Source organism: Desmodus rotundus, chromosome 10 (genome assembly GCF_022682495.2).
Source record: "Desmodus rotundus isolate HL8 chromosome 10, HLdesRot8A.1, whole genome shotgun sequence".
In the NCBI taxonomy this organism is placed as follows: Eukaryota; Metazoa; Chordata; class Mammalia; order Chiroptera; family Phyllostomidae; genus Desmodus; species Desmodus rotundus.
The window spans coordinates 37,738,537-37,983,519 of NC_071396.1; the positions used below are offsets into that span (position 1 = coordinate 37,738,537).

Here is a 244,983-nt window from a genome sequence, read left to right on the forward strand (position 1 = left end):
GAGAAAGATTAACACATTTACCCCTACTATTAAACCTGCAAAGGAATCTGAAAAAACATTCCAACTACAGGATCTTGTGGAAAAGGCAGAAAGACAGTAAGATCGGTGATCGCCGGGGTCGGCAGATGTGGGATGCGGACGGAGAGGGTTGAGCAGGCAGAGCACAGAGGATTTGGAGGGACGTGAAACTGCTCCATATGACACTTCAACGGCAGATACTTGCCGCTGTGCCTCTGTCCAAATCCCACAGAAGGCCAGCCCCGCGAGTCTCAATGTGAACTGGGCGCTAACAGTCAGTCCGCGTGTTATCTGTAACACGCACAAGTGTGGGGACAGAACCCGTGGGAAATCACTGCACCTTCCTTTTGGTCTATTTTGCTGTGAACCAAAAAACTGATTCAAAATAAAGTCTATTATTAAATAACAAAACTGCTGAAGAAAGGACTAATGTGCAGCAGACAGGACTTCATGATCTTTACTCTGAATGTCCTGACTTCAAGTTCCTCTTGAAAGCGAGAGTCATTTCCTTCCTGCAGATCTGCCCAGTGAGAACCACCTGGGAAGGGATTTGTGCAAATCCTGTTAACCTTTCCATTTTAAAATACTACCTGAAGTCAAACAATAAAAGTGATTATGTCCTGCCATACCAGCCAATTAGGCAGGCAGAAAGTTTCATTCTCTTTTTACTCTATGCTATGAGGGTAAATTCAAATCACCCTAACTCCATTAAAATCAAAATCAAAGCTTTAGGAGGATTACTTTAACTTAAAATCCAAACAAAAGCCTTAACAGATTTTTATTTTGACTTATGAGAAGACATGGAATCTCTGTTCAAGCACATGATCCTTTTCTCTGTACGCTTATAAAAGCCAATTGTTCGATACTGAACCCGCACTCTGCAGGGTAGGCTGGGCTCTGTTTGATTAAAAAAGAAAAAACTCAGCAACTTAACAGAAGTTTAATTTCTGAGTCATAAAATCCACTGCAGGTCCAGCTGACCCCCATGTAGTCACCTCAGAAATCACGGCCACTTGGATCTCATGGCCCCTGCGAACAAGGCCGCCTCCACAACTGAGGAAATGGGTGTCGTCACTGGCCTGGTCCAGGAGCCACATGCACTGCTAACGCTCATGTCTAGCTGGTCCCAACCAGCCATTTCTCCCCTTGCCACGGGGCTGGGAAGTGTGATTTTCTTTATGGCAGGAGCTCAGGGAGTGCAGATACTGGTGAACACTGATGTCACCAACATCCTTACAACCGCTTGAAACCAAGGCGGCATATAGACTGCCAACTCCCTCTAAGGTTAAAATCAAATCCCTATCTGATGTCCTAACAATTCTGGTAAAGAATTCGGAGAATCTAGTCAAACAAATAAATGGTAAGCTCGCTGCTAATCAAACTGGTTATGTCAAACATTCCAATGACACAAGTGACAGATGAGTGACAATGGCATCTCTCTCATTCTTCAACTGCTAATGGCCAGACAGGCTGTGGGTTAAAATGGAAACTGTGTACTTTAGCTACCAGGGCAGGCTGTCCTTGGAGTGTGAAAGTCAACACTTTGCATTTACACCTCCCATCAGCAAAGGTGGGGGCAGCAGAGACAAAAGAGGATGCACGTGGTCGTTGCCACCAGAAATGGGCGCCCGGCTTCCCCGTCACTCCTCAGGACTTGAGCTCCCTGAACACTTCTGTGCTCTGTGAGAGACTACTTTCCTCAGGAAAACTATTAACAGAATAAAAACACTTAAGAAAAAAGAAAAATAGTATCTGTGGGTGAGAGCTAGGGAAACATTAATTCCTCACCTTCTCAAAAGTTGTTACTCCCCCCAAACATACTAAGCTGACCTACTAAATAAGGTTCAAAACTGACCAGTTAGGTGTGCAAAAGTGCTCGTCAAATAGGACTTTAATTTTAGTGTAACTGATACTGAGCTGTACTGGTGATTTCAACCTGTAAAACTCTTACAGTGATTTCTACTCCCAAATAGCAAGGCCACATTTGTTACAACAGAAACTGAAATATATCAGGTGTACAGTCAAGTATAATATTCTTTTATTTTAAAAAAGGCAAAACAAGAATATGGAACAAGAATAATTTAACAGAATTTTAGAACATTCACTACCCAAATACAGGAATGGATGAGGCAGAATCATGTATAATACAACAAAACCTGTGCTAAAAAAAGGTGTACCAGGAAGATTAAAGAAAAGCAAACAAACATTTAAAAAGATACGACATTTCATTTTTAATCAGTCAAAAGAGAAGAGTTCTAGACAATATCAAATTTAACACACAATAGACTACAGTTACACATTAAATATAATTACCATCTATACATATGCAAAAATATAAAGTTCTATTTCATACAATAAAACCCTTTATAGAAACCACTTTAAAACTAAGCAGAACTTCTCAACTTATATGTGAGGTATAAGTCCTTCTGTAGGTTCCCTTAAAGGTTTTAAAACAAATTGCTAAATCTAAAAACAGTATCCTCTGGTCAGTTCCCAATTTAATGCTACTTAAACAAAATTGATAGTTCGATCACATACTCCTTTAATATTATTCAGGCATCTCTACAATCTTCCATTTTTTCAAGTATGGAAATAGAACTCAAAATACTCCGCAGTACAGTACTAAACAGATGGAGTCTTTACGGAAGAGTTTGCCGTCATATGGCACGACATTGGTTTATTTCTTCAATACATTTTGAAATAAGTATCAGGGTTTTGTTTTTTCTTCCTAAAAGGCGAAAACTAAGATACACTGGACTGTAGTAAGACTTCTGAGTGGAAAATAACCCCATGAATATTGTATCACAAAAGTAACACTGGTAACAAATTTATAAAAGGACCCAGCACGCTACACAGATATGCCCAGGGACTAGAGCTCATCGTGATAGAAATACTCGTCGTGAAGCTGTCGGCCATAGTCTGTGGCTTCACTGGTGAGAAACAAGTCCTGGTTCTCCAGAATTTCGGCCTCCGACAGCTTCCTGTCGCTGTCCAAATCCATCTCGTCAATCAGATGGAGAGCCTGTAGCGCAAAACGAAAAGTATCAGGTGGAATAAGTATTTTCAGCAAGGTGTTCACATTTTAATGTGAACCATTCATATATTCATGCAGTTTGCACCATATTCTGGAGGAGTCTGTAATCAACAGAAGTTAACCGTCTGCGATCGGGAGGTCACGCCCTCGTTACTGTCGCCACAGCTAAAACCACCAGACACTGCAACCAGGTCTGCCTCCGGCTTCTCTCACAACGTCCTTCCTCGATTTCTGCTGGGTTCTGCCTCCTTTTTTTAACTCAAATCCAATTCAGGCTATCTCAAATTTAAGCGAAATGAATATAACCCATTTTGAGCCCATCTACGTAAACAGAAATTCTGTTCTACTCACTGTCCTATCAAATACATACATAATACAATCTTAACTTCTTTGTCCCCTTGACAATCTAAACTAGTTCACAGATTTAAATCAAGATCTAGTAATGCACTGATCCTAACTATGAGGGGGGACCCCCCAAAATGAACAGAATGTACTTACAAAAAAATGCGTATTTATTCTTACACATTTAAACTCCAGTCACCTTCAAGGTACTCCCCACTGGGTGCAGCACACCTAACGAGACGCTTTTCTACTGTTCAGAACAGCTTTTGAACTTGTGGATTTTGATGCCTTTTAGTGTTTTTTTGTTTTACCTGTTCCACATCGGCAAAATATTTCCTGTCGAGGACTTTTTTCATTCGGGTAAACAAAAAAAAGTTGCTCTGGCAAGACTGGGTGACCAGGGAGGGTGAGGCATGGGGTTCGTGCCATTTTTCATCAAAAACTGCTGAACACTCAGCGTGGTGTGGACGGGTGCACTTGTAAATCACCCATCGTGAAATGGGCAAACTCGTTTAAAGAGTCTTCAAAAAAACTCAGAGGCCAAACACAACCTCTCACAATAACGCCAGCTGGCACACTGATCCAGATGGGTTCCTAGAACACTCAGCTATCAGGGAAACCTGTACTAAGAAGGGCCCACCCTCCAAAAGATAATCCCAGTTTTGGGGGGCCCTCCCTCGTAAATAACTTGATTACTTCTTTCTTTGGCTTAAAATTGTAAACTTCCTTTCTTATCAATATCACCAATACGCAGGGGCAGGTAAACACTCTGTAGCACTCACCTCTTCCTGGGCAATGCCCTGATTGTTGGGCACCACCCAGGACAGCAACTCCTGAGGGTCCAGCCTGCCATCGGTATCTTTGTCATAATCGTTCAGGAATCGATCTTTCTCAACAAGTATCCACTCCGGATCCTCATTTGCAGCTTAATATTAAAAAAATAAACAAATACTCATAACAATAACACATAAGAAGTCTGATATATCCCTAGAATAAAGGGTGCCCAAAGAAACAGAAATACTTAACAAAAGTGCTAAAATAAGTACAAACTACATAGTAATTTTCAAAAGCGCCACACAGGTATGAACAACTCTTGAGTTTTTAAATTGCTGCATAGTGTATCACAAACTAGTAATTTTGTTCACTGTTGCTACTTGTTCTGATACCTACTTTCCCAAACTTGATCTGACTGATGCTTTTATGTTTATCATGTGACTACATACAGCTTCCTGTGTGTTCTTACAGGGTAATGCCACATGTAATTTTAAAGTGGCATTCACAGGGGTGCTTTCAAGCAACAATTGTGAAAAAGGACATCTGTTTATAGAAAAGGCTGCATCTACAAATTCTAAATTTCAAACAAATCAGAAGTCACCTTCCACAATGTGTATTTTATATTCCCATTTCAAGATCTTTATGCAAAGATACAAGATTTCATGTAAAAATATTAACCTTTACTTCCTCCATCACTGATTTCATAACAACGTTGTATTTGTCTGAAAATGAAGACATGTTTGAATCTAGACATGGGACGACAGCAAGACAGCCTCCTCAGATAAGGTGTGAGTCCCTCTGCTGTGCTTGTGTTGTATTTAACTTGGCAGAACAAGCCAAAATCAGGCCAAGTTCTTCTTGTTTTTTCTTCTTTACTTCCATTTGTCCCCTCCCCCCCTTCCCCACACAACCCCTAGGCTGCTTACCTGGATCCCGCCTGTAGTCACCAAGAAATTCTTCCAAACTAACAAATCCATCACCATTTTTGTCATGTTCTTCCAAAGCCTCTTGAATGACAAATTCCTATTGCATAAAATAAATTAGTGACAAACTTTTCAGTCCCACCACCATCTGAATCACTCCCGCTGCAGAACCTCCTTAGGAAAACCCATTTTGATTGCCTGTGCTTACGAGCAATGGAGTTTAGAAGCAATGGAATAAGACAGCAAATACTGAGTAACTCTTAGCAAAGACCCTCTCCTACATTTCCAAACACGGTACAATTCTTAAATGCCTGTTCCATTCATACTTCTCCTTGCTCTCCGGAGTTAGCTCTCTCATCTTTCTGCCAGGGCAGGGCCCTCACCTGCCCTGTAGGCCCCATCTGTGCCCACTTCCTGAGAGCTTTTTTTCACACTTAACTCCGGCCTCACCCTAAGCCTCCCTCTCCTCCAGCAGCTCCTCCTCCTATGCCTTCAAGCACGTTCAAGTCCCCATGACTGTGCTGTGCCGTTAAACTATCTTGGACTGCAGTCTTCCTTGCCTACGCTCTCACAGCTAGGCGCTGCTGTTCGCATTTCCTCACTACTTGCTGGTGCCTTTCTTTCTGGACTCAAGCACTACTGCAATGAAAGGACATTCTTAAGTCTCCCATTCTAGCCAAATCCAGAGGCTTCATGGGCATGTGTAGGGAATAACACTTAAATTCAAGTTCCTGGTTTCTTCTCTTCCCACACTTGGTCAACATTCCTGTTTATTCTTTCTTCAAATTTTGATCAAGTTCCAGACCAAGACACATAATGCCTACATTCTCTCACTGTTGTCACTGACCATCCCCTTTCGCAACCTTCAATGCTCCCAACTTCCCTCCGCCGGCCTTGACGGGGCTCAAGTCGCTTGTCTCCACTGAATTTTGGCACTTAATCAAATGGAACCCAGCACTGTTCTCAAACTAGGTCATGTATTTTGTGCCAAGTGTGAAGTCAGAAGCCTCACAATGGCAAGGGCAGGGGTGCTGACGGTGTCCCACCATGGGGAGAGACGTCCGCACAGCCGTGGTGCTGGCAGCAGCACTTGTCCGTGACTGGTTAACAAAGTAGCTGCGCCTCCTGCCCTGACACGTCCCAAGCACAGGGCCCCGCAGCTGGAGGCTGACACCAGGCAACAGACCTCGATACAACTGTTGGGTCTAATTTTTAGAGCGATTTTGTTATTTTAATCTCTACTTCCCAATATGCTCTCAAGAAGCTTGCCAAGTCACAGTGGGACTCAATGTTTGCTGAGTTAAACCTAGAGTGCCACAAACCGCTGACGAGGTGACAGCAGGACTCTCTACACCCAATGTGACAGAAACAGTAGTTACTAGCAGCTGTGCCTGCACCTCCACCCCCTCCATGAAGAGAGATCCAAATGTAACCTTTTTTCTTTTTGTTTTGTCATTTTTTTTAATTTTAATATATTTAGTGATTATGCTATTACCGTTGTCTCATTCCCCCCACCTCACTCCACTCCATCCTGCCCACCCCCTCCCTCCCACATTCCCCCCTATAGTTCCTGTCCATGGGTCATACTTAGAAGTTCTTTGGCTTCTACATTTCCTACACTATTCTTACCCTCCCCCTGTCTATTTTCCACCTATCATCTATGCTTATTCTCTGTACCTTTCCCCCCCTCTCCCCCTCCCCACTCCCCTATTAACAACCCTCCATGGGATCTCCATCTCTATGGTTCTGTTCCTGTTCTAGTTGTTTGCCTAGTTTGCTCGTTTTTGTTTTAGGTGTGGTCATTAATAACTGTGAGCTGGCTGTCATTTTTACTGTTCATATTTTTGATCTTCTTTTTCTTAGGTAACTCCCTTTAACATTTCATATAATAAGGGCTTGGAGATGATGAACCTCTTTAACTTGACCTTATCTGAGAAGCACTTTATATGTCCTTCCATTCTAAATGATAGCTTTGCTGGATACAGTAATCCTGGATGTAGGCCCTTGCCTTTCATGACTTGGAATACTTCTTGCCAGCCCCTTCTTGCCTGTAAGGTCTCTTTTGAGAAATCAGCTGACAGTCTTATGGGAAGACCTTTGTAGGTAACTGTGTCCTTTTCTCTTGCTGCTTCTAAGATTCTCTCCTTCTGTTTCATCTTGGGGAATGGAATTATGATGTGCCTTGGTGTGTTCCTCCTTGGGTCTAGCTTCTTTGGGACTCTCTGAGCTTCCTGGACTTCCTGGAAGTCTGTTTCCTTTGCCAGATTAGGGAAGTTCTCCTTCATTATTTGTTCAAATAAGTTTTCAATTTTTTGTTCTTCCTCTTCTCCTTCTGGCACCCCTATAATGCGGATATTGGAACGTTTCAAGATGTCCTGGAGGTTCCTAAGCCTCTCATTTTTCCGAATTCTTGTTTCTTCATTCTTTTCTGGTTGGATGTTTCTTTCTTCCTTCTGGTCCTCACCGTTGATTTGAGTCCCAGTTTCCTTCGCATCACTATTGGTTCCCTGTACATTTTCCTTTGTTTCTATTTGCATAGGCTTCATTTTTTCATCTGGTTTTCGAACAGATTCAACCAATTCTGTGAGCGTCTTGATAACCAGTGTTTTGAACTGTGCATCCGATAGGTTGGCTATCTCTTCCTCGCTTAGTTGTATTTTTTCTGGAGCTTTGAAGTGTTCTGTCATTCGGGCCTTTTTTGCGGGGGGGGGGGGGGTCTTGGCGCATCTGTTACTTTAAGGGGCAGAGCCTTAGGTGTTCACTGGGGCGGGGGTAACACTGGTTGCTGGGCTGTGACGCTGTACGTGGGGGAGGGGCCAAGAGGGAGCAATGGCACCCGCTCCACTCCACCGGACTCCAATCTTTCACTCTGATACCCACAATGAAACTGGGCCACTCTGGTGCTGGTTCCCGAGTGGGTGGGCTTGTGCACACTCTAGGCCCCTGTGGGTCTCTCCAACGACCTCTCCTGTGAGGCTGGGAGTCTCTCCGGCTGCCACCCCAACCCCCACGGGCGTTTTCAATCAGGTTTGAGGCTTTATTTCCCCGAGCTGGAGCCCTGGGTTGCGAGGTCTGCTTTGCTCCCCGCCGTTTGTCCAGTTTATCTGTGTGCGAATGTGTGGCCACGGGGTGCTACCAGCTGTTCTGCCTGCCCCGCTCTCTGCCACTCTGAGTCCAGCCCTCTCAGTTTATCTGTGCTCGAATGTGGGGCCACAGGGTCTGCTAGTGGTCAGACTGCCTGCCCCGTTCGTCCCACACTCCGCCAGTCTCGGTCCCACCACAGCCATGCGAGTCCTCTCCGCCCTGGTGCCCGTCTCCGCCCCTCCTACCAGTCTGGATGAATGTTTATTTTTTATTTCCTTGGTGTCGGACTTCCTTGCCATTCGATTTTCTGTCAGTTCTGGTTGTGCGAGGAGGCGCAGTGTGTCTACCTACGCCGCCATCTTGGTTCTCTTTTTTTCTTTTTTTTTAAAGATTTTATTTATTTATTTTTAGAGAGAGGGGAAGGGAGGAAGAGGAGGAGAGAAACATCGATGTACAAGAGATACATCAATTGGTTACCTCACCCCCCCAAGTGGGGACCTGGCCCGCAACCCAAGCATGTACCGGGACTGAGAATCAAACCGGCAACCCTTTGGGTTCTCAGGCTGGCAGTCCATCCACTGAGTGACACCAGCCAGGGCTGATGCATTTTCTAAAACTGAAAATTTTCACAAGTGATGTTGTAAACAGAACAGAAGGTTTTAGTGTTACTAATACTGAAAAACCACAGAAAAACCTGCAAGTTAGGGGAAGAGTAATGCTCATATATTACAGAGCATTACAGAGGTTAAAAAAAAAACTCAGTCCTTTACCTCCCCCCTCCCAGTAAGCAACCCACCCCAGGACCCCCTTTCCAAGCCTAATCTTAAGCAGGGAGAACCTGGGATCTTCCAGTCTCTTCATATTCTGGTTGCTATACAATTCATTTTAATGATTTAGTAAAAACAGGTTTTAAAGTTGTGGTCTCTCAATAGTTCTCTTAAAATATTTCTTCCTTACCTTCATATAATCAACTTCTTCAGGATGCTCGAAAGCAATAAACTCTTCAAGATTCAAAGCAGGATCTGAATCCTGGTTAGCTTTTTCAAATCGCTTCTTGTCCTTTAAATGAAGCTTGGAAAATTAAATATTGAACATGTTTAAAGGTATCATCATAAAATATCACCATAAACAATAGTTTGAAAATACAAACCATGTGAATCTAAAGGACATTTTCATACATTATTTTATGTTCACATCATCCCTTTGAAGGTTGCTGGGCCAGTAACATTTATGAAAAGCGCACAGCAACAGGTTCCAGAGGGAGACGCAGGTCGGAGTTCCAGCAGCGCCGCTCACTAGCTGTGCTGCTGAAGGCAAACTGCTTAATGTCTATGGCTTCCATGACGATAAAAGTGGGATAATCTGACACCAAAAGCAAAAAATAAACGTGTGACTATATCAAACTATTAATAAACAGCTTCTGCACCACAGAAACCATTAACAAAATGAAAAGCGATGGGACGACCCTCTCACCCACTGAGTACCCAGTGAGGGCTCCATCTTCCTTTTCCTAAAAAAGTGCACTCAAGTATCAGCTTTTAGGGACAAGGCTACTCTTAATTAATTTCTTACAGCTAATTCTGTAATCAAGAGGCTTGGAAGTCAATAATGCTATATTGCTGATCCTGCATTAACTCTATTCTGAGAATTTCTGTGAATAACTTCTTCCTATAAACATGTGTATTAAACTGCATACTTTTAGAAAGCTCAATTTCAAGTATTTTAGAAGGTTTTAATTCAAGTGTTTCACTGTTAAAAAAAGAAATGTTCTTCTCCATTTTCTGGAAATTAGAAGGCATTCATTCACTGCAGCCACCTTTCTTTTATGACGAGTGATTTACATAGATGCTCGCTTCTTTCCCAGAGACTCAATCTTTTAAACATCCAGAATCCACCGGTCAGCTAGTCACACTCACCTACTTCTGAACAGCTGCTTTTAACTTAATGTTTCATATTTTCAAATAACTAGACAGAATCTACATTTCAGATTCAGGTTTCACACAGGGAAAAGTACACAAACAAGAACTTGAGGTACTTTGTTGAGTCAATCAAGTTATTTTTGAATAAACCTCTCTTCAAAATACTAAGTGCTTGGATTTCCTGATGAAAGAATGGCTCAATTTGGAGCAAAAATGTCCATGTTTCAGCAGAAGGAGCGGAATTTGGCCAATTTGCCTATGAAGAAAGGACCTCTTTCAACAAACTCAGAATTCTTAAAAAAAAAAAAAAATCCGCCTCACATTTCTCAGATTATTTAAATAAATCAAAATGATGTAATCTTTGAAAGCAGCGTCACTCATGGCCATCTGAGGAACACGGTCTGTACGAAACTCATATTTGAGAAGCCGATACGTGCAGCTGCGGCTTCCCCAATGGGGCCAACTTCTGAAAACAAAGTAACACAACAGACTCTCAGCCTCCTGAAACCTCAACACTCTGCTTGTGTGCAAAAACCTCGTATTCTACTGGGTGACAAAACACATTATGGATACAGTAGTAAAAAGATAGAAATTACCAATCATTTATTTTTATATTGTAACAGAAGCTTGTGAAGAACAAAATCGCCATGTTCGGTGGGCTGATGCTCTTCCATGAAGGAATGTGTCATGGGTGATACCGGAACCAAAGCCTAGGTTTTAAAAATCCTGATTAGCTCAGCTAAAGTTGTACCTCACATAAATACATACTGCTTGTACATGCACTTTAGAAGTTAGAGGAACTGAGCTTCGGCCAGATAGGTTCCCAAACTTTAATTATCTGGTTATAAATGCTGACGGTGCATGTTCCTCAATCATAGGGAAATGCTTTTTCAGGCATTTCACAGCTCTAGAGGGTCATGATTCTGCATTATCTCTATTCTCTATATGGAAGGAGTAAAAAAGTAAGATAAAACTCAGGTATCCGACTGATTTTTGCTTTTAATAGACTTCCATATAGAAAAGAATTATTTTAGGGAGCTATTTCATTACTTTTTATGACTTATTCATGGTATAATGTTTAGTCTGTAACTTGACTGACTCAGTCTTCAGCCTTGATTTTTTATTTTGGAGAATAATGCACCTGTTGCTGAGTTCAGCTTTATTCCCCACATCCACTTGTGGGGAATTGCCTCAAAGTCTAATACAGTATTATGATTGGAACTTCACGTAGAGATATATTCCTGGGTTGTCTCAATAGGACCCCTACTGAGAAGTGTTCATTTCAGAGATTCACCCATTCCTTTGGGTTCTTAAGCTCCGTCCAATTCATTCTGCAAAGGCGGAGCCTGAGACTCAGCCCTGAGCGCGGGTGGGGGCACTGCAGGAGGAGCAGACACCGTTGTAAAAAGAAAACAAGAGGTTTATGTTAATAAGTCATGTATCTCTTCAAAGTCAAGATTTTCTTCTCAACACCATAATCTATCACTTCATACCCTCTTAAGAATATAGATTTAAAAATCCCACAAAATACCTTCTTATATTTTGACAGGATGGCAATCACATCTTTTGGGTGCCAAAAACAAAACAAAACAAAAGACCACATGTAGCATCTAAGAACGGTAAGATTTTAAAATACTGTATTTAACTTCTCTGTTGTTCCCAGGCAGGGAAGTCATAGCATCATGTGATGGTTTGGCTTCAGAAAAGCGTCAGAACTTGAATGATATTTTTAAAGATAAGTTTACAGAGTCAGGGAAGACACCTCTTGAGTGGACAAATGTCAAAGATGACTATCATCTCGTTTGCTTTAAGCGCCAAGAAGAGTTCTGGAGACTGGTGAGAGCAGTGTGAACGGGCTTAACCGAAGTGCACGCTGAAAGATGCTTAACGCGGTAAAGGGTACGGTCTGTGCAGTTTACAATGTGGAAACGTTTTTTGAAAGAGTTAATTTACGTAAAAGTATGTGCTTAAATATAGGAATGGGCCTCTTATAACCTTTCCTCTTAGTAAATACGATATACAACTGATTGTTCAACATGGAAAATAAAATATTGAGATATACATTCAAAATACACACACGCAGACACAAAAGACCAATTCTGGAAATGAGGACAAATGATACACCTGACAAGAAGAGGTGCAAGGGTGACGCAGAGAGTCCACAATACATGTACTAAACCTGGCTCGAAAGGAAACCGTCACGGTGACCACGAGGTGGAGCAGGTGACCGGCGGCCTGGAGGACAAGGCAGTGCAGCTGAGGACGTCGGGCCCTCTGTGCTCCTTCACTCGGGAAGGCGGAGTCGCCTGAGCACTCTGCTTCGTGCACTCACCTGCCTGAAGGACTCCTCTTCTGCATCATCCAGAGCTGTGTTCTCATCAAAGTCAATCACCCGATCGTACATCTGGATGTTGTACTCGTCCCAGGACACGGCACCGTCACTGTTTTTATCGTATTCGACAAACTGCTGCTTTGCTTCTTGCATAGCGTAATGTTTGAAAGACATCTGAATCCACGAACTGAGCTCACCTATGAGAAGTTCCCAGAGTACAATCAACGTTAACAGCAATTCTCATACTTAAGGATTTCTAAACCGCCTCTAAAAGAATAAAAAACAGTGTTTGCAAATACTGAATGAGAACTGGCTTAGTTGTACTCACAGAAATAGGAGTAGGAAGTGGGAGGACCTTCTGGAGTCTAAGACTCCAAAAGACCACACTTACTAGGTAACCCAAGTTCAGAGCGTCTGCGTGGGATTTGTTTGCTGAGGATCTCCAAATGCGTAGGAAGCCCCCAGTTCAGTAAGTCCTTATTAAATGAACTACCAATTGGCCAAAAGAACACTTGACTTCATAAAAAAATTATCCATAAAATTGCAAATACCTTTGCTATCACAATCATCTCAGAAAGCACAAATCTTTAATTACCTATTTAAGTATATATTAGAGAAAAAGTGTTTTTTATTTATGAAATCAAAATTTTCCTTTAAAATAAATTTAACATTGAGTTGAATCAAAACAGTACTAAGGAAATGACAGACGGTAAGTAGATGTGGCCTAAACTGAAAAGGTATTCAAGTGACTGAAGTCTAAGAAAGAGGTCACAATTTTCGTCCACCTCGTCGAGTCCCTGGCATTAGGGAAGGACTCCTGCAGTCGACCTGACACCAGGGAAGGCAGAACTGGAGCAAGCGGACCTACAGTGAATAAATATGACAGTGCACAGCACCTCCATGAAGGCACGAGCAAGAGGGGCCCTCGCCTGTGCTGGCCTGTAAGGACTTGATATTCAGACTGAGACCTGAAGAACGAGAAGCCGCCCTGGGGGGAAGTGAGGGTGCGGTGGTCACCTTGGGAGAGGAGAAGGTCTATGCAAAGACCCTGATGCACAAGGACACACACACACACGTACATCCACACAGGTCCCCTGCTTTCCTGCAAAGACCACCTACCTAAAATATGTAAATGTACACATATATATTTAAAATCACTCATTGAAAAAATATTTGAGGGAAAAACAGCTACAGTATTCTCGTTTAACCATGACACTAAAGCATGGAGAGGCAACTTGAACAAAATTATGGGTAGCAATTATGATTTAGGCCCTCCTTACAATAGCTGTCTGTCTTAATTTGGTACCTGAAAGTTTCTAAATCTCATATATCCACTTTCAGATCAATTATTAGAAATGTCTTCATAGAGCCATTTACTCTACTGCATTATAGAAAAGTGGGAGGAGAAAAATATTTGCAAGGATAGCAGCGGTACACCTTCGGTGGCAAGAGTGGTACTGCTCCACTGGTTTGGGGGGCACGTCAGGTGAATAGAAAAGTAGACACTTTTTTGTCTCCCCTGAAACTCTACATCAGGACAGAATAGTGCTCAGACCTCACACCATCTATACACATTGTCTCTGATCTTCAAAACATGGCAATTATAATTGCTAGTTTGAAATTCAGGAAATTCAGGTTTCGAATTGAGGACTCACAGCTGGTACGCGGCAGAGCGCACACTCAAAGCTACCTTTGGCTTCAGAGCCTAAACTCCTTCCACTGACCTTTGCTGTCTCCCAAGAACCGGAGTCTGGTCCTGGCTCTTACAGTGCAAATTAGCAGACTCTCCCGAAGGGTCCTCAAGAATGAGGATTTATTCCAGTTTATTTACAGAGCTCATCGTGGCCAATACAATGCAGAATGAACAGTAACCAGAAAGTTTGCTTCAGCTTTGCGTAAGGGGATGTTCACACTCTCAAGTTTTTTGTTTTGCTATCTGTGAAATGAACATTTGGACTAAGTGCCTTTTAACTTTAAATTTTTAAAAAGTTACTCTTGCCGTGGCAAAGGGTTGCAGTTTGACCCCCTACTGGGGTGCCTGTGCTTTGCCTGCGGGAGGCAACCAATTGGTATTTCTCTCTCTCCCCCTTACTCTCTCTCTAAAATCAATAAACAACAACAAACATATCGTTGGGTGAGGATTAAAATATCTTTACTACTGAACATTTAATTATAGCAAGCCTTTATAGAGATACCATCAAGTCTGCCGAATCAAACTGTTCTGTGTGCCTCCTAGTGTAACCCAAGAGTTCCAGGTTTTCTTGTTGTTCAAGTAGAGAGAATCAGAACCTCGATATTCTTAAAGGCACCAATGTGAATACTTTATTGACAACCCACCTTAAGTCTCTCAGTCGGAAATTCTCTCTCCAGTCACTTCATTCCTTAGATGCTGAGCCGCATTAAAACAGGTTGTAGCAAAGTAGCTCCTATTTTTTGTTGAGGATCAACTTAGAACGTTGACAGGGTTTATCACTTGAATTAATCAATGAGAGGCAGATGCACAGCATTTATTTAGAATATTCTTTTAATAATCTGTGCATTTCATTTCTGCCTACAGAATCTACTTAAGATCACTGAGATTTTTTTAAGTGAAGGGTATGAAAAACTGAATTAAGATCAGATTCTAAGTCCTGGCTTTACCACTGATTTGCAGGCATTCATGGACTTCGATTTCTTCATGTCTCCAAAGAAAGGTGGACAAGATAATTCCAATGCCCTGACTAGCAGTAATAATTTGTGATAAACGTAATTCACATGCAGCAGGTCTTTCTGTACTTGCTTATGAAAAGAAGCAAATTCTTATAATTCTAAAAAAGAATGTATCGAGAGCCATAAATAACTTAATACCTTAAGTTGGTTTTTGGCCCGTCCCTAGGATGAATCATTTGTTGACGCTGACAGAAGTCCTATGAGGAAGACGGTGTTTGCTCACCGCATAACCTGCACATACATGGACGACCTCGCTGCTTACATATTATTAAAGAAAGCACTGAGTTTTACTTGGTATCCTATGTCCAAAGATTTGCAGGCATTCAAGAGGGAAGGGAGTTGGGGGGATAGTAAAGGGTAAAGGGGGTGAAATATATACATAGTAAAGGGAGATTTCACTTTGGGTGGTGGGCACACAATCCAATATAGAGATGATGTAATGCAGAATTGTACGTTTGAGACCTACATGATCTCATTAACCAATGTCGCCCCAATAATTTAACTTAAAAAGTAAAAATAAGTAAAAAGTAAAGATTTCCAGGCATAAAACTACTCATTATGTGCTTTTTACCCTCTCACAGTACCTCTAAATAGCAGGAACACTCGCAATGTGCCCTCAACAGTCACCCCCTCTTAAATGTGTGTTTCTGTGTCCATTGTTTGTGCGGGACGTGCTTACTTTCAGTGAGAAAGCCATCTGAGTCCAAGTCAATTTTCTTTATGATTGACTTCAGCCTTTTGTGTTGCTCCTCGGGGGTGAGTTTAACATATTCGTCGACTTCTTCCTTCGGAGGGTAAGCGATACACAGGGGTCAAGCATTACTACCAGTAGAGCAAAATGGTGGAGCAAAACACGGCTACCAGACGCCTCCCAGGCAACTCAACCTGCTCTCCGAGGCCCGTGTCCCTCCACACCCTCGGTGACCCTGCCTTGTGTGGGACGAAGGAGGGCCTCGGGATCCCCAGGGAGCGGCGTCCGGCCCGACGCCAGGCTCAGGCCTCCGGGGACCCAACGAGGCCACCCTCCCGGCCCCGGCCCCGACCCCGGCCCAGCCCGGCTGCCTCACCTGGCCGCCCAGCAGCGCCTCGCGGTCATAGTCTGTGCGGTGCTCGCCGTGCGTGTCGCCGGCAGCGGCAGCGGCCGTGGCGCAGAGGAGCAGCAGCAGCAATCCACGCGCCGCGGGCCTCAGGCCCAGCCCCATTGCGCCGGCTGCCTTGGACACTGGGTGGGGGGGGGGGGGGGCTGGCGGCGCTCGGCGGCGGCGTACGTGGGGGCACGCAACGCGCGGAGGCTGGGGCGCCGTTCCGTGAGTCCTGCGAGCTGCGGCTCAAGCCACGACTGCGCAGTGCGCCGGCCCGGCCACGCTTATATAACCCCAGTGGAGAGGGCGGGGCGCCAGTCCGGGTAGCTGATTGCTCCGTGGCGAGTGGGGCGAGGCGCTGGAGGGGAGAGCCCCTGCGGGCGGGGAGAACCCCTGCGGGCGACTTTCCCCCACTGCACCCGGCTGGTCTAAGACCGGCGGGTTCGTGCCAGAAACTCCAGTCCGCTCCACGAGTCTGCCCCCGTTTCCCTCAGTAAGAAAAAGGCAGGAGATTCTAACTACGGTACAGTAGTTAGAAAAAGATCTGCCCTGGAGAACCAACGGGCAGTATCCGTTTCCCAGTATTCAATGTATCTCTACTGATTTATTTCAACAGAGTAGGACGAACTAACGTACGCACATAGCAAGATATTTGTATCCGATGCTCAATTTCGTGACTTAACAGTTCTGTGAGTTTAGCCAAGTTACTTGGCCCTTGAAAATCTGTTCGCTCATTTAAAAAATGAGCATAGTAATAAGACTACCTTAAAGAGTTGCGAAGATTAAATGATACAATGCAGTCAGACAAGTAGTTGGCATATACGGTGAGGTGTCAGCTTCACATCCATGCGAGTAGAAATGTAAACGATAATTGCATGGAAAGAATAGCTAGCTTAGCAAGGACCTGGAAACCCTTTTTCAAGTAGAATACAAGTTTTGCCTGTTCTTGAACTTCATATAAATGGCATCACACAGTATTTACAGCTATTGGTCACATGCCCTTCCGTCCTAATGGAAGTACAATAGCATGGTGTCGTGAAAGAACGCGGACACATCCTTTTTGGATGCTCCACAACTTTGAATAAGTGACTTCGTATTTTGAAAACTCTTTTTAAAATAGAATAATAAAACCTGTCTAATAAGTTTTGTGTGGGGAGTACTCTATGTAAGGTGTCTGACCCATAGAAGGAGCTCAAAAAATTTTAAACATTCTTTAAAACATTTTTTAATATATTGATTTTTGAGAGACAGGGAGAGAGAGAGAGAGAGAGAGAGAGAGAGAGAGAGAGAGAGAGAGACAACAATGTGTAGTTCCATGGTTGAGTCTCCATAAGTGCCCTGACTGGGGTCGAACTTGCAAACTTGGTGTATCAGGACAAGGCACTAACCAACGGAGCCACCTAGCCAGGGTCTGAGGCTCAAAATTTTTTACTTTTCTTCCCCCCCCTAGAAAACTCCTACTCAACCTTCGAGATCCAGCACAAGTGTTTCCTGAAAGATGCCTTTTCTAACTCCTTGCCACCAAAATTGTTGGTCTCTTAGGTCTCTGTCCTGTCATTTTGCTTTGTATGTTCTTCTGCTATAGCAATTAATACAGTCTACTGTGACTATTGACATTACTACAAGAACTAGGGAGCCTTGAGGTCAGGAACAGACCACTACAGGGCAGTCGATGAAGGAACCATTTAGACTGAGTAATCATACAACTCGAGGGATTTTCTTGGTTTAATCTATTAATCTTTTGTGGGGAGAAGATGTGAACATTCCAGGGTTAGGGAGAGGGGATAACCGATGAGGATGAGGCCCTGCCTACCTTTTATTAAACTGCAGTCCCTACTCCATCCTCCTGATCCTTATTTTATTTACTGTAGTGCTTATCACCTTATCGTAACTTGTTGTGGTTACTGTTTATTGTCTGTCTCCACCCAGCTCCAAGAAGGCGGGAATTTTTTAAATGTAGTTTATTTACTAACTCCAAGCATCTAGAACAGCATCTGATATGTGATAGGTGCATAATAAGCTTCTGTTAAATAAAATCGATGAAAGAGTAAGTTTCCTAAAAAGGAAAGAGGGGAGAGGAACCAGAACATAGCCAACAATATGGTTCTGTCTTGTTGACCAGGAAACGAATACACCTGCCAAAAAGGACTCCTTCTAGTTAGTTGGGCTCAAATTCATAACCGTTCTTAGCAGAGGTGCCTCAGGCAGGCTGCACTTCAGTGAAAAGCCACAGACTGGGCTGCCAAACCTCCTGCCTGCAAGTGGACTCTTATTATAAGAGAGCTAGGATCAAATTGGACTGATAGGATTGATAGGCCTAAGACTTGGAATCAGAAGCTGAGCCTCACTTACATCTCCATGGACCAATCAGGGCCCATTTGTACAGAAATAGGCCAATCAGGGACGGGGGGCGGGCAGTATCGCCACATAAACCTGCTACATCTCTGCCCCAACACAGCAGCACACTCTCAATTTCCGTGGGGACTGGTTTACCTGGCAAGAGCTGGGGTGCCTCAACCTATAACATCACTTCATCCCAAACCGGGGACTCCTGTGGGCATAGAGTTGGTGAAAGCACCTTCGGTTGACAGTTTTCACCACACCGACAGTCCAATTGTGAGGTAGTCTCCATTGCATTCTATGACTTCCCACCTGTTGTGACAAGGGAGAGGGAAGGGTGAAGCGTCTGAACTCCCGGTTGGATAACGATAATTATGATCTAGAATCTAGACTATAATTTTTGTTCAGAACTGTGATTTAAATGTTTTGTCGGGTGTCTACTCCGCCCTGCGAGTCTGACTCCCAGGAGGGACCGTATAGAGCTTTCCGGAGTAGTCCCGCGTGGGTTCTGAGGCGTGTCAGCAGGTCCTTCTTCGGTGAGACTCCCTGTGGGGATAAGACACAGAGAGGGAAGGGACCGAGTACGGGAGAGCGTGCAGGTTGCACGAGGTGGCGGTGCGAGCGCAGCGCAGAACTCCTCCGCGGCCCCTCCTCGCGGGATAATGCGCTTGCGCGCGGGAGGCCGGAGCGCGGGTCACGTGGTGCGCCCCAGTGACCCCGCCCCTTTCCCGGCGGGACGCTCGGTGCCGCCCGTGCTGCGCCGGGCGGCGGGGGTGAGTGTTCGCCGGGGCGCGCGTCCCGAAGACCTGGCGGGCCTGGGCGGGGACGCTGGCGGGCGGAGTGCCTCGCGGGCCCGCGGGGGGCCGTGGCGGCGGGGTACGCCCTTTCACCGCTCCCCTTCCCTCGGCGTGCGGGCGGAGAGGGCCGGGAGCGCGACTGGGGGAGGGGAGCCGGCTGCTGGGGAGGCCCTGAGGGGTCGTCCGGGGAAGCCTGCGGGGCAGGTGGACAGGGCGGCGAGGTGTGCGGGCCGAGGGGATATGCTCCGGGAGTGTCCCCCCTCGGCCAGGGGTTTCCGGAGGAGCCTTCTCGCCGGCCCCACGCTGACGGGATGGCCGCCGTCCGCTCCCTGTCAGCGGGTTTTCCGCGCTTTTCTTACACTCTACCGGTTAGCAGGGCGGGAGCGGCGGCCCAAAGGATGAAGACCCAGTGGGGCCTCGCACCTGTCAGCGCCTCCTTCCCGGCACCTCGCCGGCTCCTTTCCCCGCCGTGCGGTGAGAAAGCGGGCCGGAGACGGACCCTGGATCAGCACCTGCTGCCGATGGGCTCCCGAGACGCGCCGCCGCCTCAGAGCAGCTGCCTGTGGCTGGTGGCCCGCATTCCCCTTCTGTTCGTGCCCAGCGATTGTCCATAAAAATAGCGGTTCCGTGGAGACATCTTACTGTATAGTAATTCTTTGATTATATTACTGCTTGTTACAGCTCACATATCGACCTCACCAACACTAGCTATTTCATGCTCATAAACAGGCCAAGGTAGAAGGATGGGACGGTCGTTTGCTCCGGGTATGAACGGGGAAACTGAGGCCGAAAGAGGTTATTTCCTGTCCCAGCCCCCCTGCTGGTACGCGGTGGATCTGGGATTAAGCTTTCAAACCCGAGATTGGTCGTCTGAGCATTATCCCCCCTGCTTTGTATTTCGTCCTCTGTCCCTGGTATTTATTTTTTCTCTTAACTATGACTTTCTCAAAAGATGTGTGGGGTGTCTTGATTTATGCCACATAGTGAAATGGTTTGCATAATAAATACTCAGTGAGGAATTAGTCTGACTTAATCAGACAGCCAATTGGTAATGATTTGGAAAGTTGTTTTTGTGAGAGGAAGTGTTATTTGATGGTTTTGAAAGCAGACTGATCTCAGTTTGAATCCCAGCTCCATGAACTGCCCTTTGGCAGGTGGTTAAGTTCTCTGGTGCTTGATTTCCTGCTCTGTAAAATAGGGAAAATATTTTCCATCTCATACATCCGCGATAGTAAGTAAACGAGGTGTCTTTAAAGCGTTTATAGCTGCTCCTGGCCCATAGTAAGTCCTCAACAAATGCTTGCTCCTTCCCTGCCTTCCTTCCTTCCTTCTTTCCTTCTTTCTTTCCTTCCTTCCTTCCTTGCGTGTGTGCGTTGAGCTGTAATTATTTATTTTCTCTGGTTAACCACCTGCTGGTTTAGGTCAATTCACCTGCTGGATTATGCATGAACGCATAATCAATGTTACTACAAAAATGCATTTTTAAATAACTCTGGTGACCATGGTCCAAAGGATATAGTGTTTAAGAATTTTTTTTTTAATTTACTGGTGTTTTAGAGATGAAGAGGAAGGGAGGAGAGGGAGAGAGAAGAGAGAGACATCGATTTGTCGTTCTCCTTGTTGATGCATTCATTGGTTGATTCCTGTAGGTGCCCTGACGAGGATCAAACCTCCAACCCTGGTGTACTGGACCAACGCTCTCACCAACCGAGCTACCCAGTCAGGGAAAAGATGTATCCCTTTAAGCACAGACTTCAAAAATGTTTGTTCTAGGGCTGCACCATTATAATATCACACAGAGTGCTTTCACTGCCCCAGAAGTTCTCTGCTTTGCCCACTTATCCCTCTTTATCAACAAGCCATTCAACTTCTTTTCCTTCACAATCTTCGTTGAGAGCTTACAGTTTCTCTGACCCTGTCTTATATGGGTGAAAGAGAAGATTGGGCATTCATCCTTCAGGCTCTGAAGGTGTAGTAGGAGAGAAAACTCTCATACAAGAAAAATGGGGAAAAGAGGATAACATTTACTGAGCGATTACTATGTGTTAGGTTTTACATATTGTATAAAAAATTATTTGGGCACCTGTGTGTGTCAGATACTGTTTTAACTGGTCGATACTCTAGTATGCTACCATTTAACTACGTAAAGTATATGTTATTGTCCTTACAGAATAGAAAACTTCCGTTCCGAGGGATTAAATGACTTGTTCACAGCTATATAACTAGTATCTAATAAACTGGCCAAATTGGATTCCATCCCACATCAGTGTGCCCTCTTTCGCACTGTGCCATGCTTATTTCAGCATACACAGGTCTCACCTGATCCTTCCAACAACTTTGTGAGTTGGGGATAGCCTTCATTGCCCCCCCAAGCTATGTGCCCTTTTCTTTGATTCAATTTTATTGACGTATAATTTACATACAAAAGTGCACCCACTTTTTAAGTGGACAGTTAATATTGAGTATCCACAACTTCATACAGAGCTGTGAACCACTACCACAGTCCCGGTGTAGAATATGTCCATCTCCCAGAAAGTTCCCTTGCACCCCTTCTTTCTTTTCATGGCTGACCAATATTCCATTGTATGCATATACTACTTTTTAATCCATCAGCTGATGGACATTTGGGTGGCTTCCACTTTTTGGCTGTTATGAATAATACCGCTGTGAATTTGTGTACATTAGTTTTTGTTTGGACTTATGTTTCCATTTGAGGTGCTGCATTTAGAAGGAGCAAACTCACTTGACAAAGGACAAGTGGTCTTGGCGGTCGTCCCAGCAGGTTTGGTTCCAGTTGTGGCTTGCTCTTCTGTGTGCAGTACCTCTCCTTACAGGGTTAGGACATTCTTTTCAGCCATTTCCCTGCCCCTTGGTGTTCTGTCCACTGGCTCTGCTTCGGATTCCTTGGAGTAAAGATCTGGCCACGTTAAGTAGGTTCCCTGAAAAGTAGGTTCTGTTCTGTGGAGAGTCTTACGTAATTGGCAAATAAGGTATTCTGATAACATCTCACTTTTTGAAAATCCCTAAGAAGAGTTTACACAGTGTTTCACGTACTGGGTTGAGATTCATTAGTGAGTCATATGTCAACGCAGTGAAAGCATTTAAATGGTGGAACAGAGGAGGAAATATGAGAGTGTACCTCACACAACAGGGATAAATACTACTTCATGAAACTTCTGTTTCAGTTAAACATGTGTAAACTGAGTCAGGGTATAAAGTGTTGTGTGTGTGTGTTTATAGATGGTAGGAAAAAGTTTGAAGCCTCAAGTTTGGGATATTGTGGACTATTCATGTAATAACACTGCTTTTGTATTTAACTTTTTTTGAGAGCATGGAATATTTAAAACATGCTATATTATATAGAAATAGGCGGTATGAAGTAGTAATTTTATTTTTTGTTAATACAATGAAAAATGTGTGTGAATAGGATTTGTATCTTTTTATGAATAAATACGACTTCCTGACAATGTCATGACTAATAGTCTCTCTATTTTATTCTAGGAGTCACACCCCATGGGTTTATGTGATAAATGAGCTTCTCAGCATAGAAGAAAATAAAGAACGATGGTAAGTGATTGAACTATCTTAAACACTAACCTTAGTTTTTTTTTGGCCTCTCTCTTTCCTTTCTTTCTTCCATCTATTTTAAAGATATTCTTATTTGTTGATTTGAGAGAGAGAGAGACATCAATTTGTTGTTCCAATTATTTATGCATTCATTGGTTGATCCTTGCATGTGCTTTGACTGGGGATTGAAGCCGCAACCTTGGCATGTCAGACGATGCTGAGCTACCCAGCCAGGGCTCTTCCATGTATTTTTGATTTATTATCTTTTCTGATGTAGTATTTGTTCCATAAAGATATTTGATAGCACATGTTTATTGTAAAGCACGGTAATACAGTATACAACTGTGAATGTGGTATTCAACCTGAGAGTCCCAGGCTTGCTCCTACCATTTGTGGGACCCAGGGCAGAAACACAAATGGAAGCCAGCTTCTTTTATGTCCTAATTTTTAGAAGTAGTAAGTCGATCCATGCCACCAGATTGACCTGCTTTTCTACCCGGGGCTGAGCCGCTCTGAAAGAAGCAGAGGGCAGGGTGCAGGTCTCTGGATCCCGGAGGGGCACCAGCGTGGTGAAACACCCCACACAGCCTGGACAGATAGCTTCCCGTTCCCCACGCTTTTCTGACTCAGGATTTTCAGGCAGTTCTAAGTGTCTTCTTACACTATCCCACTCCGTTAAAGGAAAAGGACGGAATGGAGCTTATAGGGGAGCCCTGGCTGCCTACACACCTCCCGTGGGAGATTTAGAGTGGCCATTCTTAGACAAAATTAGATGTTTTTACTCCCAGCACAGCGGCTGTGATCTATCTCCTTCCCTTTTCTTCCCTCATTGTGTGGACTGGGGGAGTCCCAGTTCCGTTTGTGAGTCCCTCTTCATTCCTGTGCACTCAGTTAGTTACTGATCAGCTTTGGGTTTTGGTACTTTGACAGGTTCAGTCTTTGAAAGTGTAGGGCCCAGGGCAGGAGTGCGTCTACCTGTGTTCTGCATCCTTTTCACCCTGACCCACTCTGTGCTCCCCGCACTGCGCTCTGCTTTATGTCTTAACGACATACAAGTTCTAAGTTTTTGATTTTTTTTTATCTGTCATTTGGGATTATTTTCCTTCCACATGTTATATCCTGAGAATTTCCTATAGTGAGGGGCCTTTTAATTATAAACTCTGTTTTTGTTTACCTAAAGATACCTTTTTTCTGTCCTACTTTTCAAACATGGTCTTGCTCAGCATAGAAGTCCAGGTTGCCAGATTTTCCTCTCAGTACCTTGAAAAAAATTATTCCACATCTTCATTTTGATCTTCTGATACTTCTTTTTCTGATTTTTATTTCCTATTCTATACAGCATGTCCATGGTTCAAGATGTAAACTGTAAGATAGTATTCATTAGAGGAGTCTGATTTTCATCTCTGGTCTTCCTCTTCCCGTGTGGATAATCTTTTCAGTTTTTAAGGAAATTGTTAAAATACACATACAATTTACATCTGAATCATTTTAAGGGTGCCATTCAGTGCTATTTAGCAGGTCCACATTACTGGTTAACTGTCATCGCTGTCTCTCTCCAGAGCTCTTTCAGCAAAACTGAAACTCGTACCTATGAACCAGTAACTGCCCGCTCTCTGATCGCTGGCAGCCATCGCTCTGCTTTCTGTCTTTGCGATTCTGACTGTTCAAGCCCTGCACTGAAGTGGAATCGTACAGCAGTTGTCTTTCTCTGACTGGCTTATTTCAGTTAGCATGCTATCCTCAAGATTGTCGCGTATGTGAGAACTTCCCTTGTAACACGGCACGGCATTCCATCGTGCGGACATGCCACCTTTTGCTTGTTGATTCATTTGCCGGCAGACAGGGTCGCTCCCATGTCTTAGGTGCTGAGAAGAGAGTCACCGGGAACGCGGGTGTACAGCTGTCTCTCTGAGGCCCTGCTCTCAGGTCTGTGTGCTGTATACCCAGACAGGGATTGCGGGGTCATATGTAAGGTCGTTCTAGTTAAAGATGTCTCAGGCCCTGAGTGGTGGGGCTCACTAGGTTGAGTGTGGTCTCGCAAAACGGGAGGTCACCAGTTTGATTCCCGGGTCATGGGCTCGGTCCCAGTTGGGGCATGTACGAGAGGCACCCCATCAATGTTTCGCACTCTCCCTTCCCCCCCCTTCCCCTGTCTGTATAAATAAAGATATAAAATCTTTAAAAAAAATTTTTTTGAGGACCCCCCATACCGTTTTGCACAGCAGCTATACTATTTTTCCATTCCAGCTGATAGTGCACAAGGGCTCCAATTTGTACCGTACGTGTCCTTGCCAACGCTTTTTTTTTTTGACAGTAGCCATTCTACTGGGTGCTGTGGGTAATCATTCTTACTAGTTTTTTGTTTATCCTTTATTGCTTATGTTTTCAAAAAAGCATGTATATAAATATGTATGTGTATATTATACATTATGTATCTATCATGTACATAATTTATCACATAATTTTATAATTTAAAATACAATTGTGAGACATGCTACGAAGGAGGATGGGTTGTTTCATGTAGACAAATGGGGGCGTGGCCAAGTCCAGGGGTTGAAGAGACCTCATTCTGAGAAAGTTACTCTTTTTTAATTTTTTTTATTTTTGTCTTTTTTTATTTTTTATTTCTTTAAAGATTTTGTTTATTTACTTTTAGGGAGGGGAAGGGAGGGAGAAAGAGAGGGAGAGAAACATCAATGTGTGGTTGCCTCTCAGGTGCCCCCAGCCCGCACCCCAGGCATGTGCCCTAGATTGGGAATTAAACTGGAACCGACGACCCTGTGCTCAAAGGCTGGCACTCAGTCCACGGAGCCACACCAGGCAGGGCTACATTACAGTGTTTAAAACTATTAAGTTACTACTGGCACTTCTGGAAGAACAGGATTATTAGAAATTACTAGAATTTGAGTGTTGTCTTCCTGAGAAATATAAGAAATAATGAATTTATCTGCCAAATACATTTTATATGTTGACTAATCCAATAATCTAATACATTCTCTCTTTTCGTACACAGGCCTCATTCCAGCGCTCCAACAGTCACGACAAAGTGAGGAGAATAGTCGCAGAGGAGGGTCGCACGGCCCGGAATCTGATCGCTTGGAATGTCCCGCTAGAAAGCAAAGATGATGACGGTATGTGTCAAAAATAAGTTTCATTTTGTTGTCAACGAGAAGGTTACGTTTAGTCCTAAACCACAGATACACTGAAAACTGTTTACCATTAGAAAAATCTTGGGCAAACTAGTATAAATTAAAGAAGAAGTAATTTTTATAGCCTTTTTATCTGATATACAAATGGTTTCAGGAAAGTGTTGTTACTAATTTTACTGTTTCACAAAGGAATGAATTTGGGTTTGTTATATTATTATGACTAGTGGGTTAGGGTTTTTTTAAGTTACAGGGAATTAGATGTTTTTTCTTTCATCAAATTCTTATACAAATAAAAAATAGATAGCAACATTATTACTGCAAAAGTAACAATACAAACCCTAACCATGTCTGTGGTTGCTGTGTGTTATAAATGTTTTGTTAAATTTCATTGCCATTTTCCATGTGCTACTCAGACCACAAAGCAGTCTGGAGGTGTTTTTATTACAGTTGCTTCTATTTTAAATAACCATAAAGGGAAGGAAAATACAATAATGAATCACACGTGTAAATAACATAATTTTGCACATAAATACATAAAAAATTAGCCGGTACAATTTAAAAGCTTCATTTATGCTAATTGTGAAATAACAGAACTGTAAGTCCAGAGAATTACAACTATCTGAATATCTATAATAATTACAAAGAAGAATGTTAACTTCATAATTTTTGGTAGGGATTATTTTATATCGTTAAAACTTTCCACTTACAGAAAAACATTTATTTATTTGTTTGTGTGTTTATATAAACAAACATCAGCCTGGGCGCTGGCCGAGTAGCTCAGTTGGTAACAGCGTCGTCCTGATACACCCAGGTTGCGGGTTTGATCACGGATCACCAGTAAAGGGTGGTGGAACAAAGAATCGATGTTTCTCTCTCTCTCTCAAAAATATTAACAAGTCCATAAAAAATAAAAGTTATAAAACAAAAGAACCACTTGTTCTTGTTTTATGGCTGCAATGTACTCAGATATTTCTGAGGATAATAATCAATTTTTTTAAGTTTTCATCTGTTCTTTGGGGTTTTTTTCCTCTATTTCCTCTGGTTCTTATTCTAAGCTGGTCGTTACTGGATCGTCTATAATGACAGGCTGAATAAAGGTTTGTGTAGCTGAGTGCAGAGTTCTCTGCCTGCATGCCTGATAAACATAAGGAGGTCCACGTACAGGCAGATAAATTGTGGACAGGTACTATGGTTCACTTCATTTGTACTGCATCAGGGGTTCTGGCAAAAATTATTTAGCAGAAAGAAATTATTGTGTTGTACATTATAAATTTTTACTCCCGTTTACAATTGTTTTCAAAAATACAGTGATTATAAAACAGTTCATAGTAGCTTGTAAAAAAAGAGAACAAATGAGAAAGACACATCTGACTACAAAAATAGGAAGGACTAAACACCTTCCTTTTCAAAATGAAACTATTTCATAAATCATATAAGTTAAAACAAAATACTGAGTCTAATGTAGTAAAGGATGTATTATTGATTTTATTGTTGCAATAAAATTTGAATTGAAATAAGTATTTTTCAGACTGTATACATAAGTTCAGGTGTATCACTAACTTGACCTTGTTTTTATTTTTAAATAAAAATAAAATTGTTTTAAAATTTTATCATTCATGAAACAAATTCAGATCCCATCTCAACACAATTTTTTTGGTTGAAGTTTTTTATTTGACCTTGCTGTTATTTACTTAAAAAAAAATTTTTTTTATTGATTTGAGAGAGACAGAAACAGTGATTTGTTGTTTGACTTATTTATGCTCACATCAGTTGATTCTTCTATGTGCCCTGACCGGGGATCGAACCTGCAACCTTGCCACATTGAGATGATGCTCTGACCAACTGAGCAACGCAGGCAGGGGGACCTTGTTTTCAAATTGTCAGAATATCTGACTTCCTTAAGACGTTGATTTACTCCTGTTCTGAGCATGCTGTTGTTCATTGAAAATAGTCTCTGGGACCTCAGATATTTGCTTCTTACTACATCAGTAGTTCAGATCGACCTTGCGTAGAAGGAGGTTATGTATTAATATGCTTGAATGAATTGTGTAGTTTGAGTTTATATTGTATTAGCTATTCGTTGATCTTTATATTTATGTTTATTCTTGAAGGAAAATCTAAATGTCACATTGGTGGAAAATCAAAGAGGACAATTCAAGGTGCTCATAAAACTACCAAACAGGTAGAGCATATGCAACTTTTCGTGTTCGTCATAATGTTTGTTTTTTTAGGATATGAACATTGTATATTTTATTTTCATGTATAAATTTAATGTAACTTTTTTATTTATTTTTAGAGAGGGGGAAGGGGGAGGGAGGGGGGAGAGAGAGAGAGAGAGAGAGAGAGAGAAACATCAGTGTGTGGTTGCCACATGAGTGACCCCTCCTAGGGACCTGGCCCGCAACCAGGTATGTGCCCTGACTGGGAATCGAACCCATGACCCTTTGGTTCGTAGGCTGGTGCTCCAACCACTGAGCCACACCAGCCAGGGCAATAGTTATGTTTTTAACGCTCTGTTCTGTCATAGTTGCAATTTTCTAATAATCTCTATTTATCACCTTGTCAAACTTTTCTGTACTTTTGCCTTTTCTTTTCTGACAGAAGAGCTCCCTTCAACATTTTTTGTAAGCCAGATCTTGATGTGGTGAACTCCCATCAGCTTTTCTTTTCTTTTCTTTTCTTTTTTTTTTTGTGTGTGTGTGTGTCAAACAAAGCCTTTATTTCCCCTTCATATCTGAAGGATGATTTTGATGGATAAATTATTCTTGGCTGGCAGTTTTCATCTTGCATTATTTAGAATATGTCATTCCTATCTAGGTTACTGGGTTGTTTCTTCCCCCTGGCTGTCTTTAGAATTCTTTCTTTATCATTGACTGTTAACAACTTTAATATAATGTATTGGAGAAGGTCTTTTTGTGTTGAGATAATTGGTTGTTCTATTAGCTTCTTGTACTAGTATGTCCAGCTCCTTCTCCAGCTTTGGGAAGTGCTCACCTATCAATTGTTTCAACAGACTTTCTGTTCGCTCCCCCATTCCTTTCCTCTCATTCTGGGGCGCCCATTATCCCGTGTTGCCCTTTCTCCTGGAGGCAGGCAGATCTGAGGTCTCTCCTCTTCCATGTGAGTCGTTTCTAGATTCCTGTCTTCTCTCCCATGTGGTCTGCTCTACTTCCAGTGCTTTCTAACGCATTCTCCATCTCATTTATTGAGTTCTTCAGCTCCAGAATTTCTTTTTTTGTAGTTTCAAGCTTTTGGTAAAGTACTTTTTCTGTTCGTTAATTTTATTCCTGAGGTCATTGGGCTGCCTTTCTGGGCTTGCTTGTGTCTCCTTGAGTTTCTTCCTGGTACTGATTCTGACATTCTGGTCACAATCTCCCATGGCTTTGAGTTTGGGTTCTGGAGAATTGTCGTTTCCTTTTTGTGATGAGGTGTTACTGTGATTATTCACGGTGCTTGATGGGTTTTTCCTCAGCGAGTGCATTTGAGATAGTGAACAACTTTCTTATTTAGGTAAAGTTTTTTTTTTTTAACCTGACGATTCATTAGGTTGGTAATTGGAGGCCTTTTTGTTTCCCAGTAGGTGGCACTGTAGGATGTGTTTTTAGTTTCTGGTATCTGAGCTGACTCTGGTTGGATATGATAGCCACCCCTTCCCACCATGCAGGGTCTGTTCCAAAGGTGTCCCAGGTGCCCTTGTGGTTGCTGCTCGCGCCTCCAGGAGTCGCTGGTGCCTTACTGCTGCTGGTGTCCCTGCTGTTGCAGGGTAGCCACTGGGATGGTGGTTCCCCTGCTATGCCTGGGGTCTTGTGGGACTCAGGCAGTGTCCCCGTAGTGTGGAGGTGACATTGGTGGGCGGGGGAGCTGGGGTAGCAGGCCACCTCTACTGCCTCTGTGTTTGCCAGGCTCTTAGCTGTTGCCCCCATGGGTTGGAGCCGGTCAGGGCACATACCTGGGCTGTGGGTTCGATTCCTGGTCAGGGCACACATGGGAGGCAAGTAGTTGATCTTTCTCTTTCACATTAGTGTTTCTCTCTCTCTCTCTCTCTCTCTCTCAAATCAATAAACATATTTTTAATTATTAAAAAATGTCCTTGGGTAAGGATAAAGGAAAAAAAAGAAAAATGTGCTTCATGTAATAATACAATCTCTGGAGGATTGAAACAATTTTTTTAATGTATTATTTTATTTACCAGAACAGTGCAGGAGACTGTAAAATAACTTCATCTACAACGGGAGAGAAACACTTTGATAAAAGTCCCACTAAGACAAGGCACCCTCGTAGAATTGATCTAAGAGCTAGATACTGGGCGTTTCTCTTTGACAATCTTCGCCGGGCAGTAGATGAAATCTATGTAACTTGTGAATCTGATCAGAGTGTGGTGGAATGCAAGGTAAGTTTCGCTTTGAGGCTCTGTAATCTGTTTGAGTCCAGATTCTCCAGTTCGGCCCACCCCTGACTTGATTGTTTACGTCAGGATGTAAAACTGTAATATTAGCTGTCGTCACCGTGCTGCGCAGGAGATCCCTAAAACGTGCTCATTTGACAGCTGAACATTTGTGCCTTTGGCCAGCCTCCCCCTACTCCCCACACCCCTTGCAACCACGGTTCCACTTGCTGCCTCCCTGAGTGCTGTGGGGTTTTCCTGGTTTTGATTTTTCCAGGGCACTTTGGTGGTTGCTGTTTTCGCATTGCCTCATTATGTGCAAGATTCGGTAGGAAGCTGCCTTGATACGTAGTCCTGGGCAAGAAGTCAAAGGGATGGATGCGCACACACAGACAAGAAGTTACTTACAAAAAATCCCTCTTATCTTCATTCTCCCTTAGTGTGCCAGGGGGCGCTAGTGAGATCTTCCCATTCTTTGGTTTCGTGTTTAATGTCTTTAGCTGGACATCGCTCCCCTTTTGTTGAGGTACCAACCACTCTCCTGACTCACTCCATTCGGGGAAGGGAGGTCGATGACCATAAACGGTGCTGGGTGGGAACGTAATGTCACCGGTGATGTGTGTTCCTATTTGTGTTTGCAGTAGGGTATTAAACAGATGCACAGCATTAGCTGTCTCTAAAAATTCACTTGAAAACCTGGCCTTTTAGTGAATACAAACTACATACTGTATTACTTCATGCTGCATAAAATTGTTTGGAGAAAAACCAGGAGTGATACACCTTTATAGAAGTATTACAAAGGTAGCGTCTTCTGTTTCTACAGTGAACAGGGTTGAAAAACCTGGAATTCATCTTTTAACCTTTGAAATGCATGTAGGGTCAAAGAATATTTACGTGTCGAGACAGCAGCTGTATTTCCTTTAAAATTGGAAACGACCAAGACAGGTTGTAAGTTAGCTTAAAAATATGATTCATCAGAAGCCGGTTTTTAGAATGAACAATAATTGAACTCATCCAGATTTATGGTTTGTCACAATTAATATTGTTACATTCAGCATATAAAGTTTCTTCTGTTTTAAAAAGATAAATTTTCTTATTTGTTTATTTTTAGAGAGAGGGCAAGGGAGGGAGAGAGGGAGAGAAATATCAATGTGTGGTTGCCTCTCACACGCCCCCTACTGGGGACCTGACCCGCAACCCAGGCATGTGCCCTGACTGGGAATTGAACCAGTGACCCTTTGATCCACAGGCCCATGCTCAGTCCACTGAGCTACACCAGCCAGGGCAAAAGATAAATGTTTTTAAGCAAAATCATATTTGGGGGGGTTTAATGAGTCAGCATGGGTTGGTAGAAAACACTGTGGTACTTAACTGTAGAGTGTAGGTTCTGATGCTAAGTGAACCTGTGGGTCGTCCCTAGACCACCCACATTAGCGGATCGTTTGATTTTATGTTGAAAAATAACAGAGCGTAGGTTGAGGAAATTAAATTTGTTTGTAAAGTGTTTACTTCTTACTAGAAATGAGCTCGACCAATTGTAATCATGCCTCTGTGAGGAGCAGTGGAAGCTCCTTCCCCTTTCTCCAGTACTGTTTCTGAGGAAGCTGGACTTGGCCATAAGACACTGTGGCTTTATTTTCTGGCTCTGACCCTTGACTTCCCAAAACTTTGTGAAAGTTTAACAGCGATAGAAGCTTGTCATTCAAGTTGCAGGTTTTAAGAATGGAGAAGGTTTTGACAGAGTGAGAGGGGTGTACAGAGGTGTGTTATCTTGTGTGCACGGTGCTGAGATGTTCGAAGGCTGGTGCTGAGAAATAAAATCTGGGAGCTTAACAGTTACTTTCCTGTCCAACTCTGCTGCTGTGCACACCCAGGACTTACAGGCGGGGGTGTAAAAAGACAGAGTATAGCGTTTGGTCAAAGAGTGTGTTGGGTGTACAGCACCTAGAGTTTGTTTCTGGTTTGTCTTTCTTTTGTACAAGCACTTCCATCCGTTATCTCATTTGATTGGTGTCTTCATCAGAAACATAACCCAGGCTTTTCCTCTCGTTCCAAATGTGGATTCAACCCTTGGTTTGCAGAAGTACTGACAGGATTTATTCTTATTTGTGATTTTTTCTAGTTAAATAACCACAGCTCAGTTCCTTGTCTCATATGTAAAATGCAGTTAATAATGCCCATATTATGTAATTCACATCAGTATAACATGGTAGTAAAAAGTATGTGTTCTGTTTCAGCTGGAAGTAGAAACAGATCAGAGTGCACCTCTGTAACCAAAAGAGGCTGAATTTCTCACTCTTTTCCTTTGAAGATGTGCCTACTGTGCTAGCAGTGGCTGCTGCGTGACGTGCGAACTGACATTGCACCAAAGCTATACTCTTCCCGTCAGCACTTTGCAGCCCGTCTCCCCCACCACATGGGGGGGGGGGGCGGCGGCACGGGGGGGGGGGGGGGGGGAGCCGTCCTCTCAGCTTGTTCTGGGAAGGGTTTGAGGCAGGGTGGTATGCTTGTGACAGTGACTGTGAATGATGCTGTTCACAGTGGGGAAAGTGGTTCATACGCCGTTTTGCTTTCAGATGATTTCCATTTTGAATTACTGTTCCATTAGTAGCTTTAAAAACAGGCTTAAAAATCATTCTTAATGCTTTAAAAGCATTCTTAAAAACCATGCTCTTAAAAACTTGTTTCCCTTTGGTAAAGCTCTTTCTTTTATAAGGTTCCCTTTATCACTGACTTCTCATGGGATGCGTGTCTGTACGCCCCACTGCTGGAGTCGGCCACCGTGCGCACCCCTGCAGCTGCCTTGGAGGGCAGTGTGGACGTCCTGGGCCGGGCACTGGTGTTGCGTGTCAGCGGGGGAAGCCATGGTACCGTGCGTCCTGCCCTGAGCACCAGTAACTAGAATTAGTTACCAACCAATCCAGTTCGTTGCAGCCAGTTGGTAAACTAATTGGTAATTGTAGCTTCACGTCTACATGTACTTACCTGAATACCTATAATGTTACTTTCAGAATCACTTTTGTTCCATTTCATCCTGCTTGACCAAGTGGCCATCCTTGCTGTGGGGAGGCAGATGCGCATCAGTGAGTGCGAGGCTGCTCCCGCTGCTGGTGCTGTTTGTGTTCTCTGGTTCGCAAAACACAACTCGGGTTACAGCTGCGTGGTGCCACTCTGATCATTTCTGATAACGCTGAGCCAAACACTGCGTACAAGTGTCCTGTCTCCGGCCGACGGGCATCGGGGGTGTGTGGCTGCCGACATCCTGGTCCGGATAGAGGGTTGCATTTCCTCCTCCAGCGCGCCGCTTCGTCTTCTAACAGGGAAATTTAGAGCACTTATGGAATAAATTATTCTGGATTAAATCTTTCTGTGCTCTAATGGAGGTGATTCAAGTTGAAAGAATTTAATTAAAGAATTTGAATTAGTAGAATTGAGAAAAGGAAGCCAACTAAATCTTTACATTTTTCCTTTTCCTGATTGTGGAAGACTATTACACCAGAGGTTCGGCAGTATGGATCACCTTTAGGGGAGAAACAATACTTCTTTGTTCAGAAGGGTCTAATTTTGAAGTAGAATACGAGTTTTGTGACTAGAGTGAGATGGGTACTGTATTTTGTTTGTGCGTAATTAGGTGTATGTTTAATATTAGTGTTGGGCCCGATTTCCAAAGTGTAGCTATACTTTTTAAAATATTTATAACTAAAAGTGTTGTCGAGGTCTTTGGGTGCCGCTGGTACTAGAACGACCGTCAAACCTTGGTTATGTAACGGTAATGTATTTATAAAACAAACGATCATTTTTAAAAATTAAATTTCTTGGGGTGACATTATTTAGTAGCATAAATTTCAGGTGTACAACTTTCTAATGGAACAGCTGTGTACTCTATTATGTCTTCAACACCCAAAGTCTGCTCCCCTTCCATCACCTTGCATTTGACCCCTTCTACCCTCTCTGTCCTTCCTCCCACCCCTTCCCCTCTGGTGCCCACCATGGTGTAACCTGTACCTGTGTGTCTGGCTTTGTACTTGTTTGTCGCTTTTGGTTTTATATCTCATGTATGAGTGCAGTCTTACGGTTCTTGTCCTTTTCCATCTGACTGACTTCATTTGCTGTCATACTCTCAAGAGTTGTCCATGTGGCCACCAAGGGCAGCGTTTCATCTCTTTAACGGCCACGGAGTACTCCGTGGCCCGTGTGTATCACACCTTCCTTATCCGGTCCTCTGTTGAAGGCCGCTTGGTGTGTCCGTGTCTTGGCTGGTATACAGCACATGCAACTTCACAAGGAAACAAACAGAACAATTTGATTAAAATATGAGCAGAGGACCTGCATAGATATTTTTCCAAGGAAGACAAACAGATGGCCCACAGAGTTAAGAAAAAATGCTTAACGTTACTAGCTCTAAGGGAAATGCAAATCAGAGCAACAATAAGACGCCAGCTCCCATCTGTCAGAATGGCTGGTACTGGTAAGACAAGATCTGCCCAGTGTCGGAGAGCTTGTGGACAGAAGCGGACCCCCGTGCACTGCCGGTCGGTAGCAGCCTCTTTGGAAGACTGGTCAGGATTCGGTACTACAGTGGAACGTGATGCACTTACCCTGTGAATCAGCAGTTTCACTCAACAGAAAGGCATATGTATGTGCAGAGGACATCTACATGAATAATAGCATGTAATTTGTAATACCTGGAATTTGGAAATCACCCAAGTACTCATCAACAGTTGATTGGATAAATAAATATTCATTTAAAGAATGTCGTTTCACTAGTGACCTTAGACATCGACAATTAGTGAATTGCAGGTACGCTCTGAAATATGGATGAACCTAGTAAACAGATGTACAAAAGAAGCCACAAAATAATACTCTATGAGTTCATTTATATGAATTTTGAAATAGTCAAAACTAAACTACTACAGGTTAAAGCAGTGGGTACCTTGCACAGGGATGAAGTCGTGACAGGGAGGGGACAACAGGGAATTTTGAGAGACTGGCATTGTTTTATTTTTGTCTGGGGTGGTGGTTGCCTGGGTCTTTGCTGTGAAGTAATTTACCTGTACATTGTGTCTTGTGCATTTTTCTGCTTATTAACCTCAGAATAAAAAAGGTTGAAAGAATGGTCATTCTGGAGGTCTTAACAAAGAATATAAGTACTATCTCGTGGTCTCTAGAGTCTCGGCTTAACTAATTTCTTGGCAAATACTACGAATGAAAATAAAACAAAAACCAAGAACACTAAATCAGTAGATTTTGCAGCTTCCTTCACTCTACAGTTCTTTTTAGTCTAAGAATGGAATATGATGTTTGTTGTTGTTTTCTGTTAGGAGGTGCTAATGATGCTGGATAACTACGTGAGAGATTTCAAAGCATTGATTGACTGGATTCAGCTTCAGGAAAAGCTAGAGAAGACTGATGCTCAAAGCAGGTAATGAACTCTGGTCTTTATAGTTAAAGCTGCCAGCATTTTCTAAAGTAGTCATTGAAATTGACAATGAACTTGACTTCAGCATTTCTCATTCAACTTAGTAGTAACAAATATTTGTTTGATACCTGCTAGTGTAAGCCGCTGTTATCCAGGGCAGACATGTGACTGCTGAATGTGGTGCATTCACTGCTCTCAGGAATTTGCAGTCTAACGGGGGGTGAAATAGAACTTACTGCTACAGAAAACTGTTTGTTGCAGGTATTCAGAAAAGCACAGGGTCTTATCTTTTTTGGGATAGACCAGGAATGATTTCATAGAGGATGCAGAAGAAGTATTTAAAAGGTGTACTGGGTTTTTGAGAGTTGAAGTGTGTTGCTTTGAAGCCTGTCTCGTCTAGGTCTAATCCTCATGAGTCCTGATTCCAGTCCCCCTCCCCTTGGATGTCCTTGACCTTGTACAGTTTATATCCTTATGACAAGTCTTTATTTTCTTTCCCCCTCTTTTTAAATTTAACTTGAGTTTCTATAATGCAACCACCAATGTGTAAGAAAAGCTAACTATTCAGTAGAATTTTTTTTCTTGCTTGCCAACTCCAGGCAGCCAGCAGTGGCTGTTTTGAGGCTTGATTGCCTTGAGAAAGATTCCGAGCCAAGTCCAAGCTTGACAGCCACTCTCCAAAAACATGCCTCAAGCACCTCTTCATCCTTCAACCAGTTAACAGCATTTCTCCTCCTTGCTTCCTGAGGCAGCTCCCAGATACAGAGAGCAACCTTGAATTCCCTGTAGATGGCGTTATGTAGCCTACCTTCCTCAAATTTCATTTCACCAAGGCTTGAGACTTAAGTATAAAAGCTGAAATTGTACATATGCAGACAAGAAAATACAAATGTTTATATGTTTTTATTGTGGATAAGGACTCTGTGTGAAAAAGTAAGAAGGCACAAAGGAAAATATTGATAGGCTTGTTTAATAGGAAGAAAATAAGCTTTTCTAAAAACTGAAATTGAGAGTGAGAGAGGTACATCATGCAACCCCAAGGACTTGTAGCCATAATAGTAACAGTAGTTAAATAATTTCAAATCAATTAAGAAATTATAAAATCCCAGTGGGAAAAAATGAGGAAAAGGATACCAACATGCAAATCCTAAGAGAAGAAATTAAAATGGTTGTTAAAAAAGTTCAGCCTCAGTAATAACGATAATAAACACATAAAAATTAAAAACAAAACAAGTGCCATTTTACCAATGATTAAAAAAAAATTAGACACCTTTACTGAAACGCCTGTAGGAAAAAAGCAGTCATGGCAAGACCGCAGCTCTGGCACAGAAGTGAGCAGACTGCTCCTGTGAGTGCTGGGCTGTCTCTGTCACAAGCCAGTGGGATTTTTGAAAGAAGGTGTCAGCTGTTGGCGAGGTTGCAGGGAAATGGGCACTTACCATCTGGTGGCAGTACAATTTGTTAAACCTTTCTGGAAGGTGATTTGGCGGTAGATTGTCAGAAGCTTTAGACTTGATTCGGATAATCTTTTATCTGAATTTTTTTGTTTTCTAGCAATCCATATCACTTTTTAATGAGGGAAAAAAATCACAATCACTAGACTGAATGGAGAGTAAGAGGCACAGAGATTCTGGGGGGGGTTGGAGGTCTGACTGAGGGCAAAGGGATAGAGAAGAAAAGCTTTTTAGTGGAGGCTGTTACACGGGTCGTGGGGCCCGTGAGGAAGGAGGAGGCAGCTTTCGTACCAAAGAGCAGTGCCGTGTCTGTGCTCCCAGCTGCGTGGGTGATTGATGGGTAGAGGAAGGAGACTTCATCTTTCCCCGCATATTCTTCATTTAACCCTGGCCCTGTATTTCCGTCTTCATCCTAGTTTCTGCGCACTTAGTTGTCTAGGACATTGGACACAAGTAGCCTGAATTAGTAACTTTGTACCATGTTTTTAAATGTGTTTTCTGCTGGGTATGTGCAGACTTTTAAAACATAAGTATTCCAAATGTTGTGTCTTTGGACCTCATGGTCCCTTTTTAGTAAGTAAGGTTGTTTGCTGTGCTTACGTGGGTGGGAAATCCTGACCGTGCGTCTTCTGTGATTGCTTACTGGCACTGTGGCCACTTTCTGGTCAGAAGTTCCCCAGGGGAAAATTGTAACCAACAGGAGAGGTTAGGTGTCCGCTCTTCTGGCTCTTCTGTCTATTTCATCTTCGTGTGTTGACCTGGCAGACCAACCTCACTGGCCTGGGAGGTGAAGAAGATGTCCCCAGGGCGTCCTGTGATCGCAAGTCCATCAACGGACAGAATGAGCGTAACACCAAATGCTCGAAGAAGCTTAAATTTTGGGTGAGATGAACTCAAAGAAACCTGCTAAGGCTTTTATTACAGTAAATTGTTTTCTGCAGATAATACACTTAAAGTATTATAAAACTGATATTCTGTTATAAAAATACCCATTTATATGGTTGCATATGTGTTTGCAATTGTTGGAATACAATCCAGTAGAGGAAAGTACAACTTTAGGAAATACAATATACAAAAATGTGATTAGGATCCCCACATTTAACCCCTTACTCAACTTATTAATGCCGCAGGCATTTTCTCCACAGGGCTTCACCTGGCGCAGCGGCTGCTCCTCGTCTGGCTCCCACAGGTGTTAGTTGGGCCGACAAGGGTGTTAGTTGGGCCGACAAGGTAAAGGCTCATCACACAGTCTCCACTGCTTCTGCAGACGCGGCACCTGCTCAGTCTTGCCCACCAATGACAGTGCAGAAGACTTCATGCAAAAATGGCAAGTGACTTCGAATCTTTCTTTCTTATGTAATAGACAGGTGGATATATATGGAAATAGTTTTATTTGAAATTGGAGCTAATAGCATTATATATTTATCTTTTTACATCATTTATATGATATTAACCTGTCCTACGTAAAACGATAAATAATCTTAAAACCCATGTGAAAGCATAAGGAGGTCATTTTAGTCTCAGGTTTGCCCTGCGTAAACTTCAAGGAGAATGAATTCTTTTGTCAGTTTATTTGTAGGATAGGTCCTTGGCGACTCTTTTGACTTCAAGAAAAATAATAAGCTACTTCTTGTTTTAGGCAGTATACACTTTTAAGTCCTATGCTACTATGTCATTTCATGAGTATTTGAATGTTATTTAAGTCAAATCTGGTGTTGCTCTAATATCAGAAAAAATAGATAAAGTAGAGAACAAATATTGTAAAGAGAGGTACTTTTTAATTGTTAAAGGATCATTTTAACAGAGGGAGAAAATCTAAGTTTATATATATATGTAAAAATCATTTTTAAAATATATAAAGCAAAACTGACAAATGAGGGAGAAAATTGAAAAATCTATGCTTATATTGGGAGCTTTTAACTTGACTGTTGCAACAACTGGTATTACAAGTAGAGGAAAATCAGTAAAGATATAAACAACCTCGTTAATGAACTTGACGTACTGTGTCTAACAAATAATGCTTATTCTTTCCCATTTTGATGCTTCAGTCTAGAAACTTTTTGCTGATGTCTTCTCTTTTTTGTATGTTGAATCCATATTTTCTTGAATACATTAACAATGATTATTTTTAAAAGTCTGTGTCTGAAAAGTAAAATAGTTAAATTACCTGTGGATTTGTTACTTTATTTATTTTTTTAAAGATTTTCTTTATTTTTTGAAAGAGGGGAAGGGAGAGAGAGAAGCATCAATGTGTGGTTGCCTCTTGTGCGCCCCCTACTGGGGACCTGGGCTGCAACCCAGGCATGTGCCCTGACTGGGAATTGAACCAGTGACTCTTTGCATCTCAGGCTGGCACTCAATCCACTGAGCCACGCCAGCCAGGTGTTACTGTAAAAACATTTTTGGGAGGTTTTCAGTTTCTTGATCCTGTTTTATAGCCAGCCATGTAATTTTTACTCAAATGTTTAATATGGTATATTAAAAATTATGGAGCCTTCTAAAAATATTCTATTTTGGCAAGAAGATAAAGAGTACAAGCAGATCACCTTAATTCTGTGAAAGTTTGGTTTGAGGTTCTATTAAAATTGATATGTTTTACTTTTGTCTTTATTTTTTGGGGGGTGTCAACTGGAAACCGGGGATGTTTGCCAAGGCCACTGCATTCCTGTTTTCCAGCCTTTGCTTCCTCCGCCCTGTGCAGTGGCTACGAGCTCTGCTTAGCTCATTAGTGTCCTGGCTGCTGCTTTCTGCGGGGGCCTTGGCATGCTGCCCTTTGTGTGCAGCGCTTGCCTGTTGTCAGACCTCTAAGGGAAGATTGAAGGCAGACTTTGGGCCTGCTGTGCTGCAGTTACCTGTCTCCAGGAGTCTTGCCTCCGAAGTCCCAGTTGCTTCAGATTCATTGAACTCGTGTCTGTGTCCACCAGACCCGACTGCTGGTCTCCGAGAGGGCTCACTTCCCCGGCCCCGAGAGGTCCGAGTGTCTTCAGGGAGCATTCTGGGCTGAATGTGGATCTCCTGTGGTTGTCCTTCCCTTTTCTTGGGGATTATAGTTTCTCAAATCTGGCCTCTGTTGCTTGCTTTCTGATGGTGGCTTTAAACAGTTCATTCATATGTTTTGTCTAGCTGTTATAGTTTGGAGGAAGGAAGATTAATTTTGATGCAGGTACTTTGTCATGGCTGTAACTGCAGAATCCATATGGAAACCCCCATGGAAGGCCCTGGCCGGGGGGCGTACTAGGTTAGAGCCAGTGCTGAGGGTTCCATGTCTGGTGCGGACACATACAAGAAAGCAGCGATAAGGGGAACAACAAATTGATGGATTATCTCTCTCTCTCTCTCTCCATTCCTCTCTCTCTAAAAGCAATATAAAAACATTTTTAAAAACCACACAGATAGGACATTTACCAAAATTGACACATGCTGAGCCATTACACGTTTCAACAAATTTCAGATGATTGAACTCATTCTGTCTCTTCTGCACACAGTGGAAGTAAAGCAATAACATTAGAAATAATATTAGCAATAATATTAGAAAGCAATAACAAAAAGATAACCATACAATTCTGAAATTTTTTAAAGTTAAAAATGGATGAAAGTGGAACACGGACAAGATAGCATATAATTTAATGTATTAACTTTATTTGTTATCACAGTGATATTGTTATATTTAAAAAAAAATTTCCATTAAAGACATATGTTAAATATTTACAGGAGAAATGATATGATGCTTATGATTTGCTTTAAAATATTTCAATAAAAACAATAGGGAAGGGGAGATGAAAGAAATTAGAGTAGAAGAATGTTAACGACTATGGAAGCTGGACGAGCGGACCATGGTGTTCATAATACCAGTGTCTCTACACTGTGTATTTGAAACTCCTCAGAATAAAAATTTTAAAAAACTCAAAACAATTTTAAACATATTTTCCCTTTAGAGATTTCAAAGTCCAAATGTTTGAAGTAAAATAGTACAGGTTCTATGTAATCTTTATTTCAAAATGTAATGTACAAAATGTAATATAGTTACAGTTTCAAAAATAGGATAATGAATAATGAGCATTCAATAAATATTTTTCCTTGAAATAAAATTCCTTCCTTTTAGTGAATCATGTGATACACGCCCCCAAAATTCAGTTTCCCCGTCCTGTGTTAGCGTGTAGTGTTACCACTGTAGTTTATTTCAGTCATTCTGACCATCGTCTCTCATTGTTGTAATTTCCATTTTTCTGGTGGCTAATGATGCTGAATTTCTCTAATGTGCTTATTTGCCATTTATGTGTACTCTTCAGTGAAATGTTTGCTTGTGTCTTTTACCCATTTGCTACTTGGATAGTTTGTAATAATGCTGTTGACTTTTGAGTGTTTTCTCTGTATTCTAGACGTTAGTCCTTTGTGGGATATTTTCTACCAGTTTGTCGTTTGCTTTTTCATTCTCTTCACAAAGTTGTTTGCAGATGAAACCTTTTAATTTTGAGGAGGTCAGTGAGGTCGTGGGGGTCATGCTTTTGGTGTCAGCTGTAAGAACACGTCGTCTAGCCGTAGGTTGAAAAGATAATCCTTTTGTGTTTCCTACAAATTTTATGTGACTTAGCATGGGTTTCCTAGCATTTATTTCTTAGTTTTATGTCGTTCAGTAAGTTTGGGAAGTTTTCAGCCATTCTTTCTTCAAATACTTTTTAGTCCTACACTCCCTCCCTTCCCCCTCTGGGGCTCTGAGGACAGGTCCATGAGACACTTTTCCAGGAAATCTGAGGCACCTCCTGGTGGCGTAAGGTCAACTCTCCTCTGGGCTCCACTGGAGCTCGGAGAGGCAACTGAAAGGAGCTCTGCCGCCCCGCCCCATGCAGGGCAGGGTGGGTCTTCCTTCCCTGCTGCTGGCACTGACGTGAGGGGAAGTAAGTCAAAATGCCCATTCTTTCTTCCCCCACTTTGTTCTGCAGGGGTTTTTTAAATTTTAAAGTAGATAATTTAATATAGCAGAGTTTTATTTTTTTAAGATTTTATTTATTTATTTTTGAGAGGGGAAGAGAGGGAGAGAAACATCAATGTGTGGTTGCCTCTTGCACGCCCCCTACTGGGGACTTGGCCTGCAACCCAGGCATTTGCCCTGACTGGGAATCGAACCGGCTACCCTTTGGTTCACAGGCCTGTGCTCAATGCACTGAGCCACACCAGTCACGGCCTGAAACTCTCTTTGTCTCAGTTTCCTGATTAATAAAATGGGGATGATACTACGCATAGGGCGTCAGTGAAGGTTAAAAGTGTTATTATGTGTGTAAAGCCCTTAGAGAATGCGGGCACATACTGTACACTATACACTGTCTGAACATTTATTCTCACTTTCTGACCATGTGGCCTTAAGTCAGTCTTAATCTAAATCTCAGTTTTGTTGTTTGTAAAATAGGGATAATTTTTTAAAATGTTATATTTAATGGGAATTATATTGAAAATATTTTTATAGGTTTTCAAAAATTTTATCATCTAAAGAATTCTGTATTATTTTTTTCCCTCAATGGCACAGAACGGAGAGATGCTGAAGGGTGGGAGACTGTGCAGAGGGGAAGGCCTGTTCGTTCAAGGTCAGCAGCAGCTGTGCCCAAGGTCTCAGCGCCAGCATCGAGGTCAAAGGACGACAGCGATAAAGAAAACACAGGGCTTTCACCGGAGGCCAGCACACACAGAGGCAGACTGGCCGGGGGCGGACCGCATCAAGCTACAGAATCTCGGCCCAAAGACCCCTCACACGCTTGTGAGCACCCGCTTGCTGAAAGAACCCAGGTAGTCCCTTCTGAAAACCCTTGTGCTGAGCGTTCATAAGGGATATGTGTATGCCGGAGTGTCTTGTTTTTCTCCTTCATTTTTAACTGTTTCTTGTGCAAAATTTCACATCTACAGAAAAGTGGCTAGACTAGAACAATGAGCCTTCCTATACCTTTTAGCTAGATTCATAGGTTCACATTTTGCCACATGTTTTCTCTCTATTTACATGTCGCACAAACGTACTGTGTGCTACACGTGTGAGAATAATGTGCGAGTATCATAGCCACTCACCTCCTAATACTACAGCACGTGTCTCTGAAGAAAAGGAAAACTTTTATAGAACTACATTATAATTATGAAATTGAGGGAATTTGACAGTGATACGATAGTATTACCTTATAGTAAATATTGAAAATTTTCCAGCTCTCCCAATAATTTCTTCATAGAATTTCCCCCGATCCAGGATGCAATCTAGAACGCACGTTGTGTTTGGCTTTGTTTCTGTAATATTGGTCTGTCTTTTTGTTTATGACATTAATATTTTGAAGACCACATTGCAGGTTTTTTTGTAGAATGTCCTTTAGTTTGTTTGCTCATTATTCAATTTAGCTCATGCAGTTTTAAAAATTTTAAAAATTTACCAATTACAGTAGATGTATAATATTATGTGAATTTCAGGCGTACAGCATAGTGATTAGACATTTGTGTACCTTACGAAGTGCCCCCACTGAGTCTAGCGCCCCTTGGCGCCACGCGCGGTCACTGCGGTGTTTCTGATCATGTCCCTGTGCTGCACGCCACATCGCCCAGCTTCAGGGGTTGTCCTGAGCATCGCTTCTGGAGGCTCTTGTTATCCAGTGTGGCCAAGTCCATTGTTGGCTTAGATGCCTGGGTTTTGGCAGTGTCCTCCAGCTTCGTTTGGACTGTTACTTAAAGTGCTGAGGAAAGTAAGGCTTATTTTCAACCTGCTCTACTTCTACTTCCTGCAGTTCAGATGTAGCGTACTTTGCTAATATTTCATATAATTCTTTAAAATTAATATTTCTAGCATTTCATGTTAGTCCATTTGAATTTTGTACTTTTTTGATGAAGGAATGTATTTCTTATTTATTTTTAACATTATATTTTTTTGTATTTTTTACATTACCATGTATCCCCCATACCCTCTTCCACCTCCACCAGGAATGCATTTTTTAGATATTTGTTTGCATAAAGATTTATGCTCAATAAGTATAATTTTATGTAAAACGACTAATGAAACATAAGTTATTCTTTGATCTGACACACGGGCTAAGTAAACAAGTTGTAAAATAGTTGTGATATTTCTCAGTCTGGAATAGCTTCTGCTTTTAAAAAATTCTTTTACCTTTGGGACATTTACTTTTATTGGAAACTGTACTCAACTTCAGTGCTTTTCTCTTTTTTTTTGTAATTTTATTATTTTTAAAAGATTTTAAAAATTGATTTCAGAGAGAGAAGAAGGGAGAAAGAGAGAGGGAGAAACAGTGATTTGTTGTTCCATTTATCTGTGCTTTCATTGGTTGATTTTTGTAAGTGCCCTGACCAGGAATCGAACCTGCAATCTTGGTGTATCAGGACGACGGTCTAACCAACTGGGCCACATGTTTTCCTTCTTCATGATGATACTGTTTCTCAATCCTACATCGTTCGTGATGTTCTGTAACTCTGATGTCCTATGTTTGACGCCCACTGAGAGCAGAAACTCCTTGTAGGCAGTGTTTTATGTTGTCTTTTAATTTCCCACGATATGGAGCAGAGCCCTAGAGACAAAGGGAAGAATCAGTAGTATTGTTGACTGTAACTTTAGGAAACTTTTTAATATAGGTTAAGTTAATTAAGAAAATTCTTTTTATATCACTTAACAAACATCTAGCATTTTTGCTGGTGTGTGTTTTAGCTGTAAATATTAATAATATAAAACTTTTGTTGGTTTAGTATAAGAAAAATCTTCCATGATTTTGGAATTTCAGGAATAATCCATACATAAAACTTTTGAGTAATTAAGCTATTTTAAAAATATTTCAGTATGAAAGTTCACTGCTGATGGTGGCCAAGCTAATGATAATATTTGTTTTCCCCACTGTCATTCTAAAAATGGAATTAGCATATTTATATATTTTTTCAACATTACTTTATAGTTGGGCTTTGATTTTGTTATATAAATGATATTGATTTTTTTAATAAACAGAGTTGACTGTATTATAAACATCAGTAATGCTTATATAAATATTGCCAAGAAGATTATAAACCATGGCGACTGATGTATAGATAATGTTGATAGCCGCATAAACACCGCAATGCAATTTCAATAATGCTCACGCTAAAATCAACACTTCGGGACCCTTTAAGCTCTGACCAATAGAATTTTTAAAGTAGTTTATAAGACTTGGCCAAGTTTAATATTTATATAAATAAATAATCAAACGGAGGGGTTTTATGGCCACTGCACTCAATATTTATCTAATGTTTATTTAAGTAGTGATGTGAGTTTCAAATTCAGAATTTTAGAGTTGACTCCTACGTGGAGCTCATTAGTCTGCGTATCATTGGAAAACACAGCAACCTTCTTTCTGTACTCTGCAGGTGAAAAGAAAGGCTCATTTCTGGTCACTGGACAGCTCTGTACAAATGGACGTGTATTTGTTTTAGGTCGTTTTCACATAGCTGTTGGTTATGTGTTAAATACTCTTAAAGGCGAAAGGGAAGATGTCAAAATCTAAATATGAATTGTGTAATGAGTCTACTCACAAATAGTAAACTATTTTATGGTGTATTTCTCTTTAAATCTGAAAATTGGTATTATGTACTATGTTGGGTCTTCATGAAAGATACTCAGAGGTTGTTTTAATGTTAACTAAAAAGAACATCCTTTATATTTTTGTGTAAAATGCCCTCAAACTACATATTTGATGAAAAGTGCCTTTATTTGATAATACACAGTCTTCACAAAAACCATGTAAATACCTTTAGTTATTTGAATATGTATTATACTTGTGACTAGGTTTTTTTGTGAGGTATATCTTAAAGTACTCATCAAGAAGAGGCTGCTAAAGTAAAATATAATTACAGTACCTGTTGCTTAATTTTTTTTAAACCCTCACCCAAGGATATGTTTATTGATTTTTTTTTTAAGAGAGAGAGGAAAAGAGAAACATCAACTGGTTGTCTCCCTTATGCACCCTGGCCAGGGATTGAACCCTCAGCCTAGGTGTGTGCCCTGACTGGGAATCGAACCTGCAGCTCTTTGGTGTATGGGATGATGCTCCAACCAACTGAGCCATCAAGCCAGGGTGATGGTGCTTAGTTTTTTAAAGCACTCAGACAGTGAGTGCCCTATGCATAGTAGGTGTGCAAATAAAATCTGCGGCTGCTTGCTGAATGGTTTCTTTCTTTATACTTGACACATACAAAAAGGATGGGTGAGTTTTCTGCCAGCCAGTCAGCTCCTGCTTCACAGTTGATAAGCAGACTCAGGTTTTCTAAAGGGGAGTGGTCAGTATTTCTTTTTAAATGTCTGATTCATTCTGTAAATGTGTTTTGTTAGTTCACAGTGAGTACATTGGATGATGGCAAGAACTCCGGCAGTAGTGTCTTACCAGACAATCCTGTGCGAACTTCTGAAATTCCCGCTGTTCAGGTGGATACAGAGTGTGTTCCAGTTACTCAGCAAGAGGACGCACCTCCTTTGCACACAGATGAAGACAGATTTGAAGCAGAGAAAGCAAGGATGGAAAGTGAAATGGACTCTTCAGACATTTCAAATGTGAGTGCTGCTACCTTGGTAAGAACAACTTATCAGAATTCTGAGTAAATAAACTAAAGCCATAATCTATTATTGAGGCATAAACTCCAGTAATGATAAATTGTATTATGTGTTACTTTACACTTTACAAAGCGCTTTTTTTTACAAAACACTTTTTTACAAAGCATTCTATGTATTCCTTTTAACGTTTTATTCTTACCAACATTTTTTTTTTTTTTAAGTTACCAACATTTTGATATGGCTTAGATCCTTCTTGTTTTGTAGAGGAAGAAAATGAGACTGTGAAAGTTACATAACTTGCTCAAAATCATTCAGTTTGTGTGTGATTTGATCACGGGTGCTTAAGTCTGGTGTTAAGAAGCTGATTCAACAGCAAGTCTTCCCGGCACTCGGAGCCCTTCGATAGATGGGAAATGGTGTCCATTGGGCCTAGTGTTAAAATTCTCTTCACACATTACTTCAAAGAGTTGCTTGGACTTGGTGTTTAAGATGGAATTTGTGTGCCATCCCCACTGTGGAATCTTTGAAATTGCATCGATTTGTGATTATGTGTAGGTTTATGTTTTTTGATGACTGCTTATTTCTGCTCACGTCTTCCTATTTCCCACTTTAGTATTAAGATACTTGACCTGGATAATCCAGAATAGGTCATGCTAGCTTTATTTAAAAAGCAACTTTCAGAGGGGAGTAGGCACATGTAAAAAGTTGTTGAGAAAAACTATTCAGATTTTCTTTTCTGAATGGCCGGCATGTATTGTAATTTCCTCCAGGACCCAGTGCCTCACCGTGCTGGACGATGCTGCCAGCGGATGGTCATGGGCCAGATTATGCTTCTTATGGAGAGTAGCACTCGGCAGAGATGGAACGGTGTGGGTTGTTTCAGGGAGAAGTAAGGTTTATAGTAATAAGAAAAACAAATACTTAGATTCCTTTAATAAGTAATAAAGAACAATTTGTTTATTTTAACTTGGGTCTTTCAGTGTGAATGTTTTAAAGGTCAAACAACATCATGCTGTAAGTAGTGGGTTTAGTGTATGGGGTAGAAATTGGCCCTATTTATACATTTTTTCATATCTAGATATATTGAATTACTTACATAGCAAATTGATTCTGTAAGAACCAAATTGCAAAAGTGGAAACAGATGCCATACTTACATAAGCATAAAATAGTTAAAAGTTGTTCTCATTTTTTTAATCACGTATTAAAGAGACTTGTGGTAGAATACTAAAAACTGTTATTTTGAGGGTCAAATATACATACTTGAAAGAAAATAAGTTCTGCTTTAAATATGACTATTAATATATTCTTACAGGTCTCAGAGGAATTTTTTTCTTTTGAAGATTTAGACAAGTTTTTGTCTTGGCAGAGACGCTTCCGTGGGTTGCCCTGGATGCGCACGTCGTTGTCGGGGCCTCAGGGGGGTTGCAGGGGTGACAGGAGACCTCCTCTCCTTCTCAGTACAGCCTCACAGCTGGTGAGAGTGTGGGGAAGTGTCTGCTCTCACTTAACAGCAACTTCAGCCAAACACGACTGTAAGAACCTTTCTGCCTAAGGTCATCTTCTGCCAACGTTGTAAAAATCTGCTGATAGGAAACCTACCACCATGGATCTGTCTTTTCAGATTTACTAAAATTTCAAATTTTACTGAATATTTGGAAATTTAAAAAGTGCCCTATGCAGATATTTATTTGAATTCCACAGTGTGGAAGTAGTGAAACTTACATGTGGGTAATTGAATCATCACTTCATCTTTAAGCTCTACTATTATGATAAAATCTTTTCAGGTCTTCAGCGACTAAACGGAAAGGTAGTTTGAGGAGGATACAATTGAGGAAATGGGCTCACATGTGAAAATATTCAACTTTAATATTTGGAATTTTTAAAAAGATTTTATTATTTATTTTTAGAGTGGGGGGAAGGGAGGGAGAAAGAGAGGGAGAGAAACATCAATGTGTGGGTGCCTCTCACACGCCCCCTACTGGGGACATGGCCCACAATCCAGGCATGTGCCCTGACTGGGAATTGAACTGGTAACCCTTTGGTTCACAGGCCAGCGCTCAGTCCACTGAGCCACACCTGCCAGGGCAAGTTCATTCTTTTTATTGTCTTTAAGCATGTTCTGTTATATGCCTGTGACACAGTATGTTTATCCATTCAGTTGATGACACGTTACAGTTTTTTCCAGTCTTTGTGTTACAAATAAAGGCCCCATGAACATTTGTCTTTGTTTTGAATACATTTTCATTTCTCTTGGAAAAGCAGCGAGGTCAATATTGTTGATAATACAGTGTCCAGGTCTTCTGTATCCGGGCCCAGTTTTGGTACTTGGCCTATCAGTTGAGAAAGGGGTATGGAAACCTCTGAATATAACTATGGAACTACATTTTTGTACATATGTAGCTTACCATGGGGATTTATTAATTAATGCTTATAATTTATACTACTTATAATACTTAACAGTGCTTGTATGTAAGTTAGGTATCATCATCATCATTACAGCATAAATTCTATGTTCCCTTTAAAGCACAGGTGGCAAACACAGGCCCTCTCGCTGAGTCCGGCCCTCCACCTTGTTTTATCCGGCCCGGCACCCTGCTTCTACCCTGCAGCAGTGCTGAGCTCTCACTTAACTGTATCACTTAAATGTAACGGAGTAGTTACATGTATACAGTCCTAAAATTACATTCGGCCCTTTAAAGGCCACCTTGAGGCTGATGTGGCCCCCGGTGAAAATGAGTTTGACACCCTTGCTTAAAGTACAATGTTTTTTAAGACATTTGACCCACAACTTTTGAATTTTTGCATGGAAATCAAATTCACACTGTCAATAATAATACTTGTGGTTTATGTAACTCCACAGTTTCTCATACGTAGCAGTTCAGTAAGAAAGGTAAGCTGTGGATTATTGTACCATTTTACGGAATACAGAACAGGCTCTTGGTTTTTAGAACCCTCCAAGTCACACAGCTAGCGAGTGGTTGAGCCTGTGCTGGACCCCAGGTTTATAATTCTAGAACAATGAGGTTTTATGTATACTATTAAGTATATGAGTAGAATATAAGGAATGAAATGATTACTTAACTTTCTAATCAAGTGATGATTCTTTATTCTGTTTGTTCTTAACTTTCTAGTCCATGGCAGAAGTTCTCGCTAAAAAGGAAGAACTCGCAGATCGTCTGGAAAAGGCCAATGAAGAAGCCATCGCCAGTGCCATCGCTGAGGAGGAACAGTTGACCAGAGAGATTGAAGCTGAAGAAAACAATGATATTAATATCGAAACTGACAACGACAGTGATTTTTCTGTGAGCCTTTAGAATTTTTGATTTGATTGTTCAAAAGGTATATTCAGAAATAAAATTCTCAGGGCAAGAAGGACCGGGAGTTCATCTAGTCCTCTTTAAAATTACTTTAAAAAAATATATTCAATAACAATATTATCATTCTGTGTGATTAAGACATGAAGTAAATAATAGCAAATCCTATTTTAACACTTTACCATTACTAAGAGTTTTTAATATAATGTAATTGACGAGTTAGAAGTTACTTTCCATTTACAAATCCAGAAATTGAATCTCCCAAAGTAACAACTCAACATTCCTCAGACTGTAATTGTAGAGATCAAGAGGAGCCTAAGGTATTTTACTCCTTCTATTCTAATAAAAAGCAAATGATACTCTGCCTTGCTAACGCTGAGTGTTGACGAGAGGGATTTCTTGAAGAAGGAAAGTACCTGTAAATGTTTCAGATATTTTTCTATTAAATTTAATACCTAGCAGATTACCTTGAGCCCCTCGGATGCGCGCTCAGCTGCCAGAGTCCCTGCAGTGCAGGGCACCGGGGGGCGCTAGCGTAGTGGAGGCCAGTAGGGGTCTTCAACTGTTACACGCTTTGTCTCTGCTGTCAGATGGCAGGCAGGTTTGTCTTTCTCTTAGAATGTTTACACTGTGGTTGTTTTAACTTGGTGATTATTGCGACCACAAGAAGTGTGTAGTTTTATTCTAGTTTTCAACTATTTGTTAAATAAAATATATTAGCAACAGAGAGGAAAATTTGACATATAATTGATTTTTTAAGGTTATAATTGTGTTCCAATATTTGTGTTGAATTTTCCTTATTACATTTTAGGCCAGCATGGGCAATGGAAGTGTATTTTTCTGTGGTATGTCTATGGACTGGAATGATGTCCTTGCAGATTACGAAGGTACTGTGTGTGTGTGTGTGTGTGTGTGTGTACAGGTGAAGGGATGTAAAATCGGTGATCTTATCATATGAATTTCTATGTAAAGTAAATGATTTACAGTGGGAATGCTGTTGCCTTTTGAAAGTCTGTTCTCAATGGTTTTATAGAACTGTGTGGTTGAATAGTAACTGTGGTTTTCTTTTTAACAAACAGCTCGTGAATCTTGGCGCCAAAATACATCCTGGGGGGACATTGTAGAGGAGGAGCCCGCTAGACCACCAGGACATGGCATTCACATGCACGAAAAACTTTCCTCCCCATCTCGCAAAAGGTCTGGCCTCCAAAAATTAATTTGAAATATTCCACGGGAGGGGAACTAGCCACTCTGCACTGTTAAACAGAGTTGCTACACAGCATTTTAAGGCACATTACTCAGGACAGTTCAAATCCATTGGAAAGTGACAATGTTTTCCTAAAATGTTAGACCAAAATTAGTTTTGTGTACTTTTTATATTTATTTTTAGAACTCTGAGGACTAAGTAAATTACTTTTGGTTTTATCATGTAAACATACTGCGGCCTGTTTATTTACTTGTATTAATAGAACAATTGCAGAATCTAAGAAGAAACACGAAGAAAAACAGATGAAAGCACAGCAGCTAAGGGAAAAGTTACGCGAAGAGAAAACACTAAAGCTGCAGAAATTGTTAGAAAGGGTGAGTTTCTAATATTTGGGAAATTATGATGGCTTGAAATCGAAATTCTCCTCTGGTCTCAACGAAGCTGAGAAAACTACAGAGCACATGGGGTCCCACCTGGAAGCGTCCCTGCCTTTCGTGACCTCCCCTCGGAAGCAAGGTGCCCTCACCTTCGCTCAGTGATACGGTTCCCAGCCTTGCAGCCTCAGCTGGGGCCCTGAGGCTCTGGTCCTGTAGCTTCTAATCCATGCTGCCCCCTCGCCATACTTGGGTGGTTAAAACACCTAATTATGCAGCTAACATTCAACCGAAATGTTAAGTCTCTTTCCTACTTATGTTGAGTCAACATCTGATTTCCTGTAATCTATTCTCATTGGTGCTGAATCTGATGCCTTGAAGCATACAACTTGTCTTTCACTTCTGTGTGATATTGTTTGAAGGAACTAAGGGCAACTATGATATCTACCCTTTGTTCTTCTGTAGGCAAAATCCTCTTTCCTTCAATGAATGTTTCTTATGCAAATACATGCAATTTTTAGACTTGTCACCATTTTCTAACCTCCGGATAAAGTTACTCAGTGGGGTACTGAAGGCTCTGGGGCTGCAGGACTAACACACACACACAGTTTCCATTTTGCGTGTCCTCGTAGCGCAGTGTGACAATGCCAGCAGTACTGCGGTTGACCCACATCTGCTGCGGTGTTCGAAGTGCTGCGCATTCAGTGACTCAGCCTGCAAGACAAGCCAGCAAGTTAGGTGCTACTGCTACTCTGTCGATCTAGATAAGGACAGTGAGATACAGGCTTTAAAAGTTTTATTTTTCTGAGCTAGCAAGTGACCAGGTTCTGCCATGAACTCAGGCAGTCTGTCTCTGCAGTCTGTTCTAAATCATTGGTCACGCTCCTGTATCGCTGCCCCAGCCCTGGGACTTGATCGGTCCTGCGCTGTTTATCAGTGTGCACTGCTATGAAATGCCCGTGTGCACCGAGAGTAACGATGCCGTAATTCACTGTACGCAGGAAAAGGATGTCCGGAAGTGGAAGGAAGAATTACTAGACCAACGACGTAGGATGATGGAAGAGAAATTGCTTCATGCTGAATTTAAACGAGAGGTGCAGTTACAAGCAATTGTCAAAAAAGCCCAAGAGGAGGAAGCTAAGGTAGGTGTATCTTAGGTGCTTTGAACATTGAATTAGTTACCCAAGTCCCTTTCCGATTGTTGCATGAGAAGTGAATGTTTATCTGAAGTTTATTCTGTGCCACAGGAACAGCACTTTCCGGGCTCATGTGCAGCGTAAGGTGCAGCATCCTACCTTTGCAGTAATCCTGCGATGCTTGTGTGTATTTTATGGCATATTGAGGTATAAGTGATCTACAGTAGATAGCACATATGTGAAGCTTCAGATTGATGAGTTTTGACGTGTATATATTCCTGCAACTATCAGTACCATGAAGATTTTAAACAATTCCCTCACTCTCAAAAGTTTCTCTGTGCTGCCTTGCAATTCCCTCCTTCCTTCCTCCAACCGTTACTGCTGTTCCTGATCTGCTTTTTGTCCTATAGATGTTAACATTTTCTAGCATTTTATGTGAATGGGATCGTACAGTATGTGCTCTTTCCTCTGGCATCTTTCACTCAGCATAGTTATTTTGATTTCATCCCTGCTGATGGTATATCGGTTACTTTTTGTTGCTGAGAACTCGGTACCGCCGACCAGAAACAGCATCATTTATTACTTCAGTCACCTGTTGATGGACGTTTGTTTTCTTTCCAGTTTTCGCAATGAACATTCACGTTCTAATCTTTGTGCAGATGTGTGCCTTTATATTCTCGAGTAAATACCTGACAGTGGATTGGGAGGGTCTTATGATAGGTTCATCTTTAACTTTTAAAGAAAAAGTTTTGCAAAGTGGTTATACTGTGATATCTTCGGCTGGCGTGGCCGGCAGTGGATGTGAGTTGCAGTTAGCCACGTTCTCACCAACACTTGACGTGGTCACACATTGTAATTTTAGCCATTCTTGGTAGTGTATGTGTGTGTGGTATCTCATGTGGTCTACATTTTCAGCTGTGAACATGTTTTCATGTACTTACTTCTTATGTGCATATCTTATTTGGTGAAATATTTGTTCATACATCTTGTTCGATGTGAGATTGGTTTATTACTATTGTCTTCTTTTTGTCAACCGTACGGAAGTATAATTGGCAAATAAAGTATTAAGATACTTAAAGAGTACAGCACGGTGATGTGGTGTGCTATGCGTGGTCACAGGCTGTCCATCCCTTTACCCGTGCGCGCGTGTGTGTACGTGTGTGCGCGCGCATGTGTGCGTGTGTGAGAGCACATTGCACTGGCACAACAGTGTCCTCACGCTGCTGCATACTTGGCGACGTGTCACTGAAAGTCTGCGCCCTCTCGTGACCTCTCCGCGTGCCTTTCCCCCCAGCCCCTGGCAGCAGCCTTTTTACGCTTCGTTTCCATGAGTTTGGGGGTTTTTTGGTTCCAAGTAGAAGCGGTGCCGTGCAGTGTTTCTCTCCCTCTGTGTGGCTTTGTGCACACAGCACAGTGCCTTCCAGGTCCATGCTCGTTGTTGTGAATGGCAGCATTTCTTAGAGGATATCAGATGTCAGATAATTAGATCTGTGTTTTGCGAGTGTTTTCTCTCAGTCTGTGGATTGCCTTTTTATTTTCCTAACAATGCATTTTTAAGTTTTCAAAGTTGATGAAGTTTAATATATTGACTTTTTTCTTCCATACTTGGTAGAAAATTTTTTGTAGAAATTTTTAATTTTACAGTGAGGGAGGTCTGTGTTGTGTTTTGAGTTTTTTTTTGTATCTGGTGTGAGTTAGGGCTAAGATTCACTTTTTTTCATATGGATCACCAGTTGTTCAAAGTACTTTCCGATACATATTCAGTTGCCTTAGTCCCGCAGCTATGAGGCTGCTGGCCGTGTCGGGTGGGTCTGCATCTGAGGGTCCGAGCCGCCTACATGGCGGTAGCCGAGTGTGCCCAGCACAGGTTCCTGCTCCTATCACAGAGCGGGCCCAGGCTTTCCTTCCTGGTTTCCCTCCACCACTTCACAGCATTCTTGTGGCTTTAGAGAATGCAAACGTTAACTCCAGCTGACTTTTTTCACCTGCGTCATAAGCTACACGTTACCCATATAAACTTCTCTCTAGCAAAGCGTGGCTCTTGAGAATTAGCATACGTGAAGTTGAGGATGCAGTGTCTATGGCTCAGTATCTTGTACCTGATTGTCACTCAGTCAGAATATGTGGGGAAGAAAATAATTTGTTATTTAAGGTTTGTCCAAACTCATTCGAATAATGCGTATGTACCCAATCCTTAATGTAATTTGTGTGGCTGCAGGTTACTGTGATATTAAGTAGAACTTTGTAGGATGGTCTGTATGCCCCTTAATTTGTTTCTTGACTTAAAAGTATTTTCTATGGCAGACTTTCTTAATCAGCTGTTACCAAGGCCCGTGGGTTTGTTATATACAGTGGATTGTTACCCGTTTTTTGAGGGAAATACGAAAGAAAAGACTCATACGTCAGTGCGTTTTTGTTTTATGCCTCACCATCTGTTTATGTTATCATACAAAGACTGTTAAGTTTATTTTTGTGATACACCCGAGAATTAACTTGATTTGAAATGCACTTTCTCTGTTTCTGTTGAAGGTAAATGAAATCGCCTTCATAAATACCCTGGAAGCCCAGAATAAACGCCACGATGTCTTATCGAAACTGAAGGAATACGAGCAGAGGCTTAACGAGTTGCAGGAAGAGCGTCAGCGACGGCAGGAGGAAAAGCAAGCACGTGACGAAGCCGTTCAGGTAGATTTTCATTTGGCAAGCACTCCCCGAGCACCTGCCACATCCTGGGCACACGAGGGAGGGCGCTGTGAACACATTCCTGACTGTGAAACAAAAGACCTGGGGCGTTGTGGGGCGGGGTGTCCCAGAGGTTTCAGAAGGCTTAAGAGTTAGGAGATACCTTTCTAATTCTTTTGCCATAGGGTTATCTTTATCTGTAGTTACATAGATTTATGGTGCATGTTCTGTTACTGGTAAATAGGAGGCGAGAGAGGTGGGGCAAACTGAAACACGTCAGTATAGCCGGTAATGTGGCGGGAGCCAGCAAAAGTACTCCAGCAGGCTAAAGCACGCGGAGGGCACAGGAGTCCACACTGAGCTTCCCCTGTTTCGATGGAGTGTTTTCCACCTTGATGATGATGATGATGTGATGATGATGATGATGATGATGATGAGTGTGATTGTTAACTGGTTTTTCAGAAAACAGAGGCACAGATATAATGTGACTAGACCAGAGTCCCCCAGCTGGTGGACAGTGGGGTCTGGAAACACAATTGGGGAGCCTGAGCTGGTGCCCCCTCGCTGAAACATGCGGCCTTCCGGCCCCTCCGTCTCTGTGCCAAGGGCTTGCCTTCATAACTCCTTTCTGGAAGCTTGCCCCAGATGCGAAACCTGTCAGCTGTGCTTTGTTCGCGATGTTCAGGTGTTTCTAAAACCATTTCTAAACATGAGGCTTTCGAAGTGACTGACCAGGAAATATGATTAGGTTCTCAGAGAATATGAGTAACATAGGATCTGCTGAAAATAGCATTTATTCTGATCATTATGTGTGACACTGGGCAGTGACATGAAAACCAGACATCATCGATGTTCGATTGTCCATGTATGTCACAGCTGTGTCCCTTTCATCACTGTCATTTCACACGTGAGTCTGACATCTTGTCAAACACTTGTGCGTTAGGAAAGAAAGCGAGCACTAGAGGCAGAACGGCAGGCCCGCGTAGAGGAATTGCTAATGAAGAGGAAGGAGCAAGAAGCGCGGATCGAACAACAGAGGCAAGAAAAGGAAAAAGCCCGTGAGGATGCAGCCAGGGAAAGAGCCAGGTACCTCACGTGCTACCGAGATTTTGACCCTGACGAACGTTTTGCAGTGGGTGGGTATTCACATCAAGTTGTAAAATAAAGCCATTTGCTGTCATGCAGATTTTTTTTAGAAATAGTCCCGATACAGAAATGTTGTAGTAATTTCAATTTACAGGCATTATGACATCATATTAAAATGAAAACCTTTTGAACATTTCTGTTAGAAGGAGACTTGATATTTCCAGGTGTTTTTTTGGTTGCAGGAAATAGAGTCTGATTCTGGCTTGCTTCATTAAGCAAAGTGAAGTTTTAGGAACATACTGGGAGTATAAGTGATGGGAGGCTTGAGGGACTGGGCTTCGAGGTGGTCAGGCATCAAACGCCAGGCCACAGAGGCTCCGCCGCGGTCTTTCAGCGGAAACAGCCTGGTCAGCATGTTGTCACTCTCATTATGATAGATGACCGTTAGCCATCCCTACATTTTACAGTCACTTGTTTAAGATGCAAAGGGCCAGGAAAAAGCGTTTCATTGGCGAAACCTAAGTCCCTTTTGGTGTATATCCTGCTGCCGTGATTTTTTCCTGACCTTTTAATTGTGGCAGATTCGGTGGATGAGAAAATTTACTGTCCAAGATTAAAGATAAGACTGAGCAATTTTTGCATACTTATCAGCTATTCAGTTTTTTAAAAAATATGTAATGCCTATTCCAGTTTTTGCCTGTTTATTGGGATCTATTTTATTGATGTGTAGGAATTACCCTTAGTAGAAACTACCTCCTTATCAGATACACGTATTGCACATAGATTTGGTGGGTTGTGGCTTGCTTTTCACTCTTGTTATGATGTCTTTGGATGAATATAATCCTTGACTGCGGTGTAGGAAAACTGAGCAAGCTGTGCTTGTGCTTCCTGAGCTTGTGTATGAAATCCCTTTTTGTCCTGAGTCAGAAGATACTCTTTAAAATGTCATAATTTTTTTTAATAGTACAGTGTTTACTAAGAATTGATTTTATTGTGTCGTTTGAGTAGAAGTACAATTGCATGTGTTTTCATGTGAATACCCTAACACGTGTTATTGAAAAATCAACTTTTTCTTGCTGATCTACAAAGTTTTCTGACATAAACCAAGTTTCCATGGATGCCTGGGTCTGTTTGTGGGCTCTGTCTTCCGGGCCAGGATCACTTTTTTTTAACTCTCTGCTTTAATTATCGAAGCTTTGTAGTAATTCTCGCTGTTTACTGCTATCACTCACTTGCTTTGTTATCAGGACCATCGTGGCCCTTTCACATTTCCGTGTGACTGTGATTTGTCTTGGTCGGTTCTCTTCGTGATTGTCTGACTCTTTCTTGTTTTCCATCAGATTGGGGAGTGTCTGGCTGTTCTTTCTCCGAGTCTTTAATTGCCACTTCTCTTGAGGTTCCTCTGAGCTCTCAGCGTCTCAGCTTTCCTGTGGTTTTGATGCCCTTGAGTAGGGAGGAGCGGTCAGGTGTTTGGGGGAATGTTCCCCAGCTAGGAGTTGACGGATGCTTTCTCATGGATAGTTCAGGGTTACGGTCTCTGACGGAAGGACCACAGGGGTAGATGTTAGTTTGTGTTCCCGACAAGTCAGAAGTCCCTGCTCGCAACAGGACCTGGCCACTGATGTGTTCCCCTTGATCCCTGGCGAAGATAGTGTTTGTCAGGGTTCTTCACTGTGTCAGTCACTGTGAAGACCTCCCCGTGCTCTGCTCCTGGGATGTGTTTTTTATCCTCTGGATTGTAAACCAGTGTTGTGTCACTCACTTTTTTGCTCAGCTTGTTCGCCCTTTGGACCTTGGGAGCCCTTCACGTGGCCCATGGCCCTCAGACGCACTTCGGCTGCTTCTGAGACGTCCTTCCTGTCTGGCAGCTCAGGACGCCCCAGACCCGTTGCTTCATCTGTGCTCCTCCCAGAGTCAGCTATGTGTCCGAGGATGACTCATTCCTTCTACTGGAACACTTTTTAAAAATGTTTTTCTTTCTCTGCTGAGATTCCCAATTCGTTAAATCATTGTCTTAATATTTTTCTTTATTTTGGTGTACTTTTAATTATCTGAACATGTTTCTAATAGCTGTTTTGTAGCCTTTGCTCAGTCCAGCAGTGACCTCACTCAGAGTTTCGATGGAAGCGTGGCCATCCCTCTCTGCGTGTCTCATAATGTCTTTGTGATTGTTTCCTCTCCTCTCTGTTTGTGAGTTCATGCTTCCTCTGTTCTTTTCTTGTGGTTTTACTGGCATATTTAAGTGACAGTCCTAGAGCTAGCGTTTAAACCCCTGCCTGGGTCCAGAAACCTAGTTCATAACCCGTCATCTCGGTTGCTTTCCAAACACTTAATGAGCAGTACATCTGGGACTTAACAGGCACTTACAAAAATAATACTAAAAAACAATAACTCTTTAGTATACATAAGCCTATGAACTCTAATCGAATTTTTAACCACGAGGTTTGTTCCTCCACTGTGTTCTCACAGGGACAGGGAGGAGCGGCTGGCCGCACTCACAGCCGCACAGCAGGAGGCTGTGGAGGAGCTGCAGAAAAAAATCCAGCTCAAGGTGGGGACTCGCATCTTCATGTGACGCTTCAGAGCTGTGGGTGGGGCGTCAGAGTGAGGTCTTGTTCACTGAACTGATTGTACGGAAACTTGACTCAGTGCGCATTCCTGCTCTTTGTAGAGCAAGACATGTGACTCGGCTGCCATCACATGGGCTCGTTCAGCTATCCAAAAACTAAATTTATTTTAACAAGATAAAGTGATTGAGAGAAAAAATTAAACACACTTTAACATTTCTTGTTTTTACTGGGCAGTGATTTGTACGCTTGTAGCTCGGCAGATTATGATGAACTGGTGTTTTCTAGAAACTCCTCCGTGAGCGCTGCGGTTCCTGGCAGTGTGAATGCTTCAGTCTGTCGCATGTTGCCTCCTCACGGAGATCATGGGTTCCGCGTGGTGGCGCACCGCGCTTTGCTGTCGGTGTGGTCCCAGGGCCCTGTCACGCACTTCAGTTGAATACAGTGCATATTTGTTGAGCTTGTGGTGGGCGTGGGGACAGAGATGAGTAAGACACGATTCCAAGTTTCAGGAAACTCGTACTCCAGTGCTATGTTCCATGCAAAGCAGATCACATGCATGCGGATAAAGGTTCACACAGAGTGCTGGGGAGTACAGAGGGGCTCTCGGTCTTCATGGAGAGTGTCGGGGAAGTAATTTCAGAGGATAATTCCTGAGCTGAACCTTAAAAGATGGTTCACATGTATAGGAAAATGGGTCACTGGGTGGAACGCTGTTGCAGCCGTACGAAACTGTGTGTGTGTGGAGCCAGAAGTCCGAAGTGGTGCTCCTTGGCGTGTTTGCTTTTTGTTTTCCGGGAAGTCACTGGAGGTCCAGACAGCTGCAAGCGCAGTGGGTGGGGTGGAGGCCTTTTCTGCTGCGAAGATACGCTGGGTCCTCACCTGTGGGTCAGCATTTCCTACAGTTGTTCAGAAGTGCTTCCTAAAGGCGTGCTGTGTGTAACAAGTGGGTGAAGTGTTGCTTAATACGAGCTACATTTATTGAGTCTGGCCTGACACACAGTGACATGCTACAGGCTATATGAAGTTACATTTTAAGAGCCCTTTTAGCTTTCGCTTACTCTTTTCCACATTTACTTGACTGTGGAACCTCTTCCACAAGCACCGATAACGCCCCATGGTGCGGCTGCACGGAGCCACCGTAGGAAACGTGGCTGTATGTGCAGCAGAGATTTAAGGGCTTTATGTAAATTGTCCTCCATGTTCAAGTTAACGTTGAATTAAGGTGTTCTCTGATTGTTTTATAGAAATATTTTTTCAATTATCAGTGTAAGTTGAATAATGTTGTGTATTTTCACACTATGGCTTCACCGGCAGCATGACGAAAGCGTCCGGAGGCACATGGAGCAGATGGAACAAAGGAAGGAAAAGGCTGCTGAGTTAAGCAGTGGGCGCCATGCGAGCACTGACTACGCCCCCAAACTGACCCCTTACGAGAGGAAGAAGCAGTGTTCGCTGTGCAGTGTCCTGGTGGGTGGTCCTGACCAGCATGCTGGAGATACAGTATAAGTCACTACTGCAGTTTACGGGGCTGCAAGAATATGCTCTGCTTGATTTTTAAAGCTCACATGAAGGCATCTGCTGAGTACCATGAATTCCGGTTTTAGTTAGGGGGTTTTTTTTATATGCAAAGTAAGTAGTACAAAAGTAATATCAGCATTTAGGAGCAGAACTACGCAGCTGCCGCTGGAATGGAAGTGCACCGGCTTAGTGGTAGCCTGAGGCAGTACTTTTCAGTGTTGGAACCAAAAAAAGAAAAGGAATGTTTTCAGTGCCAAAACTTGAACCCCGATACTTGGAGGAAGTGACATCCCGTGAAGGTGGACTGTAACAGCATGCCCTTTTTTTGACCATGTCTACTCTAGAGGATTCTCAGAATTGCATCCTAAAGAAAACGTTTTTAAGCCTAACACGTAAATACTAGAGTGATGTCAGCCTGCGTAGAGTGTAATGGGTTGAATGGGAAACACTTAAAATGAGTTGTAAGTCCGCGTTGATCTCATTGCTTTGGTCATGTGCTTTCAGATCTCTTCAGAGGTGTATCTGTTCAGCCACATTAAGGGAAGGAAGCACCAGCAGGCGGTGAGAGAGAGCAGCAGCATCCAAGGGCGGGAGCTGTCCGACGAGGAAGTGGTGAGCTCTCCTCTTTCCTTCCACGCCTTCCCACAGAGGGTTCCACGCCCTGTGTGTGTCTGTGGTTACCGACAACTCTGTAACGCTTAATAACTACACTAGTATACAAATGTGTTATTATTTTAGTGCACATATTAACGAGAAACATAGAAGTGAGAATTAAATACTGCTTTTTATATAATTTCAGTATAAAATAGGTTATGGCATTTTTATACTTTAATGATATAAAGAATCATTAGTGATTCTCTACATTTCTTGGCAAACAGTTGCCAATATAAATTTCATATAAAATAGCATGCTATTTTGTAGGATAGTATATATGATAATGTGCTAATTTAATGATAGTATATGATTTAGAAATTTTTGGAAATGCATTATTTATCTATTTATAATTATTATTATTTCAATGGAATTTAGATTTGTATAAGTACTTTTATAAACTTTCCTATCCAACTGTTTTGAGACATGGGCGGCATTACTAATCTATGAACTCAGTGGTTTTATTTGTAATAACAAACTTCTAAAACTACGCAAAGATGAAAGTTCATTTTTGTCAAGCATCTCTTAGGCAGCCTGGGGAAGGTTATCATGGTTCTTTGAGGGCCTTGCTGAGCGTAGGTGCAGGCGTATATGTAACACCCCCCTTTTAATCCTCACCCAAGGACATGTTTACTGGTTGAGAGAGAGAGGGAGAGACACTGATATGAAAGAGGAAAACATCGATCGGGTGCCTCCCATACGCACCCCGACCAGGGGTCGAACCTGCAACCTTCTGGTGCACGGGATGGTGCTCCCACCAGCTGAGCCACCCTCTGAGGTCACGTGTTTGTGTTTTAAGCTAAGGGTTAGTACAAAAGAGTTAAAATTTTAAAGTTTATAAAGTACAAAAATTACGGAAAGCCAAGGTAGTTTAATTATCAAAGACAGATAATTTTAAAAATAAATGTAATGTAGCCCAAGCGCACAGTGTTTCATAAAGTCCTCGGTCGTGTGCAGTCCTGCGCTAGACTTCATATTCACTCCCCACTCAGCCTCACCCAGACGGTTTCCAGTCCTGCGAGCCCACGCGTGGCAAGCGCCCCACACAGGCGCACCACTTTACTGCACCTTCTCTATGTTTAGATGCAGAAATCCTTGCCCCTGCGTTACAGTTGATACAGCGTTCAGTGCAGTGACCCGCTGTGCAGACCGGGGCCTGGGAACAGCAGGCCACAGCGCACAGCCCATGTGTGTGGTCGGCTGCAGCTTCTAGGCGCATAAGTGCCTCTGGGACGTTTGCACAGCAGTGAAAGCCACTGTCGCATTTCTCAGAAACCGGGATTGCTATCACGAAGCCATGCGTAACTGTACTAATTTTTGGTTATAACCCCTTCTTCCCAAACACATGTGTGCAGTATAGCACAGGAGTTACACGATATAGGAAGGCAATGTTTTATTTCTCACATGGCAATTTCATTTTCAATCAGTGAAGGTATCCATAGGAAACATACTTGTTCTACTTAAAGTTATTACTTGTCATCTGTGATGTCTTTATGTTATATACATAAGGTCTGTGACCCTTCTTCTCTGACACACAGATTTTATTTATACCACCTCTGACCTAATAAAACTGTACCTTTGACCTCATGCATTTGACATACCAGATAACTTACTCTTGATCTTTGACACATTTTAAGGCTGTTAAATATAATAAGTAGTTGCCCCGAAAGAAAGGTTTAGTGTTTTGTGTTTTTATTTTAATTTAACCAGGAAATTTTTAATGTTTCTTGAGCCTTCACACAAAGAGCTGTTAGATGTTTGATTTTCTCTCTCTTATTATCTTAGAATTCAAATCATGAAAGTATGTGATTTTTTTTGAAGGTCAAAGCAAATGGGTGCCAGTTAAATGCATTCCGGAATTTAACGTTTTTGTGTGCATTGATAGAGAAATAATGAAGTTTGTTTTAATTAATACTAATTTTTTTGATAGTTTGCTGTGTGATTCATCTGGAGAAGCTGGTACTGATTTTTGTGGGAGTTGCATGAAGTACATTTAACCCTATGTAAAGAATTAGGTCAAAGAGTTAATTTTTTAAAAATTTTGAATCCATCATTTTCTCTGTGAGACTCCTTGGCTTTACAAGCATGCAAATTATACAAGTTCTGTATGTAAGCCTGTGTATATAAATATATAGAAAGTAATCGTTCATTTTCATTTAATTCATGGAAAGTATGAAAAGGATTTTCAAGAAGGATCTTAAATTAATCATAATTTATTGGATGTTTACGAGCAAGTGTGGCTTTACAAATTCCAAATTAGTATACAACTTGGAAAAATATGCTACCTAGGCGATTGAAGGAAAAAGTGAAATTTTAAAGTAGCAGAAACATAAAGACACCCCTGTGTTTACTGAAATAATAAGTCGAGCTCCTTGGCCAGAGTGTGGCGAGCATTGAGGTGGAGGAAGTAGCAGACACCTCTGAGAGTTGATGGCAGTCTGGGAAATAATGGACAATTCCTAATTGATTCGTTCCTTTCCTTACCTTGCTTACCTTCTGTGGATAGAAGCAGAAGTATTTACTCTCTTGTTATAAGATATTTTCTTGTGAAGAAAATATCTTGTCTGCTTTTCAACAGAAAATCAAGGAAATGAACAAACTAGTACTCATTTAGAATAAATCATTTTCCCCCCCAATACATCAGTAAGTTAAGTTTTAAGTTAGAGAAATAATCCAAAAACATCTTACCTTTTTCAGACCAAAACTCCCATTGCCTTCATTTTCTCTTTATGGGATGGGAGGCATTAGTGGTTCTGTGTGTGAGAGCGTGAGAGAGTCGGAGAGCACGCATGTGCATTCAGCGTAGAGTGCACACACATGGGACTGATTGCCACGAGTGTACTTTTTCCACCTTCTGGAATTCTTACGGTGGGACATTCACTCACAGTGTAATCAGGATGTGCAGAGACTGCATGGCTCTCTATCCATAGCTGACGTGGCCTCCTTCATCCTTCTAAGCCTTCGTGTGATCCAATAATTTAAAAAGTTTCTCTAGTTAGTACACAGCCTGTTTTGAAAGACAGTTGTTGGTCCCCAGCCGCTTGCTCCTTCTTACTGTGGCATCGGTGTGTGGAAGAGCATGGCCGACACGACCCCATGTCAGGAGGCCAAGTTGGGTCTTGATACGAATGCCCCGTCTTTTCTGATTTTCAATGTGTGTCCCTGGTTCACCTGTTCACTTAAGTGCTGTCTGCGCCACCGCTTTGAAGAGTGGCTGGTGAGCTCGTGATCTGCTCTTTCCAGGCCTCCCCTCAGTCTTCCCTGCCTGCACATCTCTGAGTCTTGGACATAATCTTTGTTCCATCCCCTCGAAGGCCATCTGGCTTCCACCAGCCACAGGTTCGCAGCACACGAGAACGAGGCCTTCGGGAAAGCTGCGCCGCCGAGCCTTTCCTGACCGCAGAACGTGGCGTGCAAGCAGAGCCCAGCCAGCACCGTGCGGGGACAGCTGCAGACACGGTCCTCTCCAGCGTGGCCTTGCTCTCCCTTACCGACCGCACCTGTCTTCCGGGAAAATTCACTGTCTTTCTCATTTTCCCTTTCCATCTCCAAATTTCTTTGCCTGAAAAGATAGAATTTACTTTAATCTCTTCTTCCTCTTTATTCTGACCAAGTAACAGCCTTATTCTGTGACTCCTACACAGCTCTCATAATACAGTTACACCGAACACATGTGAAGAGTCAACCACACAACTAGGGTTCGTCAGCCTGGTGTTTGTATGGTGTATCTGTGTCTGCTTTTAAATGTTCTGATGAGATTCATTGTATATACCCAAGGGCATTAGATGTATATAGGCTACCAGCACAACGATAGTGAAGCAATTCTCTATGACATACCCCCCACTCAGGTTAGAGAGAATGCCCTGGCAGGAAATTCTGGGTTTTTGTTGTTGTTTGTATGCGCTTTTGTTTGTGGAAGATATTTTCACTGGGTGTAGACGTGTAGCTTGACAGTTATTTCCGAGAATTGAGTGGGTGTTGTTTGCTGTCTTCTTGCTTCTATCTCTCTTTCCATCTCTAATAGGCTGAGTTTGTTCCTCTTTATTCTTTTTCAGAATTGCCCTGGGTCTTTCTCTGCTTTTCAGTTTGTATATGAGCTTTGCAATTAATTTATTAAGCTGGGAAAATCCCGTTAGAATTTCGGTTAAGACTGTGTTGAGGTTACAGATGGGGTTGGCGACAGTAGCTACCTCTCGGACACTCTCTCCGCAGCGTGCGGGGGTCTCCCGTCTCGGACTCGAGTGCGCACCTACTTTCCGTCACTGAATTGCTAAACACTTCTTACAGGCTCATTCTGTTCTCAAATAATGAATGGGCTTTAGAAGGATTTTCAGTTTCAGTTTTTATTTCCTTTTAAACAAAGAGGTGTCTCTAAGGTCATAGGTTAGAAGGGTGGCAGGGCCTTTTGTTAGGGTTTCTGTGTGAGTGGAGTGTTGAGCATGTGAGGTGACCCCGCATTTGACTGGCATCTGGCACAGGAGCAGCTTAGTCCTCTGTGTGGTGCTCAGTTTTGAAATAAGCACCGTCAAGTGAGGACTGCTTTGTTTTCCATTTCAACTTTTATTGCATTATGGTCAGATATTTTGGCTAGATAGCGTCTATTTGGGGAAGTTTATTGATTTCTTTATAGCTTAATACATTATACAACTTCAAGTGTAATGTTTTCTCTCTGGGTACATCTAATATATTTGATCAGATTTGTTCATTGTTATGCAAATATTTTTACTGTCTTAAGACTTTGTTGTCCTTATTAATGATAACTTTTTCTGAAAAATTGAAGGACTGCTAATTATACTGTTACAATTATTCATGTCTGCATTTTAGGACATGTGTCACATAGGCTGATGATCGTGGTGGTGACCACTTACATACTTTAGCCTGCTGATGCCTTTTACCGTCTGCGGTATCAGAACTCTGCCCAGTGCCTCTCTCTTTGATGTTGCTTTTGCACAGCAGTAGTCCTGCAACCCTTGTTTTGGGGAGTGGTGCCTGATAGGTCCTCCCCTCCTTCCTCTCCCTTCCCTGCTGTCCCCTTTTGCATCTAGGGGTAACCCTAAAGGGTACACTTTTAGTTTAGTAGTTTTCTGTTCTAGAAAAAAATATCATGCTATATGTACCCTTTTGGACTTCAGTTTTTCCACTCAGTATTACAATGTCCAGATTCACACAAATTGGAAATTTGTTGCTGTTTTTAAAGAGCTTTGCAGTACACCTGCCACGCACGAGACTGCGTGTGCTTTTGAGTCTGCAGTGGGATGAGCGGGGCACACGCACCCCTGCGCGGAGCCTTTGTGAGGTCAGGAAAGCAAGCCTGCTCATCACCTTGCCCGCTGAGTCCCTGCTGGCTTTCTGCCTGGTTTTGTTCTATCGATTTTTCAGAGGCATACTGAAATCTTTTGATTTGAATTGTGAATTTTAAAATTTCTCTTGGTGATTCAATTAGTTTAGCTTCATGTAATTTAAAGTTGTGTTATTAGGTATATAGACACTAATGATTTTTATGTGCTCTTGATGAATTATTGTGAAATAACCTTCTTTCTCCTAGTGACGTTCTTTGCTACCTTGTCTGATACTGAGATAGTGCGTGCAGTTTCTTTTATCTGGTGTCAGAGTGGTATAACTTCTCTCTCCTTTTACTTTGTATTTAAATTTTTATTTTGTGTGCGTATTACATTTAGTGTGTATTTGTTTCATATTTACTATGTTTTTGTATTTTTACATACATCCTTTTCCTAAGCAGTGAAAAGTTCGTAGACTGAAAGGGAGTGTTTGCTTTGGTGCCTTCAAGCAATGATGCACAGCCGCTGATGCCCCCAAGCCCTGGTAAAGCCTCTCTGAGCTGAGGAGTCCGACTCTCTCTGAGCGCTGACGTTCCTTCAGTCTTGTGTCGAAAGGTTGATGCCATTTGTGACCTGTGGTGGTGGTGGTACTGAAATATTATTGAGATGATTTCTCAGGATGCAGCCTGATGGTTCTGCACCGGCTGTATTTGCCATCTGAGAATCCCGAGGAAACAGGAGGAAACAGCTTGTGTGGCAAGGCCTGCCTCTCCGCAGCTGGACCGGCCCTGCCGCGGTCCTGAGCTCAGACCTCTTTCCGCCGGCACTGCATGATCACTTAGTCAGCGCGTTCCTGGCTTTGCTCTCAGTCATCTGTTAGACCTCAGATTAGATCAGAAAGGAGCGTCAGAATCTGCAGAAGACGTCTTTACCTCGTTTATCACCTTCACCCATCAGGAAACTGATGGGACATTTGTAACTGTCACTGAGTGGCAGGGGACAGATGGTGGACCATCGTCCTTATCAGAAGATGGCCTTTTCTCTCTCCATGGTGTCTGTTTCATAGTATTTCAGTGGCTTCGTTTTCTCCTCCGTCGTCTCCAGCAACACAACGTGTAGATGGTAGTGTACGAAAACGTGAGTGCGTCCCACACCTGCAGAAGGAGACTTAGCAGAGTTAAGTCCTCCGCATAATTACAGTAGCCTATAAAGCTTGCACAGTTGTCGTGGTCATTTGTGTTTAATTTTTTCAAACGATGCTGTCACCAAGGGCATGGTTATGACAGGAGGTGTTATGTTTCAGGCAATATGGTTTTCAAATCTGCTGTTTGATGAAATTTTTAATCTTATTTACATATAATGGAACTCTCAGAGTTTTTATTTTATCTTTTAAGCATTTATGCGGCACCGGCCTGTGCATTTTGCACTCGTACACGTGCCCGGGAAACACAGGTGCGCGCCGTCGTGTGAGCTGCGTCTTCAGTTCTTGCTGTCTCTGGCCAGGGGTGCACGGTGTCATGAGTCTCTGAATGTGCCCCGTTAAATGTGAATGCACCGAGTTTGGTATGTAGTGCTTTCACTTTTGAATAGTGTTTGGATAATATACGTAGATGCTCCGTTTGCTGTGGCTACTGCCACCCAGCAAAGGAGTGCGCTCTGGCTTTCCTCTGGGCTGTGTGGGGACGGCCTGCTGGAGTAGTTGTGAGGAGGAGTGACGTCAGTCAGAAGAACTCTTTACTGCAGGTTCTTCTGGTCGTGTTCTGGGTAAAGCTCTGACACCCAGGGAACCCTACCTTTTTAACTTAAATGTGTATCACGAGCCCCTGACACAAAGTGAGTTGAGAGCACGCAGAGCCAGTGGTTTCCCAAACGCTGTGTGAAAACCCCAGCACCCTCTTCTCACCTGCCTGGGCCTGCGGCATCTGCCCTGCTCCTCAAGGTCAACTTTTGGCTCCAGGGAAATATGCCTCTTCAGCATGACATTGGATTTCCATATACAAAACACCCTTTGATTTTCAAATAAAAATATATTTGTTGTTACTGTAATGAAGCTTTGTTCTTTTTTTCAAAGGAGACCTTTAAACCCTTTTGATCTAGGAAGAATAACATCCCTAAAATTTCTCAGTTCTGTATTATAATATTTCAACATAATGGGAAGCAGATTATCCCCTTCAATATATCTATGTGCCACATTTTATGAAATGTGTTTATTCTGAGCTGACACTTGAGAGAGCTGTAAAAGTGGAAGCACTCCTATACTGTGTCTTTCATATTTCCCCATTACCCTATTTTTAGAACTTTTACTTTCTTCCCCAAAGATCATGAACCTGTCTACAGCTTAATTTTTTCACGTCTTTCTTTCTTTCTTCCTTCCTTTTTTTTTTTTCTTTTTAACAAAATAAGGAATTATGAGAACCTGTAGGAGGAGTTTGATAGAGTATCAGGGTCATAAACCTCAATATTTAATACAGTAAATTACGTTAGAACGGCCAGAGCTTTGGTCTAGATGCCATAAAAGGTAATTAAAAGAATAAGAGGGGTATAAACTCTGATGAGATCATGTCTGTATGGTATTAGTTTCCTTACATACATTTATTAGTATTGCATATTGTAGCAATGTTGCTTCAATGAGAATTCGATTGTGACTTAAAAACTAGAGTTACATTTTCTCGTGTGTGTGTATGGAATTAGCCATCCTTACTTAGCTTTTGGTCTTTTCACGTTGATTCTTAGGATGTTAGAAAAGAGGGGACGTTCTATTTTATCATCTGTTGCCTTTATTTTCCAAGTGAGGAAACTGAGGCCCGGAGAAGTCACTCTGCCGTGAGTTGCAGAATTTATCCTGGGGTAGACCCCTTGACTCAGTGCTGCTTCTAACGAGTCAGCCTGTGCTGCTGTCACCGAAAAAAAAAATGTCCCCTGTTACTGCTTATGTGGAAGGAAAGTGTCGAGTAGAGTGGCCAGCGGAAAGCCTTTCTAACGGGAGCGTAAGGAGAGCGGGGCTGTATTTTTTCTGGGGTATGAAGAAGGAAGGAGATCCAGGGACCTTTTGGATGATATTTGTCCTGATTAATTCATATTTTTGAAAGGACTAATAAATCATAGATGCTGTGTCTCCAGAGTATATTTTGCTTTTCCTCGTGGCTGTGGCGTAGTAATTAGAATTTTGAGTAATTACAAAAGGATGGGTGTATTTTTACACAGTTATATTCATTCTTTCACAGCACAGGTAAGCCCACAGCAACTGTAACCTTATACAGATTGACCCTCTTTTCTTTAAGGAGTTGGCTTTTCCTTGCATTTTCTTATTAGCATTAATTTTGCAATTAATATTAATATATATAAATTCTAGAATATCTGAGAAAGTAATGCCTACTGTTGATGTATTGATCTACTCATTTCTGCTTTTTATATATGAACATATAAATCTTACATATTTATATATAAACCGTATTATATAGATTTTGAAGCCTGATTTTTTTATTTATTATTACACGAATGTTTTTTAATATTACTGTTGTTTAAAATTAATGACATCTGCATAGTCAGTCTCCTATTGATGCGTGGGCCATAATTTATGCAGTCAATTCCCTACTGCTGGTATTTTGTTGTATTAATAAATCTCACTGCAGTGAATATATTTCTAGGGAGATATTTTGGTACTTCTCTTATTTCCTTACGGTAATTTTGCAGAAGTAAAATGATCTAAAATGCCTTTATTTCTTTCCTGTGCACTTTATTAAACGTTAAGCAGACTGGGGCCCTGAGACGAGTTGGTGGCTCACAGAGAGTGGGGCCAGGGCGCCAGTCTCCGCGAGAGCTGGAAGCCACGCTTCACGTTAGGAGGAGACGGCGGGTTGCTGTATTTTCTGATCCTTGCTGGTTCCTTGGGGTTTTAAGAAAGGATGTCATCAGGGATTGGAGCCCAAAGGTTAGGTTCTAGGGTTCAGGCCTCGGCAAAGGCGTCGTGTGACTGGCCGAAGCTCTGTACTACACAGGCTGCTGCGGAGCAGCTTGCTGCTGTGACCTGCCAGCGGGCAGGTGAACCGAGGGGCCTGATGGGGCTAAGGTTCGACCCATTTGGAAAGACTGTGGTTGGTCCTGAGCTCTTCCATCAGGATGAGCACAGCGTCTGATTGTCTCTGTGGTATTGGTGTGTCCGCTACCAATGCTGTTAGCCGTTACGGAATGGGTACCTTGATTCATTAGTTCCTGGGTGTGGGGGTTTTCCAATTCTGCATTTTATTTTCATTTATTATTTTAAATACACTTATAAAGAAATGCTGTCCCTCATCTACTATTTGGTTACTGAGTGGCAGGATGAAATTTTGATTATTTACCAGTTTTCAAGATAACAAATTGGTTCTCTATTATCTTCCAAAGGTGTCCAGTTACTCTAAAAATATACATGTAATTATAAACTTATAGGTAAACACTTTGGATGAGGTTTAGTCATTTAAAATTTTCTTCTTTGAACCTCAAATTATGCCACTTTTTGGTAGTGAGAGCCTCTTAAAGTTCACTCTCAAGTTCTTTTGACAGGAGCCTAACTGATTTTGATAGTTATTTTGCCACTCGATATGAGAAGATGTTTAGGCTTATGATCAGCTGTTTTGCTAAGAAGCCTTGGTTATTTTTAATGAGAAATGATATTTCAGGAGCGGGGATGGTCGTTGCTGCTGGGCTGGTCATTGTGGACAGAATTCAGAAATAAATAACATATATGTGATGTGTGTGTGTAGAAATACTCATATACAAATATATGTGTGCATATTTATCTATGCTTGCTTTATTTAAAGATAATGGCTCATGAATTCTTACAATTCCAATGGAAGACTGCAGGAGTTTTACTTAACCTCCTCTGTATCGTCTGTGTGTCGCTTTTCCTCTGTAGCGCGCACTCCAGGTATCAACGACACAGGCGGGGCGTTCTTTCCTGTCTGCCCCCAGTGGACAGTGGTTTCCCCGCCAGCCCTCCTGCAGCCTCAGCCTCTCTAGCTGACGCTCACCGATCGGCAGCGCAGACCCGAGTCTGCGTTTTGTGTCTCCTCCTGCCTGTGTGCTCGCGTTGTGAGCGCTTTGCTGATGTGCAGCAAAGGTTTGATGAGTCAGTGAAAGTGTCCAGTGAAACAGTATCACCCAGAGCAGTGTGGAAACCAGTGTGTCTGGAGGTCACGTGTCCCACCTCTGTGTAACCTTCTGCACTTGTGTTGTCCGCGGCAGCGCTGCGTGATTTTCAGTCCTCCTCTCCGTCTTCATCATGGCCTGTTTTTGTCTTGCAGGAGCACCTTTCCTTAAAGAAGTACATTGTTGACATTGTGGTTGAAAGTGCAGCTCCACCAGAGCCACTGAAAGATGGGGAAGAGCGGCAAAAAAGTAAAAAAAAAGCCCGGAAGATAAAAGCCCGCATGAACTCCAGGTATCGTAAACACCCTTAAAAACAGAACATAACTGTTAGTGATGTACTCTTTTTAATGTAAATTCAGGGAAGGCCCTCCACCCCCCCAAAAAAGTTTAAGGTTGTTTACTTCAACAAAGCCTTGAAAGTAACACTGATGAGCCTAATTTATAGCCACTTTCTTTGATTGAGAAAGAAAACTGCATATCGATCTAAAGCCCTTGCCTTCACCTGCTAAGAGCTCTTCTTATAATTTGATGCAGAAGCTCTGCCAAACTTGTGCCTCCTCCAGCATGCAGTAGTGTGTCTAAGTATGTGTAAACCAAGCCTATTTCTCTTTCCAGCTATTGATTTTTAAATGAAGTATTAAAGAAAATCAATAGCAATCAACAAATAGAAGTCTGCTGGCTATAGTGTCAAATCCCATGACTAGCTTTAATCAATTTGCTTGCCTGTCACAACAAGAAAAAGTTCAAGAAATATCTGGAAATGGAAAGTGAGTTGTCAGACCTGTAGTTTATCATCAGCCTCCAAGTGACATCCGAGGACCAGACAGCTGTGTGGCACGTCATGACCTCGCAAACCCTGTCATCGCCTGATGACGGATGCGTCTTGTTCGAGGACACAGTGCAGTTCCTCCTGTGTAGATAATTTGAGAGAAGGTAGTCTGAATACGTTGCTACACCTCTGTTCCCAAATCTCTCAAAAGGTGGAGAAGCTGCACCCGTGGGAATACAGACACGTATGCCAGGGGTACTAGTGAGTGGTGGTCACCTCTGTAGTTTCCGGTTTTCAATTGCAATGAATCAGATGGTTGTGCAATCAGTTTACAGAATCAGTGAAAACTTCAGAGTAGTCGTTGTAGCAAAGAATACAAGAGGCTTTTTTTATTGTATTTTTTGATGTCCCTCCAAGTTTGTAAAAACAGTTCCACGGTGAGCTTCAGGGGGTGACAGGCCTTCGTTTCTGGTTTATGCTAAGAATCTGCTGAACTCCGACAGTGAACTAGCATAGAGCCCATCCTTTGGACTTTTCCTCTGTGTGTGCACGTTCACTTTGTGCACTAACCCAGTCCTGTGGCTTTAAATGTCCCCTACCTACCAATTTTATATCTTCAGATTTACTCACACCTGGTATGTGCCAGACCAGCTTCTGCTCTTTCCTCCCCACCCCAACCCCTTCTCTTTCCCGAACTGACCTCATGTTCAGTCCAACTGCAAATAGTGGTAGCTTTGCCCAACATCGGACTGTCAACTTCACTGCCCCCCTGGGACTCCGCCTCCTCAGTCTCTCACCTGGTGGTCTCCGTAGCCCTCCGCTAGTTTCCTCGTTTCTGCCCCTGCCCCTGGCAGCCTCTTCTATACACTGTAGCCACAGCGAGCCGGGTAAATGTAAGTCAGAGCGTGTCGTTTTCTCAGAACCTCTGGCGGCGAGCTCTTGCTGGGTGGCTCTGCCCACAGCCGTCCACACAGCCAGCTCTCGCCTCCTGCCCTGTCTCCCCGGGAAGTCGCACATGCCTGTGTGACTACCACAGACGTCTTCCTAAGCCTGCGCCACCTTCGTAAGCTGGAGGTCGTACCACCTCGAGCTTCTTCGAGGGCCGGGTGAAACAGTCACTGCGCAACTCCCGGCTAGGTGCTGGGGGCTCTTTGTCCACCTTTCCCCGGGGGGCTGCCATTACTTGTAACCACCAAGTGGTTGTGTCCCCTTTGATGTGTCTCAGTATGTCACTGATAGCGTTGCGCACGTGGAGGTTTAAATGACATGCATTCTGGTATTTCATTCCGATTTCGTCATCCGTTTATTCCCAGGAACAGCCTGTGTTACTTCCCTTTTCCTTACTAGGCCAGTTGCAGTTTGTGTCTTTCACGTTTTATGTAGTGGGGTTTATTTTTTCACCTGTCATTTTTGTCTGGAGTGGTATGTGTTGTGACCAGTGCTTTCATGGGTAACTGGACTGATTCTTTGAGGCTAAGAGCCTTTGGATGAGCAGTTAAAACTTAAATTACCTTCTTCCTCCAAGAAAGAGAAATTGAGTCACGTGGATGGGTTGCCGTGGTGACACCTGTGTTAGACGGTGGCGATGTTGGTGGCGTTGGCCTGGCTGGTTCAGGCCAGCTGCAGGGGTTCCACAGTGGCGAGAAGGACTTACTGCAGATTTTTCCAGGCATGCAGAATTTAGTCAGTAGAAATAACAAAAGCAAAACAAAACAAGTCTTTTGAGTGTCTGGTCAAATTATTTCTACTGCCTTTTAAATTATCTCTAAAGTTTAGTGATTATTCTTTACCTGTATCTAATTTTACATTACATGCCTTTTGAGGTACATGGGTACCTAGCCACCTCGCTACCTTAAGAAACTTACTATGGTTTCAAATTCAATAATCATGATTTTAGCATTTTGAAAAATAAGCATTGTTCTGTAGCAGGTCTGTAAACTCAGAGTGTTTTTATGAATCTGCTTTCTATCCTACGAAGAAAGGCCTATTTTTAGTCTTTTTGGACAGCATTTGTAGTATTTTAAAGAGGCAGTCTCAGAAATCAAAGTGTTAAAACTAATGTTCTAATATTCTTAATTTTGGAAGAGGAAAAACACACCTAGGGCTTTTGTTTGTTATAAAAATTAGCAGCAAAATAACTAACAGTGATTAAACTTTTTCTCTTCAGGGCCAAGGAATATGAAAGTTTAACAGAAACAAAAAATTCTGCCTCTGACGCACCTTATAAAGCAAAGTGAGTATTTTACCCTACACTTTACTTCTCCATCTCCTCAGTCTCCGCCTACAACAAAGCTTGTCTGAACCGTCAGCACATGCCCACGGTCATGGGCTTTGTGTCTGCGACACAGAGCTTTATTCTCCGAACGCAGCGCCGTCCCACTCGGGACTGTTTTGCCAGGGGACGTGTGTCTCTGTCTGGGATGTGGGACAGCACTTCGGTCGTCACAGCTCGGGAGACGGTGCTACTGCCATGCAGTGCGGGGCGGCCAGGGATGCTGTGAAACACTCCTTAGGGCACGAGACAGCCCCCCCAGTGGAGGCGCATCTCGTCCACAACGTCACTAGTGCTCACAGAGCAGGTTCTGGCGGGACTGCTGGTTCCTGCTGCGGGAGATCTTTCAGGACTGTTGGGACGGCCGCTTTTGACAGACGAGGGTTTAGACTCCATGACGACAGAACCGAAAGGCACACAGAAACGTCCCAGCGTGCTCCTCTCTGACACGCTGCCCACAGGAGGACAGGGGACAGGTTCCCATGCTGGCGATGGCGAGCAGGCTGCTGTGGTCTCAGAGAGGGGGATGAGTCGGGTGGGTGTAGGACATGCCCTGGAGGCTTCGTGTTGTTTGGTGAAATCATGTAAAATGTACCCAAGCCCTTATATACAAAGATGATGTTTAATGGTGACAAAGGTCAAGAAACACTTAAATCTCGCAAATTGAGGACTATCTGTAACCATACAGTTGTTGATAGGTAGGCTGTAGCGTTTTAATGTAGCAACTGTCACAGTTATACTAGAACACCCCTGCATTAGGGGTGACTGGAGGCAGTGGTGGCCCTGGGGGATGTCCGAGCCCCAGTTGGCTGACGTGGACATTCCTGGGGGGCCGAATGTGGCAGCTCAGAGCCCACGCGGAGTGAAGGGAGCTTCTGTGTGGCCAGGCACGTGGCCTGGCATGGGAAGTCAGAGCAGTGGGGAGCCCTCTGTGTGCAGGGGCCCAGGTGAAGAGGGCAGCCTGGCCAGGGTGTCGACACCCATGCAGGGTGAGAAGAGGGGGGAGCCCGGAATGGGCAGGCACAGCCGGAGCAGGGAGGCAGAAGCAGAGACAGGGAAGTGTCTGGGCTGGTCGTCACGTGTTAAGGATGGTGAAAGGAGTGTTAAGGATGGTGTTAGGTGAGCTGCTCACTGCTAGAAAAGGCAGTTAAAGGGACGCAGGGACAATAGAGACACCGTGTGGTGATGATGTGGAATTGCAGGTATCAGTTTCACTCGTAATTGCCAACATAAAGAAACATAAATGGAAATAAATGTAGATGTAAATGTGTAGGGATATATTTGTGGCATATAATATATTAGTTCACAAGGTAACGTACACACATTTCCCAACCCTTCCCACTGAGAGTGGCACCCCGACAACATCGAGCGCATCCAGGGCAGCCCTAGAGCATGCGGCCAGGGCCTAGGAGGGAGGGCACGTTCTTTTCCCATCAGGAGCGACGCTGTCGGGCAGGAATGGGGGCGTGCAGCGGAGGAGGCTGTATCAGTGCGCCGGTTTTCTCACCTTATGTGCGGGTTTCTTGAGTGCTCATATGTAGACTTGCAGGTTTGAGCATATGGTTTAAAAACAGAAGGGAAACCAGTAGCCCTAGATTTAGACTGTGTACCTTTCAAACGGAGGAGGCGACAAAGAAGGAAAGTTAACAGGGTTGTCTTCATGTCCAGCACGCCAAGTGGACCCCGTCTGTTCTTCTGCCCTGTCACACCTCTCCCGGGGACCCCAGCAGGGCCCCCCAGACTGACCTGTGACAGGGGTCAGGGGTCCTTTCAGAGAGGCTCTCATGTCTCACAGTTACGCTGATGGATTTGAGTGTCGGGTTGCTGGTGCAGCTTGTTCACGTTCTGAGAAGAAAATATCTGACCACACAACACTCTCCACAAAGCCAGTGACCTGGCAGTCACTTACTGTACTTTAGGGTAGGAGTTACAAAGCATCCACTTTTTCTTTTCATGCAAGAAGTCATCCCAATAACAATTTCTGTGTTAAAAACTGCACCCTTTAAGCTGCTCCTGTTCTCTCCTTGTTGAGAAAGTACAGCTTTCAGGACCTCAGTATAATTGTTCATAGTATAAATCAAAGTCTGAGGCATTTTTTCTCGAGATAGGCAGGCAGGGAATGAAGCAGAGGGTTAGCTCAGGTTCCCTAAGCGTCCCCCTGATTTGGCGCTCTTCCTCGAAGGGTAGGCTCACATGAATCCCACATTTGATTTACCTTGGTGAAATACAAGCCTCTCGTATTCTGTGAATTAAAATGGTCCTTGTGCCTCCCTAAGTACCTCTGGTTTTCAGTGGGCTGTGAGCATTCTTGGTAAGAACACTGCTGGATTCATCAGCATCCGCGGCTGAGGCCGGGTGTTTAGTTACACGCTGTGCAGGCTTTGTTCAGCCCGAAGCTGAAGTGGCTGCTTGTCTGTCACGCAGTGCAGCTTGCTGCCAGCATTCCTCCACGTGGTCAGGTCAGTAACTGTGATCGGATGGGACTCCAGCCCACACTTGGTTAGGAGGGAAAAGGAGTATATTGCTCTTACTCACTTTTTGTATTTTCTTATATTCCGCTTCACTTTTCTTAGGTTGAGAACCTTCTGTCAATGAACAGTAATGATAGTTGACCATTTATTGGAGGTCTGCTATAGTGAATGAGGTACATTGCATTGATTACCTGTGAGCTTCAAAGGCTCAGGAAGGAAAAATCTATTAACTCCACTTTTAAGATGAGGAAACTGAGATTTGGAGCAAATGACCTTCCCAGCGCTTACCCACGTGTTCTGTGCTGGGGCCGGGTTTCCAGCTCAGGTATTTCGGGCCCTGGGGTTTTGTATTCACTCTTCCACGTATCACAGTGACTTTACATGGGTAGCTTAGGTTTAACCTAGAGTTCCTCAGCATCTTTTTAAAGCTGCGTTTGCTTTGTATTTTCTTTGAGAAATTTTAAATTTTTACAGAAATGTGTTTATGGATGAAGTTGTGCCCTAGGGTATTATTCCTTTGTGAATGAATCTCCGTTTCTGGAGTGACTCACGTGGCACAGGGAGAAGGGCCTGAGGTTTGAGGATCGGCTGTCAGGCTCCTAGTCCTGGTACCACTGGTACCACTTGTGAGACTTCGGGAAAAGTCTCCTGACCTGCTGGACCCTCCATTTCGTCATTTTTCAAACAGGGATAATACTCATGGACGGTATTTTTCAGAGGCTTAAATAATGTTGTGTACAGGAATGCATTCTGTAACCTGTGAGGTTGCAGATAGTATTAAGAATGTAAAGAAGAGATTCCTTCTCAGACCTTTCCTCGTTCAAGGTCTGCGGAGCATGCTGGTGCGCAGGTAGCGCTTTGGGCGCTGCGGGTGTGGCAGTGAACCATGGGCAAGAGCCTCTCTTGTCCAGGTGATTCTGCACTTTTCCCTGTCCAGTATGGTACCTTCTGGTCACAGGGACTGTACTTCAAGCACTCAGCGGCCACCACGGTGGACGGTGCAGACCCAGAACATGCCCCTCGGTGCCGGGAGTTCTGCTGTGGAGCTCTGTGGTGCAGAGACTTGTGAGTGGTTTCAAGGGCCAGTCCCAGCAGAGAAAGTCGTGCTAAAGCTCAGAACTTCAGGACAAGTAGGAGTTTTCTGAAGACTGGGGGGTTGAGAGGGGTATTTGAGAAGACATGCATGAAGAGCATCTGGTAAGACCCTGAAGCAGGAGGAAGAGAGGGTGTAGACGTGGAAAGACCGCGATGCCCGCAGCAGCTGTGGGAAGCGTTAGCCCTCGTAGGAGGAACCACCCTCCTCCACTGCGACAGGAGAAACGAGAGTGTGGGTGAGAACCAGAGAGGCTTGAGGATTTATGGCAGAAAGGAGGATTTTCTTGTTGATGGCAGTAGCTTCCATTTCTCTGTGAAATGTAAGGTCTTTGCAGAAAAGCAGGAGGGGGATGCAAGGGTGGGTAGGGAGAGACTGGGGAATGTGTGGAGCTGTCTTTGTGCTGAGTGGGCAGCTGCAGCCTGACAGACCACGAGGTCCGGGCTCACAGTCAGGTGTCTGCAGCGTGGCGTGACTTCTCCTCAGGACCAGGAATGGGAGGCTGGCCGATGTCTACCAACCCAGCTAAAAAAACATCAATGGGAGCAAGGCCCTGGGGAGGGCGCCCAGCCCCCGGTACGAGCTGAACAGACACTGGTGACCATCCCCTCTGGGGTGGCTGGTAGGAGCGATCAGAAAACAAGCAGGTGACGATAGGATGGCCTGTGCAGTCCATCCATCACAGGTGGAGGTGAAGGGGAGACTACAGCGCTGAGGTGTTGGGCCCTGGAGAGACCCGGGCGAGGGTCTCCTGGGTGTGTGACGGTGAGATGCTGCGGCGAGCAAGGGGAAAGGAAAGGCTTGCTCACAGAGAAACGCTCACAGAGAAACAAGAGGAAGGGCTACAGAGAGAGATGCAGCCCCCTTCCTGAATAAAGAACCCCACAATCTAGGTCACATGTAGTATTTCTTGGTGAAAAGCAGATGATTGCTCGGTCGTCTGGGTCAATGACATGGGCAGTGTCAGGCAGTCCCACATTGCTTGTAAACTGGAACATACAGAGTTTGACGTTGAGAGTTCACAATGCTTATACCATAGTTCAGGTTTAAGTGAAACCTGCTCGGGCTCTTGCACTCATTTCTCTGCCATCAAGTGCTTCCCTCCCTCCCTCCAGTCCAGTTCCAGTTTGACTGTCACACAGGAACCGACCTCAGCAGCTGCTCCCCTAGCGCGTGCTGGGACAGCACCGTCCACCGCTTGCGTTTGGTGCTGGGGACATCAATGTGGCTCATGAGTGGAAAGCTGGACCGGCCTTGGGAGGGGCTGGCTTTCCTTCCCCTTGGGTGCTCTGGGGCACTTTCTAATACAGTGATGGATGTAACTTTTGTTTCAAAAAGTTTAGAAAAATGCAATGTGCTAGTCCAATTTGTGGACATCATCATTCTCTTTCACTCACTCCTTTCCATTTAATTTTGTGTTGAAGGCTTCAGCGGTTAGCCAAAGATCTTCTGAAACAACTGCAAGTACAAGACAGTGGGTCGTGGGCAAACACCAAGGTTTCCGCTGTAGACCGCACCCTGGGAGAAGTCGCTAGAATCCTGGAGAAGGAGGTACGTCACTCACCTCAGCCCCGGCCTCTGTCTCTGTGCTTGTTTCTCCCTCTGACAGGACGTGAGGTTCCCAGGCAGAGGCTGGTGTTCGTGTTTCTTCCGTCTGTCCAAAGCCCGTCAGCATTGATGGATGATTTCCTTTTGTTCTTAATTAAATTGAACTTGTTTTCAGTTGTTTTAATTGAAGTAACAAAAATATATTCTTTAGGTCATGGTTTTCTCAGTCATATTTTTCTCCACACAAATAAAATGAGATTATTTTAAATGGAATCTTACCAATAAAGATATATAATGCTTTTATGGCAGAAAATATAACACTTTGAATTATAAAGCCCATAAATCATAGATTTTCACAAAATACCAGTTTTCTTCCTGTTTGCAATAATAGATTTGGCAGTTTTCTTTAATGACTTAGAGTCATTAAATATTTCAAAGACACTTTAAAAAATTCTTAATAACTTCAAGTCTTCATTATCCACTATAGAAAATTTTAAATATACAAAGAAAAAACCAAATTCCCTGTAATGTCCACTGTTGACATTTTATTGTACTTTTCTAATACTTTTTCTGTACATTTTTTACATCTTACCTAATTTTATCATAAATAATTTCTCACATCTTAAAAGTTTTTTTATCCGAAGAATGAATCACAGTTTATACAATTTGTATCTCTTCTAATTTTCCTATTCAAGGAAAATTATTTCCTTATTACCCACATTTTTAAAATTTATTTTCTGGGTTTAAAATTTACTGCATCATATTTTATACATAAAAAAGACTGTAGCGATAAGAGTAATGGATACAGGGCCCCGCCTCGCCCACCTGCCTCGCCTCCCTCTGGGCAGAAACTGCACAGAAGAGAAGGGGCGGCTTCTGTTTGTTTTCTAAAGATAGTTTTATTGCTTTATCACATAAGTGTATTGTTAAATGATATACAGGGGTGGGCAAAATTAAGTTTACAGTTGTGATGCAAATAGATACTACAGTCGTTAATAAATCACAATACAAGAGTACACTGTGTTTGGTGTACTCTCAGCTGTAACTACTTTTGCCCACCTCTGTATGACTTAGTTCTGCTTGTATTTGACTTTTATAAAATAGTATACTCTAGACTTTTTCTAATTATAACATTCAAAATGATGGTTCTGAGTTTTATTTCAGCTTATAAATGTAGCTGTTTTTCAGTTATTTTCGCTGTTGTGTGGTGGCTTCTTGATCGTGTTGCTACCACAGTTTTTTACCCGTTCTCCTGGCGGTGGACATTTGTTTTTCAGACTTGGGTGTGTGTGTGAGTGTGTGTGTGTGTGTGTGTGAGAGAGGGGGGCGCGGGACGGACTGGACACTCTGCTGCCCGCACAGTGCTGGGCCAGAACAAGTGAACAAGAGCGTCTCTGGCAGGGAGCCCCCGACTCCGGTCTGCCTCAGCGTCACCTGGAGGACTCAGGACAGCACAGCTTGCCAGGCACCCCCTGGGCTTTCTGATGCAGCAGGTCTAGAGTGGGTCCCAAGAATTTGCATTTCCAGCAAGTCCCCTAGTGACACTGCTGCTGGTCTGGGTCTGGTTGGGGCATGTGCCTCGGGTGAATGGTGACCGACTTGATTACAAGGTAGTGCTCAGCACTGCGCTCTGTGGAGCTGAGCAGGTACTCTCTGTGGCCCTGCGGTGGGGCCACAGCCACCGCGGTGCCCAACACGGCCCCTCCGAGTAACGGAGCTCGGGGGGCCGGTCGATGTGGGGCTTGCACTGTATGGGGTTTGGAGGTTTGATGTGCCTTGGAGAAATCTCTGTAATTATTTTAAAATTAGTACATACTGACTATTTTTTGTTTTTATAGAGGGTATTTATACTTCGAAGTAACAGCAATTGCTTGAAAATACCACCATGTGCACCTTCTCTCATGAATACTGGTTTAGACTGAAGTAATCAGAACTTTGGAGGAAAAAGTGAAATGATCTTTATAAGGAAGGTATTCATTGTGAAGATCTGAGTAAAGTAATTTCACTCACAAAGGGGCACTTTACTGCAATACCGTGGATTCCTTGTAGTTTAGGGGGGAGAGTGACGTCTGGCTGCCAGTCTACATGGCCTGTGTAAGGAACTGGCTGTAAAGCTGTCCCCGGAGTGTGCCCTGCCAGACCACCACCAGCCCGCAGGGACCTCCAGTAAGACCCTGCTCTGGCTGCTGTGAATGCTTTTACCCAGCTGAGGCAGCCTCCCTTTTTGTGCAACTCTTTGTAGAGTTATACTGACATTTCAGGGTAATTTGCCTGGTGATACTTACGATTTTGGTCTAGGCATTGTAAATAGCCATTTCTTTTTGTTTGGAAAACTGCCTGGAGTAACAAAATGATTAGAGCTAAAGCCAAGTACCCAGTGAAGGGCTTGGGGGCAGCCTGGGAGTGGACAGAGTGGGCATGGGCAAGCCCTCCCCGAGGCAGGGTGAGAGATGGAGCCCGAGGGCTTATCCCTTAACTTAGCCCTCAGCACACGGTATGGGCTGCTGTTGCCGACAAGGTTTCCTCAGGGGATTTTTAGGAAGTTCAAAGGACTGCTCTTGAGCACAGGGGTGAGATTGTGATGCGTGGGAACACTCCTGGGGTGGAAGAGGTCAGGACACTGGGTTCCCCTGTTGTTTTGAGTTCTGTGATTCTGTTCAGAAATAAAAAGTTTGTAAGCTTTGTTGCATCTGTTACGTTGTTAGCAAACTGAAGCCAGTTCTGTAAGATATACGGTGTCCTAGGGTTTGCACCCACTCTTCAAACAAAAACATCCAACAATGCTAGAAAAATAATTATCTTAAAAGCATCAAACAGCTAAAAAGAAATTAAATACTGACCAGGTTACAGAAAAGGCAAGAATTGTAAAGTTGTGCTTATAACTGAATTCCCTGAGAGCGTTTGCCAGGCGGCAAACGTGAGCTATGGTTTGTGAGCCACGTGAGGGAGAGGACAAAAGGAGAAGCCTATGGGCTGCCCACCTCGGAAATCTGCTGGAAGGTTCCCCCTTCCCCAGGCCCTCTCCTGACATCAGCTCGACCCTCTGGGAGAAGGGCAGGAGTGAGGAACCCTAGCTCAGCGCTGGGGCAGTATGTCACCTGTATTATTTCAAATGCTGAATTGAGTTTAAAGTAGTCCCTGACTGCTGATGGTGTCCCTGGGCACCTGGCAGAAGCAAATGCAAGTCCCCATTGGAAAAAGACACCTTGTCCAAGGCCTTAGGTAACGTGTCCAACATTTTACAAGAACAAGTAGCCACAGTCAAAAAACAACCACAGAAGTAAATTAGTTACTACAAGTAAGAGCAAGCAGAAACTACACCTGCAGGGCCTTGTAAATGTTACTCACAGATCCTAAAACTGTATTGTTTATCTTTAAGGAAATTAAAGATAAACTTAACCTGTCTATAGTTATGGACCTAACAGTAGTACCTGCGGCAGTGGTCGGAACCCCCGCCCCTGGTTACCCTCAATAAAGCAGACGGGATGCAGCCTGGAACCGAACAATTCTGCCTAAGTGGCTTGGGGTCTCCAGGCCAGGGTGTGGAAATATGGCACTGGGGCAGGGTACAATTTGTGGCCCAAAAGTGGTGGATGACATTGTTGTAGAACCGGTAGGGAAGAAATGTGGGAGGCCAGGGACTATAGCCAAGCCCTGAGATCTGGGTTCCTGTCTTACGGGGCTGTCCCAGTAGAGGGACATCTGGACGTGTGCCAGTCACTGCACAGACTGCAGCTCAGCTCGCAGTCACCCAGTGGCGGGGAAGCCCCAGTCATTGCAGAGAGGGACATGATCTTGAACTGCTCGTATTCCCTGGTGCCTAACAGAAGCACATGGAAAATCCACTCTGCAGGAAGCCAGCATCCACCTAAGTCTCAAATTACGTCAACAAAATAATTTTCAAATACACTGTCTGACAGAGTAATTCGGCATATAAAGGGGCAAGACAACATGGATTTAAAAAATCAACAAAAGCAGACCAGCAGGGTCTCTAGAACCACACTGACTAGGTTCAAGAACATAAGTATTCATTGTTTTTTTAAAGCGATGGCATATTTGAAAGAAAACAGATTTGGGAACTAAACATTTTGTAATCAAAAGTAAGAAAACAGTACGTGAGATAATAGCAGGATAAACCAGCTGGAGAGAGAATTAACACACTGTGAGGCAGGCCGTAAGAAGGAATCCAGAACGGGCAAAGGAGGTCAGTTACATAGTCACAGAGGGAAACGAAACTTTTGGTGATGAGCGCAACGTTATATACCCAGACACTGACTCATAGTGTCCTGTGCCTGAAAGTTACATACTGTTGTAAACCAGTGTTACCTAGATAAAAAAATCAGAAATAGAAATGAAAGAAATCAGACTGAAACATGAAGGAGATTGGAAAACACAGAAAAGATTGTAAGAGGCATGTAATACTGCATATAGTGAAAAGGGCTAGTTTACGTATAATGATTCGGAAGGAGAGGAGAGGAGAGAATGGGGCAGAAACAGTATTTGAAGTGATTATCATTTAGAACTTTCCACAGAATCAAGAAGCCCAACGAAACCCAAGCAGGAAAAATAAGAAGAAATCTACATCTGCAGACATCTCAGTGAGACTGGAAAAAAGTAAAATCACAAGCCAGTCTCATTCATGAACTTGGATTCAAAATTCCTAAAGAAAATTTTGGCAGAGCAAATCATGCAGTGTATAAGAAGGATAATGTATCCCAACAAAGTTGGATTTATTCAAGATATCCAAGATTAGTTTAACACTGGGAAGTCAATCATAGCTTTTCCTGTCGTATTAAGAGAAGAGAAAGCGCACGGTCATCTCACAAGGTGCAGCGAAGGCACTTGGTACGTTCAGCATCAGTGAGGGTAAACCAGGCACAGAAGGAGATCTTCTTACCTGACAAATTGTATCTGCAAACAAATGGATGGCTAGCGTCAAAAAACTAGTAAGTTTAACAAGGTTACTAGATACAAGGATAATAAGTAAAAATCAGTTGTATTTATAATATCAAAATATTCAGTCTTTAGAAGTAAATCTGTCATGTTCTCGAATTGGAAAACTCACTGTAGGAAATAATTTTCTGAGTTATAAGTTCAGTGCCGTCCCAATTAAAATTCTTTTTTTTTAAAGATTTTATTTATTTTTACAGAAAGGGGAAGGGAGAGAGAAAGAGAGGGAGAAAAACATCCATTGGTTGCCTCCAGTGTTCCCCCCACGCCCAAACTGGGGACCTGGCGCTCAACCCAGGCATGTGCCCTGACTGCGAATTGAACCAGCGACCTTTTGACTCCGGGCCAGAGCTCAGTCCACTGAGCCACACCAGCCGGGGCTCTTCTCTTTTTTCTAAAGATCTCACATATTTATTACTAAGCTAACCTACTAGTGCAGAAAAATAATAACAATGGAAAAATCATTTTTCTAGTAATTTCTTAGTAAAACACACCTGATTGTCCAGATGGCAGTGATCTCCTCGGTGACGGAGTAGGATGCAAGCAGCCTGGATGCAAGCTCAGCTGTGCCAGCCGCCTCCTGGGCGAGTCCTCCTTGACCCCGCCTGGCTCTTCTCCAGTGACTCCTCCTGGAGTCGTACCTGATTTTATTACTGGTTTTCATTCGACTCCATTGGAGAAGGGGCCGGGTCTGCTTGTATTTCTTGGCCAGGAACCCCTTGATTCTGAAAGTCTTTTGAGGAGGCTTGGCAAAGAAGAGTCAGCCTCATGCACCATGGTGGCAGAGAAAGAGAGAGCCCAATTAAAATTCTGCGTATTGTGAAATTAAAGGTTTATCTCGTGGAATTTGAAATGGAGATTTTAAAAGTAAAAGATGGAATTTCAGTGAACCAGTAATGACCAACAGAGTGTTGAAAAAGAATCATGTGGGAGGATGTGCTCTACCAGCTGCCAAACTGATTATACCGGTGCAGCAGTGAGGACACAAAGATGGAGGAGCGCGGAGCATACCTGCGTTCACAGGTAGTCCTGCCCCGTGTGTGCGCACGGCCCGGCCCGGCGGCCTCCTTTACCTGTGTGGGGGAGAGGAAGGCTTGTCCAGCATTAGGGGACAGTATGGTGTATTTTGTGAATGACGCTATAACGATTGAACACCGTTATTTTTAAAAAATGAAATTTGACCTTACCTCATGTCATAAACAAACAATTCCAGATGGACCTAAATGTAAAAAGAAAAGACAAACTTTTAGAAGATAACATAGAAAAATACCTTGACTTTGAGGTTTTGCCTGGGCAAGAAAAGGACACAACAGACCTTTATCATAAAGGACGTGTTGATAAATTCACATTAAGAATAGGCACTTGTATTCATCAGAAGACACCAGAGAAACAATAAAAAGACAAACTGGGAGAAGATCTTGATAACCCATGAAGAAGTGGTATTCAGAATATTTATGGAATTTCTACAATTTAATGACAAAAAAAGAACAACCCGGTAAGAAAATGGTCATGAGAATAGGCATTCCAAAAGAAGAAATTCAGATAGCCAATTAATAAATACAAACATAATCTGTTTAATCAGAAAAATTCAAATTAAAAACTCAGTGTGATACTGTGCTTTACCTATCAGCGTATTCTTTCAAATTAATGTTTTGGGTTTCGTCTGATAGATTTCCAGAATTAGAATTGCTGGGTCACACGGCATTTCCAAGTTTTTGAGGCAGCTCCAAGCTGCTTTCCCCAGAGGCTGCACCGCTCTGCGTTCCCACCAGCAGTGCAGGAGGGTTCCCCTTTCTCCACATCCTTGCCAACACTTGTGTTACATTTAAGAGTTGAAGTTAAGGAGAACCAAGATGGCGGCGTAGGTAGACACACTGCGCCTCCTCGCACAACCAGAACTGACAGAAAATCGAACGGCAAGGACGTCTGGCACCAGGGAAATAAAAAATAAACATTCATCCAGACCGGTAGGAGGGGCGGAGATGGGCTCCGGGGCAGAGAGGACGCACGTGGCCGTGCGGACCGAGACTGGCGGAGTGTGGGACAAACGGGGCAGGCAGTCTGACCATTAACAGACCCTGCGGCCCCACATTCGCGCACAGATAAACCGAGAGGGCCGGACTCAGAGTGGCGGAGAGCGGGACAGGCAGACCAGCAAGTAGCACCCCGTGGCCACACATTCGAGCACAGATAAACTGGACAAACGGCGGAGCAGACAGCACAACCCAGGGCTCCAGCTCGGGGAAATAAAGCCTCAAACCTCTGATTGAAAACGCCCGTGGGGGTTGGGGCAGCAGCAGGAGAGACTCCCAGCCGCACGGGAGAGGTCGTTGGAGAGACCCACAGGGGTCTAAAGTGTGTACAAGCCCACCCACTCGGGAGCCAGCACCAGAGGGGCCCAGTTTGATTGTGGGTAGTGGAGTGAAAGATTGGAGTCTGGAGGAGAGTGCAGCGGGCGCCATTGCTCCCTCTTGGCCCCTCCCCCACATATAGCGTCACAGCCCAGTGACCAGACCAGCGTTACCTGGCCCGGGAACACCTAAGGCTCCGCCCCTTAAAGTAACAGAAGCGCCAAGACAAAAAAAAAAAAAAAAAAAAAAAAAAAGGCCCAAATGACAGAACACTTCAAAGCTCCAGAAAAAATACAACTAAGCGACGAAGAGATAGCCAACCTATCGGATGCACAGTTCAAAACACTGGTTATCAAGATGCTCACAGAATTGGTTGAATCTGTTTGAAAACCAGATGAAAAAATGAAGCCTATGCAAATAGAAACAAAGGAAAATGTACAGGGAACCAATAGTGATGCGAAGGAAACTGGGACTCAAATCAACGGTGTGGACCAGAAGGAAGAAAGAGACATCCAACCAGAAAAGAATGAAGAAACAAGAATTCGGAAAAATGAGAGGCTTAGGAACCTCCAGGACACCTTGAAACGTTCCAACATCCGAATTATAGGGGTGCCAGAAGGAGAAGAGGAAGAACAAAAAATTGAAAACTTATTGGAACAAATAATCAAGGAGAACTTCCCCAGTCTGGCAAAGGAAATAGACTTCTGGGAAGTCCAGGAAGCTCAGAGAGTCCCAAAGAAGCTGGACCCAAGGAGGAACACACCAAGGCACATCATAATTACATTACCCAAGATTAAACGCAAGGACCTACATCCAAGATTACTGTATCCAGCAAAGCTATCATTTAGAGTGGAAGGGAAGATAAAGTGCTTCTCAGATAAGGTCAAGTTAAAGAAGTTCATCATCACCAAGCCCTTATTATAGGAAATGTTAAAGGGAGTTACCTAAGAAAAAGAAGATCAAAAATAGGAACAGTAAAAATGACAGCAAACTCACAGTTATTAACGACCACACCTAAAACAAAAACAAGAGCAAACTAGGCAAACAACTAGAACAGGAACAGAAGCATAGAGATGGAGATCACATGGAGGGTTGTCAATAGGGGAGTGGGAGGGGGAGGGGGGAAAGGTACAGAGAATAAGTAGCATAGATGATAGGTGGAAAATAGACGGGGGGAGGGTAAGAATAGTATAGGAAATGTAGAAGCCAAAGAACTTATAAGTATGACCCACGGACATGAACTATAGGGGGGAATGTGGGAGGGAGGGGGTGGGCAGGAGGGAGTGGAGTGAGGGGGGGAAATGGGACAACTGTAATAGCATAATCAATAAATATATTTTTTAAAAAAAAGTTTAAGTTAAAATGAAAATGTGTCTTCTCCAAAGACCCTTTTCTTGCAGAAGTGTTTAATTATTTCAGACATGAGTTTCTAAAACATTCCGGTACACGCACAAGCACTTTCCTCACTCTTGCCGTAACGTTAAGTTTGGTCCTGGTGAGCGTGACTGATCTCAGTGTTTCGTCGACACTTCTCATTCCTCTGTGACGGTCAGCGTCACCTTTAAGCTGGGGCGGTAACGGAGCCCCAGAAGCATTCTGTGCATTATCAGGAACATGAGACATTTGTATGCTGTTCCTGTAAGTAAACAGTTTAAGCAGATGGATTGGACATGGAGTTTTTCCAATTGCCTTTCATGACTATTTAGAATCCTGCCAAATTTAAATAGAGATTCAGCTGTGAATCTCTGGAGCCTGGGTAAGCAAACCACATAGCTGGCTGCATTCATAATTTGAAATGAATTCAGAAATGTCATGTCACATGACATGTGATAGCTTTCGCAAAGCCTGCAGTTGGTCTGATGTTTTCGAAATTCATATTGGAAAATTCTATCAGATACAGTGGAAGGTAGGAAGTCTTCCCGACACACCATTTCCCCCTCTGTGTTTTGCCAACTAAGGTTTGTGGCTATTCAACACACGCCTAGACTCGGGAGAAAAATCACTAACCCTAGGGCTTTTTCACCCCAACACGCCTTGTGCTGAGGTCTGCTAGACACTCCCCGTGCACCGCTCCTCCTGGTTCCGTGCGCTCTTGCTCCTTATATTTTCAGCTGGAGTTCCTCAGAGGGACTGGGAAACCTGCAGTCTCAGGAACCGCTTACTTTTATCCCCCTCACTTACCCAGCCCTCAGTTTCTGTAGTTGTTTGCAGCAGCAGCCGACCACGACTGTACGTGGTTGTGTGGTGCCCGCATCGTGCCAGAGGAGGCAGGTAGATCGAATGGCCCACAGTAAAATGAAAGTGTTTCTCAAACCTCCTTTAACTAGTCTGCATTAGAAGACTACCATAAGGAGAATGGAATTAATTACTTTAAGAATCTGACAGGTTTATATATGGTTTGCAGTTTCTTAAACAAAGAAGGAAAAGACGAGTTTGTGTGGTTGTTCTCAGTGATGGTCGCAGCGGTATGTGCGGTCAGCCGACCCATCAAACCGGACCTAACGCTGTGCTTGTTCCTATGCATTAACTGTACCTCAGGGAAAAATAAAAACCCAGGTAGTTAGTAGTCGTTTCTAAGTAGTGTTTATCATTTTACTCAGTTCTAAAACGTTCAGACTTTTCCTAAATAGTTTTATTCTGTAATCACTCTAGAGAAACCCAGATATTCCCATTGCTTAGAAATTATATACTGGTCTTACAGGGTAGGAAGACAGTGGTCAAAAATTGTTTTTACTTTTTTATAGTTAAACATATTTAATAGAAATGTTAAAATAATCATAAATTTGAGAATTCTGTTTTTAATATTTATTTGTTCAATTATCACACAGTATATTCTATGAAGGTCTGTCTTAAGCTTTCCAATTTATATTCTAATATTCCGTCTCAGTTGGTGAAGTGACTTTGTACTTTGGTTACTCAAAAATTATTTTTAGATCTGTTTATTTTGTTAATTTAAAATATGTTACCAGCAAATGTGAAGAAAATGCACATGAACCGCAGAATCAAGTTTTTATCACATGTGTCCCTCGGTGAGTATCTGCAGTGGGAAGGGCACCCAGAAGATACATTTGGCGGTGTTAATAGGCAAGCCCTCCCTGGAGTCTTTTTTTCTTGTTGCAGGCATTACTCTGCCACCAGTGAAGTCTCATTATTTCTAAGTGTCCTAATCAATAAGGTCGTGAAAGATTGATTTCAGGAGCTGCCACTGTGTTTATGACAAGAAGCATATAGAGTCATTTATAGGAGTGGGCAGTAATTCTCCTCTGAACTAGCAGGTCGGGGACCAGCAAGCCCATCTTCGCTGTCTGCAGGCGCTGAGGAAGATCTCAGCGGTGTCCATCACGGCGGAGAGGAGACTCATATTGTTAATTGAATTTTCCTGAAGAAGCAAAAATACCCGGCTGTGGGGGGGCGGGGCAGGAGAGCAGACCCGCAGGAGTCGCCGTGTGGGTGAGCTGGCCACATCGGTGTCCCTCAGCCAGTGGCCCGGGGGATGGAGCGTTGCCTGCAGCAGCTGCTTCTCAGCTGAGACGCTCAGAATTGCAGCTACGTGTGTGTGTGTGTGTGTGTGTGCACGCGCGCTTGAGCGTGTTTACTATTAGTGCTAGTAAACTAGAACTAAAAGTCTGGAAACATTTCAGTTCTAGTAGAGTGTAAGGCCTTGTAGAAAATGCAAGAAAAACATTTTCTCCTCATTGGTTGTGAAGATGATTTCAGGACCGCACAATATTCTATCTTACGGGAGGACTGCCATTTATTTGGCTAGTCCCCTGTTTGGGGGACTTTTAGGTTTACAAAGTCTTTTAAAGAAAAAAATCTTTATTGCTATAATACATGTCCTTTATTACAAATAAATGTAAACAATATAGAAGTATTTAATAGAATAAGTGAGAGCCCCCTAATTTTTTCCTGCCTAGTCTTTCTTCTTAAACATAACGACTGAAAGTTGGTCTCAAACATAACGACTAAAAGTTAGTCCTCTAGATTTTTGCAGTTCCCCCTCAGTTTTTCACTTCTCTCACACCTAAGTGGCTGGCAGTTTTGTGTAGCAGTTGCCATTTTCGAATCTTTCCAAAGCATTCAACTTAATAGAAACTTTTTTCTTAGTATGTCAACAGTTTACTTGACATTCATTTAAATTATAGTAAAGAGTTAATTGTCAGATCCTTGTTTGCGAAGAGGTAGAACCCATGAGGCTAAAACAAGAATGTTCACTGTGAAGCAGGCGTCAGTCCGCGTGCGTAGAGGAGAAGCAGGGGCCCCGTGAACCATCCCTGTGGCTCCGGGGAGCTCTGGTGCAGATGAAGCGGCTTCACACTGAACTGAGCCCCATGCCTGTGTGTGGTTCGCAAGCATTTCCACTCATCCTTGCCAACGTTACGCATATTGACCTGCAGTGAGTGCGTTTCAAAGCTGGAAAGTGTTTGTCAGTCATTAGCAACATCAAAACCCTAGAATTTATTGAGATCTATGTACTCTGGTAGCACTTTCTAATGTTGTCCTGTTGACTCACTGCAGTAGTGCGGTAATATTGTCTAATATCATCCTCATTTTAGGAATAAAGACAGCAAGACACAGAGATCAGCTGACTCTGACCGTAAGTGGCAAAGCTGAGGTCAAAAGTATTTTTAAGAGGCTTTTATTTGACATGGTAAGTTCAGTGCATGCATGAGCTCATCAGGATTGTCATGTCCTATGTTCCCACAATAAGTGGAAACTTTCTGGCAAAATATAGTAGTGTCTGTAGTATACCAACTGTATTTTTCTTTCATGACTTAACACTTTCAGAATGGTTTGTAAAATTTACTCAACAGGGTACTGTCCTGTTTTTACAAATAAGTGGAAGAGATAAACCAGCCCATCTGTAATAACAAGGGTTAAGTTCATTTCTGTAGACCTGCCGAATGCGTCTGCTCCGGCATGTTTTCATAGCACAAGTTAAGACCTGCCTTTCTCTTTACATTGAGCTGTAACTTTTTTATAGGTAGTTTCCAAACATAAATGAGGGAGAGATTCACACACATCAACTTTCTACACCATAGTTTCTGAAAATGTGTTGTTTGCTAACACTGTTAATTGTGAGTTATCTTGAATTTTTACATACCCCATCCGCAAAATGATGTTTTTGGCATGGCACTTCCAAAAGAAGAAAAGCTATTTTTTACCCTATGCTCTTAAATTTTTCCTAGACTGGAAAATATTAGTAAAGGGCAAAATTTGTGGAATAAAAATGATGTACAGATCTTGCTGAGTATTTATATGAGGATTTCTATAGAACACATTTTTAGAAGTAGAATTACAAAATGCGTGTTGCATCCAGGCTCTGTGAGATGCTCTTCTGTCCTTGTCTTGTGAGGTCCGTAGCTTAGGGTGATGGGCTATTGGGCTGAGGCACAAGGGACAGGGCTGCAGCCCCCCTGGCCTGTAAACCCCAGCCAAGCCGAGAAAGGAAGGTTGGAGGGAAGGGGCTGTAGTGGTGAAGACACAGTAGATGCCCAGTCTGTCTGACTGGATATGTCCATGGCAAAATAAAAGATCGGAAATTCCTTGGTTAAAAGACCTGACCTCGTGCCCTGTGCTCTAGAAGGCTCCCTGAACAGGCCGCCCCTCCTGCGCTCTCCCCCCGCGTCCTAGTCACCAGAGATGCCCCCTCCCCTGTGTCTTGTAGCCTCAGAACAGTCAGGGGGTTTTAGAGAGTAAACATGGCTGACTGGGTGATCCCGTCTTCTTAGTTTTACTTTTTTCTTTTTAATCATAAAAATTTAAAAAAATGCTTTGGACCAGCACAGACTTACCATAACTAAAACCTCCGTCACTGACGTTGAGCCAGGCAGGGTGCGAATCTTTGTTACTAGATAGTTCATTTGCTTGTCTTCCCATCCGACTGGGGAGTCTTTAAGGGGCCTTCCGTGTCTGTGTCCACAGCAGCTAGCCCGGAGTGGGACACATTAGGGATACTCACTAAAAACTTACTGAAGAAACCGCAAAGTAGTGGATGGATGAGGTTTCAGTTAACTAGGAAAGGGATAAAAAATAAGCTACTGCAGTTTGCATCTATGAAAGGTTTTTGTAAAAAGGTCTTAAGATACGCTATTTCCTTTTTTTTGAGAATGAGAAATAGGCCAAGGGGCACAGCTTCACAAACTGCCTGAGGAGGACTTTCTCGCCTGGGAAGATTACTGAGCTGTATCAAAACAGATGTTTTATGAAGGGCGTGGACTTCTTCCGTAAGGTCGCAGCCAGACGTTTTGACCGGCACTGGAGATTTTAAGCCAAAGCGTTCTAGTCCTTGGGGCCAGTTCAGAGTTGGTGCAAAAGTTAGAATAATTTGGTCCCAGAGTGGACCAACTGAGACTAGAAAGTATTGATACGAGGCTGTTCTAGTCTGTCTGGGGTCGCAGGTGCAAACATGGGGCTGAGCATCCTGGCTGATGTCAATGCCAAAGATGGGGCAGAAACGAGACAAAGGTCCAGGGCTCTCTGCGGGGAGGCGGAGCAGGTGCACTGCACGCTGGGCCCGCAGTGGAGCCAGCACGAGGCTGCGACTGACGACTGTTGCTGCACTTTCTCTCTTCCTGGTGTTGGGTGTGTTCAGGGACAGGCCTGGTGGTTTAAAGAGACTGTGGAGGGTTTAACATATAGTGCAAGTTCTATGAACAACAGCACTCAGCTAAGTACCCAGTGAGAAGAACTACGCTGGGTATACAAGTTCATGCTTTTGTCTTTGGTTTTATAACCTCATGTTTTACAAAGGGAGTCCAGTGGCTTTGAGTGTAATGGTACAATATGAACGAAGCTAGGTCAGTTTTTATTTCAGCTGATAGTGTACAAGGTAAAATATATACATTTTTTTGTTTTCATTTGTACAGTAGAACTATCTCCCTTCTCTGACCTTTAATAAAGGTCTGTGCCATGCATTTACATATTCAGAACGTGGGCAGAATGACTACACATCAGTCACAATCACGTCAGTAGAGACAATGGCAACTGTAATTTCTCATTCCGGGCAGTGCGAATTGCCTTACAGAATGTATAAAATGTATAAAATAATGTAATTGATATTTATTGTGGACTATAAGAAGCCAAGTCCTTGATTTTGGACTCCGATTTAATATATTTGTTAATGTGTCTCAAAGCGATCTCCCTCCCACTTTGTAAACACTTCTTTACATGTTTAGAGATAAAAAATGGATATACCTGCCCCTCATGTGACCTGGTGTCGCTGAGCTCTCCTTTGTGAGGCCCAGGGATACAAACGGAACTGTGAACAGTTATAGACGCCATACACATCCAGCCAGCAATATTCTAACCTAATAATTTGTAAATGTAAAAATAATTTAACTGTATAATTTATAATTATAAAATAATAGACTTTGGTTGAGTGCCATTGTCATTAAACATAAGTTCCAGTCGTCCAAAGACCTGGGCTGAGCGAGCGACTGTACCGGGTCTGCGCGGCTTCTGGGGGGAGGTGTACAGAGAGGCAACTCACTTATGTCCCACAGCACCGAGGGCGTGAAAGAACCGATTTATTGAATTTCATAGAAAGTCAGAGTTATAAATTTTATTCAACACTCTGCCACTGAAAATCATTGAAAAACCAGAAGTTAAGGTTTACAGGTTTTAAAATTCTGCTCCAATGAAAAACTCTCCTTTAGATTGAAGAGAAAATTTTACCCTTTTCCTGCAAGTTCCTAGTTCTTTTGTCTCTCATTTACTTATTTTTGCCTCAACTAAGTTGCAACAATATCTTTGGTGCATATGTTGTGAAGACAGATGACAAACAACACTTGTGACCTCCCAGAGCTGCTCCCTTGGTGACCACTAATGGTTTATCTAGTGTCAAACAAGATCTTTGTTTTCTTGATTTTAGATAAATTTGCAGCCCACTGCCTCACCAGTCATGATGTCAGTTGTTTACATTTCAGCAAAATGTTTGTCGTAACTTTCAAATACAGGGGAGCTGTAGACAGACGGTATTTATCACGCTGTAGAGACTGTCAGAAATGGTTGGACTCAACATAACTGTGCCGTGCTCCACGTTTATATTTTAATCTGCAGAGTGTCAGGCCCGCTTGCTGCAGTGACCACTGGCAGAGCGGGAAGATGAATGGCGCAGAACTCCCACACTGGCCGCCACATATCGCTCTCAATTCGTCTTTTCAAAAAAATGGGTTTCACACATGATGGCTGAAGGGCAAGAAGGCATTCCAGCCCTGGAAGTGATGGCATTTCTCATCCAAAAGTGAGGTGTGGGCACCTGGGGTAGAATGTGTTTCCTGGTGACACGGTTTCCTCTCGTCTCCCGGTCAGGCCAGGAGAGCAAGCCAGACAGGTAGGCGGAGGCGTTCCCCCGAGGACAGGTGTGGCGCCACCCGTGGTCCTGTCCACTCTGAGGGCGGGGAAAGCCTGTTTCTCAGTTCCAGGCCTTCGCTCAGTGTTTGAGCAGGAAGGGAAGAGGGGGAGTGTATAAACAAGTTCAAAATCGCTTAAAAGATGTGCATACCTAGGTAGGTGCTACGTAAACGTTGAGTTACGTAATTCGGGACCCATCCTCCCGGCTCAGAGCCCCAGCACTCGTGTCTCCGGCCCCTGCAAGGGTGTCCGCACGTGTGGGTTTACCTGCCGGGGCCGCTGTCCTTTCTGTGTTACCCGGGGTCTTGCTTCTGTTGGAGGCCCCCACCCAGTTCCTCTGCTTATCTGTGTCTGCTCCTTTCCTCAAGATGCATTTCCTTTAGAAAACCTGGGGCTAGTTCAGTGCTTGATGCCTTAGAGAGAATGGTGAGAGGGATAGGCCCTTGGGAAACTTGCTGGAAAGAAGTGAGTGAGTGATTAATTGACGAATGAAAAGTCAACATTAGCCCGCACAGTTGAAAGAGAAAAAGTGCGGTAAACAAAGGAAAATAAGTCACTAGGAGACCCTGTGCGTGGATGGAGGGGGCGAGTAGCTCAGGAGACAGCGTTAAGGCGTACACGTAGACACACAGCAGAAAACAGATCGAGAGGGCGAGAGTGTGGCCAAGAATCAGAGAGTGTAGACTGAGGGTTCCCTGCACTTGTTATGTACAATAAGTTGTGTTTTTAACTAGACCATTTTCTTAGCGTTTGTAACTGCTCTGTGGAGGTGTAATTCCCATAACACACAATCTACCCATTTAAAGTGTGTAATCCAGTGTGTGTTAGTGTATTCACAGAGGCGTGCAGCCATCACCGTCAGCCACTTTGCAGCATGTCATCGCCCCGAAAAGAAGCTCCATCCCCTTAGTCTTCACTCCCTAGCCCCTCACCCCCCTAGCATTTTGTTAGCATTTACACTTATTATTGAAGTACTTATTTCCTGCCCTGTCTTAGTATAAAAATCCCAGGTTCACATTTTTTGTGTGTTTCTACCATTTATTTCTCTGAACAGTCCAGGCTTTCACATCTTAGTACAACTTCGTATGTTTATATGAGCGCCAAGTTTAATAATTCAAAATTATCATTTTACTCTTTTTCCTTCCAAGTATAACAGAAGTTAGTGTCTTGTTTGAAGAGCAACCATTGCTTTGTTGACAGAATGGAAACCAGCAGCCTGTTAAAGGGCTCACTGCCCGTGAGCGAACGACTCTGCGGGGTCGCAGACAGACCTCACCCCAGACTCACAGGGCAGGGGGTTGCGATGGCACCGGGCGTCTCTGCCTCTTTACAGTGCGGACAGTGTGCGTTCAGCTCATACATCCTGACCTAAACTGTTCTTTCTCGTGGATGTAGGCACCGACAAGAAAATTAATGTTATTCACAAAGCATTTGGAATTTGTGAAGGAAGGTCTGTGTGAATGGCCAGTTATGTCAGACACTAATAGTTCAATTGTATGTAAATCACTTGTCAGAAAGACATGAAATGATCTTTTTACCTGTGTAGCTTACACTAACCTCTGGCTGACACAGAATTTTCTGAATTAAAACCTCTGCAGACAAGCAGGAAACCGTGTAGTGCGTGGGCGTGTGGCACAGGAACGCAGCCAGTGTCGGAAACGGGCAGACCCGCAGGCAGGCTTGTGTCCGGAGCTGCCTCTGACTGCTCTTGATCCAGGGCTTTCGGAGCTCTGCTGGACGTAGAGAGAGATTTTTAAAATTTCTTATCTAATTCAAACAGGGCTTGGGTGAATTGGTGACGTTTCCATCTCTGAGACGGTTACACTTTGCTGAAGTTGCATATCATCTGCCTGTTCTTGTGATGCCCAATGTCACACCGGGGGCGGGAGTGATGGCTGAAGTATCACTGTGAAGGGTTGACTCCTCTTACCACTTCGATGTGTTAAGTCATAAAAGTTACTTTCATAGTTTATAGTTTGGTTAACTTAAATCAATAAGTGTCATTTCAGAGCTCCTTTCTGATCAGAGCAGAGCGTTCACCCATGAGAACCAAGTAGTGTGTCGTGGCCTCGCTGTCACCCACCGAGGTTGTAACCCTTCCGTCTTTGTGAATGGGACGTGACTGCCCCGCTCCAGAACGCCGGGTGGTGAACCCCGTAAAGGTGTGGCCATGTCCGTGTTATCCGTCCCCAGCACCCAACGTAACATGACGGTTGCTTGGTAAATGTTGAGTAAATGAATGAAAATGTAAAGCAGTAAGACCGCATGCTCCAAACTACTGGATAATTAGTGGCTTGGGCAGCATCCCATCAAGAAACCAGTAGCTGCTCTAGGTGATCTCATACAGGAGGCATTTACAGTCAGGATTTTGTTACAGAAGTTAATGGACAGGCTGGAGGAGAAGGATGGTATCCGGAGAGCAATCTCTTCGTGTCTGCCCCAGAGCCCCAGAGCTGGGCAGTAGGAGGGGGAATGACTCTTGTCCAGACCTGGAGCTACGCTGACCGCGGGCAGCGCTGGCCGCTGAGTCCCCTCTGCAGAAAGAACGTTTCCGCACAGCTGTCGTCTGTGCGTGCCTGTACATCGTCATCGGGCGTGAGGAGCTGGTGTCACGTGCCCAGGATATAAATCAGGCTTCTGATTGACTCCTTCATGGGCTTGCAGGTGTTTCATGGGGACAGGAACGTGCATGTGTTAATCCAACGAAAGTACCCACTCAGTGCCAGGCACCATTCTAGGTGCTAGGAGCATAAAATGGTTTTTACACTGCAACTTGTAATACATAAATAACTTCATCTCTTACACTCACATCTTCATGTAAATATACTCAAACCAACAATTTAACCTCATATAGGAAATTTTGAGTTCTCGGTTTTGACCTGCCAGTTAACCTTAAAATCACCCTCGTTCTTCCCATCAAGTTGTATTTTTTTTAAAGATTTTATTTATTTTTAGAGAGAAGGGAAGGGGGGGAGAAAGAGAGGGAGAGAAACATCAGTGTGCGGTTGCCTCTTGAACGCCCCCTACTGGGGACCTGGCCCACCACCCTGGCATGTGCCCTGACTAGGAATCGAACCGGCGACCCTTTGGGTCACAGGCAGGTACTCAGTCCACTGAGACACACCAGCCAGGGCTCAAGTTGTATTCTTAAACAAACAAACAAACAAAAATATAACTCAAATCCACTGGGTGGCAGTGCCATGCACAGGCCCATCTGGTGACGATTTTTTGGCAGATTGGAGGAGAAGGCGACTTTTCAGAACCTGGTGCGCTTAATGAAAGGCACATCCTGAGAGGAGGGGCCCATGTATGTGGGTAGGTAGTGGCTTACAGAGCTGAAACATGCACTGCCTCTGAGTGTCTGGATGCGGGCTGGGCTTGGGAGTTGTGAGTGCGGGAGCACAGGAAAGTCGTGGTTAATGCCAGTCTCCCCTGTGGACCACTGTGTGTTCACACCATCCTGTGCTCCGTCCTATGGCCTGGATGTCGCTCCTGCGGCCGTACAGAGAAGCACCAAACCAGCGTGTGCAGGTCCTCTTGAGAACAGAGGCTCCGATACGGTGATGCCACAGGAATCCTCTCAAGTTCAAATTAAGGAGAAAGAAAAGTAGGCTTTTTGTTCTGAATACACGGCAATCAATATATGATACCCACTGGAAGAAAAATTGCCTTTCCTAGAAAAAGCAATACATCTTCTGTTTCTTCCTCCCCCTCCTCCTTCATATTTTACTCCTTTATCTTGTTCATGGAATTGATAGTGTTGAACAGTGATGGCTACTTAACAACAAATGCAGTAAAATATCTCCAATTTTCAGTCCTATATACAAATGCTCCATTTGAACCACTGTTCCATTCACCCAGGTTATGTATGAAGATGTTAAGATAGTTTCAGAAGGTGTTTTCCAGTTGACATTGTGAGAGGCAGGCAGAGGGTGCTCGCTTCTGTCCAGCAGGAGCCCTGGGCTCCAGTGCAGTGGCGTCCTCTGCAGACTTGGAGGCAGTGTCTGCACTGGAGTTGGAAGCACAGCCCTCAGAGGTCACTGAAATTCAGGGAGGAAGGAGTTTTGAAAGGCTGCCCTTGCTGAGCAAGTACTGGAGGCCAGAGGAACTGCAGATGTGGCAGGGGACCCCCCTCGGGCCACCTGGAGTCTCGCTCACTCGGCCCCACCCCTGCGGCTGTGGGCTCGGGCCTTCCTGCTTCCTGACCTGCTCTTCATGTTTTAGCCCCACACAGTCTAGTAAACTCTTACTGTACATTCTCTGAATCTGGGTTATGTCAAGAATTTTTCTTTTAGTTGCTAGTGAACGCTAATGTAAGAGCTCAGGATCCCCCGTCTGATGCTGAAAGTTACTTCACCTTGTCTTCAAAACGGTATTGAGCGGAACACAATGCAGTATTCCAGAGCCGATCCTGGACCAGAAAAAGGACATCGGTGGGAATACTGGGGAAATCCACAGAAAGGCTGTAGTTTGGTGAATAGTTTCGCTTTAGTGTAATTTCTTGGGCTAGGTAACTGTATCGAGGTTATGTAGGATGTTAACATGAAAGCTGACTGAAGATCTGCAGGAACTCCGGCATATCTGAAACTACTTCAAAATGAGACTTTCTTTCAATGTTTCACCTAGGATCAAGTTTAAGCTTTTACAGGATTGGGATGTTCAGTGACAAGGGTGCCAAAGTCAAGTGTGTTCCTGTAGCACACACAAAGTGTGTGTAGCATTCTGCGTGTAGACGCATCACGTCCCCAGAATCAGACAAACCTGGACCCAGTCCCCAGCGCTGCCACTTACCAGCTGAAAAACACAAGCCTGAAACCGAGTCCCCGAGGACTGGGTCTCCTCTCTCTGTAGTGGGACAATGAGCCCCCCTCAGCGCTGTCCTCAGGGCCCGCAGCCACCAGCAGCCCGGGGCGGCCACATGGCCAGCCCCTTGAATACCACTCAGCCCTCCAGGATGGCACTTTGAGGAACAGTAACGTTTAGTTTCCTGTTTCCTTCTTAGGTTTTTTCTCCGTAAAATTGCACTCCCCGCTCCCTCCTTAAGGACATAAGGAGTCTGGGTCACTACTTTGCTTGAGAATTGGGCACTTGGCCTTCAGGTCTGTGTCTTCCTCTGTAGACCTGTCCCCTTCAGGGAGCCAGAGACCAGGGCCTTGACTTTCCAAGGCTCACGGGCGTTTCTAAGCCTTTCTCTCCTTTTGTGCATTTATGGGTTTTCTCTCCTTGTAAGAGAATTTCTGATGTTAGAACCCCCAGAAAATAGACTGTACTTCCGTTCTTTGATTCAGCAATAGTGTATCGAATACCTAATTTTTGCTCCACACTGTGTGTAAACATAATCCCAGCTGTTGGGGCGCTCACACAGTCTACCTTGTAAATGTAGATAGAGAATCACTGCGGTGTGGTTTGTAGTTTGTAATTAACTGATAGAGAAATCAGTCAAGAACTGGGAGCAAGCGCTATGATGGTGAGCGGTGCCAGCGGGCGTCTGTCCATGGTACTGGCGTTCGTCCACAGCACCTCCTTGCCCAAAGTGGATTCTCCTGGGTCTCACGGTCCCGAGGTTCTCGTGCTTCCCAACTTTAAAACATGCAGGACACTTATGATGAAGGAACAAGTGGGGAAAGGGAATTGCTCTGTGAGACCCCTCAAGTCTGCCCTTACAGGCAGCCAGCAAGGGGGCAGGGGGCAGCCAAAGGAGTCTAGGAACCTCCCATGTGGGCCCTTTGTCTTTAATCTGATAGAAACCATCCTTGTTAAAGCCCTTGTGTCCTGAGGAACTGTCACAGGTGCCACCCCGCTGCGTGAGCGCACAGCTTCAGGTGCACGCCTCCCTGTAGCACGTGTCTCTTCTCTCCCTCTGACTCAGTGCGGGGCCTAGCCTGCCCCTGCGCAGCTCTGAGGAGCCTGAGGATAAGGGAGGTGAAAGTGAGTGTAATGTGAGTTCAGCCGCATTGTAGGAATGAACTCTGCACACTCTCGGGTCTCTAGCAGAAGGGCAAAAGGGGAAGAAACCAGAACACTTAGGTCTCTTGTCCTGCAGTGCGTCCCCCGCCCCCCACCTCCTCTCAGTCCAAACAGGTCCAGAGGGCACAGTGCAGGTCCCTGGAGGAGTGACTTCCAAGGGCCCTGTTTGGATTAGCATCACAAAGGAATTGTCCTGTCCTCTGGAGAATGCCTTTCCAGCCTCCCTCAGCCCCACTGACCTTATTACCTTTGCCTGCAAATGGGGCAGGAGGTGGGGGTGCTTTTTAGTCTTCTGGTCACCACATTCCCACAGATTTGCAGTTTTCTCATGATAATCTTTACCCCAGAACCTGAGTCCTTTCCAATGTGAGTGTCTACAGTTTGCAAGCTGAGCCAAGACATTTGTGTGGGGTCTGGCAACAAGCAGAAGGCCTAGAAGGGGAAAGTCGTACAACAGAACAAGGAATGTCAGTGTGTTAAGCTTGCTTCTTTTGAGCTAATGACAGGAGGAGATAGTAGATTTGTATACATGGTGTCCTTTAAGTGTCAGGGAAGGTTTCCATACGGGAAAACCAGACCATTAAAAAAAATGCACTCTTGGATCTTCTCATCTCTGCAAATTGGGTTACCGGGTTCTGAATTTATGGACTTGCTAAAACCTACTTGTATTATCTCCAAACAGGTCTTAAGGTACCACCAGATGTTCAGAACAGATCTCGCCTCTCCTGCTAATGAACACACAAACAGTTTCCCCATCTGCCGCCTCCGCCTACAAGGCTCGGAAGGCCTTCCTCCCTGATCACAAAGACAATAATTATTGTCTGCAGAGAAGTCAAGTACAAAGGCCGCCAGCCTTTGCAGGCCACCAAAGATTAACAGCTGCCTCCCTTTTCATTGGGAGAGGTAATAACAGTTACTCTGGTTAATAATTGAATGGCTTCCCAGGCCATGTAATTCAGATGGAAGCTGTCATTCTGTCCTGGCCTTTGGCTGAGCTGGGTTATTGGGACAGAGCTGCTGACCCTGCTTGCCCGTTGTGAGTCTCACAGGGGTGGAGGGCACAGGAGGGCAGAGCTGCAAGGTGTTCTGCCAGGCACAGGCGTGCAGCCACGCATTTTGTCGTTAGAAGTGCTTTTTCCTCACTCAGATAAGAATGATGAAGCTCTTTATGGAAGTTCCAGTTTCACATACCTGAATGCAGAGTATTTGGAAAGGGGGTAAAGAGGGAAAGGAAAGCTCCTCTTTCTAGGTGAGGTATTTCCACTCATCGAGCAAGGTGTGGATGGTGTGCGCACCCTGTGCCTGCCCAGTGCAGGTCACCAACATATGCAGGTCCAGGACAAAGTAGGGAGGAGTGGTTAGGGCCTCAACGCACACACAGTTAGATGCAGAGCCTTTGACAGAGTATTTTATTGTGCACAAAGTGAGTGAGTGAATGACTGGGATGTTACACTGCAGAACCCCAGCTGTGTCCCGAGCAGAGATCGGAGACCCCGTCCGATCCCTCAGCACCGTCCTGAGAACATGAGAGGGCTGAGGTGGACATGTTTGACAGAGTCTGGCTGTAACTCACATCTCCCCCCAAGATCACGTCAGTGCTTCCCGGCGACTTCAGGGCTTGATGAACGCAGGTGCTATTAGAGGAATTCTGAGGAGGTGTTGTAGTGGAGGGTTTGTGTATTGGTCAGCCGGGACTCCCTGCCGGGACTCCCTGTCAAAGGACCGCGGACTGGGTGCCATAAACAGCAAGACTTCATTTTCCCACAGGTCTGGGGGCTGGACGTCCAAAGTGAAGGTGGCAGCAGCTTTGCTTTTTCCTGGAGCCTCTGCTTGGTTTATAAGTGGCTGCCTTCTCGTGCACGTGCCTCCCTGGTGTCTCTTCCGCCCCCTGTGAGAACACCAGGCCTCTGGGGTCAGGATCCACCAAACAACCTCATTTTAGGTTAATTGCCTCTTTGAAGACTTCATTCTCAGATACACTTACACTCTGAGGGACTAAGGGTTAGGACTTCAACATAAGAGTTTGGGAGGGGACGTGATTGAGCCCCTAAGAGGTTGCTGTCCTACTTCGCACAGATGTGATGCACTGACACTGTGCACCCTTAAACCTGGATGCAGTGCACCCCAGAACCACACTTGCCTTCCACATGTCAGCGGGATGCAATGAACGTGGGGAAATTTCTTCTCACGAGAACTATAAACGATTCAGAAAATGGATTCAGATAACCAGAGGTCCAAGTGGAAAATAGTGTCGTATTCCTCCTATGATACCTGAAGTGGTACAAGAGTAAGAGGCATCGCTAAATGGTTAGTATTAGATTGCCGTACATCTCCAAAGGAAAATTCTAGGAGAGGAAATCCTTGTGGAAGTCAATTTGTCTTGTTAGGTGATAATGAATATTATAAAACGATCTGGTTTTTCAAAGTATTGCTGAAAGTTTCTGTATAAAATGCTGTTTCCATCCGCTTATTGGTCTCACATTTTTGGCTTCCCGGGCGTCTTCTGTGTTCCCCTCTTGGACCTACAGTTCCTAGTGAGCCTTCGTAGATACTTGTACACTAAGGGAACCAGCAGAATGTGCCCCACTACGACTAACTATTTCATTTGGTTATAATTTTATGCTTGGGAAATTGACCTAATTTCTGTTTGTTTGCTTTTCCTAGAATGTGGCCGACCAGATTGCATTTCAAGTTGCAGGTGGACTAACAGCCCTTGAACAAGTTCTTCAAGGAGCAGCCCCGGCCGCAAATGTGAACTCAGTTTCACGAATTCCTCCTAAGTACGTATAGTTTTGTAATCTTTCACGTTTCACTTTTGAGTCCTTTCTGCCCTGGTTTCCACAGGGGAGACCACGAGAAAACTATGTGTGTTCAGGCTTGAATAGCAGAATCTTACACTCCCCATCAGGGAGAAGATCCCTGGTGGGGAGTACGAGTGCCTTCCCTCACTTATAAAACTGAAATTGAGCCTCAAAAGCCTTAGGAAGGAAATCTCTTTGGTCTGCAACCTCCCCTACTCCTAAATCAAGAAGAATTGATAAATTCCAGGGCAGTTCTAAGTACTTAGAGAAAGGGACCACAAATGAACAGTAGTAAGAGAAAGCTTAACTTTCTGTGCTGTGTACAAAACAGAGGTATGTGAGCCTGTTACCAAGGGCCTGAGTGTGAAATGTGAAGTCCCTCACACACAGGAAGAGCATTCCGACGCCAAGACCGCCGTCGGCTAAGTCCCAGCCAGGTGGCCTTTAACTGCAAAGTGCTCTTTGTTATCAGGTAAAAAAAATTCCAGAAGTGTGTTACTTTTTTTTCTGGGACACATTTCGGTAAAATAGAAGTGGCACCAGCTCTGGAGTCAGACAAAGGTGGCCTCGTTTCCATCTGCCAGTTCCCAACTGGAACAACTGGGGCAGCTGCCTTGGCACGTGGGTGTGTCTCCTGTGGTCCACGGTGCCACGTCCACCTGGCAGTGCTGCTGTGCAGGTCCATTGGTCGTAAACTGAGGTGTCGTACAGATGTTAGGCGACTGTTGTTAACGTAGATGTCTGACCGGGTTGAAGACAGTGCTGTCTGCGCAACATGAACTTGAACTCATTTTGTTTTCCACTTTCTGTGCATTTCGTGCCGTTTCTGCGTACAAGCTACTCGTTAGTGAAGTGCGTCTGTTTTTTTCTTGCTACGCTGACAGAGTAGAGATTAGTGAAAGAGGGTGTGGGTGTCCTTGAAGTAGGAGACGTTTCTGAGAGGCAGAAAGTGCCGCATTGGACTGTCCAGCACGTGCGGAGGTTTTCCAACCCACGAGGGTGGGCTTGCGTGTCAGAATGGAAAGATGAACCCAACCAGGTGGAACTCCCTGTGTGTATGAGACAGAGAGTTCAGGGAGGACCCAGAGGTGACATTTAAAGAAGAGCTGCAGCGCCTCCATGTTGCCTTAGACACCCTTTCAGAACTGACACCAGGTGCCGAGACGGAGTACGTCTGCTGTGTGAACGACTTCCCATTGGACGGAGGGGACGCTGTGGCGTGGAAGCCGTGTGCACCTCGTGTGACTGCCGCGTCACGGCCCTCGGTGCACGTTCATGAACTGGCACCAGGCGAACCCATTGTTAACCAACAGTTCCCGATTCCTGGGCAGGATTATTTTAATATGACTCCAAACATCTACTTTCAGATCAGGGTTTATGAAAAGTGAAGAGCTTCCTTCTACATGGGAAAAGTAAAAACCAGCTTTACAAGCTAATTAGCTGCAGTGATTGATACATACTCTTCCCCGGTGGACTTATTGCGGCATTTTGTTTATGCCTCATGAGGCTGCCCAGAGACGGCTGTTGGACAGCTGTTGTACCACTAATAAGATTAAAGTAAAGAAATTAGTTGTGTGTCGACTTTAATCTGCTGTTGAACACCGAGAGCCACCTGCGTCTTCTCGGAGCCAGCGTGTTTCGTGGTGAATTTAAACTCACATCCCCAGATTCTCCGTAATCCCAGATCTAAACGCGTGCTGTTCCGAACTGTTTTGTTATCAGAATGGAGTTGAACACTGGAGTTTAAAATAAATGTTTTTCATTTTGTGCTCCCCTCCCTTTTAAAATATTTGTGATCTTTGAAACATAACATCTTCTTAGTAGGAGGTTAATTTTGGGAAATGCTGAAAGTCTAATTAGGTTGGTATTTAACATATATATGATTTCCTGTCTAGAAGTAGAACGTGTCTCTGCAGAATAGTTCAGTTGCCCATTCTACATTGTAACAGAGTCACCAATTAAACAAAACCCCTTGCAATAATTCACCTAGTGGCAGATTTCTCTGTGGGGTCCTTATAATGAGAGAAATACTTTAATTTAAAAATTCACTTTGATATTATTAAAATGTTCCATGATAGAACGTGATACGCAGCATAGCGATCACCTGGAATTGTCAGGTTGAGTGCGACGCAGACCAGAGCGCAGGGCACACGTCACTGACGTCCTCGCAGCGCAGAGGTCACTCAGGCAGCGTCACTGCATCCAGGGGCCAGCAGGCCAGGCGGGTGGTTACGGCAGCCGTCACAGCGCCAGTGGGAGAAAGTGTCCTCTTCACACAGAGTCCGCACTGACACAGATGTCTCCCTTCCCACTGCCAAAAGCAAGTTCTGTCCCAAGTCCACCTCTGTGGTCACACAAGTGTCAGCACTAAGTAATCTTTCCCTTATTAAATTCCCCGCGCCACTCCTCTGTCTACAGGTTTCTTCCTGAGAAGACAGTTTCTTATTAACCAGGAGTTGCTTATCTAATTGTATGACTCTAACATCTTCTAATTTTAGCAAGGAAATAAGAGTTTTATTTCCATACATGAAGGACCACATGTAGAACTTCTTGCAAATACATTTCCCATGTCAAACACTATTTTTCTCTGCTTTCATTCACTACACTTTTTCCTGACCAACATTATGCATCTGAAATGTATGTGGTGCAACAGACCCACTGACCACTGTTAACGTGAGACCGCACTGGAGACCTCTGTCCCCGTGGCGGAAGTGCATTCGTGAACCTGACCAGGCGGCGCCGTTTCTGTGAGCACTCCGCACGGGGTTGGGACTCAACAGGTGTGGGCTCGGTAACACACACGAGAGCCTTTCTACTGTCTGTAGAGGTGAGCTATGAGATCTAATACCGTCCTTTCTGTTTGCAAGTGAGAGCTGATTTAACTTGTTTCAAAATCTAAAATCATAAATTTTCCACATACTTTCCAAGCTGGGTACTGTCATTTCTTTACCTGTTTTTACGTGAGGAAGAGAGTATTATATTCATTCCTTCTGCCAGGGAGTGTGCATTTTTCAGTTCCCTGGCCAGGAGCTGTTTAGGGGCTCCGGTTACATCACAGAATAAAAGGTAATAAATGTGCAAAAGACTTGAATAGATGCTTCATCAACGAAGATGCAGATGGTGAATAACATATGAAAAGATCTCAGTAGCACTAGGAAATAGAAATTAAAACTACAGTAAGATACTTAATCATACCTATTAAAATCGCTACAGTACCGCACTGGAGCTAAGGGGCCCTGAGAGCCTGCAGAGCGGGTGGAAGTCTCACCGCGCTGGGGGCGTGCGGCGTGGTGCAGCCACTGGGGGGAAGTCTGGAGATGCCTCATGTTATGCATACGCTTACTGTGTGGCTCCACAGTCCCAGTCCTGTGCACGTACCACAGAGACGCAAAGCTGTCTTCTCTCCAGAACCTGAAAGTGCTGGTTTGGAGCAGCTTTGTTCTTACTTGTCCCAAACTGGAGACTTCCCTAGTGTTCTTCAACTGGTGAACAAATAGCAGTCCGCAAGCAGAGAAAGTACCCATGCAATGATAGGGTATGATGTGTTGGGGTATGAAATATAATATAACATAACATAACATAATCAGTTATAAAAAGGATGGACCTTGGACAGCACTATGCTAAGTGAAAGAAGCCAGTCTAGAATAGGCGAGACTAAAAAGGTATTTTTTTAATGGAAAACAGATACATGACTGTCTGGCGTTGGGAGAGGAGGTGACTAGAAAGGGGCCGCCCAGGGCAGTTTGGGGAGCCAATGGTTCAACACCCTGCAGAGGTGACCGTCCTTCATAATAGGCGCGTAGTCACCAATATGCAAGAACTCGGGGAACAGCACTGCCACCAGACTCTCCTAAGGAGCCTCGTAGAGAGCAAGCTCCCGTCAAGCCGATGCCTGCGGCACGTTAACACGGGGGCTGGGGGTGGGCGTTAGATGCAGGATTACAGCACAAACACTGAAGACTAAGGGGAGACAGTGTGGCGAACACATGCAGCCTCATTGGGGGTGAGGTGTGGCTATGGGTTTTGCCACAGTATTGTTAGCAGTTTCCAGTAATTGTGATTGGTGGTGATGTTGTTATTCAGAAACTCTTGTGTGTTGTAATGTAGCATAAAGCAGATGAGTACTTTGGAAATTCTACTTCTGTCATTCTCGATGCCCTTAAGGACCTGTGTCAAAGAAAAGAGAGAGAGAGCTATAAAGTTGAAAGAAAAGAAATTCCTTACTCCTTCCTGATTTTGAATCTGAAATAACATGAATTCATAAGATATTTTATTTTTAAGGAAGGGGTGGGTTTCCTACCTCTGTTTAGTTTAATGAGTACTTAAGTCGAACAGTGGAAAATCTGGTGAATTAATGTGTTATTATGTTCCACAGTGGCACACTCTTGCGTATTCTGCCCCCTCAGACATCCCTGTGCACAGCCAACTCTGCTTCACACCAAGGGCTCCACAAAGGATGGATCAGTCGAGGACTTTGCCTCGAAGTCACGGAGAGTAGTTGTGTACTAGAATAGCGTTTTCAGTGGCTTCACAGGAGTCTCGGCTTTCGGCAGCTCCTGCAGGGCAGGCCCGCACCATAGGCCCCTCCCTGTGGGGCTGCTCCCTGCTGGGTCCAGTTCGGGCATCAGAATTCTCACTGCAGTTAACAGCTCCAGAATGTCAGAAAAACCTTTTAAGTAATGTCTAAAGAAGTTAGTTTGGAGCTTTACAAAGAGCATAATTTCAGAATGATAATGCAAATAAACTGTATGCTATTTATTAAATGCTTAATGTAAACTGAAGGGGCTTGGTAAATTATCATACGACGGGCCCTGGTGTTCCGTGCCCGAGGCAGTGCGACACGGAGGAGTTGGGGCAGAAGTGTTTCCTGATGAGTCCTAGCGACTGTGAGCTGCGTCGGGGCACAAACAAACTGTGCACTCGCTAAGTGCGACTGTCGAGTCCTCGGAGGATGCAGCCACCTGGGGCTTTTCTACTGAACTTTTTTCTAATGTCTTAGGTGCTAGTCTCCCTGTCTGCGATGGACCACGCTTGCATTCTGTTATGGTCATCTTGTGTGTAAATAAGTTCCTGTTCTTATTACCCAAATACCCAGTTTTATGATGTTTTTTCTGGCCTCTGGTTTTCGGAGGAAACATGTTCGGTGAGAAGGCTGACTGACCTAAGACTCAGTCATGCCGTCACGATTCCTTGGGGCAGAAAGCCTTTGTCGCAGCGCAGTCCCAGTGTCGTTCTGACATACACACACAGGAAGATTTTTGTGTCTTCTGAGAAGATAATTTTAAACTCCGGGCTTTGTGTTTGATGTTGTAAAAAGTGCTTCCAGTCATTCGAGTCTTAAGTTACAGGGAGGGCTGCTTGGGCAGACCACCCAGGCTGGGTTCAAAGGCGCACTCGTTCCGAGACAGGTACTCTTCAAACAGAGCCTGCCTTTCAGGCAGGTTTTGCTGAGTGGACGAGTTTTTTCTGACCCTGAGTTTTTGCCCCGTGCCCCTTTATTCTTTTCTCATCAGAAAGCAGTTTCTTTGTGGAGGTTTCCTGGCAGAGTTTGTGAGCCTGAGATTGCAGAGATGCACGTGGCGTTGCTTTCGTGCAAAGCACAGAGGGCGCGAGGACAAAATCCCACACCGTGTGCTGTTTGCTTTTTTATGTGTATGTTTCTTTTCTTTTTTTTTTTAAGATTTTATTTATTTATTTTTAGAGCGGGGAAGGGAGAGAGAAACACCAATGTGTGGTTGCCTTGGGTGTGCCCCCGAATGGGGGCCCGGCCCACAATCCAGGCATGTGCCCTAGGCTGGGAATCGAACCAGTGACCCCTTGGTTTGCAGACCGGCACTCAGTCCGTGTAGCTACACCAGCCAGGGCTGTGTGTATGTTTCTTTATGCCTCGTGACATTCCACAAAAGATGTTAGACATGTTGTAGGGATTGTATTGAATGAAACAGAGAAAGAGAAATTAAAAATCAAGGCCATAAAGGTATAGGTCAAAACCAAAGGGAAAATAAGGTACAATTATAAACTTGTCAGGTTCCCCATGTCATTCTGATGTAGTAGCCTTATTTCTGAAGCCTTTAGGGACCTACAATTTTACATATTAATTCTACGCTAAAGCTAGAATACAGAAACAATGTGACATTGGTACAGTGCTTGACAAAATTATCATTAGACCAGGAAACCAGGGAGTACATCCTGTATGCTGAAGGCAACTTTTCAAAGCCAGTAGGAAAGGTGGATTATTCAGTAATGTCTTTGAGGTGGGGAGTAAATTTAGGCTTCTGTCTCACACAAAAATAAATTCTAAATGATTCGATAGTTAATTATAAAAAACATAAAATTACTGCACACTGTGATACAATTCAAGAAAAAACAAATACAAATGGCTAGATACAAATGTAAAGTTAGCTTATCTCATAATGAAGAGGTTTTTAAAGGATAAAAGAGGGGGAAGAAAACATAAAATTCCAAAGAAAACAATTGTTAGACTACATAAAATTGTGTAGCTTTCAACATAAAAAATACCTTAAAAATAATGTAAGCAAAATGAAAGGCATTAGGTAAACTGACAAAAATATTAAGAACATGTATTAACTCCCTGTTATATTGATAATGAGAGAATTTTATAAACCATTAAGAAAACAATGAAAACCTCTAATAAAAATTTTAAAAGAGAACAAGAATAATTAATAAAAAGACAAGTATAAATGCTAACTTGACTTTGAAAAAAGTAAGTCCTTGTACCTTATCCTTCCATCAGTTATATTGAGGATTTAAATGTAAAATCTATTAAAATATTACAAATAAATTTAAAAGAATATTTGTATAATCTTGAAGTGGGAAGGTCCTTCTGAATTTGACAGAAAATCCAGATGTACTGAAGGAGAAGTTTGACAGATTTTATAACAACAGTGAAGACATTCTTTATGACAAAAAAATTTAGATAAGCAACAAACTGGAAAACTTATTTGCAACGTGTGATAATCAAAAGTCAACACATACATTATTGATAAAGAGCCTTATAAATCAATAAGTAAGAATAGACAGATAATAGAAAAGTGAGTAAAAGGTTCACAGCGATAATTCAAGAAAGTGTAAATACACACGGCCAATAAGCACATAAAATAATCTTTACTCATACTACTAATAAATGCAGCCTTTAACAATACCATTTTTAGCTGTCAAATTGGTAAAGATGTTTTTTAAATGAGATTATCCACTGTTGCCAAAAGCACAGGGAACTTTTTCTGGGAGTATAAATTGGGTAAAACATTTTCTTCTGGAGGGCAGTTTGAATTTGGCAGTGTCTATCAAAAATCTTTGAAGTGTTCATATCCTTTGACCCAAATCATCATCCCTAGAAACGTGCCGTAAGGAAGAAGTATGATGTGTTCAGTGCAGGTAGTTAGGACCTTGCACTGCTGGCAGCCCTGTGTCCCCGAGCTCAGAAGATGGCCCCTCCCGCAGTGCGGTCCAAGAGCACCGGTCTCCCCATGCCCTTTGTGTGGGCTGTGACCTGACCTCGGCTTCCCGACCCGTCGCACCCACTCCAGACCTCCATTCCGTTGTCTCTGCTCTGAAGCCCTGCAGTCAGTGGTGCCCAGTTTTCAGGGAGCTACTAATTATGTGAACAAGGTATAACTGTACCAGCAAACAGGCGGTTACAAGTACAGCAGGGCTCCCTTCCCCATTTCTCCTCCTGGAGCATCAGAGAACTTGTCTGCCTTGTGCGCCTCGCACAGGGCCTGGAAAACCATGGTACTCCGACGCTGGCTGAATGAGTGAGTACTCACATGGTGTTTCTTAGACCTGCGCCTCTCAGCTCCCGCATGTCAAAATTGCCCCTGCTTTTGAAGCATGCAGACACCCCGACTCTCAACCCCCCGCCAGCTAGCATCTCCTGGGGAGGAACAGTGCTCAGTCAAACTGTAGGACGCCATTCTGCAGCAAAGTTCTAGACTTGAAGATGCATCACAGTTAGCTGCAGAATTTGTTACAACACAAGTTGCTAGACTCCACACAGAGTTTCTATTCAGTAGGTCTGGGTTGGAGCCTGAGAATTTGTTTTTCTAAAAAGTTCCCAAGTGATTATTGATGATGTGGATCCATGGATCAACTTTAAGAATTATTGTCCCAGGGGATTGGTTGCAAGGGACCCAAATCAGAACCTTGTTACATAGGACTTAGTCTGCGGATGTGACCGTCTTGAGAGCACCCAGAAGACTGCCCATTGAGTTTGTGGTTCCAAGTGTTTTTTAAAGCAGTGGTATATGTATTTTTTTCATCCTTAAAAGAAGAACATTTCTTGGATCAACTTGAACTTGGGCTGTTGCCCTCTGCAGGCTCTCCTCCACAGGGCACACAGGGGTCCATGTCTGTGCAGCCTCCAAGCTGCCGTGGGGCTCACCCCCACCCCTCATCGATCTCTGCGGTTCCTGTCTCCCAGGGAAACAAGTCCTCCTCCTGGGGGCTCCCTTCCCCCGCCCCCCACTGTATCCTGGGCCAGGAGGTCTGGCATCTGGAGCTTTGACAGATTCTTTTTCTGGGTATTATTCAAAGACTTTCAGATCCCAGAGTTCCCAGGTATTATAATCTGAGGTTATTAAGACAGTGTTCCATTGTCTGCTGCTGCCAACTAAGAAATTAATAAGAGGCAAGTGTTAGGTACTAAGGAACACGGGGCTTTGGACAAAACGTGCAGCCCTTTACGTCTAGTGACGGGCCTTGCACCTACGGCTTGGCTTGGTTAGTTAGAGCAGACTCTGTTACATGCCTGTTTCTTTGCACCGTTTATTTTCTATATTTTAAGTGTTTCGAGAAGAGCTGCCGAGGTTTTATAAGTGGTGTTTTCTTCTCCTGTTAGGTCTCTCTGCAGTGCAGTCAATGTTTACAACCTCACCTGCAGCAACTGTTCGGAAAACTGCACCGACGTTCTGTTCAGTAACAAGATTACCTTCTTAATGGACCTCCTGATACACCAGCTGAAGGTATGTAACGTTACTGCTTTGAATTAGAAGCAGTTAAGGTTTGAGAAATATTCCTGTGGCGGAAACGAAAAGAATTTGGCTTATTTGCTCTCCAGATGAAAAACACTGGAGGTGGCCGGGAGAGTAGAACAGGGACCAACGAGCAAAATCTCTTAATTTGAAGCTGTCACACTGGATTCCCCTAAGTTCCAGTATTTATGACAGTGCACCTGTAACACTTGCCAAGGCTGTAAGTTGACATGGTTAGCTCGGGGCTTTGGAGTCGGCTGAATTCAGACCAGGGAGCCCGCAGGGGGGGGGGGGGGGGGTCGCCTGGCAGGGCTGCAACAGGTCTCTTGCCAGCTCAGCTAAAAGGGCTTTGTGATGGCCGCTGGCTTTTTTTTTTTTTAAAGCAAGAAACTGCTCCTCAGTTGTACTTTAGCAATGGGAACACGCAGCCAATTTTACCCTAAGTTTTATTTCAGTTCGCAGACGTTAAGACGGGTTAGCTCAGTGTAATATTCTATGATTTAAGCCTGTGGACTGCAGTTTCCAGAGCACGGCCCTGAGGCCAGAAACTTCCTGGTGAAGTTTCTGAGTCCCTGAGGTATCGGCACAAAATCACTCTCAAGCTGTAAGTGTGCAACGTGGGAGATTTTTTTTTCAGAACCGGTTTCCTTTTACTCGGCACGTAGTTCCAATAGTTGTTCGAAGCTGTGTGCCTTTTGCTCTCCTTCCTCCTCCGTCTGGTTAATTTCTGCACACTATGCAGACCTTCACTGAGACATGGCGGCACCTTCCCCACTGAACTCCATTCCCCAAGTACATCTTTCACAGAGCTGCTCACAGTGAGCTGTAATTAACCATTTCCTTGTCCATCTCCCCTGCTAGCCTCACCGTCTCCGAGGTCGCAGCACAGGGCCTGTAGCCTCAGTTCCCTGGTGCTGAACAAGCGCGCGAACAAATGCATCCCCACGTGTCTGAAGCTGGAAATCAGAAAGGGAGTGATGGGGCCCTTACAGGCCGGCATCCCCGCGACGGGGACACGTAGACCGTCGCAGAGCACAGCCGTGGCCGTTTGTAGTGGTGACGTTGTTTGAGGAAAAGAATGCACTAAATATGGGCAAGACATTGTAGCACAAAATTCTATCAGAAACAGTTGAAAGGCAGGGACAAGGAGAAAAACTTAGCATTTGTTGTAGGTCTTATATTCCAGGCATTTTAGTATATAGTGTCTTATTTAATTTTTAAAACATACAGTCAACATTACTATCCCTTCTTACAGATGAGCAAAGTTGAGTCCCAGGGGACTGGCTCGCCAAAGGCTCCGTAGGTAGTAAGTGACGGAGCCGAGAGTCACACCTGGGTCTCTGAACCCACACTCCGTGTTCTACGCAGCCTCCAGCTGACACTTCTCAGAAGTGTCAACGCCCTGAAAGGCAGGGAAAGACCGAGGAGCTGTCAGAGCTCAGAGGAGACTGAGCAGAGCTGACAGTTAAATGCTGTGTGATCCTGAACCAGAAGCAGGACAGCAGTGGGCCCATTGGGAAGTTTGTATCAGGTCTACAGAAGAATGAATTTTATTGGCTCAGTGTTCATTTCCTACTTTCAAAAAGAATCAGACAGAAGTTTTAGGGCTGGAGAATATAATAATTAAACTGAAGAATTAGCTGGATAAGTTCAAGAGGAGACTTTATCATGCAGAAGAATCAGTGGCCTCAAAGGCAGGTCATTTGAAATTACCCGGTCACAGGAACAGAAATTAAAGAAAATGAAAAAGTGAAGAGAGCCGGCGGGGCTTTTGCGGCACTGTCAGACCAACCGACACAGGCACAGAGGCAGTCCCAGAAGGAGGGGAGAGGATAGAGCAGAGAGCTTTTTTACAGAAATAATGGGCCAAAATTTCCCGGTCTGGGGAAGGAAATGGATATCTAGGTTCAAGAAATCTAGCAGACACCAGCTAGGTTGAACCCAAAGAAACCCACACAAAGACACACTGGAGTCAGCTTGTCGAGTCTCAGAGAGAATGTAGAAAGCAGCAAGGGGACAGCGACTCAGTCTCACACAAGGAGTCGCCGTAAAAGTCAGTGGGTTCCTCCCCAGCACCCTGCAGGCCAGAGGGACTGGGAGGATGCAGTCCAGATGCTAAAAGAAAGGGATACCAAGGACGCCGTATCCAGCAGGACCATCCTTCCGAAATGAGTAAGAAGTGAAAACTTTCCCAGATAAGCAAAAGCTAAGAAATTCATTGCCAGGAGACCTGCAGCCCTTCAGGTAGGAATGAAAGACACTAAACAGGAATTAAAAAAACACGAACATACAAAGCTTGCTGGTACAGGTAACAGACACAGACGCAGGCCACTGCAACACTGCAGTAGGGCTGTACGTCACTGTTAATTCTGGAGAAATTCAGGACAAAAGTATAGCTGTAACTATAGCAGTATGTTCGTGTGGGTACATAATATAAAAATACGTGTTTTGTGACAACAACAAAATGTTGGGAAGAAAAGTAAAGGTGTGGAGTATTTGTGCTTAAAGTTAAGTTGTTATCAGCTAAATATAGATGATTATAACTTAAGATGTCTTATGTGAGCCCAATGGTAACCATGAAGAAAGTACCTATAAAATACACACAGAAGGCCCTGACCGGTGTGGTTCTGTTGGGCATCATCACACAAAGTGAAGGCTCGCTGGTTCAGTTCCCGCTCAGGGCACATGCTCGGGTTGTGGGTTCAGTCCGCGGTGGAATACGGACGAGAGGCAACCAATCCATGTTTCTGTCACATCAGTGATTCTCCATTTCTTTCTCCTTCCCTTCCCCCTCTCTAAAAATAAATTTAAAAAAAATTTTTAAAGATACACAAAAGAAAATGAGAAAAAAACAAAACACGTTACTATGAAAGATCAGTAGCACAGAAGGAGACGGCAGGAAAGGATGAGAGACAAAACAGCAAGACGGCGATAGTAACCCCACTACCAGTAACCACTTGCACTGTAAGTGCGTTAAACTCCCCAATAAAAAGAGACACACTGGCCAAATGGATCAGAAAACAAGACTCAACTGTGCACTTCTGTGAGACCAACAGAACGGAATAGAGGATCCAGAAACTAGCCCAGGCATGTTCAACGGATGCTGGACGGAGGCGTCAATAATACACGAGCGGGGAAGGACAGGGGCTTCAGTAAGTGCTTGTGGGAAAACTGCACAGCCACGTGCAAAAGAATGAAATTGGACCCTTATCTTACACCATTCCCAAAATATGAAGTCAAAATGGATTAAAGACTTACATCCTAGAAGAAAACCTAGAAGAAAAGCTCTTTGACCTTGGTCCTTGCAATTGTTTTTTTTTTTTCTTTTTTCTTTTGGGTTTGACACCAAAAGCACAAGTAACAGAAGCAAAGCAAACAAGTGAACAAACAAAACAGGCGGGGCCGCATCAAACTAAACGGTTTCTGTACAGCAAATGAAAAGGCAGCCTAAGAAATGAGAGAAATATATTTGAAAACCATATAATCAGAATACATCCCTAAAAAAATCATTACTGATTACACAGTGAGGAAAACCCTGGCACACACCAGCTTACGAAGTGCTGAGCGTGAATGTTACCTGGAGCTCTGGAAGCCTAGGATGGTCAGTCAGCTGCACGTATGGACCTCAGTAGCTGAAACACTTGGTAATTTAAATACCAGGGCTTATTTCTGAGAGCTTAAATGTGGCTTTCAACTTAAAAACATGTCCTTATTGCAAAGTAGTTGTTCTTATGGAAAGAAAAGTGAAGCTTTTATTGTAGACTATATAATTGAAACACCTTTAAAATACTTAGAGAGGAATTTTTAAAAATAGCTCTTTAACTCACGTTATGAGAATTCCTTAAAGGTGCCGACAGCCCTTCAGCCTGCGTTCCGTGCCGCTTTGAACATGGTGTGCAGGCACTTAACAGGGAGACTCAGGGACGTGTGTGACCGTGGTGCGCACAGGGACGCTGCGGTCTGCCCGGCGTCCCGCGGTAGAATGTTGTAGCTGCAGGAAGCAAAGTGCAGACGACAGGCACCGAGGTTATTGTTAGCCATTGAAGGGAACATTCTCTCTCTTTTTGTCTGGCACAGAGGGACAGAAGCTGTGTTAAGGGAAGCCTGAGAATGAGAGACCTAGTGGGGTACAACTCATACCCCCACACGTGTGCATGCACATCAGAAAACAAGCGGTATGAGGGGGCCTGAGAGGAAAGGGAGGCAGAGACAGGAGGGGCCAGAGGAGACGGTGCAGAGGAGTGGGGCTGCTGTGGGCCAGGGACGCAGAGGAACCCCACTCAGACCTCTGCAGCACCCTGCAGCAATGCGTGGTCTGCCTGCCCGCCGGAAGCTTCCACGCAGCATCCTCACTTTATTGCACACTTTACAGGGGCTTCTGGCTTTCCAGTAAACAAAAGAATGTCACCCCAGACATTACAGGGTCATGCACGCTGCTGAGTTCTCCTGGGTTTATGAGAGGTGGGGAATGTATGGTTGGCCTCTGCTCTTGCTGAGTTCACTCTCACCTGCAAAGGCAGTCTGTTGAGGGGGAGAAAGCAGCTGTGTCAGGTCTCCTTCACACAGCTGGCGGCAGCAGGTGGCTCTCCGTGGAGACCACACTGCAGGGTGTATTTGTTTCTTGAAAAATAACTTGCTTTTCTCTCAAATCTTGACAGTGTGGTTTAACAAATTGCAAAATGCCTGTGTTTTAAGTGTGTTTTAAGTTCGGCAGTTTCTTACAAACACATGCTTGCCCTGCATCCCAGCAGTCTCACTGCTAGCTATTTACCAAAGAAAAGTGAAAACATTCCCCCACACAAAAAAACTGTACAAGAACAATCTTAGAAGCGTTATTCATAAATGACTAAATTCCTAAACACTGCACAAGTCCACCAGCAGGTGAACTGATGAACAAATGTGGTCATCCATACAACGGAGTAATATTCGGCAACATGAAGGGACAGCCTGTGGATACACTCGACAACATGGGCGAGTTATTCAGAGTTCCTGGGGATAAGAAGCCATATTCAAAAGTCTGACTACTGTGTGATTCCATAACATGCAAAGCAATCTGCAGTGATGCTGAGCAGAGCAGTGGTTGCCTTAGCGCCCAGGGGTGGAGAACAATGACTTGCAAGGAGCACAGGGAATCTGTGGGGACCGTTAAAACGTCCTGTTTCTTGATTATCATGGTCCATACACAGGTACAAACATTTGTCAAAATTTATTAAAGCACACTTAAACTAGGTGCAATTTACAATAAAATTTATTTTTAAACTGTGCTTTTGCCAATGTGGCAAGATTATATTCATTGAGAATCTGGATAAAGAGTATCGGTTCATTGTATATTATTCCTTGGCTTTCCTGACAGCTTGACACTTTTTAAAAGCAAAGGTAGTCTGGAAAAGCTTATAGATAAGGTGGCATTTCTTTGGAGACCTAAAGGACGTCGGTGGGGGGGGGGGGGGGTCATGAGCACACATGGAAGAAGAGTGTTCCAGGGACAGGAGCGCAGACCGTGCGGTGGGCGGCTGTGGACAGGTGAGGCGGAGGTAGGCGGTTGCGAGGGCCTCCCTGTGCGCTGCCCAGTTTGTGGTTTTTACTGTGCAGGGGAAGCGCCCACGGAAGAATGATAGGATTCAACATTTATAACAAATCTGAAAGCATTATGACTACTGAGGCATGCACTATAAAGTTACTAAAATTACACTATTTAAGATTTTGGCTGCATGAAATATATAAACAGACTGGAAGGCACAGTAAGTACATTGAAAAGGATAGTGACATTTGGGATAAAAAGTAATGTCCTTTTCAGTATTGTTTGTAAAAATTTAGTAAAGGTAATGTTGAAAGCCTATTAGCCATTGCTACGTAATTTCTTTTTATACCTTCAAGCCAAGTAGATCGTCCTGATAAATACCTGTCTCGAGTTCTGTCTTTATGTGCAATATGACATGAGTGCAGGTGTCTTACATGGTTGGTGGCGGGTAGACTGTTATATGTCTCATGACAGTTTGGCTAAAGGACATAAAATTGTGATGACAGCGTAGGAACCTGTGTCTGCACCGGTGCCTGTCCCCTGTCCTCTCATGCTGTCCCGTCGGTTCTCAGTGAACTTAACTCATATCGGGACCTCTGTGAGCATACCACAAAAGGTAAGAGCAACTTCACAATATTACAGCTCACTTGGGTAGAATTACCACTGATTACCGAGTTTATTTTCTCTCTCATGGAATCGTGTTACAGAGCATGGATTTATACCACTAATAAAAGCACTTAGTGGTATAAGAAAGAATTGTAGACAGTTTTTGAAACCACTTTGGTGGTAGGAGGTAGTGAGTAAAAAAGAATATGAGCTTATCTTTTAAAAGTGGAGATAACTTTAATTTAATTTTGCTAAAAACACTGTGCCTCAGGGGCTCGGTCCCACAGATACTGGGTTTCTCCTTGGCGTAGATTGGGAATGAGTGCACTTGTTCCAACCCCAGCGGCTTCATTCTGCTCTGGACCATGCTTTCCTCACATCGAAGGTGGAAAAACTTGATTCTAAGTTTCTTTCCGAATCTAAAATTAATGAAATATTTGTAGATTTTAAGAAGGTCAGATATGTTTTGAGAGGAAGGCAAAATTTTGTGCTAAGAATAGGCATATGAAATCAAACTGTAACTTCTTGGTACATTAAGAGAAAGACAATGACCAACCAATGTATTCTAAAGAAATATACTAAAGGAAATACCTTTTGTCCATAGAAGAGAGATTGTGGTTTTAAATTTCTGCCTTAGGAGCAACAGGTTCGGAAGAGCCAAAGCTGCATAGCTCTGTGCTTCCCAGGCCGGCCTGTCCCTGCCAGCATGGGCGGTTTATAGGACTGCTGCCTCCTGGGAAGGGTGCCCTCCCCCGCCCGCCACAGACCACCCACCCTGGAGGGAATGTGCTCCAGGCACAGGTAAGCCAGGTGTGCAGTAAACCAGGGCAGTGGGCTGGGGGGTGGGGTTAGGTGTTGCCTGCACACCTTTGCTAAAGGACAGGCTCTTGCAGCATATCCTTGGCCAAGCTGCTATGCTGGAAGGAAGTTCAAACTCAAGTGTTGCCCTGTGAGCTCATATCAGAGCTCGAGGTGTGCGTTTCACCCACGAGGCGTCCCAGAGGAGCAGCCCGCTGACGAGTAACAGTGATATCCAGCCAGACAAAGGGCAAGTCCAGAGCCCCACTCTGAACACAATATCCTTTACAGGACAGGCAGCTTTTCCTTCAGCTCTTTTTTAATCAAATCTTATTTTTGAAGGCTAAAAAGAACTTTTTTTTTTTTTTTTTGTCTCAGTGAAGATAAGCCCGCTTCTTGCCCCAATTCAGGCAATTTTGAAATTCTTTCCTAGATGAAATAAGCAACAGAAAACCACATTCTCAGCAGTGAAAGGATCAATACAAAATGGAGAAATTAGAAAAAAAATTCTCTGGAGAAACAGGATGACATGATTGGATTGAATGTGAGGCTAACTTAGACTGTTGGAAATAGGAAATCGTGGTGAGAAAGGCAAAGACGTTCTGTCCTGAGAGCCTCGAGCAGGGCCCCGGCCCCGGGCTCACCCCACGCCTGACAAGCTGGCCTGGCTCCTGAGCACTCAGTGTCATTTGTGTAACTGCCAGGTTGTCAGAGAAGTTTTTCAATTTGGGTTTACTTTACGAGAAAAGGCCAAAATGGTGTTTCTAAAATTACGCAGAAAGCCACAATGACACAGTAAATCAGAAGTCAGCTGTGGACAGAAATGAGAACAGTATAAAAGCATATCTGATTTACTTTACATTGAGCTTGTTTTCTTGGGCTGATGAAGAAGTGACATTTGGTCCTCAAACCACATTTACAGTTTCTGAATAATGAGATGAGTATATGTCACCCAGAATTATCCCAGCAACCCTTAAATACAATGTTTTCTTACCCTTCACCAAGAATAAAGCTCTTAGGGGGTCCTTTTCTTCCCAACGGAAGAGACATCAGAAAGGCAGTGTTAGACCTGTGACTGCTTTTCGGGAGAACAGATGTGTAAACACTGAGAGTTGGGACTCCCCAGTGTAAGAGCTGGGTCCCTGCTTAGTCGTCCAACCCTAAGCCCCTCCCATGGCGCTGGCATCCAGCTTGCGATCTGGTCAGGATCATGATACACCTTTGGTCCATCCGTGCCTCAACCTTAACTGGGAACAGAAAGCCCCAGGATACCACATGTTCGAGAAGAGCCCAGCGCCTGAAAAACTGAACTCAGAAGAAACAGAGGCCGTGCAGGGAGGGAAAGTCCTTAAAAAGGATCATTTCAGTGATGAGCAATGATTGTATTCATGAAGTAAAACCAAGATTTTATAAGAACAAAACATACACGGAGCCAAAAAAAAAAAGGTCATGAAAATTAAGAATATAATTGAATGCACAACTTGGTAGAAGGACTGGAAAATAAAGTTAAGGAAATCACCTCAGAAGTAGGACAAAGTACAAAGAAATGAAAAGCAGAAAAAACAGTATAAGAAAATGAAAGGCTTATTTAGTTCAGGACCAAAATCCAACAGAGAACATGAATGGGAGGAAATTAGCAAAGAAAATATGCAGGAAATTTCCCCAGAAGTGAAACACGTGACTTTCAGGTTGAAAACAACACTCAGTTTTTGCATAAGAAATGAACAAAGACCTAACCAAGATCCGGGAAATCAGGGATAAAACTTTCCTGTCAGTTTCCAGAGAGGACCAAGCAGGTCATCGACAAGGACATGAATCAATTGGACTTCTCAGCATCATCCCTGAAGGAGGAAACAGTTGGGCAGCCCTTCAAAACTGAAGGGAAATCGGTCCCAACCAAGAATTCTATGTCCAGCACAACTCAGTCAAGTGTAAGGATGGAATAGATATTTTCTGACATACAAGTTCTCAAAATCTTTGTTCTCATGTACCGTTTCTTAGGAGGTTGTTGGAATAGATTGTACAAGAAAATGAGAGAATTACATGGGAAGGAAGGATGACATGAAATCCAAGAAATAAGGGACTCTGACCCCGGGGTGGGGGGTGGAGGGAATCCTTGGGGTGAAAGGGAAGGGCCATTTAACGGGGGAACTTGTGCAAGGCCCAGACTAGAGCAAGAATGTGTCTCCACTGGGAGGAGGGAGCGTCAACAATCCCTGCTGTGTTTGAACTTGAGAGGAAATTGCACTTTACCAGAAAAATTGACAATGAATTAATGACATACATAGCAAATTCAACATAGGAAAAAACTTACTTGAGTGAAAACATAAATTTGTATGAGAAAGTGAGTATAATAACTTACTGATAAACAGCATAGCTGTGAATGATGTCAGGGAGTCATCGAGGAAGAGGCGGCACTACGCAGCCAGGAGTGCTGGGGCCAGCTGTCCTGGTTGTGCCCCTCTGAAGCAGCGCCCACTGGATGCCATTGCCCAGCTCCCCTGAGGTTGGGGTGGCCTCTGTGATTGGTTGGAGCACATGAACTGTGAGCAGAGGTGTACGTCACTTCCAGGTAACACAAGTAATGTTGACCCGGGACCGAGGGTCTCGTGTCATCTTCTCTGTCACCGTCACCTGCGGGTGCTCTGTATTGCCCCATACACCAGCCACTATTAACACTGAAGCCAACTAAAAGTAAAATTCAGCTCCTGGGTCTCACATTTCAGGTGCTCGGTAGCACTGATGTGTAGAACAGTGTGGATGGAACCTGTCTGGCATCTTAGACATCGTCTGTTGGGGATGGTTGCTCTCAGCTGGGGTTTTCAATCCTTTTTCCTCTCATAGCACACAAATCACTACTAAAATCCCGTAGCACACCAAAAAAAAAATTTTTTTTACCAATCTGACAAAAATAGGTATAATTTTGATAGATTTACAAAAAAAATCATAGTAATTACCTACCCTTTTTGCTCCAAAGTGACTCTAAAAAATCAGGTGCCTATATTTGTATATAAGGATTTCCAGTACCAAGAATTACCAATCAGATGAAACCTTATGTGACATGACCAATCAGATGTGACTCTCACGTGGGACGGCTGTTGCTGTGTCGGCTGTTGTCGTGTGTTTAATTTGAGTCTAAGGGGAAGGAGGTCAGCGCCCTGACCGAGGGGTCAGGCACTGTATGGCCCGCGAATCCCTGTGACGCGCAGCATGAAAATTGCTCCTCTGACTGGTGGTTGCTTTGCCCCCGAGGGCTCCAGGGTGAGTACTGTGGGGACACAGAGCGGAGACCCAGCCAGCCTTCGGTGGGCGTGTCACCTGAGTGAAAGAGAAAGCTTTGTTTGAAACCACTGACGTTTTTGAGGGATGTTTCACTGCTGCAGAAACCAGCTCATCTGGACTTACATAGCCCTGCGCCCAGACCCCACTCCCAGGGCCGCCTTCTGTGTTGGGGTAGGCGGGGGCGTGCTAGTCACAGCCTGAAGAAGCATGTGTGGGAACTTCCATCAGTCAGAGCGCACGCTGCAGGAAGACCCTGGAATTATGTTGGCTTAGGAATGGCTCTGGTTGCACATAACTTGTGGCCGACAGTCTTCTACAAGGCTGTTCTTAGAAAAGTGACTTTCGTGAAATAATCTAAAATAGCAAAACAATGGAGGGAATATTTGCTTGTGTTTATAAAGATCCAGGTGACCATTTTTCCCTCTGCCTTTTGCTAGAACTGGTGCAGGTGAGGAGTCACAGTGAGGCTGCTTGTCACTGGGCAAGGGCATGTGGAAAGTACACTTGACCAAGTGTTATCCCTTCATCATTGTACTTGAACTTCATAGTAATTACAGCGGGTAGGCAGATACAGCAGCCAAGGCTTGGGAATGCGAAATTATTACTTAAAGTCCTGTGATGTGCTGAAGGGAACTTGAGTACAGTTTCGTCTGCTTCTCAGTCCAGACCCCCTTCCTTGCACCCCTTCCCGGCATCAAGGCTTTCGGGAGGAGCGTGTTCTCTCCCTGGGATGCATGAGTGAGTGTGATGGGCCACAGCACGGCTTCCTGTCTGGGAAGTGCATCCTACTCACCGCACATCAGTCGTCCCTCTCTGAGAGCTGACCTTCATGCACAGGGTCACCTACTCCTGGTGGTGGCAGGAGTCCCAGTAAGAATTGCAGTTGTGGTAGCAAATGATACTTCTGTGGGGCTTGCCTGTCTACCCAACTTTCTAAGAACTTGTATGTGGTGATTGATCAGACGCTATGGTTACCTTCGTTTCCCAGTAGAGGAAACTCAGACCCAGGAAGGTTAAGGGCCTCGTCCGAGGTAACGTAGCTGCAGAGTCAGAACCCAAGCTCAGGTTCCGACTTCCCCCTCCCAACTTCTTGTTACCTAGTTAGTTACTTCCTGCAAATCATACACAGATCCAAAGACAAACCAATGTTAGGAAAAACTATTTTGCCATTTCGCAATAAATGCAAATTTCATCCTAGTACAGGAATTTAGAGTGGATATTTTAAAAATTCACTTTAATAAGAACAGTGCTGTCAGTTTACCAGTTGGTTTGTTTTCTGAACTCATACAGATTCTTAATATAATTTATTCAACTGAATGAACAATATTTATTGAGCACTTAGTGTATGCCTAGGCATGAGCTAAACATTTTGTGTGTATTAGCTCATGTAACCCTCACAAGAACTCTGTGACTGAGGCACTGTTGTGACCCCTGTCTTACAAATGAGAACATCGAAGCCGTAGTAGCCTGCCCGAGGTCACCCACCTGGCGTGGGCAGCTCAGCCCTTGGACGGTCAGGTGGCTGCCTCTAGAACTTCAAAATTATTTATGATTCCAGGAGGTTTCCGCAGCATTTCTGTCCCCTCATGGTGGTTTTATTTAAACACAATTACTGCATTTATTTCCATCTAGGTTTATGTTCCAGATGAAAATAATGCTATTTTGGGAAGAAATACAAATAAGCAAGTTTTTGAAGGCTTGACAACTGGACTTCTCAAAGTCATTGCCATGGTTTTTGGCTGCCTGATTGCCAATCGACCAGATGGAAGTAGCCAGCCAGCTACACCAAAAATATCCACAGAGGAAATGAAAAACAAACCCTCCCAAAGCGATGCTTTTAACAGTCGAGTTCAGGACCTCATCAGGTAAAATTGCTGGGTTTCCTAAAACTTTCTTCTTTGTTTAAAAAACTACGTTAGGATAATTTAAACCTCAGAGCCCATGTGATAGTGGAGGTTGTTTCAACACCACCACTAGTTCCCGGTGGAGAGGAAAGTCTTATTAATGAGAAGCAACGTAGCTAGTGTCCCTGTGTCTTCCCTGATATTTAGATATTTGATGTTTGACGTGTTGTGTCCGGGCTTTTGTAACTGTTGCTATCAATTCTTTTCAACTGAAAGAATTGCTCAGAATTCTCCTATCCCAGATCATCCCTGGTTGTGAATTCAGTTCAGACTTAATAATAATAACTACCAATTATGGAGCAACCATTACGTACAGGGTTTTGTACAGAGGCTTTGCAGCCCTGTTAGTGTGGGATTTCCGATGCAGACGTTAGAGGTGAGGAAGTTGTTCAGGAAGTGTAAGTGCTTTGCCCAGGATTATGTAATGAAAAAGTTCTAGAGCAGGTAGGAGAGTTGAGACTGGAACTCAGGTCTAGCTGGACTCCTGACACCTATATGCTTTCCACGCCTCCCCAAGGAGATTTACTCCTACTTTGAAATCTGACCTCTTTTTCCTTTGTGAGTGTCCCATCGGGTTCTACTGGTGTTAACCGGCCAGCTGCCCATCTCTCAGCAGCCCCTCTGTGATTTGCTCTGATGTCTGGCTTCCAGGCTCCATGCAGTCGGCTGCTGTCTGGAGCCCGTGGTGGGTTGATAGGAGGAGGGGAATGCCCTCTTCTGCATTTGCTCCCGTCCAGGCACCAAATCCCCTCTGGCGTCCTCAAGTGCTTTGTGGGGAATAGCAGTTTCATTCTGTACCTTTCTTACTCTGGATGACTGTGTTCACTCATCCCTTCCCTCTGCCTGCCCACCATCCCCGGGCATATTCATTGCCAGAGAGAGCTGAGCCCTTGGCGTTCACAGCCGTTCACTGGGCAGCACCTGCCTTTTCCCCTGCCCAGCCTTTCTCTTGGCTGCTGGATCCCACTTGGTGTCCTTGTTTCCTGGTTATTGTAGAGCCTGCCCTCCCTGCTGACGGGTGCCATTCCCTTCTGGCTGGTAGGGTTTCCGCTGAGAAATCTGATGGTAGCCCGTGAGTGTGTTTCCTGTGTAGCTTATCCTCTTTTTGTCCTTCTCCCTGGCTGTCTTTAGAATTCTTTCTTTGTCATTGACTGTTAACTTTAATACAATGTGTCAGAGAAGGTCTTTTTGCATTGAGATAATGGGTTGTTCTATTAGCTTCTTGTACTGGTATGTCCAGCTCCTTCTCCAGCTTTGGGAAGTGCTCACCTATCAATTGTTTCAACAGACTTTCTGTTCGCTCCCCCATTCCTTTCCTCTCATTCTGGGGCACCCATTATCCCGTGTTGCCCTTTCTCCTGGAGGCAGGCAGATCTGAGGTCTCTCCTCTTCCATGTGAGTCGTTTCTAGATTCCTGTCTTCTCTCCCATGTGGTCTGCTCTACTTCCAGTGCTTTCTAACGCATTCTCCATCTCATTTATTGAGTTCTTCAGCTCCAGAATTTCTTTTTTTGTAGTTTCAAGCTTTTGGTAAAGTACTTTTTCTGTTCGTTAATTTTATTCCTGAGGTCATTGGGCTGCCTTTCTGGGCTTGCTTCTGTCTCCTTGAGTTTCTTCCTGGTACTGATTTTGACATTCTGGTCACAATCTCCCATGGCTTTGAGTTTGGAGAATTGTCATTTTCTTTTTGTGTTACTGTGTTATTTGGTTGTTCATCACGCTTGACGGGTTGTCCTCCACCGCACATTTGAGGTAGTGAATACCTTTCTTATTTGGGTACTGTTTTGATTTTAACAATGGAGCAGGTTGATGTTTAGGAATCTTTCTTTTGCTTTCCAGTAGATGGTGCTATAGTGCAATTTTTTTCTTGTTTTCTCCAACCTGAGGCACTTACACCACTGGGGTCCTGGGGAGGGGGGATCCCTATGGTTGCCAGAGTGGCACCTCGGTGACAGGGTGGTGGATGGGTGGCTCTGCTGTGTCTGGGTTGCTTGGGTCTCCTCCATGGCCAGGGGACGGGGCAGTGTGGATTCACGAGCCTCCACACTGCTGCCTGGTTCCCGCTGGCAGCTGGCCCTGCTGTGCTCTGTCTGCGAAGCCAGATGCTCCAGCTCCAACCCCACTGCTGCCCCTCCTACCACCGTGGGGTCTTGGAGTGGTGGCTGCTTCTGACTCCTCCTCCGCTGCCTCATTGCCGGAGGGTCAGAGCTGTGTGCACTGTTCCTGCCCAGGCCCTGTGCTGCCTCCCCTACAAGTTTTCACGTGCCTGCCTTCAGACACAGGAACTGTGCATCCCTCAGGCCTCCCTCTGCGTTGGCCAGGGACCCTTTCTGGGTTAGAGGCGCCCTACTCCTGGCACTTTTAAGGGGACGCACGAAGGGGCCGTCTCGCTCCACTGCGGGGCTTGCATCCTATGTGTCTATTTCACGCCAGGACACTCCTGTTTTTACTGCGTAGCTTCGTCCCTGTTTGTCAGGGCTGCTTTGGCTCTGTGGTGCCATGCAATTGTTTCCTCTATGTCTGCAGAAATGTGTTGTTGGAATTTCTGATTAGGGATGGCACCGAGTTTATGAATCTAGGGCTCCAGTTATACCATCTGGACTCTCTTCTCCTACTCCTGCTACCTCTGCCTGGCTCCTTTCTGGAAGCACATGTTCTCCAGGTGACAAGGGAGTGGCTGCCAGCATGCAGACAGTCACACCTCAGTGTACATGTTCCCGCTGGGGAGAGGCTCTCCCGTGATCAGGTGTTGATTTCACAGAAGATGCTGGTGGTCCTCCTTGGTCACGTGCCCGTCCTGGAAGTTGTTACTACTAGTGCCAAGGGGAGGAAGTCATCGCCTGTCCTGGAGCAGAGGGCACAATATTTCACAGCCCAGCAGGACCACCCAGAAATGGAGGAAGAATACGCCGGGCGGGCAGAAACAAAACTGCCACGGTCCGCTCCCCCCAGGGTGGTTCAGATAATTCACAGGGATGGTTAGTGTGAACACACTGTGTGAACTGAAAAGCTTTGTGCAGGTGTAAGAGCCAGTTTGTAAAGGTTTAGTTCTGTCAAAGCAGGTCATCCGAGACCCGCAGCGTGTGCGAGTGCCAGTCCGAGTTTTCCCCGCCGTAAGAGCACAGGGCTGGTGGCCGTCCTTTCGCGCTCTGGGTGTGGGTCTGTAGCAGCTGCTCGGTAGCCCAGGGACACGCTCCTGGTGTAAGAGGAGAAAGCAGACAGGACCTGCGCCTTCCGTAAACTTGGAAGAGGCTCCGAACATGAACAATTCCTCAGATTCCTCAGATTCACCTTCTTATGCAGAGGTGTGCTGAACAGTGAGGGGGGTGTACTTAGGAGCAGACCTGTCAATTGCTTCATGCATATTGTTAACGTGTTGATTTCCAGAACGGCCACATTTGAAGCCCTGTCCTTTCTTTTTTTTTTTTTTTAATATATTTATTGATTATGCTATTACAGGTCTCCCATTTCCCCCCCCCCCACTCCACTCCATCCTGCCCACCCCCTCCCTCCCACATTCCCCCCTATAGTTCATGTCCATGGGTCATACTTATAAGTTCTTTGGCTTCTACATTTCCTATACTATTCTTACCCTCCCCCTGTCTATTTTCCACCTATCATCTATGCTACTTATTCTCTGTACCTTTCCCCCTTCCCCCTCCCACTCCCCTATTGACAACCCTCCATGTGATCTCCATCTCTATGCTTCTGTTCCTGTTCTAGTTGTTTGCCTAGTTTGCTCTTGTTTTTGTTTTAGGTATGGTCGTTAATAACTGTGAGTTTGCTGTCATTTTTACTGTTCCTATTTTTGATCTTCTTTTTCTTAGGTAACTCCCTTTAACATTTCCTATAATAAGGGCTTGGTGATGATGAACTTCTTTAACTTGACCTTATCTGAGAAGCACTTTATCTTCCCTTCCATTCTAAATGATAGCTTTGCTGGATAGAGCAATCTTGGATGTAGGTCCTTGCGTTTAATCTTGGGTAATGTAATTATGATGTGCCTTGGTGTGTTCCTCCTTGGGTCCAGCTTCTTTGGGACTCTCTGAGCTTCCTGGACTTCCCAGAAGTCTATTTCCTTTGCCAGATTAGGGAAGTTCTCCTTCATTATTTGTTCAAATAAGTTTTCAATTTTTTGTTCTTCCTCTTCTCCTTCTGGCACCCCTATAATTCGGATATTGGAACGTTTCGAGATGTCCTGGAGGTTCCTAAGCCTCTCCTCATTTTTCCGAATTCTTGTTTCTTCATTCTTTTCTGGTTGGATGTCTCTTTCTTCCTTCTGGTCCACACCGTTGATTTGAGTCCCAGTTTCCTTCGCATCACTATTGGTTCCCTGTACATTTTCCTTTGTTTCTATTTGCATAGGCTTCATTTTTTCATCTGGTTTTCAAACAGATTCAACCAATTCTGTGAGCATCTTGATAACCAGTGCTTTGAACTGTGCATCCGATAGGTTGGCTATCTCTTCGTCGCTTAGTTGTATTTTTTCTGGAGCTTTGAAGTGTTCTGTCATTTGGGCCTTTTTTTTTTTTTTTTTTTTTTTTTTTTTTTGGTCTTGGCGCTTCTGTTACTTTAAGGGGCGGAGCCTTAGGTGTTCCCGGGCCAGGTAACGCTGGTCGCTGTCGTGTGACGCTCTACGTGGGGGAGGGGCCAAGAGGGAGCAATGGCGCCCGCTCCACTCTCCGCCGGATTTCAGTCTTTCACTCCACTACCCACAATCAAACTGGGCCCCTCTGGTGCTGGTTCCCGAGTGGGTGGGCTTGTGCACGCCCTAGGCCCCTGTGGGTCTCTCCAAGGACCTCTCCTGTGAGGCTGGGAGTCTCTCCTGCTGCTGCCCCAACCCCCACGGGCGCTTTCAATCAGAGGTTTGAGGCTTTATTTCCCCGAGCTGGAGCCCTGCGTTGCGAGGTCTGCTTATCTGTGCTCGAATGTGTGGCCACAGGGTGCTACGCGCTGCTCTGCCTGCCCCACTCTCCGCCACTCTGAGTCTGGCCTTCTCGGTTTATCTGCGCAAATGTAGTGTTGCAGGGTCTGCTAGTGCTCGGACTGCCTGCCCCGTTCGTCCCACACTCCACCAGTCTCAGTCCCGCCACGGCAACGTGAGTCCTCTCCACCCCGGTGCCCGTCTCCGCCCCTCCTACCGGTCTGGATGAATGTTTATTTTGTATTTCCTTGGTGTTGGACCCCCTTGCCGTTCGATTTTCTGTCAGTTCTGGTTGTGCGAGGAGGCGCAGTGTGTCTACCTACGCCGCCATCTTGGTTCTCCAGCCTGTCCTTTTCATGCGTGCAAATGCAGCAGCACTGAGTCAGAATAAACCGGCTAGCTAAGGCAATGGATCTACAAGGTCATTTGTAATCTTAAAATATTATTTTCAATGATTGTTGCCTTGTGGACTCATAAAAGGGCCACTGTTGTTCATCCACTTTAATAAATAATTCAGGAAAAGGGGCTGGAAAGATGAAAGTGACTCTTAAATGTTACTGTCAACTCTCAGGGCTGGTACTTTTCATAGCAGAAAGCAGTTCGATTCTCGGCGTTTGTTCCGTACTTAGTAGTGTTAGAGTTTCCAAACCCAGGGAACCTGCAGCTGGCATGAGACATGGAAGTCTGAACAGCAGTGACTGGGCAGCGGCGTCTTCTAGTTCAAACCCCTGCGTTGTAACCGTGGCTCCCTAGCGGTTCAAGAAGTTCTGCTTCTCAAGAGTGTAGAGCTCGTTATAAATCACTCCAACTATGGTCAGAGCCCTTAAACCAGTAAGAACGATCGGGTAACCGTTTTCACTCGTCTTTCTGGAAAAGCAGCCTTAGAATAACCAAAACAGAGAAGGGAATCACTTACAGAAACAGCTGATCATTCGGGACTCAGTGTTAAGGAAATTGTTACCTGAGAGGCTGTAGTCAAACCTGTGCTGTGTCTGCCTGTTTGGGCACTGCGCCTGTGTAAAGACTCCTCTTTGGGGGGTGGGGGGTGTTGCGAGCCCCTGCAGGCTGCTGACACCTTTTTCCTCGCATCCAGCTACGTGGTGAATGTCGGCCTGATTGACAAGCTATGCGGCTGCTTCCTCTCAGTACAAGGCCCGGTGGACGAGAACCCCAGGTTGGCCGCGCTGCTGCAGCACGCCGCAGGACTCCTGCAGGGGGCCTGCACGCTGTGCTGGGCTGTGCCTGGAAGGTAAGGTGCCTCCTTGATGTCCGTCGGGACTGAACGTGTGAGACATCTCTTAAATTTTGCCCACCTGGAGGTCGTTTCATAGGGAGGCTGGAGGTCACCTTGGCCTCTTTTTCTTTTATCCTACCTCTGTCCTTACTGGCTTCCCATGTGGAAATTTGGCCACAACCTCCTGTCAGAGTCTGGCTTCCTGGTTGGTGTCCTGAACTTAACTGTCCCTGCTAGAAAAAGCCATAGAAGACAGCCACTACTCCCTCTCTCACTGGGGTCCAGAGGAACCATGCCAGTCTCCGCAAGGCAGTTCCTCTGTGACAAAGCTCGCTCACACCAACCCAGGCCCTGAGCACAGCATCGACAGCCTCCAAGCCCCGCCACCATGGCTGCAGCTTGCGGGGTTTGTCCCTTGTGCTGAGTCACATGTGACCCATGGGGATGAGTGCAGCCAGGGACTCTTGAAGGCCTGGGTGGCCCTTTAGACCCCACCCTGTGGCCTGTCCTCCGAACAGTGACTCTGACTGTCGGAGGCGGGGCAGAGGAAGCCTCCTGCTCTCTTCCCTCCCCTCCCACCGAGCGAGAAGCATTCGCAGTACTGACTCAGAGTTTCTGATCAGAATGTGACCTGTCTGTCAGGCGTATTGAGGGTTTTCAGTAAAGTCGTTATCTTACAATGAAGTTCTAAGCAGCTCTGCATACAAATTATTTTTTAGGGGTTTGTCAAGAATAAAACGAATGGCCCTGGCTGGGTGGCTCGGTTGGTTGCACCGTAGTCCCTGACACCACAAGGTGTGGGTTCCATCCCTGGTCAGGGCACGTACCTGGGTTGTGAGTTGGATCCCTGGTCATGGAGACAGGTGACCCCTGACTGCTGCTGTCCTGTCCTCCTTCAGCCACCAGCATTTCCTGGCCGCATGACACGTCCAGTGTTTACAGACCATCTGTCTACTTCCCCTTTCTTTGTGGGAATTATATTTCTAAACTGTAAACTACAGCAGCCTATCCAGAGCACTGTGTTATGTATGTCACATAAAGCGTCTGCACAAGGTCACGGTGCATCTAGGGAGAAACGCAGTGTGGCTGCTGTGACGTTGAGTGCCTGTTTGGGCTGCCCGGGGAAGCCAGCCAAGCGTCCGGGAAGGCGTGAGCTCCAGGACACTTGTGACTGGCAGGAATCAAGGACAGGAGCCAGGGAGGCCCTCACTACTCGCCCCCGTGCACTGGCTGCCCTGAGATAATCAGGGTCCCTAATGGAGAGCCCTGGGCTTTGAGTAAACAGCCGGGTCTGCTGGTGGCCCACCTTTGTGGGGTGATCACATGGGTCTGCCTTGGCCCTGCCGGCATTGTGCCCTTAATCTCCTAATTTTCACCTGGCTTTTCTGAGAGACAATTGGGGTGTCAGAATTTATGCTGCTAATCCTTGCTTCAGTGTGGGGGAAAAAAACACTGCTTGCTTTTGAACAATGAACTTGCATTTCTTTAAGGAAAAATTGAAATTGTGATCTCATAAAAGGATTGATTTTACCTTAGGATTACTCCAGAATTTTAATGTGGGAAGTATTCACAAACTACCACTTAAATGAAGTTCAACAATCTATGTAGGACTTTCAGAAACGCCTACTTCTTTGGCCTTTAGTGTTGTTGGTCCTACAAGAAGAAGAAGGACAGCGTTCGGATCTCAGGGCACTGCGTCGCTGAGGCCCCTTCAGGTGCTGGCTCCTTGGTCCCACAGGGAGGTCGGAACACGGGCTCCTCGCTTCCCCAGTGTCCTGTCTGGACTCGTGACTGTGCTGGGCACCACAGCGAGAGGGCCGAGAAGGAGGCCCCACAGCAAGGGGGCGCTGCACAGGAGAGGAGCTTCTCAATCCTAGCAAGTGCCGAACTCCACAGTATTTCTGTGCAGACGTGCTTGTCGCTCTGTGTATTTCTGCTTTCCTTCTTCGTGTCCATCAACTGCACTAGCAAGTGGGTTCTAGGCAAGGTCCCTGGAAACCGATGTCAAGAAAGACAAGAATGGTTTGTAAGTCAGCCCAGTGATTATGTGGGTATGAATAAGTGCTTCCCAGTGTTCAAGGGTGCTTGAGAACCGTTTGATTAGGGAAAGGTAAACTTTAACTCCGCCCGCCTGAATTACTCACTCATTCATTAAACAAATATTTATGCAGCACTTGCTCTGTGCCAGGCCCTGTGCTGGGCGTGGGAGAAAGCAGAAATGACTCAGACTTCTGTCCTGTCCTCAAGGCCCCTGTCAGCTGGTGCGGGAACTCTGTCACTTGTGCCGCTACCCGCGGTGTAAGACAGAGGCCACAGGGTACGTGGGCGCCGAGCTCGGCCTGCCCACCACACCGTCACAGCAGAGCTTAGGGAGGACAGGGTGCTCTTATTGAAGGAATTGGCTGTTTTCAAGGTTCCATCCAGGCTTTGAAAGGTGGAAGGAGTTGGAACACTTAGTGGTGGGCAGAAGGTAAACAAAGAAAAAGGCATAATCAAAGGCATCAAGCAGAAAGATGGGAAAATGAGATAAAGGCCCGACTTGACTGGATGTCAAGGCGTATGGAGTGGCAATCTGGTGCCTCCCGGTCTGTTAGGAGGCTAAAATGCAACAGTAAGTGTGGAAATGACATGTGAACCATGGAACGTGATCGGCTGCCAGGTGGTCGTGGCCATGGGTCAGCGTGGGCCATTAATCGGGGTGGTGACGTGCCAAGAGCCATGTGTGGGGGCAGGGATCAGGAGCCACATGAAGCATGCATTACAAAGGTGGTGGAGACACAAGGGGCAGAAAAGAATGTGTGGAATCTTCTCACCATCTGCCTTTGTGATCGGTGTCGGTCTGCCGGGCATCAGGCCGCAGACCTCACCCCTGCCTCACCTCTCTTCCTCATGCCCTGATCTCATCCAGACCATATTTGAATATCTCCATTGACAAGGAAGTCATTACTTGAAAAGGGACCCTATTCTGCCATTGATCACATGGAAGAAGCCTGAAGTGCCTCTCCTTACGCGAGGCTGGGCCCTTGTCCCTGCTGCCACTTGTCCTCCTCCTGCAGGCTCCCAGCCATGCTCTTCTCCCCACCCCCCCCACCCCACCCCCACCCCCCACTCCTCTGGCCTCGCCCTTCTGTGTCTGCTCCTCTGCGACTCTTCTGCCCGTTAACTCTGGCCGTGCCACAAAGTGCTCCACACTTCGGTGACATGAAACGCTGGTTGGTGAGTCTCCCGGCTGCTGTGTGCTGGTCACAGTGCAGAGGGCCAGCTTACCTCTGTGCCTGGTGTCTGGCCTCCAGGTGGGGAGGGACTTGAAGGTTTGAGGCTGGAACCTGTCTGTGCTTCATGAGGCTCTTACCTGGGGGCTTCTTCTGGGGGTCTCCCCTCTGTTGCCTTTAAGGACACACTTGCAGCTGACCTTCTGGCTGTAGAACTTGGGAGGCAGGCTCTCATGAGGAAAATTTTGTGCAGCACGTGTTGGATGGCACACGTTGGGGAATCGGAACAGACGGGTGTAGTTCCTGGTCTCCCAGCTCTGTGACCCGTGGCAGACTCCAGCTGCAAAGCCTGTTTCTCATGTTATGAAAGTCAGTTTGGTAATTCTTCCCTCATGGGCTTGGACAGGGCAAGCAGATGGGGACTAACACATGTATCACCCTGAACTCCTGCCTAAGTGCTGTTTTTTATATGATTTACTATATCCCACTGCGTTCCAAACACGATTGGAGCTGCCTGAGGAAAGTACGGGGTGGGGCAAAAGTAGGGTTACAGTCGTCTGTATGGAAAATAATACAATAATAAATAATAATACAAGAATAAACACTATTTCCTGTACTCACAACTGTAAATGTACTTTGGCCTCAACCTGTATAAACTTTTTAAATCTTTTTAAAGATTTTATTTATTTATTTTTTAGACAGAGGGAAAGGGAGGGAGAGAAACATCAGTGTCTGGTTTGCCTCTTGCATGCTGCTGACCGGGGGCCTGGCCCACAACCCATGCATGTTCCCTGACTGGGAATCGAACCCATGGCCCTTTGGCTCACAGGTCCGCGTTCAGTCCACTGAGCCACACCAGCCAGGGCTAAACTTTAAAAAAAAAAAAAGCCCTGGCTGGTGTGGCTCAGTGGCTTGACTGCTGGTCTGCAAACCAAAAGGTCGCTGGTTCCACGCCCAGACAGGGTGCACACCTGGGTTGCGGGCCAGGCCCCCAGCTGGGGGCGTGCGGGAGACAACCGACGGACATGTGTCTACACATGAATGGTTCTCGCCCTCTCCCTGCCTTTCTCCCTTCCTTTCCCTCTCTCTGAAAATAAATAAATAAAGTCTTCTTAAAAATTGAAATTAAAAAAACATGAAAAATTAGAACAAAAGAAAACAAATAGGAAAAAGTAAATCAAGTCAGCATGTAAAGTTAAAACACAAACCATGTTGGTAATAAGACATTTCCTCTTGGAATTTCTACTCCCGATTTCTACCAGGAACTTATATTTAATATGTCAGATTCTAAACTCTTTGGCTTTCATTCAATATTGGGGATTCCTCCTACCTTATTTTGCTCATGATTCTGGTCATCTGATCTGATTTTAAGACCCCAAACCTTACTTATTTTTAAGTTTTCTCTCCCAGAATCCAATTCAGTCATATCCAATTCAATCAGAGGGGTACTTGCCTTGGAAATACGAGATGGAGCCTGCTATTTATACGTGTTTCTCAGTATTTGTCTATTTCTAATCCATTAGTTCCCACGTCCTGTGTATGTTTCATGTCTTGAGATGAAAAGATTTCCCTAAGGAATGAGACCAAATATCCTAGCAGCCCCCCTCAGGCACCCAGCACCAGGCTGGAGTCAAAGACAGAACTGAGGAAATGGAGGGTGATTGGCAGTTAGCAATGCCCGCGTGTACTGCTAGCCTGCGCCAGGGCCCCATTCCTGGATCTGCTCGGAACAAGGAGGGGTACCCACCTCTCGTCCTCCTCTCGAAGGTATGAGGGGATGTCCAAGGCCCTCCGTCCCGCAGCGTGCCTCGCTAAGGTCACGTCCCCCTCACTTCCTTGCATTGGTTTGGCAAATCTTCATTCAGTCCTTTTTCTTGAGTACTTGCTGTGTGCCAACACTTGTCAAGAGCGAAATACCTGCTCTTAGGGAGCTTACAGTCAGAGAGGAGACAAGGAAGGCAATGAAATGAGAGGATCCTGCTGGTGATCGTGACGTATGGAATAATGCCGGGTCAGAGCAGAGGGACCTGGGCAGGGGCTGCGGCAGGCGCAGTGGCCACGGCAGGCCGCGGGACACTGTTTCTGGTCAAGCAGACAGTGAGGTGACCACACCCAAGCACCTGACGTGGTGTGTTCTGGAACCAGAAGGCAGCGCCAGGCTGGGGTGAGCAGGAAGGAAGGGCTCGGAAAAGGAGTCAGCAGTGGAGGCCAAGAGTGGACAGAGACCAGATGTTTGGGGGTATTGGGGAAGAAGGATGGGAAGCCACTGGAGGAGATGAAGCAGGACAGTGGCATGACCTCAGCTGATGAGTAATGAGTAGAAAGGACTCTCTGTTCACTGTGTGTAGACTGGATCAGAGGGTGAGGGTGGGAGCGGGGCTCAGGCTGGGGCAGCCCCTGGGCCGAGTGACTGTCCTCACACTGACCCACCCAGTGGAAGCAGGTGCCACTTGGCAACACAATGGAGCCTCTGGCAGAGCTCCTTCGGCCTCACTACCAAACCCTAAAGACGAGAGACCCCAGCTACCAGCTAAAGTAGCCAAAATCAGCATAGCACCCTTGGCTGAAGTTACAGAGGTCAGAAATGTCCCACCAGATAGGTAGTGTTAGATGACAGCCCAGACCCAGGGCCACATCCGCTGCCTTGAGTCCCACCTCGTGGGCTCCTCCTGCCCTTCTTCCTTTTGCCTTTGGTTGTCCCCAGAGTGTCCTCAGCCCATCGCCTCTTTATCTTCCACCTTCTCGGGCCTCTGCTCAGACCCCAGCCGGCGCCTAGAGTTTCTTCTCACGGGCCTCACCCTAAACTTCACATGGAATCTCAGGGGCCCCAATAATTAAAAGTCTTGAAAAGGGACAAAACTGGAAGGCTCAGGCTTGCTGATTTCAAAACTGTATGACAAAGATACAGGAATCAAAACAGCGTGGTCCTGGCATAAAGGCTGACATGTAAAGCAATAGAAGAGAACAGAACAGAACGGAACCCAGAAATAAATCCTTGCATATATGGTCAAGCGACTTTTGACAAGTGTGCCATGACCACTGGGGAAGGACAGTGTCTTCAACAAACGGTGCTGGGAAACTGGGTGTTTGTTTGCAAGCAAAAGAGTGAAGCTGGACTGTTACCTAACACCATAGCTCAAGATGGATCAGAGACTATCAATCTCTTAGAAGAATATTTAGGGCAAAGCTTCGTGACATTGGATTTGGCAGTGATCTATTGCATATGGCACCAGAGCCATAGGCAATAAAAGAAAAAATAGACGAGTCGCACCTCATGGAAAAAATTTATTTTTGTGCATCAAAAGACGCTGTCAATAGAGTACAGAAGCGACCCAGAGAATGGGAGAAAATATTTGCAAATCACGTATCTGGTAAGGGATTATGCTATCCAGAAACTATGGAAAACTCCTAAAACTCAACAGCAACAAAAAAACCTGATTGAAAGAATGGTAAAAAAGAACTTGAATAGAAATTTCTCCAAAGAGTACACACAAATCGCCGATAAGCCCAGGAAGAGATGTTGAACATCGTTGCTTATAGGGCAATCAGAGTACACAGACATAGTCCCTCACACCCATGCAGATGGCAACTATCGAGAATAAAAACAAGGAGATAACAAGTATCGGGGAGGTCGTGGAGAGACCAGAGCTCTGTGCGCTGTGGGCGGGAGTGCGAAACGGTACAGCTGCCACCATGGTGGTTCCTCAGAAAACTAGAAGTGGCATTACCCCCGGATCCGGCAGTGCCCCCTCTCGGTATGTTCTCAGAGGAACTGCAAACAGGGCTTTGATGGCATGTTTGCACCCCCACGTTCAGAGCAGCATTAATTTCACAATAGCCGAAGTGTGCCAGCTGCCCAAGTGTGCAGAGGGTGGACAGATAAACCGAATGTTGTCTATATGCACACAATGGGATATTATTCAGCCTTGAAAAGGGAAAAATTATGTAATATACTGCAACGTTGACAAACCTTGAGGACATGATGCTAGGTAAAGTAAGCCAGTGACAGAAAGACAAAAAGTGGATGATCATTCCAGCCATATGGAGTGCCCAGCACAGTCAGAACTGTGGAGACAGAGAATGGAAAAGAGAGTTTTCATTTAATGGGTACAGAGTTACAGCTTTATATGATGCAAGGGTTATGGAGAGGGTTGCTAGTGGTGATTGTGGAACATTATGAAACTATTTAGTACTATTGAACTGTACACTTAAAAATACATAAGATAGTAAATTTTATGTGTATTTTACCACAATAAAAAATACTGGGGAAAAAGAATAACGCCCTGCCAAAGATACCTGTGTCCTAATTGCAGAACCTGTGAAGGTGTTACCTCACCCGGCAGAAGGGGTTTGCACAAATGGCATAGAGTGGAGAGATGGGCGATGCTCCTGGATTCTGCAGCGGCCCCATGTGATCGCAAAGGCCACTACGAGCGGAAGGAGAGGCAGGAGAGTCTGCTTGAAACATTTGACGGTGTAGGAGGGGTCACAAGCCCCTGCAGCTGTTCTGTGAAACCTAAAAGGCCGGGAAACAGCTTCTCCCTCCAGCTGCCAGAGGGGACACAGCTCTGATGACACTGTGACTGTAGTCCAGGGCAACCTGTGCTGGGTTTCTCACCCCTACGACTGTGCTGTGATCATTTATTCCAGCAGCAGGGCAGGCCTACTGCTTCACCCACCTGCCCCTATTAGCCCGTAACCACCTCCGGGACAACTGCCTGGTCTTCCTTGGCTTCGCACATCTCAGGGGGTCACAGTCCCTGGAGCACATGTACTTTGGCTCTTTAAATGGAGAGTATTTGACCGGTCATCTCAGCCCTGTGTTCACCCCAAACTCTGTGAACCACCAAGTGGACTTCTCTGGGTTCGGGGCTAAATGGGAGGGAGGGTCGCACAAGATGCCTCAGGGCTCCCAAGGCCAAAGGCGCGAACAGGCCTGAAGCCAAGATGCCTACAGCAGTGCAGACTCTCAGCTGCGCTGAAGGTGGTCAGGGTGGACACTCTCAAGCCAGGAATTGGGCCTGGGGGGAGGACAGCCAACAAGCCAGGGGCAAACGGGGCAGTGTGTTGTTGTGTCTGGGGCTGTCACAGCTGCTTTTGGGGCCGAGGAAAGCCTGTGCATGAGTGGGTTAAAGTACCAAACTGGGGGTGGGAGGCCCTTGAGTCACACCCACACAGGTCACTGCATTTCTTGCCCAGCCGTACTCTGCTGTAAGTGAAGCTGGGGTCTCTCTCCTCTCTCCGGTATTGTGCAGGAGTGTTGATGGCTTTTCCTAACTGCATCTGGCTTTTAATGAACAGAAATGCATATGCCGCCAAGATCTGAAGTCCTAGAAAACACTTGAACAAAAACACTTGCGAATCCGGTAAACTTTAGAAGCTCTCGAAGTGTGGTGCACAAGATTTCAGATCTGATTTTTTTTTTCATGTCTTTTTAAAAGAAAACTTTATAACCCATGCCTGATATGAATAAAGCCTTTTACTTTTTTATTATAAACATTCAGGCTTAAAGTGATTGTATCTGACAGCTAAGACCAACAGAAGCCAGTGGCCTGTTCGTGGACAAATTATCTGTATTTCAGACTCAACCAAAAGTAAACATTCTCTGAAGCCCTTCAGGGCCGCGCTAGTCCTCGCCCTCCCCGCTCCCGCACTTGAACAGGAGGGTCTTTTCCGTGAAACCATACTCTGTGTCCTCTGAGCCATTTCCGTCCATGTCTGAGTTCTTGAATGCTTTATTTAATGGGTGTTCCTGAGGGAACATTTTTGTTTCATGCGGAGGATGCTGCAGAAGACCCTGGATGTGTTGCTTTGTACTCTGTGATTAGTATTTGCTTGAATAATGGGGGGAGGGTGCGGGGGATACTCTGATGACTTCACTGACTTTGTTCTTGTATTTATTCTTTGAAAAAGTAATAGCAGTGAATTTGTGTCATTTATTAAATCCTTGGAAAGAATAAGCATCGAGAAGCTTTAAATGTTAACGCTGTATCCATGAATATCTGCAAGTGAACATGCTGACCATCAGTTTAAAAACAGCAGCGGGGGTGGGGGGCGAGGGTGGGCCATTGGCCTTCTCAGTCACAAGCAACAATGTCACTCATCCCTGGGGCTCTGAAGCCTGGTGGGAAGTAGCTTTAGGGAAGAATGTCTTCTGACTTGTCACTGGTTCTGAAAAGCAGTCAGTGCTAAACAAACACAGACCCCTTTTTGGAACCTATATAATAAACTCAGACACATTAGTTTCTGCTCACGTCTCCAGTCCGGCTCTGACCCTGAACTCCCTGGCTGTGGGGGAGGGAAGAGCCAGCAGACAGGAGCTTACGCTGTGTTAAGGGGCCATGTGCCCATAAGCAAGTAGATGCTGTCTCGTAACTTTTTGTTTTTATCAAGTCCCGTAAGGAAGTGTCTCTCCGTGATGATGCAAGATTCCATTACCGTCTGTGTACTTTGTTTAACAGTCCAGTTAAGATTTGACATAAGAGAAGGGATGGACAGGAAAGAAGAGGTCGCCATTAAAAGTCCTTGGTGGTCCCCCGCTGATGCCGCCAACAAATGTGCATCCTACAGCGTGTCACCTAATCGCTCCATGGATGCAGTAAGGAGGACTAAGGAGAGCAGTTCCTTCCCTACCAACTGTGACAAGCTGAGAAGATGAGATGGGAGACAGGAACGCACTTAGTAGGTCTTCGTGTTAGCAAGACAGCAGGGTCTCATGAGAGCTGCATTCTCGCACCTTCCAGCCACGTCAGAAATAGTGCACGTCCAGGACATACATGCTTCCTACAGTGATGAATGACACACCAGTCTGACACAAGTAGCAGATTAAAATAAATAAATTATTTATTTTTGAAAAAATAAATTATGCCTTTGGAAAAAAATAAGTTATGCCTGAGAAAAATAGACAAGACCTAGAAACTTGCCAGCCAGGACTTCCAAATTCTTAATTTAATGAGTGGCATCTCTTACGTGCTCCTGAACGAGGTACTAAGCAAAGCCTGGATCTTTAATGCTCTCTCCCCTGTTGGGGCCCTCAGACGGCTATAGTGTCTCCCAGGCCCAGGTCCCAGCACAGCACTGAGCCTTGGAGGCCGCCTGCTTTCCTGGTAGCTGTCCCGCCACAGAAGATGCCCTTTGTGTATCTAGAAAGGAAGCCATGCTGTTTTGGGTCCAGATCCCAGCAGGCCTCATGGGCTCCATCTGGTTGGCCCAGACCTGGGACGTAAACAAAGTAGGGCCATCGAGGCCGCGCAGGGCTGGTTCTTGTTCCCCTGTTACAGAGCCCTGGTGGTTTGCTTTTAGTGGTACGCTTTTCTTGTTCCTAGGAGAATGCTGACATCTTCTAAATAGGTTTAAGAGTCGAATGTTTCCTTGTCAGGTCACACGGCATATTTGACAGCAATCGCCAGGATCCCACAGGCCTGACGGCGGCTCTCCAGGCCACGGACCTCGCAGGGGTTCTGCACATGCTCTACTGCGTCCTCTTCCACGGCACCATCTCGGACCCCGGTGCTGCCAGCCCCAAGGAGAGTTACACCCAGAACACGGTCCAGGTGGCCATTCAGAGTTTACGCTTCTTCAACAGCTTTGCAGCTCTTGATCTGCCTGCTTTTCAGGTACGAAGCATTGGCTCGTGTTGGTGTTACCCCAGCACAAGTTCCTGTTTCAGTGTACACACGGTGTGAGGTTCTTCTCCTGGATCGGGCCTGAGGAATAACTGATACAGGCAATTATAATACCGACCATTTATCAAGTTACTGCCTTCTGGGAACTCTGCTAGATGCTGTACACACGCTTTCTCAATTGTTCTCGTCACTGCCCTGCGGCTGCCCGTCTCACAGATGGGAAAGCTGGCAGCGAAGTGATCTGCCAGAGGTGACATGTGGCTAGGCCAGGACTGGTGCCCTGACTCTCTAACTCTGCTACTTACAAATCTTCTGTCGTGATTTCTTTCGACGAAGGCATTATCATCTAGTCAACTCTTAAAAAGTAGGGAAAGTGACCGTTTCTCACACACCCAGAACCAAAATTAGATAAATTCATTTGGTTGATAGGACTTTCTATGGGTGATTTAACTGGTTTGTGTCCAGTGTAAAGGGCCTGTGTGGTTAAATGTGGAAACCTGTAAGTTTTTATAGCTGAAGAAAGAAAAATTGCTTTATGCTGTAACAGTAGACTGTCAGCTTAGAAACAGGGCTTTTTTTCAGGTAGGAAATTTAATTTTCAAAAACACTGAGCCTTTGGAACCAAGAGAAATCAAAAGCTTATTTCTGGAGCCCTTCATACCAAAATAAGATAAAAACCCAGATTTCTCCTCTCCAGCTCCTTGCCATATCCAGCCCGAAATGCGCCCCCAACTCGAGCCACTTGCGCCAGAATCATCAGGAGCAGCAGGGAGACTGTTGGCGCAGCGCCCGCCTCCACGTGCGCCCTGGCTGCTCCCCGCGGTCTCCAGCACCCGTGCCTCTTTCTTCTCTGTCCTCCATGCCACTCTGTATTTCTCTCAATTCTTTCCTCCTGCTTTTTCTTCTTTTTAGTCTCTGTCCTGATCCTCCTATCTCGTTTATTTTGCTCAATTTTGCCATCGCTGTTTCTCATTCTCTCCCCAGACCCTGTTCCTCCTCATCAGCACGTGTGGTGAACCAAATGCCCCCACTTTCTAGCATCAGGGCCTTTAGTACATCTACCAACAATCCCTTATTGGTGCAGTTACTTTTGCATGTTTAAAAATACAAATAGTGTGATAAACAACAACCATTTTATCATGGTCACAGATTCTGTGGATGTGGAACTCAGACGGCTGGCCTGTCTCTGCCCCATGATGTGGGGCGCCAGCGGAGAGGCTTGGGCAATGGGTGCGTAGACAGAAGGGAGGTGGACTTGGAGAGCTCGGGCTGAAATTGTGTGGAGGCTCCTTCACCCTCATGTTTGCTGCCTGGGGTGGCTCCCAGACTGGATTCACCCAGGACTGTTGGCCAGAGGCTGCCCTGTGTGACTTGGCTTCTCAGAACACCGTCACGTCTGGGTTCTGAGTGGGAGTGTCCTGGAAGGAAACTTAAAGAAAACAAGTGGCATTTTAGGACCGCACCTCAGCAGCCACGTCATTCCATGGTACCCGTACTCGGCTGGTTGCGTCGGTCCTAAGCCTTCCAGATTCAAGGGGAGAAGACAGAGACCTCACCTCTCAGTGGGAGGACTGTCAAAGATGTCATCAGTTTTTTGAACCACTGCGTTCTGTTTAGCAAAAGATCCACCCAGGCATCGCTGATGCAGATGGACATCTGACCGAGCAGGTACAGCTTGAGTGACCATAACACAAAAACACATTGCGTTGTAAAGCAGCAGGTAAGTTTGGGAGAAAAGTAGTTTTTATGATTGATAAGGTCAGAGAAACTCGTGTTCTGGTTCATCAAAACAACTTACGTGTCCAAAGCGGGGTTTTTAGGAGCTGTGTCTGTAAAGGATAGGAAAAGAGACTTTAGGTACAGCACGGACTTGACCTCAGAAAAATCTGGGAGACAGTTATGGACTGCCTGGAGGACCGAAGGACCTGAGGAACAATGGGATGAGATCTGGCCTGCGGAAGGGCCAGGCAAGACGATGGGAGTGTCAGTGCCTCACGAGGACACAGAGCCCGTCCAGGGAAGACCCGGGCTCGGCGGACCTGACTCTGAGCCACCGCCACCGAGTCGTGTGACTGCAGACAAGTCGTTTGAACCCCTGAGACTCAGATCTCCTCTGGGAATAGAGATTAAAACCACCTAACTCACAAGTCTGCAGATTAAGTGGGATTACAGAAAGGTCTGTGCTAGCTAGCACACAGTAGGGCCTTGAGAAATGTGGCATGAGTCAGCATGTGAAGATGAAGAGTGTGCAGTTGCATGTGGAGCCGGGAAGTTCAGTGTTGGAGGCAGCAAACCCAGTCCCGTGCCGCCCCTCCCTGCTTCGAGGCTGAAGAGCTGCGTGCCTGCTCTGTGCGGGCGCTCATCCTGCAGTAGTAACAGGCTACTCATTACACTTTTCTCGCTGCATCCTTTTCACCGAATGCTAACGAGGCTGTCAGAATATTTCTCTCCTTTCAGTAGAGTGTGATTTCACTCTGAGTTCACATTGGCACAGAGGCCCCGAGGTCCCAGATACTGTATGGTGCATAGTCTGACATTCATCACGATTGAAGGCGGTCTCAGGAAACAAATCAATGTTCCGACCAGGCAGTTAATTCCGTCTAAAAGGGAAATATAGGGTCCTTGAAAAATTGGTTTAATTTTTATATTCAAACGTACATGCCCCTTGACCTGCTCTTATCGGTGAAGGTTAAACAGAGGGCGCTGGGTCACAGCATGCTGGACGCAACTAATTAAATAAGGGCTGAGCTGAGATGGTGTCACTACTTGATTTAAAGGAGCAAAGCCCTCCTGAAGTCTCTTTGGGGCCTGAAAAACATTTTGTCTCAGGGCATTGACTCTGAAACAGAAAACACTCTTAAATTTAGCAGTTTTTTCAACAATACTCACCAAAAGACTGCTTCTCCCACTGTTAAGCAAAGTGCATTCATTGAAACTTCCAAGCCACCATGTATCTGACCTGTTTGTTTCAAGCTAGCCAAGAGCTCAAACCAAGAGATGCTTTAGGCCTCTGCCTGTGCCCGCAGCCAGCACTGGGGCTGCCCTGCAGTGTGGGCCCGGGGTGTCTTCTGCGGCTCGCCTCTCCCCTTTGCCCTCCTGTCGCTCTGTTTGACGTGTTTATTAAACAGAAGCTCCGGGCTGCGCAGACAGACCTGGGCTCTCCTCCCACGCTCCCAGCACCCACCGCCCTGTGCCTGTCTGCACAAAGGGCACCGGAAGCCTAAGAGCTGGGGGGGCTTCATGGTTTGTGTTTGGGGGGTGGGCGGGTGGGTGGTTATTGGGGTTTTAATTCTTTTGGGAACCTTTGGGAGCTGGGAGCTGTTTATTTGAATAATAATTATTTATGTTTTCTATTTGAACATAAGTAAATAATTAAAATTGTATTTCTATCCCTGTGTAGAAGAAAATATTTTCTCCTTCAGGAAAAAAAGCATTGCACGTTAGCTAAATGGTAGATTTACAGATGATTTTTAGTACTCTGACATTTTTCCAAATTTTTTCACCGTAAGGCTATTTGTACAATGAGAAAAAATAACTTACTAAAAATGGAAGAAATAATCATGCATTAGGTGCCTTGATCTATTTAGCACGGGCATTTGGTCAGCTGTGCTCTATTTTCTGTCCCTTCTCAGGTTAAATGTTGCATTTATTACAATCATTTGTTAGCCCAAGTATCCCCGCACTGAACCTTAGGCATTGTATGTGCACAGGGCCGGGCCTCACCTGGTACTTGGCGGCCCCCGACTCCCCTGGGCAGGGGTTTTAATGGCTCCTTGTCTTTGCCAGTCCATCGTAGGGGCCGAAGGCTTGTCCCTCGCGTTCCGGCACATCGCCAGCTCCCTCCTGGGCCACTGCAGCCAAGTCTCCTGTGAAAGCCTCCTTCATGAGGTCATCGTCTGTGTGGGCTACTTCACTGTCAACCACCCAGATAACCAGGTAAGAGGCCCCGGGAAGGCCCTGAGACTGCTCCCCGAGCGCTGAGAGGGTGAGGCACTAGCGCGAGAAAAGGCAGGCTGGCCTGCTGGGGCCCACCTGTCCTGCGGGAGGCCCTTCACAGGCTCCTGGGAAGTCTGGAAGTCTCTGGCTTCTTCTCTCCAGAGATGTGATTAGCAGCACTAGGTTAACACTAGGCCTCCTCTTAGAGCTGTAAAAATAAATTATTTTTTATAAAACAGCCTTAAGCTGCACAGAAGCATCTGCTCCCTCACTACATGGATGCCGGTGCTGTAAGCTTATGCTCTGTTCTGAGGGGGTAGAGTGCATCTCCCCCTTGGGGCATTTTGTAAGAAATACTAGAGTCGGGTGCTTTATGACACAGCTTTTGGCCTCTGCCTGGGTGGGTAGAGGCTGCCAGCAGGTGGTGGAGGGGAGCCTGGGAAGGCAGCACTTGGGCTCTGCCCTTTGAGTCACCGGAGTGGTTTGCGTTTGACTCTTTGGATTATTTGGTTCTTGATCAAGATTTGTTTTGTAAATGGGGTTCTGCTGCTTTTGGAACTGGGAAGATCTGTGACAAAGCTTTATTATTTCCCCATATTTCCCTTTATTTTTAAAACCAGAGATGTCGCATAACTGACCTATCAAGTAGTAGTTCTCGACTATCTCATTTCTGTCTTTAGTGTCTCGTAACCGGAAGGCTGTACCTTCCGCCCACCACCACCCGTCTGTGGGTATTTTCACACGGGTGAGCTCACACTGAACGCTCATGTCCCACTCCATACACCTGACCTTACCTCACAGTCGTTCCCTGTGAACATCAGGTTCAGTGTCTGTGTGGCCTCGTCGTATGCAGGCGGCTCATAGTTGACCCAGCAATTCCTGCCGTGAGTTGTTCACCACCTTATTGTGACTGCACTTGGGGAGAGAGGTGCATGGTTGGGGTGTGTGATAATGTTTTGCTGTGTACAGTCTACAGCAAAAAGTTCAGTTCTGTGAGCCTTAAGAATGAAACTGCTAGTTATTTTACCAGCAAAAAGAAAGGCTGAGGAGCTGCCCTTCTGCAGCCCTGGGACGCACCTGTGTGCCTGGCTGGGGAGACACAGAGATCCTGGGAGGTGTGAGTGCGTGTGTCCTGTGAGCACCAGCGGACCACAGTGTGGGAAACAGAGGCCCCAATCTAACGCCGGTGCCACCACTCGAGGAGGGAGCTCAGGGAAAGCGACTCCCCCTGGGGCTTGAGCATTGCGGCCGCACTGAGTGGGAGATTGGTTCTAGGGGTGGGTAGTGGTGAAGGAGGCACAGTTCGGTGAGTGTGTACTTGATGCCTTGGAACTGCAGGCCTGAAAGTGGTTAAAATGGCAAGTGCCACGTGATAAATTTACCACCACAAAAAAAGGCTTTAAAAAAGTGGATGGCACTAGATGACCTCCCTGTGAGTTTGGTGATATTTTAAAGGCTGAGACTGAACCACAGCTGGGCCAGCATTCTGATCTGGGAGTTCCGAGTGTCTTGTGGGTTTTCAGATTCTCCTGTGCTGCTCCAGGCTCTGTCACCCCAGGTCACTCTCTGAGCCACCTGCCCACTCCGTGGCCGCTCTTCTTGAAAGCCAAATACACCCTGGCTCTCCTGTTAACAGAGGGGTCAGCAGAGACTTACAGGTGAGATGCCAGGAGCCTTGCTCTGGGATGCCACCTGGAGCCACAGCTGTTCTGTCTGCAAACAAAGCTGTCCCCGGGTTGCACTCTGGGTTTAACTCGGTGCGCTAAGGGACAGGAGGGCGGAGTGGCCTCACAGTGGCTAAGATGATAAAGCTCCTGTCCCTGAGAACTGGGGGTTTTCTGTAACTAAAAAGCTGATTGTTTATTTTCATTCTAAAATCTTGTTTCATTAAATTCCCGTTATACTCCGCCAACCCAGTCACTTGCTAAGTGAGTGTTTGCAGAAGGGACGTAGTAAGTGCAGTTGTGACCTCTCACCCCAGTTGCAGGCACAGGTGGTGCAGCCCTCACCCCCACGGACCGGCCCTTCCCATTTCAGATGGAGAAACAGGCCCAGAAACGAGAAGGAATTGCCTGGCAGGTCTGGCAGGGCCCCAGTTCCCCTCTGTTCTTAAAAAAGTGAATTTTTTTGGCTGCTTTGTCTAAATCACAAAAATTTCACAGGAGACATTACAATGAGTAACTTATGCAGTGTCTCTGTGTTATTAGTCAGGAGTCTCTTGGATTTGCAGGCCCGGGTGTCTGCAGGAGAGCCCTTGTTTCCTGTGGGGAAGCAGCATGGGTCTCCGTGAGACGGGGCGCCCATGCTCCTGCTGCAGCTGCGCTGATAGTGGGTCATTCATTACTGTGTGCCCCCTTCGGTCCATTGACTGGACTGGTGGGCACAGCCCCTTGAAAGCAAAGCGACTTCAGCAGGCGAACCTGGAGAGCAGAGCAAGTGCCCCTATGGGAGGGTGCTAGTCACCGCCTCCCTGCAGGGTGGCTGTTTCTAATGAAAATGTTGTGTTAAATCAAAGGCTTCCTTGTATTTCATGGCACTTTCAAGATTATTTCTAAGTTTCTTCCCATTTAATTATTACAATGAACGTAATTAGCATGTGCTGTGAGCCTTTCACTTTATTTACATTTTATATTGGATAATTAAATGTGGCCTGATAATTAAATTAGCTCCAGTGACAAATGATAGGACTGCCTGCATATGGCTGTATGGGGAATAAGCACCTCCGCATATTCATTTAGGGAGTGGCTGACTTTCATTTGCAAAGATCCCCTAGATTACAGCAGCCGGAATCTCTGAGGAGAGTTGAAGGGTCTCTCTGGCCCACCCTCCCCATCAGCTCCTCCGTGGAGAAGTCCATGCCTGTCTCGTAACATCAGCTCTGCACATACCACAGGCCCCTGCAGGCTTCTGAGAGATCAGACCAGCAACTGAGCTGGACAGGAAGGCTCTGGAAATGAGGTCTGAGCGGTGTGACAGGCAGTTTCCAGGTCTTTTGTAATTTGGTGATTTAGTAAGAAAACCCAAACCTTAACTGACCAAGCATCCCTAAACTCTGTAAATTGTCTCCCCCTCGGCTGTTTCCCTGCAGCGGACCAGAGGCTGTTCCCACGCGTGCACATGGGTGCTCAGGGGGCAGAGCTGTGTTTCCACAGGGGCACAGCGTCCCAGAGCCTGATGCCAGGGTGGAGAACGTCAGAGGCAGCCTGGTTCCCACTCAGACAGTCTTCCTTTACTCTGCCATCCTCCCAGGCAGAGGTCCTCGGTCACGCCCATTGGGTGAACTCCCCGCCTGGCCCAGGAATGGCAGGCACTGGGAATGGCCAGAATGGGGCCGCCAGTGCCCAGGGTGTTCCGCCCTGGCAGGGAGTGCGGCCACTCTCTGTAGCCATCACCCCTGCGTGCAGTTTTCTGTGTTTTCTCTCTGACAAGTGCAGTGCTTTCGGTAAAATACATATGTATCGTGTCTAAAGAAGGGCCCAAGAATTTCAGCAACACAGCCGTTTTGGGGTTACTCTAAATATTACAGTGCTAAATAAAAATGTGGGCTTTTCCCCCCCAAGGTAGAACAATAAACTTCCTAATTAAAAATAACTTCTGCTTACACATTTATTTTAAGACTTTCATTGAGTGACCTGGCTGGTATTAGAATGGAGACATTTGCCAGTTTGCAATTTTGGCCGATTGTGGTAAAAGTCACCCATTCTGGATTCTCACAGAATCCAAGTAAGACACTTTCTACTTCCTCATCTCTTTGGTGAGTTTTCCAACTCCAGGGTAGTTTGAAGTACCACATGCTCCCGTCATGTGCCTCCTTCCCTGGGCAAAGCAGCTGAGAGATGATCAGGAGCCTCGCCCCGTGGACCAGCACCGGCCAGGGCACTGTGGGGCCTGACTGAGAAAGGGACGTTCTCCCGTTCTCCCGACTGTGACTCACCGTGTCCCCACAGGCCCTCCTGCGAGTGGACCTACATGGGGGCCCTGACTGGATTCACATCCAGAGTCCGTCTGTGGCCAAGGATTTGAAATTGATCTTTGATGGCGCTACACGCCAGATGCCACAGAGGACAAGAGTGTGGTCTCTGAAGTCAGCAGGCTTGGAAATCCCTCTGCTCTATCCCAGAACTTTGACCTTCGTCAGGTTACTGAACATGGAGCCTTAGTGTCCTCGCCTGTGAGAAGGGACATGCTCCCACCACACCCCAGGTGCTCGTGTGGGATGGTACGGGCCCCACTCGGAGGGGTGCTGGGGAGGCAGCTGCAGTCCCTTCCTCTCGCCCTGACATCGCAGCCCCAGGGCACCAGACAGCACACCAGGGTCACACAGCAGTGCAACACGCAGGTCGCACACATCAACCAGCCCTCCGTTCCCAGCCTCCTCAGGTCCTCACCTGCCCAGCACCACCGCACATCACAGTGCCCCAGTGAGTACCTGCTGAATGAATGAGCAGATGCTAAGATTATACATCACTCCTTGGGCAAAGTACCGCAGAAAAGGTTACGATGGCCCCAGGCTTTGGAAGATGCAGCACTGCTGTTTCACGGATCTAACCTCCTGAACCGGCTTTTACCTAAAAATTGAAGAGCTGTTTCTTTGGCACTATAAATTATTTATCTTTGAATCTGTTCTAAGAGAAACTTGTTAGCTTTGTTTTTGCTGGAGCCAGCAGTTCTGAAAACCAAAGGAAATTCTGTTCAATGTTTGGCAAACCCTGTTTTGAGAAAACAGCCCCATGCAAGAGCACGGGCCATGTCCCACCCCTCTCACAAGGAGGGGAGGATAAACGGGCAGGTTGTCCTGAGTGCCCCTTCACCAGGACGAACTAGAGACGAGAAAGCCCAACTCACAGGTGATTGTAAAGACGGAGCGCTTCCTGGTTACGCAGAGGTCCCAACACTGACTTCCGGTTGTGCGTGTCCGGCCTTTGGGGTCTGAGCTCACCGAGCCGGTGGCGTTGTCACAGCAGATCTACTCTGACTTACTGTGACTGTGATTTGAAAAAGAAGAAAGCCTTTGGCAGGTATGTCCCACCTAAGAAAGCCCATTGTGGGAGAGCTACAACTAAATACCCCAGATCACCACATTATTCATTTTAATAGCGAGTTTCCTGAGGGCATTTCAAAGGATTTTTCTGGAATCCCTTTGGGAATCTTCATTCTTTCAGCAGTTGCCGCAGGCCTGTCGGGGCAGTCGGTGGGCCGGTCTCTGCTCTCGGCCTCTGGCAGTGTCGCTCTGGCTGGATGAGAGGGAGGGGCACGGGCTCTGGGCCCAGGCGACTTCAGTTCTGTCCGGCTGTCCCACTAATGCCTGTGCCATCCAGGCAGAGCACTTACCTTCCAGGTGCCACCTCTCAGCTATAAAATTCGGTAACACCGACAACAACTCGTGGGACACATTCTCTGGGCCAGAACACATGCTGTTTCAGTGATGTCACTGAAATCACCCTGTCTACCTGCAGGCTCCCTGCTCGCAGTGGGAAAAGGCATGTGGTCTCCGTGCTTCAGCTCTGACACTGGCTGCCACCCCACAGAGGCCTCTCTGCTGTCCCCATTTCCCAGCTGTGTGGGCCATGGAGGGAGCTCGGTCTGCCTGCTACCCGCAGGGGCCCTCTGTGGGCCCAAGGACGGGAATCACCAGGGCCCCTCGTGTCAGGCTCTCTGGGCTGCCGCTGAGCACACTGCTGTGGCCCGGCTGCCAGCTCCTCTCCCGGGGTCACGCCTCTGTGAGTGGGACGCACTGACTGCTGATCACCAGATGCTTGTCGAGAAGGCAGTGGTGGGGCGAGGTGGGGGTCTCCACTCACCACTGTGGGCTGCAGAAGTGGGAGGAAGGCAAACCTCACACTGGAGTAATTCTGCCAGGATGGGCCGCTGCTCAACTGAAAACACCGCAGAGAGACAGAGGCGCTCTGAGACCGCGTTAGGAAGAGACACTGGGAGAAACGTCTGACATGAATCACTCAGAACATTTAATGGGCCTTAATTGAAACCTTATCCTACTGTACTCAGAGCAGAGAGATGAAAGCCAGAGAAATCTGAGAGACCATTTATTTCACTTGAGAAAGCAGTAAACTGAACTACAAAGAGACTGGACTACTATTACATTTTCATCATTAAATAACATTGTCATAGACTAACGCTGTGGTGCCTGTAAGTTCTCCCTGGCACAAACCCACGCCCCCTTCTGCTGTGAGGAGGTGACTGAAAAGTCCCTGCACCTCAGCACCGCCGGGGTCCACCCTGCTCTCACGCCACCCAGAGGCTCCAGGAAGAAAGGTTGGGCACCCGCAGTCCTCACAGAAAAGGTCCAAAGCCCAACAGAACGTTTGCGTGCTGACACATTATTCATGGCGTTCTTCCACTTACCCACCTCTTACCCTCCACACGTACCCTGTTAGTCTGTGATGGTCGTGATCTTTCCAGTATCACGCATGCTCGTGTGTGTGTGTGTGTGTGCGCGCGCGCACGCGCACACACACACGGGACAGTTCCCTTTAGGACCTGGATTAGAAAATCACAACAACTACTAGAGAAGAATTTGAAGGTGGCATGTTTTGTGTTATGACTTTTTTGATTCTTAAGAAAAATACATTCTAAGCTTTTTTTTATACCGTATTTAAGTATGACATTCGTACAGGCATAGGTAGCATACGGGCTCCTGGCTGATGGCACAGGGTCACGTTGCTCTTGACTCACCGCCTATGGCTGTCTGTGGCCAGCCTCTCCTGCTCCGCCACCCAGGGCGGACGGGACACAGTCCCTGCTGGAAAACAGAAGAGCAGAACGAAGTGGCCCTTCAGCTGTGTGGTGATGTGGTGAGTCTGTTTCCTTTCCGAGGTCTGTGCTCCTTAGGCCCTTTCTCAAACCTAAATTACAGTGGAAACAGTACTTTTGGGTTTAGTCCTGACAAGTTGTAGAGTCTGATTTTTAGGGTTAGGCAAGTGTCTCAGATAATCCAGCTCAGCCTCCCCGTGCTGCACCGCATGTTTGCAGGGAATTCAGCACATACTGCAGTGTAAAAGGTAACTCCTTTTCTCACGGAGCAGGAGGCTGGGCGTCACTCATTGTGGGGGACATAAGCTTTGTGTCCATGTGAACATTTGCCACTCCTCCTTCCCTCATTCACCCCTTTTACAAAATGACCACACCGTGTCAAATCATGTGCTGGGAGGTGCAGAAACGAATAGAACCCACTGCCTGGCCCCGGGCTGTCTGTGTGAGACTCATCTGCTCCTCGGTGTAGGGCTGCGGTGGCCCAGGCACTGTCCTAGACACCAGCACACAGGAGAAATAAGCACACAAAGTCCCCGCCTCCAGTCGCTCACATCCGGGCAGCAAGGGAGGGACAGACAACAGACGCACCTGGCTGTGTGCCAGAGGGTCCCCGTGGCTGGAGATGCTCTGGAGCCGACATTGAGAGGGGACTGGACACTTCCCAGCAGCAAGCAGGAAAGACATTCTTGGCCGAGGAAAGGCTATGAGCGAAGGTTCTGGATGCAGAATAGCCTGGCAGGGCCAGGGACTGGAGCTGTTCATTCTTACGGGCACCTGGGAGGTAGAGCCGAGTGAAGCAGCAAGCCGGCCCAGGTCGAGACGTCCAGAATCTTGGGGACTTCTCTCCCGAGCAGTGAGGAGCTCCAGTGCCTTGCTGCCGGAGAACGCATGTCTCAGAGTCCACCACACTGTGTGGAGGATGGGAAGATGGACCACAGGCCGTCACAGCGGGACGCAGGGCTGTGAGCGGGGGCCTGGCTCTGAGGCAGGAGTGTCCCTGCAGGAGCCCAAGGGTGTTGGAGGAGGGGCTGCCCAGAAGCCTCCTTCGCATCCCCATGGTGGCCCGCAGCTCACAGCCCGTGTCCCGGAGGAAGCAGAGAACCGCAGTTGGGCTTCTCACCCAGTTTCCCTGGAGGGACACGTGAGAGAGCTGCTCACCCCTTCTTTCTCTAGCATCCCCTGGTCTCCAGAGCCTGTGAGAGGCCAGGCCACAGCGTCTGCCTTCAGCCTCTGGCCGCTCCTGTCCCTCCATGAAGCTCTGCTGCCAGCACAGGGGAGGCTGCCTCCTGCACAGCCCACCATGGTCCCTGCCCTGGACTCGGCCTGGAAGAGAGGAGGGAATTGTGTGCGTGCCAGCCAAGGGGATCTTTGTGCTTCTCTGCTCTGAATTGGGTTATGTGAGTGTACAGATTTGCCAAGTTCTGTGATTTATAAACTAGACCATTTCCACGTGGCCTCCATGCCTGGGCATCAGGTGTGATGGGACCTGTCAGGAGCGGTAGCGCTGGCCCAGCCACCCGGCCGCTGCTGCCTCACCCGAGCTTTGCAGCAGGACCTGTTCTGAGGGAGGAATGCAACTCTGCTACAAAAATATGCTTTGTTCCCGTGATTTACAGACTATCTCAGCTGTCTCTCTCAATGAGTTTAGGTGTCTAGACACCTGTTTTTGTCCTTCTGTTGAGGACATCTTGTCTCTGACAAGAAAAGGGAAAAAACAAAACAAGAATTCTTAGGCAGGAAGATGTTGCCTTGGTGAGACTGAACTGTCTGTACACATTCTGTGTGACTTTGCCCACCCTGCCACACTGGCCGACACTGCGGTCTGGCCTTAGGAGTGACGGGCCAGCTCCCGGGGCTCTCCAGGAGAGGCCGCCGTGCCCCCACTGGCCTAAGAGACTGGCTTCCATGGGTGCTGGTGCAGTGCTGTCATCTGAGGCCCTGGGGTGGCGGTTGTGGGAACCTGAGCTCAGTCCTCACCCATTCCTTCCTCAGACAGTGAGTACAGTACCTGGTATTTGATAGCAACTGTGCTAGGCACTACGCCAGACACTAGGGGTACAGCACCAGGTAAAGGGACATACCCCGCCCGCACAGGGCTGACAGACTAGAGACTGTTGAAAACTGGGCTTCACTTTTATTGGACTTGCTCCCCAAACGTGCATTGGTAGACAGCTGCAGGGTAAAGAGGTTCCCTGTGAGGAACAGACATGGGTTTTGTGGGAAGACTGGGTCCCCTGTGAGGGCAGGGCTGGCTCTGACTCGCCACTATCCCGTCCAGGTGCCTCGCACCACGCAGGCCCGGTGGGGGCTCAGTAAACATGTGATGAAGGGATGACTTGTCTGCTTGCTCACTTCCTGGCTCCGGGCCACCCTCCAGGCCATCAGAGTTGGAGGAGAGGCGCAGCTTCCGGCTGTGGAACGTGATAGAGTCTGCACAGGTCTCCTCGCCGAGGATCCCAGGAAGTGAGGGCGGCTTGTCCTTTTCACACGCGTGAGCTGCACACTCTCCCAGGCCTGCTGCATTTGCAGACCAGACTGACTCAGTGCCTTGCCTCCACTTTCCTTTTCTTCTTCTTTAAGTTCAACTGCCAGGAAAAAGTACTCAGGCCATACCAAGGATTTGCATTATAAGTATACATGGTAGCATTTGTTTCAAAAATGTAAGACCAGGTTCTGAAAACCTGACAGGCAGCTGGCTGCGAGACCATCCATCACAGGAAAATGCTCTTCCAGAGTCACACTTCCAGCCCCACACACTATGCTTCTCGCTCAAGTTCTTAAATCTGATCATTTGAGACAAACCCTCGGCATAGCCCAGCGCATAGCCAAGAACTGGATATCTGATACCCAGCCAGGCAGAGCATAGGTTTCTGAAGAAAGGCCTTTTGTGTTGGTTTTATCTGTGGTGTCGGTTGGTTGCATCTGTTTGGAATGGCAGAGTATCATCCTCATCTTCATCTGGACTGGCAGGGTTGTGTGAGAGGCTGGCTGGCAGCCAGGCAGGGGAGTGAGTTGAGGCGTGGCTACGGAGTCCCTCTGCCCGGGGAGCGGCGCCTTGTGCATCTGATGGCCCTGGGTGTGCCTGGGGGGAGCAGAAGCCCACGCTCAGGGTTCCCCGGCTGCCTGGGCGCCTGGGACAAGTCCTTTGAACTTTCTGAGTGTTAGGTTTTTGTCTTATGAACTAGGGTGGGCATCCCTGTTTGCCCACCAAATGTGCATGTACGGTCTTTGCAGACAGCCTGTGGGTGCCCAGGACCCTGTGGGTTCCGAGCCCACCTTCCTTCTAGGGTCGGAGATAGCTTCTCACAGCCTTGGTTTTGTAGGGAGGTCTCAGTCGGTCAGGCTGCAGGAACAACGTGCTACAGGCTGTGGTTTACACACGACACAACATTGGTTTCTCAGGTTCTAGAGTCTGGAAGCCCAAGGCCTCAGTGCCGTCTGGTGGGGTTCCGGGGAGAACTCTTCCCAGGTTGCAGAGGGCCGCCTCACATTGTCCTCAGCAGAAAGCGGCCTAGGGAGCTCTGTGGGGCCTCTTCATGAGGGCACTAGTCCCAGCCAGGAAGGCTCCTGATGCCGTCCCTTTGGCGTTCGGTTCTACCTCTGGTTCTGGGGGGACACAAACAGTCTTTCACAGGGACCAGCTGTGCAGACCAAAGCCATCACGATTGGGAGGCCATTGCGGTTTCTGAGTCAGAAGCGGCACTGGAGCTCCCAGGAAGAGATGGGGATGAGCCTTGCCCCCCAGCAGAGCAGCACAGCACAGAGTGAGGACACGGCCCTTGCCCATTGTTGCTGACCTGTCTCTGGCTGTGCATCCTGGGAAGACTTCCTGGCCCTGAAGGTTTCCTGAAGGGCTTTGAGGGAAGCTCTTCCTGGGCCTGAATTGGGAGCCCACAGCCCTGACCTGCGAGTGCTGGCTCTCCCTGCTGTGTCAGCTGGACACGTCCAGTACAACAGCCTCAACACAGAGCCCTCTACGCCTCTCTCAGTGCCACTGACCTGTGTTTCTTGGATCGCGCTCATACTGGGGTTTTCTCTCCAGAGCTATCAGGTGCACTTCCCACCCCAGCATCCTGGCTGGCACCCCAGTGCCGTTTGCAGAGCTCTGCCCATGCAGGCAGGGCCATGCTGCCAGGTCCCTGCCGCGGTGTGTCAGGGAAAACATTCGTCAGGCCTCACACTGGGGGGCGCCTGGTCCTGCAAGTGTGTGGAAGCCAGATGCCACAGTGGAGGACCCCAGGCGGCAGAGCCCATCACTGTGTGGGTTTGTGCATCGTGGTCACCAACTGTCTCAGTGAGCCTCGTCGAGGCCCTGCAGGCCGCCACCCACCCTACTTCACGGAAAGGACCTGGAGCTCACAGTGCTTAACTGACCAGAGCCAGGCTGCCTGCGACCAGACCCCTTAACCCTGCACAGCCATGGCCCAAGGCCACTGAGGGACAGCTGACCCCTCCCCTTCTGAAATACAGCTGGTTAGCCAGGGTGACCTTTCTCGTGAGACGTTGTTCTGGCCGGGCGATGCGGAATCATGGGTGTCACCCCAATTCATGTGGTGAACCTTAACCCCCAATGTGACTACACTTGAAGACAGGGCTTTCAGGAGGTAATTAAGGTCAAGTGGAGCATCAGGGTGGGGTATTGGGATTGGTGGCCTTAGAAGGAGGGAGAGAGGGCTCTGTCTCTCATCACGCACTCACCGAGAAAAGGCCACGTGAGACACAGCGAGGTGTGTCACCAGAACGGGCAAACTGGCGCCGTGATCTGGATTCCAGGCTCCAGAAACACATTTCTGGTGTTGAGGCTGCCAAGCGTGCAATACCTCGTTGGCTGGCGGCCTGCGCAGACCAAGACGGGCTGGCAGGGAATCTGGGAGCTGCTTCTCTCCTCCTGAAATCCCCCACCTACTGTGTTCCGGTGCCCAGCTCAGGCCCAGCCCTGAATGTCCACATTCCCCTAAGTGAGCAGTAACCTCTCCCTCCCTCGGGGTCTCCTAGTACCTCGTCCTTCCTTCCCTGATGACTCAGGCTGCTTTGATTATTGCCACTTGTGCACATAGCTCGTCTCCCTGCGTGCGAAAGCAGGACACCTCTGTGTCCCTACAGACTTAGCACCGGAGATTCAGGCAGTGCCTGCTGACTTCAGCTGGAGCCCTCAGGCGCCCGGGTGACCTTTGGTAGGAAGGACAGACACTGGAACCACCAGTCAGCAGACAAAAGAATCGGCCTGTCCACCTGTCTGCTCCACATCCATTTTTACCGCCAGCATTCACGTCTGCCTGGCCCGCTCTCCACCGGGCTGTAGCATGTATTCCTTCTTCTAAAGCCTCTTCTTCCCAGAACTGTTGATAGTTCCAAAAAGAAGAGGAAATGGGAGTATCTCTCTCCCTGCCTCTCCCTCTTCCGACCCCAGTGATACTAAAGGAAAAAGTGGTGAGGACCAGGACCTGGGGAAAAGTCCCCCCATCAGTGCCTGTGGGTCATGCCTCCAGCCTCTGCAGAGGGTGATCAAGAGCGGACCCGAGAAGGCCTGAGCCTCCCTCTGAGAATCCAGTACAGTTTCCGCACGACTGGCCTTCCATTCAAAGCACAGCAGTCTAATTTTCCACGAGAGAGACTGTAGCTGGTGCGGCTCAGTGGGTTGGGAGCATCCTCCCATAAAACAAAGTTCCCAGGTTCGATTCCCGGTCAGGGCACATATCCGAGTTGCGGGTTCAGCCCCCCAGTCAGGACACATATGAGAGGCAACAAGTCAATGTTTCTCTCCCTCTCTTTCTCCCTCCCCATCCCCTCCAAAAGTCAGTGAGCATGTCTGCTGGTGCGGACAGGTGGCAGGGTTGGAGATCGAGCACTTGGGTCATATTTGCTTTTTGGGGGTACTGGCAACAGAGTTATGTTCACTTGGTGAAAATTCAGCTGTTCACTCAAGGGTTATGTGTACATCAACGAAAAGTTTACTTTTTAAGAAATTCTTCACCTTCAAACCCAGAGCTACTGGGTGATTTGCCCAGGTCACATGACTAGCTGAAAGTGGACATCATATCTGAGAGGTAGTTTCTCAGTGCGAGGGGGCTGTCCCAGCCCCTGCCCACCATCTCTGCTGTCCAGGCCCCTCCCGGTGTGGCACAGTGTTCTATGGGAAGCCCTTTTAGGGTGGTGTTGGCCTGTGTAAGCTAAAGGGAGGGGCAGGTGGCCTGGCCAGGCTCAGAGTGGTGCCCACCTTTATAAACAAAGGTGACAGACCAGCAGTAATTGATTTAGTTATAGCTCCATCGGGAAAGCAGATAAAAAACACTGTATTGTAAATCTGAGCTTTCCCTGAATTGTGTACATTCCTTTCATTCAGCAAGACTTTCATGTTCCACGAGAACTCTCTGTTGACTTTCTACTACCTTTGGAACACTTCAGCAGTCCAAGGTGACGTCGGACCACCTTAGGGCCTGGATGAAAGAAAACAGTCCTGACCTCGCCCCGCAGGGCCCTGAGTGTCCGGGCCGGGCTGCTGGCACCCTGGCCTTCTTTCCCTGCCCGTAAGGGGGTGCTCAGCCTAGTCCAGCCGACTCACAAGCCCAGCTGAACCACCCTGCAGTGGTCTCACCCGAGTCTCAGTGCTACAGGTCAGCCCCTTCCTGGACCTCCCAACCCTGTCTCCCCACAGTGCGGAAAACATGGTTCAAAACACAGTGCCGAGGAGATGTCCTCACAGCGAGGCTGGGGGTATGGCTCGCACCTCCCCTTGTGGCCCCCTGACCTGTTCCCTGGTGGTCTGTCCTAAGTGGTCCTGTGGGTAGAACTCCTTACCCCAAGGTAACCAAACTGCCTGCATCCGTTAGTCTCTTCACAAACCAGGGGCTTATAGGTAGGTCATCTCACTCCACTGCTGGTGGCCTCTGGAAATCCGCCTCCTCCACAGGCAGCTCTGCACTGTTCCTGCAGGGGCTGACAGGCCCTTAAGGGCTCTGCGTCACCTCAGTGCGGGTCCGGGCGAGGCAGGTCCCGTTGGGCGCTCCTGTTTTCTGCCCATTTACCAAGAACCAGGAGTTGTCGTCTTTGAGTTAGGACTGTTCCTGTGCCAGCCAGGCCAGCCAGTGTAATAACTTTTCAATTAGTGGATCTTCTGATCATAGCATTTTAACAACTAACTTCCAAATAAAAAACTTGTCCTTAATTTTTGTCAAAGGGGAGAAAGAGACTTCTAATGGTGTCCTTATGGATCCGAAAGTGGTGATCATTTGGCTGTGCTACAGAACTCGTAGCTAATAATTACAGATTTAAGTAAATGCTTTATCAATAAAGTAGATGATGGGACATATTTTTCTCCGCCAGTGTCAGAAACGGCAGCACACAGCCATGTGCTGAATTGTTGTGCTGCAAGTCTTTAGAATTCCTGCTGGATTTCAAGGTATTAACAAGTCCCTATCAACATTCTCTAAAGGTTTTTGATGTCATTTTAGCTATTGAAGTAAAATATGTGAACTATTACTCTGTTGATTTTGTTCTTAAACCAAACTGCATTATCATCTGAGAGTGTGTTCCTAAAGTATTGTTAAAAGTACTTTGAAAACTTGTAAATCCCTGTAATTTATGTTTCTGATGCCTCTGCAGCCTCATTCTTTCCTTCTGGTTTTAATTTGAATGCAGTCCTGCCTGCCTGTGTACCTGTAAAATTGTGTTTTCCAAGTACAATTTACCGTCCTGACCTTAGATTTTACAGTGTTCCTAGGCTTCCTCCCTGAGGTTCCTCTGATACCAAGAAGTGGGGTCACCCAGCTCTTTCATTTTAGAACCGTCTAGTCAGGGTTACTTGAATCAGGGTTATCTGATTTTGACATTTCTTAGTTTATGTTGAGGGCCCGGGGAGTAAATCAGGAGGGCTTCCCTACAAGCCCATTAATTGCATTGCCATTTCTTAAAATGTACACAGCTGTAAACCTAGCCTGCCTTGAGACAAAGGTCTCATTTATCTAAACAATTCTCCTTTTTAGACTCAATGGCACTGATGGAAACACAGATAAGGAATGTGGATCGGAGGAGGGACCTTTCGGAGCCTGGGCTGAAATTGTCCTCTCCCCTTACAATCCCCTTTTCCTCCCAGGGCTTGTCTGCATACGGAATAGATTTATGCGCATTCGGTAATTCTGTGAGCAATCGGGATGGCAGTGGGCAGGGCTGCGGGAGAGGGTGTCCTGGTGACGGAGCTGTTTGCAGGTTTAAGGAAATGGCTGCCCTGCCCTGGGGAGAGTAGTGCTGGGTGCTCTGTCGCCGCTGTGTCGCCGCTGTGTGTTTGTCGGGGCTCCACGTAGCAGGCTTCTTCTCTCCAGTGGCTGCAGAACTTTCGGAGTCTTTTCCTTCAGTCAGATGAGATTACTTACTTTCTGCTCCTTTCAAATATCACTTAAATGAAGCTCAGGTACAGAGTCAGGAGTCTTCTCTTCCTCCTCACACTCCTGCAGCCTGCTCTCCACACTTCTTCCTGACACTTGGCGAGGGAAAGCTGGCATCTGACCTGGGTTGCTCCTGTGTCCCAGGTCATCGTGCAGTCCGGACGCCACCCCACGGTGCTGCAGAAGCTGTGCCAGCTGCCCTTCCAGTACTTCAGTGACCCTCGGCTGGTCAAGGTGCTGTTCCCTTCCCTTATCGCCGCTTGTTACAACAACCGCCAGAACAAGATCATCCTGGAGCAGGAGATGAGCTGCGTGCTGCTGGCCACGTTCATTCAGGTACGTCTGTGCTGCGCCCAGTTCTCTGGCTGTGTGTGTTAACCGATGCTGTTGAAAAGAAAAAGCGAACCAGCTGCATCTTTGCCATCCACACTGCCTTTTAGAAATCTCACCTATTTCTGTGCTTGAAAATTAATTTGTACAATACCGGATGGTAAAACTGGGGTCGAATGTTGTGTATTTCTAGTTTTAGGATTTCAAGGAAAGGGTATTTATCCCAATTAATGAAGTAAGCCCACACTGAGGAAATGTTTTTAAAAGACTGCCAGACTTCTTTAAGGCTTTAATGGTTCCTTTTATCTTACGCTTAGTCTGGCTGTAAGGGGGATAGGTAATGATTGCTGAAGAAAGATCAATTAAAACTTCAGTGTATTTGTAAATGTTTAAATAAATATTATTCATATATATACACACATCTGTGTGTATAATAAAAACCTGTTATATTGCTTTTAGAAAAGTCAGAAACTTTTAACTGTGGCCTTCTATTTTCTGATGCAGTTACCTTCTGTAGGACTGGCATCAGAATTAGTGCTGTGGCAAAGCAAAGCAGTACTTCCGCGTCTGCAGGAACTCGGTCAGTTGCCAGTACAAAGATCAGCTTGTCTATTCTGTAATATTTGCAAATAGCTAATCCTGTAATTTTTTCTGTCCTTGTACGTCATTATTTCCTGAAAATTTTCCATTTTCTTTCAAATATTCCACCACAAAACCAATGAGTTTTCACTCCTTGAAACACACATGATTGGTGGACGATAATATGATAATGAAACAGAAAGCCGAGCTCTGTGCTGGTTGCGTGCCTCGTCCTGGCCAATGTGCACGTATCCCTGTTGAGGGGGTGATGGTGCCCAGCTGGGTGGAATGGCTAAAGAGTCCCAAAACCGTCTTCACCTTAGAAACAGTGCTTTACATTTTGTAAACTATCCTCTATTAGGTGATCAACTTATAAACACAACGAGATCAACTGTGTTTAGAAATATTTTATTTTCAGCTTAGTTGTTTTGTTTGAGGCTGGGTTCCATTTTCTGAATTTTTTTTCAAAGATATTGAGATCTACAGGTGAAGTACAAATTTTCATAAAGTTATGGTTCAATCAAAATCTTAATAAAGCCACCATGTCAATATTTAGTATTCTACACATATTCTTAGAAACTTACTTAGGATTGGAGTAAATAAGAAAATACTTTTTTAGAGATTCTTAAGACTGTGATCTTTCATTGAAATTGTTCCTCTTTCTTTGGGCAGGAAACTTGTGAGTGCCTGCAGCGTGCAGCACGCCACTCCAGGCACTGGCAATACTGTAGTGAATTAAATATAAAAATCCCTGCCTTCACAGATCTCTCCTTAAAGTTGGGGTGAGGGGGGAGTCAAACGGAAAACAGACAGCTGTCAGACGGTGTTAAGTGTTGTGCAGAAAAGTGTGGTGGGAACGGGGGCAGGGACAGCCAGGGACGTGGTGTGCGGATTTCGTGGCCTCAGCAGAGAGGGTCCTTAACCGAGAAGGGGAGAGCAGAGCAAAGAGCACACTCTGCATCTGTGTCGGCTTAGTGCCACATATCTTCAGCTGCTTGGGAAACAGTTTATAAAAATACAAATGATACCAGAATCTGAAGTAGCAAAGATCATATATGTTACTTGTTTTCATCTGTGGTTGATCTGTGGATACTTCTAAATGTATTCTGCTCTATTGCATTCAACAAACATTCAAATGTAAGTAAACGTAAATTTAACACACAGTTAACATATATTTTAACACAAAAATTCTCTAAATGCTACATGGATTTGTTAGAATGCTTATTTGGGATAGAATGTTAGGATAGTGGACTTAAGTTTTTTTTTTTCTATAGATAAGTGTGCTCAGGGAAATGAAAATACATTCAGTTCTGGTTTATAAAATGGTTCTATAAGGTCCCATGTGCTAGATTATTACTAGCCACTAGAAAATATTAAAAGTAGGATCTGATAGTTTCTGAAATTTTTCTGTTCTACATTTTTCACCTCACATCTAAAAGTAAAATTATTAAAATTTAAGACCTAGCTACAGAATACCTAACAGCTTTTAGTGGTACTTTTTTTAAAATGTCAAAAATTGTCTATTTCAAGACAGTAAATTTGACTAAAGTGTTTTGTTAGATATAAATTGTAGTTTCCACAGTAGCCAGCAAGCTGGCCCTGGTGATAGTTGACCAGAATTTAAAAGTCATCTATCTATTTGATTTAAATTTATGAGAACCTTCCTTCAGCTCTTATATTTGGGCTCTAAAGTATTCATGCAACAATAGTTGTCTCAGAATTCAGAAGCATTTTTAAAGCCTCCCTCAGTGAAATTCTCTGCTCCTCAGTTGGATGAATACACTTTGCTTGTCTCACACAGGACTCTGCACAGAATCAAAGTCAGGGAGATGCCCGGTCTCATCGGCCCAAAGGTATGTCTCCAGTAACCTCAGTGTCACGTGTTTGTTAGCTGGACAGACATGTTTCTTACTCCACCTCTGGAGCCATTAGAGAAATTAACTTACTACACTGCCTAAAATATTTGAGATTTAGATACCAAGTGTATTTCAGTGAGTAAAGAAATCGACTTTGTCGTCAATCACGAGAGTATCAGAACATCCGAAGAAATCTATGAATGTTAAAGGAAAGCACAAAACGTCTTTGTATACTTTACAGTCACCACATTGGAGATATAATAAATGATGAATAATTGCTAGATGTACTTGGTAACACAGGAGACAATCAGATCACTAATGTCGGCCCAATTACTTACATAAGTACTCACATCACATAATTTTGGTTCCCTATCCGTGTTCAAAATAAAACTATCGATGCTAGTAGTCCCTATTTCCCCCTAAGTTCAACTACTTGAATTTTTTTATCGAAATAAGAAACATAAAATTGTTTTCTGTGGAGAAAAAGCCAGCAGATTACAAGGTTTTGTTCCCGTAGTGTCCCCGCTGAGGCGTTTCCTGCCGTCAGAGCCCGAGTTGTGGGATTTAAGCGTCTCGCTGCCTGGTCTGTGACGGCGAGTGCGGGCTGCTCTGAGTGCCATGACCACGTCTGTGTTGAGACCCTGGGCCAGATCCCCCCAGTCTCCCATCAGTCTGGTGGGCTTTGCAGTGCGATTCACAGGCCCAGTCCTGGCAGGACCCGTAGGGCACCCATCAATGAGTCCTTATTTGGGGGTAGGCAGCAGTGAGGGGGAGGGAAGTCAACTCAGGCTCTGTCTCTCCGCCCCCCCCTCCTCTCACACACACACACACACACACACACACACACACACACACACACACAGTTATCTATAGTGGGCAGGTGTTGAAAAGTACATAGAAGAGACTATAAGTAAACTGTAACAAAGTCACGAAAAATACAATGTTCTATTGTCTCAGGTACTCAGAAGTAAACACTGTTCTCCTTTGTAGAAATTCGAGTCAACATCATAGTTCCTATCATTTGTCTAAGCCACAAGTAGTGTGCAAGTTCAGTTTTGCCCTGACTCAGTCATAGCCGTAAAAGAAAAAAAAAACAAAACACTATTGGAAGCTACCTGGGAAAATCCAGGAAAAGCATAATTTGTTGCTATTTCTTACAAAACCAGGTTTAAAATTTTGAATATGTGAAAATACCCACAAAAATCTGCTAATGCATTTATTTATAACCATAGAGCAATTTCTTTGCCAGTAAGAAGTATAGCCCTTTTTTTTTTAATTCCTTTCTCCTTACTGTAAGGATGAGTCACCATTTGCTGTGTATGAGCAGGCAGTTCCTCTGCTGCTCAGTGGGCTGAGGCCTTGGGAGTCTCTGCTCCTCCTTTCTTTTCCCAGGAACCGTCTTCTCTGACTTCCATGCTTCCCCCCACTACAGTGAATCTAATTCACACAGCAGCAAGTGGAGACTCAGAGTCATCACTGTATTTGGTGACAGCTCATAAATGCTCACTTAATTGAAAAGAAAATGATGACACCTCACTAAGTTGCCATTTTGTACCTTTGAAATCTGTACCCCTTTTGCTTAGGGCACAAGTGTTACACACCAGGCCGGTGGCCGAATCTGGCCCTCCACCTTCTTTTATCCGTCCCGGCCCCTTACTTCTACTGTTACGGAGAAGTTACATTTACACAGTCCTAAAATTACATTCGTCCCTTTGAAGGCAACCACCAGGCTGATGTGGCGGGCCCCCGGTGAAAATGAGTTTGACACCCCTGGCTTAGGGGAACTTTTGACTAAGTCCCCATAAAATGTTTCAAGTCGTTTTGAGTCCATGGCCCAGGTGAACCTCTAAGCATGCATCAGCTGCTGGAAGCAGCACACTCTGACCACAGTGGAAGAGTTTGGGTTTTCAGCTCTGCTGCTCGACGGTGGCCCAGTGGTGGGATTACTTGCTTTGCTCACATCAGTACTCAGTAAAGCTCCTAACGGTACCCTCTGCTTTGTTGGGTGACTGAATGCCAGATTTGAGCATTTTCAACGTTTTATTTAAACTAAAAGCATGTTTTCAATTAAACAAACAGTTTTAGAAAATATGTCAAGTTTACATACATATTTACCCCTTTGAGGCTAATTTAAGGGTAGAATATATGGCTGTCAACTTTTTTCATAATGTTTTACATAGGGGCTAATGTCTGAATATATTAGAAGCATAAAATAGATTGTGATTAAAATATGTATTTTATACGGTAGATCAATTGCCTTGTTACATAAATTGTGCCACAGTTTATCTGAAGTTATGTCTCCATTTTATTACTCAGATATCAAATTGATGTTAATTCCTTAGATTTCAAAGAATTTAACTTTTACTCTTTTACATTTAATTCTTTTCCATTTTCCTCTCAGAAAAAAGCCTTGGATCCCAAGACTATCTTGAGCTGCCTAACAGATTTCCTCAGCAGGCCTGGGAAGAAGCTCGGCAGTTTTTCTTAAAAAAAGAAAAATAAAAAAATGCTTTGGTTGGTTCTATATTTGAGTACCCTCATTAATATTTCAAATTGTTCAAACGTTCTAACTGTTCTTAAGAAAAGTCATTTTCACGTGTTTATAGTCCCCCTGTGCTGTAGATATGGTATATACTTTGAACTATTTATAATGACTGTAGATACTTTAATGTTCTACTTGCTAACACTGCAAGTTGTTTATTTCATTTATGCACAATCTTTTGCAGTTTGGTAACTTCAATCTTATATACTTTGCATTTGTAATATGTGTGAAATTAGACACAAAATTAGCAAGTCTGTTTTGTTCTTGTAATAAAATAACTTATTCTGTTTCCAGTGGTGACTTTTCTTGTTAAGGCAATAAAATTTGAAAGGAGAATGCTAACTCCAGCTCAGTAAGTAATTTAATTAAAGACTTAAAAGTTAACCAGTTCTGGATTTCCCTCCCTAAGATTTGGAGCAAAGACGTTTATAACACTTTTACATTTTAATTACACATGTTTGGGGGGGCCATTTGAAATGAATTTAGAGCATTGGTCATTGGTCTGCCCAAACAGTGCAGAGCCTCTGCTGCCCCACAGATTGAAGTTATTCTCCAGAAAAAAGTCCAGATACAAAAAGATCAGCCCTAGTGAATCACCCTGAAGTGTTTTCTGAAAGAATTGTGAAGCAGTGTGGCTTGGAGACAGGGACGTTGACCTGGTCTGTCCTGTTCTCCCCGCTCTGCCCCGGAGGCCGGTAGCCAGCGCTAAACGCTAAGCTGGTCACTGAGTGACATCGGTAATCTCTCCTGTCGGATAAGGATCAGACATTACCAAGAACAAAGATCTGGCTGGAAAAATTGTTCTGAATATGTATCAGATTCAAGTCTGGGGCTGGGGGCCTAGAAAAGAGAATTTTCTTCCGTTTTTCCAAAGCAAGCCCACCTCCTGACGTTTGTTCGGATAGAAGTCCCCCGCGTGAGTGGTTTTTATTGGTGTGCAAATCAGGACAAAGCAGAAGTCCAGCTGTAAAACCCAAAACAGAAGGAGAACCTCATCCCGGACCGACCAGACTCGCAGGTGCGGAGAGGAAACATCAGATATTTATAAGATTTGCTCCAGGACGCTTCTCAATAAAATAAGCTTATCTAATCGGAAACTTGCTCAAAAGCCGTAACTAACTAACGGAGTCAGCGGTGGGAGCGGATGGTTTCGCTGCTCTGGGCCGCCCAGGCACTCAGGGGCCAGAACCCGCCCCGGAGAGCCGCCCTGCCGACAAGCTGCCTCTGGAGCCGCCTCCCTGCTGAACCTGGGCCAGGACCTCTCTGCCGCCCCTCGCTCCCGGTGCAGCTGCAGAGCCGTGGGTCGTTTTCTTCGGAGCTCCTGGTCAGCTCTCAACCCTTGGGTCTCAGTAATCTGGGGAGGGATTACTCCCCACTACCCCTGTTCTTCCACTTTCCTCCCCCTGCTACCGCACCCCAACACAGGGATCTCCTCCTGCCTTAGCAGCCGAACTGCCCACACTCGGCGCCCGTCTCATTCCCGGTCCGCTCTCCCGCCAACGGACGACCTGCTTGACCAGCAGGTGCCCCAGTCCCAAGGCCGGACTCCCCTGGCACTCCCTCCTTTCTGACACAATTGCTGCAGGGCCCGAAACTTGCTTTTTAAACCGGGCTGTTCGCCACCCAAATCCACACCGGGATCCCCAAGGAGTAGGTCCTTGTGCACTTCCTGTCCCATTACCAGTCTGGCTCCCTTTATCTGCAACTCCAGGCACAGCCTCTGTCAACCAGGTGCTAGTCTGTAATTGCTTACACAGCCCTCGTTAGGGCATCGAATCTGTATCTTGAAGAAAGTTTTCCTTTACATCAATCAGACCTGCATGTAAAAGCTTCTAATCTTCCCTACATCAGTTTAATAAACTCTGAATTTCCTGCTTTTATCAACTCCATTGCAACTTCTCTGCAAATAGTTTATTATTCATTCATTGTTTCCTCTCCCCAGCCCACTGCTATGCAGGTTATCCTCTTGCTCTCTTTTGGGAGGAAAAGAGCCAACTAACTGTGTGAGGATTTTCGCCCCTCCCCCAAAGCAGCACTAGCAGAATCTCATGTTGTCTAGGGAACAATTTTAGACAGTGTCTCACTTTAACCCAATATTGCAGCTCTGAGAAAACTGAACTTTAAGCTATTCCGTATTCAAAACTGAAAAGCTGATTTCTGTCCCACAATCCATTAAATACTAAAGTTTGTTGGCGATACTGGCACAGGGTCCCCAAATTTCAATATGTATTAAATTTTGTGGTATAATAGCCATAAACTTTTCCATCTCGGGGAATCCCTTTACTGCCTCAATTTCATAGAGCTATCCAAAATGATTAAATACTCATACAATGTCTTATTGTAAAGTTAATCTAGTCAAATAACTAACCCCTATTTCCCACCCATAGCCTCTTTTACCAAACTTTTTACTACACAACTGGCTCACATTAAAAGTTCAGTAAACATAAAATGCAACACTTGTAATGGTTACAGCTAATTTAATTTACAAGAAAATCCCTACTGTATTGCAGAAAATGTATAAAGATGACCTGGGAACCATTAAAACTAATTAATGTAACTAACCAACCATAGATCTGACCCCTCACCAAGGAACCTACGTGGGAAACGATGTGCTCCTCTGCCTGGCTAGCAGACTGCAGGGGAAGAGCTGCTGCTGCTGCTGCTGCTGCTGCTTTATACGGTCACACAGGCAGTTGCAGCCATCCCAACACACAGTAACCACTTCCATCATTTCCCAACACCCAAAAACAGACACGCTCAAATAAATATCAAAAGGAGGAATTAGATTTTTTGGTCTGTGGATGATAAAGGAAGAGATGACTGCAACTGGATGCTTCCACTTGAAACATTAAACTACTGTAGTCTGTCAAAAGCAAAAATTTGGATCTAATTAATAACAACCATTAGTGAAAGTCGTCTGTATTCAAGAACCCGTTTTTTTTTTTTTTTATGACAAAACCTAATTGTATAAATCAAAAGTTTTCTACAGTAAGATTAGTTGGGAGTGTCGCCAGCTACAAGGTAAAAGGAAATAACTATATTTCTGTTTTGGAGGGAATGGTCTAAGTTAAGGGAATGAAGCCTCAAAGAATAACCCTGATTATTAAAACCGTTTCTGGATACGTAAGAGGCAAAGCTGGTCCTCATTAACCCTACATATCTCCTTATCTGTACGTTTCCAGCACCACTTTCTAAATCCCAAAGAAGGGGGATGTTCTAATTTTTGTGCTAGCATCACCTTGAGTTTCAGGAAGCAAAATAGAAATATGGCCCCATTTCCACACCTCCCCCCACTTTCTTTCAATAATTGCCAGCCAGTCTTCCAGCCTTCCACCTCCAGCGGGGTGGGGGGTGGGGGGCGGGCGAAGCAAGGATGACGGAATCCTGCGGTCAGCTCTGCTGGAAAAACCTACCGTGCCCTCAGGCCCTCCAAGCAGCCCGTGGCTTTCAACGGAGGGCACATCCTTCTCTGCCCCGTGACCACAGGTGCCCCTCAGACACATTTGTCGTCACCAGACTCTACCTGACTTAAGAGGGCGACTGTCCTCTGAGCGTTGCCCTCTTTCAAAACCACTCCTGGGCAAATAAGGATGTACTTGTGGGTCATTTAACTTCGGGGACAAGGAAACGGAAACCCAATCCAGAGGTTCTTCAAGAGCAATGGGTTGGCTGGAGACTGGCATTCGCGCGCCCACCAGCGAGGCTGCCAAAGGGTTAAATATTTGAAGGGTAAAACCTGAGCCTGCGTTTTGTGTGCTTGCCCGGGGCTGCTGCAGATTCGGTATCTCTCGGTTATTTCCTGCGACCTCTAAAGCCAGTTTTCAAGAAAACAAGTGGCAGGGTTTGAAATGTCACACCGAGTGACCCGGGCCATCCCCGCCCCTGCATTCGGGTCTGGAAAGAAAATAAACCAAAGACACGCCAGACTGGTTCTGGTGGACTCGCGGCCGGCGGGGCCCTGTGGCTCCTGCGCTGTATCGCTTGCAGGTGATGCCGGAGCAGATAAGGGGCCGCCGCGCTCCTGTCCTCCGTCTAGACGAGAATTAATAAAGGCGAGACCCCCAAGCAGCGGCCTGGACACCCCGTGCGCCCAGCCCGTGGGGGCCCCAGACAGACACGAGGACCCGGAACCCCAACCAGTGAGGGGCTACGGGAACCGCAGTTGCCCGGGCGAGCCTCACCTCAGGCCCGAGGGCGCCCCACGGCGGCCACCGAGAGGCTCAGCTTCCCGCGAGAAAGGGGCGGCCCCGCCCGTCGCGCGCGCTCTGGGGACCAGCTTCTGGTCTGGGAGGGGCGCCGCAGGGGGCGCGCCGCCTCCGGCCGCCTGGCGCTCGCGCGCACGGACGCAGCCCCGCCCTTCGCATGCCGTCCAATCCCCGCCGGGCCCAGCGGCGCCCGGCGTCCAATCCTCGCCGGGCCGCCCACCGCGTGGCGCCCAATCCCTGCCGGGCGGTCCCTCGTGCACACGCGGGGCGGCGACGAGGCGCGAGGCGAGGCTCGAGGACTGCGCGAGGCCCGGCCCGCGGCGCCGGCGGCACACAGGAGCAGCCTCGCATCCGGTTATTGGTTTTTTTATTAAGATGAAAATATTCGTCCCACTATGAACCGGCTGTTCTTACAATAAATAACAATAACTTACGTTCTGTTCGTCAAAGGCTCACACGCTCTGTCCTCCGTCGACTGATAATTTAAACATTTTTCAAGGTAAGTCTTGGTTCTACTTTTTCCAGCAATCATGCGCTTTGGGGGGTTGAGGTCTGCTGCTCTCCGCTGTCCCGTCCTCCCCGCTGGAGCGCCAGAGCCGCGGGGGCGCGGGCGCGGGGAGAGGAGAGGACTCGGTTAACGCTAGTAAATCCCAAATCCTGGTTCTGAGAATATACAAGTCCTCCGAGCAGGGTTCTCCAGCCTGGTGAAAGCAGGTGCGTCCTGGCGCCCGAGGCCCTCTTGACACTTCTCTCTGTCCTTTCTCTTTAAATAACAATAATAACAATTACAAAAGCGAGAGCTTTCGGCAGGCAGGGCCTGAGCACGGGCGAGTGTCATGCAGGGAGCATGCGCGGTCCGCGGGCCGGGGATCCCCTCACGTCTCCACCGGACTCGGCACCATGCTGTTGGGCGTGTCCGGGAGCTGCGAGGACAGGGAGGTCACGTCGCTGCCGGAGGAGTTGCCCAGGGAGCCGGACTCAGAAAAGGAGACCTGGGGGCACCGGGTAAGCGCGGTGAAGACGCGTCCGCGCCGGGGCTCCGGGTCCCAAGCCCCTCGGGGACGCGCCGCGCGTGCTGGGAGCAAGCCCTTCAGACACAGCGGAGGGGTCACCAAGTGCGCTCAGGGGTATTAGGGCGGGGTTGCGGGCCGGTTACTCCCTCGACCTCTCCTGTGCGCGCGTTAATCCCGGGAGATCTGGTTGAGAGGGAATTACGGGCTGGGGTGCAGCCCCCCTGCGCCCCCCCAACCAGCCCCCCGACTGCCTACGGCTGTCCCAGCGGGTCGCCCAGGGGAAGTCCTCCTCCCCGGGCCAAATCGCTGCGTCCCAGCCGGAGTCCTGGGGTCTCCCGAGCCTCACCAGCTGCTGGAAGGCAGGTTGGTCCAGGTCACTCTGCAGCGCGAACTCGCTGAGAGTTTTCCACGGGGGCTGATACGTCTGCACCTCGACCGCGCTGCCCTGCACGGCGCTCTCGTGGCGGATGGGGCTGCCGGCCACTAGCGGCGTCCCCGTCAGTCCCTGCAGGCTCTTCGGGACAAGCAGAAGTAGGGGCGGGGCGCGCTCCGGTTAGGTCGTGAGCTTCCCGCCACCTTTGGGACTGAGGCCCCGGGCACCGGCTCGCAGTTTGTAGCCTGAAGCGGTTTGCGGGGAGGCGCGCGAGCGACCGCCCCTGGGTTGGAGAGCCCTCCTTCCCCAGCGAAGACCCCACGGGCCCGCAGATCCGCCACCACAGGCCGGCCGCAGTGGCGGGAGCCACAGGCCAAGGGAACGCGAGGCCTGGGGCCGCATCCTCGCCAGGTACGGGGGACTCACCGGCCCCAACCGAGCTCCAGCGACCCCCACTCAGGGCGGCCGCGGGGGCAAGGAGACCCGAGCTCAGATACAACAGTTAAGGAGCCCTGGGTCCCACCGAAAGCCCTGCTCTGAAGGCACAGGCACGAGCCCCGCGGAGAGTCCCGCTACCCCGTTTCCCCAGAGCCTGCCCCGCACAGGGCGTGCGAAAGCGGGACCAACCCGCGCCCCCGCGCCCGCCGCCGCTCCGGCCACGGCCCCTCACCGTCTTGTCGTTGTGCTGCTGCTGCTGCAGCTGCTTCATGAGGATGGATTTCTTCTTGTCCTTGCAACGCTTGTTCTGGAACCAGACGCGGATGACCCGCGGGCTCAGGCCGGTCATCTCAACCAGCTGCTCCTTCATGAGCGCGTCGGGCCGCGGGTTGGCGGCGTAGCACGTCCGCAGCGTGTGCAGTTGCTTCTCGTTGAGCACGGTCCGCACGCGAGTCGTCTTCTCCGCCTGCTTGTGCACGTGCGGCCGCAGCGCGGGCTGCCGGCCCGACCCGGGCTCTGCGCGGGAGGGGCGCGCGGTAAGCGAGCGCCGGGGTCCGCCCGGCACCCGCCTGCCCAGCCCTGCGCCCCACTTCGTTTCTCTTTTATTCTTTGATTTCGTTGTGTCGTTGGCCTGCCTTCCTGTCACTTCGCTCCACCCGGAAGATAGTGTCCCTTCCCGAGTCCCCAACCCGCAGTGCGGAGCGACCTCCCGGACCGCAGAGGTGGCCGCCGCGGGCCGAGCCTCCCGCACGGACCAGACTGTCGGATGCCCGCAGGGGACAGGGACGGGGGTCGCCCTCGGAAAGAAGCCCGGGTGTCGGAGGAACGGGATGGAGGCGCCCCCGGGGTCAGCATGTGGAGGGAAGGGAGTCCTGCGGAGCCCCTGCGCGTGCTGCTCGAATCTAGGGGCTTCTCGGCCGCTCCCTGGGGCCCTCGACAGGCTTCCCCCCTCGTTCAGGGGCCAGGCCGCGGACCCCGGTCTGGGCGCGGCTCCTCCCTCAAGGCTCCAGGGTTCCCCATCCCGCCTTCGACAGCACTGCCCTCGCCCGGCTTTGGGTTCTCTCCACCCGGGTAGATAGGCCCCGATGCCCGCGGCCCGCGACAAGCAAAAGGGACGTCCGAGCCCGCAGTGCACCGTCTCCTGCTCCATCCCGCTTCACACCCGCGTTCGCAGCGGGCCTGCACACCCATGGGCTCCTGCCGCGCTGACTGGGTGTATTCCACCCCTCCCCGCCATGGATTCACGGATAAATATTTACAAACAGCGCATCCAGTCCGAGTGAGTCGTTGTATAGCGGAGGAGAAGGAGGGCAGAGACGGGAGCCGCGGTGCCAGACCACACCGCACCCGCAGGCGCAGCCGGCCGGGGACACGTTCCCTCGCAGGCCCTCGGCCCCACCAGGACCCACAGCATCCCCTGCGCGCGGGGGGCGTGTCCTGGGACCCCGCTCCCTCCCCACCGATGAGCATTTCGCTAAGTCGTACATCAAACTGGGCCTGAAAACGCAGACATACACCCCCGCTCTTCGTTGGGTGGTTGGTCTTCGGAGCCGCCCGGCGGGCTGAGCCGAGCCCTGCGCTCGTCCTTCCACCTCCGGGCAGCCACCGCTCCTGCTCCCAGCACCGTGGCCCACGTGTCCTAACGGAGAACACAGTTCTCCACAATCCCCTCCACACACACGCACACACTCATCGTACACACATCCAGGCTCACGGGAATCCACAGACGGTTTCCCCGCGCGGACACCCAGCCGGCTCCCTGGCGTGCAGCTCCGCAGTCACACAGAAACACACAAGGGACAACTTGCAGTCCCAGCGCCGGAATCTCTCTCTGCACGCGGCCTCCCGCTGACGCGGCTCACCTGGCAGATGCAAGCCTCGCGCCGGGAGCGGGCCTGGGCTCCGCGGGCTGCCACCTCCCGCGCGCTCGAGCAGGAGGCCATGGTCCGCGCGGCACAGCAGCTCGTGCTCCCGCAGCGAGAACTCGTCGCCGGGCAGCAGCTGGCGGCTGCACACGGAGCAGCGGAAGCATTCGATGTGGTACACGCTGTCCCGCGCTCGCATCACCAGGTCGCTGCTGCTGAAGCCCACCTGGCACTTGGCGCACTTGATGCCGAACAGCCTGCGGGCGCGGGGCGGGCGGTCAGCGGCCCGCGGGACTCCAGGCCACGCTCTCTCGGGTGGGGGCCGCCGTCCGGAGGGCCGGTTCCCGGCGTCCCCCGGGTCCCCGAAGCCTCACCTGACGTAGTCCCGTTTACAATAGGTTTTCCCGTCTCTCACGAAGCACGTGCATGTCTCATCCAGGTACTGGCTGCACTCGGCGCACTTGAGGCAGGCGGCGTGCCACTCCAGGTCGGGGGACACCCGCAGGATGAACTGGTCGTGGATCTGACTCCCGCAGCCCACGCACGTGGCTGTGCCTGGCTTCTCTGCGGGGAAGGGCTTGAGTCAGGCCCGGCTGCAGACCCGCCTTGGCCGCCCTGGCCCGCCCGGCAACGAAAAGGAGGCGGACTTTCTAAAGGTCCAGAAAGTCGGAAACGAAAAACAAAACAAAACAGAATTTGTAAAGCCTTCCCTCCCCGCCCCCCCTCCAAAAAAATTAATAACATTCGTTTGGATACAGTCGTTTTATCGATCTGTGCTACGCTAACGTCGTAGGTGAGAAGACAGCAAACGGGCATGGAAGCTCTGCGGACCCACCGCATCCACGCCGAGCGGGACGCTGGCCTCCCTCCCACGGCGGCGCCCGCAGCCCTAACTGCACACCGGCTTCCGCACAGGCTGCTCGCATCCTCGATGACATTTCTTGGTTTAAATGTCCCAGATCAAGGTGGAGAAACAGTCCTTATTTGAAAGCACCGAGAGACCGGCGAGCAAAGCAGAGCCCCGCACCCCTAAACCACATCTAATTGCCTTAGCGTGAAGCAGAAGCAGACTTCACAGCCTGAGGCCAGCCTCGCAGGCTGGAGAAAGAGGATGTAATTATGAATTAAAACAGCAGGGTGCCAAGGGATCAGTCGTCCCGCGGGAGAAAAGCATCCGTTCGGCTTTGTGTCGCCCAGCGCCCCGGCCCATAGAAGCCACTTGTAGAATTCGTTCAACATCCTCCTGCAGCAGAAATACCGCACGTTCAGCACAGACCCACCCACACCCACGCCCAGAGCAGACTTACTCTTGGAAGGATCCCCCATGGCACCCAGGAAGGGATAATGGAAAATAATATCCACCATGCAGACGGGGGCGTGCGCCGAGAGTGCGCCGGGCGGAGGACGGGGGTCGCGCGCCCCGCCGGCTCTTTGCTAACTAACTCCGGCCCCACGGACTCGCAGGACCGACCGCACCGGCCCGCACGCCGCATTACGTCAGCACGCAGTCGCCGGGCTGGGTGGGGGCGGGACCTGCAGCGTCACCCGCCTCCCCAGAACCGGGGTGCGGGGGCAGCGGTGGGGACCCGCGGCGGGTGGGCGGGCGCCCCGGGTGGAAGGCGGGGGTGGCGCGGGATTGGCTGTGAGGAAAGGGGCGACCCGATTGGCCGGAGCGAACAATGGAGCGCAGCCCCCTCCCCGAAATCTGCTGGGAGCCTCCGGGGCTGGGGCCGGGCGTCTGGGCTGGACCCCGAGTCCGCCGCTCTGCGCTGCCTGCTGGACTTCGGGGCGGCTTCCCGGGCGCGCCCGAGTGCGGAGATGGGTACCTGGGGAGTGCAGGGGACTTCGCCTATGAATGCTCCCTTTCATAACTAAAATAAAAATTAAAAATCCACTCTTTCGGGACCAGCGCTGGGGAAAGAGCGGTGTGTTTGGGCAGGACCTTCACCGTGCTGCGGGTCACCTTCCTCTCCAGCGCCTTTGTTCTCAGGGTCTAGGGCAGCGAGAGAGGGTAGAGACCTAGCACCGGGGCGGGGGGGGGGGGGGGGGGCTAGATAAACTCTCCTCAGACTCCCCACCGGCCGCCTGGGGAAAACTTCTCCAAGTCCGAGCTCTGGGTGGGGAGCGCAGGCGCGTGGAATCCGAAGACGCTCCGGGATCCTGATTCCAGCCTTGACTTGCATTTTCTTTTCCGGGGAAGGGTGCGCGTGGTATTTTGACACAGATTTCCTCCGCCACCCCCCACAGCACAGCTCCTCCTAGAAACAATGCTGGGGTCGGAGGTTTCCCACGTCCAGAATTGACGATTTTTATAAACGCTTCTGTTTCATTTCACAAACCAACGTAAGAGCAAATAATCAAGAAACAGTGGTGGTACGCCGGGCGTTTACTGCCTGTGCCACGGACCGCCCTTCCTCAGAAAGCCCACGACTTCGCTGCAGAGTCCAGGCATTTCTTTCTTACAAAGACACCGCTGTGGGCTCCGTTTGGAAGTGTTCGCAGAGAACCCATGAGTTATAAAGACTGGCCCGTGGTGGCAGTTTTTTTCCTAGTAAAAGGGGTGCGGAGGACTTGGTGCGCGCCTGGATGGGGCGCTGTGAGCGCCCGGTGATGTACCATCTCCAACGGATCCCAGAGCCGGGCCCAGGTCTCTGCAGGCCCCTCAGCCCTTCTGCTAAAACCTAAGGCTGCTTGGCCTCCAGCTCTGGGCTGCGCGCCGGGAAGGGCTGCAGCCAAGGGCGCGGAGACAGGCTTTGCGGAGAGCCGGCGCCAGGCCTCAGCGCGCACAAAAATCTCTGCTCTGCGGCGACCCGTCGCACAGTGGGCGAGCGCCCACGCGGCCGGCGCTGTGCCCCGCGCCCCAGGCGGGTCAGTCTGTGGTCTCTCAAGGTTTCGAACACCGCCACCGCCACCGCCTTTGGAGCGTCTGGGCTTCTTCAGGGTCCAGTTCTTCGGTACAGCGTCCCAGCACTGGCCAACAGGCCATTTCTTGCGTCTTTGGCCACTAGCGCTCATGTTGAATGTGTTGCAGCAGGTTGGGGGCGGGGAGAATGTTGCGAGGCTGACAGGCAGGCATCTGTGCAGGTGTCTGCGCCAGGCCACTGTGACCTCGGGCTTACTATTTTACTTCTCTGCTCCTCAGTGTCCTCATCTGTAAAATGGGGGATAAGATTAATAACTACCTCTCACAATAGCTATTGTGAGAATTAAGCTAGTCTCTGCACAAGGCTTAGAACAAAAGCCGGCACACAGTTCGCGCGTGAACCGCGCTAACTGTGGTAACCATCATTACGGCTGTATCTTCAGGTTGGGAGCCTCTCTATGCGTTGTGCCTTTGCCTGTGGGCGCCGGGGTCCAGGCCGCTTCTTGGCCGCAGACGCACACCCACACACAGACGCACACGCCTTCCCGTTCTTACCCACCCAGGAGACCTTCACCTGCACGGAGCTGTTTTGTCTCCTAGTTTTCATAGAATCACGTGTGTGGGGAGGGACGCCCGGCCTAACCTAGGTGCTCAGCATCGTCGTCATAATGTCTAAGGTACTGGACTCTACTGGGGCCGCCTTCACACGCACCGCTGTCCTTTTCCTCAACAATTCTAGCAAGAAGTTACTGTTAAAATTATCCCTATTTCACAGATGGGGAAACTGAGGCTGGGAGAGGTTAAGTATTTTGTCATAGGTGACCTAGCTAGTGGAGCCAGGATTCGAACCACAATCTCTGTCTCCAGAGCCTGCCTGAGGAGCAGCCTGGCCTCCGTAACTCCCAGAGGGGATGCCACAGGCACGACACACCCCACACAGAGGAAACTGCTGCAGGAATCCTCACTACGAGTATCAGAAAGAAATCAGAGGTCCAGTGACCTGTCCCCCAGCATGGAAGTGACAGAGATGGAGCTGGAAGCCAGGGCTTTCTTGCTGCAGTCCCTGGGGTCAGGAGGACCCGGCCTCTCCTCTGGCTCCTGCCTCCATCTCCCCACCCACCTGACACCCCTAGGCCCCTACTTCTCTGCGGGGAAGCTGCAGGTGTTGTACTGAACAAACCATAAAGGGCTTGGGCATTCACATCAACACCTGCCGGAGACTTCTGAGCTGTATTGGGGGGTGGGAGGTACCACATTCAGAGAAAGCAGCTGAGGCCTGGGAAGAGGAAGCAGCTTGGCAAGTCAGGGTCAGCCTCCAGGCCTGCTGATATCCAAGTCCCTGCTCTCTCCACGGTGCTCTTACCTGCCTCCCACTAACTCCCTTTGAGCAAACAGGTAGCCAATGCACTGCAGGGCTGCAGCTGCTGGTCGGGCCCTGGACTAAGCGTTCGTGGATGGTCCCATTTACAGCACAGGCCACATGCCCACAGAGCCGGCCCTCCCCCTTGAGCATCCCAGCAATGAGTAAACCAACACCAGTCACCTTCACAAACTAATGCAGCTACAAAGAGGTGGGCTGAGACTCACGTCCACTAGTCCATGAGACTCCTTATGAACTTGTGCTACTGGAGTCTGTCCAGGTGGGAATGGCCTTGCTGGCTCCTCTGTCACTTCGCTTGTAGTGGACGTGTGTCAAGGTCAATCTGTAGTAAGAAACCCACTGTCTACAGGGGGATCAGTAAGGTCACTTTACAAGGGTGACAAAATGAACCCTTGCCCGCCTCCCCCCACCCCCACTTTTAACATCTGGGAGCCTTTGTTTCTTTTGAAATCCCCATGCTGGAGGGAGCTGCTGAGGAAGCCCACCAGGCCTGGGTCTTGGGAGGGGAGGGGCCATGAGAAGGAGCTGTGCCTGGTGGCTTCTGGGAAACTTGCATCCTTCTGGTGTTTCCGGAAGGTGGAACCCCAGCTGGCCGGCTGGCCTGGGAGTGGTTCTCAGTAGTCTGGCAGCTCCTCGTCCTTAGAGATGTGTGGATGTGTTACGGGTTTAGGCGTGGCAGACTTTGGAGCCGGTTACAGCCCCTTTACTGATCATAGATGCTTGCCTTTACCATACTGAAACAAGTGAAAAATGGTTTATCGTGTATATTTTCTGAAATGTGAAGATGCGTCTTCATAAAGTTATTGTCATAATCTTTTAAAGATTTAGAAGGATATCTTTTGTTGTTTCTGACACACATTCATAAGAAGCTACAATGTGTGTGTTTTTCCTCATGAGAAGGACCAACACCCTCACGTCCTATTTTGTCTATTTGTCATCTTGAAACAAATTGGAATTATAAACAATTTCAAATGCTTGGCTCTAGTCAAAGTCCATCAAGCAACAATTTTTCAAAGGAACCTATAAAGGATCCTCTTTCACTGGAATATATCTTCTGGAGGCTACAGCTACCAGCAGGTCCCAAAAATAGATACTAAGTGAGATAATAGAATGCAGGTTGTCAGCTCTTGTCTGGTGGGATTATCCAATGTCTAATCACGCACAGATTGTGATAGGTGTGATTGTGGAGGGGCCTTAATCCTATTCAGAGGGAGTGCAGTCAGATCTTCATCTGCTCTGCATGTGTAATTGGGCTGGAGGCAGCAGAAAAGCAGCTTGGACCAGATTTTGCCGCATCACTGTGATGAGGTCTGTTTTGATCAGCTTGAGTTATGGACAATATAAATTATTTATAGCCACTTTAGACATGCCTTATACTTGTAAAGACCTTCAGAACAAATAATAACACTCCTCTTGCTGTTGTAGGCATCTCACTTAGCTGAATCCTGGTGCCCACAGCTGTAAAGAGCAAGGGAGAGAAGAGATTGCAGGCCGGTCGACTCATAGAGTACTCACTGAGCATTACGAGGGGCAAGAGGTGGAGCCAGGCTGGTGGAGGAGGCCGCCTGGTGCTCACAGAGTGGTCCTGGCCCCGAGGGTTTCGCTCTAGGTGGGAAGATGGGCCCAGACTCCGGAATGCTCAGGAACCACAGCAGGCAGTAAGTGGCAGTAAGTGCTGAGGCTGAGACAGCTGAGCACAGAGGAGAACTCCCCGTGAATTACACAGTGCTCCACCTAACCAAAGAGCCCATAAAAAACAACTCTATTTTTGTTAAAACTTAAGTGATAGACTCAAAACATGCAAACGAAGGCTCTCTCTCAGATTAAGTTTATTTTCTCTGAGAAGGGGGACTATAATAGCAGTTTTCTATTTTCTTGTTTGCAAGTTTTAAAAATTATTAATTGTTGTGGCTCTATACTATGACTTTAGAGAGAAAATATCCAGACTGATTTTTTTTTTTAACTGAAAGATAAAGTGAGTCCTGAATAACCAGGGAAGGCCTCAAGAGTGAGGTGGGCATGGAACTGGTTTTGTTCGACAGTCGTTCTCAGGCTTCTGGAATTCGGGAACCAAGAGAAAAACAACAGGGACATCACATGGGACCACCACTATCCCATGATGCCAAGGGAGACATGAAAAAAAAAAGACAACTACTATCTATTATCATGATTTCATGCAGGAGGAAACCTATTAACACCAGAAAAGAAAAACCCAGTTTCAGAATAGAGTCCTTTCCATTAGGCTCAGTGAAAACCTCATTACATCATCTCCGTTTTTCTCACTGGGCTGCAAAATGCTCAAAACTCCATGTTGGGATGAAGATTGGGAATCACCAGGGCAGAGTCTTGAAAATGCGGAGGATGCGCCTGGCAGCAAAGCAGGGAGGCAGGACCGTGCTCACGTGTGGGCACCGGGGAAGGCCTGGGGTGTCTGCTGGGCCCCCGCAGAGTTTAAGGTGTGAGGGGTGAGGTGTGGAGACGCCTGGGGGCGAATGGACGATTTAGTTCTTAAGGGCTCCGTCATGGACGTCACCAGAAATCCCTTTTCTAAGCTGCATAGGCGGACATCACCCTGCCCTTTCTCATAGGAGAGTAGATTCTGGGACAAGTCTCTTTTGTGAAACCTGTGAGACCAGAGATGGTATCAGTCTCCTGTCAGCCAAGAGCTCTCCAATCACAAAGTCGTCAGTGCCCTGAAAAGGCTGGTCAAGGGCATGAGAGGGAAGGGCAGCAACCCAGTGGGACCTCAGTCTGTGCCTCTTGGGCACCTGCACCAGTGCCCATTTCTGCCCGTGGGTATTTGTGGAGATAGGCGTGTTTTATTAGGCTCAGAATAAGATTTCAATATTTATGTGTAAATCTCCAGCTTCACTTCTGCATTATGCAGGCTAGGGGCGTGCAAGGTTAATTTGATAATGTAGGCAAGGTCCTTTGCCATTAATCCCATGAATCATACATGTCTCCTCTAAGAACCTGAAATATGAATATTTTAACACAAGTAAAGTATCAGGAGAGTGACATGTCACTAACTGGGACAAACCAGGAGAAGGTCCGAGTGTATTCTAGAAGATGTCAAACTCAAGGTCACCTTGTATGTTGTACGTACATCATTTTAAACACCAACAAAATCGACAGTGGATGAGTCAGGAAATAAAGTTTCCATCTTAGTCGCTCTCATACAGAGAGAAGGAGCCCAGGGCTTATTTGTTAGTGTGCCTGTAGATGCAGCCGAGCTCTGAAAGAATACTGTTGAAAAACAGTCCCCTTTGCTTGACTGTGGCTACCATCGATTTGCTTCGTACATTCTCATCCTCTAAACTACCATCCTCAAATTATGGGAGTAATTTGTTACACAGCAATATATGACTAATACAACATATAATTTCTCATAAAAATTGCGAGAGAATGTCCCAGCTTGTAATTGTCACATTTTCAGAGGGTTTGCCTACTGTCCCAAGTGGGAATTTCTTGGATTATGTCTGTCCCTCTGATTAGCAGGGTCTCCTTTTATGAAGTTAGTTTGTTTGTTCCTTTCTTCCTCTTGGGGAGAAAGCATATATATTTTTCTAAACAGTGAAATGTTTAACTTTTTCAGTCAAAGTTTATATTCGCTATTATGGTGTATTAGTTTCAGACACACAGCATAATGGTGAGACTGATCGTGTACTTTACAGAGCGATCCCAGATATTTCTAGCACCCACCTGGCCCCATACGTGGTTATCACAGTGTTGTCGACTGTATTCTCTGTGCTGTACTTTACATCCCCGTGAGAGTTTTCTCACAACCAATCTGTACTTCTCAATTCCTTCACCTTTTCCACCCGGTCCCCCGAGCCCCCCTCTCCTCTGGCAACCTGTATCTACAAGTATGTTTCAATTTTGGTTGTTTATTTTCTTCTTTAGATTTCACATATATGTGAAAACACATGGTGTTGGTCTTCCCCTGACTTATTTCACTTAACGTAACACTCTCTAGGTCCATGCATGCGGCCATAAATGGTAAGATTTCATTCTTTTTGATGGCCCAGTATCATTTCATTGTGTGAATGTACCACAACTTTTTTACCCACTTATTTATTCATGGGCACTTGGGTGGCTTTCACATCTTGGCTGTTGTAAACAGTGTTGCAGTGAATATAGGGGGTGCGTATATTCTCTCAAATTATTGTTTTGGATTTCTTTGGATAAATACCCCGAATTGGAATCGCTGGATCATGAAGCAGTTCTGTTTTAAATTTTTGGAGGGCCCTCTATGCTGTTTCCCTCCGTGGCTGCAGCCATCTGCGTTCCCACCAACAGTGCCTGGGGGTCCCTTTTCCGCACGTCCTCGTCAGCACTGGTGTTTCTTGATTTATTGATGACAGCCGTTCCGAAAGGGGTGACGTGATATCTCACTGTGGTTGTAATTTCTCTGATGATTAGTAATGTTGAGCATCTTTTCATATGTCTATTGGACATCCGTATGTCCTCTTTGGAGATGTGTCTATTCAGGTCCTATGTCTATTTTTAATTGGGTTGTTTGTTGTTTGCTTTTGAGCTATATGAGTTCTTTATAACTTTTGGATATTAACCCCTTATTGGGTGATGTGTCTTCCATTCAGTAGGTTGTCTTTTTGTTTTGTTGATGGTTTCCTTTGCATGCAAAAACTTTTTAGTTTGATGTAGTCCCACTTCTTTATTTTTCCCCCCTTGCTTGAGGAGATACATTAGAAAAAATATTGCTAAGAGAAACATCAGACATGTTACTGCCTATGGAAAACATATTTTTTGAGCACCTACTATGGGCTTCTAGAATGGAAGCCCTTACGGGCAAGGACTGTCTATTTTACATTTCCTGGGCCTAGAAGAGGGCCTGCACATGACAAGTGCTCCATAAACGGCTGTGGCGTTAGTGGCGTCCAGGTATTCCTGCTGGGCACTTTATACAAGACGGCTTTGAATTTTCCCTGCCTCCTGTTGCTTTCACCCTTGTGTAGTCCTCTCCCACATTATAGCGGCAGTGGTTATTGTGGCCAGCAGAATACAGCAGTCGTGATGGCATGTCCCCACCAAAGGTGGGACATAAAAGGCTGCAGCTTATGACTCTCTGTGTTGGTTTCTCTGATCATGGCCTTTGGCAGAAGCCATCTAGATAGGTCCCGGTGGGGAGGAACTGAAGTCTCCTGCCAACAGCCACATGGGTGAGCTTGGAAGCTAATCCTCAATCCCACTCACGTGCCCAGAGACTGCAGCTCTGGCTGATAGTTTGCAAATTGTGAGAGACCCGGAGCCAGAAGCACCCAGCTAAGCCACGCCACGGTTCTCAACTCTCGAAACAGTGTAAGACAATAAATGTTGTTTCAAGCTGCTGGATTATGGGAGTAATTTGTTACACAGCAATATATGACTAATACGACATATAATTTCTCACATTTGTCGTCAAAGTCCTATAAGGAAGGCACTGGCAGTATTCTGACCAATGAAGACACAGAAGATCAGCAAAATTAAGGAATTTCTCTGAGACAGCTCAGCTAAAAGTAGAAAAAACTTGAAGCAAACTCAGGTCAGACACCCGCTATCTCCGAACAAAAACATTACATTTCTCCTGCTCAAATAATCTTACCCTTCAAGTTTCTCACTCTGTTATCATTAGGGATTTCAACATCTGGTAAAAATAAGAGCAGAGATTATTAAAAATACGCCAAGGGAAGCTGTTTGCATAACCCATAAATGTTCGAGGTTTTACGGTCATGATTTTCAAACAGAGAAATGACAACACAGGGGAAGGAACAGATGAGCTGGAAGGAGAACTGGAAGAAGGCGCTATTAAAATCATCTGCGGGTATTTTTGGCACAAAGAAAGAAGTCCTGTTGGTAGACATGGCTGAGAAGGTTGGTCTGTTTTCATGTGCTCTATTTAGAAAGGCCGAATGCTGTGGCAAATCATTTCTTCTTGAGAACACAGGCAAGCCTTGAAAATATGAAGCCAGTTTTAAGAATATAGGCCCACCCTGGCCGATGTGGCTGGCTGGAGTGTGGACCCAAGTACTGAAAGGCTGCAGGTTCAAATACCGGTTGGGGCACCTACTCGAGGTAACCAATTGATGTTTCCTTCTCACATCAACGTCAGTCTCTCTCCCCACCCCCCCCTTTCCTCTCTCTCTACAGCAATGAAAAATGTCCTCAGGTGAGAATTTTTTAAAGTTATAATAAATAAGAAGTATAAAAACATTTAGAAAAAGAATATAGTCTCACTTCTACGTGGCCTATGTTGAAGCATAGGAGGATACCACCCAGAAGCAGTACCCTGGGGTCCAATCCCCAGAAGCTTCCAAATATTAAATGAAAAAGTGGGTCTGCTGTGCAAATGGAGCTTCAAGACAAATCCCTGGGTCTCCCGTCTAACCAGACTGCTGTCCCAAAAACGCTTACGCAGAAATTCTGGAGCAGTTCTGGAAAGTGGCGAATTTGAGCGGTGTCTGTGGATAACAGAACTGAAGGTTGTTGCACATGTTCAGCCAAGGTGTGAAGCAGCACTGCCCATTCACCAAGTCCTGAAGACGGCTGGGTGGAGGTTGGTGTGTGAGATGTATTACAAGACCTTTGCAATTCTTAACAGTTAAATTACTGGCTCTTTCAAATCACGTATTTAAAAAGATTAATGAGAGGACTTATGTTGTGGACTTGTGGGTTTGAGATGTTTAGGGACATACTGAGGAGATGCTGGGGAGGTGCTTTCGTGGATGCCACAGATTTGGACAGGCAGGCAGGAATTGGTGGGATTGCCCAGGAATAAGAGAATGGAGACAGAGGAGGGCTAGGATGGGGTCCCACGTTACACTCCAATTCAAGACCTTTCCAAATCTGCTCTTCCGGCCGCATCTCCAGCCCTGTCTCCTTCCAGCACCACAGAGGCCTGCTCCTTGTCCTTGCACCTTCCCACCTTCATCTTTCCGTTTGTGTCCACAAGGTACCAACTCAAATGCCACCCATTCGGTGAATCCCTCCGCTCACAGTAGGACTATGTCTACTTGTATGTTTTCTCCAGATTCTGCCGAGGTCAAACATCTTTTTTTTTTTAATTGAATGTAATGGGGTTACACTGGTTAGAAAATTATGTGGGTTGCAAGTGTACAATTCTGTAATACATCATCTGTAATATCGTATTGTGTGTTTGCTACCCAAAGTGCAGCACCTTATGCAGCTTTCCCCAGATGCATTACATTCCCCGGAGATGCAAAATGTGTTACAGGTGGAGCGCTCCTGACTTCTAGGAGCGACAGCGGTGGACACCAGCAGGCGGGGAACCAGGGGAGTGACGTCATCAGCGCAGAGGCGGGGCTGGCTGTGCGGAGAACAGCCTCACCTTTGCCCTACTCCCAAGCTCCGCCCCTAATTTTCCGCTGTTCCCATTGGCTACGCGGCCGCCCAATCGGCAGGCAAAAACCGCGAGCTCTTGCGGCGCGCCCGTGGCATCCGCTCTCGTTTGCGCGTCTCGCGAGCGTTGCGGTGACTGACCGGAGCGGAGCCGCCTGGTGTGCGTCTGGTTGCTGTGAGGCCGAGGCTGCCTGAGGCGGCCGGGAGCGGTGACCATGTTCCGAGCGGCGACAACTAGGGGACTGCAGCAGTCGGTGAGACCCGCCGGCAGAGAAGGGCCCGGCTGGGCGCGGGGACGGTCCCTCAAGCTGCCGGTCCCGTGGACGCGAAGGTCACCGGCTCCCACAGACTAGACCGGCCCTCGCGCTGGCAGGCCCCGCGCCTCCCGGCCTCGGGCCCACGGGTCCGGGGCGACCGTGTTGGGACGGGGTGGAGCGCCGCGGCCGAGGACCCCTGGAGGCACTCTGCGCGTGCGCCCTGCTCCACTCCGGGTGCCCCGGGTTCTCCACAGGTGGCGGGGCGGGCAGCCGGCCGCGTCCCGGGGGGAGGGGACGGTCGCCGCTGGAATGCTCTCTGAGGGGGAGTGGAAAGCCCGAGTTCGGCCTGGAAGCCGACGTTTCTCGAAGAATTGGACATTTTCACTGGGCGCGTTGTGGTCGTTGGAGTCCAGGCGCAGGTGTGGGGCGAAGGGGGCGGAGGTCCTGGGACCTGCGGGCCGCGCCGAGGCTCCTGGCCGAGGGCTGGTGTGGCGGCCGGGGGACCGGGCGCCAGCACGTCTCCAGGGCTTTCGACCGTGACAGGTCGTGAGTGTACCACGGTTCTGTCCCCTGTCGTGAGAAAGACTGAGGGAAAACGTGTTTTTGTCCTAGTGCTGCGGCGCCACATAGCATGGGAAATTGAGGAATTACAAGTCAAGGAACAACTTACGTTGTGGTTTCTGTAGATTTTTCTAATTTACAGTTAAGTAACGTGAAAACGGGATTGCCACACTTGGGTCAGGAACTTTGCTGACGTGTTTGACTTTCTCTGCGGTCCTTTCTGTGCACGCCTGTGTTTCCGTCCCCCGTGGGGTTTTCGCCCAGAGACAGAGAGCCGGCGTCTTTCTAGGCCTTTTCTTGTGTGTTTCTGGTTACACAGAAAAACTCCCTCACCCCACCCCCTCCCTCCACAAAGTTCAAACCCGCTTCCGTCAGGTCGGTGCCCCTTCTTTACCCCCAGGAGATTTTTTTTTCTTCTTCCCAATCAGGGGATGTAGACAAACAAGTTGAAGTCGTGGATTTGGGCAAATTTCAGGTGTCCGAGCCGGACTTGCAAAAAGTACTCAACTGTGCAGTAATTGGAAGGTAGTTTCGTGTACAGGTTAGCAGTCAGTCACAAGTGAAATAAATAATTGTGGTGGCGAGAATTTAGGGCTCATTTGGTAGAGCTAACGTTATTGGTGACGTTATTATTATTATCATTACTTTGGTATTTGTCTTTCTCTGCCTGATTTTTTATAAGCTTCTTTAAATTTCATTTTCCAATTAGTTTACATTCAGTATCATTTTGAATTAGTTTCAGGTGTGTGGTGATAGTAACTTTGCTCACGTGTTGTTCATCAGGTTTCTCCACTATGTGATTGTTAACTGATTTGTGGGGCGGTGCACTGTAACTCGTCAGTCTTTCGTCCACTGCCCTTAACATCTGTTGCTAATTCTTGCCTGCGTAGTGATTATGGTGATGTGAAATGGTGATTTTTCTAATTTCATCATTCCCTCTACATTTATTAGTTAATTAAGGGAGAACCCTTCCTTCTTGCCTATTTATATACTTATTTATGGATTTATGGATCCTCATTTTATTTAGTAGGTTATAATCTATTATTAATCTTAAAATTTTTGATGTTCAGGTTTTTCCGTACTTATAAATTGGGACTCCTTTCACTTTGGCTCCTCTTTAACTTATATTTATGATTTTCTAAGGTCAAAATAGCTTATCCTCAGTCTTGAAATTTAACACTACTAAACTGTACATTTAAAAATGACTAGGATTATAATTTTTTTTTTGCCACAATTAGTGGGGAAAAAAGGAAACACCTTGAACTGTTAGAATGTAAATTGAATGACTTGCATTTGGTATCTAAGTTCATTTCTAGTTTTTAGTTATTTGTGCCCTTGAGCAAAGTGCTTCATCTTTGGGGGGAGCTCCTCAATGTCATCTGTGAATGAAGATGGTATTTTACACATACAATGAAGAACTAGACACTGAGAGGAAAGTGAAGCAACACTTCAAGGTCATTTGAGTGTCCCTGTTACTCTGTTCATTGTCAGGCAGAAAGGCCTATCTATAGCGATTCAGAAGCTGTGAAACTGGTGTGGAGGAACATGACATTTTCAGAGTCCATGGTTTTAGTATTGATGAATGACATTGAACTCTAATTCATATGCAAATTTTAATTTCTTTTGAAAGAAGAAAGCGAGCCAATTTTGATGTGGTTCTGAAAGATTTATTGCATGAGGTGAATTCTGTGAAATTATGCTGCCTGCCAGGGTGTCTACTAAGGGGCCTGTCTGTTTTTTAAATTGAAATAAATTGACTGTGTTTTTACTATTCAGTGTCATGTCTACTCATGATTAAAAGTTACCACATTTTATCATTAAAGAGATTAAAGTAAGTTATTTAAGTACAGAAATATAATATACATTTCATTACAAAACATGTTAAAATAGGGATAGGTGACTTTAATTATATGTTCATCTTTTTTGGTAGAATTTGAAGATATTTTATAGGTTATTCCTGCTCTTAAATTTTTGAGTGAAGAAGCAAAAAGACTCTCACACCCACCCCCTTCTTACCCTTACCCCACTTAGTTTTTAAAGATGGTGGGGGACATGGGTAAAGTAGGGAGTTTGATTCTAGCTTTTTTGGGGGGGCCTTCTAACACCTTTGGTAGTTTACTACATACAGTTAAAGCCTCAACAGAACTCCTGAGCAGTAAATCTCCTTGGCTGCTTGTAAAAGAATGAAAAGCTAAAGCAGTGTCAAAACTGTTAAGGTTTATAAGAGAAGGACCAAAATGTGTTCACTGGACTTAACCATAACATGGGTTGTTGGTGACTTTGAAGAGGTTGGGGTCAGTTTTGCAGTGAAAGTGACAGTCAGTTTACTGTGAGTAAAGAACAAAAAGAGGTGGAGCAGTAGAGTTGGTGCAAGCTAACATTATTTTCAAGAAGTTTGGCACTGAAAGTGGAGAGACAACCACGCCTTTAAACCCAGCTCTCAAGAAGTATACTGCAGGCAGACCTCAGATTGTCGGTCGAGTTCCATGATCTGCAGTAAAGCAGTTGCTGGTGGAGGGTCTTGCCTTCAATCTGTAAAAATACACAGTATTTGTGATGTGCAATAAAGCAGGGTATGCTTGTATCTCACAAAGGCCAATCACCTTAAATAAGGCTATGTGGCTGGTGTGTGTTTCACAGTTTGGAACTCAATCTAGTTTGGAACTCAGTCTAGTCAGTAGTCTAGGTAAGTTCTCTAAAAGCATGCTGGGGTAGGTGTTTCAGTGATTTGACAGGTCTGTGCACTCTTCTTTGTAGGGTCACAGAAGTGCTTAGAAAGCCTCCATTGTGATAGGGCAGGAATTTCTGTGCTGGATATCAGGAAGGAGAAGCAGGTTCTTTCTGATGGCTTCAGTTTTCATTGTGAAGTAGGCATTGAGGCTCTCTTCTGAGAGTAGGGAGCAGCCTGTGTTAGCAGTTTGGGAAACACCAGAAGAGGGTATTAGCAGTAGTGGCTATGGAGAGTGCCAATAACTCTGTCATGGTAATGCTGCCAGGTACTTTTCAGGGCCCAGATAAGGCTGAGGACCAAGAATTTATAGTGACACAATCTGCATAACTTAATTTTGATTTAAGTAGCAGTGTTTTGAAGACATTGGGATTTCTTTCTGGGTAGTTACCTTAATTAGTGTTTCCATAGTTATTTTGAAATATGTAAGACTTTGGTTCCTTTTCTCCATGAAAAAGAGGACCTGAACTGTATGTAAGATAACAAAATGACTTTTGTTTAAAAACCCTTTCAGTAATAGACCTGTACTTTTTGAGTCTTTAGTGGTATTCTATACCACTCTTCTACTTAAAGTAGGATTGTAGGTTTATTGAACTTTTTTGAGCTGGAAAAGAGGTTTTTGATGTCTTTGTTTCTTTTTGACCAGTACTAATTTTTTTAAAAGCAGGAGAATATTTGCTAAGTGCAGTCTTATAAGATTGACCAATATATAGAACTGCCAAAAATGATGGTGCTTTGATGTGAGCGGTAATTAAAAACCCAAATTCTGGGATCCATCAACCTGAACTTCTAACCTGGCTCTGCTTCCTAGCTATGTAGCCACTAAACTTCCATTTCCTCATTGTAAAGTCAGGGTAATAATAGTACCTACATCATAGAGTTTTTATAAGTTTTAAATAAGATTATATATACACACACACACTCTCATACACACACACACATATGTGTACATACATACATTACCCCTGGAATTTCTGTTGGATTGGCCAAAAAGTGCATATGGTTTTTATCCATAAAGTAAAAGACACATTTTTCATTTTCACCAATAACTTTATTGATTTGGATATTTTGAGTATGTTGGCTATCTCCCACTATTGGCTTCTAAGTGAATAGAGGCCAGGGGTGCTGCTAAATGTCTTCCAATGCATAAGACAGCCCCACAGCACAGAATTATTTGGCCAAAATATCAGTAGTGCCAAAAAACTTTGCAAACTACTTTTCATGTGTTCGGCCAGTCACAGCACCTTCTCCATACACTGCACAAATCTTTTTTGTGTGTGTTTCAGTAACATTTTTAGCTTTCTTGAAATAATAAAGCATAGTATGCTGAAAATGTTGTGTATCTTTTTCCATCTTCAGTATTAAAATGGCTGCCCCCAAATTCACCAATTTTGATGTCTTTTTTAAATGCACGCTCATATGACAGCTGTTACAATACAATGTAACAAATTTTTTTTGAATGAAGTTAAAGACAATTAAGCACTACTAGAGATGTACAGAAAAAACTAAAACTTTTTGGCCAACCCAGTAAAAAGCTTGAGGATTCCTTAGAAGAACTACCTAAATAATCTATTGCTAGAACTAAAATTTATGGGAAATACGGGCCTTATGCCATGAGATCTTGGGTTGATTCACCAAATGTTGATGGAAATCTTGTATTTTTTATGGTAAATGATGTGTGAAACATAAATTCAGTGTCTGATATGTATTGGTAATAAGTAGTTACTAGCAATTCTTGTGAAATGAGATTTAAATAATAAATTATGCCATTGGTTCCTAACTACAAAGTTCTTTACAACATACTGTGCTCTCCTGATTAAAAAAGAAAAGTCCCATATAATTGTACACATATTTATTAGAAAAAAAGCATTGTATTAGACTGGGGATAAAAAAAATGAACAGGTGTGGTATTTGCCTTCTAAACTTTCATTCTATCTCAGGCATTGTGAATTCTTGTGATTTGCTCTAACTTCTTTGGAGAACAGGATTGTCAGTCAGCATTAAAAGCATGCCTACCTCTTGATCTATAACTTCTAATTCTGATAATTTGTTAAAAGAGTCTTAATGTGTATAAAGATTTCTAGCCCTTCCTGTAAGAAGGAAATTTTTATTGTAGAAAAGAAAAAGTCATAAAACAGGTACTTCATTTGGCAACAACAAAATCTCATTTCCCCCCTTCCTTTGAACCCTTTGAATAAACAAAAGGAGGGAAAAAACACACGAAATGTCATCCACTGATACCCAGTGCAGTTGTTCCTTCCTTTCTCATATCCTCCTGTGCTGTCCTCTTCCTCTTCCCACCATTTGTGTGCCTCAGGTTGGTATGCCTCTTGCCTCACCATTTCTACCTGTGGAGGCTTGCATCGAGTCTCTGACCCCTAGCTCTGGGACTGTGGTCAGTTAGGACAGAGGGGTTTCAGAGGGCTGAGGAGAAGGCGGGGGTGATCTAGCTGGGGCAAGCTAGAGTGGGGAGCATGAGGGGAGCAAGCAAGAGGGGTGAGTGGTAGAGGTAGGAAGCTTGGGGGAGGAGGAGCCCCTAACTTGTTGAAGGTTGAGAAGAATCTGGCTTAGTCTTCTGTGGAAGCAGAACAACTAATGTAGCCAACTTTCAATCAGAAGGGTCTTTCTAGACAAAAAGGAACTCCCATTTCTTGAGGATGAGTGCAGAGATTTAGTTATAAGGATGGCCTTTGCATTGTTTATAATAATAAATTAGTAATAACTGAAGTGCTGCACAGACTGGTTAAATTGGTATGCTCATATGCTATGCTCACAAATAGTTGAAGAATGTTTAAATATACCAGTTGATGTTTACCATATAATAAATGAAAAAAAATGTGTTTTGTACATGAGATGTTAACCACCATTAAAGACCTGTGCCTGCCTTCCCTTCATTCATACCCTCCTTATAAATTTCCAAGTCTGGGTCAATTTTTTATTATGCTTTTCACTCCAGCTCTCAATATTATTGCTGAATGAAGCCACACTACCATGCCATTCAATCATCAGTGTCTCTTTCTCACTGCCATTTCCCACAAGGACAGTGCCAACATTTGCTTCTCTCTTCTTTCCTGTGGTGCCCTTCTGCATTTTTTCACATGACAGGAATGTTTAAACTTTCTTTTGATTGTCTACTTCATGATCTGTGTCCTCTAACACTATGGATATCTTTGTTAACTGAAAAATTATTCTGTCTTTTAATTTTATTTCCTGTGACTTTTTTTTTTTTTTTAAGATTTTATAGAGGGGAAGGGAGGGAGAAAGGGAGAGAACCTTCAGTGTGTGGTTGCCTCTCATGCACCCCTACTGGGGACATGGCCTGCAACCCAGGCATGTGCCCTGACTGGGAATTGAACTGGTGACCCTTTGGTTCCCAGGCTGGTGTTCAGTCCACTAAGCCACACCAGCCAGGACCCCTTGACATTTTTGATTACGGGGACCATTCTCATTCATCTTTGTGTCCTGATGTTTGAAGTCATTCTAGATGACCACAGACTATGGGTGGTCTCTTGATAGTCTACAGTAGCTATGGCTAGATACTGGTTGGCTCTGAGAAGCTTTTCTACAAGTTTCTTTTTTGATTTTGGAAGCATATTTGAACAGTTGAAACACCAGCAGAATTGCTGTGTGTTTTAAAGACAGATTTACATTATCAGTTATTTTGATAGTGAATACATTTCGTCTGAAGCAGTGGAAATCAATGTGAGTAATAGATTTCAGAGCCATTATTTCTGGATATACTGTGCTCCTTAGCATTCCTGCAGATGGATAGGATTGGTGATTCCTACTTTGATAATAACATGTTCTGCTTAAGGATTTTACATTTACATATATTGAGTTTCTCATTGAACATAGGTTAGTGGGAAAATTGTTTTGAACTAATTTTTAAAATTTTCTAAGTAGAACACTAATTTGCATTTTTGTTATTAGGTATGAATATTGGTAACAGAGAGATAGACACAATAGCCCAATTTTTGCTGTTGAGCAAGTGTTATATAAATACATTCATAGAACTGAGCAACTGAGTGTTGTGTAGTTTTCTTTAAAGCACACATGCTTAACAACCAATAAAAAATATTTCTATTATAACATTCTTTTCCATTTTCTCCCTCTTTTTAGGCCTTATTCCTACGATTTCAGAGTACCCTGGTAATAGCCGAGCATGCAAATGATACCCTAGCACCCATTACATTAAATACCATCACTGCAGCCAAACGTCTCGGAGGTGAAGTGTCCTGCTTAATAGCTGGAACCAAATGTGACAAGGTGAGAAATTTTTAAGGTCAATCATAGCAAATATAATCTCCATCAAGAGACAGGGAAAGATGGCAACAGAGAATTATGGCGATGACTGTAACCCAAACTGGGCTCTAATCCTCATTAAATGGCCAATGTCACAACCATTACTATGTGTGAAAAAAACTAAGTTTGCTCACTAAGCATTTTATCTTTTGAAATGAGGTAGAATACTTGATTTAGTTCCACTGGCACCATCATGTGCCATCAGGTACCAAGTAGAATGATAATATATGAGTCCCCTTAGAGGTTAATAGCCGATTCCTTTTTTTGTATTGATGAATATACTTGCTAATTGCTTTTAATTCTTGAAAGTGGTAAATGTGGACAAAGTTCCATGGGTGTTACTTTTTAATTGGTGTAAGGAGGCAAATGGAATTAGTACTTTGCTTTCCGAGTGATGGTCTGTGTGAAAAGTTCTTTGTTTTTTTTGTTGTTGGAATAAGACAGTGACAGCTTTGTAAACTAACCCTCAGCTTATAGGGTCTGTGCCATTGGGCTGCAGTGAGGTTGAGATCATGCTGCAATAGAGCTTATGCAGCGGGAGCCTGCAGTCCCCACCGACACCAGAGTTGCCGACTGTGGCCGGCGGCTTGGACCTCAAAGGAAAAACTCCAAAGAGAGCATGTTTCTTTTTCTTTTTAGACAGATTTAGTTTTTATGAAATGGCACTGATGCAGACCATGTGATATAATGAGATTCAGAATGCTAGTATCACATCTAATTTCTTACACACAAAACTAATATCTTAAAAGAATATATTCTAGCAGGTATGGGGTTAAATTACATGGATTTCTTTTCCTAAAGCCTGCTAACAACTACTGAATCTTATGTCATCTATACTAACCACAGTGTATGATGATAGCACTGTGGGATCTTTTTGGTTGCCTGGCTTTCAGATATACAAGTTCTGGGTTTGATTGTTTATTTGCTGTGATTTTAATTAATTATTCTAACATTACTTCAAAAATATTTGATGTACTATTTTATTTATACTATTTTGAGAAAAATCAGAGCAGAAATCACCTTCGGTTGAGTTATAATTTTATTATTATGTCACATTCTATTCTTAAAGAAAAACAATCAGTGCCTGTGTGGGAAGACTGTTGATACCATAGGCAGATGTCAGTTCCATGCTGCTTTATATAGCTATTCAGCATAAGCAGCAGGTGATGTTTCTGCGTAGTGCCAGAGCTTTTGCTGATAATAAAAAGATGGTTTTGCTAGAGCATAGTAGTCTGCCAATGAATACTCGATTCAGCAGAGGCGCGGGTGCACTGCATCCTTTCCTCAGTGGAAATTGTTGAAACCTTATCATCCTCGGAGGGGGGGAGGCACAGCCTTTTATGCCTACTCATCAGTGAATCAGCATGGAGGTAAACAGACAGAAGACTATAGTATGATTGCCGTGTTTCTGCTAAAGCAGAAGCCAGCCATGCTGCAATTAAAGACACTGGAAGAGGAATTCTCATTGTCTCTGTATGCAGGTAATCTTGAGTGGTCAGAAGGCTTTCCTAGAACCCCAGGAAAAACAAGGAACTAAAATCTGTAAATTCATTATAGAAAAATATAGAGAGATAGGCAGGAACTCAGTGGTTGACAATGGACTGATAACAAAATTTCGATCTTGCCCAGATTCACTAATTTTAGATTTTATTTATTTTTATTTTGAGAGAGAGAGGAAGGCAAGGAGAAAGAGAGGGAGAGAAACATCAATATGTGAGAGAAACATTGATTGGTTGCCTCTTGCTTGCCCCACATCTCCCCCCAAACAGGAGACTGGGTCCCACAACCCATGCATGTTCTCTGATGGGGAGTCAAACCAGCAACTTTTTGCTTTGAGAGCTGACACCCAGCCAGTCGAGACACACCAGTCAAGGCCAGATTCGCTAATTTTAATATCAGCGGAAATTATTATTGCCAAATAAAGAGCCATGGCCTGTAGACCAGTATGGCTAGGTACTCCTGCCCTAAGAAGCCCTAAGTCTGAAATGTCTTTTGTGTGTTGTTGTTTTGAGAGACAAAGAGAACCTAACCATTGCCTCATTTCACCATTTCTAAAATGATGAACTTGCACTTGCATTGAGTAAAAGGTAAAGAGTGCAGTTGACAACTAAATCGGAATAGAGAGCTTTGTTGATTTTGGTTTATCAGTACTTTTTTTTTTGGTTAAGGTCAGTTGCTAGTAAGATCAATTGACATAAGATTTCTTTTGTTAAAGAGTATTTTTTTTTATTCCTAAGTATCCCTTGTTTGATGAGAACAATTTTTGCAGTTGGCCATTAAAGCTTTATGCTCTTTGATATTTGTAGTGGTGGCTCTGTTTGCATCTTTCTGTTAGATGGATAACTAAAAACTTTAAAAATCATAGGTGGCACAGGATCTCTGCAAAGTAGCAGGTGTAGCAAAAGTTCTGGTGGCTGAGCATGCTGCATACAAGGGCCTTCTTCCAGGTAAGTTTTTCCAGTGGAAAAATGTCATGTCTGAATGATTCTTGAATGTATGACTATGAAAATATTATGAAGTGTATTTATCAGATGTGTTTGATTCTCAGAGGAATTGACACCATTGATTTTGGCATCTCAGAAGCAGTTCAGTTACACACACATCTGTGCAGGAGCATCTGCCTTCGGAAAGGTGAGCAGACCGAGGGCGTGGGCCCTGCTGTCACTGCTCGAAAGGCTCAGTCTCGTCGTGCCGCAGCCGTACAGCAGGCCGTGTGCAGAGAGCCAGTCCTGCCTTTTGCAGTGAATGTGGTAGTTTTGCTAAAATTTATTTCAAGATTTTGTTTTGATTTCTGTTAAAACATGATCTCCAGGTTTTCAGATTTTGTCAGAGACATCTCTGTTCTTTAAAGATTTTGTCATAATTTATTAGAATGCCACTTCCACGTTTTAAAATTTTGTCATGGATGCTACTTTAAAAGATTATTTTCCTTACGAACATGTTGAACTATCTCTGTCTTTGAATGTCACTTGTATTAATAACCCATCTTAAGAGATGGTTTATTTAGGTGGCTGATGGGTATTTAGAAAGGCCAAATTCTATTAATATCTACTTGGAGAATTTGGGGAGGGTTCTGTGGTGGTCAAAGACATTCTGAAGGTAAAAAAAAAAAAAAGCTGTAATCTGATGATGTGCTTTCTGATATGTCTGAGAAAGAATGGTCTGTGTGAAGTTTTACTTTAAAAAAAAGGGCAAGGTAGGGGGAGCCCAAGAGAAGGACTTTTGTTGGTGGGTCTCTCTAGGGCCATGGGTGTTATTCTAGCTTTCTTTTCTTTTATGCTCTTGTTAATAAGCTGCAGTTTTTAGTTTTTACTTTTCAAGATTATAAATTCAGTTGTGAACAAACACATTCTTACTGTAAAGGATGTATACAGTACAGCAGTATGCAGAGCAAAGTGTCAAAGTCCTCTTCCTTATTCCCAACTTCCTCTCCCCTCTTCACAGCTTACAAGTATTAACAGTTGTACATTCTCTAGGCCGCTTTCTACGTATTTTAAAATTATAATACAAGTATAATTTTTTTATTTCTAAAACTGGATAACATGGCATGAATTATTTTGCAACTAGTGGCTTTTAACTAAGAGTATATCTTGAAAATATTTGCTTATAATGTGGCTATCTTTTTTTTTTTTTAAGGCTCATAATATTCCTTATTTAGCGAAGGGTGGATAGTTAGGTGGTTTCTGATGTTTTTCATTTATAGACCTTGCTGCAAGGAAACACCCCCATACTTGGCATCTTTGTGTACATGTGCTGATATTTTCTTATTTATTTAATTTATTCTTGTATTTTTTCCCATTACCATTGATCTCCCCTTACACCCTCTTTCACCTCCAGCTACCCTTCTCCCCCTGAATAGAGTCCTGGAAGTGAAATAGCTCAGTCGAAGACTATGTGCTTGTAGACTTTGGATGTATATTGTTAAATTGCTCTCTAAAAGGATATCTCAGTTTGCATTCCCCAGGCACATGTGAGAGTACCTTGCCAAAACTAGGTGCTCTACATTTTAACATTGCCCCTATATTGTATTTTTTTTTAATTTTGCATTTCTCTAATTGATAGTGAATCATGTTTGTTTATAGTTTTTGGTCATTTTAATTTTTCATTTGAATTGTCTTGATATGACTTTTTCTCTTTTTCATTTACAGTTCTGTCTAATTAATTTTAAATATGAGTTTGGGTAAGAAGATACAAGCTCTTTCATCACCTAACCATGTTGAGTGGCAATAACAGTGAGCTCCCCACACATTGATCTCTTTACTTGCAAAATGAGTACTGTCTGTGATCACTTATCTGTGGTACAGCATTCGCTTCTAGACATGAACCATGTAGGGGCCTTGCCCAGTGACCCAGCATTGCTCTAGTTTGTTTTTAACCTTTAGAATTATAAACTTGAACTCATTAAAATTTTTCTTCTCAGGTTAATAGAATTTTCTAGGCAATAACAGAATTTTTACCCTACAATGTAAACGTATGAATGTAATAAACAGTTGTTCTTGAATTAGGTTGTCAGACTCCAGACTATCCTAAGATTTTCAGTTTTTATGTGGTGGCTAGTAATTGATGAGTAAGGTGGTTCCACAGACATATTTGACCTTAGGTTAGTGATTTGCCTTCCTGAATTCTGTTTCTTACATATGTTAAATGATGCAGGTTGACCAAGTGATGGCTAAGATCTACCAACCAGAGATGTTAAAAAATGGAATGGCTTTCCTCTGTGGCAGGTTTCCCTTTCCCTGGGGATGGTTAGGGCAGAAGCTTGACATCCAAATACTATCCTTTAGGGTGTTACAGATGAGCCCTGAACTAAAAGATCTTTGTGGACCTCTCCATTTCTGAGAGTTTTGATTCTGTGTGGGAGGATTTAAACAATTTCAGCAGTCTTGAGTTTCTGTGATGACAGTTCACCTAAAGATTGTTAAACCAAGAAGAGTATGTGTTGCATCTAGTTAGCTAGATTTTAATATGCAGGCCTTGACTGCTGTGTAGTGACATGGGAGTTTGAGAACAAGGGGCACGTAATAGTAGCTGGTGCTGCAGCCTCTGAATTCGTTTGGAATGAGACAGTTCATCAGATGAAGCCACACCATTGGCTCTATAATAACAGTCCTTCACCAGCGGTACTTTTGAGATATATTTTTATATTCGTATTCTGGCACTGCAAAACCTGTCATCTTTTTGTGCATGAAAAGAACACTCTTGACACCTACTCCTTCTCCTTCCCTGAAACTATGTGGTCGAGCCTGTTGAATAGTGGAGAGAGACATCTGTTTACCGTCCACTCTCTCAGGACATTTAGATGGAGGATCAGACCTGGAAAAACATACGCCTTTGAGCCCCGTGGTAAATGTTTTTCAAGATGTGCTAAAATAAAACAAGAGATAATGGGAGTACAAAAGATAGTAAATTTCAAGCAATTTAGAAAGTTCTAAAACTTGAAAAAGAGACACAGCCTGCATAAACTAAAATTTGTAAGAGAATCTGCTCAGCTGAGCAGCAGTGTTGCAGTAGTACTTCCTGAACAGTTAAGAAAGTGGTTTAGGAAGAGTTGCTGAAGCTGGCTTTACATACTGACAAATTTGGTTTGTTTTAAAAGCAGGTGTCTTCTAAACCTCTTATTTACAAAGTTAGCACTATGTTTACTGTCATTTTAATTGTTTTCTCAAAATTTAAAAGTCTTTTTTTTTTTTTCCCTTTTTACCCATCCCTCACCCCCTTCCCCTTTAGCAAACATCAACACCTCTCTGTATCTGTGGGTCTCTGTTTTGTTTATTCACTTGTTTTTTAGATTCCACATGTAAGTGAAATCATAAGATATTTGTCTTTCTCTGTCTGACTTCACTGAGCATTTAATGTATTGTTGAATCTTGTTTGCTAGTATTTTGAGAATTATTACATCTATGTTTATCAAGGAGATTGGCTTGTAATTTTATATTTTTGTAGTGCCTTTGTCTGGTTTTGGTATCAGTGATACTGGCTTGCGAGAATGAGTTTGGAAGCTTTCAGTCTTTTTTGTTTGTTTGTTTGTTTTTGAATTGTTTAAGGACAGGTATTGAAACTTCTTTAAATGTTTGGTAGAAGTCACCAGAGAAGCTGTCTAGTCCTGGATTTTTTATACGTTGGCAGTTTTTTGATTACCTCTTCAATTTCATTGCTAGTAATCATTCTGTTTAGATTTTCTATTTCTTCCTGGTTCCATCTTGGAAGGTTGTATGCTTCTAGAAATTTAACCATTTCTTCTAGATTGTCAAATTTATTTGCATATAATTGTAGTATTCCTTAGTGTTTCTTTGATATCAGTTGTCACTTTTCTTTTAAGATTTGACTTATTTGGGTTTGCGCTCCTTTTTTCTTGATGAGTTTGGTTAAAGGTTGGTCAGTTTTATCTTTTCAAAGAATCAACCCTTGGTTTCACTGATCTCTTGTTTTCTTAGTTTCAATTTCATTTATTTCTGTTCTGATCTTTATTATTATCCTTTCTTCTCATTTAGTGCTTTGTTCTTCATTTTCTCGTCCCTTTAGGTATAAAGTTAGATTGTTTATTTGGGGTTTTTTGTTTCCTGAGTTAAGCCCATATGCTATGAACTTCCCACTTAGAACTTCTTCTGCGTCACATAAATCAAACCCCTTATTTTCTGTGAGATCTCAATGTTTTTTAATTGTAGTGTTATAAACCACAGTACTTTTCAGTAGCTCTTCTACCTTGGTTGAAAGAAGATTACTGTATAATGTAAGTAACCCACTGAAAACTAGAAAACCTTTCCTGTTGGAAATACGACAGCAGGAAAATTGACTCAAGCTGTCAGCACTTGTTAGCCTCAGGTTGTATGGAGCCACTTAGTAGGTGTGGATCAGGGACACAGAGAAATAGAGGATATAAAACCTTTGCCCTTGGGGTACTTAAAAATTTAGTTGAGGGTCATGTAGTATGTGTATAACAAATTACTTTAAAACAGTACATGTTATTGCCATTTAAATAGTGTAATTGTACATGCATGTGGAAGGATGCAGAATAGAGGAGTAATTAGAAGATACCCCTGGGAGAAGTCTGAGAGGTAGAGAGGAGTTGGGGCTCAGACTTGAATACTGTTATAGTGAGAGTTGTGCACTAGAGGTGGTGTCCTCTCCCAAGTTCAGGAGATGCCATGGAGTAAGCTCTGTGGAGAAAGCAGTGCAGAATTCAGCTTTACTATTTCATCTAAGAGAATCTTTGAGTCTAGAAAGTAGGGGTATTCAGTTTTCACTAACCAACCCTCTCTGTGTGAGAGCCCTAGAGTCTTAGAATTTTAGATGAGAGCCATAGAGGTGCCCTGCCTCGCACCCTGAGGTGAGGTAACTGAGACCTGGGATGGTGTGGCTTTTCCGGTGGTCCCTGCTAGTAAGAGCAAAGTCATCACCTGTATCCCTTCCAGAGATGTTCTGTGTGTACAAAGAAAAACACATTAATTTTTGTTGCTTTTCTTTTACCTATCATGCAGGCTGTGATTCAGCCGCCTTTTATTTTTATAATTACATAAGATTCCATCATATGGATGATTTATAATCCTATTCCATACTGATTGACATTTAGGTTAGTTTTTTTTTTTTAATGCAATAGCAATTATTTAAAAGGTGAAAATAATCTGCTTTGAAATCTTTTTTATATATCAGGTAAATATATACAAGTATATTCTTAGTATTTGAGAATTTTACTGTTTTAAATGTTTTCCTATCGAAGTTCATGTAACTGTCACACTTTATAAGCAATGTTAATTAAAGCAAATACTATCTCATAACTCAACATATTGAGTTAAGGTGGTTGATTAGTGTAAAACTCAAAAACTCTTACTGTAGTTAGAGTAATGATAGACTCCTTATTTAACCTCAAATGCGATCCAGAGAGTTGTGCTTGAAGTTGTAGTGTCTAAAGATGTATGTGAAAGATAAAATAATTGAATTAAAATTTCTACAGGATTTGCATTTAGAGAATGTCATTGCTGGTAGTTTGTAGCGATTCATCAGCATGTATGTGTGTAACTTATACTTATTTTGCTTTTAGAACCTTTTGCCCAGAATAGCAGCCAAACTTGATGTTGCCCCAATTTCTGACATCATTGCAATCAAGTCACCTGACACATTTGTGAGAACTATTTATGCAGGTGAGGACCCAAGGAAAATAATTAATTAAAATGTTATATTTTCATAAATTTTAAAAGCAGAAATGAATCTGGAAGTTATGATTTTTTTAAAAATCCATATACACTTGCTGCTAGATCGTGGCAGGACATTTCTCCTTGATCGATCCACAGCACGGTTTTTCCTGGTCACTCAGTTTATGGAGTGAGGTTTTTCCAGTGATCAATACAAACTGGATTCACTATTCACTATATTTTGTAAGGGGCACCTGGGGAAGCAAAACTTTCCCTTGAAAAACTAGCATTCTCAGTTGTCTCTGCTGCTTCTCTCCGTGTCCCTCTGCATTAAGAGATTCATTCCAGTGTGTCTCAGCGGTTTGATCTTTGCTGAGCTCACTGGTCTCTGGGGCGGCTGGAGAAGGCAGTGAATTCTTTCTGAGTGAAGTTGTGTGTTTCAAGATAGATGGTCACCCTCAAATTAGATCTTTCATTTGCAGTTGTGTCTGAGGGGAAATATTTGGTCATAGTTCAGGTCATTCTTAATGTGATTGCCAATTCATAAAAATGTCTCAAAACCTTTAAAAATCTCACCACATCACACTTCTTGTTCTTTATACCCTAGCATGTTTTCACTTTTCCTCCCTTAGCATGCACAGTAGCTTCATTCTTAAGTTGTTGCAGCTCATTCTATTGAGTTACTGATTGTGTTGTTTTGGAGAAGGACGCTTTTCTTTATATTCCTTTTAGGAAGAGTGTGCCATGTTAGTATGGCTTCCTAATCCAGTTACTTGTTTCTAGGCAGGTCAGCACTTGTCCTATTTTTAAAGACATCAAGGTTAAACAAATATGTACTGGTATGTTTCTTCAGTGCTATGGTCTTTTCCCCCTATACTTAGTAGAGGTAGAAGACAGCTGGTCCATGGTTATTTCTGTCTTGTCTTTGCAAAGTAAATTCTGAACCAAAGGAATATTTCTTCATTGTCTTCCCTGGTTGTGTGTGTGTGTGTATGTGGTTTTTTTTTTTTTATTATTATTAAATAAACTGTGTATTTCAGGAAATGCTCTATGCACAGTGAAGTGTGATGAAAAAGTGAAGGTGTTTTCTGTCCGAGGAACAGCTTTTGAAGCTGCAGCAACAAGTGGAGGTAGTGCCAGTTCCGAAAAGGGTGAGTGTTCATTCACAGTTGTATTTGTTGTTGTTTCTTGGTTTTGGGTTTGTAGATTAGATGAGAGATGATCTAATTTCTGATGCAGAGCACTTGAGAGCTCAGTGTAAATGATATTCCTAATCTTACACAAAATTAAGAAATATTGATAAAGTCTTTATATATCATTCTTTATACTAGGATAGCTGCTTTGGTAGATCAGAGGGGTGGGAGAAAGAGAGGGTCCATTAGGATTAATGTGCTATGTTGGTATTAAGATTTTTTGCCGTCTCTCACTGTTTCCTGTTATGATACTTGGGAGATTTAGTATTGTAGAAGAAGGTAATAGTAAACGTATAGTGTTACACTTTAACATGTACATTTTAAAATATATTTAATAGTTTATTCTGGTTTTTTTCCATTTTCATTTATCCCACCTTATACCCTTTCCCACCTCCACCCACTACCCTCCCCCCCCCCAACATACACAGTATCTTGTTTGAACTGCAGAGGCAGACGGGGTTATTCCAGTTTTATAGGTAAACTCAATGAAATGACTTTTCAAAAGTCATACAGCTGATGAGGTGAAGGCTGGACTCTAGTCCCTTTAAGTCTTTCAAAACAAAGAGAATGAAAGTGGGAGCACAGAAATTTACAATAACTAACAAACTTAAATTTCATGGAATTAATTCTTTGTGTACTTCCCTTAAAATTGGTATTATTTTAGAACTTGAATTCTTAGTCGTTGTTTTGTTATATATATCATGTATGTAGCATCACCTACTTCCCCCGCGGGGATATCAGAATGGCTTGACCAGAAATTAACCAAAAGTGATCGACCAGAGCTAACTGGTGCCAAAGTGGTGGTGTCTGGTGGTAAGTGAAATTTATAATGGATTAATTTAAAAGATGATGTCAACCTAAAATACTTTAATTTTATTAATATTTATTTTATAGGGGCACAGATTTTTTTCAAACATAAAAATGTAGGTAATTTGCAAGTATTCCCATTTACCAATAAGGAAAATGAAATCATTAGCTTAATACACAACTTGGGCTTTCTGTTGCAAAGCTGTGTGCCTAGCACCAGGGGGAGCACTGTATAAATTACATCAGCTTTGCCACTTGGTATATCTTTGTTTTCTTGACTGACTTCCATGTTATTCTGAAGAGTATGGTTGGCTCTGAGTCATAGAAAAATTGGTGGGAAAGTTGGGACCGTGTTGTGTGATTCCTGCCCTTCACACAACTTTGAAGAACTCACAGTGTGTGCACATTGGTCTTTCTGAATAACTCTTTGAAAATTTCTCACATTTGATATCAAAGCTGTTAATATTGAACAGGACTTACCTTTTCTTATATATCATGCTTCTTTTTAAGAAAAAAACATGAAATCATTTAATCCTGTCCTCCCGGTCAGGATGGGGACATAGGTAAAGACACCTGTCCTCCTCGTACACCAGCAGCAAAAATTACAACTAGACTTCCAGTCAAGATGGCAGCATAGGCAGACATGGCTCACCTCTTTGCATAACCACATCAAAATTACAACTAAAATATAGAACCACATTCACTCAGAACTGTCAGAAATTGAGTCGAATGAGAGTCTGACAACTATGGAATTAAACCATATCCATCCAGACGGGTAGGAGGGGTGCAGATGTGGAACAGGCTGGTCCTATACCCATGCATGGTGGATAAAAATTTGTGAGGGACATCTTGGGAGCAAGGAGTCCCAGCCACACACCAGCCTCGCCCTCCCTGCCCCACCCGCCCAGGGTTCCAATGCCAGGAAGGAAAGTCCCCACAACTTCTGGTTTTAAAAACCAACAGGGATTGAGTCGCTGAAACTGCTGGAGCCCCAAACAATTCCCCTTAAAGAATCCACACATGGACTCACCTACTCAGACTCCTTCCTCTGAGCTCCAGGACCTGAGTAGCAGCAGCTTGAAAGGCACCAGGGGCATATTGGAAGAAACTGAAGTGTCTAGCATCAAGGTGAGCAGAGGCCATCATCCCTTTTCAAAATCCTCCGCCCACAGAGCCGGCAAGCTGGTGCCTATCTGAGACTCCATTAACCTGGCTAACACTGACCCACCTTGGAAATCCCCAGAGATTCCCACCCAATTTACAGGCCCACCCAAGCTATATTTCCATGTGAATGGCTGGCCTTGGCTAATGCTGCACAACTTCCTAAATCCTCTTGAACAAGCAAGAGCTGGCCTCAGTGAGCCCCAGGCCTGGCACTAAAAGCAGCCAGCCTAGACTCACAGGTGGCTTTGCCTGAAAATCTCCAAGCCCAGCACAAGTAGCAGCCACTTCAGATTGCTTTATAGCTCAGGCAGGGTGGCTCTGGGAAAACCACAGGTGGGGGCTGTCCTTGGTCTATACCACCTGGGAAACCCCATGAACATTGTCCCCAGTGGACAGCTACAGACCACATTGGAGCAACACTACCCTGCCCTTGCACAGCTGATCCTCCATGGAGGGTGGATGTTGGTGGTCCCTAGTCACAGCCAATACTTGCAGCTGACCGACCCGGGTGAATCCCTCCCACTGATCTGCCAACAGCAACCAGAGCTCAACCACAAGAGGGGGGTGTACTCAGCCCACATGAAGGGCACACCTCAAGTACACAGCTTAGGTGATAGGGGGAGGCTGTGCCACTGGACCCTATAGGATACCTACTACTATGGGCCACACTACCAAGACATGGACTACTACATAGAAACAAACACAGGGAGGCTGCCAAGATGAAGAGACACAGAAATGTGGCCCAAATGAAAGAACACATCAAAAGTCCAGAAAAAGAACGAAATGAAATGGAGGTAAGCAGTCTACCAGATGCAGAGTTGAAAACACTGGTTCTAAGGATGCTCAAGGAAATTTAGTGAGGACCTTAGCAGCATAAAAAAGATCCAGTCAGAAATGAAGGACACGCGAATTGAAATAAAGGACAATTTACAGGGAGACAACAGTAGCGTGGATGAAGCCAAGAATTAAATCAATGATTTGGAACATAAGGAAGCAAAAAACAACCAATTAGAAGAAGAAGAAGAAAAAAGAATCCAGAAAAATGAGGGTAGTATAAGCAACCTCTGGGACAACTTCAAGAGGTCCAATGTTCATATCATAGGGGTATAAGAAGGAAAAGAGAAAGAGCAAGAAATTGGGAAATCTGTTTGAAAAAATAGTGAAAGAAAATCTCCCTAATTTGGTGAAGGAAATAGATGTGCAAGTCCAGGAAGCAGGGAGAATCCCAAACAAGATGGATGCAAAGAGGCCCACTCTAAGACACATCATAATTAAAATGCCAAAGATAAAGAGCAAACCTTAAAAGTAGGAAGAGAAAAGAAGTTATTTGTCTACAGGGGAGCTCCCATAAGACTGTCAGCTGATTGCTCATAATAAATAGGTTTTAGGAGTGCTGAACAGAGAGGGGTGCAGGGCAGAGGGAGATAAAAGGGAGAAAAGAAATGGGACAACTATAATAGCATAATCAATAAAATATACTTAAAAATAAAATGTCAACAAATTCACAACTATCAATAATTGAATCTAAATAACTGAGAAAACATGCTGCAGGACAGGAACAGAGTCATAGATATGGAGATCATTTGGAGGGTTATCAGTACAAGGGGGAAGGGGAGGATGGGCAAAAAGGTGCAGGGATTAAGAAGCCTAATTGGCAGGTACAAAATGGGATATTAAGCATAGTATAGAAAATAGAATAGCCAAAGAACTTACATGCATGACCCGTGGACATGAACTAAGGGGGGGGATTGCTGGAGGGAGTGGGGTGGAGGAGGGCAAAGGGGGGAAAATTGGGACAACTGTAATAGCATGATCAATAAAATATATTAAAATCCACGTTTAATAGTCTGTTACGATTTTAAAATCTGAAAGTAAATATCAAACAATAAGCTTCTAAACAGGCTTGTATTGACAAGGGTCATTGAGGAAATAATTTAATATTTTGAAAAGCTAGATCTGACTTGTTTAATTACTTAATTTATTCAAGAAATTATTGGATATCTGTTGTACACCAGGACTATTGCAAAGTGCTGGAGAAGCAAAGAGGGAAAAGCAAGGCTTCTTGCTGTTAAGGAGTTGGAAGTCTAATGGAATAACTTCCATTCAAATAGTAAACAACTTCTGTTATTCAGTGATGTTTTGCTAAATATTGTGGGTATAGCAGTGACCGAGATAGATATGGACCCTGCAGTTAAAGAGTCTTTGTTATAGTGGGGAAGACCGATTACATAATTAGTTCCCTGGTTACTTAATTAACAACAGTATTGACTGCTGTACAGAAGTACAGCAGCATCACTGGGGCAGTCAGGAAGAGCTGCTTGGTGCAGGTGGCATGAACTATGACAGCTGTGTAATGCGAAGATCACTCTAGTATACAGAGTTGCAAAGTACAGAATGGAGTTTATATTTGCCTAATTTTGTTCATCATTTTTTTTTTTTTAAATGAGGTCGGGGTTTGAAGAGCGGAGAGAACTTTAAGTTGTTATATGATTTGGCAGATCAACTACATGCTGCAGGTAAAGTTGTTTCCCTGAGTAGAAAAATGTTCCCTTTTTGTAGGAGATACTTTTCTTCATTATTTCACTCATCTTTGTCACTCAAGTCTGAAAATTATTTTACTTTCGCTGGTTTTTCTAGTCTGTCTCTGAAATAGTTTTTCTTAGTCTCCAAGTAAATGATACAGCACTTAGTGAGGATAGATGCGATACATTTGCCAAATCTTTGTTACATAAAGAATTCTTACAAAGAGACAATAAAAAGACAAAACACCCAGTTTTTAAATGAACAAAAGACTGAAATGTCTATGTCTAAAAACATTTTTATTAAAACACAACACACAGGAAATTACAGATGTACTCAACAGCTTATGAAAAGGAGAATACAGCCATATAACGGTTACCTAGGACCAATATTTTAAATGTACTCCAATCAGGTTTCTGTCCTCATTACTCTACTAAAACTGCCCCAAATCACTGAGAGATTGGGTATGGATTATGAGAGAAATTTTTATCCAGCAGCTGGTAGGGTGGAGGTGCAGTTAGCTGCGATGGGTAAGACTCCAAGTGATGTCATTTCCAGGGAGGGATCAGAGGTTCAGTTTGGGGCATATTGAGTTTTGTTTTTTTTTTTAATTTTTTATTGTTAGTCAATTACAGTTGTGTGCCTTTTCTCCCCATCCCTCCACCCCACCCCATCCACACACCCTTCCCTCCCCGGGGCATATTGAGTTTTGAGATGCCTAATAATAGATACCCAAGTACAGATGTTAGTTAGGCAATTGGTATAGGAATGTGGGGTTCATTGGGAATCAGTTGCACTGAGATGGTGTTTGAAGCCATGAGACTGGATGAAATCAGCAGGGGTAGTGTGTGTAGATAAAAGAGAGATCCAGGACTAAGTTCTAGACGCTGTAAGAATAAGAGGTACGGGAGAACGCAGACCAAAAAGGTAAAGCAGGCAGGAAAACCAGGGCAGAAAGTTTGCTGTTTGGAATCCAAATGAGTGTTTCAGGAAGGGAAAGTGATCAACTATGTCCACTGCTGCCAATAGGTCAAGGAGGATGGGTCCTGCAGGCAGGCAGTCACCTAAAAAGGGGAAGTCAGAAGGAGGCATTGGCCATGGGAATTACCGAGGGATATTGGTAATGGAAAGGTTGGGGATATGGCCGTGGGTGTGGCTGAGGTCTCGTGAAGGACAAGACAGCTGGAGGACAAATGTTTGAGAAAATAAGATGCCAGGGTGTTAAACTCTACAGGAATTAAGACTAGTACCTGAGAAACAGACAATGACCCAGAAATGAAGGGGGTTGACCTAGCGGTTGAGAAAGTAAAGCCTTAAAATGAATTTCTAGCTGTACTGTATCAGTGTCCTTTTTTTTTTTTTTTTAACAATTATTGAATATCCCCACTAAGTGAATAATCGGGTTTAAAAAAAGGACAAATTTTTCTTTCCCCGCCCTTAGTTGGTGCTTCTCGTGCTGCTGTTGATGCTGGTTTTGTTCCCAACGACATGCAGGTTGGACAGACAGGAAAAATAGTAGCACCAGTAAGTACTGCGGTGAAATATGCTATACAGAGTTACACGGGGAAAGGAATGCGAGTGGGCAAACGTAGTTTATCGGTGTGAGTATGTGAAACATGGGATTTGTCCTTATAGTATTGGTCATTACTTACTGTATTGTTTCCCATACAGACCGCTGTAAACCTGCTCTGTGCACTGACGCAGGGAGCCATCTCCATGGGCAATGTGCTCTTTTCACAGGCCTCTGATTTCTTGGTCTCCCTGACATGCTTAGCTGTTCTTAAATCCACTGTTGTTTTTCATATATTTTTTTAAAGCAGTGGAACACTTGTCACATTCATATTACAACACCAAATATAAAACTGATAAAAGCAGCATTTCATTGTTAAATGGACTTCATAAGTTCACATGACATTTACCATAAAGCCTATATGCAGCTGTGGGTTGAAAAACTGAGTCTTCTGTATTTTAGTCTAAACATTTGCAAAATGTAAACTAATAAGCTTAATTTTGAAACATGAAATTTTTCAAAAATTAAGTGTTATTGCCATACAGGACAATAAATACTGTGTTTCCTTGTAGGTACAAGGAAGTCGTTGGGATTTCAGATATCAATTTATTGGATGATAATGAAGTTAGAGACATAGCAGTTATAACTGAAAGAGCACCACTATTATACTGAGAACAAACTGAGTTAATCTCCAAACATTTCTATTTAAAACCTACTACCTTAAAGGTTTTTAGGAAACACAAAAATACAGGTACATTCTAATAGTTTGCTGAGTGATGATTTCCTCAAAAGTCATGCAACCTCTGGGGACTCTGCTACACAGTTGTGATAGGGTGAGAGAAGTGGGCAAATAACAGTTTAGTGTTAATGTGAAACAGTCTTGGGGCTTCCAGGGATGTGCAGACCATATTTTGAGAGTCACGGGCCTAGTACTTTTGGATTATAAGCATTGAATAACATGTGTGGAGATTATGGATTTGCTATATTCCTATAAGGATATTAATTTTTTTGTTTTAGCCGGCAGTTAGGTTGGCAGAACTGCAAACTCTGTCTTCTCTTTTAGTCCTAGCCATGTGACTTAGAGGCCACCTTGCACATGTCTGAAGCAGGGGTTGGCCAGAGCTTTGAGCAGAGTGTGTGGTTCTCCTTCTGGGATTGTCTCCTTACTTTGCAGCTAATGTGGAAGCCACAAATGCTGTCTTCTGTGTATGTCCTCAACTAAAAAGACTACTGGTTTCTATCCAAAATGGCTGCTTTCTAATTGTTTTTTATCCCCCTTGTGGGAAATCTGCACATGCCTCAGGGAGGGAGTAAAGGTGTATGGTAGGCTCGTCTGTGCCTCCCTCCATACAGAATGCTGGCCTCTCCAGTGCGGCCTGTCTTGGTTGATCTCCAGTGCCCTTAAACAGTTGCTGTCTGTATTTTAATCAGGTTTCATAGTTTTTCTTCACAGGAGGGGTTAGTCTGATAGGAGTTATTCCCTCAGGGCTGTGAGGAGGAGTCCTGAGGCCCAGAATTGAATGCATTACTTCACATTGCTCTGACTAGTACAGAGTTGGATTATCTTCCTGAATATTTTAATTAATGCTGCTTAATATTGTATTAGGTTCTTGGCAGCCATATCCCACTGTTGGCATGTGTTACATTTGTGCACGTCCAAAGCTCTGTCTTCTCTCCCGCACTCTTTATTGTCTGCTGTTAAACCATGTCTCCCTTGTCTATTGATAATGCAGTGTGTCTTTGTGTTTAAAGCTGCACACGGTACTTCCATTTATCTTTATTAGACTTGGATCAGTGTTCTCTACTAGAAGCCTCTTGTTGACATTTTGTAACAGTTCTGAGAAGTATCACTGCAAATAGTAAGACTTTCCTATTTCTTTAAGTAAGGGGACATGTAAAGGCAAATTTTGTTATCCTCACAAAATAATTTTTCTTTTTTTTTTTTTAAAGATTTTATTTTTTATTTATTTTTAGAGAGAGGGGAAGGAGAAAGAGAGGGACAGAAACATCATTGTCTGGTTGCCTCTTGCGCGCCCCCTACTGGAGACCAGCAACCCAGGCATGTGCCCTGGACTGGGAATCAAACCAAGGACCCTTTGGTCCACAGGCCTAAGCTTAATCCACTGAGCCACACCAGTCATAGCACAAGATAATTTTTCTTACCAATTTCTTGAGAAAACATGTAATATTCAGAAGATTCTCTGAATTTAGTTACATTTTTATTTATTTTTTTATTCTCACCCAAGGACATTTTTTCATCATGTTTAGAGAGTAGGGGGGTGGGGGGAGAGAGAAACACCAGTCAGTTGCCTCCCTCACACACCCTGACTGGGGATCAAACCTCAACCGAGATAGTGCCCTGACCGGGAATTGAATCCATGTTGGTGTGCGGCACGATGCTCCAACCAGCTGAGCTGCACTGGCCTAGGCTAGTTACACTTTTAAATACATTTAAATATATTTTTACTTTATCACTCTCATCACTCTATGTGTATCACACCCATATGGAAGATCATTGAACATGTACATATGGGACAATTCCTGGTATATTTATGGATTCATGTTCCCTGTAAGAATTCCAACCCGGTCATAGGGAACCACTAGTCTGTAGCTTAGTGTTGCAACAAAGACTTCATTCCTCTCTATTTTTTAAAAAAAATTTATTTATCTTTAGAGAAAGGAAAGGGAGAGGGGGGAAGAGAGGGAGACATAAATGTGTGGTTGCCTCTTGCACGCCCCCTACTGGGGGCCTGGCCTGCAACCCAGGCATGTGGCCTGACTGGGAATCGAACTGGCGACCCTTGGTTCATAGGCTGGCACTCAATCCACTGAGCCACACCAGCCAGGACCATTCCTGTTTATTTATTTTTTTAATTAACTTTTAATTTGAAAATAACGCAAACTTAGAAAAAGCTGAAATGTTAAAATAATACTGTTTGTGGTTTTGATTTGCATGTGGACCTGTTTGTCATCTGTGTGTCTTTAGAAAAATGTCTATTTAGATTCTCTGCCCGGTTTTTAATTGGATTGTTTTTTGCTATGAAGTTATATGAGTTCTTTATATATTTTGGATATTAACCCCTTACCACATACAGGATTGGCTAATATTTTCTCCCATTCATTAGGTTGCATTTCCATTTTGTCGATGGTTTCCTTTGTTGTGCAGAAGCTTTTTAGTTGATGCCGTCCCACGTGTTTGCTTTTGCTTTTGTTGTCTTAGCTTTTGGTATCAAATCCAAAAAGTCATCGCCATGATTCACGTCAGGAGGCTTGCCACCTGTGTGTTCATCTAGAAGTTTTATGGTTATAGGTCTTAGGTTCAAGTCTTTAGTCTGTTTTGAGTTAATTATTGCATATGGTGTCAGATAGTGGTTGAGTTTTATTCTTTTGCATGTCATGGTCCACTTTTCCCAACACCATGGATTGAAGAGACTGCCCTTTACCCCACTGTGTATTATGGGTTCCTTCGTTGTAAGTGAATTGACCATAATGCGTGGATTTATTTCTGGGTGCTCTTTTTTTATTCCGTCGATCTGTGTGTCGGTTTTTATGCCAGTGCCATAATGTTTTGATTACTATAGCTTTGTAATATTGTTTGAAATTAGGGAGCATGATGCCTCCACTTGGTTCTTTGTTTAGATTGTTTTGGTTATATTGGGTGTTTTGTGGTTCCATACAAACTTTAGAATTGTTTGTTCTATTTCTGTGAAAAATGATTCTGGAACTTTGATAGGGCCTGCACTGAATCTGTACATTGCTTTAGGCAGTATGGATATTTAAACCATATTCTTCCAATTCATGAGCACAGAATATCTCTCCATTTATTTGTATATTCAATTTCTTTAGTCAGTGTCTTACAGTTTTTACCTACTTGGTTAAATTTATTCCTAGGTATTATTTTTGAAGCAGTTGTAAATTGGATTGTTTTCTTAATTTGTCTTTCTGATAGTTGTTAGTGTATAAAAATGCAACAGATTTCTGTATATTGATTTTATGTCTTACAATTTTACTGAATTCATTTATTAGATCTAACTTTTTTTTTTTTTTGGAGTCTTTCAGTTTTTATATGTATAATAACGTGTCAGCTGCAAACAGAGACAAGTTTACTTCTTTCGCTCCAATTGGTGTGCCTCTCACCCCACCTTTTCATCCTAACCGCCATGCCAGGACTTCCGTACTGTGTTCTGTGGAAGCAGTGAGAGTGTGTATCCTTGTCTTGTTCTTGATCTCAGAGGAAAAGCTTTCAGCTTTTTACTGTTGAGTATGATGTCAGCTGTGGGCTTGTCATATTTGGCCTTTGTTATGTTGAGGTGTGTTCTCTCTATAGCCATTTTGTTAACTATGAGGGTTCTGTATCCTTTTATTAGTCAATCTGTGGTTGCAAGATTCATCCATTTTAACGCAGGTAGCATTTTTTCATCTGTGTTTCCTTCACAGTATCAGGTAGTCTACAGGGCTTTAAACACATACTTCAGTGTGAATGAACAGTGAGAAACTATGCTAACCGTACATGAGGAATGAAAGTAATTCTTAGCTAATAACCAAGGCCATTCAAAAATGATACTTGTGGGGTGATACTTGCTGCGGAGTGGGAGGGACCTGGTGAGGTGGGCTCACGTTCAGATCCCAAGAGGTGGTGGACAATTTCTCTTCCTGCCTCCTGGGACCCCAGAAATACATGCTGTGAATCATTGTCCAAAGCCTGAGATCAAGCAGTGAAATTTTAAAAATTTCAAATGGCTATCTTTTGGGGTTCCCATTACTTGTGGTTATGCAGTGTGAATGTAAGACATGCTCCTGTTAGGAAAATAGCTGCGATACAATTGCCAAGTGGTGGCACAGTCTCTCTCAGACTCATAAGCGCCGTAAACGTGCACTCATGCAAGTTCATTGTAGGGTTTTTTAATATGATAATGACTTCTGGGCTTAAAAAGTACAATTTGCAAAAATTCTTCAAGTGAGGAACATTGGATGTATAGGTTAATTTGAGGAGAGTTAACATGTTTGCAATATTTATAGTCTTCTATGACCATGGTTTTATTTCTCCATTTATTTAGATGGTTTCACAATTTATTTATAAAGGTATATAGATAAATAGGAATGCAATTGATATTTGCAGATTGTTCTTATTTTTCTGTAGATTCTCTTGGGTGTTATACATACACAATCATGTCTCTGGGAATAATGAAATTTTGTGTAATTTTCTTATTGTGTCAGCTGTGGCTCTCAGGACATTGTTAAACAGAAGTGGTGATAATAAACATCCTTATTTTCAAGGAAATCCCTCTAGTGTTACACCACTAGGTATGAACCCTGCTTTCTGGTTGTGGTAGATATTCTTTATCAGATTAAAGAAGTTCCCTGCAATAGACTGCGTATAATGGGTAAAGGAATAACAGTTTGGACTTCCTAGCCAGGTTGCTGGAGTCCAGCTGCAGTCCACCTGCTTGCTGTGTGACCTTGTACTAATCTCTTAACTTCTCTGTACCACAGTTTTCTCAGCCATAAAATGGTAATAGTCTCTATTTCATTTGGTAGTTGTAAAGATTTAATGAGTTAATATATGTAAAACAGTTAAAAGGTGCCCAGCATAGAGGCTATCGTGTTACTATATTAAAAATCCTTGTTTGCTAAGAGGATTTTTTTTCTTTTGAAATCATGAACAGATATTGTTGAATTCTTATTTCTTTAACTGATGTCTGATAGTGCCATTAGACTTTGTTAGCACATTAATATTTGTTGAGCTTAATGCAGTGTCAGATTGAGGTTATGACTAGAATTTGTTAGTATGGCTTCTCAAGTCTTGGCTAGTGGTAGTTCCTGGTTTACCTTTTTTCCCCATTTGCGTGTACACATTTGATGACTTCACCTTCCTAATCGTCCAGACATACAAGCATATTGCAGTCATTACAAAACCTGTTACCTATTGCCAGGGAAATGAGGCTTACATTTAGGGCTTCTTTGTGGTAGTAGATTACTTTGTCTACATTTTGATAGTTTACTAACAGATTAGTGATCCATTAATAATCTGATAGTAAGTGAATAGTTACTGGATGAAGAAGCAGTTTTGGGAGAATTTACCAACAGAAGATTTTTGATTCTGGGGTTCTGTTTTGAAAATCCACTCATGTTGCAAAGTCTATGTAGGAATGAACTTTATGGAGTTATTTGTATACAGCTGGGGCTGAATTTATGGACTGCTTCTGACTTGCTAAAAAGCTACAGATTGACAACCCCTTTCATACTGCATTATCTAGCTTGGCTTTTAACTCCCAGAGAACTGGGTTCACAAATGGATGCTTTTATTCCTTTGGGTTTGGTATGCAAGCATTAAATTGTACTAAAATATTCATATGTGAGTGCATTTAGCTGAAAGCAATTGATGTTCTGTTCCCACAGGACAGAGAGAAATGCTGCATGGACCCGCGGTCCACAGAGCGCCCTACTCGTTCTTCTCAGAGGGAATCGCATGGCGTGGGCGGCCGGCGCCTGGCGCCCTCACAGTGAAGGCAGAGGGGACTTGGGGGACTTAGGAACGGTGGTGTGGATATTTACATTGGTTTTGTGGTAGTTAAAAACTTACTTGCTAAAAATTAATTCTGATTGCATCTTTGAGTTCTAATTTTATCTTTAATTTATTCCTTAGCTAATTTTTATTAGACTGATACTGTCTAAACATTTTTTCCAGAGGGCTATAGCAGTGAAGTTTTTGACACAAATTTTAACTTTATATTCAAAATGGCAATGTAAGTTTTGGAGAGCGTGTTGAATTCTTTTTACATATATAGTAACTTTAAAAGCATTCCACTGGTATGATACAGATGCGTCTTGTCAATCTAATGTAACAGCTGGCATGAAAATCAGTAAGAGCAGATCAAAAATCTTCGTAGTAGCTATTTTTGTGTGGTAACTTGAAAGGAATAAAACTATTCTAAATTTTTATTCTTATCCTAACTGTATTTTTGGTTTTTCATCTAAAAGCTAACTTTACTTTCCCATGAGTAGCTTCAGCTGTAAACGCGCACGTGCACGTCAGGGAACAGAAACACTGGACTGGGAGGAAGGGTTCAGTCGGGGGCCACCGGTCACGCAGGGTATGTGATTCATCCCTGCGTCCACTGTAGGGCCTACGATACGATACGAGTACTAACATCTTACATGAGAGAACATTTTAGTTAGCTTAAGTCTTACAGCTTTAGAACGTGCTTCAAGGAATCTTGAACTTCACAACTTTGGTTGGCTTTTTTTCTTTGTATTTTTTTAGAACAGTTTTAGATTTACAGAAAAATATTGTAGTTCACATAGAATTCACACAGGTCCTGTGAACTACAGGTTTGATACACTGTAGTATCTGGTTTCCCTGTGGCTGTTGAGGTTGTGGTTGTTGTTGTTGAACATTCTATGAACTATTTATTTTTGATAACTGTCAAAACCACAAGGTTCTAGAAGTAAGTTTTTTGAAGATGAAGAATTGTGTGAAGGTTTCTGACAGGCTGATAACTTTCTGATGACTTTTATTGTGGTGAAATCTAACAAAAATTTGACATTTAACTATTTTTAAGTGTAGTTTAGTGGCATTAATGACATTCACAATGCTGTGCAACCAGAGCCATCACCAATATCCATATCCAGAATTTTTCATCAGCCCAAACTGAAACTCCACACCCATCACGCACTGGAGCCCCGCCCTCCACCCCAGCCCCTGGTTGTTGCCCCTGGTCGTTCCCAACCTGTTGTAGGCGTCTGCGAGTTCGCCTGTGTTAGATGTTTCACAAGAGAGGAGTCATACAGTATTTGTCCTTTCATGACGGTCTTGTTTCATTGAGCATGTTTTTGGATTTCATCTGTGTTTTAGCATGTGTTCATTCCTTTTTATGGATGAAAAATGTCCCAATAATATCCCATAAACACTTTGTGTACTAATTCAGCTGTTGGTGGGCACTTGAGTTGTTTGGTTTTCACCTTTTAACCATTGTCAGTAATGCTGCTGTGGATGTTCACACACAAGTGTCTGTTTAAGTCTGTTTTCACCTCTGTAGGGTCTACACCCAGGAGTGGGATTGCTGGGCCAGATGATGATTTTATGTGTAGCTCTTTGAGGAACCTCCAAACTGTTTTTCTGTGGTTGCTTTGTAGCTTTCGTGAGCTCCCTGGCACAGAAGTTATCACAGTAATGTTACATGAAACATCAGGAAAGGCTGTGCACAAGCCGTGTCCTAACTCTCCCTAGTAATTTTGGGAAAATGTCAGCGTGGTGAATGAGGAGAATAGTACTTGGAATCCAGGTTCTGGTGTCAGCTGTTCTTGGGCCTCTGTTTTTGTCACTGATAAAATACAGACAGAGATTGCACAGATGACCTTGGAGGTTCTGTATAATTTAGCATGTTCTAGCTGACTTCGATCAGTTGAAAATCCATACTGGTAAAATATTTGACAGTCAAACGTTTTATTTGACCTGTTGAAATACAAAGCTTTGTAATAGATTGATTACATATCTGAGTATTTTGATGTCATATACCCAAATATTTTAATGTAAATTAATCATCTGAATAATATCAACAAAGTATGTAATAATATACTTGGCTTTCTATCATTACAAGTATACTTGGAGAATCTTTTCCCACACTGGAAACTCTGTGAAATAGTAGAGCAGGCTTATCAGGTTAATGCTAAACATTTAAATACAAAGTAGTTTAATAATAAAAATTATATTTTATTGTAAAAATTTATTTTAAGAAAACCTTGGTCAGGGTTTTCTTAAAATCAGGTTGATGAATCCTATGTAATTAAAATCAACAATTAAAAAACATTACTTTAAAAAATAAAAAAGCCCTGGCAGGGTGGTTCGGTTGGTTGGAGGATCGTGCTGTACACTAAAGGGTTGTGAGTTCAGTTCCCAGTCAGGGCATGTTCCTTGGTTGCGGGTTTGACTGTTATTTGGGGTATGTGCAGGGGATAGGTAATGGTAGCACATTCAATGTTTTTTTCTCTCCCTCCCTCCCTTCTTCTGTCTCTAAAGTCAATAAAATTGTGTCTTCAGGTCAGGATTAAAAAACAAAAACAAAAAACCCCAGGACTAAACTGTCAAGAGCTGAAATTTCACTTTTTCTGGTTTACATTTAAACTTTTGAATTGTAAACCACAATAGTTAATGTTTCTGTTTGTAAAAAAAAATCCTTTTAAGTTTGTATTTAAGCAACTGGGTTATTAAATTTACATTTTGAACAAAAATAGGGAAGTACATAATAAAGCACATATGTGAATTTGGGCTTTGGGCTGCTTTGGGCATATACAGGGTCCAGCAGAAGTAAGGCCTGCTTAAGTGTGGTTGGTAGGGTAGTAATATGGGTGTAATAATTTATAGTTTTAATTTGAACATTTCGCCTAAAATGTCATATGACGTGCTTGAGTGTGATATTGTTATGTTACACAATTACATGCTTACAATTTTGTAATAAAAAGGGGGCGTTATTTGTGCCGGACCCTGCATCTCATCACTGGGCTAGCAGTGAAGATGACGTTTACGTGGCTTCTCCTGGGGAAAAAAGTGATCCAGCAGAAAGAATATGCAGAGGGTCATTTCTAAGAATGAATTTAGGATTTCAAAAAATGTTTGACTGAATTCAGGTTTCACCTTCTCTGCCTGATGAGCACCAAGTCTGGGAACATCCATCCATGTGAGGACCTCCAGAGGCTGAATGAGGACTGCTGCTTTTTCTTCTAAATGACTTCCCTGCCTTTGCTTCTACATCTTTCCCACTAGTATTACTTGGAACCAGATACTGACCTCATTGAAAGCCAGGTCAGAGTTTTAATGTAAAAGTATTAGCTGGTTTTCAATACAGGTACATAAATTAAAACAAACATCAACAACAGCAAAAATAATTTCCAGGTCTTGACCCTTCTGAGTCAGTCTCCTTGGTAGCCTTGTAGCTGGTGTGTGAGGGGTGTCAGTTGACATCAGTGGTCACTAGCAAAATACATCAGCAGGGCGTGGCTTGTGTCCCTCTTCAGCACAGGGAACCCAGAGCTAATATACCAACTGAGATTTCTAGTGATAATGGGACAAAAGAACAGTGATAGCTAAAATTGGGGATACTTTTCATATATAAATTTAAGTTAGCTATTCATGTCATCTCAACTGGTTTTAGAAATATTTCTCCAGATAAATATGTATACTGGACTTAATAGACTAGTGACTTCAGTGAAGGCATATTACCAGTACCGTCAGTGTTGAAAAAGTACTGAATTTAAAATCAACCCTGTCTGGTGTGGCTCAGTGGATTGAGCGCCAGCCTGCGAACCAGAGGGTTGTGGGTTCTATTCCCAGTCAGGGCACATGCCTGGGTTGCAGGCCAGGTCCCAGTAGAGGGATAGGAGAGGCAACCACACATTGATGTTTATCTCCCCCCCTTTCTCCCTCCATTCCCTTCTCTCTAAAAATAAATAAATCTTAAAAAAAAAAAATCAAAGACTTTGGTTAAGAAGCCTTCCTTCTACTGGGTGTATATAACCTTGGACAACTCAGCAAGCCTGCCTGAGCCTGTGCTTTCTTGTCTACAGAATGGGAATAATTTCTACTTCTTATAAGTTATTGTCATAATTGATATCGTGTAAGTAAAGCGCAGCATGATTACTTACTGGCAGAGCTGAGACAGTTCGTGTAACTGTGATGACAAGTGTGCCACTTGAATCCAGATAAGGCCTGAGCTGTTCTGAATAGGAGCACTGTCCCGACGGATGGGACATGGGTCAAGTTATCCATTCGTGTAAACGCAGTTTCGCCATATCCCTGCCTGAGAACAGAGCCACAGATTGCTGTGCTTTGCATTTTGGGGCCCGTTCCAAAAAGAAGGAAGACTTAAACACATTTTGGCAAACATTAGAAATAGTTTGGCCTTTTAAATGAGCAGGATGAAATACAGCAATATTAATGCATGGGAGGCTTGCAGTAATTAGAAAATATAATTAGGTTAATCTACTCCTAAAAAAGACATTCATTATTTGCTATGATAAAGTCCATTTAACTCCTAACTTGGCATTTGGCCTGTGTGTGTGTGTGTGTGTGTGTGTGTGTGTATTGTGTTTTAGCTGGAACAGTTTCTGTTGAAGGTCGTGCCTCTGTAGTCTTTGGAGTGAGGAAGGCTGGGAGAGAGCTTGCCGTTCAGGGAAGCCGTTGTCCTGGCTGAGATAGCAACAGGGTGTTGTTTTGGGGAGCATACTGTTGGACCTCTCAACTGGAGTTAGAACCATTTATGATGTCTTTTTAAATTACCTTCAAAGAAATATAGTTTCCATATTTCTTCCCCAGCTTTGTCTAGAAAGGGAGGCTGTTGGTAGAAAAGAAATTATAAACCTGATTTTTAAAGAGATGAAACAATATTGGCTTGGCTTTTCTCCTCTGAAAGCTCCAGATTTATCCATTCCACTCAATTTCGTGTTTCACATAAACAAAAAACTAAATGTTTAAATCTTTCTACTTTGTTTAAAGTAAAGCAGATCCGAAGTTTCTGCAGGCAGAATACTGTTCCAATTCCAGAGAAAAGTCAGCATATGAGTTTATATCATGAACGTATGTAATTTAAACCTCTTATATATTTTTATATGCCCAATTTGATAGGTCTTGATACCTGCATCTGAGATCTGTATCCCTGTACAAAGATTTTTGTTGGAGTTTTGTAAATAAATTCACCCCAGTCCTGACTGATGTGGCTCAGTAGGTTGGGCATTGTCCTGCAACAGAAATGGTCACTGGTTCAGTTCCCAGTCGGGGACATGCCTGGTGTGGGGGTTCAGTCCCCGGTCAGGGTACATTCGAGAGGCAACCAATCCATGTTTCTCTCTCACATCGATGTTTCTCTCCCTCTCTTCCTCCCTTCCCCTCTCTCTAAAACTAAATAAAATTTTTAAAAATTCACCCCAAATTCAGCCAGCATTGTCTAGGAAGTTGGGCAGAAATTCTAACTTTATAGCTCAGTAAATACAATCAAGGAACTAACAGCTGTCAACATGTCAACAAAGTTTTTCCAGTACATCATCCAGAACTGTGTCAGGTTCATAACAACTGTCTTTGTGATGGTAATAGTGTAACCTACTTCAGACTACTCAGTTCCACTTCGTATGATGGCCGTCCTATTGTACCTTTTAGTTTAAAGAGTTAGTGATCACAAAGTAATAATAATAGCTTTAATAGCACATATTTTGAACTCCTCACATGTGTGGTGTTATTTAATAATCACAGCATCCTGCTAGCTGCTGGTGTGACCTCCACTTTATACATGACTAGCACCCTTGAGAAGTTAAGTAACTGTCCCAAGAACACAGGTACTAAGTGTAAGAGTCAGGGCCCGAAGCCGTCTCTCGGATCTTACTGCTGTAGTCATATTAGTGATCGAATACGTGGTTGCTTACACTTGCTCATCTTCAGCTTTCTTGAGTTGAGATCTTAGCTCATTAATTTTCTAATATAAATATTTTTCTAAGTGTCACTTCAGATGCATCCCACATTTTCAGTTATACAGTAGCCCCTCTTTATCCACAGGGGTTATGTTATAAGACCCCTAATGGATGCTTGAAGCCATGGATATTACCAAACTATATTCAGGGTGGGGCAAAAAGTAGGTTTACAGTTATTTGTATAGAAAATAATACAATAATAAATAATAACAGGAATAAACTGTTTTGTGTACTCACAGCTGTAAACCTGCTTTTGCCCCACCCTGAATGCTCTGTTTTCCCCTGCACATCCCTATGGTAAAGTTTACAAATTTAGGCACAGTAAGAGATTAATGAATGAGTCATTTTATTCACTTGGAATAGATGGTATTGGGACAGAAATTAAGTTACCCTGTGAAGGTAACTCCACAAGGGGACTTACTAATACTGAGTAAATGCAACTCAAAGACTGAAATATCCCAGCCCGTCATGGCCTTGTACTTCTCAGTGGCAGGGGCTGTGTAAGAGACCAGCACTCTGTCACACTCGATTGCTTCCTGTATTGTTTAACGGGTTTTTATAATCTTCGTTAACCCGTGTAGTTAGACCGTGAGCATCAGTTAGTTGTCCCTGTAGTACCTGTGAGATACAGTAATGGTGTCCACACAGTGACGTCATCACCATGGCTTCTCAGCTTCTTCCTGTCTCGGGTACTTAGACCATTACAGTACTTGCGCCTTGGGATTCTGGCTGCCCTGCACTTCTGCTAGTCCTGCACAGCTCTTTGTGTGAATTAGGAAAAAAGTACCCCGTTCTCAAGTTACTTTACCGCCATCTGTTGAAAAATTATTGTAATAAAAATGCAGCTCTATAGTGACTGATGATGAATGAGGCTTCCCTCCAGAGTTGTTCGGTGTGCACCCTGCCCAGCTCCACAGGGCAGCTCCGAGGCCACCACAGGAGCCCTCCGGGCCACCCAGTGGGCAGAGAGGGTCAGTATTGGAGCAGACTTCAACTTCAGTGGCACAGCAGTGTCTTGGGAAACTAGATTCTAAGCTAAGGGCAGAAGCTTCACAGTAACCTATGAAGGTAGGGATTCTTACAATCCCAGTTTTTCAGATGAGCAGACGGAATCATGTAGGTTAAAGAATTGGCCCACAGTTGCTTGTCTGTAAGCTGGCTGAGCTGAGATTTAAACCCAGGCAGAGAGATTCCGGAGCCTGGGTTCTTAACCACAGTGACAAGTTCCTCTGTGAAACCCCACTGCACGTGGCAGCTCCGTCTAGCCGCTGTCAAGTATGTAGACCTCTGCACCTTGCTCTGTGAGTGAGTCTGTAGCTACAGTCTTTTTCAAGTTTTGACAAAGGAGGAGGGATTTGTGCCTTTTTCTGCTGGTCTTTGTTTGTAAGGAAGTGTTATCTCTTTTTATTTCAGAATAACCTCGGGTCCTCCTGCTGCCCTGTGGCTTTCCTTCTTCCCACCAGCCCCCATTCTTGAATTGCAGAATGACCAGCCCACACTTTGCTAAGGCTGCTGGGGTTCTGTCTCACCAGGACAACCCCTCCTTCTGTTTGTACCTCTTCCTTCTTTAATCCCACCACTTTTTGAACCCTAATTGCTGTTCTCTCCTCCAACATGCCTCTCATATTCTTTCCAAATCATCTCATACAATATCTGATTTAGAAGGAAAGTGCCTCGGGGCAGGGATTGCCTTCTCGTGTTTATCAGTGTCTAGAGTGCTCCATAAATTAGCATCTGGAGGGTTTTGTACATACTAATTATTGTTGAAATACCAAAATGCTTCCTGAGCTGTGAGGAAGCATCCTATGATGTTAGTCTAATTGCCTGTACATGTTCTTTAAAAATGAAGAAAGCCTCCCTTCCTATCTAAGAGAGCTCTCAGATCTCAGAAAGCAGCCAGAATCTAGGACTCATTTTCAGTTATTGTTTTAATGCTTTTTTGTTTATTCAGAAATTCTTGTTTGCAAGGCGTGAGTAAGGTCCTGTTGGTCACGTGGACCTGTTTGCACTATTCATGCTGGTGGTCAGAAACCAGAAAGGTGGGAATGGCCCTAGCCTTGGCTTGTTTTGGCCCAGAATGTGTTATTTCCTTAGTGGCATTTATGGTTTAAAGTCAAGCAACGGTATTCATTTCTCAGGGGACTGAAAGTGAATTTCACTTATATTATATTTATGTAGGCATTTACTGCCAGAATGAGTCAACAATTTTATTAGCATTTTATGATGCAGATGGAGAGGCTTTTAAGACTTGCTGAATTTTAATGTGGGTGAGTGTGTCAGAGGGACTCGTTACAGAATGGTGATCCTTCCAAAGCTGACTTTGAGAAGAGTGGTTAGTGAGACAGTTTCTCGTGTTAAAAGTCTTCACACAAGAACTTGTTGGTCTGTTATCCTGAATATGAGATTTTGTAAGTATATTTTGACTAACAGTTTAATGAATGCCCTTTTATGAAAGAAATGTTACTCAGAACAAACAAATGATATTAAACTGGTCTGTTAAAAGTTACCTGCAAATCTTCAATAGAAAATAGTGGTAGTTTTTTTAAGAAAATAAGCCCGTTTGTCACTCACTGGAATGTCCATGTCTGATGAGACAGAATAATGACCGCGCCTGGTTGCATCTCTCAGCCGTGGGTTTGAGACGGACCCACGGAGCAGGAACTGCTCTGCTCACCTCACTGCACTGCAGGCACCTCCCAGCCCTAACACCAGACGGCTCTTGCTTTCCTTCAGGCTTTTGATGGTCACTGTGGAGCAAGTTGAATCAGCAAACGCACGCAGCTCATTTCTAGATGATAAACGCACTGTGGTGACTAGGTCATTTCCTTTTCCAGGGCGCACAGTGGTATCTTGCTGCTCTGGAAGCAGTTGGGCACTCTATGCCTTTAAAGATAAGGCCCAGGGATAGCCCATCAATGCGCTGGGTAGAGTTACAGGTCTGAGGCTTGGGGCTCCTGTTCTCATGGTTCCCAGCCCTGGCTGCGCTTTAGAGTGGCCTGGGAGCCTTTGTACAAGCTCTGGTGCCCGGGCTGTGCCCCAGCATACAGCTGGGGAAATGGAGAGGGAAAGGACTTGGGTACAGCCTCACACACTTGCATAATACGAAAATCATAGCATTAGGTGGCAGTGACTGAGCTCAGCGGAAAGGCTCTTTGGTGGTGGACGGAGCAGTGGTTAGGTTCTAAGCAATGCAGAAAACAGGGTGGGCCACCAGGTACTGTCACCGACTTTGAGGATCTGCCATGGAACACGATTGAGTGTGACAGAGCCACCTTCAGTGCCGTCCACGCTCTTCATACTGAAGAGAAACTTCATTGTCAGTGTGACATTTTGGTTAGGTGGTAGGTGCACCCGTTGCCCAAGCCAGGATGTGGTAGTTCAGTTTATGCGTCTGGTAGACAGTGGAACAGGTAAGGTTTTTTATTTTTTTGATACTGATCTTTAATTATCCTTTCAATATCTTTTTTAATTTAAATTTTATTTTTCAGTTACAGTTTGCATTCAGTGTTATTTTGTATTAGGTTCAGGAGTACAGAGTAGTGGTTAGATAGTCATATACTAAGTTCTTTTATTTCAGCATTTATTACATTGGTTTTGTGTGATAGTTTTTTCAAAATTGTTTTTCAATTACAGTTTATATTCAGTATTATTCTGTATTATTTTCAGGTGTACAGCATAATAGATAGTTGCATAGTTTGCAAAGTGCCCTCCCTTATATTTCCAGTATCCAATGACAATAGTGAATTTTAATTTTCAAAAGTGGGTATTGTAAAATTTTTAGATAAGCATGTCCTGGCTGGTGTGGCTCCGTGGACTGAGCGCCGGCCTGCGGACTGAAATGTCGCCAGTTCGATTCCCTGTTAGGGCACGTGCCTGGGTTGCGGGCCAGGTCCCCATTTAGAGGTGAACCAGAGGCAGCCAATCGATGATTCTCTCATACATTGATGTTTCTCTTCCTCTCTTCCTCCTTCCTATTCTCTGAAAATAAATAAATGAAATCTTTAAAAAAATTTTAGATAAGCAGACAGAGAACAGCATTCAGCTGTCATTTCCTTTGTAATAAATGGGGGCAGGGGAATAGAAAGGGGTGCATCACCATTTACTTAGAAACTATAGTGTGGGGGCCCTTTATTGGGTGTTGGAAATGCAGGGGTTGAACTTGTGCGTTCAGAAAGTTTATTTCCTAGGGAGACTGTGTGTGTACATGTGCATGCAAACAGGAGGCAAACAACTAAGTCAAAAATAATTTTAATATGTTTAAATGCTACTCTACAGTGTGTGTATACTGTGAATAAATAGGTACAGAATGACAAGTAGCACAGACAAAAAGTGCTCCCTTAGAGGAAATTGTGAGATTAAGTGAAATAGTGGATGTGAAAATGCTCAGCACAGTGGTTGAAACATACTTAAGGCTCAGTAATTCTCGTTGTCCACCCCTACTCTTCCACCACCGCCCTAGGGATTCAGAGGGAAAAGATGCCTGTGGCTCAGGGAGATCAAGGAAGGACAGCCTGGTTTAAATAATATTTATTGCATCCATTTTATTTTGATATCTTTTGCCTAAGACTTGAATGGCTAATAGAAAGTACTTTGGAAGGTGTTATATAATATAAATACATATTAATGACATGGTCTCTTTTATTTCAGGAACTTTATATTGCTGTGGGAATATCCGGAGCCATCCAGCATTTAGCTGGGATGAAAGACAGCAAGGTAACTACACAATAGTCAGTGATGCTAACAGGAGGAACTCCTGTGAACAGTTCTGGGTTTTACTGAATGTTCCCTAGCATGTGAGGTTGACCCGTTCACTGAGATCTAGGAACTGAAAGTGCATGTCCTGTTCGCTGTCTGCAGCCGTAGATGGCCCTGGTGAGAGAGGCCTGCCCCTGGTTCCCAGCTGCAGTGCTGACCCGAGGGGCGCATCCTGTTTGCACTGCCCTTCTTTGTCTGCCCAGTGCCAGTGCTGGGTCTCTTGGCACTCTGACCATCTGTGGGTAGGAAACGCGGGGTGAAAACCTGACGAGGTTCTGACTGACGAGTGTATAATGTTCTGATCCCTCATTCTCTGTCTGCTTCACCCTAGTCCCCTGAGAGTCTCCTCACTCATCTGTCACAAAGGCCCCTCTTTTGGGTTTTACTAAAATATGACTGACACATTTTGGGTTGGAGTGTCTTAATACCCCAGTAATTTTTTAAAAATGCAATGCACAGAGGACACTTGAGTTTAACTTGCTGCTTGAACTATATCTGGAAGTGCTATGCAATGACTCTGAACGTAAGTTTCAGGATATGACACATTAATTCATGCATAACAAGGAACAGTTTGAATTGTGAACTTAGTCTTTCATGAAATCAGAGATGCTTTTGATGCTTCTGCTTTTATCCATTGAGATGGAAGTTGGGTATAAAAGGTAATAAAACTTTTAACAGGTTTAACTTCTACCTTGAAAAAAAAGCCTGTTCTACCTCCTGGTAACTTTTAAATGAATTAACCAGTCAGATTTGACAGTTGGGTAGCAGGTTTCTTCACTGAGCTCTGAAAACAGCAGTGCCAGTGGGGAAAATGTTATTGCTGCATTAAAGAAAGACACTCAAACACCTACAACCTTAAAAAATATTTTTAGCTGGGCCAATTGAGATATATCCAGATTCTGTTTCTCAAAAATGAAATATTCTGCCCACCAAGATGATCCTGGTGAAAATTCTCATCCCATGCCAACAGCGCTGGATTGTGGGGGGAGAGGGACTCGATAGACAGTACACCTCAAAGCAAAAAGGGAGCAACTGAGTGAGGAGATCAGTGTTGGGGAACAATCCCTAAGAATAACCTTAGGCCAGGAGTGTAGCTGTCCACGCAGCCGACAGGTATTTAGTCAGCACGCACTTGCACCACGTGCTGGGATGCTTGAATGGAAAACACACGGCCCCGTCATCAGATGTGTCTGCTGTGGGAGAGATGGCAGTCTCTGGTTCGGCTCTAGTACAGGGTTTTAGAGTGATCGGTTTAAATCAGATAGTTGAATTCATAAATCTGATGGCTGCCATTTTAATTAGCATTGTAGTGTAGTTGAAAGAATATAAGATGTGATTATTATATCAAATGAGCCAATGGGATATTGACTTATGAACTATATGCACATTGATGTGGTTGAATACAGTCTGTGCTTTAAAAGCTCTGTAAGGAAGAAGGGTATGAGTTTGTAAGGACAAATGAGAGCTCTAGGGTGGCAAGCAAGTCTGTATCATAGTTATTTACCATTGATGATTTGGGAATATTCTTTTAGTAATGAGAAAAACTGTAACCAGCCCAAATCGCTCTTTCTTACATACTTCAGTGGTTCCTTGCTCACAGTTATATGCTGTTTCTTTAAAAGTAACTCTCATATAGTGGGGTGAAAAAACTTTCAGATGATTAAACTGTCAGATACTTTAGTAGGTAGACTCCAGGTAGACTCCATTACCCATCATTAATTAAAGAAATCTCTGCTAGTAGCTGTGAAGCGGGCTGCATTATGCCCAGAGAGAAACGCCTCCATGCAAATGCCTGTGACTCAAAAGGTTTGTCCTTGTGACTTTGGATTTGAGGCTCAGTTGGAAACCATTGTTTATCGTCTGTGACCACACATCTTTCCGTGTGTGTGGTGTGTTCCTCTGGGTGTGTGCTTCCCTGGACTGCACTGTGCTCTAGTCTCAGGTGTTCTGGAAGATCGTGCCCATCGCTTTGAGGGGCTCCTCAGAGGCCCCTGTGGTGGAATTACATATTTTCTGTGACCTATATTTTAAGTCAGGATATCAAGTATCAAAATACGAGTTCTAGCTCTTTTCATGAGACAGACTAATGGGCAGGTAGAAACTTATTTTTGGTTCTCGAGATTTGAATTACTATAATCTATAAAATTTAAACTAATTTTACTTTAATTGTGATGGTGTCAGAAGCCATCTGTGAGGAACACATCTGCGTGGTTACTTTGTAATTTCCCCACATCTGCACTTGCTTTTGAACTTCCTAGTCTGGTTGGGAAAAGGGGAGACAACTGAAAATGAAGGGGCCAGCAAAAGCACAATATCCCTTTAACTCTCAGCAGATAACTGTAGCCAGAGGGTGAGGGGCTTGCAACCATGGGGGAGGTGCAGCAGCACTGGCCACCCGTCTCTTTGTACTTGTGTAATCTGAAGCAGCGGTCAGTGATCAAAGTGCAGATCCCCAATATTTGGAGGACAAGGCTGTCTTTGCCAGCACTGGCGCCTGCAAGCTGTGTGCACAGTGGCCTGCTACCAGTGCAGGGCTGCGGGAGAGGGGTGGGTAGCTGCCCTGCTGAGAGCTGCAGGCCTCCCCTTGGAGGTGCAAGCCTTCAGTAGACTCCAGGGTTCCCCGATGGTTACGTGAGAGACGGCCTGTGCCAGGGCAGCAGTTGTGTAGGTGGGGAGCCAGGTTCCTGATGACACCCCCAGTCCTCTCTTCTGAGTTGTCACTTATCTAAAATTAAGCATTTGTTTGTGAGTCAAAAACAACTTCATAAAAATAATGATTTAAAACCTTTTTATGACTGTGATGGGCTCATGGTGGGAGTGGGAGATAACTTTATGTTCCAACACAGAAAGTTCTAAATTTATAGTATTGGTACAAATGAATCAAATGAATCTAATTTGGTAGACATTTTTGAACACTATAAATTTGTTATTAGGACAGTTAAAGTAGAACTGTCAGTTTATGTGGTATATTTTCTTGGGCAAACTCTGTTTTTATTTCACAGACAATTGTGGCCATTAACAAAGATCCAGAAGCTCCAATTTTTCAAGTGGCAGATTATGGAATAGTTGCAGATTTATTCAAGGTAAGCTGTTATCTCAGATTGTCATTTGAGAACCTCTGAGGTGGTCAAGGAAGAAGCTGTTTCAGGGAGACTGTGCATGTGGGTGTGTGTGTGTGTATTAATATATGCACGCAATTTTGAACTACTTAAAGTGAAATTATCCTAATAAATACATGATGTTTATATAGAGCATTATAACTTTCCATTTAAGGAGTCTGTATTGTCTTTAAAATATCCATATGGCTCTGGCGCATCATGTACTGAGTTAGTGTACAGTGTGAAGTGATTCAACTAACCCAAACCTAGAATCATATTTGGCAGGTACTGTAAAGAAATTTGCATCAGATCCCCTCTTTTGGAGATTTGCTAGTGATGCTCTAGCTTTTGAGGGGAAGAAGGGGCAATCAGGTCCAGCCTGTCTGACCCAGCAAATATGCCCTGCCGGCCATGCTGGTGAATTAAAGCCTTCCTGACATGACAGGTGTAGGGGAGAGCATGTACTTCCCACTCTGCACATATTCCACTTTTTGTAGTGTTTTTTCTACTCTGTTGCTACCTGTATTTATCCTGCCCTGTGAAAGAAATTACTTCACTGGTATTGTTGAGCACCCATTACTCATTTGGCCATATTGGAAGGTTACAGTTTATGTGTTCTGAGACTTTAGGTGACCTTCCCCAGGACACAGTCCTGGTAAAACCTGGCCTTGGTGCTCAGCCTGGCGCTTTCTGCATGCACCCAGGCCCAGCAGACAGAGCCACAAGGTCTGGGTTGCTGAGAGCTCCAAACAGGTTTCCCAGGGCTGATCACAGGCAGCGTCTGACTTAGGTCTGCGCCAGAGACTTGGTAGATCTACCTAATGTATAAAAAACAAACATAAAGAAGCAACCAAAATGGAAGACAAAGAAACAGGCCCCAAATGAAAGAGCAAAAGAATTTTTCAGAAGAAGAACTAAATGAAATGGAGGCAAGCAGTTTGTCGGATACAGAATGTAGACACAGAAGATGTTGGACAAGATGGAGGTGTAGGTAGACACGCTTCGGCACAACCATAACAAGGAACACAACTAACTTAAAAATGAAAAGCACCCAGAAATGCCCAGAACTGTACAGAAGTCTGACAAGCAATGATTTAAAGAAGCTATATTCATCCAGACAGGTCAGAGGGAGATTCCAGGCGAAGAGGGTGTAGTGTGGCAGTAGTGGCTGGTGGAATGGGCGGCCACATTCACATGTGATATATAAAAATCAGGGGGACACGTTGTGAGGGAGTAAGGCCAGACTGCGCAGCCCAGGGTTCCAGTGCCAGGAAAATAAAGCATAACTTCTGGCTGTAAACCCAGAGGGGGTTGGAGCGATGGAAGGAACTGCTGGTTCCTCACCAGAGTTCGGAAAGCACACAAACCCACCCACTCTGGGAACCACAACCAGGACAGCAGCTGGAGGGGTGCCAGTCGCATACAGGAAGTGGATGAAGTGACTGGAAAAGGGGTGAATGCCAGCCCATCCCCCAGAAGTCAACCAGCAGTGGCACTGACCCATCTTTGACCACTACCCCACACATGGAGCCACAAAGCAGCGAAGCAGGTTGCCCCACTCTGGTGAATCCCCAAGGCTCCATCCCATAGAACTTAACAGGTATGCTAAGACAGGAAATCAAAGAAGCTGTACCTAGTTCACAGGCACAGGGAGGCTGCCAAATGAGGAGACAAAGAAACATGGCCCAAATGAAGGAACAGGCAGAACCCCAGAAAAAGAATTAAGCGATGAAGAGATAGCCAACCTAGTAGATGCAGAGTTCAAAACAATGGTGGTAAGGATGCTCACGGAAATGGTTGAGTCTGGTCACAAAATAGTGGGAAAAATGAAGGCTATGCAAAGTAAAATAAAGAAAATTATACAGGGAAGCAACAGTGAAGGAAAGGAAACCAGGACTCGAATGATTTGGAGCAGCAGGAAGAAATAAATATTCAACCAGAACAGAATGAAGAAATAAGAATTCAAAAAAATGAGGAAAGGCTTAGGAACCTCTGTGACAACTTCCAACATCTGAACTATAGGGTGCCGGAAGGAGAAGAGGAAGAGCAAGAAATTGAAAACTTACTTGAAAAAATAATGGAGAGCTTCCGCAATCTGGCAAAGGAAACAGACTTCCAGGAAGTCCGGGAAGCTCATAGAGTTCCAAAGAAGGTGGACCCAAAGAAGCACACACCAAGGCACATCATTACCTAAGGTTAAAGATAAGATGAGAATCTTAGAAGCAGCAAGAGAAAAGGAGAGCGTTACCTACAAAGGCGTTCTCATAAGACCATCAGCTGATCTCTCAAAAGAAACTTTACAAGCAAGAAGGGGCTAGGAAAAAAGTATTCAAAGTCATGAAAGGCAAGGACCTGCATTCAGGATGACTCTATCCGGCAAAGCCATCATTCAGAATGGAAGGGCAGATAAAGTGCTTCCCAGGTAAGGTCAAATTAAAGGAGTTCATCATCACCAAGCCCTTATTATGTGAAATGTTAAAGAGACTTATTAGGAAAAAGAGGATGATCAAAACTATGAAGAGTAAAATGACAACAAATTCACAACTGTCAACAACTGAACCTAAAAGAAAAACAAAACCAAAAACAAACTGAGCAAACAACTAAAACAGGAACAGTCACAGAAATGGAAATCACACAGAGGGTTATCGGGGTGGGGGGGTGTGGAGAATGGGGGAAAAGATACAGGGAGTAAGAAGCATAAATGGTAGGTAGAAAATAGACAGGGGGAGGTTAAGAATAGTATAGGAAATGGAGAAGCCAAAGAACTTACATGTACAGCCCATGGACATGAACTGATGGGGGTGGTACAGGGAAGGTGGAGGAGAATAAAGGGGAGGAAAGAATGGGACAACTGTAATAGCATAATCAATAAAATATAATTTTTTAAAAGACAAACCATAAAAAGGTTCAGTCAGAAATAGAGAATATGATATCTGAAGGAAATAGCACACTGGGAGGGATAAACAGCAGGTAAGATGAAGGAGAGCTACAAGTCAGTGATGTGGAAGAAATGGTAGGAAAAAAACACCCAAGCAGGGCAGCAAAAAAGAATTCAGAAAACATGAGGGGAGCTTAAGAAACCTTTGGAACAACATGAAGTGTAACAACGTCTGCACTGTGGGAATACCAGAAGAAAGTGAGCAAGGGATCAAGAATGTATTTGAAGAAATAATGACAAAAAACTTGCCCAATCTGATGAAGGAAAAAAAACATGCAAGTCCAGGAAGTGCAGTGTCCCGAACAGGCCCACACCAAGACACGTCATAATTCAAATGTCAGGTCTTAAAGAGAAGGTGAGAATCTCAAATGCCGCAAGAGAAAAGTAGTTACTTACCTACAAGGGAGGTCTCATTAGACTGTCATCTGATTTCTTAACAGAAACGTTTATAAAATACACAGTGTTTTTTTATTCACTGAATTGTGAAACCATTACCACTGCTTAGTTCCAGTGCATCTTCACCACCCGGAGAAGACACCCCCTGTGTTTACCAGTCACTCCCTATTCCATCCTGTCCAGCCCCTGGCACCACCTAATCTACTTGTATCTCTGTAGATTTGCCCATCCTGGACATTTCACATAAATAGACTCATGTAATATATGGTCTTTTTTTGGCTGGCTTCTTAGTGTCTTAGCACAGTGTGTTCAAGGTCCCTCCGTGTTTGTAGCATGTATCAGCTCTCTCTGCCTTTTGATTACCGAATAATATCCAACTTCTGGATACGCCATGTTTTGTTTACCCATTCTGGTTGTTTCCACTTCTTGGCTGTTATAAATAATGCTACTATGAGTATTCATGTGTAAATTTTTGTGAACACGTTTTCATCTTGTTTGTGTATGTATGTAGGCGCGGAATTGCTGGGTCACTTGATAACTCTGTGTTTAACCTTTTGAAGAACTGCCAGACTGTTTTCCAAAGTGGCTGCCCTATTTTACATTCCCACCAGTAATGCATGGGGACCCTAATTTCTCCATACACTTGCTAACACTTGTTATTGTCTGTCTCTCTTTATTATAGCCATCCCAGTGGGTATGAAGTGGTATTTCAATGTGGCTGTGATTTGCATTTTCCTCATGGCCAATGGTGTTGAGCATCTTTTCATGTATTTATTGTTGTTGCTGTTTTTTTGAGAGAGAGAAACATGAATTTTATTGTTCCGCTTATCGATGCATTCATTGGTTGATTGTTATATGTGCCCTATCCAGGGTTCAAACCCTCAACCTTGACATATCAGGACGATGCTCTAACCAACTGAGCTACCCAGCCATGGGTATGTGCTTATTGGCTATTAGTATATCTTCTTTGAAGAAATGTTTATTTGGTCCTTTGTCCATTTTTATTTTTGCCCATTTTTAAGGTGAATTGTTTGTCTTTTTCTTGTTAAATTGTAGGAGTTCATATATTCTGGATATTAAACCCTTATCAGATACAGTCATACCTCGGTACTCGGATTCAGAACTTGTCAAACCCTGTACTTGTAGCATTTTGACGAGGAAAAATGTTTCAGCACTCAGTGCTTGCTCGCCACTCAGTGCCCCTCTCGGAATAAAACAGAGATGGACGGTCAGGCTCACAAACAGGTGCGCGTCGGTTTCGGCACTTGTGATGAGTTGCAGGACGAATGAGCGATGAGTACCGAGTACTGAGTGCCACTGTGCGTGATTTTCAGATGCTTCCTCCATTTTGTAGGTTAGCGCGCTTTCTTGATCGTGTCCTCTGGTGCGCGACGTTTTAAAGTTTTGATGAAATTCAGTTTGTTTTTTCTCTTGTTTGTTTTTGGTGTCATATTTAAAAATCCATTGCCAAATTCCAAGGTCCTAAAGATTTACCCCTATGGTTTCTTCTAAGAGTTTTATGGTTTTAGCTCTTATAGCTAGGACATTTTGAATTAATTTGTATATATGGAGTGAGGTGAGGGTCCAGCATTATTCTTTGGCACATGGACACTCGGGTGTCCCAGCCCCATCTCTGTGGGACACACTGTTCTATTTCCTCTGATTGGACATGGAGTGCCACCTGTGTCCGCTTTCATCCTCCCGAGCACAGCCTCTCACTGAGTCATTCTAATCCCCTTACTGTGACTGGAACCTGCAGTGTTTACCTGTCTGCCTCTCTCTCTCCCTCCCTCTCCCTCCCTCCCTCCCTCCCTCTCTCCCTCCCTCCCTCCCTCCCTCCCTCTCTCTCCCTCCCTCCCTCCCTCCCTCTCTCTCCCTCCCTCTCTCTCTCTCTCTGTCTCTCTCTCTGTGTCTCTCTCTCTGTGTGTGTGTGTGTACACACCCACACACCACCAGGATCCCTGTTAATGTTCTGGTTTTTCCTAGTCCACACTAATCTCTCTTCCCGCAAAACTTCTGAATTTGGAGTATTTAGTGTCTTTCTTCTCATCCTCTTACATAAAGTGTAAGATGAGCACATTTGTGACTGGGTGGCTCAGTTTCCCCAGCGAGGGGTCACTCCTTGTGGGCAGGGATCAGGCCTGGACCTCCCTTATTTTAAATGTAAATTCATTCCCATCTGGTCGTACTGAGTGGGGGTCTGCTCTGCAGTATCTAAAATAAAATAAAACCAGAATCCCGATCTTTCCATGTGCTCAGCCCACCAGACAGCCCGTGAACCCGAGGTGGCATTTTCTTTTCCCCAGCTGAGACGTCATGTGGTATGCCTGGGAAGTCGGAGGTTGATCTCATGGAGAGGCTATAGATGGTGAAGAGAAAGACCCCTCAACCCTTTTGGGGAGTGTGGCAGGGGGACATCTATAAGGTTTTTAAAAACTGGACTTAAACCAAATTCACATTTCCTTTCAAAGAAGTTGGGCTCTAACCTGTTTTTCATGAAGCACGTAGGTCCCACATTTGTCTGGTTGAGCAAGTCGTGTGTGACTGGCACAAGCTCACGGCCTGTCTGCTGAGGAGAGTGGGAGACGGGGCCGGCACTGATGCTGCCCTGAGCTAATGCCTGCCGGCTCCGTGGTAAATGCGGGCTTTTCAGCAGGCTGCAGACAAAGTGACATTAGGAGAAACAACATGTCAACAATCACCTTAATAAATTTTGTATGAACACATCATTTCCATCTAATGGAAATGTAGCTCTCTTAAATAATTGAGAGGCCGTCCTCATCAGGGGGTTCAGCTGGGATCTTTGCGTTCTAGGATGGTCTACAGCATCTTAGACGCCTGTGTAATTGATATTTACGTGAGTGGCTTGGCTACTGCTCCCGTGGACTGTGTGTGACGTCCCCTCCGGTCCCCATACGCAGCTCCCCTGTGTTGCCCAGGCTGTTACAAGGCAGCTCCACACTCAAAGTGTCAGTTGCAGCCACTGAACTGCCAGGACTCAGGGTTAAGTAAGTCACCCTTTTTAACGTGGGCGCCAGCACGCTTAGTCCCCCTCATGGTGCTTCCCTCACTGTGCCTGCCGGCCAGCCACTGCGTTAGCAGAAGGCCTTGATTTTAACGGGGTGACGATCTTGAACGTTCAGCATGCAGCTCATTTTTACGTGCCAGAAGGTAGTAACACATGCTGCAGAAGCAAAAACAATGTTTGTAAGGTGAATGGTGAGTGAATGAACCGGGAGAAAAGGTCAAGGAGGCTGACAGGAGTCGTGACTGACAAGACAAGACACTTGGTGTGGCCTCTGAAGGCCGGAGTGCAGGAGGGAAAGAGGAAGGCCAAGGAGCTCAGAGGGCCTCGCACAGGCGAGGACAGTGGACCCCGCTTTGTGCAGAGCCTTCCGGAGGTTTGTGGTTGGGTCAGAAAGGCTCCTAGGCCCTGCCAACCGTGTGGTTGGGTGGTCTGTCCCACAGAGGTGTGCCCCCTACAACGGGAGGACAGGCGGAGTTCTTGGCTGGGGAAGGGAGACACGGGGGCCTCAGGAGGGATTCATACTCTTCCCTCTGGCCTCCAGGGACTCGGCAGAGTGGTGACCGCATCACTGTGAAGGCTCATGTGGCTTAATTACTTCTTTTTAAATTTACAGGTAGTTCCTGAAATGACTGAGCTATTGAAGAAAAAATGATTCATGATCATGTCTTAAGGAGAAAAATTATGAGAGTATTCAGCTGAAATCATAGAAATTCATATCTATTGTAACAGTCATTGGAAAGCTGCGTTGCATAACTTGAGAAAAAATTCTAAGGATACAATGCTTTTATATGGGGCTATCATGTTTCTTTTAAATTGTGGTTTCAAAAAAAGAATTTTTGAAATTTTCTAATTCTGTAATAAATATATAATAAAGTCTTTCCACGGCTTTAAAACTACCACCAGAAATAGCCTAGCTTGGTAAAGAGAGAAAAAATTGAAAAAAGGTAGTAAAAATCCATTTATTATCTTTTCTTTGCCTGCCTGGTGCATGGAGGGCTTTGTGTTTGAGGCAGGAGTGTAATGTCAGCGCTGCCACCACCCTAACTCCCCTCACCTACTTGTGAAGGGAACAGGGTTGCCAGATTCAGAGTTAAGAAAGCAAAGCCAGGGCGCATGAACACGATCTCAAGATGTGCCCCCATCTTCAGAAAATCATAGCTGAGGTGACAGGCGTGCTCCTGACTTCAGCCTGACCCTGTTGAATGTATTCGCTGGCTGCACTTAAATTGTTTTCCATTTCATTTCAGGGTGTGTCGGCTGATAGGGCTTTGTGTCCGTAAAGGAGAAGGGAATACAGAAGGAGGGTGTGCTCTCAGACGTATGGCCTCTTCTGCTAACAGATAGTTGGATATTACTATAAATGTTTAACATCCCGCTCAGAGGATGCTCTGGCTGTTGTTCAGGCCACCTGATGGCTTCCTTTGGGCTCTCTCAGAAGGCCAGGCGTGCAGGCCCAGGCACCCGTTGTTAGCTCTGGCACTCACTGTGCTGCCCGAGGGCATGGCTGAGGTCGGGAGTGTCCCTCGGAACCAGCAGCTGTGTGAGTGCAAGCCCAGAGCAGGTTGGAGGGGCTTTGGCCAGGCCTGTGGGAAGGCATAGGCAGGTATCTGAGCCGCAGGAAGGTTGTAGCAAGAGCTGCCACCCTGAAGCAGGTGTGCAGCAGTTATAGGAGTTAACAGGACAAGGGCGATAGCAGGGAGGAGATGGGAAGCACCAGTGATGTGTGGGAGAGGGGCGGAGGGGCCCACTAGCTGGTTGAACCTTTTTGATTTGTGTGCTAATCACTTGCTATGAAAATTTCAGAAGTTGAGTGTTTCTGGCATTTCAGCCTTGTGTTTTGAGGCAAGAGAAGAGGGAGCTCTGTGTCAGAGCCATAGGTCCCTGCGCGTCCAAGCTGCACAGTCATCTGGCCCAGCCCCTTTACAGATGGGGGATCCTGAGGAAGAAGTGGAGAAGGTAAAGTGACTTGTCCGAGGCCACACAGTTTTCAGGCTCTTCCCAAAGGAACTAACCTTGCTCGGGGCCGTCTCCATTTACCCTCATCTCTGTTGGACACGGTAACTGGAGACAGGAGAAATAGCAAAGGGAGGACTGTCCCAGGTGGCACCCTGGCGTGGGCCCCAGTCTCCGTGGTGAGCTGCTGGGCCTTCCCCCTTTGGCTCCCTCCCGTCACGGCTGCACTGGCCCTACGCAGCTGTTCACTTAATGCTGACTGGTTAGGAACCGTCGCCATCATAACAAGGGAACGTACGTACATAAGCATACGTACGGTGCTTACTGTGTGCCAGGCACCCTTCCTGCAGCTCATACATGTTAATAGTCCTCAGACACACTGTAGGATAGATTCTATTAATACCCCTATTTTACAGATAAGGAAGCTGAGGCACAAGGAGGTAATATAACTTGCCAAATTTAGCTTATAACCAGAGCCAGGATGTGAAACCAGGAAGTCTGTGCTGCTGTCTCGCCCTGGCTGCAGGAGCAGCGGGACTCGCTGCACAGCACCCTCAGGTAAAGCGCACTGGGCACTGGGGGCTCACACGCAGACTTCTAACCAAGCGGGGAGAGGGTTTTCTGAGCCTGTCTTTCCAGCAGCATTCTACTCAACTCAGAAGCCCCTCTGTGTGCCACTTAGACTGGACCTTTTTTCCTTTTTTAAAAAAGATTTTATTATTATATTTTTAGAGAAAGGGGAAGGGAACGAGAAAGAGAGGGAGAGAAACATCGATGTGGGGTTGCCTTGCACACCCCCAGCTGGGGACCTGGCCCGCAACCCAGGCTTGTGCCCTGACAGGGAATCGAACTGGTGGCTTTTTGGTTTGCAGGCTGGTGCTCAGTCCACTGAGTCACACCAACCAGGGCTGGACTTTACCTTTAAAAGGCAGCTGTGTGAGGTGGGGGGCATGTGGTTAAAAACATTACATATACCAGAAGGTGTGACTTGGTGTGCCCTTTCTATCCATGTGTTTTATTGGAAACAAGTTCCTGATGCCTCTGCCCTGCACCTGGCTTGAGGGTTCAGAGCTGTGGCTCTGGGGGCAGGTGGGCAAAAGGGGTTGGGGCAGCTTTCTGTGGTGTGTATGGTTTTCCTGCATGTTTGGAGGTCTTTAGTCAACCTCATACAGCCCCTGGGAATTTGGCGCCCTGGTTATGTGGACAGAAACCTACAAGGGCATCTGCATCAGGAGGATGACCCCTCACTCAGCTTTTCACTGGTTGAGAAAGCACAGGCCCAGCCCTTCCCCTGGCCGCACGGGCTCCACAGCCATGCTTTGTGGGCTCTGGAGCAAACACCTGAGAGAGTGTGGCCCAGACTCTGCCCTAAAGGGAGAGTGTGTAGCCCTGAAGGAGAACAGCACCACAACTGGCTCTGAGAATACGGGCTTCTGGGGCCACGCCCTTAAGATTTTTCAGCTACCAGGAAAGACAAGATGAAATCAGGGATTAGAAAAGCAGATCGGCCCTGGCTGCTGTGGCTCAGTGCATTGTGTGCCAGCCTGTGAACCAAGGGTCGCCAGTTTGATTCCCAGACAGGGCACGTGCCTGGGTTGCCAGGTCCCCAGTGCGGGGCACGTGAGAGGTAACTACACATTGATGTTTCTCTCCCTCTCTTTCTCCCTCCCTTCCTGTCTCTCTAAAAATAAGCAAAGAAAAGAAAAGCAGATCGGGGGAGCTCCCTTTGCCTTCTCTCATCCGTGGGTGGAGTCGTCAATGTCAGCATGTTGGGGAGGGAGTAGACACAGATCAGAGCTCACACAGATGCGGAGGCAGAAGCCCGGGGGGGGGGGGGGGGCATATTGGGAGAGAATCATGCAGATTGAGTGATGGGCTGAGGGGTTTGGCCTTTTTTCCTCATGAGCCAGTGGTTCTCAAACTTGCCTTCATGCAATACTGCCATGTTAGGAGCTGGACCAGCGGTGGTACTGTGACAGGTGTGTATCTTCTGCTTGCGGGAAAAATTAATAGAATGTTTCTAATTGTAGGTCTTTCTAACAAACTTTTCCCCTAAAACTTTGGTTGCTGCTATACCTTCATAGGATTGTAAGCAGATTGCAAAGCGAATGGACAGGTAGCAAATGGGTATTATTAACTAAGGCGGTCAGCAGCCATGGACCCTCCACAGCTTATTTAGTGACTATGTATTGAATACTTAAAAATACTCTGTTAGTTGGTAATTGTTCCTTGTTTATATGTTAGAATGAAATATGACATATTCAGTACATCAAGAATGTTGCACGAAGAGCTGCGTGACTTCCTGAGGCCACAGTCTTGGCAGTAGGGGCTGTTGACATTTTGTGAGGAAGGCCTATGGCCTGACCTCAAGGAGTGACCTGACCCGGCACTGTGTTGAGGATGGAGGGAGGGAGGAGATGGAAGTGACTGGCAGGCTTTTGCAGGAATCCTGTGGCCTTGTGCCCTGGGTGGGTTTGGCTGAAAGCTCTTTGGTTACAGAATGGGCCCTAGGAGAGTGGAAATGGGTCCAGAGCTGTGGGCGAGGCTGGCAGAGAGTGGGGCTCTTCCTCCTGGGCCAGTGGGAGCTGTGCTGCCAGCAGATCCCGGGCGTGTCTGTGCTCGGCTGGGGGTTTGAAACCCTAAGTGCTTTCTGTTGTCTTCTGAAAAGGATGGTTGGCTAGGTTGCATTTCACACTGTCTCCGGAAAGGCAGTGGTTTTCATGTGCATAAAAGTGGGCTGGAGAGTCTGGGAAACGCAGAGGACACGCTTGATGATAACAATTGTAGTTGGTCAGCCAGAGGTGACTTGACCGATAAAGCTCGTTAGGGTGGTACAGTGTCACAGTTTAGTATACCGCTGGATTTTTTAAAAATACCTTGTGGGAAACCCAAGTTGCTGGTAACCCTAGTTTTATAAAGTAATATCATGTAAGGTTCAGCATCGGAGGTGGAGAGTGTAGGAAACTGAAGAAATCAGGCTCTTGGTAGAGAATGATTTGCCACAGTCACAAAGCCAGTGATAGAACTGGAACGCAAGCCAGAACTTCTGGCCGACATTACTTATTGGGAACCAACCGTAGCTTTCTCTAATACAGTGATGCACAAAGTAGATGGCGTTACCCCTACTTTCTGGGTGAAGAAATTGGCTGAGAGGGGACCAACCAGAGAGGCAGTGAGATGTGGAGCCTGAGCTAGACTCAAGCCCCTCTTTGGGAGAACAGGGGCAGCACCCCTTTAGCCTGGCTGGAGTGTGTGCAGCGGAGGGAGTGAGATGAGACCTGTGAGCTGAGGTCAGAAGGGGCAGCTCAGCTAGCCAGGGAGGAAGTGTGTCCCACACAGAAGGCCAGTATAGACGAGCTCCAGAAGCACCAGGAACATGGTGGACTCTGGCCCCTGATCCCCAAGTCCATTCTAGCCTGGTACCCCTCTGCTCAGGGAAGCAGGGCTCTGCATCCTGGGTCTGGTCTGCACACTGGCTATCTCTGGTGGCACTTAGCAAACTCCAGTCCCCAGACCCACTCTCCTTCCTTATGCAGGGGAGGCAGTAGGGAAATCTCAGCCACTGAAGAGATCTGCCACATTCATCACAGTGTGTAATGCCCTGATTGATCTCCAGGGTAGTGAATTTAATTCATTTGCTTGTTTCAGGCTGAGTAGGCAGCCGGTGCCCCTGTGCTGCAGCCTAGGGCTCTACATGACACAATGCCCACACATCTCTTTGGTAGCTTGCAATAGATTCAGCAGCCAATGTCCTATTGTTTTCTTTGGATAATTAAGTATTTGCCAGGAGATAGTACCAAACTTCTCAGCACTGGAGAAAAAAAAAATCTGGAGTAGTTATGAATGCCTTGCTCAGTTTAAAAATACAGATTTTGGTTTATGCTGGAAAAGGCAAAGGAAGGCAGAGCCTGTCTGGGGAAAAGCGGTGCTGTCTTACCTGACTCGAGGACTCCGGGACAATGTCTTTGGGGGAACCGTCAGGGATGTGTGAACAGGGATCAGCTTGGATGAGCTGGCAGTGCCTAGGCTGGGGCAGCACACATCCTCAGCCTGTCAGCACCCTCCCCACCCCAAAATAGCAGCAGCAGCTGGTGAATAACTGAGCATCCCCTGGGCAGCCTTCTGCAGAAGTGCTGAGCGTGGGAAGGCAATGCAGCATCCAGGCGTCTATTATTGATGAGGGTGGTTTCTGCTGGGTCTCCCTTGACACATTCTCGGAGGGCTTTCCCTCCATTATGTCAGTCACCACCCTAGCAGCCCTCACAAGGGTGCGGGACCAGGAGTGGTTATTCTGTTGGTGGGGGGAGCAGGGCCGGATAGCAGACCAGAAACGGGTGGGCTGAGAGCACAGGTGCCTGGGCATCAGCACTCCCCGAATGCCCAGCAGCAACTGAGGTGTAGGTGGAGAGGTCCAGGCGTCTCTCCAGCCCTGAAGTGTCCTTCCATACCTGGGCTTGTCTGTGTCACCCCCCGAGATGTCAGGTGTCCTTGTTAAATAAACAGGTGTTTTATTGACTTACTAGTGAATTACTTTCCTTTTTGACTTTATCTCAGGGGAGCTTCCATAGCCCTGTTGTTAGTCCTCTTTAGAGATGAGGAGAGTGCACCGCAGAGGAGTGTGGAAGCAGCACCCAGACAAGAGCCTCAGTTGAGCTGTCTTGGAGTGAGAAAGCGTTCCTGAGCTAAGAAGGCACAGGAAGGAGTTAAACACTGCAGCACCTCTGATATGCAGGGTCTGTGGAAGCCCCAGTCGGTGTGACTTGGTCTAAAAAGCCAGGGTTTGGGGCAGAGGCCTTGCCCAGGGCTAGCTGGGGAGGGGCCGTTGCCTCATTCAGGGAAGGCAGACTGTGGGCCAGGCCTGTCCAGCTCTGGCCCAGGTCTCTTGGGGGCTGGCCAGCAGCACTGCTGGCTCTGAGCCTTGTCCAGGTGGCACTCTGGCCATGAGATTGGCTCCTCTCCAGTAGGGAGGCTGAGCTGGGAGGCTGGCTGACGGACGGTAACTGCCAGGAGGCCAGAGGCCTGACTTCTGTCCGTAGCTGTCTTGATGTTGCCGGGTTTCATTCCAGGGGGCTTGTTTCTCCACGTCCAGTATGGCACCTGCCCCAGACACACCTGGGTCTGAACCCTCCTAGGAGTTTGTTAGCTCTGTGCTCTTGGGCGGGTTGTTTAATGATTCATCCTGAGCCTGTACCCTCTGAAGCAGGGAAAGTGGCACCCGCCCTGCAGGACTGTGGTAATGAGGGGACACAGCAAAGAGCCCATCCGAACAGGGAGGGAGTGAACAGAGCTGTTTGTGTCATCGCCCCCTTGCTAGCTTCCAGGAGAAGCTGCTGTTACCCAGATTCCCCTCCTTGTGGGAGGGTACCAGGGGGACTCTTGAGAAGTGTAGATGAACAGGGGGAGCCACTTCCCAGAGCTGTAGGCCTCCCAGGGGTGCTTGGGCCCCATCTCCACCAGCTCCCAGGGAAGCCATGAAAGCCAGAGCCCGCTCTCACCTGCAGGCTCCACCCCACATCTGTGCCCAACCTGTACCTGGCAAGTGTCACCCACTACAGCTGCGACAGCAGGCTGTCCTTGCAGAGGCAGTGGACACCTCTTGGGGTCTTTCTCCTCAGTCTCCATCTGGTCATGTGGCAGTTCTAACACAGGGACTGCCTGTTCAGGCAAGAAGACATCAGTGGGTGCTCAGGCAGAATTTCAGCTCACAGCAAATTTGTAAGTACCCTAAGAAACCAGCTTTTAAGAGTGAAGCTCTTCTGCAGACCCCATTTCTAGTAGGGAAAGCTGCGGCAGAGAGCAGGAGATACTTGCCTAGCCGCATTCCCCCTTGTTGTCCCTTCGGTCCTTTGGTTTCTGTAGAGCAGGAGCCATGGCAGAAGTGCGTGCTTGCTGGCAGCTGGGCCTCACGTGTGGCTCAGGACAGGCCCCTCTACCTGTCGGGGCAGCCAGCCCTTGTCAGCCTGGATGCTGAGGACGGTGGCTGTTTCTAGTTGAGCCTACAGACCACTGATCCAGGACCCTGCTGGCTCTTGCCCTAGAGACTGTAAATCATGAAATGCCTTCCAGCCTGTGAAAAAGCTGAGTGTGACTATTTTGCTTCCAAAACCTCTAAAGCCTGGGAGCACAGCACCTAGCATACTGTCCAGTGGGTTTGGGCTCCAGTTTCGGGGTGTCTTATTAGTGTTTGACCTTAGGAGAGTCTGAAATGTCTCTGAGCCTCGGGCTCTTCATCTGTGAAGTGCGGATACAGACAGCCCGCCCCTCCCAACCCCCCACGGTCGTCGGGGATTAAAGCCACCTGTGGGTAGAGGTATTAGTTGGATGCTCAGTCCTGGAAGTTGTTATTCTGCTGTTGGGGATGCAGGATGCCTCAATGACACCCCCAAAATGGCTCAGTTGGGCAGCGATTCCTTTGGAACAGCTGCTCACCTCCTTGTGAACCAAGAGGGTTCTCTGTGCCTTGCGTGTGCTACTGTCCCTCCCTCCCAGTCCAGCTCCTTGTCCCCATGACTCTACCTGTGCTGTGGCTTTGTGGGCTCTGAGGGCCAAAGGGAAGCAGGTGCTGACAGCCCCGGGGTCACCGTGCTGCCGGGTGATTCCACAGGGCCACAGGACCTTCTAGGGAGGGTTGAGTGAGACAGCTGCACACCAAGAATAACCTGGACAGCAACAGAGGTGAGAAAGGGCAGCCAGAGTGGCAGGTAAGCCAGTTCATGAGGGGACTGTGACCGTCCGTGTCGAGGAATGCCGCTGAGACAGTGGAAGTCCAGCTCCCTCCCCCCTGAGCTTTTGGGGTGTGTAAAACAAAAGG

General features: G+C 45.1%; 4 protein-coding genes across 12 annotated transcripts; 2 read left to right on the plus strand and 2 right to left on the minus strand.

Moving 5' to 3' along the window:
• Positions 1–2,034: 2,034 nt before the first annotated feature.
• Positions 2,035–16,472, minus strand: RCN2 (reticulocalbin 2). Of its 2 annotated transcripts, none has more exons than XM_053913026.2 (7): positions 16,203–16,472; positions 15,815–15,920; positions 12,427–12,623; positions 9,133–9,234; positions 5,095–5,191; positions 4,177–4,319; positions 2,035–3,040 (listed from the first exon to the last, which is right to left on the minus strand). In XM_053913026.2, the coding sequence occupies exons 1-7, from the start codon at positions 16,335–16,337 to the stop codon at positions 2,888–2,890; spliced, it is 933 nt and encodes a 310-aa protein (XP_053769001.1). In that variant the 5' UTR covers positions 16,338–16,472; the 3' UTR covers positions 2,035–2,887. The 2 variants fall into 2 exon arrangements, with proteins under 2 accessions (XP_053769001.1, XP_053769000.1); XM_053913025.2 differs by having other exon boundaries at positions 9,133–9,246.
• Positions 16,473–19,286: 2,814 nt separating this feature from the next.
• SCAPER (S-phase cyclin A associated protein in the ER) lies at positions 19,287–167,172 on the plus strand. Of its 6 annotated transcripts, XM_045196662.2 has the most exons (33): positions 19,358–19,433; positions 19,731–20,268; positions 22,856–22,921; positions 25,935–26,052; positions 28,182–28,252; positions 30,263–30,460; positions 35,776–35,876; positions 38,093–38,209; positions 38,473–38,654; positions 42,849–43,105; positions 46,653–46,889; positions 50,004–50,174; positions 50,998–51,073; positions 51,266–51,383; positions 51,656–51,767; positions 52,769–52,909; positions 55,433–55,588; positions 56,529–56,671; positions 59,141–59,222; positions 60,556–60,708; positions 61,264–61,371; positions 71,972–72,108; positions 74,753–74,818; positions 79,846–79,972; positions 104,257–104,372; positions 113,251–113,374; positions 125,223–125,455; positions 131,511–131,666; positions 142,242–142,479; positions 146,275–146,424; positions 161,721–161,912; positions 164,287–164,338; positions 166,743–167,172. In XM_045196662.2, exons 3-33 carry the CDS (start codon positions 22,919–22,921, stop codon positions 166,841–166,843), a joined length of 4,236 nt encoding a protein of 1,411 aa, XP_045052597.1. In that variant the 5' UTR covers positions 19,358–19,433; positions 19,731–20,268; positions 22,856–22,918; the 3' UTR covers positions 166,844–167,172. The 6 variants fall into 6 exon arrangements, with proteins under 6 accessions (XP_024417589.1, XP_024417590.1, XP_045052595.1 ...); XM_024561821.2 differs by lacking the exons at positions 19,358–19,433; positions 19,731–20,268 and adding an exon at positions 19,287–19,330; XM_024561822.2 differs by lacking the exons at positions 19,358–19,433; positions 19,731–20,268 and adding an exon at positions 19,287–19,330 and having other exon boundaries at positions 46,653–46,871.
• Positions 161,902–176,254, minus strand: ISL2 (ISL LIM homeobox 2). 2 transcript variants are annotated; one of them, XR_011650447.1, is made up of 7 exons: positions 176,085–176,254; positions 175,152–175,341; positions 174,775–175,034; positions 173,145–173,428; positions 172,448–172,615; positions 171,523–172,080; positions 161,902–161,960 (listed from the first exon to the last, which is right to left on the minus strand). XR_011650447.1 is itself a non-coding variant. In XM_053913439.2 (6 exons), exons 1-6 carry the CDS (start codon positions 176,140–176,142, stop codon positions 171,964–171,966), a joined length of 1,077 nt encoding a protein of 358 aa, XP_053769414.1. In that variant the 5' UTR covers positions 176,143–176,254; the 3' UTR covers positions 171,446–171,963. The 2 variants fall into 2 exon arrangements, 1 of the variants encoding a protein (XP_053769414.1); XM_053913439.2 differs by lacking the exon at positions 161,902–161,960 and having other exon boundaries at positions 171,446–172,080.
• A 10,219-nt stretch (positions 176,255–186,473) lies between these two features.
• ETFA (electron transfer flavoprotein subunit alpha) lies at positions 186,474–237,115 on the plus strand. 2 transcript variants are annotated; one of them, XM_024561607.3, is made up of 12 exons: positions 186,474–186,631; positions 194,043–194,189; positions 196,591–196,672; positions 196,774–196,856; positions 202,264–202,363; positions 203,395–203,505; positions 204,259–204,360; positions 207,966–208,034; positions 209,480–209,562; positions 226,652–226,717; positions 229,762–229,842; positions 236,833–237,115. In XM_024561607.3, exons 1-12 carry the CDS (start codon positions 186,593–186,595, stop codon positions 236,869–236,871), a joined length of 1,002 nt encoding a protein of 333 aa, XP_024417375.1. In that variant the 5' UTR covers positions 186,474–186,592; the 3' UTR covers positions 236,872–237,115. The 2 variants fall into 2 exon arrangements, with proteins under 2 accessions (XP_024417375.1, XP_045052435.2); XM_045196500.2 differs by lacking the exons at positions 209,480–209,562; positions 236,833–237,115 and having other exon boundaries at positions 229,762–229,793.
• The last annotated feature ends 7,868 nt before the right edge of the window (positions 237,116–244,983 follow it).

Coding starts and splice junctions, on each gene's coding strand:
- ISL2 (XM_053913439.2), bottom strand. CDS start 176,142: ATGGTGGATATTATTTTCCATTATCCCTTCCTGGGTGCCATGGGGGAT. Junction 175,035..175,151: donor TGTAAACGGGACTACGTCAG/GTGAGGCTTCGG, acceptor CCGCGCCCGCAG/GCTGTTCGGCATCAAGTGCG. Junction 172,081..172,447: donor AACCTGCCTTCCAGCAGCTG/GTGAGGCTCGGG, acceptor CGGTGCCCCCAG/GTCTCCTTTTCTGAGTCCGG.
- SCAPER (XM_024561821.2), top strand. Junction 38,655..42,848: donor GAAGACTTCATGCAAAAATG/GCAAGTGACTTC, acceptor TCAATGGCACAG/AACGGAGAGATGCTGAAGGG. Junction 72,109..74,752: donor AAAGCCCGCATGAACTCCAG/GTATCGTAAACA, acceptor TTTTCTCTTCAG/GGCCAAGGAATATGAAAGTT.
- ETFA (XM_024561607.3), top strand. CDS start 186,593: ATGTTCCGAGCGGCGACAACTAGGGGACTGCAGCAGTCG. Junction 186,632..194,042: donor CTAGGGGACTGCAGCAGTCG/GTGAGACCCGCC, acceptor CCCTCTTTTTAG/GCCTTATTCCTACGATTTCA. Junction 208,035..209,479: donor AGATCAACTACATGCTGCAG/GTAAAGTTGTTT, acceptor CCCCGCCCTTAG/TTGGTGCTTCTCGTGCTGCT.
- RCN2 (XM_053913025.2), bottom strand. CDS start 16,337: ATGGGGCTGGGCCTGAGGCCCGCGGCGCGTGGATTGCTGCTGCTGCTC. Junction 5,192..9,132: donor AAGAAGTTGATTATATGAAG/GTAAGGAAGAAA, acceptor TTTATGCAATAG/GAATTTGTCATTCAAGAGGC. Junction 3,041..4,176: donor AGGGCATTGCCCAGGAAGAG/GTGAGTGCTACA, acceptor TTTGCGCTACAG/GCTCTCCATCTGATTGACGA.